The sequence below is a fragment of the Musca domestica genome, unplaced genomic scaffold (genome assembly GCF_030504385.1).
Source record: "Musca domestica strain aabys unplaced genomic scaffold, Musca_domestica.polishedcontigs.V.1.1 19, whole genome shotgun sequence".
In the NCBI taxonomy this organism is placed as follows: domain Eukaryota; kingdom Metazoa; phylum Arthropoda; class Insecta; order Diptera; family Muscidae; genus Musca; species Musca domestica.
The window spans coordinates 10,144,194-10,357,063 of NW_026712245.1; the positions used below are offsets into that span (position 1 = coordinate 10,144,194).

The window sequence follows — 212,870 nt, forward strand, 5'->3', positions numbered from 1 at the left end:
CAAATAAACCGAAATATTTGATTTGCTTGGAAATTGGGACCCACGCCTTTAAACAAACAAAAGGAGGACCTACATTAGAAATGTTTTGCGGTGGTCAAATTACAGGTGATTTGATTCGTTATTTTTGGCAAGAAACTCCAAAACAAAGAGGTACCATTGCATGGTACGTTAACGTGGATATTTCATTGTCAATAGCAAATATCCTGCCAAAATAGAAATGAAACTTAGGGCACTATTAAAGATAAATAATTTCATATCAATCGGCGGGCGGTCAAACGGATATACCTATGTTGACATGGTATTTTACACTGCTGAGGAATGTAAAGGCTTTATGGAATTTTCGATGAATATTTCAAGGCGTTTTAAATGGAATGACAAATTGAATATAAATTTCATTTTATCCGGAAAAGTACATTCACGCCAGTACGTTAAACTTTTCAGGTAAAACCCGGTTTTGTCAGCCTATTTAAATATATATTTTGACTTGCGTCAATTCGATAATCAATTTTTCGATAATTACAAGATAACCGAAGGAGATTACGAAAGTTGAGCTAAAAATAGGAGACAAGTGTATTGGCTTTGTCAAGGTTTATATCTCAAAGTAAATTACCAAATTTAGTACCATTTAGTACACATATCCAACACCATGACCTTCCCTCAACCAGTGATACCAACTGTGATATCCATATGAAATTTCAGGATTCAAGCTCTATCCCTTCACCCAATACCAAATGTAGTACTATTTAGTACTCTTCAAGCAGCGACCCAAATTTCAAACCTGTTGACCCCAAACCACACATAGTACACATTTTCAAAACCACCTCCATATCTCAATTCCAGATACCAACAGAGACCTCAATATCTAATTTCAGGATTCCAGGCCTATCCCTTCATCCAATACCAAATTTAATACCAATTAGTACTTTTCGTACAAATATGAGACGCAATTCCAATCCATCGCCTAATCTCAAACACAGATACCATCTGTAATCTAAATATCAACATTTTGTCTATACCCCTTTACCCATTACCAAATATAGTACCATTTAGTACTTTTTCACTAAATGTACACATTTCCAAAACCACCTCCGTATGCGAGACAAAACATAGACAGCGACCCTAATACCAAACTTCACTATCTGTTCACCAAATACCCAATTGTACCAAATGTAGGACTATTTAGTACTTTTCCTGCACTTGTGAGACACATTTCCACAATCACCTCTTTATCACAAACCTACCACCAACAGGGACCCCAATACAACATATCAAAATTCCAGCTTCATCCGAAGAGCCTAAAACAAACTGTTCCAATTTTAGTATAATTAAGTACAGCTCGCACACTTCGCTAAAATTTCCAAAAACACTTTCATATATCAAACTTACTACCGAACTTTGATTCTCATACCAAGTTTCAAGATTTTTAGCTCTCTCTGTTCACATAATATCAAATGGTACTATTTTAGAAGTTTAGTACCCTATGGTACACCTATCCTGCCCTCCATCATTGACTCTCATTTCGTATTCAATCTTCAATTTTTAGTACATTTCCGTTTTTATTTTAGTACTTTTCGTACCCTTTTAGTACGAATTCACAAAATTCCAGCCATACCAGACGTGTTCACAACAAGACTGGCATTCGTGCAAGATTTTAGCACCAGCCGTTTCGTCTTGGCGTTTCAGAGAAAAAGATTTACTGCACAGAAAGCGAAAGGATAATAAGATTTTGCCCCAACTTTGCGAATCATAATATTTTCATCAGTGCTAGGTCGGGTACGAAAACTGACAATATCGGTCCACTCCATCAAGTCCCTCTCCCACAAAGGGTCAACATTTTTAATATTCATGAAGCTCATAAAACACGAAATTAACATCGGATTCCATTCAGATTTGGCACATACCATCAACACAAGATCTGTTATAAATATGGTACAGATCGGACCATTCGTTCTGGTATCTTCCCCACAAATGGTCAAAGTTTTGAATAACAAAAACGATCAAAAAATTCGAAATAAGCATCCGATTCTCTTCATATTTCATACATCCCATTATTTCTACTGTGAACTTGGAACATTTCGATCTACTCCTTCTGCTACCTACCCTACAAACATTTTAATGTCCAGGAAGCTCATAAAACGCGAAATTAAGATCCGATTCCATTCAGACTTGGAACATGTTAGAGATGTTAGAGATCGGACTATATCTTCTGGTACTTCCCCAACAAAGGGTCAAAGTTGCACACATGCCATTATTTTTACTATCGCAAGATCTGATAGATATCTGCTAAACCCTTCTGGTATCTCACCCACAAAGGGTCACATTTTCCAATACTTATATCTGTCATATCTTGAGAAACAAGTCGGCGATTCTTTACAACTTGCTATATCTAAATATTTTTCTCAATTAGAAATCTGATATGAACATGTGATTTATCAAAATTTATGATTTCGCATAAAATTGGCTATAAATGTTCCATTTCCTCCAAATTTTGCACATACCAATATTGCTATCTATATTAGATGAAGTGGAATATTTCGGTCCGTTATGTCTGGTACCTCATGCATATTTCCACTTTTTCCAAAAAAAAGCACATATTAAATATAGGATGAAGACGATATAGTCCAAATATGACACGTTGTAATATTTATAACAGAATTAGGTCAGATACAAATTGGACAATATAGGCTAACTGCTTCGAAACCTCCCCCATAAAGGGTCAACAGTTAGAATAATCATTACTCAAGGCTGTCGACAAAACCGACTGATACTATTTAACTTGTTTTCTTCGAAAATCGAGTGTAGCTTCGACAGTGTTTCTTTTAAGTTTTTATGAGAACAAAGTCGTTCGACATGTCCCTATAACGTCCCTAGCCGATTTTCAAAGGAAAATGGTCAAATATTGCCTCCGAACTAAAATCCGCGCTGATCCTCACACATTTTAGCGCATTTCGTATGAAAGTTATCGTTCGCAGTGGCAACTCTGTGCCTTTATGTCCAAACACACAAAGCCTGATGTGTGTTGTTGCATGGGAGGCCTTCAGCCCACAAATCGACCATCCATTCATCCATTCGCCTGTTTATCCTTTAGACTTCTGAACAAATTTTTTGGATATCTTTGAACTGTTTGTTGGCTCTCAAAACGATTACTCACCAAGGAATTTATTTCGAATATCATTTTTGACAACTCAATTTATTTTTATTAATTTTCCTCTCCTCGCCGCAAACGAACGAATGAGCTGTTCACTCGTTCAGGCAGACAGATAGACCGACCGACCAACAGCCATTCACGTAAACGAAGTGTTTGTGCAGAGGAGTGGAGAGCAGAGGAGCAGAAGCAAAGCGTATAACAATCATTTCAAATTTTCAGTTTTAGTAGAAGCTTCTGTTGTCGATGCTGCTGCGGCTGTTGGGTGGGGTTTCCATTCGTTTTGCTGCCTGCCTGATGATGCCTGCCATTGCCGTCGTGTTGTTGTTCTTCAGGGGTTTTTTAATGCCACTCGTCGTAAGTGAATTCAGTTAATTTATTATCGGGTATTATTGCCTTTATTGTTATTGTTTCGTTTTTTTTTTTTGCTTGCTTGTGCTGGCTGGATGGTGTTCATCTTGTTTTTGCCACACAAGCACATAATCATTTATTTCACTCAACTTATTATCCTGTCATTCCTTGACTCTCTCTCTCCCTCGCTCTCTTTTTGCCATCTTCAATGGAATTGCTGTTCATTCCAAAACTTTTTTCCTGTAGCTAATGCGAAGCAAAATATATCGAGATTTGTTGGGGAAATTTTTTGTATTTTTTTCGAAGTTTGATGCTGATGATTGTGCGGATGATAAAGTCATTTAGGGAAAGGAAAATGCCAATGAGATTTGAAAAGCAGAGCCCGCAAAAAAAGATAATTTGAATTAATTAAATGAAACAATAATTACTTTATTACTGGAAATAGGAAAAGCGGTTGCAAGTTAGGTGGTGTTCTATGGCAAAAACAGAAATTACATGGCTTGACTGTTTATACCAAGGTCCGTTAGATTATTAATTTTCATAAGCTAATGAGAAGATGTGTGTGTGTGTGTATGTTTGTGTTTAGCACCTGCTGCCCTCAAAGACCATTACCTTCTCTGCCGCCTCTATTGTTAAATAAATAGAGCAATTAGTAAATGAATTCCAGTTGCTGTAAACTACATTAAGTCAGTTGCAAGTTGCTTAGAATATTTGGATTATTATTAGAGTAGGGAGGCCGATATAAGGGGATAGTACCAAATTGTCTCTATTTTAGGATTCTTAGCTTTAAGTTTTTTTTAATACCAGAGCATTTAAGAGAAAACAAATATCGTTTTTTATACCCTCAGCCATATATCATTTCATACGAAATAACGTCCCTCATCCAAATAACGGTTTTAGACCCCAGGTCTCCTTGAACCAAATCGGTACGATCGAAAGGTGTTTTCGATTCGGTCCAAACTTGATACATCGTAATATTATTGTCACACGTAGATCGAGTTCGGAGATGGGTAATATCGGTCTATTCCTTCTGGTACCTCCCCCACGAAAATCAAAATTAGAAAAAAGTAAAATAGTATGAGTCGGTTTTGCCAACAGATGTAAGGGGTGAGATGAAAAAACTGCAACCACCTTCAGACTACTGTCATTTCTAAGCCACTCGTCCGACAGCTGTTAAAATTATTCCAGTGACAGTTCATTATATTGTTTACAAGCGTACAAAAGCATTTTGGTGAGAATTTTCCAGAAAAAAAGATATTCGTGATGGAATTCAAGCGTGATTGTGTTATTTCTTTGTGTTTGTCTGGAAAATCTCAAGTGGCTATCGTTAGAGCACTCCAGCATTTAAATGTCAATAAATCTTTTGTGTCTCGTACCATCGCTCAACCGTGATACTGGTAGCATAGCCCGACGTCAAGGAAGTGGACGGAAGAAAACAGCAACATCAGCAGAAATGGTTTGAAAATAAAGAAGCGACTTGATCGAAACCCACGTCACAGTGGTCGAAAAATGGCTCGTGAGCTGAGCATATCGCAATATTTCCATTAACACAATATCTGTTATAGATATGGTTGAAATCGGACCATTCCTTCCGGTACCTCCCCCACAAAGTGCCAAAGTTTTGAATAACTAAAACGATCATAAAATGCGAAATAAGCATCCGATTCTCTTCAAATTACACACATCCCATTATTTTTATTAACCCAAGGTCTGGTGCGAAGATGGAATATATCGGTCCACTACTTCTGGTATCTCTCCCACAAAGGGTCAACATTTTGAATATCCTTGAAGCTCATAAAACGCAAAATTTACATCCAATTCCCTTCAGACTTGGCATATTTGTGATGTGTAATATTGGGATTACACATCACAAATATGGAAAAATGAGCTCGGGGTAATGCGATTGAAATTCCAAAGGGTGCAAAAACTTACACCGCAACGGAAAGAAAATAGGCTTAAAAGGGCTAAAGAGTTGCTTCGCTTGACCGAAAGTGGTGAACTGCCGAATTTGGTTTTCTCCGTGTATTAAAGCTTTGGGCACGCAAGCATTTTGGCCGCATACCTTGGACATTCCAATAGGACTCAGCACCATCGCACCCAAGAATGGTTACAAAATGAGGTTACTCGCTGTATTTTCACCGCACAATGGCCACTTAAATCTCCGGAAATCAATCCGTTGGACTAATGTGTCTGGAGTTTTTTGAAAAGCAAGGTTGGTACTAAAAAATACAAAAGTGTCGGTCACCTCAAGCAAGCTCTTTGCCGGGAATAGGTCAAAATACCGCATATCAACATTCGGGCTGCGTGTGACGGATTCATTGGCCGTTTGGAGGCCATAATTCGTGCCAAAGGTGACCAATTCGAACAAATCTAAACTTATTCTAAAATTTGATGCTATTTCCGACATTTTTTGCTTTCGTTCAATAAAATTTAAAAAAAAAAAAAAAAAATTATGACGTTTTACCATGTTGCAGTTTTTTTATCTCACCCTGTACATATTTTTTTACCAACCAGAGATCCAGAGATTTTGAATATCTATAACACTTATACATGCGAAAAAATCGGCGTTTTTTTTCAAAAATCTTGTATTTCAAAAAAAAAAAAAATTTCAACTTAAAAGTAAATATGGTCCATTTTTTAAATTTTTATGTGAAAAGAATCGATCGAAGCTTAGCATTTTTAGAAAAAATAAATAAATAAATATATAGACATATCCCTTATAAAGTGGAGCAAGTAGTCTTTATACTTCGAACCTGGTACGTCGTAATATAATCAGATGCAAAGCCAATATTCTCAATAAATATAAAGCAGCTCAAAATATATTATATTAAACGTATTTGGGCTGAGGGTCGGCAGAACTGACTAATTTTTTAGCTTGTTTTTTATTTTTCTTTTTATTTAACGGTTTATTTTATTTGTTTTTATAACCTCAGCCAAATGCAACAGAAGGTATATATTAATTGATGGGTTGAAAACGTTCCTCTTGAAATTGCAATTTATCGACCCTAGGTTTCTTTGGATGAAATCCGTGTCTGGACTTTTGGAGTCAATCTAGCCAAGTCCATCTGCCCAGGTCCTTTTTTTTTTTCAAAAAATAAATAAATTCTAAAATCCACAATTTTATGAGGTTCTTGACATATTTTCAAAACTTTTAAGATTAGCTCATAAATATAAAAATATTGTGATATTTGATTGTGTTAGAATAAGTTCTTAAGCCATGTTAACTAACCTTTCACCCACTCCAATATACCACCTGCATATGTATATGTAATATGTATGCTCACACACACACACACATACACCCATGCCCATTTATACCACAATTACTTTATTCACAATGCATTCTTCTGTCATTTGCTTAGAGCTTAAGCAATCTCACCAACACATTTACCAATCCCAACGAATATCATGCCTAATTCTCGCTTCACCTTCACCACCTTACCTCCCAACCCCACCGTGTGGCCAAGATAACATTTTGAGTGCAAATGAATGCCTAACAATGTCATTTGCCAGGGTGTTGGGTCGGAATACACCTTAAGATAAATTCCATGTAGAAAATACGCTTTCTAGCTTCAGATAGATAGATAAATGGCTAGGATGAGGAGGGAAATTAAATGTATTTAATTTTTAATAGAATGTATTTTGTAGCCATTAGAGTTTCATAGGAAGAACATTTGCTGTAAGTAATGAGAGTGAATTAGGTGATGAAGAGGTAACAATGTAATGCTTTTAAAACAAGTTAGAGGGTATCAGTCGGATTTGCCGGCAAATGTATACCCTCAGCCAATTTTCGATAATTTAAATATATTTTGAGTTCTGTTATGATTATTCAAATTGTTGACCCTCTATGGAGTAGGTTCCAAAGGAATGGATCAAAATAGTCCATTACGTATGACACCTAAATAAATATGCGACTTGCCAGGTTCGGACTATATCAACTACTTCCTTTATATGAGATATGTGATAATTTTGAGATAATATTGAAATGTGCGTGAGGTACCAGATACAGAGGATCGAAGTATTCCATTTCATACTTCATCTAATGCAGATAAAAATATTGGTATGGATAAAATTACAAGAAAATCGAACATTTATGTTCAATTTTATGTGAAATCATAAATTCCATATTTATCTAAGGTTTCTGGTTGAGAGAAATATTTTGATATAGCATGTTGTAAAGAATCGCTGAGTTGTTTCGCAATTTATGACAGATAAAAATATTGACAATTGTGTCCCTTTGTGGGTGAGGTATCAGAAGAGGTTCGCAGATATGTAGCATCTTCACAACAGATCTTGTGTTAGCAAAAATGTTTGTATGTGTGAAATTTGAAGAGAATTGGGTGATTACTTCGCTTTCTGTGAGCTTTTTTTCAAAATATTGAAACCTATGTGGGGAAGGTACCAGAAGAAATAGTCCGATCTCTACCATCTTTATAACAGATCTTGTGTTTATAGAAATATTGAGATGTGCCAAGTCCAAATGGAATCGGATGTTAATTTTGCGTTTTATGAGCTTCATGGGTATTCAAAATGTTGACCCTTTGTGGGAGAGGTACCAGAGGAAGTGGACTAATATATTCCATCTTCACACCGAACCTTGGGTTAGTAAAAATATTGTATTGTGTGCAATTTGAAAAGAACCAAATGCTTTTTCAGATTTCATAATCCTTTTCATTATTCAAAATTTTGACCCTTTGCGGGGGAGGATAGAAATATTGAGATGTGCCAAGTCTGATGTTAATTTCGCGTTTTATGAGCTTCATGGATGTTCCAAATTTTAACCCTTTGTGGGGGGTGTACAAGAAGGAGTGGACAAAAAAATATTCCATTTTCACACCAGGCATTGGGTTAATTAAAGTATTGTGATGTGCGCAATTTGAAGACAATCAGACTATTACATCACATTTTATATGAGTGATAATTTTTCAAAATGTTAACCATTTGTAGGGGAGGTACCTGATGGAGTGTACCGATACCGATTTTCTCATCTGACCTATCACTGATGAAAATATTAGGATTCGCAAAGTTGGAGCAAAATTGGATTATCCTTTCTCATTCTGTGCAGTAAAATATTTTTTTTTTTTTGAAAATGTCGACCTTTTGCGGGGAGGTACCAGAAGGAGGGGACCGATATTACCCATCTCCGATCTCAATCTAAGTTTGATAATAATATTAAGATGTACCAAGTTTGGACCAAATCGGATACTCCCTTCGAGAGTTATCGTGCGCAGACAGATCGACGGAATGACGGACAGCGCTAGATCGACTCCAAATGTCCTGAAAAGGATTTGGTCCAAAGAGACCTAGGGTCTAAACCAATATTTCGATGAGGCACGTTTTGGCCATGTCAAATGATATACAGGGCACGAATTATGGCCATCAAACGGCCAATGAAACCGTCAAAAGCTGCCCGAATGTTGCTCTGTGGTATTTTTGCCCATTCCCGACGAAGCACTTGCTTGAGGTGATCGACACTTTGGTATTTTTTAGTGCCATCTTTGCTTTCCAAAATACTCCAGACACAATAGTCCAACGGATTGGTACCCGGAGATTTTGGGGGCCATTGTGCGCTGGAAATAAAGCGAGTAACCTCATTTTGTAACCATTCTTGGGTAGCGCGTGCTGAGTCCCGTTGGAATGCCCAAGGTCTGCGGCTAAAATGTTTGCGTACCCTAGGCTTTAATACACCCTCTAGAATATTTTCGCGATAATATTCGGCATTTATTCTGATGCCACGGTTGACTAATACGAGCGGAGAGCGATCATCGGCTCGTATGGCGACCCACACCATCACCAACCAACTCTTTAACTCTTTTGAGTCTGTTTTCTTTCTGTTGCGGTGTAAGTTCTTGCACTTTTTGGAATTTCAATGGCTTTACCCCGAGCTCATTTTGCAATATTTTCCGAATGGAATATTGCGATATGTTCAGCGCACGAGCCATTTTTCGGCCACTGCGACGCGGGTTTCGATCAAGTCGCTTCTTTATTTTTCGAACCATTTCTGCTGATGTTGCTGTTTTCTTCCATCCACTTCCTTAACTTCGGGCTACGCTACCAGTATCACGGACACAACAGATTTAAATGCTGGAGTGAACGATAGCCACTTGTGGTTTTCCAGCCAAATATAAAGAAATCACACTATCACGCTTGAATTCCATCAGGAATAACTTTTTTTCCGGAAAATTCTCACCAAAATGCTTTTGTACGCTTGTTAACAATATAATGAGCTGTCACTGGAATAATTTTAACAGCTGTCAGACAAGTGGCTTAGAAATGACAGCAGTCTGAACTTGGTTGCATTTTTTTCATTTCGCCTTGTATGTCCTCTCTAGCCATATGACTGAGGGTATAAAAAACTAGTAGATTTTAGTATCTAAAATTGGTTCCATCGGAGTGAAAATAGATTTAAACAAGTTAGAAAGTATCAGTTAATAATCAGATTTAAGCGTAATCGAATTATGGATAATATCAGATAACCTATTCGCAATATATCGTCCATTTACTGAAATATCTTAGAAGTGGATCGACATTGCGAATCTGCGAGCACGACCTAAGTTTGATAAAATTGCTACGGCTGACAGACATACATAGCTAGGACTACTCTACAAATCCGGAAACGGATTTCGTCCAATGATACAAACATCTTTATAAGGAAGGGGGTAGGGGGCGGTACTTACAGCCTTTTTTTTACGGCTTTTCAGTGTACTGTGATGTTTTTCGTAGGCTCTTCTGTTCACGTTCATTATTTGGAAGAGTTCATTTTTTTTTTTTTTTTTGGCCCAAACACAAGCCATATTAAATTTGAAATAATGCAGATATAGCCATTCAAATGACTGGTGTCTTCCCAAAAACTATCGATTACTGCAAACATAGGACAATCTGTTTGGTCATAGAAATTTTCTGCATCAAAAGCTGCAACGTATACACACCAGCACATCCTTATTATCCGATGGAATCTGAAGAGGCCTATCAACGGCCCATCCCCTCAAGTAGATTCACTTTTATTTATCCAATTTCCTAAAAAGCTTTCACCATTAAACCTCTTAAATGACAAGTAATTTTATCCTGCCCACCGACCCAGGCGAGCAATCGAATAAAACATTTCGAAACACACATTTTTGGATACGCAATTATGAATGAAATGTTACTTCAACGAAATGTAATAAATTTTATTTTTTTGGCTACCATTTACCCCATTAAGTGCTCCCAATTTTCCCCAATAAAAGCCGTTGTTAAGGACCATGCTAACGCCCATTTTGGCGGGCAACGCGCGAAAGAGATGCGAAGGGGTTGGCAATAAAATTTATGCTTTAATCCTTTTTACCTATTGCGCTAATGTCATAAATATTTCAAAACCTAATTGAAATTTGAACTGAGCTGAATTGAATGCCAGCCATGGCAAGGATAACAGCCACCAACCATTCCAACCAACAACAAACCATTTATTTAGAGTCATACAACAGCAGCAATAACAACAACATTATGGCGAATGCATTATTACCAAGTTGTAGAACTGAAATGGCCGCTCAAATACTTTTTCGAATAAATTGTCAGTCATAAATAACCTGAAAATTGTAAAATGAATGGCTTTCTCTGCGTTCGGTTCGCTTCGGTTGGGTAGCTGAATTCGGAATGTGAATTTGTTTGGCCACCGTTTATTTTCGGTTCTAAGTTGTATTACCCTTTTATAGCTCCACATTAACCTGCCGTTGCCTCTCTCTCTCTCCTTGAAGTGTGTGGGTTTTTGTTTGCCAACTGGCCAAAGTGTCCCCCACCAAAAACCGAAAAAAGAAGAAAATGATACCTCCATAAGGATGAGTATGATGCTGATGGAACCAACAGAAAAACAAACGGAGATGGCGACCGCAATAAAATTTAAACGAACATAAACGTTTTACCAGCAAATGCCCGTACAATTTGCCCCTTCCCAAAAATATCTCTTCCATGCCAGCCGACAGCAGCAGGCATAGGTACTCCAAGCAGAGACAGCCAGGGCCAGCACACTCACTCAAGCGGTCTCAACGTGTCTTTTTTTTTCTCCCAAACCTCTGAAAGAATATGGCAGAAAGTCATCGCTGGCTGTTCGGTATTATGGCCCAAATGCCATCAGAGCTGTGCATTTTAGATGCGAATGTGAAAGAAACAGAAACATTTCTATTACTCAGCAGTGGCAACAGCAACAACAACATCTACTCCAACCTACCAAGCAAGCAAAATAAACAGGCATCAGATCTAAAAACAAGAAAACATTGGTAGGTTTATTTCCTTAATTCGGGGGAATCATTAATGAGGGAATTCCAACTAAGTTTTGTTGAAGTTCTATTGCGATTTTCGATACTAAGGTTGGCTCAAGTACTTTAAACTATTGAAATTTGAGTATAAAGCTTGACGAAAAAATCCTGTAACTAAGTATATTGCTCAAATCACACAATTTCCAAATAAATTGTCTATCAATCTGTAAATGTTAGGAAATTTATTTGCTTCCTAGTCAAACTTAGAATAACTTGACCCATAAAATGCAATATATATTGTCATAAAAAATGAGAACTACCTGCAAAAGAAACTTGTTTCATGATAAGTTTCCATCCACCCTACTGGTCGTTCGGATTTAGACGTATCCCCCACAAATATGTTTCACAGAATTAAAAATAACTCTCAAAACTTTTGTTCGAACTATTTAAGATTCTGAATAAAAAAAGTTTATCGGTGATTGGTGAAAAATATAAGTTCGGCAGATATCCATTTATCAGTGACTTTATTTGAATCTTTTTTATACCTTCGGCAATATGGCTACAGAGGGTATATATCATTAGATACGGCCAAAACGTGCTTACTCGAAATAACGGTTTTAGACCTTTGGAGTCGATCTAGCGATGTCCGCCCGTCCGACTGTCTGTCTGGCTGGCTGGTGCGCACGATAACTCTCGTAGGGAGTCTCCGATTTGGTCCAAACTTGGTACATCATAATATTATTGCCGACCTTAGATGGAGTTCGGAGATGGGCAATATCGGTCCAGTCCTTCTGGTACCTCCCACACAAAATGTCAAAATTTTCAAAGAAAATAATTTATTGCACAGAAAGAGAAAGGACAATCCGATTTCGCTCAAACTTTGCGAATCCTAATATATCGATCCACTCCTTCTGGTACCTCCCCTACAAAGGGGAACTCATAAAACATGAAATTAACATCCGATTCCATTCAGACTTGGCACATCTTAATATTTTCATCAACACAAGATTTTTTATAAAGATGGTATAGATCGGACCACTCCTTCTGGCACCTCCCCCACAAAAGGTTAAATTTTTGATTAACCAAAACGATCACATAATCCGATATAAGCATCAGGTTCTCTTCAAATTACTCACATCATAATATTTTTATCAGCCCAAGGTCTGGTGTGAAGATGGGATATATCAGGCCACTCCTTCTGGTACCTCCCCCACAAAGGTTTAACATTTTGAGTATCTAAAAGGGCATAAAACGCGAAAATAACGTAAGATTCCATTTAGACTTGATACATTTCATTTTTTCCGTCAACACAAAATCTTTTATGAAAATGGTAGAGATCGCACCATTTCTTCTAGTACCTCCCCCACACAGGGTTCAAGATTTTGAAATACAAAACATTCAAAGAAAGGGAAATATGAATCCAACTCTTTTCAAATTTCACAGTGAGATGAAAATCGTTAGAGCACTCCAGCATTTAAATGTGAATAAATCTTTTGTATCTCGTACCATCGCTCGTTACCGTGATACTGGTAGCATAGCTCGACGTCAAGGAAGTGGACGGAAGAAAACAGCAACATCAGCAGAAATGGTTCGAAAAGTAAAGAAGCGAATTGATCGAAAAATGGCTCGTGAGCTGAACATATCGCAATATTCCATTCGGCAAATATTGGAAAATGAGCTCGGGGTAAAGCCATTGAAATTCCAAAAAGTGCAAGAACTTACACCACAACAGAAAGAAAATAGGCTCAAATAAGCTAAAGAGTTGCTTCGCTTGGTTGAAAGTGGTGAACTGCCGAATTTGGTTTTCTCCGTCTCCGATGATAAAACATTTGTTGTCCAGCAGTTTGTAAACAAACAAAATGATCGTGGTTACTTGCCAAAGAATTCAGCTGAAAATGTGCACCTTCGGTTGGCCACCAGAACTCCAGCGCCGGCCATGGTGATTGTGTGGGCCGCCTTAACAGCCGATGGTCGCTCTCCGCTCGTATTAATCGGCCGTGGCATCGGAATAAATGCCGAATATTATTGAGAAAATATTCTGAAGGGTGTATTAAAGCCTTGGGCACGTAAACGTTTTGGCCGCAGACCTTAGACCCTCCAACAGGACTCAGCACCATCGCACTCAGCACGCGCCACCCAAGAATAGTTAAAAAAGAGGTTCCTCGCTTTATTTCCAGCGCACAATGGCCACCGGATACCAATCCGTTGGACTACTGTCGGGAGTATTTTGGAAAGCATGGTTGGCACTAAAAAAGACCAAAGTATCGATCACCTCAAGCAAGCGCTTCGCCGGAAATGGGCCAAAATACGGCAGAGAAACGTTCGGGCAGCGTGTGACGGTTTCATTGTCCGTTTGAAGGCCATATTTCGTGCCAAAGGTGACCAATTCGAACAAATCTAAATTTATTCTAAAATTTAATGCTATGCTTTCATTCAAAAAAATTTTAAAAAAATGTAAAAATTATGGCGTTTTACTTTGTTGCATTTTTATCTCACCGTGGAGATATAGAGACGCCCTGGTACATGGCCCGTTCCTCACGACATTTTGTATGGAGTTAGGTTCAAACCGGATGCCTAGTTTATTAGTTTGTTTCTCTTTCGATCTAAAATATTCGATGAAGAGGAGAGCCAGGAAGACAATATCACAAACTCATCACTATAGCCAGATACTGGAAATACAGCAAAATGTTTAATATCTGCAGAAACTTTGCCGACTGTAATAGTAACCGCTCTTTACTATGGCCTTTGCCTACATGTTCGAAATTTGTAATTTCTATAGGAAAGATGGCTTTTTTCTTATTCTTATTCAAGGATTCACTTATTTCCGATGCCATTCATAACATTTTACATTGTGTTACATAATTAATATGTAGTCTAGATTTTCTGGACGAGAAAACTGGACACGGAAAACATCTAAAATCATTTGAAAAATATTTTTTTTTTTTTGTTGAAGAAAAAGAACGAAAAGGCCAGTGAGTTGAGTTAAAAGATCGAAATTTTCTACCAAAAATTCCTGAAGCCTGAAGAAATATTATTTGAGAAATCAAATTTTATCGTTACACTGGATTACCAGAAAAAATGCATCACGCCCAATTCATTCCTAACTTTATTCACTAGCGAATCTCGGGATTAATATTTAACTCACTAACGGCTTTCGTTTCCAAAAGGATTTTTTATCCCCAGTCTTGACCACCATTTCCCTGCAAAGTTTCGTAAATATAAATTTAAATATCAGTCCAGACAACTACATCTTCCAACTTACCAAACCGCTCATACCACCTCCGTACACCTTCACAAACTTATAATGAATATGAAAAGCGGAAAAATAAAAATGTGAATAAAATTTTCATAATGATAGCCTCTCATTAAGCGCCAAATGTAATACATCTTTTTTTTTCTACTGAGGAGATACCACTCCAGCGGAAGCATCAGCAGCCTTAGTTGGCATAAAAGCTATGCAAGACGGGTCTAAAAAATTTACTAACTGAAATTTGGGAAAATGACGACATCAGTGGGTGGGTGAGAGAGTGAGTGAAGCAGAGGCACAATCGTAAAATGCATTAATACCCGAAAACTTGTGGTTGTTGGCTGGGATGGATGTGAGTGGGCTTTCAGCTGTTTAGCTGGCTTGGGAAGATGATTGGTGGTCTTGCTCGTCGTCGTTGTGGGGGTATACAAACAACACACCGACCGACACACATACCTACACACACTTATGTCGACCGCTGGAAAGCAATTTTAAAACAATTTGCTAAATTGAAAGCAAAATATGCCCCGATAAAGATGGTGCATATGCAACCCCATCCCACCACCAAATAATAAGGATGTGACCATTTCAGGGGGGAGAGGGTGGTGCGGAGTAAAAATGGCCTCAAAAGGAATACAGATGAATCATTTTGGCTGGTCGTTTGTATGACTGGTTGGTTTGTTGGTGGCAATCGTCGCAATGCAAACAATTTTTAATTTAATGTTCTGCTGCCTGGTAAAGAGAATAGTTGGTTGGCATCCCAACTACGGCTGGTTGCCTGCCATTTGCTATAACTCATTGGCCGACCATCAGCCATGTTGGCACAAATGTTCTACCCGCTCCCAAAAATAATCTGGGAAGCCTTTGCAAATTTCATACAAATCCCCATTATAATGCTCCAGCAGCATCAGCAATAAAATGAACATGACCACTCCTGGTTGGGCCTTCACCATCCAGCTCCAGTGGAAAATTAATTATTTTCCATTATAGCCAAGTTAAGGCTGCGAAAGAAAACTTCCACGAAAGGCAATTTAGCGCGTCAAGTGCTCATATAAATAACATCAATTTCATTTTCTCCATTTATTTTATATTCCTCTGCATGGCAGCCCGCACCAGAGCTTCCCTCCCCCCCGCTTTCTCGAAACACGAGAAGAACGCCACACATTTCATTTGATATTCAGAGAAAGCCCAGCTGGCTGGCAAGCAGGCAGAACGGATATGGAGGAGAAGGTAACTAAAACATATTAAACGGCAAACGGAAATGGCAACGAAATAAAACGTATCTTAACACACATTCATACCATCCCACAAGGTCCATCAGGGGTAGGGGTGGTAAGCAGTGTGTCCATGCTACCATCCATTCACTGCAATCATTCTTCATGCCTTCGTTATAGATCGCGCCCACCCACCACTCACTACCCTTCGTCATCCTCGCTTTATCTCCCGAAAAAAGTTTTGGTGGAAAGTAAAATAAATTTGTAATAAAACCGAAATTGTATACACACGCAAACTAAATAAATGTAATAATGGAGAGAACCCACGAAAATAGCACCTCACACACACAGACACACACTCAGAACGGCTTGCGAATTCCATTTGAGAGGGGAGGAGCAAAGGAATTTCTTCTTCCTTCTTTTTTTGCTGGTTTGCCGTTTGGCATATTAAAATCAATGGTTATGACCGGCATGTAAACCAAGTTAAGAACTCCTATTCATATCCTGCCAAAGGATAACAACACTAGTCCGCCTAATGATGTGCATGCCAATGTGCTGTAATCAAAGATAATATCAGAAATTATTCATGATATGGTCGAAGAAGGGAGGGAAGGAGATAGCGAAATGTTGGGTAGATTGAAAAGTGTTTCTTCCATTATTACGGGGGAGGGGGGGCCAAGTGTAATTGGGGTCCAACGGAATTGTAAAAATGTAATAATAATTATTCAGAAAAATAATTTGGGGGTTTGTATGTGAGAGATCGGAAATCATTATAGATTATAATTGATCAAAAATATTAAACAACGTTTGACATAGGCAAAGAGAGGAACGTTTTATTTTTGTATGAAGTTAAACAAGACTAAACCCTTTCCGGCTATGTACCAAATAAGGTAAGGGGAGAGCATATCTAGCAATAACATAACAGAAAAATGGGAATATAGAGTCGATCTAGCGAAGTCCTTCCGCCTGTCTGTCTGGCTGGTGCGCACGATAACACTCGATCGAAACTTTATACATCGTAATATTATTATCAAACTTAGATCGAGTTTGGCGATGGGCATAATCGGCCCACTCCTTCTCATTTTGTACAAACTTTGCAAATTCTAATGTATGTATCTGTGCTAGAATAGGTGTGAAAATTTAACAATATAGACCGACTCCTTCTAGTACTCCCTCACGAAGGGTCAAAATTTTGAATAATCTAAACGCCTTTAAAATGTGAAATAAGAGTCCGATTGACAAATTACATACATCACAATACTTTTGTTAACTCATGGTCTGGTGTGAAGATGGAATATATCAGTTCACCCCTTCTGCTACCTCCCCCACAAAGGGTCAAGATTTTGAATATCCATGAAGCTTATAAAACGCGAAATTATCAACCGATTTCATTCAGACTTGTCACATACCAATATTTCTATCAATACAAGATCTGTTAAAACTCTTAACTCTTTTAAAATGTGATGTAAGAGTCCGATTGTCTTCAAATTACATACATCACAATATTTTAATTAACCCAAGTTCTGGAATGAAGATGGAATATATCGGACCACTCCTTCTGGTACCTCCCCCACAAAGGGTCAAAATTTTGAATATTCATGAAGCTCATTAAACGCAAAATTAACATCCGATTCCTTTCAGACTTGGTACATCTCAATATTTCCATAAACACAAGATTTGTTAGAAAGATGGGAGATATCGGACAATTTTTTCCCACATAAGGTTCAAGATTTTGAAAAATAAAACTTGAAATTTAAAAACCACAAACACAAAATTTTTTGCTAACACGAAATCTTTTGTTAAGGTTATATAAACCTGCGAGCCCCTTCTGGTACCTCACCCACAAAGGATCACAAATTTCAATACTTTTATCTGTAATAACTTCCGAAACAAGTCAGCGATTCTTTACAACTTGCAATATCTAAAAATTTCTCTCAACCAGAGACCTGAGATCAATATGGAATTTATGATTTCGCATAAAATTGAATATGAGAGTTCGATTTTCTTCAAATTTCGCACAAACCAATATTTTTATTTGAATTAGATGAAGTATGAAAATGGCATACTTCAGTCCGTTTACGCATATTTCCACATTTTCCAAAAATTTGCACATATCTCATATAAAGTATTGGATGAAGTCGATATAGTCCAAATCTGGCACGTTGTAATATTTATATCAGTCTTAGGTCAGATACAAATTGGTTAATATTTGCTAACTGCTTCGGAACCGCCCCCATAAAGAATTATACTAACTCAAGGCTGAGGGTATAAATTTGTCGGCAAAACCGACTGATACTATTTTATTTGGTTTTTTATAAAAATAGTTTAAACCCCTGAAAACAGATACAAAAAATTAAGACGTTGATTTAAAAGAAGCCGATGTTCAAAAAGAAACTCTCATCATATGACCACTTTTATACCACTCATATGGTGCACTAACGATTGGAACTACAAATTCCAACATCGCAAATTTGTGAAGAACCTGGAAAAAATTGTTCATGCTCTCTTCCGACCAATGTCTGATAGATATTATTACTAGTAACCGTTTATGGACCATTCAGTACTCGAATTGTTTTTTTTTTTTTTTTTTTTTTTGAGATATAATTATATTTTTTTCAAAGTTTAAAACTTTTGTGGAAGTGATATAAGACAGAGTCTACCGATATATTTTGATTTTCATGTTTGGTGGGGGAATCACTGGACCAATACATGCTGTCCATTTTCTTACCTTTACTTAATTTTATCTAAATATTACCATGTATCATGTTTGTCCAATTTTTGATACTCTCTTCACTCAATATTAGATGTTTATTTTATACCCTCCACCATAGTATGGAGGGTATATTAAGTTAGTTATTCTGTTTGTAACACTTCGAAATATACATTTTAGACCCCAAAAAGGGTATAAATTCTTGATCAGCATCAGGACTTTGAAAAATTTAAAATGGGTTACATAGGTCCCTCCCCCTCCCTATATTCGGTTTAGTGACGATTTAACAGACATTATTCATCGTATTTGAATATGGTAATGGCCTATGACTACAATTGCATTTACAGGTCTCGTCGCCTCCTCTTGGTATAGGCCTAATATAACGGTAATACGGTAACGGTATTTTTCAACGGATTTTTTTGAAAATTTGCAATTTTTTTCCAAATGGTGAAGTTACGGCCGGACTTACCGTTTTTTTATTTGTTATTATATTGAATATTTGTGAATTTTTGATAGGAAGGGATCAGAACAATGGTTCCGACTTATTCTTTTTAACACTTGCTCTAATTAAAAAAAATTGACACAGATTTCACATTTTACGAGTGATATTGGCAATATAGTTCTATATGTTACGTTTTTGATGATTTTAGTCTGATTTTCACATGATATTCTCTAAAATTAGGTATCAGAAGTTGGTAGTCGAAACCAATCCCTCATACAGAATAATATCTACGTTTCCGTCCTATATATTTTCCCTTACTGCCTGAAATTCGATATGTAAAGTTCTTAACAAGTATTAATATCTCTGACAGAAAACTGTCAACATTGACCTATGTTTTGGTTCCCAGATGAACGTTAATATTTTGATTATATTTTTCCTTCTTTTTTCTTCAGTGAAGCAATTATAATAGCAAATTGTATCAATACTCGATCGTAATATACTATTTATATATAAAAAATCAATATTTTTTTGACTTGACTGCATTTTACTTTGTTTATGCATTGTTTAGTACTGGTATCAAGACATTCGTAATTTTGCTGTTTTGGGTCTTTATTTGGCGACGATATTTCGAAATTTTATACATCTTTTCAGTGAGGTACTTAAAAGAATTCTGGATTCTTAAGATAACTTCGAAATCCCGGGCTTCCATCCTGGTGTTCTTTTCAGATTCCATTCAAATATTGACCTAGAAATTGCGTCTGTCAGACACTAGACAATTTCATAGTTCAGTCTTAATTTGTAAACTCCCTCCCCTCGACGACAAGAAAATATGTATGTTTTTAATTTAATTCCAAAAAAACTAACAAAAAAACAAAACAAAAATAATTATTATTAATAAAAATTGACAATTTCAATTAAAAATTCAATTGAATTATACATTTGTGAATTTTGTGGAGGAGCGGCGAGCGCCCATGCAAAATAATGAAAAATAAATTTCGTTATTTTTTATGATAAATAAATAAAATTAAATCATCCAATAAATGTTGTTATAATCGAATACCCAGTTGTACAACAAACGCCAACAACAATTCCAAATTAAATAAACAATATCATCGAAAATGGCAGTAGCAGCGGCGGCGGAAGAGACAGCAGTAACGTGGCAGCGTTCTCAACAACAGCCGGTATGAAAATTGCGACAAGAAGAACAATGGGTCTAATGAAATTTTAATAAAATTCCAAAAGAAAAGAGGAGGAGGAGGAGTAGAAGACACAGCATCCCAAATTCGCAGGAATTTCATTTTTCTTGGGAACCCCTAAAAGAATTAAAAAATGATTGGGGGTTGGAATGTGTAAATGTTTGATTCAAACACCCCCTACTTGTCAGGCACTTAGCTTAAACACAACAACTGTTAAGCATTTTGGGAAAAACAGAATTCCAACAAAACTGACAGCCAGAGTAATGTAACAACAACAACTTGGTCTCCCAAAAACAATGGCAACATTTGTTCCTCTCATTTCGGTAATTTAACTTTAGTGGCAAGCAAAGCACAAAATTGCTTATGACACTAAATCATCGCCAAGACAAAGTCATCCAGCTCTCATCATTCCAACCAGCATTCATTTCACTGCTAAATTGCACTCACACCCACACCACACTCATACACATACACATGCCAAGCAAATTGTTTTCAGGATAAAGAAACAGAAATCCTGTAATGAAAAAGCGAACAAATTACCAAATATCAATAAAAATTTTGCTGATGTCTGTTGTCTCCCCCGAAAACCATCATCTGTCTTCCTCTTGGCTTTCCTCGCCCTACCCAGCTCTACCATCCAGCAGCAGTGCATTTGGCATTCTGAATGTTTTTGTTTGTGTCGTCCGTCGTGTTGTGATGTTGATGCTAAGATTTAATAAATGAAATTGGTGTGTGATTAAAAACACAAAAACCAAACGAAATCCATCTAATCAACTTTTGTTCCCCTGCTCCCCAGCAAATGGCAGCAATGCCAGGCAGGCGACACAGGCACAACAACAGCGATGCAGTGGCAGTGGCAGCGGCGGCAAGCGACGAAAACATTAAAACAAATTGTGGCTCCAACATCTGCCACAATGGCAAGAAGAACAAACGACGGCAGTTGCAGTAGCAGCAGCAGCACCCATTCAATTTATTTGAAAACTCTTGGCCTGTCCTATGCCATTACACACACGTGCACACATACACAGAGAACTCCAACCACCCACAAAAATAAATTTCCACCCACTTTAACAACCGGAAACAGGAGCCATTTGCCTCAACGTTAAACGCATCGAACATCACGTGTCAAGAAAGAGAGCGAACACCAATTTTGGGAATGGTGTCTCAGTTGGGTGGCGGCCACCATCAAAACAAACAAACAGCAACAAAAAAAAAGAAAATGAAAACAAGTGAACAACAACAACGACTTTAATCACAACTACACTCACACAATGCCCAGCGAAGGAGAAAAAGTGGTTGTTTAATTTTGATGGGGGATTTCCTCTCTCGGAGAACTGCGTTAACTGAGTGATGGGGCGGAGTTAGTTGAAGAGAGATAGAATGAAGGAACAATAAAGGTATTACAAATAATGGGAGATTTCTTAAATAAGTAAAGGGTATTTTTGTAGTTATGCCATAAACCCATAAAGTTGGTGTCTTGAATAAGAGCATAAATATCCCTCCTTTCAATAATGCATATTCTTTAAAATAGATGGCGCTAGTTTATTTTCGTATAAGAACACAGATTTGTCCGTTTTCATCCGGAATGAAGCTTGCCCGAAATGTGAGATTGTGTGTGTACAGGGTGAGATAAACAAACTGCAACAATGCCAAACGCAGTTTTTTTAATTGTATTGAGTGAAAGCAGAAAATGTCGGAAATAGCATCAAATTTAAAAATAAGTTTAGATTTGTTCGAATTGGTCACCAATGTAACCGTCACACACTGCCCGAATGTTCCCCTGCGGTATTGATTCTGATGCCACGGTCGATTAATACGAGCGGAGAGCGACCATCGGCTGTTATAGCGGCCCACACCATCACAATGGCCGGAGCTTGAGTTCCGGTGGACAACCGAACGTGCACATTTTCAGCTGTCCTCTTTGGCAAGTAAACACGATAATTTTGTTTGTTTACAAACTGCTGGACAACGAATGTTTTCTCATCGGAGACGGAGAAAACTAAATTCGGCAGTTCACCACTTTCGGCCAAGCGAAGTAACAGTTTAGCTTTTTGAGTCTATTTCCTTTCTGTTGTGGTGTAAGTTCTTGCACTTTTTGGAATTTAAATGGCTTTACGCCGAGCTAATTCTTCAATATTTGCCGAATGGAATAATGCGATATGTTCAGCTCGCGAGCCATTTTGCGGCCACTGCGACGCGGGTTTCGATCAAGTCGCTTCTTTACATTTCGAACCATTTCTGCTGATGTTGCTTTTTTTCTCCGTTCCACTTCCTTGACGTCGGGCTACGCTACCAGTATCATGGTAACGATCGATGGTACGAGACACAAGAGATTTATTCACATTTAAATGCTGGAGTGCTCTAACGATAGCCATTTGTGGTTTTCCAGCCAAATATAAAGAAATCACACTATCACGCTTGAATTTCATCAGGAATAACTTTTTTTCTGGAAAATTCTCACCATAATGCTTTTGTACGCTTGTAAACAATATAATGAGATGTCACTGTAATAATTCTAAAAGATGTCGGACGAGTGGCTTAGAAAAGACAGCAGTCTGAACTTGGTTGCAGTGTTGCCATCTCACCCTGTATATATATATGTGTGTGTAAGGACAAATAAGTTTTTATGTTACTGCAGGACAGGGGGTGATCGTGTCCAAAATCAAAGAAAAGATAACAGCAGAAGCAATAGACCAATCAATTTTGTGCATAAAATCAAAAAAGAAAAAAAAACAGTGCTACCACATGCTCTGTTTTATGCTCCATTTGTTTTTGTAGGAGAAAATACACATACATAGAATCTGCTCGTTTTCAAACGAATTTTGCTCCAGCTCTTAATCGAGGGAAGCATGATCGGCCTTATTCGACCGAAACCCAACAATGTTTTGCTCGTTTTGGTTTTTCTACTCCCAGGCGTTCTTCCGCATCGACATTGACTTTGATCATTAAATAAGATTTTAGTATTGGGTAGCTGGCCCTGTCAAGCGTAGTTATGAAATCTATCCATTTCCAGCCAGACTATGAGTTAATAAGGCTCCAAAAATTCTGGCTAATTAATTATCATAGAGCTTTCCGATTCCTTTCTTTTTTTAAAAATTTATTCAGAGTTAGTCTTTGTAGGTTTACTGGATTATGTTTGCATTAGCAGTATCGACCAAACTAAACGTTGTCATGTTTTGGCTAACTTTGTCATCCTCTGCTAAAGGATTTTTTGGGTTCCGTTTTGTTTTAGCGGTACGCCCCTCATATTCAAGTAATTGCCGTCGGGGAATACCACGCAGTACAATAAATCAGAAAATGTTACGTGGTTTTCTCGTCAGGACCCCCTAAACCTTATGAAATAGAAAGGGTACATATTCCCTTTCCTGTGGTGTAAATCAGATGTTTGGAACATTGGAATGTTTATGTTTAGATCTTCTGCGAGGGATCGAGGATTCGTGGCATAATCATTCGGTACAGCGGTTCATTGTAGAGATATTTTTTCGAATTCGGCATCTCGCGGTAGGTAAGTTCGGGGACAGATGTCCAGGCTTTCTAAGATTGATCGGAACTTGTTCGGTTTTATTCGTCTTTTGCGAGAAATCGGGGACTCGTGGTATAATCGTTCCGGTACGGAGCAGGTCGTATATGTCATTTATGTCTTCGGGAGAAGATGGCCAGGTCGTCTCAGATTTGCGGATTCCGCAGCTCGCATTTCGTATGTTCAGGCCTGTTCAGATGAATCGGAACTCGTTCGTGTTCGCAGCTCACTGTAGGTATGTTCGGCAGCAGATGTTTAGGCATACTAAGAATACGGGTTCGGCAGCTCACTATGAGTATGTTCGGACTTAGTCTACGATGTCTAGCAAATCATAATAGCACTAGCTAGCACACTAGCACTGCGGTTTATGACTACATTTAATTCACTACCAATGTTTGAGCTCCTTTCGGAACAACGCACCGAAGGTCGTGTGGAACAATGATTTGAAGCCTCTACTTAATGAGAACCAGTTCAAAAGCATTCCCAGCTAACGATTCTGGTTAATCGGAGGACAAGAAATTATTCAAAGAATCACAAACTACCCCTCGACAAGCCCCCTCCCAGTAGAAAGCATATCATGGTAAACCAAACAGTATATGTGATATTTGGAGGTGTTACAAACGGAATGACAAACTTAATATAGCCTCTATACTATGGTGCAGGGTATAAAAACAGACAACACGAAAATTGAATGAAATACTATGATATCTTATTTAAATATTCTTCTAGATATCTCTCTCTCTATCTCTTCTCTTTGCGAGCTCGGTCCGACTTCGAACGGAAAGTTGAATGAAACTTCCAAATTCGGATGTGTTTTCGGGCCGACTTCTGACCGAAATTCGAGTGGTTGACCTGCTGTCGGTCCAAAGGGTCGGATGAAAGTCTGAAGTTTTAGCTGACTTTCTAACCGAAGTCGGACCGAATTCGCAAGAATATTCGTGGGGAATTCGGAAGGGAAATGAGAGAAAGTGATATCGTGCACATTTCTGATATTTTTGCCGACTTTCAGGTTTCGGTACTAATTCCGAAGAAAAGTCTTATGAAATTCTAATGAACAACTGTCATAACGTATTGACAAAAGCAAATATAAATAAAACAAGTGAAAAAGCCGGGCCGAACTTTGAATACACTCAACCATATGGAGATTTTCAAAAAATAAATAAAAATATAAATCGTTATAAATTATGAGGAAATCTTAAAATACCGTATATAGGGAGTTACCGTTATTTTGGGGTTTATACGAAGACCTGCAATTTTCTAGGCTTTAGTACACATTACGAAGTGAGATACGAAATTTAACAATTCCGATGAATAATGTAGCTAAAATCATCAAAATACAGAATATAGGGAGGTACCAATATTTAGGGGCTATACGAAGACCTGCTTAGACAATTTTCTGTCACAGGCTGTAGTTCTCATTAGGAACTTCAAATACGTAATTTGAAACAATTCCGGTGAATAATGACGCTAAAATCATTAAAATACCGAATATCGGGAGGTACCGTTATATGGGGGCTGTGCGAAGACAATTTTTTGTCTCAGGCTGTAGTATCCATTACGAACTTCAAATACCAAATTTGAAACAATTCCGGTGAAAAATGTCGCCAAAAATATCAAAATATCGAATATAGGTAGATACACCTAAACGTGGATCAATATAGCCCATTCTCAATACCAAAAGTACTGCAGACCAAACACACATTTGAGTAAAATTTTATTAACTTACTTCAATTCGTTCGGAAGTTAGACTGATTTCCACAGACGGACGGACGGTCATCGTTAAATCGACATAGAATTGTATGCTGTTCAAGAATATATATACTATAATGTATATTCCGATGTAACACATCGGAATGACAAACCTAATGTACCCTCCATACTATGGTGGAGGGTATAAAATTCAGTTAGCTAAATATACTTCAGACAAATTGACCATTTTAGCGAACGGGTCGGACACCGACATTTGGTGCCATGGGTCTTCTTTGATTTTGTATAGTTCATAAATGGATAATATTCGCCTACTTCTTCAGTGGTCTATTATTGTTGTTATCCTGTCATAAATATCACTATCAATTTGCCGTGAAATTTCTACGATCGATACCAAGAATATGCCCACATAAAGGGATTTAAACATTTTCATAGTAGCCGAATATTCAATTATGAAAGAACCCATGGATAATTTTTGTCCGCATTTCCGCAAAAAACATTACTTTATACTGAATTTTTTAACAAATAATAATTCATATTTTATGTATAAATCTAAATAAGTCGTATTCAGTTTTCCCACGATTTTTTTCGACATGAAAACGTGGAAGGCGACAACACTGTTACTAACTTCAATGATCTTTCTTTTTCTCCACCAAACAAATAAGCGCAATTAAGTGAGCACTTAACCAAAGAAGAGATAGTTGCATAGATTAAGAGAATGGTTGGAGCCTAAAACAACATACCCAAATGGGAGAGAGCCCTCACAACACACACACACACACTCAAGCGCCCACGATTAACTTTGGTATTCTCGACTCGGCCCCAAGCAGCAGAGGAAGAATTTCAGGCGAGTTCAGTAGACAACGGCTCTTTAAACACAACGTTCGAGTGTTAATGTGAACGGGTCCAACTGTAACGCGCTGTGACGTGTGGAAAATTCTATTAGACACCGAATAAAAGAACAACAATAAATTAAAAAAAAGAAAAATAACAAAGGATTGCAAATCGACAACTGAGAAAATTAAATAAAAAACAACAAAGAAAATAATATTAAATTTAAAAGAAAAAAGAAAATAAAAATTACAACGTTTTTTTAGTTAGTGTCATACAAAAGCACAACGTATTAACAAAATAATAAAATAAAAAAAGAAAGAGAGCAAAAAACAAAATTGCCAACAAATACAAAAAAGTGAAGAAAGAATAAATAAATCGTGTAATTCAGAGGCAAAGTTCATCAAAAGTTTGAAACAAAGCCAAGTGTGAATAGAGTTGAAAGAAATTTAGCTAAAATAAAGGAATTAAATGTGAGTTTTATTAGAAAAAATAAAAATTATAATTAAAAAACGAGAGCACAACTGGGTTTTGGTGGCTCGCGAGTGAGAGAAAATCGTGAGAATATCTTCTACCTTAGGTAGTAGATTACACAAGCCAAGCGAAGCGAGGCAAAATATCGGTGAAAACGACGAAAAAAAAAACAAGAAAAACAATAAAGTGCCCTTAAGACCGGCTATAAAGTGTTGTCGGCCAATCTGTTCGGGTGTGAGTGCGTGCGTGTGTTTGGAAATAAAATCAATCAATAAAAATAGTGGTCGCCCGCCCGTCCGTCCCTCCGTTTGCAGGGAAAAGGCAACAACAAATTAATTTCGTTTCAAGTGACCACAACAAAAGATAAAGAAGTGCCCTCCACGAAAATTTTTGTTAAAGTGTCGTGTATTCAGATTAAAAATATATACAACAACAACAACATCAACAATTCCTCTCCCTCTCTATTTCTCGTCGAACGTACATATCTTATCTTTTGTCAATTGTATTGTTTTTATGGGGTCCACTCTCTCTCTCTCTCTACCTTTCAATCGTGGGGTGTAAGCAAACTCTCCTAATCTCTCCGTTGGGGACACTTGTTTCAGTGATGCCAACTGAATAAATCGTTAATTTGTGGATTTTAGATATTTCGTGTCTAAATGAAAAATGTCTTTGAAAAGTGACAACAAAATTCGAAAATAAGTTTTTCTGAAAGAGGGTTTTCTCAAATAATTAAAAAAAATAATAATATCAATGAATTCACAATTAAACACAGTTGCCGCGGTCGGCTAAAAAAATATAAAAATTCTGAAACCACTCAAGTATAGTAGCAACCATCGGTTTTTTCTTGCATTTTTTTGCTTCGATTTAGTAAATCCATGTCTATCCCGGATCCGAGAATTTTTACTAAATTAAACTTGTTATTTCAGAATTTTTTAACTGACCAAGGCAAACTTTATATCATTGTGAAGTATTTGAAATCCTCTGGGGAATTTTTCAAAAAATCCGAGTGTTTTTAGTAAAATAGAGAATTCGAAGAACGAAAATTATTTATTCAGAATTACACAAAATATCCGCGTTTGGGCCGTAAACGAGACTTTTTTCGAGGTGTTGTGTGGGTCCATGTGTTGCCTTATCGATATGTTTAGATAGAAGAGAATTTATGATTTGGCCCAAACTCGGTACATCGTAATATTATTATTAAGCTTAGATCGAGTTCGGAGATGGACAATATCTGTCCATTCCTTCTGGTACCTCCCTCACAAAGGGGTCAACATTTTTCTTCAACATTAGAACTCTTTTAAAATATAAAATAAGAGTTTCACAAAAAATAATCGAACCAATCCACCGGTTCATTTCTCGAAATAATGTTGTCGATGAAATGTTCTTTCATAAGCCCGCATTATGACAAGTGGCTGTTGGAACCACATTTCGTTTACATCCATCTCTTGAAGGTTTTGCTACAAAACGTCAACAAAATTGTCCGGAAAGTCGGTAGACAATGTCCACCTTCTTGCGCACGTCGACAAATCGATAAAGAAAGGTCAAAGTCGCACTGGGCCGACTTTATGATACCCTACACCATTTTGCATATGCAGGGTGAGATAAAAAACTACCACAAAGTCGAATAGTTTCTTTTGTTTTAAATTTTATTGAATAAAAGCAAAAAATGTCGGAGATTTTTTCGAATTGATCACCTTTGGCACGAATTATGGCCTTCAAACGGTCAATGTAACCGCCAGTTTCTCTGCGGTATTTTGGCCCATTCCCGGCGAAGGTGATCGACACTTTGGTATTTTTAAGTGTCAACCTTGCTTTCCAAAATACTACAGACTCAACAGTCCAACGGATTGGTATCTGGAGATTTTGGTGGCCATTGTGCGCTGGAAATGAAGCGAGGAACCTCATTTTGTAATCATTCTTGGGAGGCGCGTGCTGTGTGCGGTGGTGCTGAGTCCTGTTGGAATGTCCAAGGTCTGCAGTCAAAATGTTTGCGTGGCCAAGGCTTTAATACACCCTCCAGAATATTGTCGCGACAATATTCGGCATTTATTCTAATGCCAAGTCGATTAATACGAGCGGAGAGCAACCATCGGCTGTTATGGCGGCCCACATCTTCACCATGACCGGCGCTTGAGTTCTGGTTGCCAACCGAAGGTGCACATTTTCAGCAGAACTCTTTGGCAAGTAAACACGATCATTTTGTTTGTTTACAAACTGCCGGACAAAGAATGTTTTCTCATCGGAGAAAACCAAATTCGGCAGTTCACTATTTTATTTTTGTTGCGGTGTAAATTCTTGCACTTTTTGGAGTTTTCAATGGCTTTACCCCGAGCTTATTTTTCAATATTTGCCGAATGGAATATTGCGATAGGTTCAGCTCACGATCTATTTTTCGGTCACTGCGACGCGGGCTTCGATCAAGTCACTTCTTAACTTTTCGAACCATTTCTGCTGATGTTGCTGTTTTCTTCCGTCCACTTTCTTGACGTCGAGCTACGGTACCAGTGTCACGGTAACGAGCGATGGTACGAGACACAAAGGATTTATTTACATTTAAATGCTGGAGTGCTTTCACGATAGCCACTTGTGGTTTTCAAGCCAAATATGTAAAAATCATACTATCACGCTTGAATTCCATCACGAATATCTTTTTTTCTGGAAAATGCTCACCAAAATTCTCTTGGACGCTTGTAAACAATATTAGTTTTTCTCCAAGTATCGTTGTTACGTATGCGCTCCGTTAGGGTTGTGGAGGAGAAACTTGACAAATCGGATGAAGAATATATATGGGAGCTATAGTTGAATCGATTTCCACCAAATTTGATACACTATATGTGCTAAATTCGGGCGAAGTTAATTTTAACCGATTATCTAGAAATTTCCTTGGTTGAAACAACTGATTTGTACAAATTTCATCTCGATAAGGCAATAAATGTGACCAAACTTTGTTTACAAAAAATACATGGACAAACGGACATGCATAAATCGACTCAGAAGTCACCTGAGCAGATCATCAGACCTTTTAAAAATTATCTTTTTTAACAATTTAAGACAAAAATCATATTTAAAAAATTTAAAATAAATTCCAAAATGCTATGAAAAATGCAATTTTTTTATTCTCTTAAAGGGATTACTCTTTATATGGTTTGGTCTTTTATGCCTCTGGTCTAAAATTATTATTTTTATTAATTTTTATTTATTGATTTAAGAGGGTAAAAAAATCGGGTCACAAATTTTCATGGCGTTTTTTTACACTGGAGGGTAGGCAACATTTGGCAAATTTGTGCCTTTGTGAGGGGCTCTCTCTCTACTCTTTTATGAGAACAATGATGGGTATTGTTCTGTTAGCAGTACCGTCATTTTGCCTCCTGCCCTGCCGCTCACCAAAAAGTAAATTCCCCAACGAATGGCTTGGCTATTGTCACCCTGCTGTGCAATGAAAATGCACAAATTATTGCTATATTTTATAGTTATTTGAACAGAATTTAACAAAACCAACCAATAAATTTGCATTACATTAAATGCGAGATATGGCGGCGGCGGTGGCGGTGTTGTAAAAGAAAGAACGCAAAAACACGCTACCACCAATCGCCCACAATTCTATAAGAAAAACAAAAAAACAATGAAATAAAATAAATAAATCACAAAAGCAAAAAAAAAAAAAAATTGAACATTCTTGTAATCTGTAAACAAAGCTCTGCCAGAACAACCGAGGAGTAACAAAGTCAAGCTGCTCACTTAAAGAGTCAAGATTGGCTGGCCTCCTTCACAAAATCCAAAAAAGAAGAAGAAAACGAACGCCAATTTTAATGATTAAAGACGGGTGCCACAGCGTAGCCTCCTTCTTCTTGATGTATTGCACTGTGTATGTGTGTTGGTGTGTGCGCGATCGTGTGGCGTGTAAATCGCATTAAGAAGGAATTTATTTATTTATTAAACATAATTTTGTCTTCCGCCTGCATTCTTTAGAAATAACTACCTAAATAAAAACGGCAAATATTGCCCACGCTTCGGAGGGGGGAGAGAGAGAGAGAGGGGGAAGAAGCCATCCACCGTACTCTGTGATTAATTGACAAAAGATTGCATTTCCTGCCTGAATAACTAGTTACTAGTACTGCTGTACTGCTACCACAACTCCATACAGATTCTCCCACTCCCTCAATGATGTGTCCTACTTAATAACCTATTGCAATAATAAAAACGAAAACCAACAGCTACAACCTATCATTGACTGCTTTTATAATCTCTGAACAAAAAAAAAAAAAAAAAAAAAAAAAACGAAATAAAATAATAATGAACCACAATTATTGTCTTCAATGAAACGCAATTGTATTATTACAAACCATACATCTGTCTATCTATCTACCCCGCAGCTACCACCAACATCATCAATATAACAACAACAACTGTTATCAATACCAAAAGTGATCAATACCCATAGCAACAACAACATCAGCAATAAATCCCCCACTAACTGCAATCGTTGTGTCGTTGTGCGATTCTAACTAGGCAAGTGCGGATCCTATCTGATCCGATCCGACCCACCCATCCATATTCATTCCACATGCATATGGGGAAGTTGTGCAAATATTTAGACAACAATAACAACTAAGCCTACCAAAAAGCAAACGCGGAACCTGTCATTGCGTCTCCTCAACACAACCACCGAATACCGGCCAAATCATCACCAAACTCAACACCTGCTGTCTATCAACCTCTGCTATTTGGCTGCTGCTGCAACTAATTTTATTATCTTTCCCCCTCGAACCCGAACCCCAACATCATCGTCATCATCTTCCAGTTTGACGTTTCATATTAATCTGTCATCTGTTAAACATGTAAGTTTTGTTGTTTGATTTTATCTCTCGCTCTCTTTCTCTCTGCCTCTCTTTTTCTTCTTTATTTCTTTACAATATTTGTTTTATTTTTTATTGCCTTGTTATTTTTCCCCACATAGCCATAGCCATAACCCCATAACACCCCACTCGATTACTGCGACAGCTTTCCACTGATATTGCACAAAAATTTTCCTTAATGACTTGCCAAAAGAGCAAAACAACAAAAAGAAACAGACAAACAAAACAGAAATACCACCACAGCAAGTCAAAGAAAATAGACCTATAAATTTTTCGCTAAATCGTCTCTATTTCTAAACATTTTTTTGCAGCCGCTGCTGCTGTTGTGGTATTTGGTGACAGTGATGCCAATGGGTGTTGATATAATGTGGACAAGTTTTTGGTAAAATTGAAACAAGCAATGAAACAAAAATTAGGTAGAGTCGAATTTTTAATGTTTTCATAACTTCGGAGTATCGGAGTTCAATATTAGAAAGAGTTTCATGGAAACCACCGTGGAAATGAGGGAATATTAATTTTATCATTCCGTTTGTAATATACCTGAATATTCGACGTAGACCCCATACAGTATATATTCATTATCTGCATAAAATGCTTTGAGGATGTTTGTCTGTCTGTTGAAATCACGATACAACCCACGTTATTTGGCGTAAAGCTTTGAAATTTGGCAGAATATTTTAAGTTGTGTTTAGGATGATTGGTACATTGGTAATTGATATAGCGCCGATATCTCCTGATATTCGGTATTTTTATGGTTTTAACCAAATTTGTTAATAGTTTTGTCTAAAAATTGACATTTGAGGTTCGTAATGGGTTTCAGGACAGGATAAAAAAAACTGCGACAAAGTCAAACACAGTAATTTTAATATTTTTTAAATTTAATTATATGAAAGCAAAAATGTCGGAAATAGCATCAAATTTTAGAATAAGTTTAGATTTGTTTGAATTGGTAACTTTTGGCACGAATGATGGCCTTCAAACGGCTAATGAAACCATCAACCGCTGCCCAAATGTTGTTCTGCGGTATTTTGGCCCATTCCCGGCGAAGCGCTTGCTTGAGGTGATCGGCACTTTGGTATTTTTTAGGCAAAGCGAAGCACCTCTTTAGCTCTTTTGAGTCTATTTTCTTTCTGTTGCGGTGTAAGTTCTTGCACTTTTTGGAATTTCAATTGCTTTTATCCGAGTTCATTTTTCAATATTTGCCGAATGAAAAATTGGGATATATTAAGCTTACAAGCCATTTTTCAACCACTGCGACGCGGGTTTCGATCAAGTCGCTTCTTCAATTTTCGAACCATTTCTGCCGATTTTGCTGTTTTCTTCCGTCCACTTTCTTGACGTCGGGCCACACAGCCAGTATCACGGTAACGAGCGATGGTACGACACACAAGAGATTTATTCACATTTAAATGCTGGAGTGCTCTAACGATAGCCACTTGAGGTTTTCCAGCCAAACACAAAGAAATCACACTATCACGCTTGAATTCCATTACGATTAATTTTTTTGGGAAGTTCTCACTAAAAAAGAAGAATTGAACCGACATATTCCATATTTACATTACATCTATGGCTTATAGAAATGTATTTAATTTCCCTTTTGTGGGGGTAGTACCTGAAAGAATGGTCCGATGAATTCCATATTCACACTAGAACTAATGTAGGTGGATGTAATGTATCGCGGGAAGTTAGAAGAGACATCGAATAATTATTAATTTTATGACACTTGACTTATTTACAATTTTGATCCCCTTTTGTGGATGTATCAAAAGGAGAGGGTCGTAAATTCCTTATTCTAGGGTTATAAGTAACCATATTGTCGCATATATACCATATTTACTCCAGATCTTGTGTTGACATAACTTCACACAATATCTTGCGCGAAATTTGAAGACAATCGGTCTCTGATTTCTCAATTTATAGGAATTATGATTTTTCAAAATTGTGCGGAAGGTACTTGATGAAGTGAGCCGATAATGTCTATTTTAGCTCCGAAGCGTAGCATTGATGAAAAATATTAGGATTTGCAAAGTATGAACAAAATGATAATTTTTTCTTGTTCTATTAGATAAATTATTTTCTATAAAATATTGACCTTTTGTGGGGAGGAGCCCTGTTGTAGATGCGCACTCTTTGTAACGTAGTTGTGTGAATTTTGTACATTTTTTTAGTAAGCCCACCTTTTGAAGTTTTTACCGTTCGACTACAGTAAACCTTCTCAGTCAAATGCATTCTTAAAAGTCCACAGTTTAGGTTTAGTTCCTCTGCAACAATACCACCCGATTCCAGGACTTTGGAAAGTTTCACCACATTTTCTACCGGAATTGCCTGCATGTGCCAAATAATTGAATTTTTTTATCAATTTTGGGCATTCCTTAAGACGTACAAATCTACCTACTCCAAAATGTTATGCTTAAATATGCCCCCATTTTTGTACTCTTCGGCGGATAGAATATCATTTTGAGTGACTTGAATGTTTTCTGATCTGCTAAATGAGTAACTTTCACATCTTCAATCAAAAAAACTTGTAGATCAAGACTGGTATCTATAGGAAAACACCACTTAGTCTTCAAATCAAGGTCTCTTTTATATGAAAGACTTTGCTACTTTTTATAAGTTTTTCTGATCCAGTTTAAACCTCAAATGAAAGTTAGTTCTGTTCACTAAAACTTAATGTATTTTACTACTACATTTTTGTGTAATTCTCCTCTCTATATTTCTAAAAGTGCTTTTCGGCCTTTTTTTAGAAGATCTGTCTCTTACAAAGGTGCATTTTCAACCTTCTCTATGAAGTCCCATGTTGGTTTCCTTTGAGGATCTTTATATCAAGATCGCTGTGATCCTCTCAAAAAGGGTGATGACATGGGCTTCTATTAGCAGACTTTTCAGATCATTTATAAGTAGGCAATTCTTGACTTCTTTAAGGGATCAAATGTCTTCTTTAGGGAAAAGACTAATGTCATAACAATAATTTTCATTATCTTTAAGGCGAATCTGATCATCTTTAGGGAGGGCGTTTCACCTTCTGGAAACAAAATCTCTTCTATACCCTTGTTTCCACTCAACAAAATAGTTGGATGTCGCATAACCCATTACAAAATAATGTGAACAAGTCATCTCTTGCATTACCAATCAGTTGAAGAATAATAAGTAGTCCTTTAATAATTTACAAAACAATACTCATATATTCTATTTTATACATTTTAAGTAATGGGTGGGGGTATGCGGTTGTTCCACTTCCGAATTGAGGGTTGTGAGTTCAAGTCTCAACTTCACCGAACTTTAAAAAATAGTATGATTTGATGATGAATATTTCCAATTCGAACCACCGACCTTTGATTTTGTGGTCAGATGTACCGCCGCCGTTACTTATTTCTGGGTAAGATAAAAGTAACTTATTGTGGCTTGCATTGTAACCCATAATGTTTTAATTTCCAATGCTTTGTTGTCATTACTTTTGGCCTACTGGTGTGTAGTGTGTAATAAAGAAAGTATTTAGTATGTAGTTGTATTGAAAATGGCACACGTTCCCACATAATTTCTGAGTATTCCCAATGTTTTAATTGATAAATTTGGGAATCCTTCGTCCTCTAGTCCATTTCGATTCTGCTTAAATTTTACGTAGTCACTACGGCAACTCTGGTTGGCCAGTTTTAACTCTCTTCTGTTATTTGTCGACAATTTTGTTTTAACTTTTTTTTTGCGGCTGTTGTGTTAAAGCTGCATTTCATTCTACGTTTACAGACAACCACTTGTTTCTATTTTTAGATTGGCGTTTTTTTGCGGTTGCCTGTTTTTTGTTTTTTTGCTGGTGCTGCTGTTTTTATTTATTTGTGTACTGTTGTTGTTGTTGTTGCTCTTTGTTCTGTGCCCTTTTGCGCTCTCTTAACCGAACGACATGCCGATATTTCAGCTGGCATTTCATTCCGCCTTTTTCTTCTGAGTGGTGCCATGGGTGATTGGGTGGGGGTCTGTGGAGCATTGTGTTGCTCGTTGTTGTCTACGTTCCGTACTCCAGTCGGTCGACGAAATTCATTGATTGTGTCGCGCCACTCCACTCAACGCCACCAACAGGTTATGACGGAGAGGAATGTCTTTGTTGAGATTTGATTTGTTGTGGTGTTGTTCAGCAGTGGTTCGTTCTGTCCGCATGTCTGCTGTTGGCGAATGACGCATAACTGGTGCTGAATTGGAGGGGGAGGGGAAAAATCCCCCCCTTCTGTCCCCCAACAAAATCATCAACAACAATAGCAACGCGAAAAAATAAGAGATGACAACATAAACAAAACGTGTTTTCTCTCTTCAGATCTCCTCCGCACACAAATGACAACAAAAAGGCCAAACATGTTGCGCGTGATCCACACATTTTTGTTGCTCTTTAAACTTGGGAGAAATATTTAAAATTATTTGGAAAAAGAGTAAATCGGAACACTTATTTTCAATTGAGACATTTTATATCGTGTTTACCGCCTTTAGTTACATACAGTCATTTTAATTATAGCCATAAAAACGTACGACATGACTTTAAACAATAGTCTGGTGTTTTATAGGAAGGTTTTTACATCTACCCACTACCATTGGAACCTGGAAAGTTCGTTAGAACTATCTCCAACTACATATTTCATGACCATAGTTGTGGGAGTGTTTTAAAAGAGGACCTTAATCTTCCATGAGAAGTCTCTCTAGTCTTCTATGAGCGGACTTTCTGATATTTTATGTATTAAGCCTCTGAGAAGACCTTCTGGTCTTCTGTGAGAAGATCTTCTGTTCTTCTATGAGAAGACCTTCTCTGTTCTTCTATGAGAAGGCCTTCTCTGGTCTTATATGAGAAGGCATTCTCTTTTCTCCTATGAGAAGACCTTCTCCGGTCTCCTATGAGAAGACCTTCTCTCTTCTCCTATGAGAAGACCTTCTCTGGTCTACTATAAGAAGACCTTCTCTGGTCTCCTATGAGAAGACCTTCTCTGGTCTCCTATGAGAAGACTTTCTCTGGTCTTCCATGAGAAAACCTTCTGGTCTTCCATGAGAAAACCTTCTGGCCTTCTAGGAGAAGACCTTCTGGACTTCTAGGATAAGATCTATGAGAAGACTTTTTGGTCTTCTATGAGAAAACCTTCTGGTCTCTTATGAGAAGAACTTCTGGTCTCCTATGAGAAGACCTTCTGGTCTCCTATGAGAAGACCTTCTGGTCTCCTATGAGAAGACCTTCTGGTCTCCTATGAGAAGACCTTCTGGTCTCCTATGAGAAGACCTTCTCGTCTCCTATGAGAAGACCTTCTCGTCTCCTATGAGAAGACCTTCTGGTCTCCTATGAGAAGACCTTCTGGTCTCCAATGCAAATACCTTCTGGTCTCCTATAAAAAGACCTTCTGGTCTTCTATGAGAAGATCTTCTGGTCTTCTATGAGAAGACCTTCTGGTCTTCTATGAGAAGACTTTCTGGTCACAATTAATCCGAAATCGGTTGAAGATACATATGGGATCTATAGATAGAATTCGTTCTTGGACCAAACAAATGTTGTTTGCGAAATTTCATGTTAATCGGCATGCGACCTGCAGTTTGTTCACAAAAATACATGGACGGACTGACATGCATAAATCGACTCTGAAAGTGATTCTATGAAGATCCTCAAAGGTAACTATGGTTCTATCTCGCTTCCTTCTCCATGTTACAAACAATTGCACCAAGACATAATACCTTTACCTCTATGTGGTGTAGGGTATAAAAACGTTTAGATTTTTTTGAGAGCACATGATGGTCATCCGTAAGGTTATTTGAAAATACATTTTCTCATATTTTTCTTTAAGTGCTGTCTTTTTCAAAACTTGCGATTTCAGCTTACATATTTGTTTTATTTCAATTTTAATAAAACAATAGCAGCAGCGCCAATGTAAAATCAAAAGCAAAACACTTCTGCCGGCAAATAAAACGATTCGGATGAATATTCAATGAAACGCAAATAGGCAAGTCATAGCCGGTAATAAGCATTAGTCGGCAATTGAGGAATTTTATTTCGAAATGTCATTCGATATTTCCGGAATCGTTTGCCAAACGGTGCCGCCTTACAATGTTGCACAAAGTGCAATAGATTTTTTTTTATGAATTTGAGTGTGCATGTGTGTGTATAATGATGGGTATGAGAATTCGCTGAATATTTAAATGCAAGCAATTATGCAGATTAGGCTGTATCGATATCTGATAAAATTTGATATGGTCAAAAAGGGTTTCCGAAAACTTGTGGCTTCTTTCTGTATGGCGACACATAATTCAATTCGAGAGAAGAATATCAAAAATTTTACTAAATATCTATTATTAAACTTAAATAGAAATCCATAAAAAATAGGTGTTTTTTTTCTTTCGAATTCTCTTTCAAATCGTCACACAAAAAAAAGGTCATTAAAATAAAGAACCGAATAATATAAAATATCCTTTTTGATATAATTGTAATATCCTGATTTAAACGTTGTTTTATACAAAAAAAAAAAAAAAAATACAATAATGGGATTAAGCCTGACTATTTTGCAACAACAAAATACTACGGTATCCCGAACAACATGTCATCACTGTTCTATCCTGATTTTATATTATTAAAATATTGTCTTTTATTTTTATTGCTGTTTTTTAAGAATCAATTTATTGCTAACAACTGGAACCACATAAACTTGGCACACCCATTTTTAAGTGTGAAATTCAATATCTGTCTATTGGCGATTTTAATTATTAGTAAAAGTGCCCTAGTTTGATTTTCTGCTTGGTGTCCTACTTAGTTGGACAGATACATGACATTTTGTGTCAAAAGAAAATTAAATATACTTAAACAAGATTTGTTATAGCATATTTGGCACGGTTATGCCTGACTGTATTCAATATGTGGGTGATGCCACATTGTGGAAATAGCCTAATTGACCAAAACTAGAAAAGATTATTTTATGATTTTTTTAATATAGAGCCAGTCTTTATATAAATGTACAAATCGAATCTTTTTTTACATAGAAGGTTGAATTTTGATGAATGGTAATAATAAATTTCATATGGGAAGTGACAGAAACCAGGTAGATGTGATCCAATTAGGTCAATAAATCATACCTAACTTGTAATTTGACACACCCCATATTGAATCAGGTGTGGAACTTGGACTTGGGCCACATAAGTTAATACCCATAGTTAATACCGAAGATTTCAGAAGTTAACCTCATGTCTCCATTGAATTTCAAAGCTCAATTTTGAATATTTTGAAGAATATCGCAATACGTTGGAATTTTGCTGTATTGGATTAATACTTGGAACTTATCAAATCCAGACAATATCCATTAAGAACATGGATTTGGACTTTACATTTAAAATCTTCGTAAGAAGCTTTTCTGTCTTATTATAGAAATCAAAAAACAAATTCTCAACCAAATCGGTCGGAAAATATTTCCAATATTCTCGAAATAGCTAAAATCAGAAGCCACATTTTTGTCACTACATCCAGACATTGATCAAGATTGAAGAAGGTGTTCTAGCCTCTCAAAAATCAAAATAGCCAAACTAATCGAAAATTTGCTCAAGATGTTAAAAATGGCCTAGATCATGAAATTCGATTACGTGGGTACTACATAAGATATCGAATTGTATTGATAATTTTTTTTTTTTGTACGGAGACTTAAACCGAAAAACCTTAATTTGCGAAGTTTTTGAAATTTATGGCTGCAATATTAAAAATACATGAAGTCCTGGTAAATTCTTAATTGGTGTCTTCTTGACAAAAAAAAAAGAAAAAAAATGGACCAATTTGACCCATTTTTTCAATAATAATGAATTAATCCAAAAGCCCCTATAAAAACAAAACTATATTCTAAATCTAGATTTTAGGTATAATAAATGTTAAATGTTTGAGAACCCAAAAAAAAAAAAATAAATAAATAAATAAATAAAATAAAATAAGTAAGCAAAGGCTATAGTCGTGCGGCGCCGACCATGTGATACCCTACAACACTACAATATGTCCAAATCCATTTTGGTGATTACAAATTACAAATTAACTTGGACAGACGGACAGACGTACAGACGGACGGACATACATACATAGCTAGATCAACTCAGCTCGGCGTGATAGGAAGATCCATTTATACTTTCCTATATGGGAAACCAATATTTCGGGGTGTTACATAATTTTTGGCCCAATCAAACTTATAATACCCCCAACACATAGTGTTGTTGGGTATAAAAAGTAATGTCGGAGATCAATAAACGAATGTTTATTACAAAACAAAGAGGAAGCTGCCGTTAATAATGATTTCCAAATGGTCTTCAAGAACTTGCTTACAGGTCCATATCCTTTTCATGAAAGTGGCTGTCTTCTCGCAAATTGGCTGCGCTTAAAAGCCTTACTAACTCCATTTTTGAGGTCTTGAATCGAAGCTGGGATTATGGTGTAGACCTTATATTCAAAGTGGTCCCAAAGGTAGAAGTCGAAAGGTGTTGAATAACATGATCTTGGTGTTGAATAGCATGATCTTCCAGAGATAACTCGGTTGGGATAGAATGGCCATTAGCCCCACCAAACAGCCATGTTTAGAATGAAAGGGTTTCTCAAAAATGAATCGTTGAATGATTTATTAACCCCTGATACATCCAAAAAGTGTCTCCTCGAAAGAACGGTTTTAGACCACAGGCCTCTTCCGTCGCAATCCATTTTAGGACATTTAAAGTCCAACTAGATATAACAATCTGACCCTTTCTCTGGCTGGCTCACCGACTTGTGCAAAAAATGTCGTCGAAAAATTCGGTTTATATTAAAAATGTTATATGAGGGCTATACGAAGACGATGACCTTCATACGCACTTTTTTTGCAATAGGCTGTAATATCCATTAGGACCTTCAAATACGAAATTTAAAACAATTCCGTTGAATAATGTCGCTAATATCAAAATACCGAAAAAAGGGAAGCACCCTAATATGTGGGGTATACGAAGACGTGTACCTGTATATACAATTTTCTGTCAAAGGTTTAAGTATCCATTTCGAACTTCGAATACGAAATTTGAAATAATTTCGAAGAATAACGTCTCTAAAATCATATAAATGCCGAATATTTTGAGATATTGTTATATAGGGGCTATACGAACACGTGGACCTGCCTAGAGAATTTTCTTTCAAAGGTTGTAATAACTATTACGAACTTCAAATAATTTAAAAAAATAAAAAAATGTAAACAATTCCCGTTAATAATGTCGCTATAATCTTAAAAAAAAAAACCGAATATTAAGAGGTACAGTTATATGGAGACTACGAAAACGTAGACCTGCATAAGTAATTTTTTGTCATAGGTTTTAGAATCCATTAAGATCTTCCAATATGAAATTTGAATCAATTCTGGTCTATAATGTTGCTAAAATCATCAAAATACCGAATATCGAGAGGTTTCGTTACATGGGGGCTACACGATAGCGTGTTTACAGCAGACAGACGAACATCGCAACGTTGACCAAGAATATGTCATGAGTGTTTCGTGTAGTTACAAACGGAATCACGAAGTAATATACCCTCCATAATATGGTGGAGAATGTAAAAATGTGTACCTCCCCCAGACAAAGCTCAAAAAAGAATTTGAAAAACTCGTAGAGCCTTATTTATAGGGTTTTCCACTCATTTACACTCTTGCTCTATTTTGAACTCCCACCTTAATTTTGCAAACAGGAGTGACTCGGGAGTGCTCCCACACAAGAGAAAAGAGCGAAGAGTAGACTTCGTAAAAACTTCTACTCTTCGAGCAATCCTGCTCGCTCCCGAGTGAAAATTAGAAAAATCCGTGCTCTGCTTAATACCCAAAAACAAGTTTGAGCGCTACAATTAAAAAGTTCTTGGAACCAATACTGGCTTGGGGCTTATGGCTTTAGTCTTTACAAAGTAAATATAATTTATTTCATAATTTATATAAATCCGCTTGTTTGTCCAGAAATAACCACCAACATTCCCATTTGTTGTCCCCCCACCAGACATAACCTACACAAATATTTTTGATGTTTATCAGTTTTGCGGCTACAATTGACTGATTAAGACCTTTCCAGTCACAGCTATCCGTTAAATTCTCAAGTTTGTTTAAACATTCACCAGTTCTCCATTGTGTCCGACATTCTGTTTACATGGCTCTTGTGATCTGTGTGAAACGTTTCATTCAATTCAATTGAAAAATCAATCATTCCAGATAAACACTTCTATTATTTATGTGCTAATTGTAAATAAGTATAACCCTATTAATTATAACCTTTTTGGTGTTGGCCCCTACACCCACCTCCTCAACATCAATTGCAACCGCAACGGCAATCGACGGTAATTTCTATTCAATAATAATTATCACATTGTCAAAACTGACTTGAGGCGCTGGCGAGCGAACGAACGAGCGAGGGAGATTACCTATACCAGCTGTACCCAACCAGCCAACACACCGACACACCCGACCAACCACACAACAAGACAATTCAGTTTAAAAATATCTCCGAACGAAAGAGAAATTAAGAATGAAACCAAATCAAATAGATTGAAATGTGAATAGAAAAAAAATGCAAAAAAGTATTTTTAGACTTCACATTAAAGCGATCTCCGACTAAGCGTGCGATCATCGACATTAGCAGCAGCGGCAGCGACAACTAGTCAGTCAGCTATTGATTGGACAACAATAGCAATGCGTTGCCATTGTTTGCCCACTTATAGCTAGATCCCAAGCCGAGTAGAGCCAAGATCAAGATCTGTGTAAAAATCAATTTATTTGCACATCACATTGCCAGTCAGCCAGTTAGCCAGCCAGCTGATTTGTCTGATTTGTTTGCCACTTCGTCGGTTGGTTTTGTTGCTGCTGCTGCTTTGTTGTTATTGCCTTCGTTTTCATTTATTGCCAATTGCCATTTGGATTCGGCCAAATGTCTAATAAAATATGCATTTTTATGCACCGCGTATGCCAGAAATAAAAACTATTCAGACGTAAACTCTTTTCCTGATTATTTGTAGTTATTGTTTTGCAATTTTTTTCTATTGCTTAGAAATGATCTCAGCTGTGAGGAGGCTTGCCATTTGTCGACTTTATGGCATCACAAAGATTTTTATACTCTCCACTATACTATTGTCATTTCGTTTGTAACGCCTTCAAATTCTCATATCATATCTCCATAATTTTTGCATTTTTATACCCTCTACCATAGTATGGAGGGTATATTAACTTTGTCATTCCGTTTGTAACTCCTCAATATACTCATGTCAGACCCAACAGAGTATATATATTCTTGATCAGCGTAAAATTCTAAGTCGATTTAGCCATGTCCGTCTGTCTGTCCATCTGTATGTCGTCCGTACGTCTGTCTGTCTGTCTGTTGTAATCACGCTATCTTTCGAACGAATTGAAATAGAAGGCTTAAATTTTGCACACGTGTTTATTTTTGTTAAGTTAGGTTAAGTTCGTAAATGGGCCATGTAGGTCCACGTTTTCATATAGCCCCCATACAACGGTACCTCCCGATATTCGGTATTTTGATGATTTTAGCGACATTATTCATCGGAATTGTTTCAAATTTGGTATTTGAAGTTCGAAATGGATACTACAGCCTATGACAGAAAATAGTCTGTGCAAGTCCACGTCTTCGTATAGCCCCCATATAACGGTACCTCCCAAAATTCGGTATTTTGATGATTTTAGCGTCTTTATTTAACGAAATTGTTTCAAATTACGTATTTAGAGTTCGTAATGGAAACTACAGTCTGTGACAGAAAATTGTCTATGCAGGTACAGGTCTTCGTATAGGCCCCATATATCAGTACCTCCCTATATTCGGTAGGTACAATACCCACCGAAATTGTTTGAGATGTCGTATTTGACGTTCGTAATGGATGCTATAGCCTGTGACAGAAAATTGTCTTTGCTGGTCCAGGTCTTCGCACAGCTCCGATATAACGGTACCTCTACATTACATTATTCACCGTTTATTTCAAGTTTCGAATTTGAATATGGTAATGGCTTATGCCAAACAAGGCCTATGTAGGTCCACGTCGTATAGACCCCAATACAACGGCTATATTCGGTATTTTTAAAATTTTAAAAGAATATTTATAGAACTTTATTTTTTGAAAATTTCCAAATTCGTTCCAAATGGTTGAGGGTATTCAAAGTTCGGCCTGGCCGAACTTACTGCTTTTTAACTTGTTTTTATTGAATTAAAGCAATAAATGTCGGAAATAGCATCAAAGTTTAGAATAAGGTTAGATTTGTTCGAATTGCGCCTCCAAACGGCCAATGAAACCGTCACACGCTGCCCGAATGTTGCTCTGCGGTATTTTGGTCCACTCCCGGCGAAGCTCTTGCTTGAGGTGATCGACACTTTTTTAATTTTTAATTCCAACCTTGCTTTCCAAAATACTCGAGGCACAATAGTCCAACGCATTGGTATCCGGAGATTTTGGTGGCCATTGTGCGCTGAAAATGAGACGAGGAACCTCATTTTGTAACCATTTTTGGATGATGCAGTTTTAATACACTCTCCAGAATATTTCTCTTTAATAATATTCGCACATTTTTAGCCGACCTCTTTGGAAAGTAAACACGATCATTTTGTTTGTTTACAAACTGCTGGACAACGATTGTTTTATCATCAGAGACGGAGAAACCCAAATTCGGCAGTTCACCACTTTCGGCCAAGCGAAGCAACTCCTTAGCTCTTTTGAGTATTTTTTTCTCTGTTGCGGTGTAAGTTCTTGCACTTTTTGGAATTTCAATGGCTTTACCCCGAAATCATTTTTCAATATTTGCCGAATGGAATATTGCGATATGTTCAGCTCACGAGCCATTTTTCGGCCTTTGCGACGCAGGTTTCGAGTCACTTCTTTACATTTCGAACCATTTCTGCTGATGTTGCTGTTTTCTTCCGTCCACTTCCTTGACATCGGGCTACGCCTATATATCCTACGGGAAGACTTAGAATTACTTTGGGGCTTTGGTTTGGTGCTGGCCAAAGACATTTTTGGTCGCTTTTTTAAATTATTGCTTTATTTGTAGCCATTTTTTGTATCACCATTAAAACGGCAACCATGTTTGGTATCTCAATGAGAAAAACGTATAACAACTAACTACCACTTCTCTTAAATGCTTCACAATTTGATTTGTTCCATTGAATGATTGATTAGTTATTCGCCAAGATCGCTGGGGGAAATGTTAACACTTGTAAGGAGCGGGAATCTAAAAGAAGGAATTCAAGATCAGGCATGACTAACAAGTTTACATTCCATCACAATATTAATTAAATATGAATGTATACGGTAATCGAATTTTTTCCAAGGAGGAACCAACGCAGGAAAGATCATGGGTTACTATATTATTATATGGGAACAGTGCTAGTGGTCTTTTTTTGTGAGGGTATAGTTTTTACAGGTTTCCACGATTCAGTCTGTAATGAAGGGAAAACGAACATCGATCCCTTCAATGTCTTCCAGTGGGCAAAATACCGCAAATTTTTAATAGATAGAGGTATTTCGAAATTTATATTTAATCCAGATATTGGATTTGTATTGCATCCGTATATCTTCACTCGTATGACTAAACGTAATAGGCAAAAAATTCTTCCTGCACAAGGAGAATTTCTGATTTGGGCCTCACTTGGTAAATTATACCAAACTTAGCTCGTGTTCGGAGATGGAGAATATCGGTCTACTCCTCCTGGTACCTTTCCCAAAATAGTTTAAAAACTTTGCGAAAAAAGAAAGCTCATATTGAGCGATGGGAGTAAAAAAATTTAATTCCAACTTTGAACTATGAACTATATGTAGATAAGGTATGACTCACGTTGACAATATGTATCCTCTCCTTTTTGATCAACATCTTGAATAAAAATAAATTTCGTAAAATGTGACATTAGTGTTCCGTTTTTCATCAAACTTAGCACACAATGATAATTTTGCCTAAACTAGAGCTATGGAATAGATCGGTCCATGCTTTCAGATACCTCCACCACAAAAGTTCAAAATGTTGCCAAACATTTAAAAAGATCGTCCGGGCCGAGCTTCTAATACCCTCCACCGCGAGGTAAAAAAAATGATAAATAAACGTATTGTAATTCCATATTCGAACGAGATGCGAGATCCGCTACAAATGCCAGTAAATTCAGATGGGGAATGTAGTTTTAGTATTCATAAAATAAGCGGTACCTTTTGAAGGGTATGTGAGGTATAGAAAAACCTGAGACTACATAGACAATTTTTTGCTACAAGGGTTGTTGTCCATTGCGAATTTCAGATATTAATTTGAAAAAATTAATGTGGTAGATTTTGGGGGTCAAAATACATGTTTTAATTCTTTGATTTTTTAATGATAAATTAACTATGTTAAAGCCGATGCTGTCTATAACTCATAGCTTATAGCTTTTCTGTATTTTTTACATTTGCATTTTTTTAATATCAAAAATAACACCACATAGCCGTGTAGATCATGGAAAAGTAATGAGCTGCTATTTTTCCCACAACGTAAAAAAATGTCAACTAAAGAAAAACGTCCTTAAAACATGTATTTCTAATTTGAATTGAATATAATCGTCAATATTGGAAACGTTAACATAAATCTACTGCATGACCTTCCCTTATTCACAAAAAAGATTCAGACAAAAAACCAGTAAGGAAAGTTCAAAAGTCGGGCGGGCGGACTATATGATACCGTACGAATATGAAAACATCTACTCAATTTGGGCTGATAATGGGCAGATACATGGTGAGCAATAACCGTAAAATCGGATGAAGATGTATATCGAAGCTACATAAAAATCTGAACCGATGTTGATAAAATTTGGCAGAGGTGTTTTCGAGCAGTATCTGATGCCCGGTATCAAATACCATTGTTGTGGAGTGCATATTACGCATGTGAGGAACTTTAACACCAAATCGGATGAGACATATAGATGGGAGCTACACCTATATCTGAACCGATTTTCGCCAAAATTTGAAGCACTTCACCAAAATTTGAAGCTTCTAGACTGAATTCGGTCGGATGTGCCAAAATTCAATCCATTTGGATTGATATTTGCCATTTGGTGTACAATATACCAGATATCGGATAAAGATATATATGGGAGCTATAACCCATCTCGATAACATTTGACAGAGGTATCTTTGAGCTCCATAAGTTATCATTCTTGTTGAGTGCCCAAATCGGATGAAACATATATATGGGAACTATAGCTATATCTGAAACGATTTTCTCCAAATTTGATGCACTTATTGGATGTGCCAAAATTCAGGTCATTTGGACTGATATTGGTCATTTGATGCACAATTAACCCGAAATCCGTTGAAGATATATATGAGAGTTATATGAAAATCCTCAAAGTAAAATATTGGATATTTCATGGAAGCCATTTTGTACCCTTATACTAGCAATTGCCGATCTTGTCAAACCAATCTTTATTGGGACAATTAAAAAAGCATTCGGAGTCCACAATTCAGTCCATTCATCGTTCATTTTAGTAACAGGTATGAAACTGGACATTAACCGTCCATTTCTCCTAGAACCCTTTCTTCGAAAGATCACACGTCTTATAAAATGCAAAGTTTGTTTCTCACATTAAAAAGACCATATGTCAAATAAAATAATAATTTTAGTTTTGGTTGGAAGACCTATTAGCCTCTTTGGTTGCAATTCTGCTGAACAAAATCAACATAATTTCCAAATACAGGACAGAACGGACACCAAACGGATATGTTTTTACATGTGTAAGATCCTCCGGCATTCTTGTCTGTGTAAACGTCTTCAACGGTATTTTTTTAGATGAGGCTACTGAACTTTTAGTGTTACAAATTTTTTTTATAGATCCTGCACCCATAATTATCTGTCATCGAACTACATACTAATTCTCTAAAGTGTACTCACTACTGCACCACACACATCGCAATGTTGTAAATATCCTCATTTCGTTGTAATTGCCTAATTAGGGACAGGCCGGCAAGCAGGCCAACAGCACTGATTAACGGCGGCGCTACAATTGTGCCGCAGTATCGCCCAGACTTTTGTTGTAATTGTTGCTGAAATTCTTGGCAATTTTATGGTGGCTGGCTGTCATGTAGACGTCGTCATTTTCGCCGACCAATTGTTCAAATTACATCAATGACTGACAGAATGACAAACCGAGAAGCGAAGCATTTCATTTGTAATTTTGAAAAATAAAACCAAAACCAGAAAACGAAAAAAAAAAAAAAACAACTGAGCTTGCACATTGCATTTCCTTTGTTTTCGTTTTGTAAATGCCAAAATAAAAAAAGTAAAGTTTGTTTGTTGATCATTAATTATTTTTCTCTTTCTTTTTGATTTTAATTTCTCTTGCCATTTATGCAACTCTCTTCAATTTACTCTTAAATGTATGCTAAGTAAGAGAATATTTGCTGAATAAAGAGTAAATGGATAGCACAACCAAAAACCAGTAAATTCCGCAGATTTTTTTTCCGCAGACTAGAACCCATTAAAGAGTGTTAATGGGTCCGACCGATACGATCGGTGTGAATGGAAATGTGCCAAGCAATAAAGCAAAGAGGCACACACAAACAAAGCAACAAGCAAATTGCACTGCATCGACATCGCGTTAAATAGTATTCAATTTGCGCATATTTTCCGCTAGCATTTTGCTTTGTTGCTTTTCTTCCTGATGGCTACAGTATTTCGGTTTCTGATTTGTCCTGGGTGTGCAAAGGGGGGAGGGAAGTAGATCGACAGTGCCCAAGAAACGTAGACACAGCGGGCGACTCATTAACATAAACACTTGCATTTATGCACTCTGTATTTGGGCTAACTGAGTCGTAAATATTTCTAATAAATCAAAATGTATTTCAGCCTTAGTACGTTGCGACCTCAATGAATGAACATGTAATGACAATTTATTATTTTTTCTTCTTCGGCAATGTTAAGACTAATTTTGAATAGGTACATCTAGCAATGGTATAAATTGCTTTATTTCCTGCATTTGTTTGAGGGTATATATCACCCCTATTTGCGGAAATTTAAAATTAATGATGTATTTTGTTTGTTGCAGGTTGTAAATAAATAAAAAAAACCCTATTTGTAACCAAACAAGTTAAAAAGTATCAGTCGACTTCGCCGACAGTTTTTCAAAACTTGAACCCTATGTGGGGGAGGTAACAGAAGAAATGGTCCTATATCTCGCATTTTTATAACAGACCTTGTGTTGATGGAAATATTGAGATATAACAAGTCAGAATGGAATCGGATGGTAATTTCGCGTTTTATGAGCTTCATGGATATTCAAAATTTTGACCCTTTGTGGGGGAGGTACCAGAAGGAGTGAACCGATATATTTCATCTTAACACCAAATCTTGGGTTTGTAAACATATAGGGATGTGTGAAATTTTAAGACAATCGGATTCTCAAATCACATTTTTATAAAAGTTATAATTATTCAACATTTTGACCCTTTGTGGGGGAGACACTTCATGGAGTGGACTGATATTATGCATTTTTGCACCTGACCTAGAACTGACGCAAATATTAGGTTTTGAAAAGTTGGAGCAAAATCGGATTATTGCTTCTCTTTCTGTGCAGAAAATATATTTTTTGAAAATGTCGACCTTTTGTGGGGAAGGTACCAGAAAGAGTGGGCCAACATATTCCATCTTAACAACAGACCATAAAAATATTGCGATGTGTGAGATTTGTGGGGGAGGTATTTGATGGTGTGGACCGATATTGTTCATTTTCACACCTGACCTAGCACTGACGCAAATATTAGGATTTGGAAATTTGGAGCAAAATCGGATTATTGCTTCTCTTTCTGGCAGGAAATATATTTTTTTGAAAATTTCGACCTTTTGTGGGGGAGGTACCATAAGGAGTGGACCGATATTGCCCATCTCCGAATTCGATCTAAGTTTGACAAAAATATTACGATGTACCAAGTTTGGACCAAATCGAATACTTCCTTCGAGAGTTATCGTGCGCACCAGCAGACGGTCGGACATCGCTAGATCGACTCCAAATGTTCTGAAACGGATTTAGTCCAAAGAGACCAAATGTGTTCATACCTTCCACTATACGATAGATGGTATCTTCAAAATATGCACCATGTTCGTCTGTCTGAATATCCTAGCTAGTGAAAATCACACTAGCTTCCGAACGGAATGAATAAGCCGATACAATTTCATTCATACATAATGCAGGTTTTTTTTTAAATGGGCTATATAGGGTCACTCTTGGGCATAACCCACATAAAAATGGCATATTTCAGGTGTTTTGACGGACCTCCCAAAAATTCGGTATTTAGATTATTTTAGCGAAATTGTGTTGAAAATAGGTTAACACCTGATCTGATAGTAAATTATCCATAAAAGGCCACCATGGCACCAACAAATTGTACCTATTATCCGACTGATATATCCGGTATTTTCATGATCAAATTTTTCTAGGTTTTTTTTTATTTTTTGTATTCAGAGTTGATAATAGTTACCACTTCTTACGACAGAAAAAAAAACCTATGAAGGTCCACATGTTCGTATATTCCCATTATAGTGGTACCTTCTAATGTTCGATGTTTTAATGATTTTAGCCACAATTTCCAATGGAATCATCTCAAAACTGGTACTGGCAGATAATTGGCTACACAGAGTGGGAAGAACAAACTGCAGCCAACTTCAGACTACTGTCATTTCTAAGCCACTCGTCCGACAGCTGTTGAAGTTATTCTAGTGACAGCTCATTATATTGTTATAAGCCTACAAAAGCATTTTGGTGAGAATTTTTCAGAAAAAAAGTTGTTCGTGATAGAATTCAAGCGTGATAGTGGCTATCGTTAGAGCACTCCAGCATTTAAATGTGAATAAATCTTTTGTGTCTCGTACCTTCGCTCGTTACCGTGATAATGGTAGCGTAGCCCGCCGTCAAGGAAGTGAACGGAAGAAACCAGCAACATCAGCAGAAATGGTTCGAAAATTAAAGAAGCGACTTGATCGAAACCCTCGTCGCAGTGGCCGAAAAATGGCTCGTCAGCTGAACATATCGCAATATTCCATTCGGCAAATATTGGAAAATGAGCCATTGAAATTTCAAAAAGTACAAGAACATACACCGCTACAAAGGGGAAAATAGACTCAAAAGAGCTAAAGAGTTGCTTCGCTTGGCCGAAAGTGGTGAACTGCCGAATTTTGTTTTCTGCGATGATAAAAAATTTGTTGTCCAGTAGTTGTAAACAAACAAAATGATCGCGTTTACTTGCCAAAGAGGTCACCTGAAAATGTGCACCTTCGGTTGGCCACCAGAATTCAAGCGTCGGCCATGGTGATGGTGTTGACCGCCATAACAGCCAATGGTTGCTCTCCGCTCCTATTAATCGACCGTGGCATCAGAATAAATGCCGAATATTATCGAGAAAATATTCTGGAGGGTATATTAAAGCCTTGGGCGCGCAAACATTTTGGCCGCAGACCTTGGACATTCCAACAGGACTCAGCACCATCGCACTCAGCACGCACCACCCAAGAATGCTTACAAAATGAGGTTCCTCGCTTCATTTCTAGCGCACAATGGCTACCAAAATCTCCGGATACCAATCCGTTGGACTATTGTGTCTGGAGTATTTTGGAAAGCAATGTTGGCACTAAAAAATGCCAAAGTGTCGATCACATCAAGCAAGCGCTTCGCCGGGAATGGGCCTAAATACCGCAGAGCAACATTCTGGCAGCGTGTGAAGGTTTCATTGGCCGTTTGAAGGCCATAATTCGTGCCAAAGGTGACCAATTCAAAAAAATCTAAACTTATTTTAAAATTTGATGCTATTTCCGACATCTTTTGCTTTCATTCAATAAAATTGCAATATAAGCACACTTTAAATGCAAAGAAGCTTAACCTCTTCAATATCTTAAAAATGCAAAGAAGCTTAACCTCTTCAATAGCTTAAAAAGGAAATCTGTCACGTAATTCTACAGCATTAAGATGCTTCATAAAAAAGTTGCAAAGCAAAATATGACCTCAGTTTTAATAAAATTTCAAAATTCCCCCTTCGATACACAGAAAATTTATAAGGTTTTCTTCAAATTGTTCAGGAATCCGAATTGTTTTTTCGATACTATAAGAACAACGACCCTTGACGATTTAATTGAAAGGCTTCTTATACCTTACCACACAATGCTGTTGCTAATTTAATATATCGATTAAAGTCAATGGCCACTTGGATGGGCATTCATGAAGGAACCCTTCATTGCCCCAATTGACTAACGTTCTGTAAGAGTTTCAACATTTTGTGAAATAAAAGCATTTCTTCACGTCGTCCATAAAAGGAGTGGAAACCCAAAAAAGAAACCTGAATTCATTTGAAGCCAAGTACAGGCCTTTGAAATATTCTGGATGCATTCATCAACTTCAAGAGAAACGGCAACATGATGGCCAAATAAAAACATACATCATTAACAGCATTCCAGAGGCTGCAGAGAGTGAAGGAATTCCCAAGAAAACCTGGAATCAAGGCAGTGCTTCAAATCGTTCGATATAAAAGAAACAACACATCATTCAGGTTCTGTTTTATGGTATTACATCCCAGACCCAGATACACACCATAAAACATCCTTTATTGCGTAGCTAAATCAGCCACAGACAACTGGTCAATGTTCATGTCCAGGGCACAACGTCCGCGACGACGACGACGAATGGCTGTAAAATCTGCAAACATTTTGCCTTTTTAAAATTCATTTCATTTCTAGAAAGAAGAAAGTTTTCCTCTATTCAATTAAAATCTAACGCCCAACAATGAATTTATTATAAACAAATAAAACGAACGAACGGAACGGAACGAAAAAAAATATGACAATAAATAAAAATTGAATCTGGTATGCGAAAGAATGCAGGGGAAACAAATAACGGGGAGGGAGAATTGGAATAAACGAGCAATGCATTTTACAACCCAACCGGCAGCAGCCAGCCAAACAGCCACCCAATAAACTTACAGTATGTCTGTCTGTCCGTAGTTGTTGTTGGATGTGCTGTAAACAAAAAATGAAAAAAGCCAAGCAATAACAAAAAAATTGATTACACCCCTTGCCGATCTGCAACACCGTTATCAAATTGACCACTACCATCACTTGATGAGAATTTGTGGAGGAGGAGGCGACTGAGGGGGCCAACAAGTTGCTGGCATATTTCAATTACAAAACTGTAACATTCTGTTATTTTTTATATTTTTAACTCGATTCCGGCGATTTTCAAAACAATTTCAACAATTTTTTTTTTTTTTTGAACTCGTTGTCATTCTCTACCGTAGCCCGTTTGATATGCTGCCGAAACGTCCGACATGCTATATATTACATTACACAGTAGGTACTTCCTTGCTACGCAAACCAGGCACGCAAACCCATACAGTTACAGACACATAAACGTACGTATGCACGCACACACACCAATCTAGGCTTGCAAATGTCCATGATCTTCACTCATGCGATTGCATGACAATGTCATTGCACAGCCAATGGTCGGGGAATTGGTATGGGATGGCGGATTTTGAATTACACTGTAGAACACAAATCAATTCTACAGATTATGAAAGTAGAGCTAAAAAAGAAGACACATATATTGGCATTTTGAAAGTTTACATCCCAAAGTAACCGAAATAGAGTTCTCCTCCACATTTTTGGGCATTTTCGTATTAGGTTTCCCCAAAATCCATTCATTTTAGGTATATTATGTCTTCGTCAATGTTGAAGATAAAAATACAAGGAATATTTTGGTCGACAATTTAACCCTCAAACGAGTCACAAAAGGGTATTTTGAGCCTTTTCTGGAAAATATAGTTGAAAATTTACATTAAACGGGATGAAAGCAAGTCAAGTGTTATGATTTATTATTTTATAAAGGGGAATTTTGATTCGGATTGAATGCATGTTTAATTAGCATTAAAAACAGGGACACATAATTTTTAATTTTAGTAGATATATTTCAAATGTAACTTTCATAATTAGAATTATACGTAGATATATGGTTTATTCGGAGAAAACTCGAAAAAGATCCGAGCAAAAATTGATTAAAAACTTAGGACATTTTTTCGGGTTTGTTTGGGAACATTGGGGCAACGAGTTTTTTTTTTTTTTGATATGGAATGGAAATAGAGATTTATCATGCTTTACGACTCAGTAACATTTTAAGAAGAATATTAATTAACCCCTTTATATTCCAACCGAAACAGAATCTTAATACGAATATGTCAAAAAATGTGGAAGAATGGGGAATTTGTCCCCTCTATTCAGGGTACCTTGCTATGTACAGTGTGAGATAAAAAAACTGCAACAAAGTCAAACGTTATAATTTTTACGTTTTTTTTTTTAATTTTTTGAATGAAAGCAAAAAAAATCGGAAATAGCATTAAATTTTAGAATAAGTTTAGATTTGTTCGAATTGGCACGAATTGGCTTTGGCACGAATTATGACCTTCAAACGGTCAATGATAAAAATTAATAAGAGTTTTGTCCGGAATTCCTTTAAATATACAGGGTGAGAAAGAAAAGCTGCAACAAAGTCAAACGCCATAATTTTTACTTTTTTTTGTTTTTAAATTTTATTTAAAAATGTCGGAAATAGCATCAAATTTTAAAATAAGTTTAGATTTGTTCGAATTGGTCACCTTTGGCAAGAATTATGGCCCTCAAACGGACAATGAAACCGTCACAAGCATCCTCTGTTGTTCTGCGGTATTTAGCCCATTCCCGGCGAAGCGCTTACTTGAAGTGATCGACACTTTAGTATTTTTAGTGCCAAACTTGCTTTCCAAAATACTCCAGACACAGTAGTCTAACGGATTCGTATCCGGAAATTTTGGTAGCCATTGTGCGCTGGAATTGAAGCGAGGAACCTCATTTTGTAACCATTCTAGGTTGGCGCGTGCTGAGTGCGATAGTGCTGAGACCTTTTTGAAGATCTGTAGCCAAAATGTTTGCGTGCCCCAAGCTTTAATACACCCTCCAGAATATTTTCGCGATAATATTCGGCATTTATTCTGATGCCACGGTCGATTAATACGAGCGGAGAGCGATCATCGGCTGTTTTGGCGGCCCACACCATCACCATGGCCGGCGCTTGAGTTCTGTTGGCCAACCGATGGTGCACATTTTTAGCAGACCTCTTTGGCAAGTAAACACGATCATTTTGTTTGTTTACAAACTGCTGGACAACACCTGAGAAAACCAAATTCGGCAGTTCACCACTTTCGGTCAATCGAAGCAACTCTTTAGCTCTTTTGAGCCTATTTTCTTTCTATTGCTGTGTAAGTTCTTGCACTTTTTGGAATTTCAATGGCTTTAAACCGAGCTCATTTTTCAATATTTGCCGAATGGAATATTGCGATATGTTCAGCTCACGAGCCATTTTTCAGCCACTGCGACGCGGGTTTCGATCAAGTCGCTTTTTTACTTTTCGAACCATTTCTGCTGATGTTGTTGTTTTCTTCCGTGTACATCCTTGACGTCGGGCTACGCTACCAGTATCACGGATTTATTCACATTTAAATGCTGGAGTGCTCTAACGATAGCCGCTTGTGGTTTTTCAGCCAAATATAACGAAATCACACTATCACGCTTGAATTCCATCAGGAATAACTTTTTCTGGGAAATTCTCACCAAAATGTTTTGCTTGTAAACAATAAAATGAGTTGTCACTGGAATAATTTTAACGGTTGTCGGATGAGTGGCTTAGAAATGACGCAGTCGGAAGTTGGTTGCAATTGTTTCATCTCACCCTGTATATTTGAGCCGGACTTTCAAATATCAAGGCATCCGGGTCCGTCATCAAGAAACAAATACTTTCGTGGAATCAGGGTATAAGTACCTACCTCTAAATAATTTAAAAAATGAGAATTTTAAATAATCTAAAGTTGAGACAAAATTTCTTGGGACAGTCCTTAAGAAATTGTTTAAAAATTCAATTTTTAGATTGGACTTTTTTTTAAAAAAATTTTTTTAAAATTCCCATTTAAAATCCATATTTTGTAATTCAGCCAGTCATTTAGAAAAAATCTTTAAAAATCCAAGTTTTTTTTAGGACAGTTCTGAGTCCAAGTCCTAAAAAATGTTCCAAAATAATAAGCGATTTTAATTCAGACAGTTCTTAAACGAAAACCTCGGATAGGCCTTAAAAAAATATTCTTTAAAATTAACTTTTTGAACTCATAGAGCCCTACAGAAGATATTTCAAAATTCTGTGTTTTTGTTTCGGACAGTTTTTTCACATTTTTAAAAAAATTCATGTTCTCAGAACCTTAAAAATATTCTCAAAAATCGGTTGGTATATATTTTTAAAAAATCATCATTACAACCTAAATGGAGACCATCTACTATTAAAAATATCAGCAAGTAGTAGTATTGAAAAAAAATGGAAAAAATCACGATCCCAAAAAATTTGATGATTATATCGATTTACATGAAATACATGATTTTTTCCCAAGTCATTTCTTACGAAAGAAATTAATAAAAAAATACACTACTTTTGTTCAAAATGTTTTTTAAAAATTAATCGTTCAAATTTTGTTACTCAGACAGTCCTTGAAACCCTTCCTTTAAACCTCAGTATTTTGCCTTAGATTTCTTGACATTTTTTTCTTAAACAATTCAAGATTATAATACAGAGAGTCCTTGAAGAAATATTAGCAATAAAAAAATCAATGTTGTTCTGTGTTTCCGATGTGGGGTTGAACTTGCGATATTCGGACTGGAAGTTGGACACACAATTCACTCAGCCACTGTTCGTTACATAAATTGTAGTTTATTAATGTACGTCTGCAAATTCTTCGTATTTTCTTATTTCTTGTTGGATCTGCGGTCTTGGTTTGCAATGTGAATTTTGTGGGAGTAACTCATTTTTTTACTGGAAATACGGGAAGTATATAGTAATTTTGCTTACTGGTAATGCGCCTACCGAGGTTTTACTGATATCTTTACTTGTCGATTTAAGATGTGAAGATTTCATCTACACTTTTGAAAAAAAATTGCTTATAATGTGATATTTTTGAATTTCTTATAAAAGGAGAATTTTCAATCTAGTACCACCTCTTGAAAAATTTCGCATCGTGATTCGATTATTGCTTACCATTAACATGTTGTATTTCAAAGTCCATTGGCTGTGCTGACTGACTGATTGATCTCCTCGTTGGGGATATTTGTTTGGGGGTAAAAACGAAGCCCAACTAACACTATCAACTCACACACATATCACAATTACCGGGTATCATTTCCACAACACACACACACGAACACATACACACTCAATTGATTGGTATGCCAAAATCTCAAACACTTCTCGGAGCATTTCACAGGCAAGCGAAAACAACCAACCAGCTAGACAGCCAACCAACCATCCAGTCATACCAGCCGATCGATAACTTCGTTGTTCGACTCTCCACAATTCAATACGAAAACAAAAACAGTATAGATTTAGCCCTCCTCATGAACACATCGTTGTTATTTCAAACGAAAAAGAAAGAAAATAAAGTTATCGTTAAAAAAAATAAATAATTAAATATATTTATATCAAAGAAAATAAATAAATAAATAAAGAAAAACGCGAACGCCTGTTGATCGCTCGCCGGAAAAAAATCGAAAAGGAAAAAAGAAGAAAATCTATTACATAGTTTATCAAAAAAGGAAAAAAAAAGGAAAAAGGAAATATAAATATAATTTTAAAATATTAAATGCTCAAATAAAGAAAAATAAAATATTAAACGCCAAGTTTTTTTGTTTAGTTGGTCTTACGTGCTAAATGCAAAACAACAACAAGAAAAATACGGAAGTTTTTTCTGCCAGTGTTGTTGTTGTTCTTCTTGTTCTAAATTAGAATTTGCACAAGTTTGTGTTCGATCAGTGTTGAGTATTGTATGCAAAAATAAGTAAAAGCTAATTGAAAGCGAAAAAAGAAAAAAAAATATTAAAAGCAGTGCTAGCATCTGTGAAAAGGATATACCAGCATTAGCAACGAAAGTCCTGTGGGCAAGGCTCAAAGGTAGATCCCCTACTTTTAATACTATTTTCTAAAAATTGAAAATTAAAAAAATGCTTTTTTGTCTTTGCCACCTGACAGGGCGACAACAGAACTGTGATTTTTCACATTTCAAGTGGCTGTGTGTGGTGTGTGTGTTTTCTTGTTGTTGTTTTTGTGTATAAAAAATAAACAAAAGAAATTTTAATTTGATAAGTAATTTAGTTTAGTTAAGCTTTGCATTTGTTTTAAATCGACTGCATTATTTGAAATAAATATTTTATTGTGCGGATTTATAATTTTTTTTCTAGGAACAATATTATTAGAATTTTTTTTTGCATTTTTATTTTGTATTGATGATCATGTGACTAAATGTCATCGGCTATGCCATCTTTATTGCGGAAAAAAAATATAAACATGGCGTTGCAAATCGCATTTATATGAATACAATTAAAATTACTATAAATAAATTGACATCTCAGCAATGCAAGAGATCTCTATCATGGTCGAATTTAGAAACCTTAGTCATTTTTCTTTCAATGGTCAAAAATAGCATCGTCTTATGGGGACTTCATCTAGACAATGTGTGTTTGCAGGTTTGATCGTATTGACACGAAATTTGTTAAATAGACATAAAAAAGGATTATTTTACCCTCAGCCATATGGATATAGAGGATATATATAATTTCATACGGCCAAAAAGTGTCTCATCGAAATAACGGCTTTAGACCCTAGGTCTATTTGGACCAAATCCGTTTCAGGACATTTGGAGTCGATCTAGCGATGTCCGTCCGTCTGTCTGCCTGGCTGGTGCAAACTTAGTACATCGTAATACTATTGTCAAACTTAGATCGAGCTCGGATATTGGCAATATCGGTGCACTCCTTCTGGTACTTCACACACAAAAGGTCGACATTTTCAAAAAAAAAAAATTGCTGCCAATTTTGCAAATCCTAATATCGACATTTTATTATAATTATAACTCTTATAACACAATTGTTTTTATTAACCAAAGGTCTGGTGTGAAGATGGAATGTATCGGCCTACTCCTTCTGGTACCTCCCTCAGAAAAGAGTCAATATTTTGAATATCCATGGAGCTCATAATACGCCAAATTAACATCCGATTCCATTGGAACTTAGCACATCTCAATATTTCTATCAACACAAGATCTGTTATAAAAATTGTAGAGATTGACCATTCCTTCTGGTACCTCCTCCATAAAGGGCCAAAGTTCTGAATAACCAAAGCGGTCATAAAATCCGAAATAAGCAACACTCTTCAAATTTCAACCATACAAACGGTTTTGCTAACACACGTTTTGTTGTGAAGATGACATATATCCGCGAAACCCCTTCTGGTACCTCATACACAAAGGGTCACAATTTTCAATACTTTTTATTTGGCATAACTTGCGAAACAAGTCAGTGATTCCTTACAACTTGCTATATCCAAATATTTCTCTCAACCAGAAACCTAACATGAATATGGAATTTATGATGTTCGATTTTCTTGTAATTTTGTCCATGCCAATATTTTTATCTGTATTAGATGAAGTATGGAAATGGAATGCTTCGATAGACTATATCTGATACCTCATGGCCATTTATAGATTTTCTAAAAATTATCACATATCTCATATAAAGTGAAGGAAGTAACCAATATTGTTCAAAACTGGCACGTCACAATATATCATAATTATATCATATTTATTTCGGTCCGATACGATGGACAATATTGGTCCATTCCTTTGAACCTACACTCTACAGAGGGTCAAACATATATATAAATAAATCAAATATATAGGGTGAGATGAAAAAAAACAACTTCAGATTGTTGCCGTTTCTAAGCCACCCTTCCGACAGCTGTTAAAATTATTCCAGTGACAGCTCATCATATTGTTTACAAGCGTACAAAAGCATTTTGGTGAGAATTTTCCTGAAAGAAAGTTTTTCGTGATGGAATTCAAGCGTGACAGTGTGATTTCTTTATATTTGGCTGGAAAACCACAAGTGGATCGCGTTAGAGCACTCCAGCATTTAACTGTGAATAAATATTTTATGTCTCGTACCATTGCAAGGTTGGCACTAAAAAATACCCAAGTGTCGACCACCTCAAGCAAGCGCTTCGCCGGGAATGGGCCAAAATGTCGCAGAGCAACATTCTGGCAGTGTGTGACGGTTTCATTGGCCGTTTGAAGGCCATAATTTGTGGCAAAGGTGACCATTTCGTGACAAATCTAAACTTATTCTAAAAAGTGATGCTATTTGCGACATTTTTTTTTTTGCATTCATTCAATAAAATTAAAAAAAATGTAAAAATTATGGCGTTTGACTTTGTCGCAGTTCTTTTATCCCACCCTGTATGTTTTAAGGAATTCCGGACAAAATTCTTATTAATTTTTTGAAGCTGTTGTTTTTAAATTATTTCCACAAAAATACCTTTGTCGTTAAAAAAATACTTTTTCAAGAACATCTTGGATTTTGTGTATGGATTTTTGGCCATATTCTCCAAGACCTCCTTACAATATGGTTCGAGCATAGGAAAAATATGAAAGTCCATACATATATCGGCGAACTTTTTGCAGAAATCTTATAATGGAAATCATAGTCTGGAGGTATATCCACTCTGTAATCGAATGAACCTCCTTTCTAAAAAAAATCGAGACAAAGTAAATTGTTTTTATCATATCAAATAATCAGTAACGTCGGCAGGTACAAAATCGAAGGTCTTTGGTAGGAATCACCGGGTAGAAAAGAAATACTAAAATATGAAGCGTTTGCCGACGCACAAGTATGCATAGTATATCCGACTACCATTGAGAAGATCGCCACAAAGACCTAAAATGGTAAAGACTAGACAAAATGCATTCTGAGCAAATGGTTTGTGGCTATACTACCTTGAATAACAGCTCATGGCAGAGGCATGTTAATGTAAAAAAATAATTATAGGAAAAAACGACAAATAAAAGTTTGGATAATCCAAAATATTGGTTTCAAAATTCTATCCCAAATAATTGCATACTGCCTTAGCGGCTTAAATTGCTTAACATTGGTAATTATGTTGTTACGATATCATAACAACAGAGGTATTTTTCACAGGGTCGCCATATTTTACTCTGTCTTGTCCTATCTTTATACTTCTATGTCTTTGATCGCCACTTCAATCTTTACCTTCAGCAAAGAAGAGTATAACAAAGCAAAAAAAGGGAGTTTATTAACGGGCAATTCCAGTTTCTCTGAAGCTCCTGGTATAATGTGAGATTCCCTAATGGCAGTACTATTTACTTCATATACCCTTCGCAGGCTTAATGAGTTTGACTATTGTTTTGTCTTTAGTACTCATTTTTCAGCCATCCGTACCGATTTGGTTTCGATGAATTTTGATATGTCCTAGATGCGTCTCGACTAAATATTTTTGTGTTCCCCCAAAGTATTTGCTATGGCGATTTTTGATTGTAATGCTAAGAGAGCCGCTTGACTATCGCCAAATATAAGGAAAATAAGCACATTGCACCCGAACCGAGCTCGGATTTGCTCGTTTTTAACGACTTTAACACGGAGTTTATACATGGAAGCGATCGAGAGTTGCTCTTGCATAGAGTATACTCGATTTCTTTTTTCACTCTCAGCAGTAATCCCGCCCGAATTCGGGTTGAGAGTGAAACTCGCTCATAGCATAGCGCTGCAATCGAGCTGTGTTTCTAACTTAATAAAAATATAATGTTTGATATCCATGTCCAAAAGTGAAATATCACCAATGTAATATTCAATACTTTTTGTCATATTGCAGGAATGATAATATTGTGAATTATCTGATAAGTGCAAGCTCAAATATTGTCTTCCAAGCTAAAAATACTTAACAGCAAATAAAGGCATTATTAAGCATTTTTTTGCTCCAGTTACTCCCTACAAATCCAAACCCATTATTTTAATATAGGCATGTCATAGGATCTAAGTACTTACTAAAATGTCAACAAAAGCCAAATAAGTTGACATTTTATTTTTAGAATACTATTGTTAAAATTGGATTTAATTTAACTTCATTTTTGAAAATTTTCTTCTTTTGTTCATCTTGATAGAGGGGTTGACCTGCTTGATAGTTGGGCGTACCGTACCAACATTAATTTTTGTTAAATAATTTCTATGTATGTCGCCAAACTCTACGCATTTTCTGTTTGTTTGCTGGTGCGGAGATTTCAATCGGCAACTTTGGGTCTTGGCATGGTAGAAGAATATAGGTAGATGCATCAACCTTTGGGAAAATTGACATGTCAAAAAGCTTTAAATGTTTCTTCAAAAATAAGTAGATTTGTATTTATTTTTCTATATGACGCCAATCGGTGATATGAATTTTTTTTGAACAACTTTTACAAATCTGAATAATTTTTCATTCAAAAATTTTAATTCCAAAATTGGTTTAACAGTTCATTTCTGCAGCAGCGGTGTCGATGCAACTACCCGAAATCTTGGTAAGACAAAAGTATGTTGATCTCCCTGTAAATGTTATAGAATAACTTATTATTATTTTATCTTCCTGGCAATGTGATTGGTATGTAATGACACTAAATTTTTTTTTACTTTCTCATAGATTAATTTTACCTCTTACTGTAGTTTTTGGTAGCAGCCTAATTCAACCTTTAGCCTATTTAGGCATATCACATATTTGATACCATTCAGGATGATGGAATGCATCATATCTTATCGATTTAGGTTGATAAGGGGCTAAAATGTTGATTTCTGTTGAAGAGGTGGCTTTCCTACTTCAATAACTGCAAACTACTGTTTAGATTCGACAAACTTTGGCAGTGACATTTCGTGGCAATAATTTATTAAGGATTTGATTGTAGATGACATGCCCTTGTAATAATAATGGGTTAGTGAGTGGATTTGTAAGTAGATAAGACTGTCGAAAATTGTTAAGGAAACTTCTATTTGGTAAAGGAACTTTTTGACGGGTAATTATTGTGTTTTTTTAGTCCAGAAATAGACGAGCTTTTTACAAGTAAAAATAACCTAAGTTCGGCCGGCTGAACTTTTAATACCCTCCCACCCTTTGGAAGGAACTTGGATAACTTTAAACAAATTTCGTTGATAAATATAGTTCAAATAAAAACCTAATATGGAGGCTATACGAAGGCCTACATACGCATTTTTTTGTCATAGGCTATACTACCCATTAGAACCTTGAAATTCGAAATTTAAAACAATTCCGTTGAATAATGTTGCTAATAACATAAAAATACCGAAAAAAGAAGGCACCGAGGTATACGAAGAAGGAATACAATTTTCTGTCATTGATTAAAGTATTCATTACGAACTTCAAATACGAAATTTTAAACAATTCCGGTGAAAAATGTCTCTAATAATGCAGTATATCTGGAGTTTTCGTTATATGGTGGCTTTATCCATTAAGATCTTCTAATATGAAATTTGAAACGATTCCGTCTATAATGTCGCTAAAATCTTCAAAATGCAGAATATTTAGAGGTACCGTTATATGGGGGCTATACGAAAGCGTGGTTAAGTTCGAAAAATAGATCATATCAGTCCATTTTCGAACTTAACCAGTCTGCTGATAAAAATACACGTGTGTGCAAAATGTAAGCGTGATTTTAACAGACAGTCAGACGTGTTTTTCTTAATCGACTTGGAATTTTACGCTGATCATGAATATACCCTCCATAGTATGGTGGAGGGTATAAAAAGGGCAAAGTGGATTTCAGAACATTTAGAAGAATCAGTTTTTTTTTTACTATTTATTTTTCGAATAATTTCTAGTATTTAATGATTTTTCCCTTGAACTACAGGTTCTGTTTTCTTTTTGAAGACTTACGGCCTTCTTAGAGCTAATGACAAAAAATAATCTACTTCCTATTTTGGAGACATTGTAACCAAAAATTTAATTACTGGAACGTTTTTTATGACTTCATACCGCCAATGTTCTAAATATAACTTTATGTCTCAATTAGTTATTTTTCTGGACGTGACATCAAAATCGAAACAGATCTTGTGATTGTCATTTTCAACCAACAAAATGTCTAGCCATTAAAGGGTTAATTATTTGCAATTACCTTCATTTAAACAATTGTTCATCTCGTGATCAAATATTTTAATTTTCGAATTTTCGTTCATTGAATTCACTTCCTGTTCGTTTTATCGCCACACCGATGTCCTCCATCGTTAATTTGTGTAGGACAGTGTAATTGTTGTTGTTGCTGTTGTTGTCGTGTTTGGGTTTGTGTTTATTGTCAGACGCCAGTTAAGATGTGACATTAACCGGCAATGATACACAAAACAATGCTGGCTGGCTGGCACGAAACGCTAAATGGATTGATATTTGGTTGGAATGGATGGTTGGCTGGTTAGATGTTTGGTTCGGTTTGATAGACAGCCAGGCAATTCATTCATTCAGGCATTGACTTAATCAGTAATGAGTTGTTTTTTTCTTTGGATGTGGGAGAGAGGAATGTTTGACAGTTTATCTCTCTGGGTCGATATGACATTTTTCTGCTAAACGATCGTGCAAATTGTCAACAACAGCCAGACTGACTGATGATTCCACAACTTTGTGGTTATGGTGGGGGTTTGATGGTGGCAGCACATTATGGCAAGGAAATTACAAAAAACAACAAATCATATCGCCAGAAACAAACATGTTTTATCTAAGGGGTAAGGGGTGGCAAGAGGGAATACCAGCCACATTTTATTGTTTACCAAGAAATCTCTATCGATCATTGATTTTGCGTGACACGGTGGGTAGTTGTTGCCTGGCGCTTTCTGTTGTTTATTTTTTTTTATTTTTGCCAATCAACCAACCAACCGGCCGGGCCAACCACCATATCCATGCGTTTGTCATGTGCTGCTACACACGCTTTAATACCTTTAATTAAGTTTTCCGAAACAACAAAATAAAGCCAAAAAATATTATAGATTTATCACAAAGATTTTCTCTGTCGGTTGTGGTATTAAAATCTTAATTATGAAATATGTTTGGTCTTGGTTTTCGGTTGTTTTCCTCTTTTGGGAAAATTGTTTTTTTTTGTTTTTGACAAGTGTTCGGTGTGCGAGGGTTGTTGCAAAATGGAATTAAATAGTCCGAAACTTTTTGTGTATGCGTAAGGGTAAAATAAATGGTCGCAAGCGCCATTCGATTAAATAAAAATAATATTTTTAATTTCTTGGAGGTTTAGTCGCTGTTGTGCCTGGGCTCCGAATTGATCGCAAAAGTCTGCAAAATGGATTTTTAATTCTTTGAGATTTGATTTAAATCCTCGAAATACATGGTATGTATTTATGTTTTAGTAAGGATTAGTGTCATGTCATCGGCAATCTTGTGCGGCTTGAGTGGTGTTTTTGTGGATTAGTGTGTTTTAATAAATTAATGAAAATGCCTATTTGTATTTAACGAAAGCGGGCGACTTTATGTGTTCGTAGATCGAATGTTGATTTCAAAAACTAGAATAAACACAACATTTAGTGCAACGAATAAGTTTTCGAAAAACAAGATTTTGAACTCTCGCCCATTAATAATAAAATATGGAAAGTTGTGAAAATTTAGAAATTAAATTTTACAATGCCTGTATTCTATTAAATTATACAAGGTGGCGCAAAAGTGATCCTCCTAGCATAAAATGCTATAAATTTTACGATTGGACCCTAATGTCTTAATTACAGCAAAAAAAAAATCGGAAATTTCCTTTTCGCCACCTTGTATATGCATATGTACTTGACAGACATTCCGATGGACCAATCGTAAATTTTATAGCAATTCCTTATAGGAGGATCACTTTGAATAATTATTAGAATAAAGACATTGTTTGTGTATTTGACATACAGTGTTCAAAATTTCGGTTAAAAATCTAAAATAATTTAAAATACTGGGTGAGATAAAAAACTTCAACCAACTTCAGACTGCTGTTATTTCTAAGCCACTCCTCCGACAGATGTTAAAATTATTCCAGTGACAGCTCATTATATTGTTTACAAGCGTACAAAAGCATTTTGGTGAGAATTTTCCAGAAAAAAAGTTATTCGTGATGGCATTCAGGCGTGATAGTGTGATTTCTTGGCTGGAAAACCACAATTGGCTATCGTTAGAGCACTCCAGCATTTAAATGTGAATAAATCTTTTGTGTATCGTACTATCGCTCGATACCCGACGACAAGGAAGTGGATGGAAGAAAACAGCAACATCAACAGAAATTGTTCGAAAAGTAAAAAAGAGACTTGATCGAAACCTGCGTCGCAGTGGTCGGAAAATGGCTCGTGAGCTAAACATATCGCAATATTACATTCGGAAAATATTGAAAAATGAGCTCGGGGTAAAGCCATTGAAATTCCAAAAAGTTCAAGAACTTACACCGCAACAGAAAGAAAATAGACTCAAAAGAGCTAAAGAGTTGCTTCGCCGAAAGTGGTGAACTGCTGAGTTTGGTTTTCTCCGATGAGAAAACATTCGATGTCCAGCAGTTTGTTAACAAACAAAATTATCGATCGTGTTTTCTTGCCAAAGAGTTCAGCTGAAAATGTGCACCTTCGGTTGGCCACCAGAAATCAAGCGCCGGCCATGGTGATGGTGTGGGCCGCCATAACAGCCGATGGTCGCTCTCCGCTCGTAGTAATCGACCATGGCATCAGAATAAATGCCCAATATTATCGCGAAAATATTTTGGAGGGTGTATTAAAGCCTTGGGCACTCATACATTTTGGCCGCAGATCTTGGACATTCCAACAGGACTCAGCACGCGCCACCCAAGAATGGTTACAAAGTGAGGTTCCTCGCTTCATTTTCAGCATACAATGGCCACCAAAATCTCCGGACACCAATTCGTTGGACTGTTGTGTCTGGAGTATTTTGGAAAGCAAGGTTGGCACTAAAAAATACCAAAGATCACCTCAAGCAAGCGCTTCGCCGGGAATGGGCCAGAATAAATACCAAAATACCGCAAAGCAACATTCGGGCAGCGTGTGACGGTCTGAATGGAATCGGATGTTATTTTCGCGTTCTATGAACTTCATGGAGATTCTATGAACTTCATGGACCCTTTGTGGGGGAGGTACCAGAAGGAATAGACCGATATATCCCATCTTCATCGGATGCTTATTTAGGATAGTCGTTTTTATTATTCAAAATGTATGCCCTTTGTGAGCGAAGTCTCACAAGGAATGGGCCAATATAATCCATATTCAAAAAAAAAAAAAAAAAAAAAAAAAAATTGGGGGAGTTTCTCAATGGAGTGGGCAGAAATTGTCCGTTTTAACACCTGACCTAGTACTGATGCAAATATTAGGATATGCAAAGTTAGAGTAAAATCGGAATATCCTTTTTCTTTCTGTACAGACAATAGGGATTTTGTCGACGCACTCACAAAAGGTTAAAGGTTTGATAAAATTTTATTCGCATACAATTGCATATACCTATTCGATGTTCTTTTAATTCCAATATTTTTATCAGTATCAGGTGAAGAGGAGCCCTTCCTTCCTATATATGGTAACCCACGTACATTCCAACATTTTCCAAATATTATCTCATATCTTATATAAATCGTAGGAAGTAGTCGATATAGCCCGAATACGGTACATTGTACTATTTATATAAGACATAGATCAGACACGAAAAAAGAATCCTCAAGTTGTCTCCAATAAGCTCCCCATTCTGAGCTGATAAAGTCTGTATTTAAAAATTTCCCAAAATAGATTTTGTCCGAACCTCGCCTTCATAAGCATTATTTCGATCGTATAGACCTTTAATTTAAATATTCAGCTTATTTTTCTAATTTTTCCCAAATATTTTTGTATTTATTCCAATTATAAGATTGCATCTTCTGGGATGACCTATAAAAAATAACATTTACAGTCTGTATTAAATTACCACAGCAATATAAAAATTATTTTTAAATTAAAAGTGCTTACCTACAAATAGATCGTCAAGTAATCTTAGTATGTTTAAAACTTTATCTTTATTTTTGTCTTAAATCTGTCGTTCCCGTAAAAAGGGGATCTGCACCTGTGTTGCTCGATTTTTCTTCTTGGCCCTACTGTACCTGTGAAAAACATTTTTGCCAGTGATGGGCATGTCATTAAGTAAATCATGTTTATTTTGTGTAATTCGAAATTTTACCGTGTTTGTATATCATAAAATACATACATATATGCAGGTGTATATTGGGCGTTAAAGCAAATTTCTTCAAATTCCAATATAAACAAATGTGTTCGATAAATTTGGCTACAATTTATCATTTCGGCAAATACAAATAAAATTGTTCGCCAAATTATTACCTTATGGCTGCAATTGGCACGGCCCTGGGGTTTGCTTTCGGACTTTGTTTTCCCTGTTTTTTTTTTCGTAAAAATATTGTTTTTTTTTCTACCAATTTGATTGTTCCTTGCCGACAGATATAATTTAAATGATTTGTTTGGATTGCTTACTTTTTGGGTTTTTTTCGTCTTTATTTTATTTGGCAATTCTATGAGTCTACTCGCAAGTTTATTCCCCATAAATAATGGAATTTTTTTCCTACCTTTGATTTAATTGATTCATAAAATAGATCATAAATCGAATTTTACAATTTTGGTCGGCCATAAAATAAAAGAAATTCTTCCAACAAAAAAAAGTAACTCCTAAATGCAGTGTCTTTGTTCTTTGGGGGTGGGCAATAAATTCATAAATGAAATGAAAAAAAAATTGAAAATTAATTTAATTTTATCGAAAATGTTCATATTTTTGGATAAAAAAATATATATAATAATGTCAACTCAATGTTAGCGAGGCGTGTCAAATAAATCGCAATCAATTAAACAAAAAACAAACTTGGCATCGATTTTTTGTGCGTTTTCGTTTACATTTCAGGTGTTTCAGAATTTATGAATATGTCTTATTGTCGTGAAATGCTGCGTACAATACACGGGTTTACATAAAAAATAAAAAAAATAAATAAATAAATAAATAATTGGGGAAATTACCCAGCCCACAATTTTGTACGTAACATTGATTTTACAAGTTGTATTGGGAATTAGATTAATTTCATTAGTACTAAATATTTATGAAAAGTATTGTAGCAAAGTGTCATTTAAGAGAAATCAGATAAATAAAATGTGGTTGACATTGAAAATTTATTCTTTTTCTGTTAAGCGGAACTTTCTATTGATTGTGCTAGTAAAAAATGTATTATTTTTTTTTTGAAGTCATTGTAGAAAATTAAGCAGGATTATAAAAATATTGGGGATAGACCACGTTCTCCCAAGAATCTCTAAGAAAAATAGCATGGGAATTCTTTAGTCCTGCCAAGCTGCAAATAAACTGAAGATATTACGTTTAATGTCGAGTCATCCTGGCTGAAGAGTATTTTCAACCGATCATTTTGGTCTTTAGTGTTAGAAAACTTTATTTGCCAATCGTTTCTACTTCTAATTTGACTCCAAAGATGGTTCATGCCACAAGAAATATTGTCTGTAGCTTAAAAATGGGAAAACTTTTTTGGAAAAACTATTCCACTTCAACTAATGCAGACAAAATTATTGGGATGCCAATAATTGGTAATCAAGATTTTAGCTTTTTATGGGGGAGGTATCAGATGCAGTGCACCGATAAATTCCAAATTCACATCTAATCTGTGGTTGACAGAAATATTTAGATATACCTAGTTTGAAGAGAATCGCTGACTTGTTTCGCAAGGTATGAAAGATATAATTATTGAAAATTGTGACCCTTTATAAGTTAGTTACCAGGAAGGGGTGGGCCGATAGATCCCATGTTTCCAGCAGATTTTGTGTTATACAAAAATTGGGATGTGTACAATTTGAAGATAATAGAATGCTTATTTCGTGCTTTGTGACAGATGTTTACCCTTTGTGGGTGAGGTACCAGAAGGACTGGTCCAATATCTACAACCTTCACAACGAAGGAAAAATATTGAAAAATGTGAGGTTTAGAATAAATCGGATGCTTATTTCGCATTTTATGTGCGTTTAACCCCTTTGTGGGTGAGGTACCAGAAGAAGCGGGCCGATATATCTTATACTTTCGCCGGTTCTTGTGTTAGCAAAAATATTAGAATGTGTGATATTTGAAGAGAAGATTAGTTTGTATTTTTGAGAAATATAAATATTCAAAACATTGACCCATTTGTGGAGCAGGTACCAGCTGGTGGGTCGATATCAAACATTTTCACAAGAGATCTTGTGTTCGACAAAAACTTTAGCATGTGTCAATTTTATAATGAATCGGATGTCTATTTCGCATTTTATGAGTGCTTTGGTTATTAAAAATATATTCTATCTTCACACCATATCTTATGTTAATAGAACTTTTGGGATGTGCAGAGTTTGAAAGGAATTTGAGGCGAATTCGGCGCTTTATGAGCTTCATGGTTCTTCAAAAATTGTTGACCCGTTGTGGGGGAAGACCAGACGAAGTAATCCATTCTATCCGTTCTTCGCATCAGATCTTATGTTGGTAGAAATATAGTGATATGTGAAATTTGAAGCCAATTAGACTCTTATTTCACATTTACGAGAGTTAAAATTATTCAAAATGTTGACCCTTTGTGGTGGAGGTACATGATTGAGTGGGCCGATATTGTAAATATTTAAACCTGAGCTAACAATGTTAAAAATATAAAGATTTTAAAAATTTTCACAAAATTGTACGATCTATTCTTTTTCTATAATTAAATTATTTTCTGTTTAAACTTTGATTTTTTTGTGAGGAGGGCACAAAAAGGAATGAACCGATATTGCCCATCTCCGAACCTTATCTAAGTTTGATAATAATATTACGAAGTACCAAGTCTGGACCAAATCGGATATTCCCTTCGAGAGTTATCGTACGCAGCAGCCAACAGACAGACGGACAAATGGACCAACATCTCCTAGATCGATTCTAAATGCCCTGAAACGGATTTGGTCTAAGGAGATCTAAAACCGTTAGCTCAGTAAGACACGTTTTGGCCATATCAAATGTTATATAACCGCTATATACGTAAGGGTGAGGGTGTAACGAGTACTTGAAATTTGGTAAAAATTGGTTCAGATATCGCTATGGGTCCCATATGTATATCTGTTTCAACCGATTGGGTGTTTAAGTTCCTCACATTTGTAATATACACCCCACAAGAATGATATTTGGTACTATATTAAGATACAGCTCAGAAATACCCCTGCTAAATTTTATGGAAATTAGTTCAGATTTGAATATAGCACCCCTATCTATCATCATCCGATGTTTGCCCAAATTGAATGGATTTTGGCATATTCAATCGAATTTATCCTCGAAGGAAATACGACATTTATATATATATATATAATTATTATACCCTCCACCATACATAGTATGGATTGTATGTTAAGTTCTTCATTCCGTTTGTAACTTATTGAAAAAATAATTTTAGACCCAGCAAAGTACATATATTCTTGATCAGCGTAAAATTCTAAGACGATTTAGCCCTGACCGTCCGCACGTCTGTCCGTTTGTTGTAATCACGCTGGGGTCAAAAGGAATTAAGATGGGAAGCTAAAATTTGGCACAGATCAGTCTTTTGTGTGCAGCCATTTCAAGTTCGAAGATGTACTATATCGAAGTTCTTGTGTAGATGAGCCATATAAGAATTTCTCTGTGAGTAATTTACCCCCTGAAAGGGAATTTTCTGGAAGAGAATTGTCTATACAAGTCTATGTTTTAGTATAGCACCCATATAACACTACCCCGAGATATTCGGTATTTCCAGGATTTTCGTATTTGAAGTTCGTAATGGGTACTACAACCTATGAAGAAAAATGGTCTGTGCAGGATATTAGAGAAATTATTCACAGGAATCGTTTCGAATTCCGTATATGAAGTTCCTTCCGAATGATGGAGAGTATAAACAGTTCAGCCCGGCCGAACATACTTGCTTTTTTACTTGTTTTTATTTAAGCCTTCCTGAAGCCCAAATACCTCCGTCAAAATTTGTAGAAATGGATTTTGAGTTGGATATTCCTTCTGATTCGAAATTATAACTGCTCTAAAGCCATAATACACATTATGGTATTACACATTCAAAAAAAATGTTCATGGTTGCTACGACATACTTCAAATAAATTCTGAATAAAAACCTTGATTTGTTACGGGTAGATCTACTAAATATACATTGTGGTGGTTTAAGGTAATCATTCCATCGTTTATATACATTAACGTGTTTGATCCTAACTTTTAATTTTTCACATATTTTTTCAAATTTCAGTATTTCAGGTTCAGTTTCAGGTTTCAAGCTATCGATTTTGATCGTGTTATGTTATTATATTACCTGATACCAGCTAATGTTATGAGAACAGATTATACACGTGGCAATTAATAATGTTCATTATGTTTTTGTTATTACATTGTTCGGTGATTAAACGCCACAATTAATTAAAATCTTTTCATTCACAAAATTCCGCAAGAACCCCAGTTCAACAAACCCTTGATAAATGACTTTTGAGGAAACTTTCTCAAATACCCTCGCCCTGAACTTTGTTTTTTTTTTTGTCTTGTTTTTATTTTTGATTTATTGTCATCGATCATTTAAAAATAGAATCGACCGAACGATCGAACGATCGATCATTTTTGTTTGTTGGTCAATTGGGTTGTCCATGTTTATAATTTGCTAACAAATGGAGATTTTTGTCAATTTAAAATGCAATTTGAAAGAGATACTCGAAAAAAAAAAACAAATGACAACAAAACGGAATATCACAACAAGAGCAACAACAAACAGTTTGATTCAACACCTACACTTGAGTTTCTGGCATTTTGTAAGCGAACTAGTCCGAAGCGCCTCAGGCCGGCTACTTTTTTTTTTTTTGGTGATGACAATGAATAACGACATTCCTGTCAATGCAAAGCACCGTAGCGCCTTCAATGATACCAACAACCACGACGACGAAATCAACAACAACAACCACGAATTCATGCGGCAGGTGTGCAAAAATAGTAAAAACCGAACATAAATGTGGTAATAAAAATCGTAGCTTGCTACCATCTTTTTTCTCTATATATGTTGTGGTTGATGTATTTCTGGGTAACGGAGTATGTAGCCTTCTTTCTTCCCACCACCCCGGCTGCCTTATACTCCCGCAACTATTGGTTGTTTATAGTGTTTTTCAAATTAACCAGAAGCAAACGATCAGAGAGTACATTAGCATCTGTTTACGTTTTATGCACATCTATTATGGGATTTTTTTGCGGGGAGTTTTTGTTCCGAAAGATACGAGGGACTGTTGTAAATGTGTCTTCGAAGATATTTACAGAATGTATTGTTTTTGTGGTGAAGTTATGCACGACTCACAATCACCTCCGAAAAAGCTCAGTGGCAATGGACTAATCAATTTTTTATAAACCACAATATTTGTTTATTTATCGAATACTACAGGGTGAGATAAAAAAACTGCAACGAAGTCAAACGCCATAATTTTTACATTTTTCTTTTTTAAATTTTATTGAATGAAAGCAAAAATGTCGGAAATAGCATCAAATTTTAGAATAAGTTTAGATTTGTTCGAATTGGTCACCTTTGGCACGAATTATGGTCTTCAAACGGCCAATAAAACCGTCACACGCTGCCCGAATGTTGCTCTGCGGTATTTTGGCCCATTCCCGGCGAAGCGCTTGCTTGAGGTGATCGACACTTTGGAATTTTTTAATGCCAACCTTCCTTTCCAAAATACTCCAGACACAATAGTCCGACGGACTATCCGAAGATTTAGGTGGCCATTGTGCGCTGGAAATGAAGCGAGGAACCTCATTTTGTAACTATTCTTGGGTGGCGCGTGCTGAGTCCTGTTGGAATGTCAAAGCTCTGCGGCCAAAATATTTGCGTGTCCAAGGCTTTATTACACCCTCCAGAATGTTTTCGCGATAATATTCGGCATTTATTCTGATGTCACGGTCGATTAATACGAGCGGAGAGCGACCCACACATGGCGGCCCACACCATCACCCTGGCCGGCGTCTGAGTTCTGGTGGCCAACCGAAGGTGCACTTTTTCAGCTGACCTCTTTGGCAAGTAAACACGATTATTTTCTGTGTTTACAAACTTCTGGACATCGTAATTCGGCAGTTTACTACTTTCGGCCAAGCGAAGTAACTCTTTAGCTATTTTGAGTCTATTTTTTTTCTTTTGCGGTGTAAGTTCTTGCAATGGCTTCACCGAGCTCATTTTTCAATATTTTCCGAATGGAATATAGCGATATGTTCAGCTCACGAGCCATTTTTCGGCCACTGTGACGGGGGTTTCGATCAAGTCGCTCTTTTACTTTTCGAAAAATTTCTGCTGATGTAGCTGGTTTCATCCGTCCACTTGCTTGACGTCGGGCTACGCTACCAGTATCACGGTGACGGGCGATGGTTTTATAGTAGATCAGAAAGTCTTACCATTGACGACCAGAAAATCTTTTTAGAAAACATCAGAAGTTCTTGCCTTCTCTTAGAAGACTAGAAGGTCTTCTCATGGACGACCAAAAGGTCTCTAATAGAAGACCTGAAGGTCTTCACTTGGAAAATCATGAGGTATTCTCATAGAAGACCAGAAGGTCTTTTCATAAAACAACGTCTTCTCACAGAACACCAAAAGGTCTTCTCATAGAAAATCAGAAGGTCTTCTCATAGAAAACTAGGTCTTCTCACAGAATACCAGAAGGTGTTCTTATAGAAGACCAGAAAATCTTCTCACAAAAGAGCAGGGGGTCTTCTCAAAGAAGAGCTGAAGATCTTCTCACAGAAGAGCGTAAAGGCCAGAAAGTGTTCTCACAGGAGAGCAGAGGGTCTTATCATAGAAGGGCAGAGCAGAGGGTCTTATCATAGAAGGGCAGAGCAGAGGGTCTTCTCTTAGAAGAGCAGAGGGTCTTCCCATAGAAGACCAGAAGGTCTTCTCACAGAAGACCAGAAGGTCTTCTCACAAAAGACCAGAAGGTCATCTCACAAAAGACCAGAAGGTCTACTAACTGTAGGCAAGAAAGGCTTTCGAAGGAAGAACAGAAGGTCTTCTGATGATTTTGATATAAAAGGTCAGATAATCTTATAGAAGGTCATGAGGTCTTCCCATGGAATACATTATACGAATACATACATAGACGACCAGAAGGAATTCGAATAGAACATGTGAAAGTGTAGAAGGTCGTCTTGAAAGAAAAACAAGAAGATCTTCTTATATAAAACCAGAAAGTTTTCTTGTAGAGAAGTAATAAGTCATCAAGAGATAAAAACTGACTTGAAAATATCGGAAACTGTTGGGCGTGTCAATTGATTTTCACTACAACTTCGCTTTAAAGTATCTCAGTTATTTTTTATTCTGCCAAACGTTGGAACAATAATTAATTTTATTTTCCGCAAATCACATTTTCTGCCAAGCTCTTCGTTAGGGCGTATACGTTATGTCATTAATCATACAACACTTTCGAATGGGTGATTCTTTGGAATACTTTGTAAAATAATTTCAGGGTCAAATGAAACCAGCATCATCTTTAAAAAAACTTCAATTTCTCAGTGCTTGATTTTCCAATGTTTTAATTTTATCGAATATTTAAATAAAATAAGTCGGGCTCATTTTTAAAGTGCTGTTTTGTTTTTATTTAAAAAAAAAATTATCACCCGTTATTAACTTTTAAATCATTACACCACATTTACAGGAATAAAGTGTTGTTAATGTAGCCTGTCAGCGCCTCGTTCATAGATCCCATTACCTCAACATTTAACTCAACTTTATTTAAACATTCCAACGTTCCACCAACGATTACAAATCTTTGCAAAGAAAAAAAACATATTTTATGTTTTGATGATTTAGTAGCTCCTTGTGCGACGTGATAATATTCGTGTTGGGCTTGCTCCGCTTTTTGTCATTGCAAATATTTTTAACAATTTTTTTCTATTAGCAAGAGTCCTATACCTCTCACCTCCTTTGGCTACCTACCATACGCAAGCGTTTAAGGTATTTTAACTTAGCACGGGTTTTCCACTCGAACACGATCATTTGTCATTGTTTCTGGTTGTTTAGTCTGTCTACCCTAGCTGGCTAATAGGCTGGATCGTTGGATGTCCGTCCGCCGGCCTGTTAAGTTCGTTTAAGCTGTCTGCGTTTCATTTTGATGTTGTTAATAACTGTTACCAGAGTTATAGTTGTTATTGCTGTTGTTTGCCATATTCTCGTGCTCGGTGTTTGGTTGGCAGATAAACGTTCAACACTTTTTTTTCGCAGTGAGTTGTCATGTTTTGTAAATTCCATTTTTTTTCTCTTGCAGCTAAACAAGTGTTACTTTTTTCGAGAGCTATTTTTAAAATTCTGTTGCTATTTCTATCATTTCAACTTTGTGTCTGGCTGGCTGCCTGGCTGACATTTGCTATTGGTTAAGTGATCAAGTGTTTAAATTTAGTGGTGATTGGCTTTTCATAATTCTTGGAAGTTGTTGTATATTACGAATGTTGTTGTATAATCGCTTTCGAAAAAAAAAACAGTGGTTTCGAAAGGGAGATTATCTAAAAAAGAATTTGATATTTCACTGAAAACAAAAATCTATAATTATAAAAGATACGTATGTTATATCAGTTTGATCCTCGTATGAATTTAGTTTCGCATATATTAATCTAGTATCTAAAAAGGGACTTTGTGGCGAATGGTTATTGCCATGTATTATACGCACTATTAACTGCATGAATATGTTGCACTGGGGGAAATTTTTCTTTTATTTAAAAAATATTGAAATTATATTCTTTCAAAACATATCAAATATTGAAATGTCAAGAAAATATTAATACAGTTTGTAGTGCGTATGATTTATAGTAATAAACATACGCCACATAGTCCTTATTTCGATTCAAACATGCATATGACACCCATATGCTAACCATTCTCTTTGCGTATGATGAACAATATCAATCATACGACCAATTGCATACCTATTTTAAACACTGTATTGTCATTATTATTTTTTTTAAATCATCGTTATCCACTTTAATTTGCAACGTCTTTGTAATTTCAAATCGACAAGGGGCTTTTGTTTTTCATTTCAATTGTGTAACAAAATCTGCTTCGTCTCTTGGCTGTTGCGGTGATGATTTTCACAGCCACGAATGTTTTATTAATAATAAATAACACAATTAATTGGTTATTTACTCACAGCTTCCATTTGACACATAACTGAATAATGAATTTCGAGGCACTTTCACACACACACACACACATATGTGTATTTAGAATGTATTCAGCTAGCAAGTAAATCGACATGTTATTGATATATATTTAATCGGTGTTGCCATGTTTTGGTATTTCAATCATAGATGCGTTATATTTGAGCACAAAAATCCAAATCGAAGAGGTTACATTTGTTTTGTTGTATTTTGTTTGGAAAGTTTGTACTTGTTTCGTATTATATATCAAAGTTTGCGTACTTTAGGATTTGATGCACCAAAAAATCTTGAAAAATATGAATATCAGACACTCCTTTCCCTATAGGGCACCCCTTTAATCAGTAAAAATTGACGAAATTAGGTTAGGTGGAAAATGGTCAATATTGGCCTACTACTTCTGTTACCTTCCACACCAAAGCTCCGCATTTCTAACAATCATAGGCCTTTTAAAATGTAAAATGAATTAAAGGTTTAAAGTCTATCAGCATTAGATCTAGAGCGAAGATGGGCCATATCGATCCGCTCCTACCCAACAAAGCACCAAATAAAAAAAATAATAATCTCATAAAAAAAGTTAGATATATTCGATTTGGATGAGTCTTCTTACATTATAATAGATCAGTTTCGAATAGACAAAAGGGTGGATCTGTCTAGCCATGGAATATTTTAGGCAAACTTGTAAATGATGAAGGGATCTATATCTGAGAAGAACGTAAGAGTTTCTATATCTTAGGTCTGTTGTTGGATAACATGGACCATCTTCAAAATATTCTTCTTCTTCATCTTCATATAGCCTAAGTAGTCAATCTGTATATCAATCGACTGGGAATTTAGGAATAGTTCTCGATTTAATGGCACTTGACTTGATAGGTTTGACATACATTGTCACTGGTCCTGCTTTCCTATTGCTAAGTTCTTTTACCATTTCGGATGCCTTCTTGGTTGCAAGAATATCTGCCAGAAAATGGCTGCAAGTGTCATTAAGCTGATATGAGTGTTTAATCATTGGGTTAGTGCAGAATACACAATCCATCTTGGAGTCGTTTGTCTAAATGACCAGACCGTCCACAGGAGGCATCCTTATCAAGAATAGTAACATCAAAGTAATTGAAGTCGAAAAAGGTGGACACATATAGGCCACCAGTTCCTAAAGGTATGAGTGATTTCATGTATTTCATATTACTCATACCCACTGCGCACTCCTTGCTGATTGAAATTGAGGGAAAATATACAGTGGCTGGCAATTTCCAAAATATTAAATTTTAAGAGTAGAATCAACATTTAAAACAGTTTATAAGATAATATCATCATAACAAGGTATTCTTGGATATGAAAATCCAAAAACTAGAACTTGATGAAATAGGAAACAAGAAAAAAAAAACAGTAATATCGGCCAGACCGAACTTTGAATACCCTCCACCATTTGAAACTAATTTGGAAATTCTCCAAAAAATAAAATGCGTTAAACATTCTGTTAAATAAAAAATAAACCGAATATAGCCGTTATATTGGGATGTATACGAGAACGTGGACCTGCATAGGCAACTTTTGTCATAAGCCGTTATAATATTCAAATACAAAACTTGAAAAAATCCGGTGAATAATGTAGCTAAAATCATTAAAATGTCGAATATAATGAGGTACCGTTATATCGGGGCTATACGAAGACCTAGACCTGCATAGACAATTTTCTGTCACTGGCTGCAGTACCTATTAGGAACTCTAAATACGAAATTAGAAACAACTCCGGTAAACAATGTCCCTAAAAACGTGAAAATATCGAATATCGGGGAGTACCGTTGTATGTGGGCTATACGATATCTTGGACCTATATAACCATTTGTACTTAAAAGTAACTTCTGGCATAGATTTTTATACAATTCCATTGAAAATTTTAGCTTAATCATCAAAATGCCCAACATAGGGATGTACGGTTATATGGGCGATATAAGATATCGTGGACCTATATACAATACTCTTTCAGGAAATACTCAGAAGGAACCCGTTTTGTGGTTTTTCAGATAATTTCATTGAAAATTTTGCCTAATATCATCAATATACCGAATATCGGGGCGTACCGTTATATGGGGGCCATACGATATCGTGGACCGTATATAGCCCATCTTCGAACTTGACCAGCCAATTTAACTCCCAAATTTTTACAATATTTTCAAAATTTGGTCGATTTAAAGAACAAAATGGCAACACAAAAATTGTTAGTCTCTGTTCATTAACCCTTTCAGTGTCAATGAAAATTTTTGTCGAGATAAAGAAAGGGTTAACCCTTTCAGTGTTTTTGTCAAATATATTTGACATTTAAAAGTACTCTCTTTCTTTGTCATTTTTTGTTTTTCTTACGAACCGTTATTTTTGATATTTTTTAATAACAGACACGTTCGCTATTTAAAAATATTGCAGTTCTATTCTATTAGTTTCGTTTTCGAATTTCTGAGCACATTTTAGTAAATTAGTACGGAATTTCAGATTTTTATCTCGATAAAAATTTTCATTGACACTGAAAGGGTTAAAGTCAGCTAAGTTAGTGATATTGTATTGTATCTTAAGTGTACGTTTGTGTGTGTGTTCAAGATTTTTACGATGATAACTAAATACAAAATAATAGAAATACAAACACCAACACCAACAAACAAACAAAATAAGCAACTAAATTGAAATGCGAAAAAGTACTGCTGCTGCAGTCATCGCTTTGCGCCGCTTGTCATTCAATTGATTTAGTGTAATATTTGTTGATTTTGATTGGCTTAAATTGTTTTTGTTTTCAATTTCCAATTAAAACCCGGCAGCAGAAACAATAACCGAGCAGTGACAACAGCAACAACAAAATATACTTTTTGTTTGTTTTCCATTTTATATTCGCTATAAATAACTGAAAAAAGTAAAACAATAACAAAAACAGCAGCAACAACAAATTAAGATGACTAGCGAGTGAGCCAGTTATAGGCAATGATGATGTCGATGACGACGATGTTGCTGTTTATTTTTTCATCCCTGATAAATGCCATTGGAAATGAATCTTCTCCTTAAAAAAGCGGAAGTTATTAGAATATATGTGGACGAGAATTCAAATGTTTTTGTTTTGTTATTGAAATTCAATGAAAGTTATCAAATGATATGCAATAAAACTATGTAATAAAACTGTGTGCATTTTTTTAATAAAAAAATATTAACCACGTTCTAACACAGCAAAATGATGGAAGGCAAAACAAAAGGAAGAAACGCGCGTTAAAATTTGCTGTTATGTGTCCCAAATGTTGAAGCTCTCATGTCCAAAGGAAACATTTTGTGAAGCTCAAACCTTGCAAATCGTTAAGAATTGTGATTCTCTCTCTCTCTCTCTCTCTCTGAGGCCTAGTCTTCCTCGACGCATAGTTAAAAATATCAAGAAACCATATATGACAGCCAACAAATCCATAGAGTTTTATTTCTTCATTATATATATCTCTTCATATGGCTAGAGAGGGTATAAATAATTTTATACGATCAAAACGCACCTCATCGAAATAACAGTTTTAGACCCCAGGTCTCTTTTGACCAAATCCGTTTCTGAACATTTGGTGTCGATCTAGCGATTCCCGTGCGTCCGTCTGTCTGACTGGCTGGTGCGTATAATAACTCTCGAAGGGAGTGTCCGATTTGGTCCAAACTTGGTAGATCGTGATATTATTATCAAATTTCGATCATTTTCGGAGATGGGCAATATCGGTCCACTCCTTCTGGTACACCCCCTACAAAAGGCCGACATTTTCCAAAAGATATTTTATTGCACAGAAAGAGAGAGAATGTTCCGATTTCACTCCAACTCTGCAAATCCTAAAATTTGCCTTAGTCGGGTGCGTAAATGGGCAATATCGGTCCACTCGATCAAGTACCTCCCCCACAAGTGTCAAGTTCAAATTACACAAAGTTCTAATTACACACATGCTTTTATTAACTTAAGATCTGGTGTGAAAATGGAATATATCGATCCACTCCTTCTGGTACCTCCCCCACAAAGGGTCAACATTTTGAACTGAAATTTCAAAAAGTGCAAAAACTTACACCGCAGCCGAAAGAAAATAGACTCAAAAGGGCTAAACAATTGATTCGCTTGGCCCAATGTGGTGAACTGCCGAATTTGGTTTTCTCCGTTTCTGATGAGAAAACATTCATTGCCCAGCAGTTTGTAAAGAGACAAAAAGATCGTGTTTACTTGCCAAAGAGGTCAGCTGAAAATGAGCACATTCGGTTGGCCACCAGAACTCAAGCTCCGGCCATGGTGATGGTGTGGGCCGCCATAACAGCCGATGGTCGCTCTCCGCTCGTAGTAATCGACCGTGGCAACAGAATAAATGCCGAATATTATCGCGAAAATATTCTGGAGGTTGTAAAGCCTTCGGCAAACATTTTGGCTGCAGACCTTCGACGTTCCAACAGAACTCAGCACCATCGCACTCAGCACGCGCCACCCCAAGAATGGTTACAAAATGAGGTTCCTCGCTTCATTTCCAGCGCACAATGGCCATCAAAATCTCCGAATAACAATCCGTTGGACTATTGTGTCTGGAGTATTTTGGCGATTCTTTGCAACTTGCCATCTAAATATTTCTCTCAACCAGAAATCTGAGATGTATATGTAATTTATCGCAATTTATTATTTCGCATGAAATTGGATACATGTGTTCGATTTTCTTGTAATTTTGCCCGTACCATTATTTTTATATGTGTTAGATGAATTATGAGAATGGAAAACTTCGGTCGACTATATCTCGTACCTCATGCACATTTTTAAATTTTCTAAAAGTAACCAATCTAGTCCAAACCTGGCACGTCACAATATTTATATCAAATTTATTTAGATCCGACACGAAATGGGCAATATTGGCCCATTTCTTCGAACTTACACATAGAGGTTTAACAATTTGAATAATCATAACAGATGTCAAAACCTATTTAAATAATCGAATGTTGGCTGAGGAAAACCCAGTTTGGAAAACCGAAAACCGTCCTTCAAAAAGGAGGAAGGCTATAAATCAGGTGCAAATTTTTATAGATATTGTCTAAATTATCGATTCTGTTATAATAAATTCTGCACATTCACTTTCGTGTTGGCATCTGATTGGCATTTTTTTTATTGAATTTTTCCATTGTGTTGTAAAATCCATTTTTACAAACTCCCAATATTTTCCATCCTCCAATCACAGACCACATTACCAACGCATTTCAATTGCAATTACAACGCCTCAAGTCAAACATTAACAACAACATTTGCATTTCATTGAATTGAATGAATTTGCATTTGATTGATGTTTGTGTCGCGTTTAAAATTCAAATATTCAGCTCCAAAACAGCCAATCGAACGACAGTAACTTCAAAATACTCGGAGCTGATTGGATGCGGATACAATGCAATTATGTGTCATTATTCGTATATTTGAACATAAATACATACCTACAGATATTACAGCCAGTACGTTGGAGTTGCTGCTGCTGCCGCCGCTGTTAAAAGAGTGTTGGTGCGCCGATGTGGAATACCTTGTGACCGAGCATTAAACGGACATTTGGCCAACCAAACAAGGTTCGGGTTTTTGTTTGTTTGCAACTTTATTGCGGCACGAGAAAATTGTGTGTACGTGCGTGTCTTAAAATACAATGTACGGTGAATGTTTAACACTGCAAATTAAAAATTTCTTTTGATTTTGTTCACATCACTAAATGACTTTTAGGGATTTTTGGGAACCTCTGGCCGTAAAACTTCAAGATAAAAATTTATAGAAATCGGAAATTTTTTTAGAGATTTTTCCTAAAGTGAACGATCCTTTCAATGCGTTTGTATCAACCCAACCCCACTTCTAGAAGGCTTGAATTAATTGATATGCCTTAATACTTTAGAAAGCAATACCTTGATATTTATATTTTGCAATACAGGGAGAGATGAAAAAACTGCAACCAACTTCAGACTGCTGTCATTTCTAAACCACTCGTCCGACAGCTGTTAAAATTATTCAAGTGACAGCTCATAATATTGTTTACAAGGGTATAAAAGCATTTTGGTGAGAATTTTCCAGAAGAAAAGTTATTCGCGATGGAATACAAGCGTGATAGTGTGATTTCCTTATATTTGGCTGGAAAACCACAAGTGGCTATCGTTAGACCACTCCAGCATTTAAATGTGAATAAATCTTTTGTGTCTCGTACCATCGCTCGTTACCGTGATACTGGTAGCGTAGCCCGACGTCAAGGAAGTGGACGGAAGAAAACAGCAACATCAGCAGAACGGGTTCGAAACGTAAAGAAGCGACTTGATCGAAACCTGCGTCGCAGTGGCCGAAAAAATGGTTTGTGAGCTGAACATATCGCAATATTCCATTTGGCAAATATTGAAAAATGAACTCGAGGTAAAGCAATTGAAATTCCAAAAAGTTCAAGAACTTACACCGCAACGGAAAGAAAATAGACACAACAGAGCTAAAGAGTTGTTTCGCTTGGTCGAAATTGGTGAACTGCCGAATTTGGTTTTCTCCGATGAGAAAACATTCGTTGTCCAGCAGTTTGTACAATCGGTTGCCCACAGAACTCAAGCGCTAGCCATGGTGATGGTGTGGGCCGCCATAACAGCCGATGGTCGCTCTCCGCTCATAATTATCGACCCTGGCATCAGAATAAATGCCGAATATTATCGCGAAAATATTCTGGAGGGTGTATTAAAGCCTTTGGCACGCAAACATTTTGGCCGCAGACGTTGGACTTTCCAACAGGACTCAGCACCACCCAAGAATGGTTACAAAATGAGGTTCCTCGCTTCATTTCCAGCGAACAATGGCTACCAAAATCTACGGATACACCGATTGGACTATTGTGTCTGGAGTATTTTGGAAGGCAAGGTTGGCACTAAAAAATACCAAAGTGTCAATCACCCCCAGTAAGCGCTTCGCCGGGAATGAGCTAAAATACTGCAGAGCAACATTCGAGCAGCGTGTAACGGTTTCATTGGCCGTTTGAGGGCCATAATTCGTGCCAAAGGTGACCATTTTTTCCATGTAAAAATTATGGTGTTTTAACTTTGTTGCAATATTTTTTATCTCATCCTGCATTGTGCTTGTTTTTTACTCTGTAAGAGTACTGAAGTTTAAAATGCATGTACACTTTTTACCGCCAGTGTAAAAAATGCGTAAGCCCACAGACTGCTGATTTTAAATAACTTATTAGGTGTTTTAAACGTTTGCATTCTAGGCTCGATGCGTTGTTGCTGTTTTTACTTTTGACTAGTTGTTGAACATAACAGCAACAACAACAACACGAAGCTAAAAATTAACGCACTCCATTATAAACGCTAGACCAGTAGGAGGGATGGCGTTTTTCTTCTATTTTTTTTTTTTTTTGCGCTCGCTTTGCATTCTGCAACGAAACGTTTTGTTTTGTCGCCGCACAGCACAAAATTAACGATAATCACATGGAAATGTTGCAACAATTACGGATATCTAATGGCATGACACAGCATGTGGTGGTGTTGGAGATTCAATGCTGGGGCATTGGAGCCGGCTCAGGCGGCCTCAGGTTTGCTGGTGCTTGGCATTTCGTTTGCAACGGTTTGTTAGGAAAAAAAAAAGCCAACCAGAATATCAAATGTCGAATGCCAGAACCACCTTTGCACCACATAAAATTAGCAACTAAATGTGTGACTGCGGGGCTGGCCCGGCAGGCCCATCGCAAGCTGGCAAACAGGCAGACAGACATCCATAGCGAGAAACCGAGACAGAGATCACCATAAAGATGTCTTGTCTAGATATTCTGAATAAAAATTTGTCAACAAACTCTGCAGGCCACAAACATTTATGTTTCACATCGTGGCTGGATGGATGGCTGGCTGGATTTTCTTGCCAAGCATTGCTCGAAATCCCAGCCCAGCTACAAGTTGTAATTTTGGGTCTAACCCACTGTTTTTATCGCTTGATTTGATAAACGCTATTCGCCGGTTTTTTTGTGTGCTACGATGAGGGAAGTATTGAATTATTTTTATCTTAAATTAAATTTATGTAGATTGACCAAAAATGGCCGAAAAAAATGCAAGTGCATGCATTTCATTTCGGTTTATTTTTATTCATTTGAAATTTTATGGTTTTAAACATTTTTTTTTTTTTGGAAAATAGTTTTTATTTTGTTAGGTGAATGACATTACATTTTTGAAAAAAAATCAGGTATTTGTTGGCAATGTGGGAACAGTTTTATGAGGTTAATTGGGTGGGTTATAAAATTTAATTAATACAAAAATTATAAAAAAAAAATTGAGCAGCAAATTTGATATTTTTATTACACCGCGAATTTTTTGATTTTTATGTGTTTCGAAATTTTTAAAAATGAGAGACACTTGTTTTGGCTTTCGAACAACTTCACTAATTAGCAGTATTCAGGCAAGTTTTTTTATATATTGAAAATTGTTCAAAAGAGTTGTATAGTTGTAGAATAGTTTTCTTTAAGAAACAACATAATTTATTTCTGCTCCATTTACACTTATTTATCGGGTTCGATAATGTCTAAAGACCAAGAAGATTTTCACATGTAGATATCTGAAAGTGTCCTTTTTCGTCACATATATTCATGTATGCCACCTTTTTAGCTTTATTCTCTATTTTTAAGAAATTTAATGGCTAAATAGTGGGACTTATAACAAAACATTGGTGCTTTTTGAAAAGGTTATGAATTTGAAATTTAAAAGGAAATTTTTAACAAAACAGGAAAAAATTCTTCGAATCGAATTTTGAACAATATTTTTTTTAACATTTTTCTTTATGAAAAAATCATCTATTTCTAAAAACAAAAAACTTAGATTTGCCAGGAATACATTTTCTAAGGAGAGTTAAAAGTTGTTAACAAAATTCATCACATCAAATAAATGCAAATACTGAAAAGAATAAAAATTGTTGTGAAAAACAAATATTTGCAAAAATGTTAAAAGCTCAGCAGAAGTGTGTTTTCACGTACGCTCGTTATGGAATTTGAATCACTTGGCACGACGTTTTCCCTAGGAAAAGTTATCTCTTACCACAACTTATTTAATTATATTTTATTTTTGGGATAGGTAAGCGCGCAAATTTTGTTTAAGGACGAGAGTGAAATATTCAAAAGAAGAAGAAATATTCCACATAAACTTCCCAAGATAAAACAAGATCCTACAAAGTACTCATAATACCCTCAGCCAAATATACAGAGAGGGGGTATATATAATTTGATACGCCAAAACGTGCCTTCTTGATATAACGGTTTTAGACCCTAGGTCTCTTTGGACCAAATCCGTTTCAGGACATATGGAGTCGATCTAGCGATGACCGTCCGTCCGTCTGTGTGTCAGGCTGGCTGGTGCGCACGATAACTCTTGAACGCAGTATCCGATTTGATCCATTCTTGGTACAACCTAATATTATGGTCAAACTTAGATATAGGTCGGAGATGGACAATATCGGTCCGCTCTTTCCGGTACCCCCCCACAAAACGTCAACTGTTTAAAGAAAATAATTTACTGAACAAAAAGAGAAAGTATAATCGGATTTTGTTTCAACTTTGCAAATCCTAAAATATTCGCTAGGTCAGGTGCGAAAATGGACAATATTGGTTCACTCCATAAAGTATTTTTAATTCTTATAAAATGTGATGTATGATTCCGATTGTCTTCAAATTACACACATCGCAATATTTTTATTAACCCAAGGTCTGGTGTGAAGATGGAATCTATCGATTCACTCCTTCTGGTACATCCCCCACAAAGGGTTATAATTTTGAATATCCATGAAGCTCATAAAACACGAAATTAACATCCGATTCCATTCAGACACAACACAAGGTCCGTTAAAAAGATGGTAGAGATCGGAATATTCCATTGGGCCACCCCCCCAAAGGATCAAAACTTGGAATAACCAAAACGATCATAAAATTCGAAATAAGCATCCGGTTCCCTTAAAATTTCGCAGATCCCATTATTTCTACTAAAACAAGATCTGCTGTGAAGATGGGATATATCGGCGTACTCCCTCTGGTACCTCCCCATAAATGGTTAAAATTTGAATATCCACGAAGCTCATAAAGCGAAATTTACATCCGATTTCATTCAGACTTGGCACATCTCAATATTTTTAGCATCACAATATCTTTTTTAAAGATGCTGGAGATCGGGCAATTTATTCTGATACCTCCCCCACATAAGGTTCAAGAAAACGCTCAAAGAAAGCGAAATAAACGTCCAACTCTCTTGCTAACACAAGAGCAGTTGTGAAGATAAAATATAAATGCGAACCACTTCTCGTACCTCACCCACAAAGGGTCACAATTTTCAATACTTTTATCTATCATAATTTGCAAAACAAGTAAGCGATTCTTCACAAATTACTATATCTAAATATTTCTATCAACCAGAAATATGAATATGGAATTTATATTTCGTAAAAAATTGTCGATTTTCTTGCAATTTTTGCCATACCAATATTTTATAGATGATGTTCGAAAATTAAATACTTCGATCCACCAAATTTTCTAAAATTTATTACATATTTCATATAAAGTGAGGGAAGTAGTCAATATAATCCAAAACTGGCACGTCGCAATATTATATCATGTTTATTTAGGTCCGATGCGAAATGGACAATACTAGCCCATTCCTTCGGAACCAAATTCATAGATAGTGTAAACAGCTGGAATAATCAAAACAGAAGTCAAAATATACATCTATCGGCAAAACAGACTGATATTTGTTCCCCGTTGTTATGTTAATTTTAGTACTTTTCGTACCCTTTCTTATTCTTGCTAAAGAATTTTAAAATCCCACGCCATATATCAACCGAGTCACGTAAAAGGTATCCAAATGCCAAATTTTAGACTTCCAACTCAATTGCTTACCAAATACCAAATTTAGTGCCATTTTGTACTTATTGTGCAAATTTCAGAATTCTATCTCATTCTGTTTGTCCAATACAAAGTATTTAAAGGGTTCTTTTCGTACCCTTTTAGCACGAATTTCCAAGATTCTAGCATCAGCCACTTCGCCAGAGCGTTTATAAATCAGTCAGTCCCTCATTATTTACTCTTTCATATGTATATAGATAAAGTCGGCCCTGTCCGGCTTTTGTACTTTTTCTGCTTGTTTTATTCGCCTTTGTAGAACATATTTTTTACCGTAGCAAATTTGCTATGTAATATTCTTCATGTCTAAAAACAAGCTCTTTCTACTGTATATAATTGAATTAATCGGCTACCCATATTCCTTGCATCCCAAAAGCTTCCATTGTTTGACGATATAGAAAAGCTACTGAATATCTAAATATTTCTTCAGTTATAAAACTGTCTGAATATTTTTTTCCAGTTTTATTCCAAAGCCTGCCAGAAAATCTCAATTTTTCGTTACAGAAAATATTTAAAAATGTCTAAAACGGTTTCTATGCTTTTAATATTTCCGTAGATATTATATTATTATAGTTTTTCTAACTGATTCCAATAGAAATCCACTTCACATTCGTAACGGCTGATTAAATTCCTTTAACGGTTTCACTGAATGAAAAACATATCAAATTTTTGGGCGGAATAACTTGACAACAGCCTGCAGTGATCGTATTTTGTCTTGTCAATGAGCGGTGACATTTCACAGAACACTGGCATCAGCCTAGCCGGTAGTCACAATTCTTCCGCCAGCTAAACATTTCTATTTCTGTTATTTTTTTATTTTCCGAACTAGTTTCTTTCAAGTTGACAATGTTTAGATCATGCAGCGGTTAGTTTACGTTTTCATTTAAAAAAAAAAAATTTTTATTTTTCATATTTTGTTACAAACTGAAAAAAAAAACTCAGAATTATTTTGGCCTTGAGAAATATTTTTAGAATAACTTTCTGCCACTTAGGGGCAGAAATAGAAAGAGAAAATGTACAGTGAGGCGACCTTCACCCATACGGAGGGGTTATTTACAAAATTATACAGCTGATGATTTCTGAGTGTGGCTGAAGGAATAATTTATCTTTGTTGCAATAAATTTAACATCAAATTTCCATTGGTTCTATTGCCCTCATATGCGAAGTTTTACTGTATTCAAAAAAAAAGTTCTATATGCCCGATTATGTGTTTGGTTTGTACAACAGCAACAGCAACAATTGGTAAACACAACAAACATGTTCTATGTAAACGCACGATTCCCATGTACAGATCACTTGGAACATGTCGAGAAAAATAAATACTTGGATTGTGTTTCGTTCGGGCCTATCACTATTTTTGTTGTAAATTTTAAATATGCGAAATTTTCATGTAGTTCGTTCTTGTAGTTTTTGTTGTTGTTGGAATCTGTGTCTATAAACAACAATATTTATTTATACGTGTACAACGAGCGAACGAGCCAGCCAGCCAGCCAAACAGACAAACAAATAAAATTCGATTTTAAATTGTTTACAGGCACCGCTCTCAGGTCGGGGATGTAATGTAACGCCTCTGGCCTTAACGTATTCAAATAAAATTCCTCAAAACAAAACAGCCAAAACGTAAATTAAACAACCAATAAGCAACAACAACAACAACAAGTTCGGCTTGCTCGTTACATCGTCACAGTGATTACAACAAATTACTACATCCACTAATTATGGTAATGGGCCAAGACATTGCCATTAAAGCGTTGTCGACGAATTTTTGTGTGTTTTCGATTTCCTCCAAGCCCCACAAGTGTTCGGCAAGGCGGGCTACACCACAATACACAATAATGATTTTATTCATTCATTGCGATTTGTGGTGGTCGCTGCAGCTTAGCGGTGTATAAACAAGTTAATTTTTTTTTTTTTTTTTTTTTTTTTTTGTAAATCAAAATTTGTTTAAATATTTTAATTAACGTTTTATGTCATTTAGATATTTTTGTTAAATTTAAAATATTTTAGATTTTTTTTTGAAAATTTATGCAAATGTTGCTGAAAGTGGAAAAGCCTAATTATTGGAGATTTATAGAAAATCAGTCATTTTCTCATAGGAGAACAATAGAGATTTATAGAAAGTATTCTCCTGGAAGATCAAAGAGTAATCTTTAGAATGTCAGTAGAAAAAGTCAATAGGACCTCCCAGAAGAGCAGAAGGTCTCTCTCATAGAAGATGAAAAGGTCTTCCTTAATAGAAGAGGAAAAGATCTTCTCACTGAAGACGAGACGGTCATCTTAACAGTATTGCATATCAATATCTCATAGAAGGCCAGAATGACTTCTCATAGAAGGCCAGAAGGTCTTATCATAGAAAGCCAGCGGATGTCACCTTATAGAAAGCCAGCATGTCTCACCTCATAAAGGGTCAGAAGGTCTTCTCCTATAAGACAAGGAGGAGTCCAGAAAGTCTTCTTATAGGAGACGACAAGGTCAGCAGGTCTCAGTTCATAGAAGACCAGAAGGTTTTCTCATAGAAGGCCAGAAGGTCTTATCATAGAAGGCGAGAAGATCTTCTCAGAGAAGGGCAGAGGGTCTTCTAATAGAAGGTCAGAAGGACTACTCACAGAAAGTCAGAAGGTCTTCTCCTAGAGGGCCAGAATGACTTTTCATAGAAGGCCAAAAGGACTTCTCATAGAAGGCCACAAGGACTACTCACAGAAAGCCAGAAGGACTTCTCACATAAGGCCAGAAGGTCTTCTCAGAGAAGGGCAGAAGGTATTATCATAGAAGACCATAAGATCTTCTCAGAGAAGGGGAGAGGGTCTTCTCATAGAAGGTTTTCTCGTAGAAGGCCAGGAGGTCTTCTCGTAGAAGGCCAGAAGGTCTTCTCGTAGAAGGCCAGAAGGTCTTCTCATAGAAGGCCCGAAGGTCTTCTCATAGAAGGCCAGAAGGTCTTCTCATAGAAGGCCAGAAGGTCTTCCCATAGAAGACATAAAGTCTTCTCTTAGAAGGCCAGAAGGTCTTCTCGTAGAAGGCCAGGAGGTCTTCTCGTAGAAGGCCAGGAGGTCTTCTCGTAGAAGGCCAGAAGGTCTTCTCGTAGAAGGCCAGAAGGTCTTCTCAGAGAAGGCCAGAAGGTCTTCTTAGAGAAGGCCAGAAGGTCTTCTCAGAGAAGGCCAGAAGGTGTTCTCAGAGAAGGCCAGAAGGTCTTCTCAGAGAAGGCCAGAAGGTCTTCTCAGAGAAGGCCAGAAGGTCTTCTCGGAGAAGGCCAGAAGGTCTTCTCAGAGAAGGCCAGAAGGTCTTCTCATAGAAGACGAGAAGTTCTGCTCATAGAAGACGAGAAGGTTTGCTCATAGAAGACGAGAAGGTCTGCTCATAGAAGACGAGAAAGTCTGCTCATAGAAGACGAGAAGGTCTGCTCATAGAAGACGAGAAGGTCTGCTCATAGAAGACGAGAAGGTCTGCTCATAGAAGACGAGAAGGTCTGCTCATAGAAGACGAGAAGGTCTGCTCATAGAAGACGAGAAGATCTGCTCATAGAAGACGAGAAGGTCTGCTCATAGAAGACGAGAAGGTCTGCTCATAGAAGACGAGAAGGTCTGCTCATAGAAGACGAGAAGATCTGCTCATAGAAGACGAGAAGGTCTGCTCATAGAAAGCCAGGTCTTCCGAGAGCAGACAGGAGGGTCTTCTCTGAAAAATCACTAGAAGGTTTCCTCATATAAGAAATGAAGACTAGAAAGTCTCGTAAAAATGAGATATAAAGGTCTTCATTTATGGGAGACCGAAAGGTCTTCATTTATAGAAGACCGCAAGGCCTTCTCATAGAGCATGAGGAGATCTTCTCTAATAGAAGTTGACTTATTTATAAAAAAAAACACAGTTTTTGTCTTTTTTAATCTTAAATTTCATATCGCTATCCGATCACAATAAAAATCTATAAAATATTCTGCTCCAACACATCCTTTCTGTCTTAAATAGAGAGATTGTGCTCTCCATGTCCAAGCTGTTGCTGTTACAAGCATCGGATCATGTCAAAATTAACACGCTGCGAGCAGGAAAAAAATAAAAACAATAATTTAAAGCCGCTGTCTTGGACCGCCACATGTAGCTACAATCTATAATTATTACAATTACAATAATTATTTCAAAACATGACATGAACATATAGATTGCACTTCTTAATGCAATAAGCGTCAATGATGGCTCAAATGCAAGTGGAAGAACATCGAAACAGGTCTGCTCATCCGCAGATCATTAACGCTACAATGTATGGCATTTTATTAACTTCCCCGTCTTGTGGACTTATCCAACCACCAAGGCACTTGGTCCCCATGCGGATGGTGGCATTCATTGGGGACGGAAATACTTTAGCTTGGCATTGTTTCCATTTACAATTCGATTGACTTGTAATTGTCAGCAACTGAAAATGATCATTTTGATCGCGATGCCGCTGTCGTCGGAACATAACGACGCTGACAGTTGAATGAACGCCCTCTGAATGTCGGCCAATTAATTCAGTTTAATGAATTAAATTTTTGTTCCGATCGAAGATGAGCTGATGTGGAAGAGCCTAGATGGGAGATGTCTGAATGCTGCTGCTGGTGGTGGTAAATTGTTTTCATTTAATTGCCACTTATTGAGGAGACAGTTTGTCTCGGCAGCTAATGGTGATGATAAATGAATTAATTCGTTGCTAAAATATCAAAATTATTATTGTTGTCGTTGTTATTTTGTTTTTCTATTCTCAATTCAATAAATAAACAAAAAAATATGGGACTCATTTCAAAAATATGAGGGTCAAAAGTGGAAGTTGTGTAACAAAACAAAAATATTATCGGCAAGGGGATGGCCAACATAGCTATTGTGATGGAATATAAAATTAATGATTTTAATTGTAAAAGAATGGCCCAAGCATTCCCAATATGTTCAATAATATTCAAATAAATTTATTTCTTCCGCGTTGGGAATAAATACTCTTCGTGTTTAAGGAACCAAGAGGACAAATTGACTCCAAAGGCACCAAAGCGAATTTCGGCCAAAGAGATTTGGTTCATCACGCTCATTTTTGATTGTATAAAATTATATATGTCTTCTGCAGTCGTTAAGCTGAGGGTTCTCATATTACAATTTCGGTTATGTCAGAGTCTGATCCTTTTTTCTCTTTGTCTGTTTCTGTTTTTCAACATTTGGAGTGGATCTAGCAGTGTTCTTCCATCCATGGGAAGATACTTTTGTACGAGTCCATTCGATTTGTAATTCGCAATGTTTTAACACTCATATCGAGTTCGAAGGTAGGAAATATTGATCCACTTCTCTCCTATATGATCCATTCCACAATTTTTGTCAATATTAGGAAAAAGTTTACTATACAGTCAATGGAAAATTTTTGGGGGTGTAAAGTTCCTTTTTGAGATAAAAGATCTTCGTGCGCATATAAAGTCACAGAATAGAAGATTCTTTGTGAGTCGATTTTCCGAGTTATATAGTGGAGAATTTTTTTCCGTACCATGGGCAATTTTTCTTAAAAATCAAAAGTCCCATAAAAATGAAATAAAAATCTGAAATTGTCGGCCAGAAAATCTTTAGAGTATTTGAAAAATATTGACGATTATTGATCAGAAAGGTTTTAAAAATTATTAATGTTCTTAAAAAATTCTTAAATTTATGTACCGAAAATATTTATTTCTTAACAAGTAATTAAGCAGGTTAACTTTGCAAATGGGTCATGTCGTCTCAGGTTTTCGCATATCTCCCATATAACGGCAGCACTCAATATTCGACATTTTGATGATTTTAGCGACATTGCAGACCGGAAATGTTTCAAATTACAATCACAATCTACGACGAATAATTACTTTTGTACAGAATGAGATGAAAAACCGTGCAACCAACTTCAGACTACTGTCATTTCTAAGCCACTCGTCCGACAGCTGTTAAAATTATTCCAGTGACAGCTCATTATATTGTTTACATTCGTACAAAAGCATTTTGGAGAATTTTCCAGAAAAAAAGTTATTCGTGCTGGAATTTAAGAGTGATAGTGTGATTTCTTTATATTTGGCTGGAAAACCACAAGTGGCTATCATTAGAGCACTCCAGCATTTAAATGTGAATAAATCTTTTGAGTCTCGTACCATCGCTCGTTACCGTGATACTGGTAGCGTAGCCCGACGTAAAGGAAGTGGACGGAAGAAAACAGCAACATCAGCAGAAATGGTTCGAAAAGTAAAGAAACGAAATCCGCGTCGCAGTGGCCGAAAAATGGCTCGTGAGCTGAACATATCGCAATATTCTATTCGGCAAATATTGAAAAATGAGCTCGGGGTAAAGCCATTGAAAATCAAAAAAGTGTAAGAACTTACACCGCAACAGAAAGAAAATAGACTCAAAAGAGCTAAAGAGTTGCTTCGCTTGGCCGAAAGTGGTGAACTGCCGAATTTGATTTTCTCCGTCTCTGATGAGAAAACATTCGTTGTCCAGCAGTTTGCAACCAAACAAAATGATCGTGTTTACTTGCCAAAGAGGTCAGCAGAAAATGTGCACCTTCGATTGGCCACCAGAACTCATGCGCCGGCCATGGTGATGGAGGTTACAAAATGAGGTTCCTCGCTTCATTTCCAGCGCACAATGGCCACCAAAATCTCCGGATACCAATCCGTTAGACTATTGTGTCTGGAGTAATTTGGAAAGCAAGGTTGGCACTAATAAATGCCAAAGTTTCGATCACCTCAAGCAAGCGGTTCGCCGGGAATGGGCCAAAATACCGCAACATTCGGGCAATATTTGACGGTTTCATTGGCCGTTTTAAGGCCATAATTCGTGCCAAAGGTGACTATTCGAACAAATCTAAAGTTATTCTAAAATTTGATGCTATTTCCGAAATTTTTTACCATGTTCAAAAAAATAGAATTTTATTATGGCCCGACCCAATCCTCATAAATTATGGCCTCATAGTGTTTTAGGATATAAACAAATATTACAAAATCTACAATTCAATATTGAAAGTGAAACTGAAAAATTTTATGCAAAAAAGGCAAAAAATAAACGTTTTCGATAAATAAACAAATTAAAAAAATATAAGTTCTAAGAACCTGATCAGAAAATATTGATCCAGGATTTCAGAATATTATGTTACGAACTCCCTGGTTAAGAATCCATTTTTTAAATATATTTCAAATACTTCTTTACTAGACATAAATTCTATTTTTCAAGATTTTTTTATGGGTAATGGTGTAGAATAGAATATACATTACGTTAAGATTAAATATTATTAAGGACCTTCAAATTAAAACTCGTCGGGTTTTTTGGAATATTCGTTAAAAATATGTATTTTAAAAAAGGGCAACAATTGTGATTTTTTTTAATTCTCTTTTATTTTTCACTTATAATTCAAAGGCGATATTTGTTATGTTTTCCTTATTAAACAACATAAATTAATTATTGAGGATTCGACGTATTAATGCTTTGTGCAAAATAATCGAATCTTTGTCCGACGAATTCCAGTCAATCGTAAAGTTCAATGGTTTTTTAAATCATTCCATGCTAGAACTTTTACGAACTTTCTTTGTGAGAACTTTGTTTGAGGGTACCCACAGATGACGAATATGCTTTTGTTATTTCTGGTTCACTTCGAAAGATATATTTGTATAAAAAGGTCAAAGAATCTGAAATAAAAAAAAAAAACATTTATATATATTTTTTTTAAATCAAAACAATTGTCAATAATTTTGAAACATTTTGAGTGAGTAATGAGTGACTGATGTGCAAGAAAACAAACGATGTATTAATTACAGGTAGTGATAATACATACCAAACGGTCAGATCACCCTCCATATATTTCCAATACAATTTTGAGTTATTTTTAAATCATTTCAATAAATCAATCATAAAATTACGTTTCGAAAAGTCAAATACAAATGATTGCGGCAAATCTGATTATAAAAACAAATAAATTTATTTTATAATAAATGGGCGCAGTAAATTTCCACTTCAAAACTGCCGGGTGTTTTTGACGCGTTTCCTAACCGATACTGGCACCGTGACAATATTATGTAACGCCCAAAGCAAAAAAAAAGAAAAAAAACAAAAAATAAAATGAATTAAATGAAACATCATCATCAGCAGCGGCAGCAAGTGTCATTTTTTTGTTATTATCAATTGTTTTCATTTTTAATTTATTTGAATTGCGCGTTTCATTAAAACTCGGGAAAAAGTACTAACCTACCTTTTTTAGTGGCTTCGTCATTTCTGGGACGAATGCACTCAAATTTAAAACACATGTTTCGGCACGCATTAATGGATTCCATGCAAGGCATTTAATTGGCCGGCCCGCATTTAATCGATGAGCGAAACAAATTAAATTTTAATGCATCAACCATTTATTTAAAGTCTAAAAACTGTAGAATTATTAGCAGAGTAGAAAAAATGCCGAAATAGTATCATTATTCTGAGTAATCATATGAATGTTTAATATCGGCTATAAATCAGGGACACGATCCGTTTATTTTGTGATATTTATTTTAGCCGGTATCAGGGTAAAGCATTAATTTGTTAATTCTGATTTATGAGCCGATTATCGCCAATTTTGATAAGAATTTAAATTGTTAAAATGTCAATTTATGGGAAAGTAAAATATATTAGTCAGGGATTAGCCACAAGTTCATTGAAGAGAAATTGATTTCTGATGATATAGAAATCATAATTTTAAATCATTTGTATGAATTTACAATATATAACAGCCTTCATGAATACAAGCTCTTACATCTTTTGAAGAACTGATTAAGCCATACTGCAACTTAAAATCTGCAATGGACTTACTTATTGGAGGCCATTTAAGCTTCTTCTATAGCTGTCCTGTTATTGGTCTTCATACTTAATAAGAACATAAAAATTGGTCTATGTTTGAGAGACTTCTAAAAGGGGACCTATCAAGAGAAATCCTAAATTTTGCAGTTCGAAAAATACAAGAGCATAGCGTACGTTACTTTTTTAGTAAATGGAGAACCGACATATATTATTACTTCTCTAGACCTAACTTGAATAGAAATATTTAAATAGTTCACAGAATAAAGAGAATCGGGGGCATTTTTCCAATTTTTAGAAAATTATGATTATTGAAAATTGGATATAGCCGAAATGTTGCAGGGTGCAACGTATGGGTACATTAAATATTCATTCTCTGTATAATTATGTTTTTTATACCATATATACCATACTATGGAGAATATATAAACTTTATAATTCCGTTTGTAACTCCTCAAAATACTCATATCAGACCCAACAAACTATATATATATATATATTCTTGATCAGCGTAAAATTCTAGCGATGTAAGTCTGTATGTCTATTGCAATCACGCTATCTATGGAACGAATTGATGTAGAAGACTAAAATTTTGCACAAATGTGCCAGTAAGATCTTAAAAGGCCCAGGTTGGTCCACGTTTTCATATATCCCTCATATAACGATACCTTTTGACATTCGGTATTTTCATGATTTTAGAGACTTTATTCACCAGAATTGTTTCAAATTTCGCATTCAAAGTTCTTAATAGGTACTACAGCCTATTACAAAAATCGCGTATCCTGGCCCTCGTCTTCATATAGCCCCCATATAACGGTACCTCTCGATATTCGGTATTTTTTTAAAATTTCGAATTTGAAGTTTGGAATTGGTACTAAAGGCCAAAAAAATACTCATAAAGGACCACGTCTTTGTATAACTCCCACATGAGGGGTTTCATTTGAAAGGTATTTTTTTACTGATTTTTTTTTTAAATGTTTAATGTTCCTTCAAAATGGAGAAGATAATAAAAGTTCAACCCGGCCGAACTTAGCTGCTTTTTTACATGCCATTTTTGAACGCTTTTTGAACCCTGTGGTAAACGTACAGGACAGAATGTATCAATATTTCCCATCTTAAAATTCAACATGAGTTTGATGAACAATGTTTTCGACAGACTAATAGATAGATGACCAAGTACTAATGTCCTGATACAGATTAATACCAAAGATAGATGGCGTCTGAAACCATTATTTTGTCGAGGCACATATATGAGCTATCGAAATCATCTATACTCTCTGTGACTATTAGATCGGCGGTAAGAACTTACAAAATTTTAAAAGTAACTTAGTGAAGCTGCTCTGAGTTGTACACCAGTTTTTTCCAGTCCAAATCAAAGAATCTCCTACTGTAAAACAGGAGACCCTCATTTCCATTCAACTCGAAAAATGTTTCCGAGCTCATAACTGGTCAACGTAGCCTTGAAGACCTCTAGGAATGAAACTTGTGGACCCGTCTGCTTTACGGATGGGGTGTAGAGCCATAACGTTAGCCAATAAAAAGGCATATGCCACAATTGGTCTAATCACCTGTGTAAAAGTTAGATGAGAAAGCAACAACTCGGATCGGGTTCAGTACCAAATCTTTCTGTCTACGAGGACTAAATTTTGAGAGAAGAAACCAACCGCTCGAATTGAGTACAGTTCCGAATCTCTAGTCTTCTACAGTAAAAAATGTAACACAACCGCTCATTTGGATTGTTGTCTCAAATCGCGATTGAAGGACAAAACGCTCAAATCCGTTTTTTATCTTAATCAAGACCAAGATTTAACTGTATCCGAAATACAGACGTTTGACCCTGCATAGGACGTAGCCTATATGACGGAGACAGGCGATCCTCTCCTGAAATCTAGCACCGACCGAAACTGCTTACATTTATGCTAAACTACGCCCAGAAGACCAAGGATGGTAACACAAAGCCTTCATTCAACATTGCGCGCCATCTAATGAAGTACCAATTTCGGGCATGGGGTATTGGTTAGCAACCCTATTGACCGACCTAGCAAGACAAAATTTAGCATAAGTCAGGAAAAGACCACCAGATAAAGGAGTCAGGGTGTCAAAGGAAAAGATATTGTAAAGGGTGATTTTTTAGCTATCATATTTTTGGCAACACTAGCGTAAACACCTCACGCATGTTTCGTGTTTTTCACTGTCAAACGTCTTCTTTGGTCTATAATTTAACCACGAATCGCCTTGTAAACGAAAAATGATTGCAAGTCATTGCATTTTATTATCAAAATGTGTGCTCCCTTAAGAAAGCTCGTTAATTATGTTCCGCGGCGAAGCTCATTTTGGCTCAGAAATATGAAAAAAAAAACTTTCTGTCTTTCAAAGGTCTTTTTTGCTTGAAGCAAAAATCCGTAGATACTAGGGACATACTCATAGAGACGCCCTGACTCTTATGAAATGTCTAATCTTCCTTCATTTTTTTTTTACATTTTACAGGAATGGTTATTTTTTATTTTACTATAAAAGGTTTCGCTATGGTAAATAAATGCCTCTATATGTGAGATTTTTGAAGGGATGCTATATATTGTTAGAAAGTCTCCGATGTACAATACTCCTATAAAAGACGTTCCACAAAATACCTACCTTAGAGGTTTTAAAAGAGTGCGATCTTCTATCTCAAACTGGAATTGAAAATAATCCTCATTTTGCCAGCCTTTCCCACCCACAGGTCTTACCCAAAGACATAACCCATTACAAGTCATTGCGATAAGAATTTTTTAATATTCTCAATCATGTGCCTCGCACCGCCAAACATATTTATATTTTTTAATATTGCAGTCAACAAATCGATTGTTCAATAGGTCTTTGTGGCGCTATCTAACTGATAACCAGAGTATATCGACTTAATTCATTACTTATCTCCCCTTTTGCCCCGCCCCATCACCCTACCTCCCATTACAACAATTACATTTGTATTCCATATCAATTAACAACTATTAATAACGTGGTATTATTATTTTTGTTTTGTCTCTTTGCAGGGCTTTTGTGGAAATCGTTGTGATAAACGTTTTTGCGGTTGAACGTCAAAATCGCTTGCATGCGCATTTGTTTTGATCGGCTGTGCTTCGCCAGAGAGAGGCCAGCCCAAACAGATAACAACAGTGCCAATAATGCTACTTTCCAGCGAAGGCCGGAACATCAACTTCACACCTATGCCGATATTGGCAAGCCAAACAACAATAGTACCCCCGCAACACCAGCAGCAGCAACAACAACAACAAATGCTAAAACAGCAACCACCAGTGTCATCACCACAAGTCCTACCTGTACCTACCTTACAACAACAACAACAGCAGCAGCAAAGAGCACAGTCACAACACTAGCACCTCGCCAACAAGCACCAGCGACAGTCGCCACGACATACACAACCGTTGCCAGACTGGGACCAACGAATGGTGCCTCCATTAATGCCCTGGATCCACCGTCAGCCTCAGCACTCGTAGACAACAACAATAGAAATAACAACAGCAACAAAAAAAATAATTTAGATTTAAAAGATCACCAGCATAGTCAGATCGGCTCGTTGAGTTCCGCAACACGTGTGGTGGAAGCAACGAAGGCTACACCAACAGCAGCAGCAACGACAGCGACAGAAGAAAGCAAAACACCCACGCCCCAAGTAAATATTTTGGAAAAACAATCTTCAGGCAGTCCGGCGGAAACGCTTCCAACTCAAAAACAACAACACAAAACACCTGACGAAGATATTGCCAAGAATCATCATCAAAAAGAACAACAAACCATTAGTCAAGAAGCAGACAGCGTAGCTGCGAACAAAAACAACAGCAGCAACAGCAAAAGCGATACACAACATCGAGAGTCGCAGCCACCGTTGGCCAACGGCAAAGCCGTCGACGACGACGACTCATCACCAGCCGACAGCGCATCTAACGACGAGGCAGCCGAAACATCATCAGCTAAAATGCAGCAAGAACCAAATGCCAACATCCAGTTCCAACCCGATCTGGGCCTCGTGAACAACAATAATTTGCAAGCGCTCGGTGGCGCACTAATCGATGGTAGTACGGGTGCCGCCATACGTCTGTCCTTGCCATTGAATCCCACGGACGTGCTAACGCACACGCTCATCTACGGTACCGTGCCCACGGGGGCCCAACAACTGAACACCGATCCCAATCTCCAGGCACGCAACTATCTACACCAGCAGGAGTTGCAACTGCAGCAACGCTACCAGCAACTTCAACAGTTGCAGGCTCAGACGCAGGGCCTTTTCGCCACCGCTCCATCCAGCACACCGATCATCCTACAACAGCCCACCAGTGCCACAACGCCTGGCACAGCGGTTTACGCCGCTACCACACCCACCGATTTTTGTGCCCAACAAAAACTCCTGGCCGCCCAGATGCAGGGTCTGTGTATCTCGACGCCGAACGCCACGGCGACCACAGTCAGTGCGGGAACTGTTTTGGACCCAACCGCAGGCGGTGGTGGTTTCAATCTACACAGCAGCAATACCAGTTCATCCTATGTGCCGGCCACACCTCAGGAGGAGCGTTTGCTCCAGTGTATCCAGGCCAAGGACCTGAAGATACAGGAAATGCAACGAGCCCTCCAATACAAAGACAACGAAATAGCCGAACTTAAATCTCATCTGGACAAGTTTCAGAGTGTTTTTCCGTTTTCGCGTAGCGGTGCCTCGACGCCGTGTGGCGGTGTGGGAAGTGTGGGCGGAGCGGCGGCGGCCGCCGTCATTGTCGGCGGTGTACGTAAATCTGGTCAATCGTTTCAGCGGCAACGTGCTCAGGGTATATCAGCTGAGCCGCAGAGTGAATCGTCGGTGCTGTTGAATAATGTCACGTTCCCCAAATACGATAAGGATGATAAGTAAGTGAGAGATTTACATGTATTTTTTTGATTATAATTACCCTAGTCCAAAGTATACCAGGTTATGGAGAGGGTCTTAGGAAATGTCATTACGGCTTTATTTACTACATATAAGTCGGTAATATTTACCTAAATTTCAAAAATCACAAATGTAATCAAAAAATTAACAAAATGACCAACACATTTGGGAATGGAATAATAACCTTTCTTTATTTTTTGTGCATTCTTAAACATGGCAAACTGTAATCTCCCTACGCTTCGAATTATACATTTTACTTTCCAGCGAAACCACCGTCTTATATCTAGTTCCGTTGTTCAATTTATTTTATTTTTTTTTTTCATGAGTTATTTGAAAGATATTTTAGATCTGAGTGTTTGTGCTGCATGTTCGGGACGTAATAGTAATAGGTGTAATAGGGCTATACGAAGACGTGGACCTGCGCGGACAATTTTCTGTCATAGGCTGTAGTATCCATTTCGAACTTCAAATACAAAATTTGAAACAATAATGTCGCTAAAAGTATCAAAATAAAAATTCGGAGATGGGCAATATCGGTCCGCTCCTTCCTGAACCCCCACAAAAGGTCAACTATTTCACAGAAAATAATTCCCAAACAAAGGGTCAAAATTTTGAACAAATATAACTCTCATAAAATGCGATTCTCTTCAAATCCACCCATTCCAATATTTCTAGTAACAAAAGATCTGGTTTGAAGATGGGATATAGCGACCCACTCCTTCAAATACCTCCACCACAAAGGGTTAACATTTTAAATAGTCTTGAAGCTCATAAAAATCGAAATGAATAAAACGCGGCACATTTTAATATTTTTATTAGCAAAAGATCTGGTGTAAATATGGAATATATCGTACTACTCCTTCTGGTGGTACCTCCATCACAAAGGGTCAAAATTTTGGATAACTCATAAAACGTGAATTTTGCATCCGATCACTTTCAAACTCGGAACATCTCAATATTTCTTCTCACATAAGATCGGCTGTGAAAATGGAATATAACAGCACATTCCGCCGATACCTCCCCCACCAAAGGTTAACATTTGGAATAATTATAAATCTAAAAACATGTCAAACAAGTAAACATTTTTCAGACTTTGTTTATCACCACACTTCCAATCAGAGATCTGATGTGAGTTATGGATTTATCGGCCCACTTCTCAGGTATTTTTCCCACTAAGGAATAATCTTCCCCACCTTGAAAACTTATAACCCTTATGCATGCGAAAAAGTCGGCGATTTTTTCAGGCTTTGTGTATCTCAATATATTTATCAAAAAAAAGTCCTGGTTTAATTTTAGGATATGTCGGTATTATCTTTTTTGTGATTCCCCTACACAAGTTGAGCATCTTCTAGCTCCTAATTCGAAGATGGGCAATAACGGTCCAATTCTTCTGGCAAAATTTTCAAAAAAAAAATATATATATGTATTATTGCCCATAAGGAGGAAGGATAATCCGATTTTGCTCTAACTTTGCAAATCTTAATATTTACATCTGTGTGAGGTCTGGTGCGAAAATGGACAATATCGGTCCACTCCAACAAGTACCTCCCCCACAAAGGCTCAAAAATTTGAATAATTATAACTCTTAGAAAATGTGATGCATGAGTCCGATTGTCTTCAAATCACATACTACATTACCCCAAGTTCTGGTATGAAGATGGAATATATAGGTCCACTACTTCTGGTACCTCCCCCCACAAAGGGTCAAAATTTTGAATATCCATGGAGCTCATAAAACGCGAAATTAACATCCGATTCCATTCAGACTTGGTACATCTCAATGTTTCCGTCAACACAACATCTGTTATAAAGATGGTGGAGATCGGACCATTTCCTCTGGTACCTCCCCCACAAAGGGTCAAAATTTTGAATAACCAAAAACGATTATAAAATCCAAAATAAGCATCTGGTTCTCTTCATATTTTACCCATCCCAGTATTTCCACTAATTCAAGATATGCTGTAAAGATGGGATGTATTGGTCCACACCCTCAGTTAACTCCCCCACAAAGGGTCAGAATTTGGAATAGCCATGAAGCTCTTAAAACGAGACAAAAGCATCTGATTCTCTTCAAATTTCTCACATCTCAATACTTCTACTATTAGAAAATCTGCTGTCAAGATGGGATATATCGGTCCACTCCTTCTGGTACCTTCCCCACAAAGGGTCAACATTTTGAATATATCCATCAAGCTCATAAAACGCGAAATTAACATCCGATTCCATTCAGACTTGGTGCATCTCAATGTTTCTATTAACACAAGATCTCCTATAAAGATGGAAGAGATCGAACAATTTCTTCCCGTACCTCCGCCACACAAGGTTCAATATTTTGAAAAACAAAACGCTCAAAGAAAGCGAAACATCTAAAAATATATCTCTCTTTGTCAAAAACCTGTGATGAATATGGAATTTATGATTTCCCATAAATTGGATATAAATGTTCGATTTTCTTGTAAAATGGCCCGTACCAATATTTTTATCTGAATTAGATGAAGTATGAAAATGGAATACTTCGGTCGACTACATCTGGTACCTCACGCACATTTTAACATATTCTAAAAGTTATCACCAAACCAATATAGCCCAAACTTGGCTCGTCGCAATATTTATATCATATTTGTTTAGGTCCGATACGAAGTGGACAATATTAGCTCATTACTCAGAATCCACTCCATAGAGGATCAACAATTTGAATAATCATTAAACAAGTCAATATATATATAAATAATCCAACATTGGGGAAGGGTATACATCTGCCGGCAAACCCGACTGATATATTTTAACTTGTTACCTATTTATTTTACTGCAGCGGAGTCTGATATTCTGTCAGTCGATGGAGGGGTTGTACTTGCGATCTTCTGATTGCACTAAGCGACTTCTATGAACAATTGTACAATTGTACTTGTATGTGCTTCGGCGAACTCATCTTCTTTTCTTACTTTTCAACAAACTAGAATGCCGCCCTTAGCCATTACCTGGTAAGGAAATACAGCAATAACTCATTATTATTATTATTTTTCTGTAATGAAATGCCAAATGATCCATTTTTAAAAAGAAAATTCTCAAGATTTCCAGAGGATCTATCTAAGTTTCACAGAACTTATACCGCTTGCGATAAATTCATTGCACATTTGAGGAAAACTTAGCACAAGACAGTTTTTTTCTTTTTACCATTCGCAGCCATTTTTTGGCTCATCCAGAAGTGCTATTAAAATTAAGCAGTCACCCAAAAAATAAGTAAAGCTTCAAAGTAAAAGAACCCAATATTTTTTTTTATCCAAACAAATATCAAAGGTTTTATTGATTTCGATTTACGATTATTTTATTTCCCATCCCCAATTTGTTTTTAATTATTTTAGGATGTTTTCCCATTCCATTCCATTTGTTTTTTTTTTTTTTTTTTCTTGTTCTTCTTTTCTAAATTTTATTTAAAAAATAAACAAATAGACCATGAACGGCAATTTATTTCTTCGTCTGTGTGATGACCCTGAGCTATCCAAATGAAAATAGCAAAATGTAGAAATGGTTCAGCATTGGCAAGAATGTCTTTTTTTCACTTTTTTCAATGGCAAAGTGAAGCGAAGCGAGCCCAGCTGTTTCAAAGAATATTTTCGAATTTGTAAAGCAAATTGTAAATGATCGACATTTAATTGACGTCATTAACCGAGTTGTCGCGTAGAATTTTTATATTTTGGCTAACCCCTCCTCCACCTACCCTCCCCCACGAGAAAGCCATTTAAATAAAAATATTTACCAAAATTTTTTTAGTAAAAAAAAACAAAAAAACAAACACTCATATACTTTAGTGGCGTGGGCGTTTACACACCCTGTCTGTCTGTCAGCGGCAAGTGAATTACCCGGAATAGGTAACGATATCAGGCGCGAACAAGTCGAGAGACAACCATAGGAAAATAACCGATTATTATGCCATGCCAGACAGAGTAACGTCAGTTCATGGTCTAACCAATGAGCCACGGCCCATAAGTAGGTGCGTAATGGGTTCCTCCCTCCATATTGCCATGGTGCCGCGGTGGTGGTGTTGGTTTACTGTAATTGTTGCCTTATTTAATGCAATATTTGTCGTCGTTGTGTTGTTGCTGTTTTCCTATTGACAGACCAACTGTCAATTGATTGCATTGCATCTGTCAAACGCGTTCATGTTTATTTTTCACACATTCTATGTTAACGTCAAATCTTATGCCAAAGTCTATAGCTGTCGGGTCGCCTGCGATCATTGGACTGATTTATACGTTTGCCATAACTTTGACACTTGCAAATTGAGATTTTTATTACGACGTTGCAGCCGCAGCAGCTTGGTAGTCAGTTAGCCAGCCAATCAGCCGGGGAAGCAGACAGTCAGAAATGATGGACAGACAAGTGGCAAATCACATCAATTAAAACGGTGGGTAGACGCGACGCCGCTGGGACAGTGATTCGTAAAATATTTTTAAAATAAACAGAATTTGAGAAATATTTGAGTCATTGTTATGGGGAGATCTCCAAATCATCAGTATTTTTTTCCATAACTCATTACTAAATAATGGGTTTAGTAAGTACATATTGGCACTGGTAACTACTTACCAAACAGCCTACAAACTACTTATTTTATAGCAAATAAGTTCTTACCAAAGGAGCATTATTATACATTATGAAGGTTTGTACAGGGTAAGATAAAAAACTGTAACAAAGTCAAATAATTTTTACATTCTTTTCAATTTTTATTGAATGGGAGCAAAAAATATCGGAAATAGCATCAACTTTTAGAATAAGTTTAGATTTGTTCGATTTGGTCACCTTTGGCACGAATTATGGCCTTCAAACGGCCAATGATACCGTCACACGCTGCCCGCATGTTACTTTGCGGTATTTTAGTCCATTCCCGACGAAGTGCTTTCTTCAGGCGCTTCTTAGTGCCACCCTTGCTTTCCAAAATACTCCAGACACAATAGTCCAATGGATTGGTATTCCGAGATATTGATGGCCATTGTGCGCTGGAAATGAAACGAGGAACCTCATTTTGTAACCATTTTTGGGTGGCGCTTGCTGAGTGCAATGGTGCTGAGTCCTGTTGGAATGTCCAAGGTCTGCGGCCAAAATGTTTGCGTGCCCAAGGCTTTAATACACCCATCAGAATATTTTCGCAATAATATTCGGTATTTATTCTGATGCCAAGGTCGTTTAATACGAGAGGAGAGCGACCATCGGCTGTTATGGCGGCCCACACCATCACCATGGCCGGCGCTTGAGTTCTGGTGGCCAACTGAAGGTGCACATTTTCAGCTGACCTCTTTGGCAAGGAAACACGAACATTTTGTTTGTTTACAAACTGCTGGACAAATGAATGTTTTATCATCGGAGACGGAGAAAGCCAAATTCGGAAGTTCACCACATTCGGCCAAGCGAAGCAAATCTTATGCTCTTTAGAGTCTACTTTCTTTCTGTTGCGGTGTAAGTTCCTGCACTTTTTGGAATTTGAATGGCTTTACCCCGAGCTCATTTTTCAATATTTGCCGAATGGACAATTGCGATATGTTCAGCTCACAAGCCGTATTTCGGCCAATGCGACGAGGGTTTCGATCAAGTCGCTTCTTTACTTTTCGAACCATTTCTGCTGATGTTGCTGTTTTCTTCGGTCCACTTCCTTGACGTCGGGCTACGCTACCAGTATCACAGTAAGGAGCGATGTTACGAGACACAAAAGATCTATTCACATTTAAATGGTGGAGTGCTCTAACGATAGCCACTTGTGACATTCCAGCTAAAAATATTGAAATCACACCATCACCCTTGAATTCCATGACAAATATTTTTTTTCTGGAAAATTCTCACCAAAATACTTTTGTACGCTTGTAAACAATATAATGAACTGTCACTGGAATAATTTTAACAAATCTCGGACGAGTGGCTTAGAAATGACATTAGTCTGAAGTTGTTTGCAGTTTTTTCATCTTACCCTGTACATTATTATAGTTGTAATTTTTCTTAGCCTGCTGGTAATGCAAATTAAATGCAGTCATTATTACTCAGTGTGGCCTCCTAATTTTTTCTGGATAAGAAGAAATATCTTTCGACTTCAGAAAGTTAATTTATCTCTTCAAACATTCAATCTTGAATCCATTTTCTCGCCAAATATCCCAATCTGTACCACTGTTAGCCTCTCTTCTGTAGTCGATGCCTTCGACATTGTTTGGGCGGAAAAGAAAAAAAACAGACGGAATTTTAAACGATCTCAGTTATGGCTAATTTTGTCAGATCAATATTTTAAATTTATTGTTGCAGATTTTTCTGGCTTTTTTTCTTTTGCAAAGGTGCAGCAGTCAGACACTTCGACGCATAATCAGTTCCCCGTTTGACAGTTGCGTTAATAATTGGATGCTGCCGCTGCCGTTGCTGCTGCCAAAGTAAGCAACAAAAGCTAAGAAAAACAGCTTTAAATTTTCTTGACGACTGACGTATTGACACGTGGATAAATATTTGATCATATGTTCGTTGTTGTTGTTGTCATTTTATTTTTTCAATGTGAAAAAATAATTGTCAATTCAGTTAACGGGGATTTCCATTAATATTTGACAGTTTCGAATGTATTTTGTATTTTGTTTTAGATCGGCAACCAAAATGCCTCAGGAAATGAATAGTCTATGGAAAATTTTCTTTATTTATCTTTTTTATTGGTCACAATTGTAATGTATGTGTATAGATGACAGCCTCCAGGGCATACAATTTATGTATTTGACACTTGTTCTAAATAAATAATTACAAACCCCTACAGGAATTCGAGGCACAGTAGTTTTATTGGGAAGTAGGTTTACTTGATAGTTTTGGAATCGCAAAAGAGAGGTCTTGACAAATTACCTCCGGAATGGCAAAATTATTCTACAGAAATTTGGGTTTTGCTTCAAAGCAGAAATTATGAAATTATCATAGTATGAAGGGTACGTTTAGTTTACAGTTCCGAAACATTTTAGATCCTACAAAGTATATATAGTCTGTATCAGCATGAAATTCCATCCCAATTTAGCCAGGTCCGTATATCTGTCTGTCTGTTCGTCTATGGAAATCACGCTAGCTTCGGAACGAAATAAAGTAGTCCGGTTCGGTATTGAAATGGACCTATAAGTCCACGTTTAGGTATATTCCCCTTATAATTGTGCCACCAAAGTTAAGGTGTTATTTGCGTTTTAATCGCAATTTTAAACCGAACTCGCTTTCAATTGGCAGTATGATTTCGCAGAATGTAGGAAACCTCATTTAAGAGAACTGTCTATATAGGTCCAAGTTTTGGTATAGTGCCTCCTGAAAATTACGTATTTTTCGATTCTAGCCACATTTTTTCCCGAATTATTTCAATTTTAGAATCTGGAATTCGCAAATGTTACTATTTCCTGTGACAAAAAATGACCTGGGAGAGTGTACATCCAAATAATAATACTTTCCGATATTTGGAACGTTTTCGATTTTCACCACATTTTTAATTGAGTTATCTCAAAATTGGTGTCGATTTTCACCACATTTTTAAAGGAATTATCTCAAAATTGGTATTTGGAGTTCGCAAAATGCCTTTCCTGGCAGATAATTGGCAATACAGGCCCACACTTTATTTTAGCCCCCACATAATTGAACAACATTTTGATCATTTTAGAGCATTTTTCAACCGATTTTTTTTTTTTCAACCAAGACTGCTGTCATTTCGAAGCCACTCGTCCGACAGTTGTTAAAATTACATCAGTGACAGCTCATTATATTGTTTATTAGCGCACAAAAACATTTTGGTGAGAATTTTCCAGAAACAAGCTATTTGTGATGGAATTCAAGCGTGATTTCTTTACATTTGGCTGGATAACCTCAAGTGGCTATCGTTAAAGCACCCCAGCATTCAAATATGAATAAATCGTTTGTGCGATGGTACGATACCATCGCTCGGTACCGCGATACTGTTAACGTGGAACCAAGGAAGTGGACGGAAAAAACAGCAACATCAGCAGAAATGGGTCGAAAAGTAAAGAAGCGACTTGATCGGAACCCGCGTCGCAGTGGCCGAAAAAATGGTCGTGAGCTGAAGATCCCGCAACAGAAAGAAAATATACAAGAATGGCTACAAAATGAGGTTCCTTGGTTCATTTCCAGCGCACAATGACCACCAAAAACTCTCCAGATATACCAATCCGCTGGACTATCGTGTCTGGAGTATTTTGGAAAGCAAGGTTGGCTCAAAAAAATACCAAAGTGTCGATCACCTCAAGCAAGCCCTTCGCTGGAAATTGGCCAAAATACCTCAGAGCAACATTCGGCAGGGTGTAACGGGTTCTTTGGCCGTTTGAAGGCAAAGGTGACCAATCCGAACAAATCTAAACTTATTTTAAAATTGGATGCGACATTTTTTTGCTTTTGTTCAATAAAATTAAAAAAAAAAAAGTAAAATTTATGGCGCTTGACTATGTTCCAGTTTTTTTTTTTTACCCTGTATTGGTCCATTACCTCTGATACCTCGCGCAACCCGCAAAGGGTCAATATTTTTAGTAAACATGAAACTCATAAAACGCGATATTAACATCCGATTCCATTCAGACTCGGTACATCTCAATATTTGAAGATCATCAAGATCTATTATAAAGATGATAGAGATCGGAACATTTCTTCTGGTACCTCCCCCACATAGGATTCAAAATTTTGTAAAACAAAACAATCAAACGATACCAAATATGCATCCAACTCCTTCAAATTTTTATATACTGAGGGTATACATCTGTCGGCAAAACCAACTGATACGTTTTAATCTATTTTAACACACTTTGATCAAGTTAGCACATGGGCTACACTTACCTACTCTCACCAGTAAGTGTTCAGAATCTTGGAAAATCACAAATTTCAGATAAGACAATTTAGGTCCTTGATTTACCACATTTGTAACATTGAGGACTTGTAATATCTCTACCAAAATTGGATTTAGTTCGAATATGAGCTATATCTGTTCTTAGAAGCTTAGATTTGTTGTAATATTTTAACCTTTATATTTCTTTCCCGCTTAAAGTTTAGTTATGTTCGATATTAATTATATATTTTTTTTTTTTCTATTTTATCTGTAATATCCTTTTTCGCTTTAATTTAACATTTAGGACATCACAAGCTCCCAATATTGTAGCGTAGCACCAAATTTTTGTTCAATTAGTACTTGATTTGATTACCTGATTCGCATACGAATTACAAAACCGTACCCAAAGCCATATTTGTAGATCGTAATACAATATCTTCCTGACAATCGCCGACTACAAACATTCCGTCCACATTCCATCAGAATACTAGACAAATTATCCTCTAAAAATCACAGCCCGGACAAAAAAGCTCAAACAGCAACAACAACTTTGATTGATTAGCTCACTGCACGTGGTGAACCAAAAAAAGTGACAGCCAAAGTGACTTTCAGACAGCAGCAACACCAAATACAGTTGCAAGGCAGTGGTTGCAACAAAAAAATTCAATTGCTCATTGATATGACGCTCCGCTTAATTGATCCCCCAGAAACCACAGTAAATATCGCAGAGTCTGTCATGTCATTGTCAGTTGTAGCAAATCGAAGATAAAGCAAAAATATAACAAAATATTGATTTGATATTTTTTTTGAGATGAAATTGTATATATTTCTCGAAATCAATTAAATCAAAATCCAAAAAAAAAAATGAATTTGTTTGCTGAACTCCCAAAACAAATGTAACTGGCTGGGTCATAAATAGTGTCCGACATGTTAGCAGCATGCCAATTTTTTTTCTTGTGTCGAATGCCCATAAATTGTTTGGCAGAAAAATTGTCTCGAAATATTTGCCACAAATGATCCGTCGTTCAGAAAATTACAATTGGCCACCATAAAAATGTCCATTTAACAAAACCACACCTCCACAGGAGTTTCGTTATCGTTGCATTTATCAATTTCCAGGCAACAGCAGCATTCCAAACTAACCTCCATAGCCGAAAATGTGGGCATGTGTGGACGTAAGAAACGTACGCACTTTTTTGTTATTATTTAGATCAATTTGTATTACATTGTGATTGGGCTGATAAAATGATTCAGGAGATAAGTAACAAATGCTGGGAAATTATGTGTCGTATAAAATTGCAGAACGAATTGATATCGATTTAAAAGATATAAATAAACAAGGGAACCAGGCTTTGATAAAGTGTGAAAAAAATCGAATTTGCTACCAGGATTCTAAAAGAGGTAAAAAATATTGCATGTCTGATTAAGGTTCTGAAAGATTGAATGTTATTCCCTATTAAGGCAGGAGAGGAAAACTTTCTATTCGGATTTTAACATTTGAAACAAAATGTTCAAGTTTCTCCCGACATATAAAAATAATATCAAAATAATTGCATGTATAAATAAAATAAATACCTTGCAGTGAGAAAGAGGTTAGTGTGTGGATGTTTTACGTGCGCATATTTGTGGAATGAGCATTTGGGCCTTAACATTTGACGTATTTTTTACCGACAGAGATTCAAACTATTTTAACGCATTACTGACTAATAGCACATTACAACAATAAATAGGAAATAATTCGCACTACATATACAGGGTGAGATAAAAAAGCTGCAACAAAGTCAAAAGCCATAATTTTTACATTTTTCTTTTAAATTTTTTTTGACTGAAAGCAAAAAATGTCGGAAATAGCATCAAATTTTAAAATAAGTTACGATTTGTTCGAATTGGTCACCTTTGGCACGAATTATGGTCTTTAGACGGCCGATGAAACCGTCACACGCTGCCCGAATGTTGCTCTGCGGTATTTTGGCCCATTCCCGGCGAAGCGATTGCTTGAGGTGATCGACATTTTGGAATTTTTTAGTGCTAACATTGCTTTCCAAAATATACCAGACACACAATAGTCCAACAGATTGGCATCCGGAGATTTTGGTGGCCATTGTGCGCTGGAAATGAAGCGAAAAACATCATTTTGGAACCACACTTGGGTGGCGCGTGCTGAGTGCGATGGCGCTGCGTCCTGTTGGAATGTCCAAGGTCTGCGGCCAAAATATTTGCGTGCCCAAGGCTTTAATACACCCTCCAGAATATTTTCGTGATAATAATCGGCATTTATTCTGATGCCACGGTCGATTAATATGAGCGGAGAGCGACCATCTGCTGTTATGGCGGCCCACATCATCACCATAGCCGGCGCTTGAGTTCTGGTGGCCAACCGAAGGTGCACATTTTCAGCTGACCTCTTTGGCAAGTAAACACGATCATTTTGTTTGTTTACAAACTGCTGGACAACGAAGGTTTTCTCATCGGAGACGGAGAAAACCAAATTCGGCAGTTCACACTTTTGGCCAAGCAAAGCAACTCTTTGGCTCTTTTGAGTCTATTTTTTTTCTTTTGCGGAATAGGTTCTTGCACTTTTTGAAAATTTCAATGGCTTTACCCCGAACTCATTTTTCAGTATTTTCCTAATGCATAATTGCGATATGTTCAGCTCACGAGCCATTTTTCGGCCACTGCGACGCGGGTTTCGATCAAGTCGCTTGTTTACTTTTCGAACCATTTCTGCTGACGTTGAAGTTTTCTTCTGTCCACTTCCTTGACGTCGGGCTACGCTACCAGTAACGGCAGCACGGTAACGAGCGATGGAACGAGACACAAAAGATTTATTCACATTTAAATGCTGGAGTGCTCTAACTATAGCCACTTGTGGTTTTCCTGCCAAATATAAAGAAATCACACTAACACCCTTGAATTCCATCACGAATAACTTTTTTCTGGAAAATTCTCACCAAAATGCTTTTGTATGCTTGTAAACAAGGTAATGAGCTGTCACTGGAATAATTTTAACAGCTGTCGGACGAGTGGCTTAGAAATGACAGTTGTCTGAAGTTGGTTGCACTTTTTTCATCTCACGAACCAAAAATTTTACAATGTACCATGTTTAGCTCCGAACTTGGTACATGTTAATATTTTTATTGAACTTAGATCGAGTTCGAAGATGGTCAATACCGATCCATTTCCCTATGAAATCACAACGTTTTCTCAATCAGTCAAAATTTTAAATAATCAGAACTTTTATAAATCGCAAACTTTCTCACCAATTTCCTCCGAAAAATTTAATAATAATTTCACGAATGAAATGTTATTTTTTTTTTTTTGAATTTCTTTAATCCCAAAACGCTATGTCTGGAACAAGCCTTGAAAAATATATGTTTACTCCTTCTGATACCTCACACGCAGACATTTGAAATTTGCGAAAAAAAATTTTGAATCCCACATACGGTGAAAGGAATATTCGTATTAATCTAAATAAAGAACAACATCATAGTAATTTTTATCCAAAATGGACCAGATAGGACCATTACCTCTGATAAAAAAACAAAAACATTTAAAAAAAAATAATTTTAAAAATATTTAAAAATTTTATTCTTTGAACAAATTATGTGATTTAAGCTATTTTGCCTTATATCTTCCGACTCGCCTTTGACGTCTCCTAACACTTACATATGCATGCATAACTTTTTCAATTTCAAATCTATTGCGCCTTCGAAAATAATTTATATTCCATAAAATGAATTTTTCATGAAAATTAACGCATTACAACAAAATCGTATTCAATAAAAGTCTTGTGTCCGACCATTCTGCAGCTGCATTCAATTTATTTCATCTCCACACTCTATTGCAAGGAGTGTGATCCCATGGCGGTGCTATTTTGCAGAGTACGGCACATTTTCTCGGAGATTAATTTCACTGCCCAAATGAAGTGTTTATGATCGCATCTAAATCATTGGGGATTATTTGCCAGAGACTGTTGTTTCTTCGATCGTTATGGCCAGCTAAACGTTTTCCATTGGGCTTTTCCAGCACACAGCTTCTTAATTCTTGCATCAACTGGATTTGTTTTACAAATGACCAGTCGATCGTTTGCCCGGCCACTGAATGTTTAACAGTTTGTGTTTTATCTCCATTAAAAGAAAGGAGACGTTGTCACAAATTTGCCACAATTTTTCTTAAACGAATCTTAATTTTGTTGCCATGGTCATAGATAAGCAGGTTCCTTCTCTTGGATTTGGTACGCTACAGTACTATGAGATCGACTTACAAAGTATGATAGATTTTCCAGAAAATAATACTTAGATTTATAGTTGGAAGTACTTATTTTGTGCGGGTGTGTCGTTACTCATAACTAGGAAACACAAGGCATCGTAGGAATAAGTCATTATTTTTTGCTTACTGGTAATGTCGAAGGTATGTAGTAATGCTAAAATTTTTCTGGGTTGGTTAAGTCTTTTCCTAGTTAAATACCAAAACATTTCAGCGAAGTCTAAAGCATTTCAATTGCAAAATTTTAGTGGTCGCCATTGAATTTTTATGAAATATCGCAATTTTGAAATAAATTCAAATTTAAAAAATCCGACATAAATATCTTACAAAAATTCGAATTTTCAAAATTTCATCAGATTTCTTGATGCTACTGTAGGGCATAGGGTGTTCTACTTCGCCACTTCCAACCTATTCTTTGCGTGACTTTTTTTTTGGAAAAGGCCTCCTTTTTGGCGCACAAAAGTGACTGGTTCCACATGGTTCGATATTATTTATGATTGTGCCCGGACGGCACTGCATTTTTCATTCATTTCTGTAATTTATTGCCGATTCATTCTAGTTTAGGAAGTAATTTATTGAGTCTTTATTGAAGGTTTTTAATGCCGTTTTCATTATTTTATGAATATTTCAGGCCGCAACGAACTCGAGTTGCAATGCCTGCCAGTGTCTATATGTGTGTAAGTGTGTGTTCGCACACAAATTCTCTGCGATTTAGTTGTCTCCCGTTGTGGACTATTTTTGTTGTTATAATTATTTAATTTTGCTTTATTTATAAAATACAATTTTTTGTCCAGTTATCTCACAACTAACCTACACAAATTTACACCCAAGGCGGGTTGACGGACAAACGGACGGACAGGCGGTGTGACAAACAATCAATTGAAAAAGAATGTTGACTGAACGATTATGACTATTTCTAAAATCAAAACATGTGTCTTTTTTTCTTATCTGCCAAAGTGTTAGAGGTAGTGTTAGGTTGGTAGGTAGGTGGGTACGAAAGGCATTTATTTTAACAGAAAAATGCCAATATTAGCCAAAGTGACAATCTTATCTAAATTGACAAAAAGAAATAATGAATAGGGGATGATCGAGAACCCAAGAGAGAGAGAGAGAGAGAAATTTTTAGATGGAAAATTGAAAGTAACTTCACTCAGCAATAAATAAATATAATTTTTTGGTTTACTCTATGATTGGCAAACATTATTCATCGAGACTATAAAAGTACCTGTTGGTTTGCCGCAGATACATAACCTTAGACTATGACCATTTGAAAAGAAATGGAAAATAGACTTTTTGGGTTTATGGAAGCAGAAGAAATAGGCGTGCATATTAAACTTTGAACCTAACGAAAATGTATGTTTTGCTCAACACGAATACTTCTTTCGTTTTAAGAATTTAAAAAACATATATTTTTATTTAATTTTACTGGTTGTAGGAATTTTTCCATAATATGTGGGGTGATATTGTCCATCTTTGTAGTCGATCTAAATTCGATATTATGATGAGGAATCACAAACTAACCAACTGACGTATGGAGGCCATATAAAGACCAACAGTTTTGAAACGAATTTAGTCTAAGGAGACACACAAATTTCGGTCGTAAGAAACTAAATATACCATCTACGGCCAAAAGAAAAAGAGGTTAAACAAATTATGTCTCTTTGTGGAGAGGTGTCACAAAGTAAAGTGTGTGTTTAAAGAAAATCGAGCAGTAATTTCACATGTAATGGTAGTTTTCAGTCATATGGCTAGATAGAGTATACAGGATGAGATAAAAAAGCTGCAACAAAGTCAAACGCCATAATTTTTACATTTTTTTAATTTAATTGAATGAAAGCACAAAATGTCGGAAAGAGGATCAAGTTTTAGAATAAGTTTGGGTTTGTTCAAATTGCTTGAGGTGATCAACAGTTTAGTATTTTTTAGTGCCAACCTTGTTTTCCAAAATACTCCAGACACAATAATCCAACGAATTGGTATCCGGAGATTTTGTTGGCTATTGTGCGCTGGAAATGAAACGAGGAACCTCATTTTGTAACCATTGTTGGGTGGCGCGTGCTGAGTGCGATGATTCTGAGTCCTGTTGGAATGTCCAAGGTCTGCGGCCAAGGCTTTAATTTCGACATTTATTCTGATGCCAATGTCGATTAATACGAGCGGAGAGCGACCATCGGCTGTTATGGCGGTCCACACCATCACCATGGCCGGAGCTTGAGTTCTGGTGGCCAACCGAAGGTGCACATTTTCAGCTGACCTCTTCGAAAAGTAAACCCGATCACTGCAGATTTCAGATCATTAAGCTCGTCTTGAAAGAGAAACAAACACATAAATAATAAACTTATGATCTGATCACCACTTTCGGCCAAGCGAAGCAACTTTTTAGCTTTTTTGAGTCTATTTTTTTCTGTTGCGGTGTAAGTTCTTGTATTTGTTGGGATTTCCATGGCTTTACCCTGAGCTCATATTTCAATATTTGGCGAATGGAATATTGCGATATGTTCAGCTCACGAGCCATTTTTCGGCCACTACGACGCGGGTTTCGATCATGTCGCTTCTCTACTTTTTGAACCATTTCTGCTGATGTTGTTGTTTTTTTCCGTCCACTTCCTTGAAGACGGGCTACGCTACCAGTATCATGGTAACGAGCGACGGTTCGAGACGCAAAAGATTTATTTAAATGCTGGGGTGCTTTAACGATAGCTACTTGTGGCTTTCCAGTCAAATATAAAGGAATCACGCTTGAATTCCATCACGAATAACTTTTTTTCTGGAAAATGCTCACCAAAATGCTTTTGTACGCTTGTAAACAATGTAATGATCTGTCACTGGAATACTTTTAATACCTGTCGGATGAGTGGGAACACAGGACCACTCCTTCTTGTACCTCCCCCACAACACGTAAAAATTTTGAGTAACTATGACGTTCATAAAATGCGTCAGCATCAGATTCCTTTCAAGCTCAGAACATCCAAATATATCGATCAACACAAGATCTAGTATGAAGATATAATATCTCAGTCCACTCTTTCTGGAATCCCTCCATAAAAGTTAAACATTCCCACAGGAAATAATTTACCTTATAGAACATAAGAGTATCATGAAATTACATTAAGTGCCTCCCTCACAGAAGGTCAACGTTTTAAATAAATATAACTCTTTTAAAATTTGAACTGATAATCGGATTCTATTCAAATTTCTCACATCCCAATATTTTACCAACAACAGATCGGGAATGAGTATCGGATAGAACGGAGCACTCCTTTTAGTACCTCTCACCTCTCAAAATGTGAACATCCGAAACACGGTCCACCCCAGTATGTCTATCAACTCAATATCGGGTATGAAGATGGTAGATATCGGTTCACTCCTTCTGTTCATTTATATCCCACTTGCAAAACAAGTCAGCAATTTTTTTCAAACTTCGTATTTCTAAATATTTCGCTCAACCAGACATCTGATGTGAATTCGGAATTTATCGGCCCACTCCTTCTTATACCTCCACCACAAAAGGTTGAAATTTTAATTAAAATTGAATATAATTGTCCCATTTTCTTCAAATTTTGGCACCTCTCAGTATTTTTATGATTATTCGATGAAGTGGATTTGTTCGGTCCACTATATCTGGTACATCACGCACCTTTCAACATTTTCCAAAAAATATTACAAGTCCCATATTAAGTGAAAGAAGTAGGCATGTTACAATATTTATATCATACTTATGACAGATAAGAAATAGGCAATATTGGTCCAATCCTTCGGAATCTCCCTCATAAAAGGTCAAGAATTTAAATAATCATAAGGCAAGTCAAAATATATATCAAAATATATTTGTCGCTAAGCCGACTGATGCTTTTGAACTTATTGTTTACTCCTTACTTTTGTATTTACAATTATAGTTTTATTTTTTCTTATTTCAAGTATTTTCACATAAAATACATTTACTGTATTTTTTAATCTAGTCATGTTTTGGGTGCTGTCTGTATTCACGTTTCCTTATAAGCCGTTTTGAATTAAGGAACTCCATATAAAAAAATAGAAAAATTTAAATTTACCTCATATTTGGAAGCGTCAATTCGATTAACTTTAACTGTAAACCGAATTAACAAATGAGTGTAATTTGTATTTGATTCAAGACAATAGTAACTGTTTTTATTAATGGAGGATTTGTGCTTCAAATGTGCAAAATTATACATATAAAGGCCTATTATGGCATCAGAACATACAAATTTGTAAAATACTTCGAAACTAAGTGCTCATCGAAATAAGGGATTTAAACCCAAATCCGATTTTTAGCACCAAATCCGTTTCAGGACATTTGGAGGATATCTGGCGATGTCCGTCTGTCTGTCTGGCTGGTGCGCACGACAACTCTCGAATGAACTATACGGTTTGGCCCAAACTTGGTACATCTAATATTTTTATCAAACTTAGATCAATTGCGATCGATATCGGCCAACTCCTTCCGGTACCTCCCCCACAGAAGATCAGATTTTTCAATGAAAATATTTTACTGCACAGAAAGAGAAAGGAAGATCCGATTTTGCTCCAGCTTTGCAAATCCTAATATTCGCATCTGTGATAGGTCAGGTGCGAAAATTGACAAAATCGGTTCAATCGGTTGCATTAAGTACCTACCCCAGAAAGGGTCATAATTTTGAATAATTTTAACTCTTATAAAATGTCCAACTACACATTTCACAATACTTTTATTAACCTAAGGTCTGCCGTGAGGTACCACAAATGTTCAAAATTTTGAATAACTATGAAGCTCATAAAACGCAATATTAACATCCGATTCCATTCAGACTAGACACATCTCAATATTTCTATGAACCTCCCCCACAAAGGGTCAAATTTTTGAATAACCAAAACGATCATAAAATCCGAAAAAAGCATCCAGTTCTCTTCAAATTATATATATCACAATATTTTTATTAGCCCAATGTCTGGTGTGAAGATGGTATATTCCATCTTCACATCTTTACTCCTTCTGGTACCTCCCCAACAAAGGGTCAACATTTTTAATATCCATGAAGATCATAAAAGCCGAAATGAACATCCGATTCCATTCAGACTTGGTACATCGCAATACTTCCACCAACACATAAAGACCTATTTTAAAGATGGTAGAAATCGGACTATTTCTTTTGGTACCTCCCCCACATAGGGTTCAATATTTTACATACAAACATTTTTGGTAACAAAAAAATCGGTTGTGAAAGTGACATATATCTGCGAACCTTTTCTGGTGCCTCACCCACAAAGGAGCAAAATTGTCAATAATTTTTCTTTCTGTCTAAATATTGCTTTCAACCAGAAACCAGAAATGAATATGGAATTTATGAATTCGCATAAAATTGGATATAAAGATTCGATTTACTTGTATTTTTTCACTCCGATATTTTTATCTGTATTAGATGAAGTATGAAAATGGAATGCTACGGTCGACTATACCTGGTATCTCACGCACATTTCAACATTTTCCAAAATTTATCACATATCTCATATAAAGTGAAGGAAGTAACCAATACAGTCCAAACCTGACATGTCGTAAAATTTATATCATATTTATTTAGGTCCGATACGAAGTGGACAATATTGGTCCATTCCTTCGGAACCTACTCCATAGAGGGTCAAACATTTTAATAATCACAACTGAAGTCAAAACATTTTTCAACAATCGAACATTGGCTGAGGGTATACATATGTCGGCAAAACCGACTGATACTTCTAAATTTCTTTTCAACTGAATTTAGTATTTGGGTTCGTAAATTTTGGAGATTTTGAGAACGACGGATACAAAGGATATAAAAGTTTAAGTACGCTGTTTTTTGTTAATTTTTTTTTAGTTTTTGCAATTATTGGCATTTGACTGTATCTTGCACACTATTAAGTACTAGTCATATACATATCGTCCAGATATAAAATATATCATATCTTGTAAATGCGATACATGCAACATGAGATCCATATCGTAAAGAAAATGTTAATTAATTGTTGTTGGCTGTCTGCCTGCCACTCCTGGTAAACTCCCCTCCGAACCAGAAGAAAAAGGCGAAAGAAAATCAACAACCGTTCTTAATAGCATTGTTATGGAAACCAGTTACTTGGAAAAATAGACTGCTGGAGGCATTTGGCAAATTGCAATACATGTAATAACAACAACAACAACAAACCGAGAACGCACTTTAATTTCCGCATTTTTCGTTGTGGCGCATACTCAACGGCGTCTAACAATTTTTTTTTGCTTTTTTTCTCAGAAATCGACAAACTACTCAGTTCTAAATAGTGGCTAGTTGTGTGTCTAGCCTTTTCTCCCAGCCACCAAAGCGAAATGCACTGCACGAATCAACGCAACTTTTTAAGCGGAAAAACATACTGAAATGTTACGCCAACACACTAACGTACATACATACAAAGCTAGGCGGGCCTTATTGATACATTTGACTGGCTGACATTATCTGTGGCAATGTTCTGGTACGCTCAGATAATCTCAATTAAAACTTTTGTTCAAAACTACAGGTGTTGCATGCTGTGGTTTGGATGTTTGCAACAGCTACTGCTTGTAGTTGTTGCTGGTGCTAGTGGACAATATGTTCACAAAGGTTCTGGCTCTGGTCTTTGAAAAAAGGTTTGAATTTCGATTCAGCCTAGGTGCCAACACAAGCTTTGATGTTTTCGTGTTTTGGGCATGCGACATGTTTGTCGAACCAAATTTGTTCGAATTCCGTGTCACAAGCGTTCGCAAATTGCCTTTAACACCACCAGCATCGCCACCTAGCTGGCCGTCCTAGCAGCGTTTAGACTTTTTTCTTGGCTTTTGTTTGTCCAATTTTTCTCCTTTGGCTGGTAATTAATCGCAAGTGTGCAAGTTGTCAATTTTATTTGTTGGCGATAAAAAATATGTATCCGAAACTCTCAAACCTCGATGGTAAAAAAAATCGAAACAAAAACGATCTAACCAAAACCACGTTTCGTATAGGGGGCAATAACAGTTGTGTTACTCTTGCATTAATTGCCAATGTGAGTTGATTTTGTGTCCACTTTTGGCCATGTCTGTCTGTCTCTCTGCCCGGCTGTCCGTCGGTCTTTACATCTGTCAATTGATATTGGTCCATTGCAAGCACGATCATGTAACATTCAACATTTTAACTGTGAATGTTTGCGGCACGCATTTTTCCAATGTGTCATGAATTTCAATTTCCTCCCAGGTTGACATGATATGCGACAACTTCAGGGCAGTGCGTAACCTGATTGGAAATTGCAGTGGGAAAGAATTGCTGTTAGATGGGCAGTATTTTGGATTTGAAAATTTGTTGTGCAAAAAAATTGGTAGATATATTGTAATGTGTGAAGCTTGGTAGGAATCGGACGCTTATTTCGCATTTTAAAACAAGTTTCGACGTTTTTGCCGACCGATATATAACCTCAGCCTAGGTCCGTCTATTAAAATATATTTTGAAATGCGTTATAATTATTCAAAATGTTGACCCTTTTTAGGTGAGGTACAGAAAGAGTAGGCCAATATTGTCCATTCCGTATCTTACCTAAGTCAGATATAAATATTACAACTTGCCACATTTGAATGTTCGACTAATTCTTTCACTTAATATGAGATGTGTGAAAAATTTTGAAAATGCGTGATGTTCCAGATTTATTCCAATTCAAGAAACTTTACTTCCAATTTTATGCGAATAGTTGTTAATGAAAATGTTAATCTTTGAGAGGGTTGTAACATAACTAGTGGTCCGATATATCCCACCTTCACACTAGATCTTGTGCTAATAAAAATATTGGGATGTTTGAAATTTGAAAATAATCGGATTCTTATTTGACGTTTTGTGAGATACGGTATTTAAAATTTTGACCCGTTGTGGGGGAGGTACCAGAAGAAGTGGTCCTCTTGCGTTGATAGAAATATTGGTAATTGTCGACTTTGAAAGAAATTGAATGCTGATATAGCGAAATGAGCTCTTATTTCACATTTTATAAGCTTTGAGATAATTCAAAATTTTGACTCTTTGTAGGGCAGTTACTTGATGGAGTTGGCCTATATTGTTCATTTTCACACCTGACCTGGCATAGATACTAATATTGGAATCTGAAAAGTTTGAGTCAAATAAGATGATCAAATCATTTTCCATGATGTGATGAATGAATTTATTTTCTGTGGAAATTGTGTCCGATACTACCTTTGAGAGTTTTGGTACACATCTGTCAGACTGATAGACAGACGGACGGACGGACATCGCTAGATCAACTCCACATGGCCTGAAAATAAATTAGTCCAAAGAGACCTAGGGTCTAAAAGAGTTATTTCGATGAGGACCGTCTTCACCGTATCAAATGAAGGATACCACGAACGATAACTCTCAAAGGGATTATTCATTTTGGTCCAAACTTGGTACTCAATACTATAATCATACTAAGAATGGGTTCGAAAATGGACAATATCGGTGTAATACTATAATGGTCGACATTTTCAAAAAAAAAAATCTTCACAGAAAGAGAAAGGATAATCTGTTTTTCTCCAACTTTACAATTCCTACTATTTGTATTAGTGCTAGGTCAGGAGCAAAAATGGGCAATATCGGTCCACTCCATCAAGTACCTACCCCACAAAGGGTCAACATTTTTAATAATTATAACTCCTATAAAATCCGAAATAAGCATCCGGTTCTCTTTATATTTCACACATCCCATTATTTCTGCTAATACAAGATGTGCTCTGAAGATGGGATATATCGGTCAATTTCTTCTGGTACCTCCCCCACAAAAGGGTCAAAATTTGGAATATCCACGAAGCTCATAAAACACAAATCCGATTTCATTCAGACTTAGTACATCTCAATATTTCCATCAACGCAATGAAAGATGCTATAGATCGGTCCATTTCTTCTGGTACCTCCCCCACATAGGGTTTAAGATTTTCGAAAACAACACGCTGAAAGAAAAAGAAATAAGAATCCAACTTGCTAACACAAGATCTGTTGTGAAGGTGATATATATCTGCGAACTCCTTATGGTACCTCACCCACAAAGGGTCACAATTTTCAATACTTATGCCCATATTCGACGGACCCATCTGGAAACGCCATAACTTTTGACAGAGATGTCACATCGCTTAATGACATGCCGCGTTTGAAGCGTCAGTCCAAGCAGATTTTTACCATAATTGGTTCACGCAACGCCACGAGAGCGCTCTGAAATAGTTGAAATTTACAAGAAGTCAATTGTGAAAACTCAACGTGCTTTTAAAACATTCAAAAATGTGAGAAGTACGCCTTCTAAGAACACCATTAAGCGTTTATACGAAAAATTTTCGACTTGTAAGGCTCTTTCTAATCCGAAGAGGCCATATAAAAGTCGACCAAGGCGATCGGCCAAGAATATCGCTGTCATACGAGCCAGTGTTGAGAGGTCCCCAAGAACATCCCAAAAACGCCGTTCTCAGCAGTTGGGCATGGCTCGGTCCACTTTACAACGGATTATTCGCATTGATTTGCATTTGTTCCCGTACAAAATTCAATTGACGCAAAGAATGTTGCCTGCGGACAAGCCTCGTCGATTGGAATGGGCCCAAAGGGCCCAAAGGTCTGTCGAATATGGGCAACCCTGTATCTATCATAACTTACAAATCAATTTAGCGATTCTTTACAACTTGCATTACATCTAAATATTTCTCTTAACAGAACAGAGTTTGGCTTGCTTGTTTGGGATACCATAGTATTTTGTTGTTGCAAAATCGTCAGGCGAAATCCCATTATTGTTGTTTTTATAAAAACAACGTTTGTTTATGAGTGGAGAACGATGGTAATGTTTACCAGGGGGTAAGGCAGGGAATACCTAGGTTTCGGAAAGAGCCACCAATCCTCATCAGTTCCCTTGTTTCTTGTCTGGGATATTCTCCCCAGAAGTTATTTAAAAAAATAACTTCTATGACAAAAAACATTTTTTTACCCAAGTGACGAGATCGTAAGCTCAATAGAAGAGGAACAAAAGAATCACATAAAACTAAAATTCTTTTGGAAAATCTTCTAAATCTTACAACCGCACTTATAAACATTTACATCTTTCTCCACTTTGTTATGCTTTCGTTCAACCTGAACGAAGTAACATAACCACATTTCATATAAAGTATTGGTAGTAATCGTTATAGTCCAAATGTGGCACGTTGTTTCTTTTCAGTCTTAGGTCAGATACGAATTGGTCAATATTGGTCAAGTGCTTCGGAACCTCCCCCATTAAGGTCAACAGTTTGAATAATCACAACTCAAGGCAGGGGATATAAACTTGTCTGCAAAACCGGCTGATACTATTTTACATGTTTAACTCCTCTTTCGTAATTCACATATTTTTTCTTGTAATTTTTGAAAAAAAAACGAGTAAATTTTGTCCCACAGTGTAATTGTAGCCACTTGGCCTTTAAAATATGGTTTGGACCACTACGACCGGCATAGCTTATATATTCGTTTTCTGTATATATATGGTTTCAATACATATCAGACATTCATTAAATTTTCGATAGAGAGAAAGTCGTCTTAAGGTCTTGCATACTTTAGACTTATTGCGGCAGATGACCCTGAGTTATTCTTGGGAAGATCAATGACTCTTTAGTTCTTCCAAATAGCGAAGATCTTAGACTCTCTATGGACACATCTTTTCTACTTTCATTTGCCAACAAAATTAAGACATGGCTTAAATTTACTTATTTCCAATTATGTATCCTAAAATATACCAATCTTTTTATTTAATTATGTGCAACCATTTTTGTACCACACTGTGCATGTAGTGCCTTTGTCGCATCTCTCTTCAAAGTCAATTTCACTAAAAATTTCCCATGATACCCGAAAATCGATTTGATTTTTTTTTAATTGTCAATTTAATTTCTACAAATTTCGGAAGCCAGTTTATTTTGGTATTCGACGACGACACAAACGGCAGGAGTAGCTGGCTGTCACATATCTCAAATATTGCAAATCATGATAGTTGTCGTTCAAGATATGACTAACTGCTGCTTAAGTGGTTTGTGATGTTTTTTTGGTGTTTTTCTTTTTTTTCCTCTATTTTGCTATGCCAATCCACTGCCACTGCCTGTCGAATTTTCAAACGAAGACTGAAGTCTGTGTAATTTTCGCTAATAAATCTACGCATTTGCCACGGCTGACAGCACAGCTTGGACTGAAGTGCAACTTATTCATAAAATTTCCGACATTCCGCCATTCATTTGATGGATTTGAATTCCCCCAGTGAGTCATGTCACGAGCAAGCAAACAAGAGTGCTGTTCGCTAAGCGGACGTTGTTAATTTGAAAAAAATATCGATCGAATTAAGTCGCTGCCAAGATAAGTCTATTAGGAGAAATCATTAGTAATCAATAAATGTAAGCAATATCCTTTGCGTTGGATTTTAGTTTTAATTTAATTTATATTTGGAAAATAAAAAAATCGAATTTCCCACAATCTACATTTTTAATCGAAATGAACAGATGTTTAATGATTTGATATTAATTTTATTGAAATTAATGTTGTAAAATATTTTTGCTATAATTCATTTAGCGAAATGAAGGATGTGGAGGTCTAGTTTGGGTATAATCATATAACATTTAGATATAGCAAGATGTAATGAATCGCTGATTTGTTTGGAAATCGCAGATAAAAGTATTGAAAATTGTGAACCTTTGTGGGTGAGGTACCAGAAGGGGCGTAGATATATGTCATCTTTACAACAAATCTTGTATTAGCAAAAATGTTTATATGTGGGAAATTCGAAGAGAGAGAGATCGTTTTGTTTTAGTTTCTTTTTTTTTATTTTGAAACCTTTGTAGGGGAGCTACTAGAAGAAATGGTCCGATCTCTACCATCTTTGTAAAAGATCTTGTGTTGATGGAAATATTGAGATGTACCAAGTCTAAATGGAAATTATTGGATGTTAATTTCGTATTTTATGAGCTTCATGGATATTCAAAATGTTGACCCTTTGTGGGTGAGGTACCAGAAGAAGTGAATCGATATATCCCATCTTCACAGGAAATCTTGTGTTACTATAAATAATGCGATGTGTGAAATATGAAGAGAAGAGGATGCTTATTTCGGATTTTATGATCGTTTTTGTTATTAAATATTTGACCATTTGTGGGGTAGGTATCAGAAGGAGTGGTCCGATCTCTACCATATTTATAACAGATCTATTGTCAATATATATAGTGAGATGTACCAAGTCTGAATGGAATCGGATGTAAATTTGGCGTTTTACGAGCTTCACTGATATTCAAAATGTTGACCCTTTGTGGAGGAGGTACCAGAAAAAGTGGACCGATATAACCAGACCATGGTTTAGTAAAAATATTGAGATGTGTGTAATTTGAAGACAATCGGACTCTTGGATGACATTTTTAAGAGTTGTAATTATTCAAAATGTTTACCCTTTGTGGGGGAGGTACTTGATGGAGTGGACCGATATTGTACATTTTCGCACCTGACCTAGCGCTGAAGCAAATATTAGGATTTAGGCAAATTGGGGGCAAAATTGAATTATCCTTTCTCGACCTGTGCGCAAAATATTTTTTTTTTTTTTTGAAAATTTCGACCATTTGTGGGAATGATACCAGAAGGAGTGCGCCGATATTGTCCATCTCCGGAGTCGATCTAATACCGACAATAATATTTCTATGTTCCAAGTTTGGGCCAAATCGGAAACTCCCTTGGAGAGTTATCGGGCGCACCAGACAGACAGAGGGGCGGACGGACATCGCTAGATCGACTCCACATGTCTTGAAACGGATTTCGTCTAAAGAGACCTTGGGTCTAAACTCGTTTTTTTTTTCGATGATGCACGTTTCTAGCCATATGGCTGTGGGTTTAACTACATATGTCAAAAATTCTGTACTTTTTATTACTTTTTTACTCTTGTAGTACTTATTTCCAAGAAAAAATCCAAATTTCAGGTCTCCAGCTCTATGGGTACACTCAAAAGCAATTTAAAACAAATTTATAAGTACGAGTTTCCAAAAGTTCTACATAGTCAAATCCTAGTCTTCAACAGTAATCTTGATCCAAATTTCAGGATTACAGGCCTATCGGTTCAACCTTATATCGGTTCAATTTATTATACCAAATTTAGTACACATAGGTAAAAATCCAAAAACTTCCTACATACCACAATCCTACACTCCAAAACTACCACCACACCTCAATCATATAATCCCATCGAAATCTTAGTTTCAAATTTCAAAATTCCAGCTTTATCGGTTCACCACAAATTAATTTTGTACAAAATTAAGTACTAACACATATGTAAACATTTCCGAAACCTCAAAAATACCTCAATTCTACACTCACACAGTCATCCCAATTCCAAATTTCAGGATTCCACCAATATCCAAATCCAAAAGTCCAAAAAAAATTGTTTCAAATTTAGTATTATTAGTACACATGAGTACGAATTATCAAAACTTCCTACATACTCAAATCTAACAATGTCATAGATATCTTACTTCAAAAATGTACCAATTGTAGTACACATAAGTACGGATTTCCGAAACTACCAACATAACTCATACCTCAATGCAATAGTAATCTTATTTCCAAAATTCAGCATTCGATCTCTATAGGTTCACCCAAATCGTAGCTGTACCAAATTTAGTACCATTAGTACTTTTTGTGCACATAAACTAACTCCATATCCAAATCGGAAACTAACGCTATTGGGATTGGGGATTGGGATCCCACACTCCGCCAGTAATATTAATTTCAAGTTTCAGCTCCATGATTTCCTCTAATTCAAGTTTTACCAAATTCAGTACCGTTTATTACTTTTCGTATACATGAGCATACAGTTCTAAAACTACCTTATTGCATTGACCCTACTCCTCAATCGTAATTCCCATTCCAAATTTTACGAAATGGTACCAAATGTAGTACATTTTTGTACTTTTCCCACACTTATAGTTCGAATTTCCAAATGTTGACTTTGGTACGTATTTGATATATGCCGCCTTGAGCATTGATACTTCCTAACCTGTTAAGCCTTTTTAACTTACCACCACTTAAAATATATAATCTACCTGTCGGAAAATCCAATTATCCATATGGGATTACTTCCCTCATTAAGCTTTTAAAAGTTCAATTTGTAAGTGAAGATTACATCCACAACTTTCAACAAAAATTGAATAAACTTTTAAATACACTTTAAGCTGTTTTAATAAAATTCCGATAATAAAAAATCTCGTTTCAAAATTAAGCTTTCATATGAACAGAAGCTTTTTCTTACATTTGGCAATAAAGCGAATTGATTTCATGCTCTGTTAGCCAAGTTTATGTTTAATTTGCCGACCGATTACGAACAAACACAGGGGCAGATGGAGAGCGATAGCAAATAAAACCACCAGCCAGCCAGACAGCCAACAACATCGGTGATTACAAGTTTGTTTTGGTTGCTGTCTTCTGAAAATCAGCAGCAATCTAGTCGTTCAAATATATATATTTTTCTGCAATTTTTTTGTCTTTCTTAAATCGAAAACAAACTGAGAAAACCACTGAAACAACAGAAGTGTACAGTGATTAAATCGAAAATATGCTATTAATGTCAAAATTATTTTATATTAACAAATTTTTTAGAAGAAGCAATACTCTATAATATAATATCTTGAAATGATTGGAAATTTGATTCAATACCTGAGTGATTCCGTACCTGACTTAATGGTTTAGCTTCAACTTGTGCATTTTAATTTTGAGATAGCCACTTTGTATGCAATAATTGATTTTTGAAAAAATAAATAAGTCTGTTATCTAGAGTTCCAAGAAAAATAGTGCAATGTGGAACGATTGTTCCTAATCTGGTACTCTATATTTTTAAGAAATTGTGATCATATAATTTGCGGGAAAACATAAAAATAATGGAAGATATTGAAACACTGTCGTATGTTTTGTGAAAATTTGTACTAATTAGGTTCTCATTCGTATTTTATGAATTGTCTATTTTTTTATTTTCGAGCTTTATGGTCATACGATTGGAATGATGTAGGTCATTTTTAAACTAAATATATGCCAGCATAATATAATAATGCCTACATGTCTGCATAAATGACTATTTCAGTCCTATGTTACGTTGGGCGCCACCGGCGAATATTTTTTGAGACTTTATTCCTTACAGTGCGGATTTAATACAGCAATTTTTTAGGTCATTTCCACACACAAATTTGGTCGTGTGAATTGGTCATTTGAAAGAAAGTCCGTGTTCAGTTACTTGTGCGTCGTATAATCGCCTCTTCAATCTAATAATTTAAATTTCAAAATCCAAACTCGAGGTGTGCTTGGGGTAATTTTTTGATCGCCAAAAAATATAAATGGTTTTATTTGATCAGATTCAATGAAATATTTTTACTTTTTTTCTCTTGAATCCGCTGTTAAAGGATGTCGATCAACAAAATGTTCGAAACCTTGTTGTATAGGAATTTTAAAAATCGAATTCGACCACCCATAATATAGAACGATGAATTTTCCATCGTGGTTGATACCTTATAATTGGATAGACCGGTCTGTGGTAAGATATGCGCGCTTTTTCCATCAAGGAGAACTTTTTAGTTATTATTACTTTGGCAATCCTAGTTTTGTTGTTATAACATCTACACAAAGGTTTATTGTCTACTAATCCGCTTTTTACTCCAGCTTCAAAAAGTACAAAAATCGATGGCATCTGTGACTGCATCAATATGAATGCCACTCAGAACAATGATTCGCCTTTGCTGGTATCCTTGCCTGGCTTCTGCAGCCAATTTACCTGTCTTCGGAGAGAGGTTGAGATCTTTTTGAGAACATTGAGATTCCGTTTGAGCCCAACGTTTTAGATCACTTAGCATATCGGATGACATTTACAACATCACTCATAGTAAATTGTGGTTGTGCTTCATCGGCAGGAAGAGATCTGATACCGCTTATCGCTTCGCTCTCGGGATGGTCGACAAATTTTCGGTAAAAATATCCAGCGCACCTCTTCGGATCAGTCACCGATACGTCGTTAAAATTGACAGGCCCTATTATCTTTTTCCCAGTGTTCGAGGGGGATTTTGACTTTTACCTTTGACCTGAGCCATTTTCCCCTTATGCTCCTAAACCAACCGGTGGATCACTGATTCTGGGATCAGTAGAATTGAAACGAAGGAGATGATCACGCTCTTTTGCTAGTCCCACTGCTTCGGCTGGGAAATTTGGTCTTATTTCGGGTATTCGACGAACGTTAGTGTATTGTTTCACAGTTCTTCGTTGGAAAGAGCAATTCTATAGCTCTTAAAAATTTCCCTTTTTCTTAATGAGAGAATAAGGACCAAGGGCACATCATTCCATTTTAGGAAAGCGATCAGATTTCAACCCATGTTCCGAAAATCGTTGATCGCAATTTGTCATTCCGTTTGTAACACATCGAAATATATATTTTAGACCTCACAAAGCATATATATTCCTGAAATGAACGTCTGCAGGACTTTTGGTATGGAAAATGGGTCATGTAGGTCCACATTTTGACATAGCCCCAATATAACGTCACCTCGAGATATTCGGTATTTTGATGTTTTACGCGACATTATTCACCGGAATTCATTATTCAAATTTCGTATTTGAAGTTCGTAGTGGGTACTGCAGCCTAAGACAGAAAATTGTCTGTGAAGGTCCACATTGTCGTAGTCCTTATATTCGGTATTTTTAAGATTTTAACAGAATTTTTAATGGATGTTATTTATTTTAAAAATTGCCAAATTCGTTCCAAATAGTGGAGGGTATTCAAAGTACGGCCCAGCCGAACTTCCAGCTTTTTTTTTTTTGTAAAATAAATGAAATTTCCAATATCCCTGCCGGAACTCCGACTGAAACTTACTAACTTGTTTTTTAGATAAATTTGATGATTTTGTTTTCATAGTGGGCAAAATCACCTTTCTTGAAAAAAAATATATGAACTGCAACCACTGTGCCTCCGACAAGACTGATGTGCATCAAACGTATGAATTGAATGGATGGATGTTTGGACGAATCCACAACACGCAGATTCTCATACATATAGGCACTGTTTGTCTGTTTAAACGAACATATGAACGATCAAACATATGAAGTTGTTTTGTTTTCAGATTTCAGCTCACGTACCGCCGAACTGTGTCTGGGGGTCTGTGCCGTGGAACGGTGAGGGTGTTGGTGGAGAAGTCCATTTGTGTGTTTTTGTTTTGTTTTGTTTGTGCTCACCTCCCAACTCACTGTGAGTTCGGTTTGTTGTGCGCGTTAATAACGAGCAACTTGTTGTGATGGCTAGCGACGGTGCACCAGTTGATGATTCGCGTTCGCATTGCTTACACTAAACAAAGCGCTTAACACGGACGGACGTTGCGCAGAAACACCAAAACAATAAAAAAAAAGTTGCAAACAATTCGTTGTTGATCGTTTATTGCTGCTCTGAATTTTCGTTTTGCATTCGATCTGGAAAATGTCATTTATCCAGTCGTCACAAATCAATCTAAGAACGTTTCTGGAAAAATAAAAATGTGATTACGTCTTCGGGATCGTTTAAGAATTATTTTTCTCGATCAGTGGTCGGAACGTTTATATGCAACATTACAACAACATTCGCCACACACAGAAAATATTTGTAGTTTTATTTCGGTATCTAAAAACGAATAACAAAATATTACCTCCTGTCTCCACACCACCCGTCCACCCACCTTTGTGTCCATTTTACTGCACCTCCGTTTGCCACCACCACCACCTTTGCGATGTGCAGTGATTTTTTCAGTGGCCGAATTTAAGTGAATTTGTTTTAATATAAAGCAATGTTCAGCAAATGTTGGCAATTTGTTAAAACAAATAATAACAAACAACAACAACAGCATTGAGAAATACGCAAAACTACAATTTTAAAAAAAATATGAAATTGAAAATAAAAAATATTTTTGCCATAAAAATTGAGTGGTCGCGATTTCGCGGTGCATTAAGACATCAACCGAAAATAGACGAAATTGTTTGCCGAAATTATAATTTTTATATCAAAAACAAGCCATTGGATAAAAAAATCAAATTATTGTTATTTTTCGCATTCTCTTAGCCGAACGTAGCCACAAATAAAGATAACATCAACTCAACCAACAGCTTAGCCATTAGCATGAACGGCGTCGTGATAGGCGTAAATTAAGCGTTTTAATTACAAGTTTATTCAACGAGGCCTCCTCAGGCAGTGACGCGCAACGCCAGTGACATTGAGGAGTTGTCGCTGTTGACGCCGATGTTTGACAGCGCCAATATATTTGTGGCATTTAAATGCAACGATCGAGCGGTGAATGAAAAAAAGCTGCTGCCGTGCGCTGGTCAGCCGGAGCTCAGGCCAGAGACAACAGCTGTCGTTAGCCATCATTGTTGTTATTGTAGTTTTTTGCATTTAATTCCATTATTAATGTCTAGCTTGGGGTTATTTTTTTCCAGTTTTAGAATTTGAATAGAATTCTGAGACATTGGCGCGAATAACGACCGAAGGGATATCTCTAATTGAGGGGTATCATTGCATGCATGGCTCAGAGCCTTTTATGGCTGCAATTTATGTCCAAATGAATAAAGTGATGACTTGAAGCTAACAAAATCATATAATTTGGAAATGATAAGCGAAAAACTGTGTGGAATATTGGCAATATGGGTCATTCCATATTTAATTTAAAAAACATGAAAAATCTGTTTAGAAGGTATCTGGAGTTTTGATAACAGATGTATACCCTCAACCAATATTCGATTATTTGAATATAATGTGACTTCTCTTATGATTATTCAAATTGTTGACCTTCTATGGAGTAGGTTCCGAAGGAATGGGCCAATATTGTCCATTTCGTATGGGACCCAAATACATATGATACAAATATTGCGACGTGCCATGTTCGCACTGTTTATTTACTTCCTTCACTTTATGGAAATGTTGAGAAGTACCAAGTCTGAATGGGATAGGGTGTTAATTTCGTTTTTAAGAGCTTCATAAATATTCAAAATTTTGACCCTTTGTGGGGGAGGTGCCAGAAGTAGTGAGCCAATGTATCCCATACTCACAGTAGTGGGATGTGTGAAACATGAAAAGAACCGGAAGCCTATTCGAATTTTATAATCGCTTTGTTTTTCAAAATCTTCAACGCTATGTAGAATAAATGGGCTGTGCTCTACCATCTTTATAACAGACCTTGTGGTGATGGAAATATTGAGACGTAACAAGTCTGAATGGAATCGGATGTTAATTTCGCATTTTGTGAGCTTCAAGGCTATTCAAATGTTGATCCTTTGTGGTGGAGGTACCACAAGGAGGGGACCGATATAGCCCATCTTCACAGCCGATTTTTTGTTAATCGAAATATTGAGATGTGTGAAATTTGAAGAGTGTCGGATGCTTATTTCTCGTTTTACGAGCTCCATAGCTATTCCAAATTGTGAGGTACCAAAAGGAGTGGACCGATATATCCCATCTTTACAGCAGATCTTGTGTTAGTAGAAATACTGGGATGTGTAAAATACTGAGAGAACCGGATGCTTATTTCGGATTTTATAATAGTTTTTGTCCCTTTGTGGGCAAGTACCAGAAGAAATGGTCCGATCTCTCCCATCTTTATAAGAGATCTTGTGTTGATGGAAATATTGAGATATACAAAGTCTAAATTTAATCGGATATAAATATCGCGTTTTATGGCCTTTAAGGGTATTTAAAAATTTGACCTTTTGTGGGGGATGTACCAGAAGGAATGGTCCGATCTCTACCATATTGTGCTGATAAAAATATTAAGATGTGTCAAGTCTGAATGGAATCAGATGTTAATTTCGCGTTTTATGATTTTCATGGACATTCAAAATGTTTACCCTTTTTTGGTGGAGATACCAGAAGGAGTGGACCGATATATTCCATCTTCCATTCCAGCTTCACACCAGACCTTGGGTTACAGAAAATATGTTGATGTGTGTTTAAGTTGGCCTTCAACTTCCCGAGTCCAGTCAATCACGGATGCTGATTGACACAACGGGCATCTCCTCGGCATACTTCCCTCGGCGGAGACCGTAGAGCGCAGATGCCACCGGGCGGTGGTTGTTGTTGGTTAGCTCACTTTGATACATACGAGACTCTGCTCTCATTGGAAATAATTGTAAATGTAGTAGTAGTAATCGGCAATGATCCTCGGCGATCACTGCGATCCTCTGCGATTGCAAGAACCTCAGCGTTCACTTGTCGTTTAGTAGTTGACACATAAACACAAAGGTCTCTGCGCCACCCCAAATTACACAAGGTAATTTTGTTTGTTGTTAAGAAAATAATCTCTCAATAAACCACCAAACTTATTTGAATTTAAAACTAATCACTACTTGTGTGTTTTTATTTTCCTCCTTTCACCTCCTCACAATTCCCCGCCTAAACAATGTGTTTAATTTGAAGACAAGCCGACTCTTACATCTCAGTTTTTAAGAGTTATAATTATTCAAAATTTCTACCCTTTCGGAGGGAGGATACTTGATGGAATGACCCGATATTTTTAATTGTCGCACCCAACTTAGAACTAATGCAAATATTAGGATATGCAAAGTTGGAGCAAGTTTGGACCAAATCGGATACTCCCGTCGGACATTGCTAGATCGACTCAAAATATTCTGAAACGTATTTAGTCCAAAAAGACCTAGGATTTTAAAACGTTATTTCGATAAGGCACGTTTTGGTATTAAATGATATATACCCTCTCTAGCCATAAAATAAATCCATATTTCAATTATAGTTCAAGAAGGTATTTGCATCAAGGATGACAAACGGAAATATTTTTTAAAGTTTTTTGATCAATTTTTAATCGGCCTGGCTCGAGGTATACATCTGCCAAAAAATTCCCAATAACTTCTAATTTGTTTTTTTTTACCCTCAAAGGGTATGTAGTAGAGTTTTGCATTAACTCCCATGAAGTACGGCTTTAATCCTAAGATAATTTAGGCTATTAATTTCATAATTGGACCCCTAATGAAATTTTTAGACCAATAATAATGTAGAATATTTAAACTTGTTACGATCCCATTCAAAAGGAGTGATTCGCTTGAGAGTTAACTTTTTCAACCAAAATAATCCCCGCCTTTTTATCACCATCATATACATGGCTAAATGTTATCCATATCCGCTTATTTTTGCCCATTTATAAGAATACATATACATATATATATATATATATATATATATATATATATATATATATATATATATATATATATATATATATATATATATATATATATATATATATATATATATATATATACATACATATACATATACATATACAAAAATCAATATTTATATATATAGCCAGAGTCGAATTTTTCAATACACCGATTGATTGATTAAGTCTTTGACTTTGCAACCCTAAAAAAATACTCCATAGCAAATCTTTTAGAATAAGAGAACATATGATTTTTGTACCATTTCAAATAGAATGGAATTAAATTGATGTTACTTTACTCTTTTAATAAGAAAGAGCAAATTATCCAAAAAGGTTTTGTTCTCTTTCAACAACCCCAAATAAAGGGCCATTGATTAATTTTTTATTTGCCCAGCACTGTTCTACGTGAATTTTGTAACGTAAAACGCCTTTGTTTACTTCCACCCGCGAATTTCATTGAAAATGTCGAATCATTAACTCTGCTGCCGGTAGTAGCAGTTCAGCGTTTAGTATTCAAATCACACCTCACCTTTAAACATAACACACACAAAAGGGGGATGGGAATGTAGGGTGATAGCCCTCGCTAAGTATGCCTTGAAATATTCCACCATGAATTTTTATTAACTAATTACATATTTGCGACTTTACCGCAAAGAAAACAACAGGCGGATTATGATCGAGAGTGCAAAAAAAAGCAATTTTATTTATATTTCGCCAAGCCGATGTTATATATTGTTCAGAAAACGATTTTTGAATTTTGAGTAAATGGAATAATGAGTCATTTGGTGGGTGGCATGGAATAAAAACTAAACATTTCATGATGCCCAAAATTCATACCTTTTACGCTATGACAGGCAAGAGTGCGATCATCCATCCCCAAATTGAATGCCAAACCAATGTTGGTCATAAAGGCCATAAGGCTCCATATCTAAAAGAGTAGTAACTGACTGACCGATCGAACGCGAATCAATACCCAGACGAAACGTCTGAAGATAAAATCTTGAAATTTTGCACGAGGTTCAGTCTTGGTGCGTAGGCGTGTGATAAGGCTGGGTTTTTACATTGCAAAAAGTGTACGAAAAGTTCTAAAAATTCAATACGTTTTATTGGGCTAGATTTTATAATTTTGAATGATGGAGTACAGGATATTCCAAAGAGTATTTGGACATTCGAACTTTAAGGTTACGAAAAGTTCTGAAATGATACTAAAATGGCATCATTTGGTATTATGTAAACGGGTATTGGTAAAAATTAGAAAATCGATATCGGTATATAATCAAGGCTGGAAATTAAGTTTGAAGGTTGTTTTGGAAATGTGTGCTAGGTGTGCGAACCGTACGAAATGGTACTAAATTTCGACAAAGTTAGTTTAGGGTGAACTAATGAATCTGGAATTTTGAAATTTTGTATTAGGTCACTGTTGGTGGTAGGTGTGTGATAAAGATGTGGGTTTTTGGAATGTGTACAATAATTGTACGAAAAGTACTGAATGGTACTATATTTGGTATTGGATGAAGGGATAGAGATAAAATTCTGAAATTTAATTTTTAGATTACTGTCTTTGAGGTTTGTTGCTAGTTTGGAAATGTGTTCCATATTTGTGCGAAAAGTGCTAAGTGGTACTAAATTTGGTATTGGGTGATGAAATAGGGCTCGAATCCTCAAATTTGATATAAATAACACTGGTTAAGATATGGAGGTGGCTTTGGAAATGTGTACTATAATTGTACGAAAAGTACTAAGTGGAAGAAGGCGTAGAGCTGCAATCCCGAAATATACAGGGTGAGATAGAAAAACTGCAACAAAGTCAAACGCCAAATTTATAATTTTTTTTCTAAATTTTATTGAATGAAAGCAAAAAATGTCGGAAATAGCATCAAATTTTAGAATACGTTTAGATTTGTTCGAATTGGTCACCTTGGGCACGAATTATGGCCTTCAAACGGCCAATGAAACCGTCCGGAGATTTTGGTGGTCATTGTGCACTAGAAATAAAGCAAAGAACCTCATTTTGTACCCATTCTGGGGTGGCGCGCGCTAAGTGCGATGGTACTGAGTCCTTTTGGAATGTCCAAGGTCTGCGGTCAAAATGTTTGCGTGCCCAAGGCTTAAATACACCCTCCAGAATATTTTCGCGATAACATTCGGCATTTATTCTGATGGCACGGTCGATTAATAAGAGCGGAGTGCGACCTTCGGTTCTTATGGCTGCCCACACAAACACCATGGCCGGCGCTTGAGTTCTGGTGGCCAACCGAAGGTTCACATTTTCAGCTGACCTCTTTGGGAAGTAAACACGATCATTTTGTTTACAAACTGCTGGACAACGAATGTTGTCTCATCGGAGAAAACCAAATTCGGCAGTTCACCACTCTCGGCCAAGCAAAGCAACTCTTTTGAGTCTATTTTCATTCTGTTGCGGTGTAAGTTCTTGCACTTTTTGGAATTTCAATGGCTTTACCCCGAGTTAATTTTTCAATATTTGCTGAAAGGAATATTGCGATATATTCAGCTCATGATCCATTTTTCGGCAGCTGCGACGCGGGTTTCGATCAAGTCGCTTCTTTACTTTTCGAACCATTTCTGCTAATGTTGCTGTTTTCTTCCGTCCACTTTCTTGACGTCGTGCTACGCTACCAGTATCACTGTAACGAGCGATGGTACGAGACACAAAAGATTTATTCACATTTAAATGCTGTAGTGCTCTAACGATAACCACTTGTGGCTTTCCAGCCAAATATAAAGAAATCACACTATCACGCTGGAATTTCATCACAAATAAATTTTTTCAGGAAAATTTTCGCTTGTAAACAATATAATGAGCTGTCACTGGAATAATTTTAATAGCTGTCGGACGAGTGGCTTAAAAAGGACAGCGATCTGAATTTTCTTGCAGTTCTTTCATCTCAACTTGTATATTATGTTAAAAAAAAAACATTTTAGAGTTAAAGCCGTACATTACGTGGTTTGTATAAAAATCTCCAACAAAGCATTACTTTAGAAGGATGACGTCACAGGCAAAAATATTCTTCATCAAATTTTACTATAAGTTACCACAGAAAATCTCTATTTCCATTGCATATCAAAAAAATATTTGCATCAATATTCCCAAAAAAACATTATTTTTTGAATAATTTTTCCTTGGAATTATTTCGAGTTCACGCTTGAAAGTAACATATAATTTCGTTTTAGGCGGAAGGTTTCAAAACAAGAAATATTCTACATAAAATTTCACTATAAATCGCGGAATAACCTATATATCTAGGTGCAATAGTTTTTATGAAAATTACGTTCAACATTTGTGTACTAAAGCTGAAAATTATGTGTTTCCTTTTTTTTTTACTGTTAATTTAATATGCATCCAATTTGAGGCATTATCTCCCTTTATGCCTCATTTTTTGGAGAAAGTGTCAAAGTAAGAATTATTCTAGATCAAGTTTCATTGTGAGTCTCTGAACAAAAGAAATGTGTAGACTTTATACGTACCATAGAAATTGATGACATATTTTTGGTTTATAAAAAGGGTTTCCTGTTTTCGATAAATTTTTCACTTTTTCTGAATTCACTGGAAATTTTCTTATATTTTTACTCTCCAATAGTCAGTCTGGGTTGTGAGAAATGTCAAGTATACTCGAACGAATACTAGTTTTAAGTTCAAAGCCCCAAAGCAGTTTTGGGTTCTTATGCCGACAGCTGTTATGACCCTTATATAGTTGTGACTATATCCAAAGGGACCCTAATAGTTTGAGATATATTTCGCAATATTTAGGACAGAGCTTTGAAATTTGATAGAGATCTTTGGACTACATCCAAAATCATTGATACAGAAAATGGCCGGTCCGAGTATGTTTTAATAATGTTTTCCATTTAATTTTACACTTACAATAATTGTCAGTATAGGTTACCCAGAAGTTATATAATGATACCCCTCAGTTTAATTCTTGCAAAGGATTTGGGCATATTTTAGGGCGTAGAACACTTTTTCACATCAAATTTCAAAAATCCCGGCTACGAACCTGCCACATTTTCTTTTATATAACCCTCAAAAAAGGCTCCGATAAATTCATTACAAAATTATTAAAAAGTTAAGACATAACACCCTAATATTGTTGTTTACAATATTTTCTTACATCATTTTCCATTGTTTTTGTGCTCTGAATCGCTATTAACTATTTGGAAGTGCAATGCACGTTGAAGTGGATGTTGTTGTTGTTTATGCATCCATCCACTCAACAATCATGCTACTTGTCTGGCAGGCTGGCTGACTGACTGATTTGTCGACAGCCTAGGGCGCATGCGCAGCGTTCGTCTACCGCATTGGCTATTAAAATTATACATTGTTCATGTTGCTGTTGATGTTTCTGCTGCTGCTGTTGTTGTTGTTTTTGTTGATGTTGTCTATTGAAGTTGATTGCCATTAATTGATGATGTGAACTTAGCAATTGTTTACAATTTGTTACAGTTTATTGCAAATGGCATTGCCCTCGCAGGCAATTTTCAATTAAAACCGAACCATAACGTTCGCCACATTTTCAAGGAAGTAAATTGAGGAGACAACAAATAATTGTTGATGTAATCTAATATTTGGTGTCAAAAAAATAAAAAATCAAACTATCAGCTGTGTTCAGAATTCTAAATCAACGAAAACACACGAAGACCTTAAAACAATGCTAAAAAGCCGGTGTGTTCTATGACGTCATTGATTGCGAAAACCAAAACAAATGCCGATAAACTACGGAGAGACTATTGCGGCCTAACAACTTTCGTTTTCGTATTTCGCGTGTTCGTTCGTTCGATTGCCAAGACGCTGACGGACGCTACGTCGCTGCCACCAATTGCTGCTGCTGCGAGAAATGTGTTTTTGAATATCACCACAAGCACCAACAACTCTAAGCAACAACAAAAACAAAAATGAGTCAAAAACGTCAACTGAATTACTCCAAAGAATGTCATCGCTTGGAGGAAATTTTGGACAATCTGAGACATGAACTGCACTATACCCGCCTAGCCCTGGACGACAAAGACAACGAAGTTCAAAGTCTGAAAAAGGCCTTGCGGGAATGTCACCAGTGCGATGCAACACAGCATCAAAAGCATGCCCTGCCCTTCTCGCTGGGCAGTACAGCTGGCCAGAGACAGTTGGAACGTTGTGATGGTGGTTCTGCCGAAGAAGATGTTCAGACGGAGTCAATGCCACCCACAGCCTCTCAACTACAGGAAATGATTGATGTAATCGATCATCTGCAAGTTGCTCTGCACGACAAGGAGAAGGCCTTGTCCGAATGCCAGGAACGTAATCGTTTCTTTTGCCAGAGCATTGCCCGCCTCCAGCAAGAGTGTCACACCAAAGATGCCCTAGTCGTTGAATTACAAAATGAAATTGACAAGTTCCGTCAGGTGGTCAAGCCACTGACTCAGGTCTTCCTCCAGCATCACAAGACGGAATGTGATGACATCAACTGTAACATTGGCATGGAATCGACGCGGGTCCTACCGTCGGAGTATAAACGCATAAAACGTCAAGGCTGCAGTGCCGAGCCATTAACGAATCTAGTGGAGGCCGAGGATAAGCTGATGAAAATACCGAAATGTGCAAAGTAATTTAATAAGTTTTTAATAGAAAAATAAGATTTCAAAATTAGTATAATTAGGACGTATGAAAGGTGGACCTAGATTAATATTTTTTTGAAAAGGAACCCAATGTAGAAATCAAATTGGGAATATGGCTATAACCTGAAAAATACTTGAAATCTGGATACACCCTGACATGGAGGCTGTATCAAAACATTTTTGACTGAATTTGTAAATTACTACATTAACTTAAATATCCTCCAACATATGATTACTATTCCATTGACTAAACCTGAAACTATTAAATGAGATCCCTTAGATATCAGCATCAAATTATAAGCCGATTTCAGGAACATTTAGTTTTTAATTGTCAAAAAAAATAATTTTTTATAATTGTTACTATTTCATTTTTAAATTTTTCTCTCGATTTATGATGACAATTTCAATCAATTGGAACATGTTTAAAATATTTAAAAACCTGGTTATATTAAATTCATAAAATAAAAGTCTTATTATTCTACTAGTAAAAACTCACCTTCAGGCTAAAAATACAGGGGAACGTTCTGTTTACTCCCTCTTAAAATGTTCGCGATCTCCCTTTTATTATGAGTCTGTCAACTTCTCCAATTGTTCGAAATAAACAAAAAAAAACAATATTTCCTTATCAAGTAATGCTAATCACTTTTCTCCATTCTTTTGCCATTACAGATCACGTGAACTTATTAAATCTGCCATTTTGGACAATGATTTCATGAAGAATCTGGATATAACGCAAATTCGTGAGATCGTCGATTGCATGTACCCGGTTAAATATGCCGCCAAGAGTCTCATTATCAAGGAGGGTGATGTCGGCAGCATTGTTTATGTCATGGAAGGTGAGTACAGCAATAACGTGATTTTATTGCATGAAGCATTTGCTTTTTATTTGTATGAGCCTAAAAGTATGCTCAATATTTTGTGAGATTTAACTGTGTCGTTAGGCATGCCAATATAAATGTGCACATTTTATGGATAGCAAAGGCAACCCGTTAATAACGGAAATTCGAGTGGTTAAGCTGAGAAATAATACCCTAAACAAAGAAACGCTTATAAAAACTCAAAATTGTACACAATGCGACATCGTACAGTGAAACAAACGAACGTTGTATTTAATGACTTAAAGTTAAACAAAAGAGAAAATAAATATAAAAAAACATGATACTGGGAAGATAACCAAAAATGGTATTACATGGCAGAAATCTTTAATTTGGTGACAATTTCTGACTGCAGTGTTAGTGTAATAATCGGTTCGATGGTACTTGGACAGTGGCACTTGGGTTGCGGTAGCTGGTTCTTTGCTATCGGATTTATGGCTGTCCACTCAATGATATTAATTTTTTCGAGATGCTGTCGTTCCGATCATACCTGGATTGTAGGACGGACTCGGTTTGTATTATTCGGCCCTGTGGGATTCAGATAAAGCAAAGCCAAACGTCCTATTTTTTTTTTTTTTTTTTTTGAATGAAAGCAAAAATGTCGGAAATAGCATCAAATTTTAGAATAAGTTCAGATTTGTTCGAATTGGTCACCTTTGGGACGAATTATGGCCATCAAACGGCCAATCAAACCGTCACACGCTGCCCGAATGTTACTCTGCGGTATTTTGGCCCATTCCTTTCGAAGCGCTTGCTTGAGGTGATCGACACTTTGGTATTTTTTAGTGCCAACTTTGCTTTCCAAAATACTCCAGACACAACAGTGCAACGGATTGGTATCCGGAGATTTTGGTGAAGCGAGGAATCTCATTTTGTAACCCTTCTTGGGTGGAGCGTGCTGAGTGCGATGGTGCTGAGTCCTGTTGGAATGTCTAAGGTCTGCGGCCAAAATGTTTGCGTGCCCATGGCATTAATACACACTGCAGAATATTTTCGCGATAATATTCGGCATTTATTCTGATGCCACGGTCGATTAATACGAGCGGAGAGTGACCGTCGGCAGTTATGGCGGCCCACACTATCACAATGGCCGGCGCTTGAGTTCTGGTGGCCAACCGAAGGTGTACATTTTCAGCTACGCTACCAGTATCACGGTAATGAGCGATGGTACGAAACACAAAAGATTTATTCACATTTAAATCCTGGAGTGCTCTAACGATAGCCACTTGTTGTTTTTCAGCCAAATATAAAGAAATCACACTATCACGCTTGAATTCCACCACGAATAACTTTTTTTCTGGAAAATTCTCACCAAAATGCTTTTGTGCGCTTGTAAAGATAATGAACTATCACTGGAATAATTTTAACAGCTGTCGGACGAGTGGCTTAGAAATGACAGCAGTCTGAATTTGGTTGCAGTGTTTTCATCTCACCCTGTACATCACTTTGCATATCCACAAAAAATAATCTGAACCGATCTGTTTAAAATTAGCATAAGTATTTTCTATGCTGTATACCAGGCACCAAATATCATTGTTGTGAAGTGTATTTTAGGGGTGAGAGGGACTTAACACAAAATCGGATGAGGCATATATATTGGACCTTTAGCTATATCTGAACCGATTTTCATCAAATTTGACACACTTTCTTACATTTCTGATGAATTTGGTCATATGTGCTGAAATTCAGTCAATTCGGGCCTACACTAACCATTTTGTGCATAATACTCTTGAAATCGGATAAAGATGTATATGGCAGCTTTATCCAAATCTAAACCGATCTCGATGGAACTTGGCTGAGCTATATTGATATATTTCCCCGAATATCGTTGTTACGGAGTGCACATTACTGTGGAGGAAAAAAATAACAAATCGGATGGACATTATATATGGGAGCTATAGCTATATCTGAACTGATTTTCATCAAATTTTACATCCTTTTTTCTAGGCTCAATTTGGTCTTATGTGTTGAATTCCATCACATTTGGACTAGCGTAACACATTTGGTGCACAATAGAAGGCAAATAGGACGAAAATATATATGGGAGCTATATCTAAATTTCGACTAAATTCGACTATTACCAATAATTTGTGCAAAATTTCATCTAGTTCGGGCAATAAATGCCATCTGTACATTGTTTACAAAAATTATTGATTCCATGCAGATCATCAAAAGGGCAAAGGGTCTATCTCGCTAGCTTCCCTATGTAGGGTATGAAAAGAAAGGTATTGCAACGATTTAATTTTTTCCATGATATAACATTTTATATTTTAACTTATTGGTTATAAAAAATAAGCTTCTTTACATTACATTGTAATGAGCCAAGTGCTTCACGCCCCTAACAAGTTTTACTGGGCATTAAAAATGCTGTACTTCTTTATTTTTTGAAAAAATAAATATTAAAATGCAAATTATACCGGAAACAGTGTTCACAAACATATTCTGCTGCGGCATTGGTAACTGTGTGAGTGCAAGTGAGAATCGCTTGGCTCTCTTCTCTTTGTGATTTTCAATTTGTTTAGCTCATCATCCAGTGAGAGGCGTCCAAACATTTTAATTTTCGCATTGTTTAAAATTGGTTTCGTTGTTTACTTCGTTTGTTTGGTCGAGTGTTTGGCGTGGTATCTTCCCAGTAAACAAATTTTTCCGACTGCTCTGATTTTAGATTTTTTTCCGAAATTTCTGACGTTTTTTCAGAAATTTCTGATAGAAATTGGTCCGATTTTCTAAACGTTTTTTTTTAGAATTTCTGCACATTTTCCTGTGTTTTTAAGCGAAAAAAACTCGAAAAATGTACAAATGGAGAGAGTAGATTGTCTATTGCTCTGGCATATTCTCTCCCACATGTAAACGGATGGTGGTGGTTTGACACATTCTCTCCCATAGTAGTTGCTGTTGTGATCATTCATTTCAAGATCTCAACAACAACAAAGAGCAAAGCAAAAATGCTATTTGTTATTGTTATTGTGAACTGTTAGATTTTCCGTTGTAAAAATGTGCGTTTTGTTGTTGTTGTGAATCAGCCTCTTTCTCTTTCGTTCCCAAAAAAATATGATGGAAAAAAATTGCAAAAACAACTACATACCGGTTTTCTGTGTGCACTGCTTTTTATTTTTAGTTCTTGTTTAGCAGTTGAAACAGAAACGTGCTACTGTATGTTATGTTCCTAATAAAAATAATATTTATAATGTAAATGTATTATAGATGTAATATTTAAACTACATTTTTACGAAACCCGAAATAAATTGTTTGTTTTTTAAATAAATATGTGTTTTTTTTTTTTTTCATTTTTAAGTGGTGTGACGATTTTTTCGATATTTCTTCCGAATTCTGAACGATTTCTTTCAGAAAATCGGAACTTTCTCCCGAATTCTGAGCGTTTTTTTTTTTCAGAAAATCTGAATTTTATTCCGAATTTTCTTTCGAATTCTGACCGATTTCTTTCAGAAAATCTGAATATTCCGCCGAATTTCCAGACGAATTCTGCCCGATTTCTTTCAGAAATTCGGAGTTGTCCTCCGAATCTTTTCCGAAAATCTAATTTTTTCTCCTATTTTTCCAAGAATTTTCACCGAATTCGGACCGAATTCGTCCAGAAAATCTAATATTTTTTCAGATTTTTTTCAGAAAATCTTTCCGAATTCGGTGACCACGTCCATACAACTTTCGTACCGAAATCGGAAGGAATTCGGAATCAGAATCGGACATTTTTTCAGAGATTCTGACAGAAATCGGACCGAATTCGGCAAAAATTGTTTACTGGGTTGTCTCTGTGCTCCAACAAAGTAGATGTGTGTGAGTGTGTGTGTGCGAGTGTTTTTGTTATGTTACTAACCTCAGATCATTTGTGGGGATCAGTCGTGTTTTGATCATTACGCGAAGAGCAACGTTTAGCGCGTATTCCGTTGTGGTTGCACGTTAGTGACGGCCGTGTTGTTTTCCGCTTCAAAGCCGTATTAGTGTGGCTTCGCGTTACGATTATTTGAGTTCACGTTGAAAATTGAGATTTTCTTTTGTCTTGTCGCTTTATTCAATATATAAAGAACGAAAAAAATTTACAACAAACTAATATTGTTGCGGAAGAAAAACAGAAAAAAGAGAATAGAATTGAAAACAGACGCGGAAAAAACAAAAACAAAATTATTTATCAGCGTCATCATCACAAGGAAATCAACAATGACCAGTTCCCGCATTTCGTGTCTTCTTTGTGTCTTTTCTCGTGTGTATTTAAATTGTGCAAAGAAAGATGAAACAATCAATTTAGAATAATTGAAGTGTGAATTTGGAGCAGAAGTAGTCACATACATACATACGTACATGCATGTTTAATAAATATTTTGATAATAAAAATACAATAATAAATAGATCGAGACCACTTGAATAATAATAAATAATAACGAAAAGTGATATAGTTTTTTTGGTTCGTAAAGAAGAAGAAGAAAAGAAACAAAATCAAATCTGTTGGTGTTGTTGTTATTATTGTACGTATTAAATACCTATATACATACATAATGAGCCTCCGTGTACTCATGTCGATGTATTGTAGGTCTGAAGTGAATAAAACAAAGCAATTCGTACATTGTCATACCTGTCGACTACCCTACCTACCTACCAAGCATGCCTACCCCGAATGCCTGCCTGCAGCTGATTATTACAATGCTGTGATGTATAAAATTTCCTGATTTCAAAATTCTGAAACTCTTCATCGTTGGCTGGTTCGTGTTGTGGTTGCTTGTTTGCAGCCTTTTTCATTTTTTGTTTGTTTTGCGGCTGCATGCTCCTCGCTTTATGCATTATGACTTTGGATCATGCAACAGCTGTTGCTGGTTCGGTTTTGGAATTGTATACACGTTGTTGTTCCTTCTCTCTGTTTTTTTCTTCTTCTTTGTTTGTTCGATATGCATAATGATCAATGGTAACACCACCGCGTGCATACTCGCGCATGGACATGTTGCATTCGGACAGATGTTGGCCAGGCAATTATAACGGATTTATAAAAATATCACCAGATTCAGGATATTTGAAAAAGAACAAATCTCTGTAGTTTGATTTTAAAATAGTATTCCAGTTGGAAACATTCATATCTCATATTTTTCTGCCTGTATACGAATTAAACCACTTTCCCAATTTCGTATAAAACACATGTTTTATGAATTCATTTTAAAAACAGGTGTGTTCTTAATTTAAAACTGGCTTATATTTGCACTTGTCAATGTAAACTGCTTTATGTCATGAACCGAATTCTTGGGTTCAACAACTTATCAGTGTCAAGATGCGAAGACGTTCTTGAAAATATTTTTGAAAACAATACTTTTAAATAAACAAATTTAATAATGATATGAAAAATGGGTTTTTAGAGTGGATTTGGGTAAAATTGATTTTACTAGAATATAGAACAAGAAATGTTATCTAGAAAATGTATTCAGTATAACATAAAAATGCATAGATCATTCAATTATTTATATTGGAAGTATATCTGCATCAAGACCAAATCAAGCCTAATATGAATCAGACAAATGAAATAAGCAAATAAAAACCCATTCAAAATGGATTAGAGTTGGGTGGCTAAAATCTGCCTTCTCTTGCTTAATATAAAGTACGTATTTTTCCACCCTCAGATATATGGCTAGAGAGGGTATATATCATTTGATACGGCCAAAACATGCCTCATCGAAATAACGATTTTAGACCCTAGGTCTCTTTGAACCAAATCCGTTTCAGAACATTTGAACTCGATCTAGCGATGTCTGGCTGTCTGTTGCTCACGATAACTCGCGAAGGAAGCAACCGTTTTGACCCAAACTTGGTACATCATAGTATTATTGTCAAACATACATAGATCGAGTTCGGAGAAGGGCAATATCGGTCCACTCTTTCTCGTACTCCCCTCATAAAATGTCATCCTTTTCAAAGAAAATAATTTACTGCCCAGAAAGAGAAAGGATAATCCAATTTAGCTCCAATTTTGCAAGTCCTCATCAGTGCGAAAATGGATATTGGTTCACTCCATCAAGTACCTCCCCCACAAATGGTCAACATTTTAATAATTATAACTCTTATAAATGTGATGTAAGTGTCTGATTGTCTTCAAATTGCGAATATGATAATATTTTTATTAATCTGGTGTGAAGATGAAATATATCGGTCCACTCCTTGTGGTGCATTCCCCACAAAGGGTCAAAATTTGGAATATTCGTGAAGCTCATAAAACACGAAATTAACATCAGATTCCATTCAATCTGGGCACAACTCAATACTTCTGTCAACACCAAATCTGTTATAAAGATGGTAGAGATCGGACCATTCCTCCCCCACAAGGTGTAAAAGTTTTGAATAATCAAAACGATCATAAAATCCGCAATAAGCATCCAAATCTCTTCAAAATTCACACAATTCACAATTTCCAATGCTTATGATTTCATGATAAAATTGGATATAAATGTTCGATTTCCTTCAAATTTCGCACATACCTATACTTTTATCTGTATTAGATGAAGTATGAAAATGGAATACTTCGGTCCGCTATATCTGGAAACTCACGCATATTTCAATATTTTCCAAAAATTTCCACATATCTCATATAAAGTATAGGAAGAAGTCGATATAGTCCAAATGTGGCACGTTGTAATATTTATATCAGTCTTAGGCCAGATACGAAATGGACAATATTGGCCAATTGCTTCGGAACCTCTCCCATAAAGGTCAACATTTTGAATAAACATATCTCAAGGCTGTCGGCAAAACTGACTGATACTATTTTACTTGTTTAAATAATCATACAGTCCGATGTAGGATATATTTAATTATTTTATGAACCTAAATGCCTGTGATTTGTCATTGGCAGTGTGTAGAACCACCTAAAATTTTGCACATATATGTATTGAGCATCACCGATTTAGTCTGGGGAACAGTGCCTCCTATATGAACAATTTTTAAATTTTCTGAGTTTTTTATCCTCTCCACCATACTATGGTCCAGTTTATCATTCCGCTTTTAAATCTTCGAAATAAGCAATTTAGACCCCATAAAGTACATATATTTTTGATCAGCATAAGATTCTATGACGATTTAGCCAAGTCCCTCCGTCTATCTATCGGTCTGCACGTGTGTGGAAATCCCTTTAAATTCCGAAAGCGAAATTAAGTAGGTAGATAAACTTTAGCTGAGATGCATTTAAGGTAGAATTGTTGGTATTGAATAACTGCACCACCAGATTTTAGATGATTTAGCGTTTTAGTCATATTTTTAAATAGAATTTGCTGTTTTTTTGGTAGTTTGTGTTCCCTATATGATAGAAAAATCCTTGCAAAGAACTGTCTATATAGATCCGAATTTAGCCACATTATTGTATCCCCGATATTCGATATTTTGTTCATTTGTGTCACATTTTTCACCGAAATACTATTAAATTTGTTATATGGAGTTCGTAAATGATACTACCTTCACTGACAGAAAATTGCTTATATAGGTCCTCCTTCCTTGGTCTCGCCTTGGTATAACCCCCATATACCGGTACCTCCCTATATTGGATATTTTAACAATTTAAGCCACATTTTCACCAGAATTATTTCAAATTCGGAATTTGAAATTCGCAGTGGGTACTGCTTTCTATGACAGTATAATATCCATGTAAATTAAGGTCTTCTTCTCCAGATATTCGAAATGTTGATAATTTTAGTTACATTATTTTAAATGTGGTTTTTAGAGTTCGTAATAGGAACCACCTTCCCTGGCAGATAATTGACTGTAAAGGTGCACGTTTTCGTAAAGCCCCATGTAAATATAATACCTGATATTCGGAAATTTTTAAATTATTTAATTTTCCAAAATTAAATATTGGGGTCTCAAAGGTGCTAAAATTATCATACTGTTCCCGAGAGGTATCTAAACTCGACCTGTTCCGATCTGTGTTCAGCTAATTAGCCTTCCTCTTAGTTTCCAATAGTTTAGCGATATCCAGAAGCCCAGCAGTGCTTAGTGCATGACTTTTACACATTCAAAACGTTTTTGGGTTGCTAACATATATTTTTTAATACAGAACATAAGTGCTCCCTATCAACATATATAGTGAAAGAATGCTGAATTTATTATCCGGTACATCTCTAGCTTGAAAGGTGCTGCTTTCGTTATAATCCGAATTAAGTATTTTATTTTAGGGCTTTCTAAATACCCCTACTAACGTATAATTTTCTATCTTATATGCGGTGGTATAGATTGCTATGCCGTCATGAGAAAGATCGTTGCTATGCCGTCATGAGGAAGATCGTTGTGACTCCAGACGTTTCAGTCGAGAAGTCTTAGTCGTGTTGTTCTCAGTTCATGCGTTGTGAAAAGTTGTCACTTGATTTATCCTCGAATCTTACGATATTTAAACTTTGCAAAATTCCATCTTTTTCATATGATGGGCTGCGTTACATACATAGCTCAGGACACCCTTTGTTGCCTTTTCCCCACATTTGTAGTACCGGTGATCAAAATATTGTGCGTGTAATCACAAAAAATGCAGTCGACCCCAGACTGCATATTCCTATCTAATTTAGATTCTTCCCATGGTGAAGGTTGTGAAAAGTTCCTCATGGACAAATGTAAATTATTTTTTGTCTGTGTTTTTTATCCTAAGGTAGTTATATATTTTTTAAAGTTAGGCTTTTTTAATAAATGTCCATAAATCTTAGCACATTCCTTTCTAGACCAATATTTATTCAGACACAGTACATTTTTGTAACTCAATGCCAGACAGCTACCATTTTTTTTAATATGACCTTTGCTCATTAGTTAATGTGAAGTTTAAAAGTAGGTTTCTTCCAACCCCATAATAACCAATAAATAGAGCACACAAAACCTCGTCCCAATTCACTGGACTGGTGCTGCAACACCGCACACACACACAAACGTACTCTAGTCGTTGCATAGAATTATCGTATGCATTCTGGTTTTTGAACTATTTCGGTTTCATTTGTTTATTTGGGGTTTCTTATTGTTTGTTCGTTCGTTTGCTCGTTTCGATTGCATGAATGTAAATTGATTCTTGTGCAAAAATCAAGTAAAAGAAACGGAACGGAACCGATCACAAAAAAAACAACGACATACACACACAGACCAGACAAAAGAGCGCACCTAAGCACGATCAGAAAAAAGTGAAAGTGAGCTAAGCCAAGCCAAGCTAGCCCGGCTAGCTCATATATTTTATCACCAGCCAAGACAAGAGTCACAGCAACAACAACAACAACACATCCACACACGCTAAGCTGCTCTAATCTGTGTTTCTAAACCTTGTTCTCGTTATTCGTTATGTATCTAAGTATGTCTGTTTACATATTCTGTTGCTTTACAATTTTTATCGGAGATGTCGAATTAGAAAAAAAAACTGAACAAAGTTCTCAATAGATGACTATAGGGAGAATTTGTAAAAAAAAAGCGCTTAAAACAGGGCAAGGCAGAGAGCCTCAAAAAATTTTTGTGATTGTATGTGTTTTGAAATAACAAAATTTTGCAACTGTTTTTCTGCCTCTCTTTGCACAGTGAGAAATATTTTGTTGGCTTTTTTTGATTTTTATATTTCGGGTTTCATAGCAACTTAAACTTTTCAAATCATTAAAAAAACGCTGTTATATTAAAACTATTAAATAAACTATAAATTATTTTGTAAGAGAATAGATAACACGAATGATGCAAAAAATATTTAATTCAAAAAATATTTTCACAAAGTTTTATCAAATTATGGAAATGAAAATTATTAAAATAATGATAATAATATGAGTAATAACAAAATTATTAATTTAATGATGCATTATTCAAAATAAATATTTAAAGAAGACGTGTACATAAAGTGAATTATTATAGATTAAATGGAAGTTTTTTTATGGAATCTAAATTTAGTAAACAATTTTGTTGTTTCAGAAATACATTTAATCTTGAATTTACATTACTGGCTCAACTATTTCATCAATGTTTAATTGGTATGGACAACATTTAATGCGCAATAAATTTTCAATATGGGTATCTGTAAGGGAGTTCCTGGATTTACTTTTTATGATTTTTAAATAAGAAAATGTAGATTCACATAAATATGTGGACCAAAACATTGAATATATTTTCATAATTTCACTTTTTATCTTTGGGTATTTCTCTGAATTAATTTGTCTCCAAAAATCTAAACCAGTACTAATTGGCAAAGTAGCATCCAATCTTAAATTGATCAGTTCCTCTCTAATTTCTGGAATTTCATTTAATATCTCACAGGCACAGGGATTGTTGTGTAGTTCAATAAGGTTTTCTATTTTCGAAAAATCAGTAAATCTATTATTATATTCTTCTACAATATTTCTGATTAATGTAGCAAATCCGCATAATTTTTCCTCCATATCATTTTTAAACACTTCTTGTGTTCTTTTAAAGCTACTTATGCCTTTATTTTCCAATTGAACTAAAAGTATTTGAAGTTTTCTCACGAAATTATTAACCGAAGTTATTAAGTCAAATATGAACTTATTTTTGCCTTGAAGCTGCAAATTCAGCTGGTTTACGTAATTTGTAATATCGGTCAAAAAGGCTAAATCTAATACAAAAAGAGGATTTTTCAAGCAATTTAGCTCATGCGTAACTTCCGCATTGATAGATTCCAAAAAGAGAATTACTTCATCACGCAAACAAAAAAGCCTTTCCAAACAATGTCCCTTACTGAGCCACCTAACTTCAGTATACATACTTAAATCAACGTATTCGGCATCTATTTGTACACAATTATTTCTTACGGTGCATTCATAAAAATATCCGACAGCACATTCCTCATCGACTGCTCGAACAATACTAAATATTCTCCCAAAACCATTTTGACAGAAAACTCAAAACAAGTTATTTTTTACAATTGTGTTGGTGAACACACAGACATCCCAAGGGATACTCTTTGCCTAGCCCTGGCTTAAAAAGTTTTTTTTTATAGAGCAAGGAAATTTGAACATAGGAATATGTAAGACATAGGGATATTTTGACAACATACCTCTATTTTATGGAGTTATTATAAACAAAAATGGCTCAATTTAACGCCTTAAAATGTGCGTGAAGTGCCAGATATAGTCGACCGAAGTATTCCATTTTGATACTTCATCTATTACAGATAAAGATATTGGTATGGCCAAAATTACAAGAAAATGGAACATTTATATCCTTGTTCATCTGAGGTTTCTGGTTGAGATAAATATTTAGATATAGTTGAAAGGTAACAGAAGGGGTTCACTTTCCTTGAGCGTTTTGTTTTTCAAAATCTTGAACCCACTCAGAAGAAATGGTCCGAACCCTTGCATCTTTATAACAGATCTTGTGTTGGTGGAAATATTGAGATGTAGCACGTCTGAATAGAATCGAATGTTAATTTGCATTTTATGAGCTTCATGAATATTCAAAATTTTCACCCTTTGTGGGGAGATACCAGAAGGAGTGGACATATATATATTCCATATTTACACCAGACCTTGGCTTAATAAAAATATTGTGATGTGTGTAATTTGAAGAGAACCTGATTCTTATTTCGGATTTTATATTCATTTTGGTTATTCACAATTTTGACCCTTTGTGGGGAAGGTACCAGAAGGAGTGGACCGATATATAACAGATCTTGCGTTGATAAAAATATTGAGGTGTGCCAAGGCTGAATGTAATTCGATGCTAATTTCGCGTTTTTTTTTTTTTTTTTTTGAGAATAATGAATTTTTAAAAATTTTGACCCTAAGGGGGAGGTACCAGAGTGGACCGATGCATTCCTTTATCACGCAAGACCTTGGGTTAATACAAATATAGTGATGTATGTAATTTGAAGAAAATCTGGCTCTCACGTCACAATTTATAAGAGTTATTCGAATTTTTTAACCCTTTGTGGGGGAGGTACTTGATGAATTAACCCTTTGTGGGGAGGTACTGTATTGTCCATTTTAGCGCCTGACCTAGTACTGATGGAAATATTAGGATTTGCAAAGTTGGAGCAAAATCGTACTTTCCTTTCTCTTTTTGTGCAGTTATTTATTTATTTTTTTTTTTATTTTTTTTTTTTTGAAAATTTCGACCTTTTTTGGGGGAGGTACCAGTAGGAGTGGACCGATATTATCGATCTCCGAACTCGATCTAAGTTTGATAATAATATTACGATGTACCAAGTTTGGACCAAATCGGATACTTCCTTCTAAAGTTATCGGGCGCTCCAGCCAGACGGACGGACATCGCTAGATCGACTCCAAATGTCCTCAAACGGATTTGGTCCAAAGAGAACTAGGGTCGAACACAGTTATTTCTATTAGCCAGCCATATGGCTGAGGGTATAAAAAGGGCGACCTTAAGTTCGATCTGGCTTCTAGTCAAATCGGTTGCAATTAAAAGTACCGGAAAATTAGTAATTCCATTATATGTGAGGGGAGGTCTTTACTTCAAAATACTGAAAACCAGGATGTGTCGTTGTATATTTTTAGCGACAAATATTTGAATATTTGTCGCTAGAAATTAAATCCACCACCGAGAGCCCGAAATGTTTAATTGGAGCTAATTTTGTTGGAAGTTGGAACAATATAATATACCCACAATCACATGATACCATAATACCTACCTATACCATAACGTGAACCCATATATTCATATTTTGCAAGGATTTAATATTTTTTAAATGAGGTTTGGTCTCAATATTAATGCCTTGCAAAAATTTCTATCTAACTCTATTTTTAAATTGAAAACTATGCGTGATTTCAATAGACTGATAGACGTGATTAAATCAACATAGAATTTTACGCTGATCAACCTGAGGCCTCCAACGAATATTTCATATGGAATGGCAAATTTAATTCGATTTGGTCGGAACAACCCAAAACAGCAACCCTTTTACAAAAATTCAAAACTTGGCCACAAACTCATATCACATTCCACTATTCTACAAGTGACAAAAGAGAACACATTCCACTCTCCGCTACTCTCAGCATTCTACTCCCATCTGTCCCAATTATCATAGCAAAACAGTGACAATTCGTAAGCCTCAGCCGATCAAGATTTGGCATTGTAAATGTCATTGCTCTTCTTGGTTGTTTATCATGGCGAGGGTTTCGACGTCAAAATAAAAAACCCCAATTTAAAATCCCCATTGCCGTGCTATAATTTGTATGTGCAAGTATTTTGAATTCAATACAGCCAGCCAGCTACTCTCATCGACAAATTAATTGTTTTTTGTTTAAATGAAATAACATTTGAATTCCGGTTTCGTTTCTTTCGTTTTCGGTCATTGGTCGCACAGCAAATTACATGAATTGTCTGTCCGTCTGTCGTGTTATTTGATGACAAACGGCCGCCGTTTACTTCATTCCGACATTTTGCACTTCAATCCGACGAAGAAGACGAAGCAAGGAAAAAATGAAGGAAAAACCTCACCTGCTTACCGTTAAGTCTTGGAATTGGAGTTTTTGGGAGTGTTTTGTGGAAAAAAATTGTATATTTGTTGGCTGTTGTAAATGTGGATTTGTGTCATTCCGTTTGGCGAGTGTTGACAAGTTAGCGTTTTTATAACCTCCACGATGAAATGTTAAATAACTTGTTCTGCAAGAATTGTCAAGCAATTTCTTTCTCAGAGAGCAATGTAGTTTCATTCTCTCTGTAAACTGTAAACAGACAGCATCCCTGTAAAGATCTGCAAAAAATCAGCTGATTTGTCAAAACAAAATAATTTGCTGCCATAAAGGGAAACAAAGCACTCAAAATTTTTGTATTTTATTAAAAATAAACAAATTAAAAAGTATCAGTCGGGTTTGCCGACAGATGTATACCCTCAGCCAATGTTCGACTATTTAAATATATTCTGACTTCTATTAGGGTTATTCAAATTGTTCGCCCTCTATGGAGCAGAAGGAATGGGCTAATATTGTCCATTTCGTGTGGACCTAAATACATATGATATAAATATTGCGACGTGCCAGGTTTCGACTATATTGGATACTTCCTTCACTTTATATGAGATTTGTGATAATTTTTCGATAAATCTGTGACTTATTTCGCAAGTTATGACAGATAACAGTATTGAAAATGGTGATCCTTTGTGGGTGAGGTACCAGAAGGGGTTTGCAGATATATATCATCTTTAACAACAGATCTGGTGTTAGCAAAAATGTGTATATGTGTCTTTTTTCAAAATCTTGAACCCTATGGAGGACGTACCAAAAGAAATGTCCGATCTATACCATCTTCATAACCGATCTTGTTGATGGAAATATTGAGATATACCAAGTCTGAATGGAATCGATCGTTAATTTCGTGTTTCATGAGTTTCATGGATATCCAAAATGTTGTCCCCTTGTGCGGTAGGTACCAGAAGGAGCGGACCTATATATCATACCTTTACACCAGACCTTGAGTTAAAAAAAAAACTATGCTCATTTCGGATTTTATAATCGTTTTTGTTATTCAAAACTTTCACACTTTATTAGGGAGGTACCAGAAGGAATGGTCCGATCTCTACCATATTTAAAACAGATCATGTGTTTATGGATAAATTTGTATATACCAGGTATGAATGGAATCGGATGTTAATTTCACGTTTAGAAGCTCCAAAAATATTCAACATTTTGACCGTTTGTGGGGAAAGTACTAGAAGGAGTTGATCGATATATTCCATCTTCACACCCGACCTTGAGTTAATAAAAATACTGTAATGTGTGTAATTTGAAGACAATCGGACTCTTACATCACATTTTATAAGAGTTATAATTATTCAAAATGTTTGCCCTTTGCGGGGAAGTTACTGGATGGAGTGGACCGATATTGTCCATTTTCGCACCTGAAATAGCACTGACGCAAATATTAGGATTTGTAAAGTTGGGCATCGTAATATCTGCTGATATCTAACAATAATAGCACAGAGAGTAATACAGGAGATGTTTAAATTGAAAAATTAAATGTTCTGTTCTGGGATATATTATTTTCCAGCAACTTAGTCACAACATGCTATTTTTATGAATAATTCATTGAGTTTGATTGTATGTTTTTGCTTACTTATGCCCTGAATAAAATCAAAATGCGAGTCTTATGAGTAGACAAAGCACAAACCACTTTATAATCATTTTTTATACCCTACAACACTATGTGTTGGGGGTATTATAAGTTTGATTGGGCCAAAAATTATGTAACACCACGAAATATTGGTTTCCCATATAGGAAAGTATATATGGATCATCCTAGCTCGCCGAGTTGAGTCGATCTAGCTATGTATGTCCGTCCGTCCGTCTGTCCGTCTGTCCATGTTAATTTGTAATCACTCTACAGGTCGCAATTATGGCCCGATCTTCACGAAATTTGGAATGGAGGTCGGGGTTGGGCCAGAATAGAACCCTATTTCTTTTTGAGATGATCGCCAAATGTTTAGGGGTTGAAATGGACCAAATACTGAAAAAATGTCTGATTTTGCAGTAGCTATACAAGTCGCAATTATAGACCAATCGACGCGGAATTTCGCATGTAGCTAGAGTTTAGGACGGGGAAGAAGCCTACCAATTTGGGCGGTCATCGGATAATATTTAGCGGCTAAAATAGACCATATATTTTGTGTTGAAAAAATTCAACATTTTTCATTAAACCGCGAATATTTTAATTCCCGGCGAAATCACAAAGCCATGACAAGGTTACTTCTGACCTTTACATTGATGTTAACATCCAACAAATCGGATATATAGCAAAATATGTTCGATATATATGTCTATCAAAGAAGATATGCTTGAAAGATCCCTTATATGTCGAGAACGGCTGAACTGATTTCGACAGTTCTCATTAATTCAGAATGGCCTCTTGGCAGGAAAGAAAAAACGTCTAAAAAAATCGCATAAAAATATCTCTCTAAAGATGAAAATATTCATTTTGTAAAATTTTCTCATATTTTTTCAATTTTGTCATATTTTTGGCATATTTTCATTTTGAATTAAACATTTGGTAATATTTCTACAGCTAACAAAACTAAGTAGTTATGACATCAGAATATCATATACAGATCGCATTTATGGCCCGATCCTTACGAAATTTTGCATGGGGATAAGATGAGGGCCAGAATAGAAGCCTACTCTTTTTGGAGATGATCGCCATATATTTAGGGGTTGAAAAGTTGCTATTATTCGAAAATTAGAGAACGAAACCTGATGGTTTTCTTTTATAATTTGTCACAATATCTTGTGGAATTTTTTCGAGTATCTCGCCTATATAAACTGTATCGTTTATTATAGTGTTGTAGGGTATTCAACGGTCGGCCCCGCTCGACTGTAGCCTTTGCTTACTTGTTTTATTTTAAGATGTTCGGCACGAACCGTTCAAGTAGTTGATAACCACTTTGAAATTATTATCTTAAGCAAAACAAATGGAATTGTATTTTAGAGATTGTTGTTGACTTAATAATTCGCAAACGTATTTTTCTAAATTCAGCAAAAATATCTTTTTCAGTTGATATTTTTTGAATTTGAATAATAAACAAATGTAACTATCACAATATTTGTTTATTAATAAAATGCGGAAAACTGAAATGGAATGAACAGATGTCGTGCATTATCTAGAGAATCGTTTTTGTTATTCTGATGTTCATTTTATTTGTAAACAAGTAAAAAAGCTGTAAGTTCGGTCGGGCCAAAAACAATTTTAAAATTTTCAAAAAAATAAAATCCGTTAAAAATTCTGTTAAAATTTGAAACAATTCCGATGAATAATGTCGCTAAAATAATCAAAATACCGAATATCAGGAGGTACCGTTATATGGGGTCTATAACAAAACGTGGACCCACATGGCCCAAAAACTCCTGCAGACATAATATACTAATTCAAACAATTTATTCACATTCTTGACAGATTTTACCATTCTATCCTATTTTTTTGACTAATTCTGTAAATATTTTGCATTTTTGGACATAGTTTTTACTTAAACTTCTTCTATTTCATTGTTGCGTGCCTTTTCTGTTCTAATTAGGCGATTTTCATTATGCAATCTATTGGCCACACTGACATTAATTCGCCTCATCGATAGTCAATACAAACAAAACAATATCGTGAGTTGAGAGGATTAAGCCACGCTCAATGTGAGTGGGAGCCCCCCAAAAATGAGAGAAGAAGAGAATGCAAACAAAGATCTCACATCAATGAGAACACGTGCAGCTAGTTTTTCGTACAAGTTTTGCCAATTGGCTGGCTTGGTGTTTCTTGTTTTAAACTTTGATATTTTCAAAACCCATTGATTCCAAATTGAAGTTAGCAAATATCTGCTAACATTTAAAAGGTTAAATAAAGACATTTTCGTTGTGTTTTTTTTTTTTTTGTTTTGTTTTTACAACATAGAGTCATCATCTTCTTTAGCGTCGTAGAGCCAGTCTTCTTCTTCTAGCACATACTTGCACATATGTACATATATCTACCTGCAGAGTGTTAATAAAAAATAAATCCAAACATTAGCAGCGAAGGTCTTTGGGGCCATTAAAGTCATTCGCAGTGTGAAGAAACTCCTTAATTAAGCCAATTTTAAAGTTTACGTGTCTGATGGACAGGCGATAAAACGACGGACGGACGGACGATAATATAGCGCCAGAGTCAGTTAGTGGGTACCATAAACTTCAGAATGCGTATCGCGTACTGAACTACATTTGTTTTTTACAAACAATTTTTTTTGAAGGGCATCCGATGACGCTGATGGTTGCGATAATGACGATGATGATCATCATCATCCGTGGCATGATAAGGGCAACGATGACAAAATCATTTCTGAGTAATTCTGGTCTAAACCGAAATCCCCCACGAAAACAGGCCACCACAATTATTTTTCTTTTTGTTTTAAGGTTATACGTCAATTGTTTTTAAAATTTAAATATCATCAGTGCTGTTTGGTGTTTTGAACAAAATAATTGAAAGTGAAAACCATTACAATTGAAGACGACGCGATGATGATGGGGCGTACAGTTAACTGAAGAAACAGAAGAAGAAGTAGAAGTAGAACACCAATAAGTAATTGCCATCATTGTTTTTTGTTGGAGGCTTCCAAAGCCATAAAAGAGCAAGTGTAGATTTCCATAGCATTTTAAATGTATGAAACAAAAGAATATTAGCGGCGTCGAATTGATTTGGCCCTCAGGTTTCTTAAACGAGGCATTGAAAATAAATTTAATGACATGTGTATGGAGATTGCACAGTGGTTAAAAATGATACTTTGGGAAATTTTGTATACCCTTTAGCATGTAAAAGTCAAAATGATTGTGAAATTGAAAGACCTAAAGTCTTGGGCTGTCTCTTAAGTCAAAACCTCTAAAACACTCAATTCGGTGGAAATTGAGGCTACCCCTTTCGAAATATCCATAATGTGTGTTTGTCGTTATTAGGGGGGTGGGATGGGTTTCGCAAATAGAGATGGAATTGGAATATTTTTTGTGAAAATATTTTCTACCCACAAATACAGGGTGACATAAAAAAACTGCACTAAAGTCAAATGCCATTTAACATTTACATTATTTTCTTTAAATTTTATTGAATGAAAGCAAAAAATTTCGGAGATATTCTAAAATTTGATTTAGAATAAGTTTAGATTTGTTCGAATTGGTCACCTTTGGCACGAATTATGGCCTTCAAAACGGCCAATTAAACCGTCACACGCTGCCCGAATGTTGCTCTACGGTATTTTGGCCCATTCCCGACAAAGCGCTTGCTTGAGGTGATCGACACTTTGGTATTTTTTAGTGCCAACCTTGCTTTCCAAAATACTCCAGACACAATAGTCCAACGGATTGGTATCCGGAGATGTTGGTGGCCTTTGTGCGCTGGAAATGAAGCGACATTTTGTAACCATTCTTGGGTGGCGCGTGCTGAGTCCTGTTGGAATGTCCAAGGTCTGCGGCCAAAATGTTTGCGTGCCCAAGGCTTTAATGCACCCTCCAGAATATTTTCGCGATAATATTCGGCATTTATTCTGATGCCACGGTCAATTAATACGAGAGCGACCATCGGCTGTTAGGGCGGCCCACACCATCGCCATGGCCGGCGCTTGAGTTCTGGTAGCCAACCGAAGGTGCACATTTCAGCTGACCTCTTTGGGGGCAAGTAAACACGATTATTTTCTTCGTTTACAAACTGCAGGACAACGAATGTTTCCTCATCAGAGAAAACCAAATTGGGCAGTCCACCACTTTCGGCCAAGCGAAGCAACTCTTTAGGTCTTTTGAGTCTATTTTCTTTCTTGCACTTTTTGGAATTTCAATGGCTTTCCCTGAGCTCATTTTTCAATATTTGCCAAATGGAATATTGCGATAAGTTCAGCTTACAAGCCATTTTTCTGACACTGCGAGCGATGGTACGAGACACAAAAGATTTATTCACATTTAAATGCTGGAGTGCTCTAACGATAGCCACTTGTGGTTTTCCAGCCGAATATAAAGAAATCACACTATCACGCTTGAATTCCATCACAAATAACTTTTTTTCTGAAAAAATCTCACCAAAATGCTTTTGTACGTTTGTAAACAATATAATTAGCTGTCACTGGTATAATTGTAACAGCTGTCGAACGAGTGGCTTAGAACTGACAGCAGTCTGAAGTTGGTTGCAGTTTTTTCATCTCACCCTGTATACATACCCTCAAATTCCGATCTCTCAACGAATAGCAGCAAATTCACTTCTGTATACCTTAAAAAGCTTCATAGAATAAATTTCTTTGCCATTATAATTTTCACTTATGATTTATTTATATTTTATTTCGAATTTGGAAAACGGATTAGAAACACAAAGATAATATCAAAAAACACAAAAATGCATGTCAAGAACAAAAGATTATTAACAAAGCAAAATTCAACTTCGTTCTTTTGAAACAAAAGAAGACGCCCGTTGATCGTCAAAAAAAAAGTAGGTAGTCGGAATGTCAGCGATGCCAGTGATAAAGAGTGAAATTTCAAACCCCAGCCGTAAACTGGATTTTATGGTAATTATATACTTGGGCGATGCGAGAGTCGGAGACAAACAAGCTATTAATTTATGCCATCGTTAAAAAATGCTTTTTATATGAATAAAATAAAATTATTAAACATGCCATCAGCAGCAGTATTTGAAAACATCCAAAACGAGTAGACGAATGGGAAATAGTTGAAATTAAACTTTTTATTTTTCTATGAGGTAAAGTCATATCCGTCCGTCTAGAGGTAGCATCCAAAAGAATAAAAATTGCTGAACAAAATGGCACTAATGTGTCTTTTGTTTTAGTCAGGAAATTTTTTAATGATGAAGTAAATTAGTCGACCAACAACAGTACGTTAAATGTTGAGGATTTTGATATCCAAAGCCAATTTTTGTTTTCCACAAATCAGGAAGGGTTTGAAACAAATTGCATATCATATTCTTTACTGACTGAATGACCCTTTAGAATTAACTTATAAACCTTAACAAAACCATTACGTTCGACTAAGTCTAATGTTGGGCATTGGCCCATTTCGAACGTGGACCAAAATTTGACTTTTGGATTTTTGCCTTTATCGATTTGGTCCAATCAGCTAGACATCGTTTTCGAAGTTTACTTCTCTTTTTTTATTATTATTATTATTATTTTTTTTTTTTATCACCCAAAAAATTGATCAAAAGCCATTTGGACATTTCCATACTAAAAGTCATTTCAACAAAAGTAAAGTCTCCTACTCTTAACCTTTCATTTAATTGTCTTATTGTATTGTGCATTGTAATTAGATGAACACCGGCGTTCACTGTTAGTTCGAATCAGGTTTCCCATTTTGCACTCTACAAATAAATTTATAAAAAAAATCTTACAACTGTTTGAGACAGATGCAAATTGTCAGTAGAAATAACAAATAATGCCAACTGATGGCTTAATAACCAACAATTTATGCTAAAATTGTAATAATTTCTCACAAATCTGCCTCCAACTCCTTATACCGATTTTCACATCGTGTTATGCTCCAATACAGCAAATGGGGTACTAGAAAGAAAAGCCGATAACTTCAGGTAAATATCTGAAACTCAAGAACCGTTAACAGCTGTAACATGTTATTACCATACGTTGGCAACAAAACCAACAACAACAGCAGCAGCAGCAGCTACCAAGACACTAGTGTCCAGAAAGATTACAATTGATATTTTCTTCTTATGTTGTTGTGTTTGTTGTTAGTTGGCATACACCAACGCCACTGGGTGGAGCAGCTTTTTAGCTAGGCACCAGCCAGCCACATCAAGACTCGGCTGTTGTCCACTGGAACAGGTTTTGTTTGCACATTTTCCCTTTAAATGTGAATTAAATTAACCGACCACCTTTCCAAATGCTCGTGGAGAAGAGGCAGAGGGGAGGAGGAGCGGAGGGGCTGAGGGGCTGAGGGGCTGAGGTATGAATGACTTGTGTTACTTCATGTGTAGGTACTTAACAATCTGTTGCTGTTGCCAGTCGAGCAGAAGTATTGTCTTTGCAAAATTTGTTATATGACATAAAAGAGCAAGGAGTGGGGGAAGGAGGGATAGCGGAGAGGGAGTTGAAGCATTTGCCTGCTGTTATAGTTCGTTTTATTGCTTTGCAAATTGATATTCTCTCTTGCCGTTGAATTGGCTATTCCATATGATTGTTATATGTACCGGTCGACCTTGTCTAGATCTACTCTATTTTGTTCTGTTTGGACTCTTTCTTCCCCCTCTTCAATTCATTGGTTTGAAGTTAGCTACTTCATTTGTGAACTTTGATTTGTATCTCTTTCACAGCTTACAGCAATGAATGACAAGATGTGGAGGGTTATAAAATAGTAATAATATAGCTTTTTATGACTATGGTCACGAAACTAAAAGACCTGACAATTACACATAATTATTTTTTGTAATGAAACCAGTGACAGTTTTCTAAGAAGGGGAATATTCTGGGAACTGGAATTGTGAGGAGAGATAAGTAGAAAATTCTGTAGTAAAAATTAGAGAAAAGCTTATAATTTTTGCAAGAAATTCAAAATTTTCCAAAGAAAAAAAGGGAAGCTATCAAAGCAAATTTTTGAAAAAATGTGTGAGGATTAAAAAAAATCTAAATAATTTGACTATAGCCTTTGAAGCCTTCTAAACTTATAACCCATTAGAATTTTCCCTCTACCATATTATGGAGGATATATATAGTTTATTTAAATAATCATCTTAGACCTGGAAATATATATATTTTGGTCAGCCAATCCTAAGTAATTGTACCCTTTTCCGTCCATACATAGTAATTATACTGACATCCAATCGAAATATGAAACTAACTAACTTCGTTAACTTCCGGCAGATCAAGTTTAAAGGTAGACAATATCGGTCCAGGATTGTATTCCCGATCTGAGGTTAATTGGAGCTTTTGGTAAATTTTCCAAACAGATGAGGTTGGTAACCTATATACAAAAAAATTAAAAATAACAGTCGGTGATTTTGGGTACAGCTATCATATAATGGTATTTCGGATTTTTAATGAGCATGCCAACTCCATATGAAACAAGTAAAAAATCTATACCCTCCACCATTCGGTAGGAACTTGAAAATTTTCAAAAAAAAAAAAAAAAAAAAACAGCCGAAAAATACCGCTCAAATGAATGCCTTTATATGCAAGCTATACAAAGACATGGTGCTGCATAAGTAATTTTGTCATAGGCTGTAGTAACGATTCCGAACTTTAAATACGAAATAATACAGATCTGCTGAATAATGTCGCTAGTATAATCAAAATACCGAATATCGGAAGGGGTGCTATAGAAAGACGTGGACCTGCGCACACAATTTTCTGTCTTAGGCTGTAGTATCCAAATTTGAAACAATTCCGGTGAATAATGTCGAAAAAATCATCAAAATACCGAAAATCGGGAGGTGCCGTTATAAGGGGCCTCTACGAAGGCATGGACCTGCAGCGGACAATTTTCTGTCATAGTCATAATGTCATAATATGTAGTATCCATTACGAACTTTAAATACCAAATTTGAAAAAAAAAAAAAAATACCGAAAATAGGGAGATGCGATTGTATGGGGGCTATACCAAAACGTGGACCTACGTGGCCCACTTCAATACCAAAAGTCCTGCAGACATAATATTTGAGTAAAATTTTACCAACCTACTTCATTTCGTTCCGAAGCTAGAGTGATTTCCACAGACGGACAGACGGACGGATATCGCTAATTCGACATAGAATTTTATGCTGATCAAGAATATATATATTTTGTGGGAATATATACTATGGTGGAGGGTATAAACATATAAATCTGTCCATAGTTCCGTATATTCTCCGATTTAAGGTATTTCGAAGGGTTTGGCTTAATTTTTGTTTATGGGTTCAAATTGAGTACATCAACGATTTTTTTAATATGTGATATTGTTTGAAAAGTTGGAATGGGAGCGGAATTGCCATAATTAGCGAGAATTTTCTCTAAGAGTGTAAATAAGTGAAACAAATGTTTTTGATTTGTGTAGTGCTCGACAAGAGTCGAATCTGCTCGATTGAACGAATTACTCTCCCACCCAAAAATGAGGGAAATATGCTCACTCATATTCGAGCGACATTGAAAAATTGAGTTTGCTCGATTTTTTCTGCTCCGAATCAAGTGAGTTTCACTCTTTGTAACAATTCGAGCGACTTTTTCGGAGGTCAGCTTTTGGTATATAATAGTACTGCCCGATTTTAGGTATTTTTCCGCGGGTATGCTAACACCTTATGAACAAAAAGGAATTCAATGTAATTCTTGATATAGCCCTCAAATCACGTTACCGCGCGTTTACAAGGGTTGGGCTATAATTTGCAATTTGAACAATTTTTCGAACAACATTTCGATAAATTGCCGGTACAGGTCGATTATATGTATTTTTAAGGTCGTAGCCATTTTTTCCGTAGGATTCGACTACATTTAAGTATTTAGTCGTATTGTATCGTCCAACGTAAGGGACTTTGAAAGTTTCAACCGCTTTTACGGTAATACCTCAAACTTGATATTTTTATGTTTAGGAGGATAGATCCTCGCAGAATACTATAAGTGTAGTCCCAATTTTCGTTAGAGCACCTATATAAAGAAACGGCTCGATTTTTGGCTTTAACTCATTCCGAATGAAATATCTCCCACTTAGCATTTTTAGGTAAAATGTTTTCATGGCATTTACGTTCTTAAATTTAACATATTTTCAAATGTTTTCTTTTTGCCTCGCAGTGTAGGGCGTTAACAGTTCGGCATGGCCAACTTATTGTCTGCTTTACTTGTGTTTATTGATTTGGGTTTAGGTTCGATACAAATTCATTATTATTTTTTGACTCCATTTTTTTTGGTTTTTCTTATATTTGTTGTGATGAATTATTCAAGCAACGTTGTTAGTCATAATTTACCAAACACAAAATTTACTTTTGCTTTTGTCACTTATTTCTGCTAAAATTGTATTCAAATCAAGTTTTTGTTGCTGAAATTCTATGACAAATCAAATCAGAACAATATTCAGCACCACCACCATGGGCGAAACATTGCTTGAAAATTGTTCTTTTTCAACACCTTACAATGCAACCACTAATTCAAGCAATTACCATTAATTATTTTTTTTAATATCGAAACCTAAGATTAGAATTGAGAAACACAGAAATAATAAATGATCAAAGACAACTTAATCTTTGTTCCAAAAAAAGACCGGTCAATCTGGCTATGACTAATTGTCTCTCGGCAATTTTTGCAAAAAATATTTTTTTTTGGCAAATGCATATAAATATAAACTCGTTTCTTTGATATTAGACAGACAAATCGAATAAAAATCATTTATTTGATTTAGAAAGGTATTAGTTGCTACAACAATAAGACAATTTTAAGAAACAATTTTTTGTTTAGGAGACATTCAAATTTGGCCACATCATTACAAAGCTATTGTTGGCGTTTCTGAGATTATATTTTTAATTTTGAAATATTTATGGAATAAAGTAAAGAAATATAAATTAAATTTGGGAGATAAAATATGATTCCCTGGACTCCACTAAAAATTATAAGAAATGCCACTTATTTAGTTATTAGGTATTTGTTAAGAAATGTTATAATACCAATGGGATTAAAGGATGATACCCTCGAGTTTCTACTTCTGAATATTTTTCCTCTCTTTTTGTTTGCATTGTAAGTTGTGATCTACTGAATTTTTAATTTGACCTTAAACAGTATTACATAATAAATTAAAATATTTTGACCTAATTTTTGTTTAGTTCAGTTTTAAGTTTTTGGCACTAACATCGAATCACAGCGCGTCATTGCCAAGGGGAGCATATTTGTAGACACCAAGTGGAAGAAAGTAATTTGAGATCTTCTCAAAGACTTTTTAGGGCAAGGTAAAATTCACTCTCAAAATCTCAAACTGAAATGAAATTTTACAGAGAAAGCTTGAAGGGAGGCAAGGGAGGAAATTTTAATTTTTTTTCAAAATATTAATATCTCCAAATTGACATTTCAGACACTCTGGCTGGAAAATGTGCTTTATGTTTAAATGTAGGTCTATATTGAAAATTTTTAGGAAGTGTTTTTATTCATCAACTTGGTTGGAAAACTTTTCAAAATATCCAAAATCAATGTGTCAATTTTCTGCATGAAAGATACATATCTTTTGACTACTTGAAATCGAGAGGAACCATTTTACGAAAACTAAACTAAATTGTCAATTTTTTTTACCGAAGCAAAAAAGTCTATTTTCAGCCTATTACTTTGGAAAATGTGGTAAAGGGCTATTCAAAATCTCGAATAAAACATTTGTAAAAGGTTGTTTTATATCTATTAAAAGCCAAGTTACACCTCCATTGAAAATGTTTTTCGAGTACCTTCCGATAACTCATTATTAGAAGTCCGTTGCTTTCGATTTCACTCCCGAGAACTTTTTAATTGGAGTACACAAGAGCACGAGTTTTAGAGGAAGTTTTCTCTTTTCTATTTTGTTTTATGTGGAAGCGCTCGCGAGTATCACTGTTTGAAAAATAAGAGTAGGAGTGAAAAGTTTCCGAATAGAGTAAGAGTTTACTCTATTATTACTAATTTGTTTTTATACCCTCAGTCATATGGCTGGAGAGGGTATATATCATTTGATACGGCCAAAACGTGCTTCATCGAAATAAAATCCATTTCAGGACATTTGGAGTCGATCTAGCGATGTCCGTCCGTCTGGCTGGTGCGCACGATAACTCTCTAAGGGAGTATCCGATTTGGTCCACACTTGACTCGTAATATATTTGTCAAACTTAGATCGAGTTCAGATATGGGCAATATCGGTCCACTTCTTCTGGTACCTCCCCCATAAAAGGTTGAAATTCTCCAAATACAAAATATTTTACTGCACAGAAAGATAAAGGATAATCCGATTTTTCTTCAACTTGCAACAACTAGTTCAGGTGAGAAAATTCACAATATCGGCCTACTCCATTAAGTACCCACAAAGGTCAACATTTTCAATAATTATAACTCTTATAAAATGTGATGTAAGTGTCTGATTGTCTTCCAATTGTACACATCAAAATTTTAATAATTGGGTTAATAACCTAAGTCCAGTGTGAAGATGGGATATATCGGTCGTCTCCTTCTGAGAGTCAAAGTTTTGAATAACCAAAACTGTTATAAAAGCCAAAATAGGCATCCGGTTCTCTTCATATTTCCCACATCCCATTATTTCTACTAACAAAATATCTGCAGTAAACTTGAGCAATATCGGTCCACTCCTTCTGGTACCCACTTAGGGTCAAAATTTTGAATATCCGTAAAGTTCATAAAGAGGGAAATTAACATCCGATTCCATGCAGACTTGGCACAAATCATTTTTTCTATCAGCACAAGATCTGTTATAAAGAAGGTTGAGATCGGACCATTTCTGAAAAACAAAACACTATTTTGCCAATACCAATATTTTTATTTGCATTAGATGAAATGTAACAATGGAATACTTCGGTCGATATATCTGGTACATCACGCATATTTCAACATTTTCCAAAAAATGTCACATATCTGATATAAAGTAAAGGAAGTAGTCGATGTAGTCCAACCCTGGCACATCGTAACATTTATATCATATTTATTTAGGACCCATACGAAATGGACAATATTGGCCCATTCCTTCGGAACCTACTCCATAGAGGGTCAACAATTTGAATAATCATAACAGAAGTCAAAATATATTTAAATAATGGAACATTGGCTGAGGGTATACATGCAAAACCGACTGATATTTTCTAACTTATTGTATTGCTGATTGGTTTTATACAGATTGTTCTCAAGGCTCTTCAATAAATTTTTTTTCAATTAAAATTTTTCTCTACGATTCAAATAATTTAATTTATATGAAATGGCTTTTCGTGTATAAATCGGTTTGTTTTTATTCTGTTCCAGCACTCCAAGAATGTAAAAATTTTACTACGATATCCAATTCTTCTTTTATGAATATCGGTGTCATTATGTCAAAATTTTGAATATCCACATAATTGTTGCTGTTTAATTTTTTACATTTCACAGTGAATTCAGTCTGGTCTGTTGATTTTTATTCGCAATCTATATAGTGACATTTTATCTACTTAAATTCAACTTGAACTTGATCTATGAAAGTATTCTTATAAATAACCAAATTCTTCACATGCCTGCTATTTTTACCCCCTCAAACATCTCTTATTATAGTTTCCCTGCCATCAAAACAAGCACTATCTGTTTAATTACGAGTAAAACACTGAGATTTTTCAAACATGTCAATTATTTTTTTTTCTTCACTCAAAGATTTGATTTCATATCACAGGTTGCCATTTCTTATCAAACGTTTTTTTTTTCACGAACAAGCACGCCACCGTGATAACGTAACAGATAAAAAAAAGTAACAGCGTACGCGTTAATACTCTTTAAATATAAACGTCTCAAAGTGATTTATTTGCCCGCCACTATATTGGGTGAATTTAAAATTTCCGTTAATGGTAACTACCACCCGTTACCCTCACCTCTTTCCTCCCTCCATTCGAACCATTGTCTAATGCAAAAAAAGCGAAAACTTTCCCACCGCCGCCACCGCACACAAATCAAACGTCACTACTCGCAGCAGTATGTCATCACTTTCGCGCACAAAATCATTGAGAATTTCTTCAGGCAATGCAAAATCAAAAATGGCAGCGCCACTACGCCGCTGCACACCCAACTTGAATGTGTTTTATTAGGCCATTGTTGCTGTTGTTGCGTTCGGGTTTTAATTGTATTCAAAATTGATGATGCGTTGTATTCGCCATTAAATGTTGTAATAATAATTGCTATAAAACAGCCAACAACAGCAACCACAACTATTAACAACAACAACACAAGCAGCGGCATCGTTTGGAGAATAACAAAAAAATAATCAGTATTTTGGTATGCAATGTACGAATTGTTTTCTTCTCGTCGATTACGCAAACATTGTCGGAACGACGAACGAACCAACCAACAAAACACAATTTTTGTTTTTTAAGGTTTTCGCCGCAATTTTTCAAATCAAATGGAATTGAATTGAATTGTTTAGCAGTCGCTCTTTAGAAGAAGCAGAAGTGGCGAATGAATAAGTGAATAATTACTACTTGGAATCCGTCCATCCGTCTGCCGACAACAATAACAACAAAACAAACCCATTTTAGGCAGCTGAAAACAAAACTTCCAAATGTGTCTTCTGTTTTGTGAAATGAAGAAATCCCAGCCATTGATGTGGGGGCCAACACCGGCACCATCCGCCGCCGTTTAGTACTTAACCCGGCCAACAATGAAATCGTAAACAAAACTGTTTCAAAATTAATAACAAAACGTGCTAATGATGAATAAAAAGTGTTTCGCAAACGATCGGTTTTAATGCTCCTGCCATTATTTTTAGTCCGATGGTGATGATGATGATGATCACAAAGACTTGAATGTGTTGTGTGAATGAAAAAAAAACAACAACAACAAAAATAAAAAACTTACCGAACAGCTAACAGAAAATGAAAATCGAACGCTATCCGGGTAAGGCAGTCGATGCCAGTCTATCACTGGATCGCAGTAATGCCATGGTGGAGCTGTACGAGGCCAATTGGTATCAGGCCCAACAGAGTTTTAACCAGCATCGAGGCAGCACCAGATCCGTGCCCACAACGAAGTCAATAAACGCCCCATCCACTCCGTCCAATTCGACTCCAAAGGCTGCCACTTTGGCTCTGCGCAACAATGGCGTTAGTGGAGGTGGTAGTTTCCTTAAGGAGGGTGTCTCCAGCCTCAACAAATATCAAATGACCTTGGATCAAATTCGCAGCCTCGAACGCGAGACTGCCGATAAAAATATTGTCAAAACAATTAAGAATTTAAATGCCTACAAAACAGTGGCCCTCAGACCCAAACCAAGTAAGTTAAGCTCCACCTGGGATGACTGGATAGATCCCGATGAAGACGACGAAGACGGAGGAGAATCCAACTCCAACACAAATGCCTCAAATGCAGGCACAATGAAACGTCCGGCCAGGCCACGCCAACAGATATCAGTTAAACCTCCCTCCCTAAAGAGATCTCAAACTATGGTCTACAATTCGCGACCAACAAAAATGGACTCGAATAATTCATGGTTCAGAGAAACGACACCCAACAACACTGCCACCACGACAAGTGAAGGTCAAACCACTGAAGACATTCCAACTGTGATATCCAAACAGCCACAGCCCCTAAGGGAAAAGCTATTATCCTCTCTAGACCTGAATGCTGCCAATGAGAATTTGACCAATGGTAGCAGCAATAACTGTGATAATAACTTTAAGCCATTTGCTGCCATTCGGCATTCCTCAGCTGCACCATCACCGTCCATACCATTGACCAAGTCCCGTTCCATGGCCGCTGTAAATCGTTCAAAATCGGTACGATTTCCCCCCAACTCCTCCAGCTCTTCATCAATGTTTGGACGAGAACTTCACAATCAATATCATCACACATCGCCAAGTCCCACGGCCGTCAATGGTTTTGCGAAACCCACACCACCGCCCAAACCTGCCCCCAGAAGTCGCAAAGTATCTTTGGATATTAAAGCTGATCTAACCAACTATAATACTCCCGAATTAATGTCACAACAGTTTGAAGATTTGAATTTGGAGGCAAAACATCCACATCATCACACACGACAGGCCAGTGACTCGTCGACATCGTCGGGTCACTCCTCAAACATGAGTACCAACTCAAATTCCAGTCGCAACTCTCAGAGAGCGGCCAACAATGATTTTGCCATACCCAGGCCCCGTCTAATTGTGCCCATACACACGTATGCCCGAAAGAGGCGTACGGGTAATTTGCAGGATCAAGATATTGAGACAATAGATACGACCAAAGATAATGACGAAAATGAAGATGAGGGTAAGGTCTTGGTTTCTTTTTTTTTTGCAATTGAATGTGAATAGTATTTAAATGGAAGTGAAAGTATTATTGATTTATATTAATTATGTTTTTTCTATATTTTTTTCTTTCCAGATGGCCGCGTGGAAGTTTCCCGGGAGGGTAAATACCTATCGACTTTGTCGGGCGCCAAGGTTTTGGGCGAACTGGCCATTTTGTATAACTGTCAACGTACCGCCACCATCACCGCCATAACCGAATGCAAACTTTGGGCCATTGAGCGACAATGTTTCCAAACGATTATGATGCGTACCGGTCTGATACGTCAAGCCGAATATACCGACTTCCTGAAAAGGTAAGGAAATGTATGGTTTAAGTATATAAAGAATGTTGCCCCCAACACGAAAAGTGGATGTTAAGCTCGTCTTTGTATTTGTAAAAGATCGTTTGAAGAGATAGCGAGATAGCAGAAGAGGTTGGCGGATATATATCATCTTTATAACAGATCTTGGGTCAGCAAAAATGTTTGTGAGTAAAATTTGAAGGGAGTTGGATGCTTATCTCACTTTCTTTGAACGCTTTGTTTTTTAAAATCTAAAACCCAAGTACTTGGTACTGAATGAAATCGGATTTTAATTTCGAGTTTTAAGAGCTTTATGGATATTCAAAATATTAGCCCTTTGTGGTGGAGGTACCAGATAGAGTGTACCGATTTCTGCCGTCTTTACAGCAAATCTCGTGTTAGTAGAAATAATGGGACGTGTGAAATATTAAAAGAACCGGATGCTTATTTCGGATTTTATGATCGTTTTTGGTTATTCAAAACTTTGACCCTTTGTGGTTGAGGTACCAGAAGGAATGGTCCATTTCTAGACAGATCTTGTGTTGAAAAAAATATTGAGATTTGGCAAATCTGAATCAAATCGGATGTTAATTTCCCGATTTATATCCTTATGGATAATCAAAATTTAGGCCCTTTGTGATGGAGGTACCAGAAGGAGTGCACGGATATACTCCATCTTAACACTAGACCTTTGTTTAATAGAAATATTTGGATGTGTAAAATTTGAAGACAATCGGACTCTTACATCACATTTTGTAAGGGTTATATTTATTAACAATTTCGAACCTTTGTAGGAGAGGTACTTGATGGAATGGAATATCGGTCCATTTTCACACCTGATCTAGAACTGAAGCAAATATTAGTATTTGCAAAGTACTCGTTTTTAGATCAAAACCCCAAAATAGTTCTGGGTTCTTTGGCCAAATGTGTCTTATATAGTTTTAACCACATATTATGGTACCCCTATATTTTGAGATATATTTTGCAAAATTAAGGATAGAGCTTTTAAATTTGATAGAAATCTTTGGATTACACCCAGCATTATTGCTACAGAAAATTGGTCAAATCGGCCTTGTAAGGATAACTCAGATTTCAAGTATAAGTTTTCATTCAAGAATAGTATCGGATGTTAATTTCTCGTTTTATGAGCTTCATGGATATTCAAAATTTTGACCCTATGTGGGGGAGGTACCAGAAGGAGTGGACTAATATATACCATTTTCAAACCAGAAAATGGGTTAGTAAAAATATTGTTATGTATTTTAAAACAATCGGACATTTTATAAGAGCTATAATCATTCAAAATTGTGATCCTTTGTGGGAGAGGTACTTGATGGAGTTGATCGATATTGTCCATTTTCACACCTGACCTAGCACTGATGCAAATATTAAGATTTGTAAAGTTGGAGCAAATCGGAGTATAATTTTCCTTTCTGTGCAGTAAAATATATCTTCGACCTTTTGTGTGGGAGGTACCAGATGAAATGGACCTACATTGCCCATCTCCGAATTCAATCTAAATTTGATATTTGATATATTGATATATAATATTACCATGTACCAAGTTTGACACTCCGAATCGAATACTCCGTTCGAGAGTTATCATGCGAACCAGTCAGCCAGCCAGACAGACGGACGGACGTACATCGCTGGATGGACTCCAAATGTCCTTAAACGGATTTGATCCAAAGAGACCTGGGGTCTAAAACCGTTATTTCGATGAGGCACGTTTTGAGCGTATCGAATGATATGTGCCCTCTCTAGCCATATGACTGTGGGTATAACAACAATTTCTTACCCCCTCTGCTAGAATGTTTGGATTTTGACGGTATCATATTTTTTACTCCGAAACGATAAAACCGAGTACATAATCAATTATTTTTAAAAAGGTTCATCTGAAAAGCTTCCCTTGTTTCCCTTTTTATATCGAAGATACCTTGGTTTAACACTAACCACTCTTCGGGTCAAAAAATTTCATTAAGAGATATGAGACATGCCCATATCTCAATAAGGGGGTCAATGTGTCACCTTTCATTTGGGAAATAAGCTTTTTTTGTGATATGAATAAAATCTGCATAATCAATAGAGAGTTAACATGTCCGAAACATGAATTTATGGCTCAAGAAGCTTGTTATGACTCAAATATTTTTTTGCCTATAGAGGAACTGTCCTTGTGGGTTAATTACTTACTCATCAATGGTAATCATGGCCAAAAGGCGTTTTTCTGAAATGAAGCTACTTTGTTTCATGTTCAAGACTCGCATCGATTTATGTTTTCAACCTAAATCATCCCATATACCTTTTGGATGGTGACTCATGATTCTTTACACCAGCAGAAGAAACGACAACGACACAGTTTTTAATGACTTCTTAGGGTGAACACACAAAATTTCCACATCGTTTGCTATGACACCCAAATCCAAAAAAAATAATAATAATTGTTGTATTATTATCTTCCATAAATAACGAAATTCACACATAATAGGGAGTTTCTTTTTTCATGATTACTATTTTTATTATTATTGTGAAGGAAATTACATAACTCGCACTTTTCCGCATAACCACGAAATCACTCCAATCCATTTAAGAAATACCCACCGCATTTAGTTCTCAACACTTTCAATTTCCTTGCCGCACATCATTTGACGAAATTGTGGAATTTCGTTTTTGTCCGCTTCCAAATAAAAGCATAACGACCTCAACGACGAAAGCGTTTTGTAATGCTCACCTAGCCGGGTACTAAACGCACCTACACACACACACACAGCTGATGACCATAAAAAGACATGCCAGCCAAAAGAAATACATTTTAAATTTAAGTACCTACCTTCCAAGCGATGTCTTGGAAAACGCCAACGAAATGACCTTAACCAAGCGGCTGTGGTTAGTTCGAGCCATAAACCAAGCCAACCTCCAACAGCACCACCACCCAAACCTCGTCGCGTATATTTTTTAAAATGTTGTTATATTAACATTTCTGCTTACCTTCATAAATGTTTTAGTTGTTGTTGTTTTTGTTGTTGTTGTTAGAGTGCCACCACCTTCCATTTAACAAGTCAATGTTGCTTTTTCTGCATTTTGCACAAACAACATTAAAACTGATGGATGGATGGCCGGACGGACGGATAATGTCTCCTCAGTATGTGAGGTGTATCCCCAAACTGGCCCAAACCGCTTCGATTTTATCCGCATTTCTTTTAAGTGATAGAAAACCAAACAAACAAACAAACAACCACGCAAAGCTGCTGCATTCATGGAATAGTGCGTAGATCACAACAACAACAAAATAGCGTCAACAGCAGCCTACAAAAGTGAAATCAATGTTGATATCAAAACAAAAACAAAGCAAAAACACGCATTGCCATTTAAGAGACTCTTTAGGCTGGCTGCAAGTCAACCATCGATAACGCTTACAATGTTACGCTAATGTTTTCATTATTATTGTCAACAAGCTTACGCCGCTGGCTGTCGCCCAGCCACTCCGCCATGAATTTTTACAAATACGAGAGCAATTTGATTTGCCGGTTTGTTTTGGCTTCAAGGAAAAGAAATAAAAAGTGAGGCGACGACATTAATGTGATGGAAACATCATAGAGTTATGCGAAAAATCTGTGTATTAGGGTGTACCGATTAAAAATGCGAAAATATCTAATATATGTATACCGAACAAGCTTGAGTAGTCAAGGAGAATTTATTTCGAATCAATGGGTGTTACATGAGCCAATCCTTATCGACAACACTCACAGAGAAGTATACCATGGCAAAATAGACTATTTTGTTTACAGTATTTCCACCTAATAAAAGTACCCATTACCAAATTTACAACTTTCGGTTCGCCGCTGTTAGTCATTACTTAGTAATGAGTGAGGTAAATCTTTTATTTTGTAATTTTTTTCCAAACTTCTGATAATGAAAAAGGTAGTTTGTTTAAATAACCCTGTAATTGGTTATTCTGCTCATATGTTGGACTGACAAATTTCTACGGGACTTTAAAATTTGTATTTTTGGGAAATTTCCAATATATACAAAAAATCCTGAAATGTAATTTTTATACTATTATACCCTCCACAATTCTATGAAGGGTATATTAACTTTGTTACTCCATTAGTAACTCCTCGAAAAAATCATGTTAGACCCTACAAAGCATATATATTTTGGACCAGCGTAAAATTCGAAGTCGATTTAGCGATGTCCGTTTGCCCGTTATAATCACCCTATCCTTCGGACGAATCGAGATAGAATAATTTTGTTTTTGCCAATAGGCAAGTTAAGTTAGTAATTGGGTCACGTCGATCCCCGTTTTCGTATAGTCCTCATATAACGGTACCTTCCTGATATTTGGTATTTTAAGGATTTTAACGATTCACCGGAATCAAATTTCGTATTTGACGTTGGTAATAAGTACTACAACCTACAACAGAAAATTGTCTATGCAGGCCCACGTCTTCGTATAGTCCACATATAACAGTACCTCCGTTTATTCGATATTTTGCTTATTTTAGCGACATTAGTCTTCCGAATTGTTTCAAATAAGACTGAAAAGTGTGTATGCAGGTCCACTTCTTTGTATAGCCCCCTATATAACGGCGCCTCCCGATATTCGGTATTTTGATGATATTGAAAGCATTATTCGCCAGAATTGTTTTGAATTACTTATGCAGGTCCACGTCTTCGAATAGCACCCATATAACGGTTCCATGTAAGCGGTATTTTTCGGCGAAACATTTTTGACATTTTTCATTTTTTTTTTTTGCACTTGTTATAATTTAATTATTGTTACAAACATTGCTAATCTCAATAACCTTAAGTTTGCTCGTTTTTACTCACGAGTAAAGCATACTCGGGAGTGTTCAAAGTGCAACATTTTTTTACACGAAGCTTACTCTACAGGCTTTTCTTTTATGTGGAAGCATTCACGAGTTACTGCTGTTTCAAAAATAACATTAGGAGTCAAAATAAAGTAAACGTTTACTCTTCTATATTTTTTTTTCTGTGTGAAGTGTTTAATAGGTTCAGATGTTGCTGTGGATCGGGAGGAGGGAAAGTCGTGTACAAACCAATATCAAGTATATCATGTTGGTAGATATCAGCGACAATCCTCATCAACACATTTCCTTTTTGTTTCAGATTTGGTCACACCACTTTATAATTAAAGCAATTTGATACAGAAGTGTTCTTACTAATTTAATAGGAAATTACACTCCAACCAAGTTCTCTATCCTTTCGGAGCTATTTCCAGAATTGTGTATTTTTAAAAACATATGCTTACGATTCTAGGTAGACTCTGAATAAAAAATTTAAATAAATGTGACAACAATGGATTTTACATCGATCAATATTAGAAATTCTAAAATTTATTATACAAATAAGTTGCTACAAGGCAAACTTGCCTAAAAATTGGCAGATATGTGTACGCAAGTAATCGTAAACAAGCAAGCAAGTTCATATATTCAATAAATAAGAAAAAAGTGAATATATGGAAATTCGCCAAAATAGTTTGAGGGTCAATTCTCAGTGTCGATTAATTCAATTTCCACAACTACTGAAACAGCCTAAAATAAATTATAAATTTTTTTTAAAGACAAAGAATAACTTTTATTTATTTTTTTTAATTGACGGTGTGTTAGAAGTCTTTTGGAGGGAATTTTAATTTTTTGATATTCCTTTCCATTAAAATACTCTTAACAAACCTGATTATCAACGCAATTTTTTAACAAGGACATATCGCTCGAAGTAAGTAGTTATGTTTGTCCATTAAAATTCGATTTAATAATTACTTATTTATCGATAGTCATATGAAGCATTATATAGAATTTTAGAGACCAGAAAATAATGACTCTTTTTTGATATATTTTGCTAAAAACACATAATTATAAAAAATATTTATGTATAAAAAGGGTAACATTTTAGTAGGTAGTAAAAGCCATCTGTCAGTAATTAAAAAATAAAAATTAAATTTCGGAATGAAATGGTTGAAAAAATGTACAATATAGGACTACTAGTTGATATTGCACCCATATAGCGGGTCAACTTCATGTTTAGTCCTAATTTACAAACTATTTACAAGTAATTTGTCATACTGATTTCTTGGCAAATCTCTCGTGAAACGGTGACTCCAGTTGTTCGGAAGCCAACTGATTTGGCTACGATTTAATTCGTTCGTACTACACAAAGACTATAACCTCGGCCTGTGGCCTGCACATATTACAAAATGCAGTCAAGATACCACAAAACAAAAGACATTCTTTAATTCCAGATTCATATAGAATTCTGCGCCGGGTAGGGTCGCAGGAGAGACAAACGTTGAACATAATCTAGGTTTCACCAAAAAACTATATGGAAAGTTTGGACCAATTCGAATGCACCTCTCGATTTATATGACGCTTTTGACAATTCCAGGGTGTATGTGGTGTTATTTTATTGTTATTATTTGAGTTCGCGGGAGTGAGGAATGCAGTAAATCCGTAAAGTGTGTCTTAGTAGAAATTTGGGCGAAGTTTAAGCAGAATTAGTCAATCATTTGACATTTTTAAGAATTTATATTGTGTAAGATTTTGGCTTTTTGCGGGGGAGATACCGAAAGGAGTGGGCCGATATTTATTAACGTCGCATCAGTTTTTGTGTTACAGAAATTAAGTAATAAGTTTACAGTATTTCGGATAGTTCCTTTTCAATATAAAATTTATAATTTTGAATATATTTTAAAATTTTGTGGGGGAGTTTTAAAACATGGATGGTCGATATGGCTTGCCTTCGTTGAAAAAAAAAATAATCAAGTATAAATAGCTATCCAATGACCGTATCCAATTATATACTTATACGCTCGGGTATTTTTTAAACACTGGTAAAAAAAAACGTAAAATTTTAATTTAATTTTAAATTCGTTCAGCCATATGTATTCAAAATATTAGGTGTGTACGATAACTTTTCCAGTAAAACTTGACTCTCTCGCACGTACAAATATTCCAAAAAGTTATCAGGCCTTGACATTCAGTAAAACAGCGGTTTAACAAAATTAATGCGTTGTGAAGATTAATTTTCTAAGGGTATTACACCATTTTTGATTAAATAATTGCCTGGATTTTTAAACATTTTCACATCGGTCATAAAACAGCTGATTAAGCAGTAAGAATTTACAAACTCTCAGTAACTCAACTGTCAAAATTGCTCCCTTCATTTAGAGACTTTTTTCTCCTCTCATCTTCGGGACTTACCAGAAAACTTTCTGTAATAATTTGAACAAATTATAAGCTTATCCTACAAACTTAAGGTGATGATACATAAGAAGCCTGGAATTGTTGTATGACCTTTTTTGTGACATATCATAAAGGGATGTAAAAGCCGTACTGGAATCCTGCTTCATTTTCCCTTTTAGAATGACCTTACTATGCCATGCCATGCCTAGGTCTTTCTATATCATCTGTTTTATCCTCCCCTAGACATTCAATATAGATCTAGAAAAAATACTATTTATAAACTTTTTTTGTCATTATTTTATTTTTGCAAAATGCAAATGTATACATCCGCACCACTGTTCCGAATCGGCCCACAAACATAATGTGTAAATAATGTACGTTCCAATGACGATCATCGATAAAGCAAAAGATTACTTCAAAATAAAAAATGCCATGAATTCGTACATTTCTTTCGATTGAATGATTTCTGATGATGGAGAGCTTAGATGGATGGTTGCGCTTAGCTTGCCATTCGGTGGTTTGGAAATGTTCGTAGAGACGAAAATCGGTAGCAGTCAATGGAGGTGGCGGCAATGTTGCCAAGCATAAGTGGTGATAGTGGATGAGTGGTCCGTGTCTCATCATCGCCAGCACCACCACCGCCACCATAGTCATGTTTATTTTGATGATTTCTGTCTTCGACTGTCTTTGAAAGACCCCAGACTAAACTACAGCTTCGTGATTATGGAAGCAATGATGTTTGAAAATTATTTTACAAATAAAACTTTCTCTGATTTCGTTTCTGCACGCTTGCCGCCACATAACCAGCAAGCCAGCCAACAACTTCTTTTCATTGGCCATAACCACAAAACAAAAAAAGCCTTGATGTGGAATAGTATTAGACCTAAAAGTAAATGAAATTTGCGCACAGTGATCTAAGCCCAGGCAGGCAGACAGGCTCTTGGAAGGCGTTGATGATCATTATAATGATGCTCTCAACGACAAATGACTTCCTCTAAATAATAAAAACATAATGGTGATGAAGCTGTGATGCTGATGTTGAGACGAACGAGCAACCGCATCATGCGGATCTATGAACGAGCGGCGCATCATCATAACGATCATAATGAGTAGACATAACGACAAACAGACAACCATCCAACCAAACAGCTAGGCAGGCAGGCAAACAAATAAACGTTGCACTATGGGTAAAAAGCATGATTTTTTGGCATAAAGTCATTTTTTTTTGGTTTCATATTTTGAAATTTAACTGATTTCCTAAATGTAGATACCCATATTAGAAAAAAAATGTTTAATATCAATACGGGTGGCAACCCTTTTTTGCTGGCGAGCTTTTAAAGTCAGCTGTTTGAAAGTCACTTTGTTTTGGAACAACTGGTGGTAAAGATCAGCTAAGTTCAAGTGCTTCTGATTTGATAAAATTGAAAAAAATAAAATGTGTAATTATGGAAAACGTTAGTGCAGGTATGTAAAATTAAGACGAGGTGCCCTTTTTGTCATAATTGTCTGTTGTTGTAATACTGTGAATTGTTTCGTTTATGTATAGCTTTATATAAAATCTATAAATTGTAGTTGTGTTCCGTGGAGTGTAACTTGTGAATGGCAAAGCATTGCAAAAAGGTATAAATGCCAAGTTATTAACAAAAGTGTGTTAATTAATGAGTAACTAGCCTTTTTTGTTCTATTTTGTGCCAACACGTGTTTTGCAGATAAACATGTGTTTGTCCATGCAGCGCTTATTGAAATTTGGAGAAGCAACAATCGCTCAGAAGATGCACTTGTAAAATATGTGTTACAGAATATCAATAATATCAGTTTAAATGAAGACCAAATGCGTTTGATATCAAAACAAGTGAAAGATTTTGTTAATTATATAAAAAAGCATTTGCCAAAGTGCATCCGTAAACTAGAGCGATTTAAAACTAAACATTCAAAATGGCTTAGCAAAAGTATAATTATTGTAATGAATGAGCAGTATGTTTCTCCAAATCATCATAGCCGATCGGCCAGATCGGCTATATAGCAGCTACATGAAATAGTGCCCCAAATCATATGAAAATTCGTAGGTCATCTTGGGGGCATAAAAATGAATACAAATCAAATTTCACTTCAACAGCTTCATAAATAAAAAAGTTGGGTCAAATAGGCCAGACCGGCTATATAGCAGCTACATAAGAAATAGTGCCCCAAATCATATGAAAATTCGTAAGTCATCTTGGGGGGGCTTAAAAAATGAATACAAACCAAATTTCACTTCAATAGCTTCATAAACAAAAAAGTTGGGTCAAATCGGCTATATAGCAGCTATATGAAATAGTTCCCCAAATCATATGAAAATTCGTAGGTCATCTTGGGGGCATAAAAAATGAATACAAACCAAATTTCACTTCAATAGCTTCATAAACAAAAAAGTTGGGTCAAATCGGCCAAATCGGCTATATAGCAGCTATATGAAATAGTGCCCCAAATCATATGAAAATTCGTAAGTCATCTTTGGGGTATAAAAAATTAATACAAACCAAATTTCACTTCAATAGCTTTGAAATTAGAGTTTATGCCAAAATAAACGTAAAAAAACCCATAGTGCGTTGGTTACCTCTTGAAGATCAACAACGTCTTCGAAGTTCGTTGACTGACTGGCGGACTGTAAGTGAGGATGTATTTATGTATGAATTGCGAATTGTGCCGCCGTCTGACAAGATGAGATAATTTTTTGGTGTCTGCAGAAATTTTACTGCATCGAAATACTATTTACATTTGTTGTTGATTATTACTATTGTTGACGGAGCTGCGCTGCGGCTTTTCATTAGTTTTTCCTCATTACTTTGTAAAGTGATTTTGTTTTATGAATTACCTGATTTTTATTTCGTAATTTCCTGTATCTGATCATTTTTTTCTCTATTTTTTTAGTGTGCCCATATTTAAAAATCTCCAGGAAGATACGCTCATCAAGATTTCCGATGTATTGGAAGAAACACATTATCAACAGGGTGATTATATAGTACGCCAAGGAGCAAGAGGTGACACCTTCTTCATCATATCCAAAGGCCAGGTGCGTGTCACAATCAAACAACCCGGCACTCAGGAAGAGAAATTCATTCGAATTCTTAGCAAAGGCGATTTCTTTGGCGAAAAGGCGTTGCAAGGGTAAGTAAATCAAAAAAGAAAATTACAGGGTGAGATAAATGAGACTGCAACAAAGTCAAACGACATAATTTTTACTATTTTTTTTTAAATTTTATTGAATGAAAGCAAAAAATCTCGGAAATAGCATCAACTTTTAGAATAAGTTTAGATTTGTTCGAAATGGTCACTTTTGACACAAATTATGGCCTTCCAACGGCCAATGAAACCGTCACACGCTGTCCGAATGTTGCTCTGCGGTACTTTGGCCCATTCCCGGGGAAGCGATAGTTTGAGGTGATCGACACATTGGTATATTTTAGTGCCAACATTGCTTTCCAAAATACTCTTGACACAATAGTCCAACGGATTGGTATCCGGAGATTTTGGTGGCCATTAAGCGCTGGAAATGAAGCAAGAAACTTCAATTTGTAACCATTTTTGGGTGCTGAGTGCGATGGTGGTGAGTCCTGTTGGAATGTCCGAGGTCTGCGGCCAAAATGTTTGCGTGCCCAAGCCTTTAATACACCCTCTAGAATATTTTCGCTATAATATTCGGCATTTATTCTGATGCCACGTTCGATTAATACGAGCGAAGAACGACCATCGGCTGTTATGGCGGCCCACATCATCACCATGGCCGGCACTTGAGTTCTGATGGCCAACCGAAGGTGCACATTTTCAGCTGACCTCTTTGGCAAGTAAACACGATCATTTTGTTTTCTCATCGGAGAAAATGGAAAACCAAATTCGGCAATTCACCACTTTCGGCCAAGCGAAGCAACCCTTTAGCTCTTTTGAGTCCATTTTCTTTCTGTTGCGGTTTAAGTTCTTGCACTTTTTGAAATTTCAATGGCTTTACCCTTAGATCATTATTCAATATTTGCCGAATGGAATATTGCGATATGTTCAGCTCACGAGTCATTTTTCGACCACTGCGACACGGATTTCGATCCAGTCGCTTCTTTACTTTTGGAACCATTTCTGCTGATGTTGCTGTTTTCTTTCGTCCACTTCCTCGACGTTGGCTACGCTACCAGTATCACGGTTACGAGCGATGGTGCGAAACATAGTTTTATTCACATTTAAATGCTGGAGTGCTCCAACGATAGCCACTTGTGGTTTTCCAGCCAAATATAAAGAAATCACACTATCACGCTTGAATTTCATCACGAAAAACTTTTTTTCTGGAAAATTCTCACCAAAATGCTTTTGTATGTAAACAATATAATTAGCTGTCACTGGAACAATTTTAACAGCTGTCGGACAAGTGGCTTAAAAATGACTGCAGTCTGAAGTTTGTTGCAGTTTTTTCATCTCACACTGTATGTGGAAAGATGTGAACATTTCAGGGGGTTTTAAAATCTCCAAAGTGATACTTCCAGTATATTTGAGACCTTCACAGTGAATACTGGTCGTATAATTAGTGCCAATTTAAGGTTATTGATTTGTATACAGAATGTCATAAATAAAAAGAAATCAGGAATTTTAACCCTGGCATTAAATGTTTCAAATGTCATCGAAAGTTTGCTGTTGAATTAAAAAAAAAAAACTTAAAATAAATTAATAGAAGAAAAATAAAAAACTATAATGAATTCCTAAAAGAAAAGTGAAAATTTAAAATTTTGGCAAATCACACTCGGAGATCGACCCCATCCCATTTAGATTTTTTTAAAAGAGCAACGGAAGATAATCATTTAAATGAATATTTAAAATCTTCTAATATTACGACGTTGATTTTTTTGAACCTATAATTAATTCTTTGGAAGAAAATAGAATATATGAACAATCCCATAACTCTCCCTTCGCTCATAAATCGAAAAAAAAATATATATCGGAAAAAATCTTTTAAAATTTGAATTTCTTAAAAAGAAATAGAATTTTCTCTCTCTGCCTCTTAAGAGCCAATCATTAATCACAATGCAATCATTAATTATTTCTTTATGCTTTCATTCTTATCTTTCCATCCAGGGATGACTTGCGTACTGCTAACATCATTTGTGATTCACCCGAAGGTGTTACCTGCTTGGTCATAGATCGTGAAACCTTCAACCAGCTAATATCGAATTTAGATGAAATCAAACATCGTTACGACGATGAAGGCACCCTGGAGAGAAGAAAGTAAGTAGACTCCTCCTATACCACACACAAACGCAATCATAATTAATTTTCCCTTTCCCCCTTTTTACAGGATCAATGAAGAATTCCGCGATGTCAGTCTTACCGATCTGCGTGTCATTGCCACCTTAGGTGTTGGCGGTTTTGGTCGCGTCGAATTGGTACAAATACATGGCGATGCCAGCCGTTCCTTTGCCCTGAAACAAATGAAAAAGGCTCAAATTGTCGAGACCCGCCAACAGCAGCACATCATGTCCGAAAAGGAGATAATGGGCGAGGCCAATTGTCAATTTATTGTTAAGCTCTTTAAAACATTTAAGGATAAGAAATATCTCTACATGTTAATGGAATCCTGCCTGGGCGGAGAACTGTGGACCATACTGCGTGATAAGGGAAATTTCGATGATTCCACAACTAGATTTTATACGGCATGTGTTGTTGAGGCTTTTGATTATCTGCATTCACGCAATATCATCTATCGCGATTTGAAACCCGAAAATCTCCTGTTGGATGAGAAGGGATATGTCAAATTGGTGGACTTTGGTTTTGCCAAGAAACTGCAATCGGGTCGTAAGACATGGACTTTCTGTGGCACACCGGAATATGTGGCACCAGAAGTCATTTTGAATCGTGGCCATGACATTAGTGCCGACTATTGGTCTTTGGGTGTATTGATGTTTGAATTGTTGACAGGTATGTGTGAATGTGTCTTGGCATTGAATGAACGATTCTAATTGTTTGTGATATTTCTTTTAGGTACTCCACCTTTTACCGGTTCGGATCCCATGCGTACCTATAACATTATTCTGAAAGGCATTGATGCCATTGAATTCCCCCGCAACATTACTAGCAATGCCCGCAATCTTATCAAGAAGCTGTGCCGTGACAATCCTGCTGAACGTTTGGGTTATCAGCGTGGCGGCATTAGTGAAATACAAAAGCATAAGTGAGTATAAAAATCTGTTAATCTACGAAAATTATTTTTTCTGTTTTAATACCTGTTGAATGGTAAAATATTAGATCTATTTTGCTCAGTAGAACATGTTCCTCTGATCTATAATACCATTGAAATCAAATATTTCGGGCTGAATGTCATTAATACATCCACAGGGGCAATAGCTTTAAATGTATTTTACCCAACCACAAACGAAAGACCAGGTCGTACCTATTTTATTTGATAGGTGTTTGATGGCATTTCATGGTCTATTTGTCAGAGCCACAGCTATAATCAATCGTAAAGACATTTACCTCCCACCGCCTTAAGATTGTAGATAAAGTAATTGTTCGTTTCCGTTTACAGCCAAGTGCTGCCATTTTTGAGCCAACTCTGATTTTAAGAAAGAAAGATTCTGACTCCGTTGTCGATTGCCTGAACAAATCTATACTCATTATACTGTCATTAGATTTGAAACAAGTTGAGTTATGATTATTCAAACTGTTGATTCTTTATGGAGGAGGTTCGGAAGAAGTTGGCCTATATTGGCCAATTCGTATCTGACCTAAGACTGATAAAACGTGCCAGATTTGGACTACATCGACTACTTCCTATACTTTATATGAGATACGTGCACATTTTTGGAAAATGTGGAAATATGACCGAAATATTCAATTTTCATACTTCATCTAATACAGATAAAAATATTGGTATGTGCAAAATTTGAAGAAAATCGAATATTCATATCCAATTATATGCGAAACCATAAATTTCGAACAATTACATATTCATATCAGATTTCTGGTTAAGAGAAATATTTAGTTATATCAAGTTGTTAAAAATCACTGACTTGTTTCGCAGGTGATGAAAAATAAAAGAATGGAAATCGTTACCCTTTGTGGGTGAGTTACCAGAAGGGGTTGGCAGATGTATATCATATTCAGAGCAAAAAATTCGCTTTCTTTGATCGTTTTGTTTTTCAACATTTTGAACCATATGTGTGGGAGGTTCCAGAAGAAATGGTGCGATCTCTACCATCTTTATAACAGATCTTGTGTTGATGGAATCGGATGTTTATTTCGTCTTTTATGAGCTTCATGAATATTCAAAATGTTGACCTTTTGTGGGGGTGGTACTAAAAGGAGTCGACCGATATATTCCATTTTTACACCAAACTAACTAACTAGGCTAATAAAAATATTGTGATGTGTGTAATTTTAAGAGAACCGGATGCCTATTTCCGGTTTTATGATCGTTTTGGTTATACAAAATGTTGAACATTTGTTGGGGAGGTACCAGAAGGAGTCAACCGATATATTCCATCTTCACACCAGACTTTGGACTAATAAAAATATTGTGATGTGTGTAATTTGAAGATAATCAGACTCTTACATCATATTTTATAGAAGTTTAAATTATTCCACATGTTGACCCTTTGTGGGGGAGGTACTCGACGGAGTGGACCGATATTGTCCATCTCCGAATTCGATCTAAGTTTGACAATAATATTATAATGTACCAAGTTTGGATCAAATTGGATACTCATTGTGTAATAAGACAATCAGGAGGTAAAATATGTTCGTACAACTACTCATTTGCATCCCTAAGACTATGTCCGCTTCTTGTCAGAATTATCCAATATTAAATACAAATAAAGTTTACATTTATTTGATGTATTTCCCCATTTAAAATGCGTTAAAAAGTGCGAAAGATTTAAAGTAAAGATGAATGAATGCGAATGTCTTGATTTTCTTTCAAAAATATGATGCAAATTGTTCAATATTTCAATGCCCGAAATATCAAACTTCCAACTCCACCTATTGCTATAAACCCTAGATACGGCATTTTCCTATTATTGATGTGTATTATTATTTTCCAAGCCACTGGCGAATATTAACATTTTGAGTTCCAAAGACAGAATTACTTCACAGTATCAGAAAAAGTACAAAAAGTACGGACATTGCAATTTTACTTCTTAAATTTGTAATTGGACTACAAACGTGCTTTTGATAGATATTTTCATAGCGTAGGTCTTAAATTGCGAGAGCGATTTATTGCATTGACTCCGGATGGCTGAAGTTTTATCATGTCATGAACAAAAGCACACCTTATAGCTAACCTTTTTTATAATTTTTATAATTATTTTAATTCCTATTACCTTAAATCTCTCCTTAACGTTTTTTTTTATTTTAACTTTACTAATCATATTCCATATAATTTTTTTTATTTCAGATGGTTTGATGGTTTCTATTGGTGGGGCTTACAAAATCGTACTCTAGAGCCGCCCATCAAGCCCACCGTTAAGGGTGTAACGGATACAACTAATTTCGATAACTATCCACCCGATCCAGAGGGACCACCACCTGATGATGTCACCGGATGGGATAAAGATTTTTAATCGCAGCAATTGTTGAAAAGCGGAAAAGCGCAAAAGAAATAAAAAACGTTTTTTTTTTTTTTTTTGTAATTTTGTTAAAAACAAACAGCTACTAGAAGAAAGAAAGAAATCAATTTAAATTATAGTCTTCCAAACTACTTTTTGCTCTCCCAAAAAAAAAAAAACACAAAACAAAAAGAAGGACGGATGCAATAAAAATACGATAAAAAATAATTAATTAATTAGTGTTATGAATACTATTCTAACCTTTCAATGCATATTTTTTTAATTATTTTTCTTTTGTTTATATTAATTTATGTGTATTTTTGTTGTTGTTACCGTTTTAAAGAACAAAAATAATTGCATATATACAATTAAATGATGAGAAGGAATTCAGCAGATCTATACCATGATTTCGATTCCCACTCTGTATTGGGTAAGGTTTACTAAAAAACAACAAAATAATTACCGAGTTAAATATTTAAATTTATTGTTTAAGTTTTAATACTTATTTCTTAAAAAGTGTAATAATGAAACATACAAATAAGCCCAATTCCTATAAGACCTATTCAAAATTGAAAAGAAAATCTCACCAAATCCACCGTCTCAATGTCCACCATTAACAATCCCCAAAAACCATTTATGTAAATATGCATTAGAAGGTTATACAAAAATTAAAAAAAAAACAAACAAATGGCTTTTTCAATTAGAATTTAAAAAAGGAAAAAATTATAAAAAAATATATATTTTTTGATTATTTTTAAATTAAATGAAATATATAAATATCAACTATTGTGTATCTATCTGTTTGTAATTAGAAAGTAATCATGTGTGTAAGAAGAAATTATTTTTACAGATTTTATTTAGTTGTAAAAATAATAATTATAAAGATGATAATAAAATGTAAAACAACGAATATTTCAAATGGTTCAATGCATTCAGTAAAAGGTTGGGGAAATTCAAATAATGTTACCAACAACTACATGTTGGAGAACTACATTTATAGATTCCTATGTTATTAGAAGAATGAGCAAAAAAGAAATTCAACGATGTAATGGAAATGTTAACAAGAATTGAGAAATCAATATACTTGCAATACAGAGTAATATGCATCGAAGGTGGGTGCAGTGAACATTGCAATTAAAATGGAAATTGTAAACACCATCTTTCTCCCCCTTGTTCCCCCGAAGACGTGCTTTTTTGTGAAAACTATAAAATAACATCTTTATCGTTAATGTGTCTTTTTCTCCAAAGGGGTGGGTATATCTTTTATATTCATTCATGGAACAATATTTTTTACATGTGTGTGTCTTGTCTGCAATAAACTTGAAAAAATATATATCAAAAAACTAACACCGCTCGGTCGATATGAAAGTGAGAGAATAGCAAAAAAGACACGTATTGCAATTTTAGCATTTTTAAAGAACTTCATATTATCTGCATAGCAATATTACTTCATCGTGTGTTGATCGATCGGGAACACCATCACAGTGAACTGTGTTGTCTTTGACTCCGGTGTATTCAAAGTGTTGATGTAGCATTTATTGTTCTTGTTTTTTGTTTCTTAATGTCCATGCGATTTTATTATTCGAATGCAATGAAGTTGTCAACGAGTTTAATTTTATTGGCATTGATTCAAATTTCACTGTGTCCAGTGTTCTTGGTGTGGACGAACCAAATAGTGGAAAATATTAAACGCAACAATCAAAATGTAACGGGTAATAACATAGTTAATTTTCAATAACATTTGATTATGATAAAACTTAAAAGAACATATAATTATGGTAATAAAAATGTGTGTGAAAATCTTGGGAAAATCGTCTTTATACAATTTTTGTCTGAGTAGTGAAGTTTCATGAAATTGTGATTTTGAACATTTAAAAAAGACAAAATTGAATGTATATGTTTTATTTGAGTTTGAATATATCGAAAAAAGTATTTACAAAAATTAGAAAAACTCTTGCAAAGTTGAAATTACCAGATACAATGTAAACAGAAAAAGCAATAAAAAACGAAATTAATTCTTTAAACTTTGTGAGCATTATTTGAATTTAGCATTGAATATTCAAAAGACTTGACATTAATTTTGTGCTTCGAAATGAAGCAATTTTGAACATCAATCATCACATAACACAAGAGAAGTTTTCAATGAAAAAGGCTCATTTCAAACAACCACATGTAGTTCTGCATTTTTTATCTTTGACCTCGTCAAAGCCTAGGAAACTGCTTCTCATATTTTCAAGTTCGAATTTTACGATTTGACAAAACTCTGATATATGTGAATATTGAAATGTCTATCAAAAGTGAAATTCATGTTATTTTTCAGAACCTGCAGGAATGTATAGATTTTACAACGATACCGGTGTTTTCCTTTATGATTTGGAAAAATGAAAAAACTGATCCAAATTATATTATTATTATACCTTACTTCTTGAAATAAATGATACAACTTAAACGATGTGAAAAAATTATACGATGTGTGGAAAATGTGGTATGAGACCAAGTTCAAAACAATAGGATATACTTGAAGTCTAGAGTGAGCACCCATTTGAACTAGGAAATGAAAGAAGCTGTATCTAGCACGTTCCGATCTCAGAATAAAAAACAAGTAAAAAAGCTGTAAGTTCGGCCGGGCCGAACTTTTAATACCCTCCACCATTTGGTACAAATTTGGCAATTTCCAAAAAAAAAACCGTTAAAAATTATGTTAAAATCTTAAAAATACCGAATGCTTATACGACGACGTGGGCCTGCATAGGCAACTTTTGTCATAAATTATTACAATATTTAAATGCGAAACTTGAAGAAAAATCTGTTTATAATGTAGCTAAAATCGTCAAAATACCGAATATGTGGGGTACTATATGAAGACGTGGACCTGCACAGATAATTTTCTGTCTTAGGCTGTAGTATCCATTACGAACTTCAAATACCAAATTTGAAATAATTCCGGTGAATAATGTCGCTAAAATCATCAAAATACCGAATATCGGGAGGTACCGTTATATGGGGGCTATATGATAACTTGGACCTACATGGCCCATTTACGAACTTAACCTGCCTACTGGGAAAATATACATGTGTGCAAAATTTTAGCCTTCTATCTCAATTTGTTCGAAAGATAGCGTGATTACAACAGTCAGACAGACACACAGACAGACAGACGGACATGGCTAAATCGTCTTAGAATTTTACGCTGATCAAGAATATATATACTTTGTTGGGTCTGACATGAATATTTCGAGGAGTTACAAACGGAATGACAAAATTAATATGCCCTCCATAGTATGGTGGAGGGTATAAAAATAAATAAATGACTAAAATCGGACGATGCTGTTATGTGGGGGATACAAATAAAGACCTAAGTTTCATAAATTTGTGTACATTTTTAATAATAATTAATAATTAATCATTTTGCATAAAAATTTCGAAGGAAAATATGGTGCATCAGATCGTTATGTTAAATTTTAAGTTTAAACTAAACATATTAATAAACAGAAAAGTCTTTTTTCAGATTACAACAGTGCTGTAAATCTAGAATTTTTTGCAAATATTTCTCTTCCGCCTTAAAGTATGCTTTGAATTTTCTATTCATTTGGTTAGTTTAACATTAAGCGCCAACTATCAACAATATAATATCAACGAAAAATACTTTAGCAATCAAAAGTCCCACACAAAACATAATTAATTATACCATCGTCCCCATGGATACATGGGTATCATTTGTGCCTAATCGAGATAACTAACATGGACTCTAAATCCAGTCCGATCTTGGCACCTCGTGACATTGTTCGGTATACTCCTATTGATACCTTCGCCATAAACAGTTAAAAATTTTCTCTTAAAAATAGAAGGAAATACTGATTGAGCTAAAATTTAGTAAATCATAATTCACACAATTCAAATTAAAAAAATATATATATTTCACGTAATGTGTTTGGAGTTGTCGATATTTGCCCAACTCAAATTGGAAATATTGATTTACCTTCTCTCGTGACTCTCCCACAAAAGGTGTACATTTTGAATAATAATAACTCACATAAAATATGAAATTAGTGCCCTTTTTACTTCAAAATTTGCACATCTCAATATTTCTACAATTACTAGGGCTAGTATGCTACTTTTGGTGCCTTCCCCTAAATCGATCAAAATGTTGAAAAATTTACATCCCAAATAATGCGAACTGTGTCCAAGACAGAAAATGAAAAGTATAGGTCTACTCTTTCCGGTCGCTCTATTGCGTATAAAACATGAATTTCCGATTTTGTCTAAACTCTGCACATCCCAATATTTCAAATGAATTTAGATAATGTGTGTATATAGGATTTACTAATTCTGGTACCTTTGCACAAAACCTCAAATATTTCAAAAATGTCAACATTAAGTCTAGATTGAAGAAGGGATATTTAGGTTCTAATGTCTCTCTTACAGGGGCTATACAAAAAAAGTCTAATGTGAGGAGTATATATCTGTCAAACCGACTTACAATTTCCATCTTGGTGTTTTGAACTTATTTGATTGTCTTGAATGAAAAAATAATGAAAGGGGGTTTCCCGTAATCAACGCACCTCTCGGACTAGACTTGACAAAATAAATGTATAATTGTTTTCTGATAAAAGATCTTCAGCGTTTAGTAAATATTTGGGTTTTGTAAATCTTTAATCGAGACTAAATGTATGTGTATTTTAAAATGCAGCTCTCGATCGACAAAAGAGACTTATACTTTTTCTACTTCTGATATATTTTTTTACCCTCTGCCATACAATTTGTCATTCCGTTTTAAACACCTCGAAATATTCGTCGGAGACCCCAAAAATATATGTATATATTCTTGATCAGAATAAAATTATAAAGTAATTTAGTGATGTCCGTCAGTCAGTCTAGGGCTTGGAAATTTGCCACAAAAGTTTATATTATATGCGGGCTGGTTAGTATTGAAAACGGGCTATATTGGTCCACGTTCAGGTATAGCCCATATATAATGTTACCTCCCGATTTTCGGTTTTTTCAAGGTTTCTGCCACAATTTCCGACCAAATTAACGAAAATTAGACAATTGGGGTTCTCTCCTTGCGAAAAATGTCCCATTAAAGACCACTAAGTGGAATACATCCCATATAACGGTACATCCCGATTTTCGGTATTTTTGAGGTTTCTGCCACAATTTCCAACCAAATTAGATGATAATATGGGTTTCGCTTTTTGGGTTATTTTTGTATTTTAATTGAAACGGATTGATATTCTATGTTAAGATACTCTACTCTTTCATGGAACTTAATTTTTTTCATATTAAATCTATTTTATGTCCCTACTGTGCAACCATAAATATATATTTAAAGAAATTATTCAATTGACTGTTCTGTTTCTTTTTTTCTTCTTCTTACTTCATTCTCAGCTTGTTTGGAGCCGAAAACACCTGGTCTCTGTCGCGGCAAAATATTGCGTTACGCATTCGACAATAAATCTGGCAAATGCATAAGCTTCTACTATTCCGGTTGTGGTGCTACGCAAAACAATTTTCTCACCTACGAGGAGTGCCGGCGTGACTGTATGCAGCAATTACGATATTGAATGTTAATGAAATATAAGAGAAGAACTAGAATACTACAACATATATTTATATCCATAAAATACATACTCAAAAGCAAAATAAATTTGGCATTCATTTACATTTAATGTTTATTTGAAGGTATAGCTGGCATAAATTTAAATTAACTGTTGTTTGAATAAAAAGGACAGTGTGAAAACTACATTCACATTTTGTTTGAAATCTCATAAATCGCATACTTTTATATGTTACTCTCATTGAAAATACAAATTTCCCCTTCCCTTGTCAAATCCAGTGTTGCCGTTTTGGGCGTTTCCGTCCAAATTTGGGCGGAAAAAAGATACATTTTGTGGTTTGGGCGGATTTTGGGCGCATTTTTTCCATATTGGGTACACATTTATTTATTCATTGTTAATTTTTACGTAATTTAATTTTTTTATTACTAACTGAATTTTATATTTTTTTATTGAGATAAATCGTTATTTATTTTATAGATTTTTGTTAAGTTTTTATACCCTACAACACTATGTGTTGGGGGTATTATAAGTTTGATTGGGCCAAAAATTATGTAACACCACGAAATATTGGTTTCCCACTTAGGAAAGTATATATGGATCTTCCTATTTCGCCGAGCTGAGTCGATCTAGCTATGTATGTCCGTCCGTCCGTCTGTCCGTCTGTCCATGTTAATTTGTAATCACTCTACAGGTCGTAATTATGGTCCGATCTTCACGAAATTTAAAATGGAGGTGGGGCTAGGGTCAGAATAGAACCCTATTTCTTTTGGAGATGATCGCATAATATTTAGGTGTTGAAATGGACCAAAAACTGAAAAAATTACTGATTTTGCAGTTGCTCTACAAGTCGCAATTATAGACCAAGCGACGCGAAAGTTAGCATGACTCTAGATCTTAGGGATGGGCAGAAGCCATCCAATTTTGGTGGTCATCGGGTAATATTTAGTGGGCGAAATAGGATACAACATTTGTGTTAAATAAAAGTCAAATTTGCTATTGAACCGCGAATATTTTTGTTCACGGTGAAATTACAAATAGACGAACAGGCCAATTCTGACCGTTACGTAGATGCCGATAGTAAATATATCGGATATATATAGCGAAATATATACCAAGGAAGGGGATGTTAGTTAGAATGCTTATATCTCAAGAATGGCTGGAACTATTTTGACAAATTTTGTCAATTCAGAATGCCCTCTTGACATAAAAATATAAAATCTAAAAAAATCGCAGAAAAATATGCCAATAATGATTTTAATATAGATTTTGTAGTGTTTTGTGACTTTTTTTATTTTTTCATATTTTTATCGCATGCGATTTTTTCAATTTGACTTATAATATTGAAGTGTATATTTTGTAATATTTTTTCACTTTACAACACAGGTTGGGGTTATTATATATAGATTGCAATTATTATCCGATCCTCACGGAAATTTTCGCAAGGGTAGGTTTAGGCTCAGAAGAGCTAGGGCTATTGTTTTCAAAGATGTCCGCAATATATTAGGGGTTGAAATGGACCAAAAACTAAAAATTTTAATTTTTTTTTTTAATTCCTGGTCACACAATTGAAGGCAATCGACACGCCTGAGAAGAGAGTTAGGGCAGCGAAGAATTCTAGCATTTTTGATGACCATTGGATTATATTTAGATTTAAAGTGGACCACACAACTAAAAGCACGACGGAGAGCGTAAATATTGGGCAAATGTCCCTGGTGACATAATTTCAAAAGCGAAATCTTCCAAATGGATTTGGACATAAGGGGGCTGCTAAGATATTGTAGTGTTGTAGGGTATCACATGGTCGGCCCAGCACGACTATAGCCTTTGCTTACTTGTTTTTTATAATATATATAATACATTAAAAAACAAGTAAGCAAAGGCTATACTCGTGCGGGGCCGACCATGTGATACCCTACAACACTACAATGTGTTAGAAGCCCCCTCATGTCCAAATCCATTTTGGAAGATTTCGCTTTTGAAATTGTCACGGAGCACTGCCCAGATATTACCCTTAGCATTTTGACCAGGGACATTTTCCCAATATTTATGCTGTTAGTTTTTGTGGTCCATTTTACGGCTAAATATATTCCAATGCTCATCCAAAATGCCAGAATTCTTCCCTGTGCTTAACTATATTCTCAGGCGTGTCGATTGGCTTCAATTGTGTGATCAGGAAATTTTTTTTCTGTTTTTGGTTCATTTAAACCCCTAAATATTTTGCGATCATCTCCAAAAGCAAGAAGCCCCTCTGTGTCTCCAAATTTAGACTCATCTACATGATTTGCTTGTCTACGATATATGGCTATATTCGTCAACGAAATCAGCATAAAAAAGCCAGAAGTTCGCCTATTGTGTATTTCGGATATCGCCTGTAAGTAATGTTGGTATTTTTTTACACAAAAGTCGTGGTCCATTCTAACCGCTGTCCTAAGCTCTAACTTCATGCGAGATTTCGTGTCCTTAGGTTTATATTTGGGACCTTTATAACGGCTGCAAAATCAGGAACATTTTGAGTTGCTGGTCCATTTCAACCCCTAAATATATTGCGGATATCTTTGAAAAAAATTGGTTAAGCCCTTCGAGCCTAACCCTACCTTTGTAAAAAATTTCGTGAGGATCGAACGATAATTTCAATCTGTATATAAATAATAACCCTAACCTAAAAAATATGAAAAAATAAAAAAAAGTCACAAAACACTACAAAATCTATATGAACACCATTATTGGTATCTTTTTATGCGATTTTTTAGTATTTATACTTTAATGCCACAAGGGCATTCTAAATTGACAAAATTTGTCAAAATCGCTCAAGCCATTCTGAAGATATAAGCATTCTATATGACATCCCCTTCCTTTGCATATATACTGTTATGTACCGCCTACAGTGGTGCTTCAGGTGGGGTTCCATCTAGCTCAGGAGTGCAACTCTCAGGGGGTTCTCAACCCTTCCACCTTCAGGCCTAGGGGACTAACAATCAATGTAAAGGGGGAAAACACAAATAAAACAACACGATCACAAACACGACACACACTCATGGCAAAGGAGCTTGGTGGTTATGACTCCTCCACTCTGCCCACCCAACCTTGACCCTTCGTATCCTTTCTCATTTGTTTCAAGGGCCCCATTTTCCACACACACTATTTCACCCTATAACATACCCTTCCTTCCCTCTCTTACACTCAAGTTAGAAAGACATGATAATTAATCTTAACATTCAAACATATACATTTATTAACATTGCTTTTATCATGGTCTCTTAATGGATTATTAACACCAGACAACACGAGGAATGTGAGTCAATATTCGGGACGACAACAATCTTCACACTAGGTATTCGGCCAACTCGGGCTATTTTTTTACTAATCTAAGGTATTCTGCCTAATGGAGCTCGATTAGGTAGGGCTAGACATTTCTTTAACCTGTCTAAAAGAAAAAACGTTTCGTCTAAACCTAGTTGAACGTTGAGGGTGTTCCTTCACTCACGTCGAACGAGTTTCGTGGCATTAATTCTCCTCACAATAATAATACTTAAATTAAAACATAAACGAATATTAACTACTAAACAACACAACTTATTTCTAAAACATTATATTAATACTATAGTTTCTCTTTTTTTTTTTTTTAATTTTGATTTTAGGTTAGTTTTTTTGTGGACTTAATGTCACATCAATTATTAATATTTTAATTTCCTTGTTAATTTATTTCAGATGTTTAACGGTCGCCTCACACCCGTCGATAAAGCGCTACGGTGCCGGTTCCACTTAACCTGAGGTAACTATTAAAAAAATTTTTTTTTTTTTTTTTATCTTCGTTACCTGGTTGGCCAGATACTTAATTGGCTTGTGGGAACTTATGTCGGCGGAAATTATATGGCTCTTTTCTGGCACAACGGACACTGTCGCATCAATCTGCTGGCTTTCTGCAACTTAGATGTCGAAACAAATTTTTCTATGGCATATGGCTGGTTTAAACAAGGCGACCTTCCGCGTAAACCGTTGGAAGGCCTCGCAATGGCTCGCAATCTGATGGAATCTTAAATGGAAGGGACACAACACTTGTTACGACCAACATTAGACAACACCACAATTTAAACTTACATCTATGATTTTTATTCATCCAATATAAAAATAAATGCAAGGCACGCAGCCGTATAAACCCGTCAATAAAACTTAATTTTGTACCGTTGTTAAATGCCGACTTTTTCCAAATTGTCGATTTTGGCAAACGAAATAAAAATGTTGTTTTTTCTATAGCGCACCAACAAAATCTGATTTTCTTTTGGCTATCTCTACGCTTTTATACGGGAAAAATGACGCCAAGACTAATTTCCCCTTCTCGATTTTCCCACAATTTTCCAAATTTATTTACTTTTCTTCACTTCACTGTTCTACTAAACATAATCATACGCACAGAGTTGCATTTTTCCAACGCCGATCTAAAAGAATCGACTCAGCAAAAATCAACACAAACTTGGCACTACCTTTTTTTCACAAATCAGGAGACCTGCATATCCGGCTCATTTTCAGTTTGGCGTTCGATCATTGCCGGCTAAAACTAATGCCGGCTTGTTTATTTTATTGCGCCATGGCATTTACTTATTGTGAGCGCCACCGCAACAAAACTTCGAAATTAGCAAGTTTATCGCAGAAAATTTCGATGTGCGGGGTTTCGGTTCTTGCCAATCTATTTTCTTTTACCTACATAAAAATGAAACTATGAAAAATCTTCGTTTTTCTGTGAAAACTCATGTGTGGACCTGAGGTAAGTTGATAAGAACAAATATTTTTCCATGACACATTTTTTTACCGCTAATCTTTTTATGCAGGAACTAATCAGATTACCCTCGGGACGCATATTCAATGTTTTTGGTGTCTCATTGACTTGGTGGTGTCTCAATTACCATGTGGTGTCTCAGCTATCACCGTTAATGCAGGTATACGTGTATATGTACCCACGCTTCATTCAATGAAGCGCTGTCGGCGCCACATAATCTGCATCATCTTGTGTGTGTGTGTGCCCATTTGTCTTCTTCTCATTCACACACATACTTGCTTGCATTACTCTACTCCAATTAGAGTTTCGTTAACGCAGCATGTGTGCATTCACCACATGCATACCATTGAACCTACGGACGATGGTCGTTTCATTCACACACATACCTGCTTACATTACTCTACTACAATTAGAGTTTCGTAAACGCAACATGTATGTATTCAATGAATGAACGGTTTTTGGCGAACGCATTTGACTGAGGTTATGGTAAGTGACTGTTGTTATTTCCATACGAATATTTCGTTTGTTAATATTTTTGTTTTCTTTTCAGAATGGATTTCATCTACTATCAACGCATTATTTGAATCGATTGGGACATTGGAAAACAAGTGAACACAAAAAGCATACTGCTCATCACGGTATACCATAGGGGCACACAGGTATTTTCCGTTCGAGGTCATATTGGACGCAAACATGTCATTTATGGTTCTTGTTACTTTGTGCCCAAATTATCTGCACAGCTTGGACCGATAACTCAATGAGGTGACGTACAGGTAAAATCTAAACTATCGTTGATTTTATTCCTATTTCTAATTGTTTGTTTTTAAATTTTTTTAGGTACCCCAACGATACGCCACGAACCTTTCAACATAGATCACATCTCCTGATGCAGATATTTATGATCGCTTTATAAGGGTATCATTTTGGATTTCCCAGATGGATGCAGTATACCATTTAATTTTGGAATATAAATTTAATAGAGGAATACAAATTTATATATCCTTTTTGCCTGATATTTGGGATAGGTGAGTGTTTATTTGCTTCATGCTTAACCACATTATTAGCTCGATATTAAAATATTTAAGGGTTTAAATTATCATTACCCAATAGGTATATACCTGAATGTTTGTTTATATAGTTGGAATTAAATTGTTGGACAAAGCATATTTTATGGGAAGTAAATTCTTTTATTTACCTGCCATCACAAAAAAATGATACAAGACATCGGTAATAGATGTGTGTGCATTTTAGAGAAAATTATGTTTACCATTATATGCACACAATCGTAATCGCTGAAGAATTTTTTATTGCCCATTTATTAATGTTATTTTGTTTCTTTTTATTTAGGTATTTTTTTGTTTGGTAACAGCAGTATATGGACAGTTAACGGCGTCACCCCCTTGGAGTAGGAACATACCTTGCGAAAAACAGCGCAATATTTTTATACCTGAGGATTGTCAACTATTTCTCATTCTTGAAACACATCGTGGAAAAAGTTTTACCAACCCAAATAGGTAAGTGTTTATTTTCTTTTTGTCACAAGTGGTCAATATGAGGTTTAGTGTGTGAAATATATCAAGAAGGTTGTTTTTGGTATTGCGACTTCGGAGCTGTGTCTTTGCTGTGCGGGCATTTGTGCGTGGATATTTTTTTATCGCATGCGATAAAAACACATTGTGGTTCTTTCGTATGCGGTAATATGGAAAGATACAAATTTATGCTGAATAAATAATATATGTGTGAATAATTTATGGATCGTTCTTGTATAATAAAATCCATGCGGTTGTATAAAAATTAAATTTTTTATGAAAGGTTGACATCCACCCAAAAAAAATTAAATCAATGTCAGATCATATTGGGCAATGGATCAATATTTGATATGGTCACTTTACAGTTTATAGCATGCTACAATAATAATAATTTGTGGATGAACATATTGGTGCTTGAAAGTGAAAGTCATTTGACAAATTGAAGAGGGAACCAATAATCTTCGTATATTATTGCCTAAAATTTAATACTTATAATTAATGCACTTCCTGAAAAGTATCTAAACATGGGATTTCCTCAGAATTTATTCATTGGTGACTTGATATGGCAATTTAATATTATTTTGACTACCTTGGTATAGTTCACATTGCCAACCTGTGCATGCTTTAACCTCACATATTGACTTTTTTATTTGATTATAATGTATATTGCATTTATACCTTAATTCGTTCCTTATATATTATTTATTGCTTTTTTTGTAAGTTATCGTATCTCCTTTTTGACATTGGGGGGAATAGATGTTTTGTATTTGAGATAATATTACCAGAAATTTACAGGTGTTTTTTTTTTTTTTTGTGCTAGTATTTCGTTCCCTCATTTTGTTTCGTTATTTATTAAAAACTTTTGGTACGTTTCATTCTTCAGTCCCAACGTGGGGAATTCCCACGCCCTGAGATTTTTTCTCAGCCGGGCTATAGTTCGCTTGGTAACTTATTAGGGTGTTTTATATTTGTGAATAATTATCTTATAATAAAAACAAATACAACATAGATTAAAAAATGTACATGAATGACAAACATTTATAAATCTATATTGCACTTATTTGACTTTATCACAGATATTATTGCACATTATTCAAGCCTTTATATCTTTAGTGTGGAAATGGCCAAGAGGTCTCCCCTGAAGAGTTTCTAGTTCATATATATTATTTCCCACCGGCCTAACTATTCGGCACTTTAAGAATTTTTTGCAAAATTTAGAGTTTATGTTACTCTTAAAATTTGACAAGACATGATTCCTACGGTACACTTCTTGTCCCGGTCGGAAAGTGATATTTCGTGATCTGTTATTGTAGCGTTTAGCACTGGATTGGTATGCTTCGTGCAATTTATTTTTAACCCTTTCCCTTATCAATTCTAGCTTATCTGTGGTATTTAATTGGTTTATCTGATGATCAGTAAGAGATTTAAGTTTCTTTGCTAAATTATAATCGGTTCCACTCGTGAACATATTGTACCCGAATAATGCGAAAAACGGATTGACACCTGTGGCAGTGTGAACCGATGTTCGGAGTGCTTGTTCAACTTCAGACAGGTACAAATCCCAGTCGCGGTGATCATTATCGACGTACGTCCTTATCGCTGCCAGTACAGACTGGTTGACTCGCTCTGACGCGTTCGACTGCGGGGAGTAGTAAGCTGTTTTGATGTGGGTAATTTTATACGTTTTTATCATTTCTTCAAAATTTGCTGAGGTAAATTGCTTACCGTTATCGCTGTGTACTATCTCTGGAACTCCAAATACCCGAAACACTTGATTTTCTAGGAAATTTACTACATTTTTGGAAGTAGCTTCTTTCATTGCATGCAGAAACGTGAATTTAGTGAAGTGGTCGACCACAATGAAGATATATGCATTTCCCTTTTTAGATCTTGGGTATTTACCAAGAAAATCTATATATAGTTTCTGAAAGGGTCTTTCAGTAATTACTTCATTTCCGATATTGGGGCGCATTATTTGGTTTGCAGGCTTGGTTTCTTTGCATATTTGGCAATTGGTTATATATTGCCTTACTTGGGAGGTCATTTTTGGCCAATAATAAAAAGTCTTAAGTCGGTTTACTGTTTTATGTATACCATCATGGATCGATCCAGTGTAATTATGGGCCTTTTCAATTAGGGCATATGTGATTTCTTCAGGTATCCATAATTTCCATTCGAACTCAGTGGTTTCTGGTTCAAAATGTTTCACCTTTATAAATATTTTCTCTTTGTCCACTTTTAAATCTGGAAGTTGCTCTTGGTTTTCCTCTATCGTATTTCGCAATCCGACATATTCTTCGCTTTCAAATGCGGTGGTTTCAAAGTCGAGAATATCTTCCGCAGTGATTTCTTCTACTGTTGCATCTGATTCTATTGGCATCCTAGAAAGAGTATCTGCTACTACGTTTTCCGAACCTTTGCGGTGTTCGATCGTAAAGTCAAACGCTTGCAGTTGCAGCGACCATCTGGCTAGCCTTCCACTTAAATCCTTAAGCGACATCAACCACTTAAGACTGGCATGGTCCGTAATTATAGTAAATTTCATGAGATCGACGTAGGGTCGGAATCTCTTGACGGCTAATACCGCGGCCAAACACTCCTTCTCCGTAACAGAATAATTTCTCTGACATGCGTTAAATTTCTGCGAGTAGAAGGCGATTGGGTTTTCACATCCATCATCGTCCTTTTGGAACAATACTGCCCCGATTCCATAATCGGAGGCATCACACTGTATATAAAATTCTCGTTTGAAATCCGGATGTCGGAGTACCGGTGCGGATGTTAATGCTCTCTTCAGGGTGTTAAACGCTTTCATGGCCTGAGGAGTGATTGTGAACTTTTGTCCTTTTTTTAAAGTATCTGTAAGTGCAGCAGATATGCTAGCGAAGTCCCTTATAAATCGTCTATACCAACCGGCGGTACCCAGGAAACTTCTGACTTCCCTTGGAGTTTTTGGTGTTGGAATTTTTAGAATGGCGCTTACTTTATCAGGATCCGTTTTTAAGCAGCCGTTACCAATTATAAAGCCAAGATATTTTAATTCTCGAAAACAAAATAAGGATTTCTTTAAACCAATGGTCAAATTGGCCTTCCGGAGACATTCAGCTACCTCACCAAGTAATCGAATATGATTGTCGAAATCATCTGCTATGATTAAGAGGTCATCCAGATAAATAAATACATTAGATTTTAGTCTGCCTGGTATCACTCGATCCATTAATCGACATAGCCTCTGTGCAGCATTGCATAGACCAAATGGCATTACACGGAACTGGTAGAGCGGTCGACCTGGTACCGTGAACGCGGTATATGGTTTGGCCTCTTCCTCCAGTTCGATCTGCCAAAACGCATACTTTAGGTCGACGCTACTTATGTAATGTGTTTGGTCTATCCTACTCAATATGCCGTCTATGTTTTGTAGAGGATATGCGTCTTTCACCGTCAACGCATTAAGTTTTCGCGCATCTAGGCAGAATCTATTCTTGCCGGGTTTTCTAACAACTGTAGTTCTGTTGCTCCATGGCGAATCGCTTTCCTCGATCACGTTCAGAGCGAGCATATTATCAATTTCATTGTACACTATTTCCTGCATGGCAGGCGACAAAGGGTAGTGCTTGTCCTTAACCGGATTTGCACCTTCCATTAGTTTAATGCTATGTTTTTCTAATTTAGTGCAGCCCAATCCGTTCTTTTCAAACGTTATGAACTTGTTTACCACGTTTGCAAGTGCCTGTTGTTGGTCTTCATTTAACTGGTGCATATTCGTGTTTTCATTCTTAGCATCTCCGCGAATTTTCTGTTGTATTGCTATATCAATTTCTTCCACTGGGAAGATTTCTGGTGCAATTTTAAACAACTTCCAGAAATCTATGCCTAGATACAGGTCTTGCTCTAAGTCTGGACACAGAAAGAGGGACATTCTTGAAATTTCTTGCTGATACTCAACATCCACTTCGATTATTCCCAGTATACGATGGATTTTCCCGGAGGCAGTACTGACGTTTGAGGTATAGGGTTTGACTTCTATTCCTATGTCTTCTACAATCTCTCTACAACGCTTACCTAATAAACTTACGGTAGCTCCTGAGTCTAACAGACCTTTTATTTCCTTGCCTTGTATTTGGACTAAGACATAAGGTCTCGGATCTTTTCCATATTGGGTTCTTACAATGGCTTCAGATACAGCCTTTTTTATTGCCTTATTTTGCCTGTGTCTTAGTCTAAGTTTTTCGATTCTTAGTTTATTTTTAGTTACTAGCTCATGGTTTGAGTTAGCAGCTGGATTTTTGTTAGTACCCCCAACATACTTTTCATGAAAAATTCTGGCTTTTGTTGCATTATAATTCTGTTCCCTGATCTCTAAGGGGATATAGTGGCGAATTTTGGAAAAACGGGCTGACTCACTACCAATTACTGACTCGTTTGAGAGTTCTGGAGCGCGGACTGCTCGGATGAACGCTGATTCCCCGCTGCAATCAGGTTCTTCCTCCCGTTTCCCGATCTGCAATTCACACATTTTGGCGTAGTAGTGTTAGGTTTACCACATTTAAAACAAAATAAATTTCTTTGTGTAGAAGGACAATCCCTAAACCCATGACCAGATTTTTGGCAATTCCAGCATACTAGTTGGGTACTAATAGCGGCGAGCTCTACCACCTCATCTGAGTCATCTAGAATGGGAAAATTATCTACATCTTCTTCTTCCTCTTGTATAGCGTTGACACGTATAGGTCTGTTATTTGTTGGGGGCTGGATTGGTACAGGATCCTTGCGAAAAAAGGTCCTTTCCACTTCCAGACATTCTACCCTTAATTGCTCTAAAGACGAGACTTTCATAGAATAAACTATACCTGACAGATTCTTTCTTAAATTCTTCTTTACGAGAGAGATCATTTCGAATTCAGAGACGGGCTTTTCCAACCTGGACCTCATCAAATTAATATCATGAAAGAACGCGTCGATCGACTCTCCCGGCAATTGCTTGCGTTCTAAGAGATCACGCATTTCTTCGAAACATGTTCGCCGTGTCTTAAATCTTTCAACTAAGGAATATTTTAATGACTCCCATGTGGTAATATTATCATTTTTTAGTTGGAGCCAATACCACTCGTGAGCAGGTCCTGAGACTAATATGTGGAACTCTCCCAAGATATCCTCCCATTCCAAATTGTACTGCTTTTGAAAATATTCTAAACGATATATAAAGTCTTCTACAGCCAGACTGTTAGGCCTACCCGAGAAATTAATCCCGAATCGTTCAATTTTTATACCCTGACTACTGACATTGCTCATTACTGATGGTGTCACAGTGTTTCTGCGATTCCTATTCGAGGGTAGCTGTTGGTGCCACGAATCGTTGGCCGGGATGGCTTGTGGGTTTTGATTTTGTGGGTTTGTATTTTGTGGGTTTGTATTTTGTGGGTCGGTATTTTGTGGGTTGGTATTTGGTGGGTTGGTATTTTGTTGGGTTATGTTTTGGGGGTTTGGTGGAGATGTCTGTCTGCCTATCGTTAGGGATGCTACTGCGTTATTTAATTTGTCTATGCCAGAGTATACCTTCTCTAATTCTTTTGTAACGCTAACCTGTACTAGGGAGTGTAAATTTGCCTGGGCATGATTCAAACTCTCTTGAACTAGACTCCTTACAAGCTGGGCTACTTCCGGTGGATTGATGGGTGTTAAATTAGGTGTTGCATTATTCGGAGGTAATCCTGCAGCAGCGCTTGTGCTGGGATTCGGATTATTTATGGTAGAGGACATATCGCAGAAACTCGGATCGACGTTGGCGTTTGAATTTTGCATTTTGGAATTTGTTCCCTTGGGCGTATTTTTTTTCTTCTTTGGGGACTGTATAGAAGATCGGCTTAAGTCAAACGTTATCGATCGGTTTCTTTTGCTGCGCCTTTTGCTAGACGTAGATTCGCTCATTAGGTTGGATAAAAATCACTTATAAGATCCTAACAAATCTATGGTTTGATTAGTATACTCTAGTGGACATAAATTATAATTTAATGCTACTTTTAATCTAAGTTATCGATTTATACTATTAGTAACTGCTTTTCAACAGGGGTTAAACAAAGGTAAAAAAAATACTTAGAAGTAACAGAAATAAAACTAATTACTATGAGTTAAAATTTTTTTTAAAACAAATATACTGAATGAAATATGCGTTTATAACAATTACACAGGTATTATATAAAAAAAATACAACAATAAAAACAAGTTATACGAAAAACAATTCAACTATGTGAGAGTTCGTGAAGGGCATTCTCAGCTATCAGGGGTTTGTGTGTGGGTAATATATTTTTTTTTTTTTTTGATTTTTTTTTATTATAGTTTTAGTGTCCCATATGGGTTGCCACAGTGCGTTGAATAGGATTGATTGACAAAAGAATTAACATATTTTGAAAGGCTAGTATCACGCATTCTCCTAAGAAAGCTATAGGAAAAAGATCTTGTGAAACGAGAAATATTTCACGATACAGTCTATGATTTTTTTTTTGTTTGCATCACAGCAGATATCGCTATCTCCCTATACTATCCTTGGTCTATTTATACTACATTAACAAAACGGAATACAAAAAAAAGACAGGTCATAAAAACAATACTTTCTTTGTTACACATCACGAACAATGAGTTATTGCACAGACCCTATTGATTGAAACGATTATCCTAATTTACTACCTATCTATACTTAAATTGCACTTTAATCACAGTTACTTGAAACGGTGGTTGCAATAAAAGCTAGCTTGGTAAGAAAATGTGACACTCGTTTGTATCTATTTCATCCTATGGATTATTGTTCTATGAGTAGATGTTATATCACAGAATTGCATTACATGTCTTCGCCTTAAGTCTTGCCTCTATTTCCCAGAACTCAAGCAGGGGTTATTACTTTCGGCTATTATAATTCTTGGAATTATGTTTTGGCGATTAGACATTCTAGTTTCAAAATTGGGCGCCATATTGTTATGTACCGCCTACAGTGGTGCTTCAGGTGGGGTTCCATCTAGCTCAGGAGTGCAACTCTCAGGGGGTTCTCAACCCTTCCACCTTCAGGCCTAGGGGACTAACAATCAATGTAAAGGGGGAAAACACAAATAAAACAACACGATCACAAACACGACACACACTCATGGCAAAGGAGCTTGGTGGTTATGACTCCTCCACTCTGCCCACCCAACCTTGACCCTTCGTATCCTTTCTCATTTGTTTCAAGGGCCCCATTTTCCACACACACTATTTCACCCTATAACATACCCTTCCTTCCCTCTCTTACACTCAAGTTAGAAAGACATGATAATTAATCTTAACATTCAAACATATACATTTATTAACATTGCTTTTATCATGGTCTCTTAATGGATTATTAACACCAGACAACACGAGGAATGTGAGTCAATATTCGGGACGACAACAATCTTCACACTAGGTATTCGGCCAACTCGGGCTATTTTTTTACTAATCTAAGGTATTCTGCCTAATGGAGCTCGATTAGGTAGGGCTAGACATTTCTTTAACCTGTCTAAAAGAAAAAACGTTTCGTCTAAACCTAGTTGAACGTTGAGGGTGTTCCTTCACTCACGTCGAACGAGTTTCGTGGCATTAATTCTCCTCACAATAATAATACTTAAATTAAAACATAAACGAATATTAACTACTAAACAACACAACTTATTTCTAAAACATTATATTAATACTATAGTTTCTCTTTTTTTTTTTTTTTAATTTTGATTTTAGGTTAGTTTTTTTGTGGACTTAATGTCACATCAATTATTAATATTTTAATTTCCTTGTTAATTTATTTCAGATGTTTAACGGTCGCCTCACACCCGTCGATAAAGCGCTACGGTGCCGGTTCCACTTAACCTGAGGTAACTATTAAAAAAATTTTTTTTTTTTTTTTATCTTCGTTACCTGGTTGGCCAGATACTTAATTGGCTTGTGGGAACTTATGTCGGCGGAAATTATATGGCTCTTTTCTGGCACAACGGACACTGTCGCATCAATCTGCTGGCTTTCTGCAACTTAGATGTCGAAACAAATTTTTCTATGGCATATGGCTGGTTTAAACAAGGCGACCTTCCGCGTAAACCGTTGGAAGGCCTCGCAATGGCTCGCAATCTGATGGAATCTTAAATGGAAGGGACACAACACTTGTTACGACCAACATTAGACAACACCACAATTTAAACTTACATCTATGATTTTTATTCATCCAATATAAAAATAAATGCAAGGCACGCAGCCGTATAAACCCGTCAATAAAACTTAATTTTGTACCGTTGTTAAATGCCGACTTTTTCCAAATTGTCGATTTTGGCAAACGAAATAAAAATGTTGTTTTTTCTATAGCGCACCAACAAAATCTGATTTTCTTTTGGCTATCTCTACGCTTTTATACGGGAAAAATGACGCCAAGACTAATTTCCCCTTCTCGATTTTCCCACAATTTTCCAAATTTATTTACTTTTCTTCACTTCACTGTTCTACTAAACATAATCATACGCACAGAGTTGCATTTTTCCAACGCCGATCTAAAAGAATCGACTCAGCAAAAATCAACACAAACTTGGCACTACCTTTTTTCACAAATCAGGAGACCTGCATATCCGGCTCATTTTCAGTTTGGCGTTCGATCATTGCCGGCTAAAACTAATGCCGGCTTGTTTATTTTATTGCGCCATGGCATTTACTTATTGTGAGCGCCACCGCAACAATACATTGTATATATTTCGCTATATTTATCCGATATTTTTACTATCGGCATCTACGTAACGGTCAGAATTGACCTGTTCGTCTATTTGTGATTTCGGCGGCAATAAAAATATTCGCGGTTTAATGGAAAAATTTACTTTTATTTATCACAAATGGTCTATGGTCTACTAAACCACTAAATATTACCCGATGACCATCAAAATTGGAAGGCTTCTGCCCAGCCCAAAGCTCTAGAATCAGGAAATTTTTCAGTTTTTGCTCCATTTCAACACCTAAATATTATGCGATCATCTCCAAAAGAAATAGGGTTCTATTCTGACCTTAACCCCAGCTACATTCTAAATTTCGTGAAGATCGGGCCAGTTTGGGCGGATATGGTCGATTTTGGGCGGTTTTTAGAAAACATTTGGGCTGAAATAAAAATTTCAAACGGCAACACTGGTCAAATCTCTCTAAAAATCTTCACCTTGTAACAATGAGAGCAAATAGGTAGACGGATGTTGTTGTTAAATGTAAGAAATTTGATGATTTTACACCGAATTGTGTTTCAGACATACAGTAATTAGAAACAAAAACTATCTCGAAGTTTTGAAATGAAATAATTAAGGTGAGGTCAGTAGTTAAATTTTAAGACTAAATAATCCTGTTGATGTTCTCTGCATTCACTTAAATTATTACTATTTGGAGATATTTGGTACATATCCAGGACTGCAAAATACCGATATTATGGTCCGCTTTTATACAACGATAATTTTTTACTTATATTTCCAGCTCAGACTCTGACCGACTCGGAATAATTGGCCACTTAATACCGTATTGTGTGTCTATATATTTTTAGATACAGTGATTTTTTGACGATTACTTGTCGACAACCCCAATGAATATACAAATGGGATATCCAAATAAACAGATTGTGCTTAGCAATTAGCATGCTCGTAATTATTTCGTTAAATTCAATATGTGAAAGAGATTCGGGGAACTTTTCAACCAAACAAAGTAACAATTAATTGGCACATGCGAAGTATAGTTTCAAACATTTAATAACAAATAAACAAAAAAAGTATTAAGTTCGGCCGGGTCGAACTTTTAATACCCTCCCCTATGAGACTAAGAAAATCTTTAAAAATCAAACTATTGGGATTAAATATTACCATCTTAACTGCAAATGACATTGAACTCTTTGGGAGAATGCAGTTAAAGCTTACAAAATATATACCAAAACGTGAAATTATTTAGAAAATGTTCGGCTACGGAGGTTGCTATCTATTGCAAGTTTCAAATATCAAATTTAAAGCAATTCCGTTGAAAAATATTGCTTAAATTATCTAAATATGGAGAGTAACCTTCCTATGGGATCCATACGAAAACGTGAAAATTATTCCAGTGACAGTTAAAATTATTCCAGTGACAGCTCATTAAATTTTTTACAAGCGTACAAAATATTTTGGTGAGAATTTTCCAGCAAAAAAGTTATTCGTGATGGAATTTAAGCGCCAGTGTGATTACCTTATATTTGGCTGGAAAACCACAATTGGTTATCGTTAGAGCACTTCAGCATTTAAATGTGAATAAATCTTTTTTGTCTCGTACCATCGCTCAAGAGAGTGGCGAAAGGAAAAAGCAACATCAGCAAAAATGGTTCGAAAAGTAAAGAAGCGACTTGATCGAAACCTGTGTCGCAGTGGCCGAACAATGGCTCGTGAGCCGAACATTGAAATTCCAAAAAGTGCAAGAACTTACACCGCAACAGAAAGAAAATAAACTAAAAAGAGATAAAGAGTTGCTTCGCTTGGCCGAAAATGGTGAACTGCCGAATTCGGTTTTCTCTCATGAGAAAATATTCATTGTGCAGCAGTTTATAAACAAACAAAATAATCGCGTTTACTTGCCAAAGAGGTCAGCTGAAAATGTGCACCTTCGGTTGGCCACCAGAACTCAAGCGCCGGCCATGGTGATGGTGTGGGCCGCCATAACAGCCGATGGTCGCTCTCCGCTCGTATTAATCGACCGTGGCATCAGAATAAATGCCGAATATAATCGCGAAAATTTTCTGGAGGGTGTATTAAAGCCTTGGGCACGCAAACATTTTGGCCGCAGACCTTGGACATTCCAACAGGACTCAGCACCACCGCACTCAGCACGCGCCACCGAAGAATGGTTACAAAATGAGGTTCCTCGCTGCATTTCCAGCGCACAATGGCCACTAAAATCTCCGGATACCATTCCGTTGGACTATTGTGTCTGGAGTATTTTGGAAAAAAAGGTAGGCACTAAAAATTAAAAAGTGTCGATCACATTTGGGCCATAATTGAAGGCCATAATTCGTGCCAAAGATGACCAATTCGAACAAATCTAAACATATTCTAAAAGTTGATGCTATTTCCGACATTTTTGCTTTCATTAAATAACATTTAAAAAAAAAAAACTAAAAATTGTGGCGTTTGACTTTGTTGCAGTTTTTTATCTCACCCTGTGTAAGAGCTATATCTAAATTTAAACCGATTCTCGTCAATTTCAATAGGGTTCGTTCTTGGGCCAAAAAAAATGTTTTGTGCAAAATGTTATCTTGATCGGGCAATAAATGCGACCAGTATTTTGTTTACAAATATACATGAACAGGCGGAAGGACATGCATAAAACGACTCAGAATGTGATTCCATGCAGATCCCCAAAAGGAACTATCTATCTATCTCACTTCCTTCTCTATGTTACAAACAAATGCACAGAGACAAAATACCCCGTAACACCGTGTGGTGTAGGGTTATGCCCGAAAACTTAATTCAAATACCATTTTTCAAAAAAATCCTTTAGAAATTGTGGCTACAATCATTAAAACAGAAAATATGGGGAGGTAAGGTTAAATGGGGGTTAATTCGTGGCTAATACCTTAATAACCCATCCTCTGCCTGAGAGGTTGATATTCATTAAGAACCTCAAATACCAAATTTCAAAAAATTCCTTTGGAAAATGTAGCTACAATCATCAAAACGAATATTGGAAGACAACTTCCTATGACCGGCCACATAAAAAAAACGTTCCGAACTTTTAGTACCCTCCACCTTTGGGTAAAGAAAACGTTTTTATATAAAAGTATCTGAATTCAATCGTGTTCCACCTCAAACTACAAATACCAGTAAGACCGTTTAGATAATGCTGTTAAATTGTTCAAAAAACCATGAAGCGGGTGAGCCCGTTATATAGGGACCATACCAAAACGAGAACATCTATAGACAATTTTATACTTTAAGGATTATCATCTACCAAATTTTCTTAAATAATAAATGTGACTAAGAAAAATATACCGAATCGGTGGGTATCTATACATTTGCGCTATAGGAAAACGTAGACCTAAATATTCACTGTTCTGCCAACAGAGCTAGAACCCATTATAAACTACAAATACCAAACTTTAGACAAATCCATGGGAAAATGTGGCAAAATCATCAAAATAGCGAATATCGGAGGTACCGTTATATGGGGGCTATACCAAAAAGTGGACCTATATATACTATATATATTCCACCACCGGAGCTAGAACCCA

The 212,870-nt window shown here is 36.1% G+C and overlaps 1 protein-coding gene and 3 long non-coding RNA genes across 9 annotated transcripts; 3 read left to right on the top strand and 1 right to left on the bottom strand.

The window, feature by feature from the left end:
* The first annotated feature begins 26,607 nt into the window (after window positions 1–26,607).
* Window positions 26,608–189,660, top strand: LOC101900584 (cGMP-dependent protein kinase, isozyme 2 forms cD4/T1/T3A/T3B). 6 transcript variants are annotated; one of them, XM_059121272.1, is made up of 10 exons: window positions 26,608–27,067; window positions 31,213–31,906; window positions 99,717–101,583; window positions 142,147–142,313; window positions 172,789–173,008; window positions 183,103–183,339; window positions 185,287–185,436; window positions 185,507–186,126; window positions 186,190–186,379; window positions 188,600–189,660. In XM_059121272.1, exons 3-10 carry the CDS (start codon window positions 99,776–99,778, stop codon window positions 188,763–188,765), a joined length of 3,558 nt encoding a protein of 1,185 aa, XP_058977255.1. In that variant the 5' UTR covers window positions 26,608–27,067; window positions 31,213–31,906; window positions 99,717–99,775; the 3' UTR covers window positions 188,766–189,660. The 6 variants fall into 6 exon arrangements, with proteins under 6 accessions (XP_058977255.1, XP_058977256.1, XP_058977254.1 ...); XM_059121273.1 differs by having other exon boundaries at window positions 31,283–31,906; XM_059121271.1 differs by having other exon boundaries at window positions 31,442–31,906.
* On the top strand, window positions 159,758–160,538 carry LOC109614384 (uncharacterized). The gene is made up of 2 exons (XR_002195532.2): window positions 159,758–159,936; window positions 160,012–160,538. It is a non-coding gene; the product is annotated as an uncharacterized LOC109614384 (long non-coding RNA).
* A 9,272-nt stretch (window positions 189,661–198,932) lies between the features above and the next one.
* On the top strand, window positions 198,933–208,949 carry LOC101891498 (uncharacterized). Its single transcript, XR_009341999.1, has 6 exons — window positions 198,933–199,070; window positions 199,135–199,568; window positions 199,633–199,855; window positions 199,920–200,107; window positions 200,430–200,596; window positions 208,422–208,949. It is a non-coding gene; the product is annotated as an uncharacterized LOC101891498 (long non-coding RNA).
* LOC131801995 (uncharacterized) lies at window positions 207,915–209,324 on the bottom strand. Its single transcript, XR_009342000.1, has 2 exons — window positions 208,811–209,324; window positions 207,915–208,745 (listed from the first exon to the last, which is right to left on the bottom strand). It is a non-coding gene; the product is annotated as an uncharacterized LOC131801995 (long non-coding RNA).
* Window positions 209,325–212,870: the final 3,546 nt, after the last annotated feature.

Bases quoted from the DNA above. Each gene is read 5' to 3' on its own strand.
- LOC101900584 (XM_059121272.1), top strand. From the start codon at position 99,776: ATGCGCATTTGTTTTGATCGGCTGTGCTTCGCCAGAGAGAGGCCAGCC. The intron at 101,584-142,146 runs GTAAGTGAGAGA...TTGCCATTACAG, and splicing joins AAATACGATAAGGATGATAA to ATCACGTGAACTTATTAAAT. The intron at 185,437-185,506 runs GTAAGTAGACTC...CCCTTTTTACAG, and splicing joins GGCACCCTGGAGAGAAGAAA to GATCAATGAAGAATTCCGCG.